Source organism: Leptodactylus fuscus, chromosome 1 (genome assembly GCF_031893055.1).
Source record: "Leptodactylus fuscus isolate aLepFus1 chromosome 1, aLepFus1.hap2, whole genome shotgun sequence".
Lineage (NCBI taxonomy): Eukaryota > Metazoa > Chordata > Amphibia > Anura > Leptodactylidae > Leptodactylus > Leptodactylus fuscus.
Window position 1 is genome coordinate 80108454 of NC_134265.1, and position 288358 is coordinate 80396811.

The 288358-nt window shown below is 41.2% G+C and overlaps 2 protein-coding genes and 1 long non-coding RNA gene across 4 annotated transcripts; 2 read left to right on the forward strand and 1 right to left on the reverse strand.

The window, feature by feature from the left end:
* Positions 1-18859: 18859 nt before the first annotated feature.
* Positions 18860-30346, reverse strand: LOC142202457 (uncharacterized). 2 transcript variants are annotated; one of them, XR_012716082.1, is made up of 3 exons: positions 30195-30346; positions 22068-22173; positions 18860-21826 (listed from the first exon to the last, which is right to left on the reverse strand). It is a non-coding gene; the product is annotated as an uncharacterized LOC142202457 (long non-coding RNA). The 2 variants fall into 2 exon arrangements; XR_012716083.1 differs by having other exon boundaries at positions 22064-22173.
* Positions 30347-43356: 13010 nt separating this feature from the next.
* On the forward strand, positions 43357-227582 carry SNCAIP (synuclein alpha interacting protein). Its single transcript, XM_075272296.1, has 13 exons — positions 43357-43833; positions 85405-85434; positions 119963-120064; positions 137322-137394; positions 163578-164386; positions 182293-182472; positions 193324-193437; positions 197756-197881; positions 202152-202321; positions 213403-213483; positions 215873-216914; positions 218019-218089; positions 227035-227582. The coding sequence occupies exons 3-13, from the start codon at positions 120008-120010 to the stop codon at positions 227117-227119; spliced, it is 2808 nt and encodes a 935-aa protein (XP_075128397.1). The 5' UTR covers positions 43357-43833; positions 85405-85434; positions 119963-120007; the 3' UTR covers positions 227120-227582.
* LOC142200625 (uncharacterized) lies at positions 99558-100883 on the forward strand. Its single transcript, XM_075271153.1, has one exon. It carries the CDS (start codon positions 99882-99884, stop codon positions 100881-100883), a length of 1002 nt encoding a protein of 333 aa, XP_075127254.1. The 5' UTR covers positions 99558-99881.
* Positions 227583-288358: the final 60776 nt, after the last annotated feature.

The following is a 288358-nucleotide window of genomic DNA, read 5'->3' on the forward strand; positions in this document are numbered from 1 at the left end:
CAGGGGGTACTCAAAGACGTATTCCTAAAGCTACCGTGGAACTCGACTATGGTTATGGACCAAAACGATGCACAATTGGTGTGATGAGCGGGCTGCCGGCCGATGTTCTGTTAGGCAACGATGTTGGAAATCTACAGTGCCACTTTGTGGGAGCAGTGACCCGAAGCCAAGCTCAGGGAGAAGCCAACATGGATCCACCGGATTTTCTGCCAGATGCCAGCCCTTCAACCCTACAACTTTACCATTCAGTACCGCCGAGGGAACCAACACCAGAACGCAGATGGGTTATCCCGGCAGGAGGACATATGAGCTATAGAGACTGATGTGCATTCCCCAATTTACCTGTGTAGGCCAATTGTGTCATGCACATGTTTTGAGAGGGGGAGGGGTTGTCACGGGATGGTTAGAGTCTATACTATAGGCAATGTGTAATATGTATTTCATGTGGAATGTATTCTCTAACCTGTTATATACATCAATGTGTAGTTGGCTGATTGGGGTCTAGTGTGTTAGCACATTGTATGCAAATACCTCTAACTAGTGAGGACCAGTGAGGACAATGGGTGGAGATAATCTGATCAGTGTCTCCAAGAAGATGTTGGACGGTGCATTGTCCATAGTAGACAGGGAGTCTGCTCTCCTTGGTATAGGTGAGGGGGGAAGGATCTGTGACTCAGCCCTCCCCCCCACAGATATAGGTGTAACAGTCTTAGTATATAGTATATAGCTAGCAGTTAGTATGTGTTAGCCGGCCTGTGCACAGCTCTGTAGAGAGCCAGGATATAGTTACAGGACCAAGGAGCCAAAGCTATCATTGGATTGTGACTTCTGTGGACTTATTGTTATTACGGTTGATGTGACCGCCGCCGGCTACTAACTTTGTGGATTACAATAAATTGCTGTTGTCTCCCGACCTCTTGCGTCCGTGTTGATTCAAAAGACCATCCGGAGGAAGACGTATACCTCAGCTCTGTGACAGACATCCAGTGGAGATCTTCCAAAAAAAGTGTGTGTGTGGGTGGGGGGAGGTGGGATTGATACAAAAATTATATTAGGATCTCTCAGTATTGGTCTGAAAGTGGCCAACCCCTTTAAAAGGGTTTTCCTGGCTAAATATATTTATTATATTGATGACCTATTGCTAGGATTAGTATTGGTAACTTATCCTGCTGGGAGCCCTGCTGATCAGTTGTTAAGCGGAACTGAAGGCAGGTACTTTGGCCCCACTTCTTTGTGTAATGGCTGTGGTGAATTACTGCAGCTCAGATCCCATTTATTTGTATAGGAGGTCAGCTGAAATTATCTTCTCCATTCTCCACATGGTGACTGCTGAGTACAGCTGATCATTGAAGGTTCCATACGTCAGGCCCCCGTTAATCTAATTTTGATGATCTATCCTGAGGTTCAGTAATCAATATTGTTTGCCCTGAAAACCCTTTTTAGGAGGACCTTGTGGGAGTGCGACTGCAACCGGGCCCGCAGCCAGCTGGAGATGGCCAGGGCCCAGTACCATTATGACATTGGTCGGGGAAAGCCTGGTTCCCCGACCGCTATACATATTGTAAATGAAAAGGGTCCCTGGCCTATCGCTGGGCCCCTTTTTAATAGATATTAGCTAGGGGAGCTGACTTAAAATAATAAATAGTATACTTACCTCTCTGATGTCTTCTGTCATGTGACTGAGGCCTGTGATCAGGCCCCAGCGGTCACATGGGGAGCAGTGGTGTAATGACCTCAGTGCGCCCCCCCACGTGACTGCTGAACATCAATCACAGGCCTCAGCAGAGACGTCAGGAAGATAGCCGAAGATGCTGCAGACAGCAAGAGCCAGGATGCCCAGGAAAGGTGAGGCATGGTGAGTATCTGTGTTTGTTATTTTTATTCACCTTCCCTGGGCCTCCGATTATTATACTCTGGGGTCTGAAGAGACCTCAGAGTATAATAATAGCACTGGAATGGAGGGAGACTGTTGGGAGCAAATAATACTGTGGGCATACCTCCCAACCGTCCCGATTTCCGCGGGACAGTCACGATTTGGGTGACATGTCCCGCGGTCCCGGTTGGAGGGAGGTATGTCCCGATTTCAACTCAGATCTGCGTCCAGAGGACGCAGATCTGAGTTGAACACATATGCGGCTGAAGCAAGGAGCTGACACAGGTCAGCTCCTCGCTTCGCCGCTGCCCGCCTCTCTCCCTGACACATGCGGCTGAAGGAAGGAGCTGACACAGGTCAGCTCGCTTCGCCGCTGCGTGTCTCTCTCGCTGACACATGCGGCTGAAGCGAGGAGCAGACCTGTGTCAGCTCCTCGCTTCGCTGCTGCCGCCGGCTCCTGGCTTGTAGACGCGATGTGACACATGTGATGTGACACATCGCGTCTACAAGCCAGGAGCCGGCGGCAGCAGCGAAGCGAGGAGCTGACACAGGTCTGCTCCTCGCTTCAGCCGCATGTGTCAGCGAGAGAGACACGCAGCGGCGAAGCGAGGAGCTGACCTGTGTCAGCTCCTTCCTTCAGCCGCATGTGTCAGCGAGAGAGGCGGGCAGAGAGCGGCGAGGGAGCGGAGGAGAAGGTAAGTTTAATGTGGAGGTGGAACGTGAATCTGGGGGCAGATGAAGGAGAGGACGGCATGACAATGGGGGCAGAGATGTGGGGACATGAATCTGGGGGCAGAGATGGGGGACATGAATCTGGGGGCAGAGATGGGGGACATGAATCTGGGGGCAGAGATGGGGGACATGAATCTGGGGGCAGAGATGGAGGGACATGAATCTGGGGGCAGAGATGGAGGGACATGAATCTGGGGGCAAAGATGGAGGGACATGAATCTGGGGGCAGAGATGGAGGGGACATGAATCTGGGGGAAGAGATGGGGGGGCATGAATCTGAGGGCAGAGATGGGGGACATGAATCTGGGGGCAGAGATGGGGGACATGAATCTGGGGGCAGAGATGGAGGGACATGAATCTGGGGGCAGAGATGGAGAGACATGAATCTGGGGGCAAAGATGGAGGGGACATGAATCTGGGGGCAGAGATGGGGGGACATGAATCTGGGAGCAGAGATGGGGGACATGAATCTGGGGGCAGAGATGGGGGACATGAATCTGGGGGCAGAGATGGGGGACATGAATCTGGGGGCAGAGATGGAGGGACATGAATCTGGGGGGAAAGATGGAGGGGACATGAATCTGGGGGCAGAGATGGGGGGACATGAATCTGGGGGCAGAGATGGGGGGACATGAATCTGGGGGCAGAGATGGGGGACATGAATCTGGGGGCAGAGATGGGGGAAATGAATCTGGGGGCAGAGATGTGGGGACATGAATCTGGGGGCAGAGATGGAAGGGGGACATGAAACTGGGGGCAGATGAAGGGTGTATATGAAAATGGGGGCGAGATAGAGGGGGGACATATAATTTACGGGTGACTGTAGGAGGATTATATTGTGTGCGGGCACATGTAAAATTAACGAGTGGGCGGAGTCAACATAAAAGTGGGCGGGGCTAAATTTGCTGCGGCGCACATTTTGTCCCTCTTTCAGTTCTTCTAAAGTTGGGAGGTATGACTGTGGGGGATGGGCACACTGCTGTGCATTTAATACTGTGGGGGGGCCACTTCTGGGCATAAAATACTGTGTGTGGGCTATGGCTGGGGGGAGGGGTGGAGGTGCGGTGGGAGGGAGGGGGCCCGGACAAAAGTTTTCACCTGGGTCCACAAGACACTTGTTATGCCACTGCACATAACCATCAGCCATGGCCATACACAACTTGATTTGGTTACAAATGTCTCCAGTCCACCTTGTCCCCAAGTATCTACCCTTGTTTTAACATTGTGCACATTCTATCCATGCCACCTCCATTACAAGCTAGATAAGGGGTTCATGCAACTTTATTCATAGTACCCATGTGAACACAAGGGCCGATCTTGAACTATGTCAGTGCCAAGTACCTATTGTATCCCTTGAAGATTGTTAGCACCTATGGTTAGGGATCTCTCTCTTGTTGTCTTACAGTTTGTTCATTTGTTTGGATGACTTGTCATTTTACTTGTAGCTGATTTCGCTTTTGTAATGTCAGTGCGTGCTATATAAATAAAGGTCATTATCCTAGTTGTTATAATCATCAATAAGGTATACTAGAATATTCGGCTCCAAAGGCGGTGGTCTTCTTCTGGATCTTTAGAGTCATGTTATTTTATTGTATCAAAGTCTAAGCCCACCAGGTTATTCTCTGGTTGACTAGTGCAAAATGACAAAAATTCTACATCTGTACATACAAAGAAAACTCACGCCTGACATGTTTATAATGCAATTCACATAGTTAAGCCACGGAGACATGCAGTTTTGTGCATATAGTACTAAGCAAGAAAGACATATGTGCACAAAACAATGAGCAATTCAACCGAAAATCTGGTTCTACATTTTTCAGTGCCAGCTTTACACTTGGATAAAGCGGGTTCCTGCATATGGTAGCTATTTACTAAAGTTACATTTTTCTTCACTCTCCCCACTGACTTTATGTCAAGTTGAAGAAATGAACTTGTATTCTGTTCCTCGCGTATTTTAAAGGTTGCCATTGGAATAGTATGAATGCATTAAATAATCATCACATGCAAGGTCTACTTACTGGACTATGGATTACTCATAATTCCTACTTGACAAAAACACATAAAAGTCAGCTTGGATAGAGAACATTGTGAGGAGATGTACTGGTAAATGTTTTCAGTAAGACTCCCTCAGAAACTGAACATAAATTCCAATACGTTCCCTTTCTGAGCGGCTACTGTTGTCCTTGACTGTAGCAGGTATCCATATACATAAACAGTAAGTGACCCTTCCACCCCGTAATAAACTCTATCCTCTTTTCCATATCAAGTAAAGCATATTTCTATCTTTAGCTAATTGCTATGTCCTCAGGAACACTTAGGTGTAATCTGTAATTTTCTTAAGACGTCCAGCCCGTACACCACCTAACAGAGGAAAACAATATTTAGGAATAGAAACACTGGTTTTGTTTAAAGAAAGGGAAAAGAATATCTTAAAATAAAAAAAGGCACATGCTCAAGAAATGAACATTAAAGGAAAGTCTATATCTGGAAAAAGTTATAGCGAACGAGAAACATCTGTTTAAACAAAGTGAATTTGCCATTTTCCTTTTTAGCCGAGCAAACGAAAAAAAGTGGAGGAAAGTAAAAAGTGGAGTAAAATAAAAATAGAATTTACCAGAGAAGACCCTGCACGCAAAGCAAACATTTGTAGATATAGCAGCAAAAAAATATACTGTGTATTTCAATGGTGATGAGTGCTCCGGAAGGGTCACATTTACAATGGCCTTCTACAACCTGGGTTAGCTTACAGGCCCACAGAAGTGTTGAAATCACACTGAATGGGAAGGGGTCATTAACACTAAACCTCTCAGTGGGAGAAGGTCAGCGTTTACTCAACATGTTCAATAGTATCTAGGTATACGGTACTTGGTAATGTATAGCTGACATGTTCACCTCCATGAAGCAGCTGTCTGGTGTCTCCAGATGTTCTCTACCATACCCTCGTTTTTTTGTTGTCGATTTTCTTGTGGTTTTTTGGAGCCAAAGCCAGGACTGGATTGAGCAAAAAGTAGAAGTATAAGAGAAGTAAAGCAGTTTTCTATATTTTTTCCATTCCTTTTGTAGCCATTCTTGACTTTGGCTCCAAAATCCACAATATAAAAAGCTGCATTTTCACAATCATGGCTTTAGCTTAAAAGATAAATCATGGATTAAACAGGACAATTTACAGCACCAATTTTAAGAGAATCATCTATTAGGTCGGGTTCACATCTGTGCCTGTTCTCCGCTTTGCAGGTTTCCGTCTTCTACACAAGAAACTGGACAGGAGATGGAAACTCAGTGGTCAGTTTTAAAACCCATTCACTTGAATGGGTTTGCAAAGTGACCACCCATGTTTTGTGCCTGTCCGAGGCAAAACCGTTTTTTTTTTTTTTAACAAAGTTGGACATGCAGGACTTTGTGCCCGGTTAAATAAAACTGTTTTACCGCAAAGAGGCACAAGATGCTCACGGGCGGATACCGACTGGCAGGTTTCCGTCTCCTGTCCAGTTTCTCGGGCAAAAGATGGAAACCCACAAAACGGAAACCAGGCTCAGGTGTGAACATAAGATAAGATAATCCTTTAATAGTTCCACCTCGGGGAAATTCAGTGTGTCACAGCAGCATAGATAATACAATAATGATACAAGAAAAACAACATACAAAAAGTTCAGATAGAAAAGTTAAAACAAGATAGTAGGAGTAGTTCTCTGTATGGAGTGCTTAACACTTAGCCTGGTGTTAACTATACAGCCTAACCACGGTTGGGAGAAAGAAAGTTTTTGAAAAGAAAGATACACTTTTTTAAGATACATACAGCGCCGCCCCTGCCCATAGGTCATGTCTGGGAGAAAGTTTTAGAAAAGAAAGATACACTTTTTTTTAAGATATACACAGCACCGCCTCTGCCCATTGGTCATGTCTGGTATTGCAGTTTATTCCAATTCAAGTGACTGAGACAAAGATGCAATACCAGACACAGAACCCAGACAGACATGAAGTTCCTTCTGGAAAAATGATTTTTTTTTTCTTCTAATCCTGGACAGCCCTTCTAAATGTCATCAGAGCATAGACAAAAACAACAAAAATAAATACCATTAAGGATTTCTAAGATTCCTATTCATTTTCTCAAAAGAAGGGGAAAAATGATCTGTCACTATTGTATAATGATGTATTAGAGCATTTATTATATAATTGTTTCAGTCTGTGGTTTTTTTTGTTTTGTTTTTTTTTCTATTTTGCTTTGCTTTGGCATTGCATGTTCCAGAAATGTCAACTCCCATGAGAACTCGATATAAAGGACCTCTCTGACTCTTCTGTATAGTCATTTTTTTTAACACAATAAAACTTGCCATATTTACCAGCAAAGACACTCCGTCATATTTGGCAGGGCAGCATTTATTCAGACAATTAGTTTGGTTATTTACAGATCTGTCTAACATTTCAGTGCATCCAATGGACCTCACATGCCAATGTTTATGTGCTTGGAAATCCCGTACAAACATTGAATATTATAGGGGAGATTTCAGGAATGGAGCATGGCTTGCTGAAACTGGACATGGCTTAAGAAGGGAAAATGTACATCGACACCAGTTTGATGCAAAATTCTGGTGCAAAGTAATCCAACTAATAGGTCTTCTAAAAGTTAACTAGACAGTCTAAAGCAGGGGTCCTCAAACTGCGGCCCGCCAAGCACTTCTGTCTGGCCCCGCTGACAACGCCGGCAGGCGTGCATTTATAATGAAGCTCCTGGGGAGCTCGGGCCAGGCCATGGAGCGCACTTCACTTTATCTATTGGAGGGCACCGCTTCCGATATCTGTGCGACCTGCTCTGCCTCCGGCCCACTGTTTAAAAAGTTTGAGGACCCCTGGTCTAAAGATTCCCTATATTTATCATGCAGCACCAGTGACTATGGTGACTCTCGATTGTCTGGTCTACAATATGTACAGGCCTATGAAAAAGTTTGGGCACCCCTATTAATCTTAATCATTTTTAGTTCTAAATATTTTGGTGTTTGCAACAGCCATTTCGGTTTGATACTGTATATCTAATAACTGATGGACACAGTAATATTTCAGAATTGAAATGAGGTTTATTGTACTAACAGAAAATGTGCAATATGCATTAAACCAAAATTTGACCAGTGCAAAAGTATGGGCACCTCAAAATGAAAGAGACATTAATATTTAGTAGATCCTCCTTTTGCCTCTAGTCGCTTCCTGTAGCTTTTAATCAGTTCCTGGATCCTGAATGAAGGGATTTTGGACCATTCCTCTTTACAAAACAATTCAAGTTCAGTTAAGTTTGATGGTCGCCGAGCATGGACGGCCCGCTCTCAAATTATCTGAAAAGAAAGATTGTTCAATATAGTTGTTCAGGGGAAGGATACAAAACGTTGTCTCAGAGATTTAACCTGTCAGTTTCCACTGTGAAGAACATAAGGAAAATGTTCGTTCTTGTACCGTGTTAGCCAGTGGGTTGGAAATATAAAAAACAAAAAAACTTGATAGTCTTCAGTAGTTCATGACGCACGACGCATACATGAGTATAAATTCATGACCCTGCTTCAGACACTAGAGTGCGGATTGAATGTGTCACAGGGTTTTATGTCTCTTTACAGATACGTGTGAACTGATAACGACCTTTAAGTGTTTACATTGTCTCTACCAGTTACTAACAAACCCCCCCCCCCTTCCTCCTGGAATTCTAATACCCTTTGTGCCTCCTCTGTATATATATATATATATATATATATACATATATATATATATATATATATGCATCCTTCAGAAATGTTTTAAATTTACTTTTATAAAGGAGCCGAAGCATTCCAAAATGTCAGTAATTTGTCATCATTATGAGTTAGCCATTAAAAAGGTATCAACTACTGAAGACTATCAAGTTTTTTTGTGAAGAACATAGTAAGGAAATAGAAGACCACAGGGACAGTTCTTGTTAAGCCCAGAAGTGGCAAGCCAAGAAAAATATCAGAAAGGCAGAGAAGAAGAATGGTGAGAACAGTCAAGGACAATCCACAGACCACCTCCAAAGAGCTGCAGCATCATCTTGCTGCAGATGGTGTCACTGTGCATCGGTCAACAATACAGCGCACTTTGCACAAGGAGAAGTTGTATGTGAGAGTGATGAGAAAGAAGCCGTTTCTGCAAGCACAACACAAACAGAGTCGCCTGAGGTATGCAGAAGCACATTTGGACAAGCCAGCTTCATTTTGGAAGAAGGTCCTGTGGACTGATGAAACAAAGATTGAGTTGTTTGGTCATTCAAAAAGGCGTTATGCAGGGCGTCCAAAAAAAACAACATTCCAAGAAAAACACTTGCTACCCACTGTAATATTTGGTGGAGGTTCCATCATGCTTTGGGGCTGTGTGGCCAATGCCGGCACCGGGAATCTTGTTAAAGTTGAGGGTCGCATGGATTCCACTCAGTATCAGCAGATTCTTGAGAATAATGTTCAAGAATCAGTGAGAAAGTTGAAGTTACGCCGGGGATGGATATTTCAGCAAGACAATGATCCAAAACACCACTCCAAATCGACTCAGGCATTCATGCAGAGGAACAATTACAATGTTCTGGAATGGCCATCCCAGTCCCCAGACCTGAATATCATTGAACATCTGTGGGATGATTTGAAGCGGGCTGTCCATGCTCGGCCACCATCTAACTTAACTGAACTTGAATTGTTTGTCCAAAATACCTTTATCCAGGATCCAGTAACTGATTAAAAGCTACAGGAAGCGACTAGAGGCTGTTATCTTTGCAAAAGGAGGATGTACTAAATATTAATGTCACTTTTCTGTTGAGGTGCCCATACTTTTGCACCGGTCAAATTTTGGCTTAATGCATATCGCACATTTTCTGTTAGTACAATAAACCTCATTTCAATCCTGAAATATTACTGTGTCCATCAGTTATTAGATATATCAAACTGAAATGGCTGTTATAAACACCAAAATATTTAGAACTAAAAATGATTAAGATTAATAGGGGTGCCCAAACTTTTTCATAGGACTGTATATATATATATATATATATATATATATATATATATGAAACACCCACTCTACACTTGTCCCAGGTTTATCAATATTATTATTCAAATTATATATATATATACACGTATTATCGTATTTCCTTATATGTCTATAAAAGTGTATTGAAGATTTTAAGAAAACATGTTTGGTATCACCTTTTACAATGGTGTTATGTTACATAAAATAATTAAGCTATCAATAAGGATCACTGTTCACAGTAACTTACAAAAACATGTAAGAGGTTATTGGTAATACATTTTCCACCCAACCACTAACACAGGACCACTTGACAGTCTGATCTGACCTTTTTATTTTTCAAAGGGATGCTCTGAAATGAGTAGCATATGTACCCTTAGGAAAAAACTTCATGTATTTCTGAAAGCATCAACAGAAATGTCTCAAGTATTTAATTTCAGCTTCACTTATTAGATCTAAGCATAAGGATGAGAATGAAATAAAGAATTTTCATGTTGTAAATATTTAATTTTATTTGAAAAAACTTTCATTGGGTGGCCATAGTGAAGGAACACATATATCAATATAGTAACAGGGTGGAATTACAGTCTTTAGGAAGTGTTAGAGTACAGCTTTTCTCCTAGACACAGGTGTATGGCATAAGGGACATTGAGATGACTCTGCTCATTCTGTTCCAGTTTATACAGTATAGCAGCAAAGTGAACTGTATAAAACAAACAGGGTTGGGTGCCATAAATTCTTTTTTTTTTAATGTAGATTGTGAGCCCCATATAGGGATCACAATGTACATTTTTTTCCTCCTATCAGTATGTCTTTGTAGAATGGGAGGAAATCCATGCAAACATGGGGAGAACATACAAACTACATGCAGATGTTGCTCCTGGCAGGGGGTTTGAACCCATGACTACAGCACTGCAAGGCTGCAGTACTAACCAATGAGCAACTTTGTTGCCCCTAGGTGGGCGCCATAGTTTGTGTCATTATTTTCACCACTTTTATGGTGATTAAGAATACGGAATGGGTAGCAGTCAGAGTATGAAGAGACATGACCTCAACTGGTAACACCAAATTTTATTCTTAACTTTCTAGAGAAGATAATAATGTAATAGCACAAAAAAAGAGTCATAAAAAATGATGGTCCAGAACTGGTATTTTATTTTGCATACAAGCATTTACTAAAATAAACATGTCAGGAATGATTCTCAGATTCTCTATATATGATACAATGTTCACTGAGATCTTCCAAATTGGAACTAAATTTATACAGTACATCTATTCCAATTCTAGTAATATTACATTACCCACAACACACTAAGGGAGATTTATTCAGCAAAATGCACCAGAATGCTCATGGAATTTGCACCAAAGACTGTCTCGTATGCTGTATACCATGTCCAGCAAGAACTTTTAAGCCAACTAGACAGTCTAACAATACACCAGATTTATCAAATAGTATAAGGGTCCATTCACACTGAGGAAAATGGTGAGGAATTTCAGCGCTAAAAAAAAAAAGCCTCCCATTGACTTCAATGGGTTCCTTTTTCTGCTAGGGTGTTCAGAGTGCCACCTCTGGCACGCATACCATAGGTTCATCACCACGGCTCTAGGTACTTCAGATTACAAATAAAGATGTCCTGAACAATAGGATCAGATACATCACTGCATTGTGGTATGCATTATAAATGGAAACCATGATGCAGTGCCAGATCTAATGCACACCGAACACCAGCCACCAAACTATCCATCATGTTGATGGTAGTAATGACATTGCATGCCAGAATCAGATATAAAGGCCTTAAATGCAGATAGGAACATAGCTTTATGTCCTTTGTCCCTTAATGTAATAAGCAAATCAACATTCTTATAGCATGATGTCAGAAAAATGTAGTTCCATTGACAGTCTAAGACGTAGAACAATAACGGGAAGTAATCTGAAAATCACGTATAATTAAAGTCTAAAATATAATATAAAATAATATTTTTTTCCAGAAGAGGTCAAACATTTAATGGCAAATGTTCACATATTTGCTTTATTAGAAACTCTTTAAACTAAAAGTGTAAATGTATGCATTATTGCACAGGAAGTTGTTGTTCACTGCTTGGTATGGTAAAGATTAGAAGGAAAATTTATTTCCCCTCCAAACTATTTGTGTTGATATAAAACAAACCACCAATAAAATCCACTTTATGTTAGTGGTTTTAGTTACTATATTTCTGTTTGGCTCAGAGTCGTTTCTCAATAAGAAATTAAAGGGGTTGCCTGAAACTACAGTATATTTATTTTTCCTTGCTTATATAGCCCCAACATATTCCACAGATATCGTCTACACTCATTGTTCCAAGTAAGGCTCACAATCTAAATTCTCTATCAGTACATCTTTGAAACATGGGAGGAAACACAGAGAGAACATACAAACTCCATGCAGATGTTGTTGTACTTGGCTCGATTCAATGCTAGTACTCCAGTACAGCAAGGCAAAACTGCTAACCATTGAGCCACCATGCTGCCAATAGTATTTTTCTAGAAACAGCACCAAATTTGTCCATGGCTTGTGCCTATTATAGCGGCTCAACCTAATTGAAGCAACAGGATTTACGTAAACCGTTTTCTGTAATCTCCAACAACCTCTTTATCTCATTATTCTTAATCCAGGTATTTGTGGGTTTTAGGGACATAGCAGTTCTGTTGATATAGCAAACGCTACTTTTCCCAATAAAGGATGTTGTGTATTAAAGTTTCTAAATTGTTTCCCAAGTAAGTTACATAGTTAGGGCCCCTTCGCATGGCGTAAGCGCACCACTCATTTAGACCCGTACATGCGAGTGCTTCAAAACACATCCCATTCACGTCAATGGGAGCGCGCATAAAGCTGAAGTGAATGGGATGTGTTTTGAAGCGCTCACGTGTACGGGTCTAAATGAGTGGCTCGCTTACGCCGTGTGAAGGGGCCCTTACATAGTAGATGAGATTGAATAACGACATCAGTCCATCAAGTCCAACCTATAACCCTACAATCCCCTACCGTGTTGATCCAGGGGAAGGCAAAAAAAAAACCCATGAGGCTCGTGCCAATTGCCCCATTTCAGGGGAAAAATACCTTCCTGACTCCATTCTGGAGTGCAAGCTCCATCTTCAATTTTCCGGCTTCCCCGAGGTCAGCTCCAGAGTGGGAAGAGAATAGCTGCCATGATGTTTTCAGTAGAAAGAACACAAAGAGGAGTTCCTGATCCTCTATACCTATCTATTGCAAACACAAAAACAGCAGCAACTATGAAGATATTATCCAGAAGTATTGATCAGTGTAGCTGTGAAACTAGCACTGGGGTTAGATAGAACACTCACTAGAAGCAGCAGCCTCAGCCCCTCTGTGTGCTTTTACCTCTCTCTCATGCTGTCCAGCTATTCCCTCTACCTTCTACTACCCCCATATTCATTGACAGCTACAGCTGCAACCTGATCCCTTACTAAAGCTAAAACCTGTCATATCTCTGCCTCCTGTGTAGTAATTTCACCAGCAGATTAAAAGTGAATGATCAGTGTGAGAGGCCAGGAGAGCTATTGGAGTATTTTTTATACGATTGATTTACAGAGAGTTGTTTATAATTGGAGGTTTAACACGTTAATGCCAGTAACAGTTATTATTGTAATTAGGCCCTGTGGTATGGTGTTCAATGGCTTTGTGTTTTCCTTTGAAACAGTGAAGAATAAAATCTTTACAAATAGTCACTTGGAGAAACCTAATCTACTCCATCCTTATCAGTAGTGTGAAGAACAGAAATCAGGTTACATAGTGCTATGCCTGAAATACAACAATCAATGCCTATTGTTTTAGGGTGTCTCATTGAGTGTATTACAAGTAAGCAGAAGTCAATAATAATATTATATATACAAAAGCTTTGCATCCTCATTGTGTCACGTACAATCATATTCATGTGCAATTCATGTTAATGCAATGGCACTGGAGAGGTTTTGATGTTGCCACTAAGTCTGGGCACCAGAAGCATCACCAAAGAGTGTAACATAAGAAAATGCTAAATTTTATTTAAAAAAAAAAAAAATGGACCTTCTCAGACTGTAAGCACGTATAAAGCTCCATACTCTCCAGACTATAGCGGATATGCCTGGTATAGTACAATTAAGCTATCTCATGAATGTTTTTACTTAATTATGTGATAATAAGCACTTAAAGAGATGCTATGATTGCCTAAGACAGTAATATTTTATTATATAGTGCCATAAAATGGAAAAGACTACTTTCAGTCTGTGTAATCCATCCAAGTCAATTAAAGTTTGTTCTGTATGGTGTGTGTTTTGGATCCTCCACCGCTCCATTCACGGTTTAACAGCTGCTATCCAAACAGAAGGAAAATGCTTAAATTCCTAAAAGCATTTTAAACTTCAAGGTATTCCTATGGTATATGTTCTGTCACACACAGCTACATACAGTATAAAATGTGTATGGCTTCAAGACTATGTACACTCACCGGCCACTTTATTAGGTACACCATGCTAGTAACGGGTTGGACCCCCTTTTGCCTTCAGAACTGCCTCAATTCTTCGTGGCATAGATTCAACAAGGTGCTGGAAGCATTCCTCAGAGATTTTTGTCCATATTGACATGATGGCATCACACAGTTGCCGCAGATTTGTCGGCTGCACATCCATGATGCGAATCTCCCGTTCCACCACATCCCAAAGATGCTCTATTGGATTGAGATCTGGTGACTGTGGAGGCCATTGGAGTACAGTGAACTCATTGTCATGTTCAAGAAACCAATCTGAGATGATTCCAGATTTATGACATGGCGCATTATCCTGCTGAAAGTAGCCATCAGATGTTGGGTACATTGTGGTCATAAAGGGATGGACATGGTCAGCAACAATACTCAGGTAGGCTTTGGCATTGCAACGATGCTCAATTGGTACCAAGGGGCCCAAAGAGTGCCAAGAAAATATTCCCCACACCACGACACCACCACCACCAGCCTGAACCGTTGATACAAGGCAGGATGGATCCATGCTTTCATGTTGTTGATGCCAAATTCTGACCCTACCATCCGAATGTCGCAGCAGAAATCGAGACTCATCAGACCAGGCAACGTTTTTCCAATCTTCAATTGTCCAATTTCGATGAGTTTGTGCAAATTGTAGCCTCAGTTTCCTGTTCTTAGCTGAAAGGAGTGGCACCCGGTGTGGTCTTCTGCTGCTGTAGCCCATCTGCCTCAAAGTTCGACGTACTGTGCGTTCAGAGATGCTCTTCTGGCTACCTTGGTTGTAACGGGTGGCTATTTGAGTCACTGTTGCCTTTCTATCAGCTCGAACCAGTCTGGCCATTCTCCTCTGACCTCTGGCATCAACAACGCATTTCCGCCCACAGAACTGCCGCTCACTGGATGTTTTTTCTTTTTCGGACCATTCTCTGTAAACCCTAGAGATGGTTGTGCGTGAAAATTGCAGTAGATCAGCAGTTTCTGAAATACTCAGACCAGCCCTTCTGGCACCAACAACCATGCCACGTTCAAAGGCACTCAAATCACCTTTCTTCCCCATACTGATGCTCAGTATAGAGCAGCCTGCAAAAGAAAAGCACTTTACAAGGCTCCCGGCTGTCATGCCAACGTGACGTCGGCCCTGGAGCATGCTCGAGATGCCGGCGATCACCGGCGCCAGAAGGGTTAATGCCCACGGTCGGTGGGATGCCGGGTGTTTAACTATGGCGGCCACCCGGGAGTCGGGCGGCCGCCATAGCCGCCTGGTGTCTGCTGGTGTCAGCAGACATCCAGCGCTAATGCCTCCGGTCGGTGCCCACACACGCTCCCATAGAAATGAATGGAAGCGCCTGGCACGCCGATTAACCCCCCGCTTGCCGGCTACTTCCATTCATTTCTATTCACTACGTCTTAATTTCGGGGGAGAGCCTTATATTAGGCAAGGCAGCAAAATGTCTGCCATGCCTTACTTTCGGGGTACGTCCTATTTTCGGGGAAACACGGTAGTATGACACTCACATTCTGTGCAAGTCATTTTAGAATTTCTTTTAAAGGCTGAATATGAAAAAAATACAGTGGTTACAAAATGACGTAAAAAATATAGAAAAAACAGTTGTGAATTAAAAGTAGCGCAACACATGAGCATCTCACCTCTCAGCAGAATGGACATGCTGAAACTCAACAGGTTCGATCATCCTTTTCCCTGATCTTCATTGCACAACAGATTATTAGATTATCAGTAGATCAACTAATGTTATTGGGATTTGCACACTTTAATGTGCAAGGACATTATAAAGGGGTTAATTCCTTGAAATGTGGATAGGTGATAATGGTGTAATCCCATGAAAAGCATTTAAGTCAGAAACATATTTATTGGTCTATCTTTGTTGTTTGCACAGAATAGTCTTCAGTGTTAAAGGTGACCATATTTCTTCTCCACATGACATGTCCTAAGCTCTGGTCACTACTATAAACAGCAGTCCAGTAGATCCAGGGCACCAATAAAAATTCTCTGAATACCTTTGAGAAGTTCTTCTCCCAGTTCAGGAAATTAACCATGTGTATACTAGTTCTAATTCTATTTTATAATGCCTGAGCCTTATAACTCTCAGCATAGGGTCCAATTTGGGCGAAACATAGAAAATATGAAGACTGTGTCTCTCTAGTTTGCAGGTTTATAGCAATACACCAGCAAGGACAAAGATCTGGTGCCCGATTGCCTTTTTCCTATGATTTTTGGTTATTTTGGTGAACATGTTCTTTAATTTAAAGGAAAACTTTCATGTTGCACAGTGTAGTCCATGGTTAGATGAGTAGAGGTGGAACTCCAGTTCTAACATTCAGTGTAACTTGTATTTTATTGATCCAAAACTATGCTTTTTTTCTAAGCATAGGAGTCCAATGGGTTTTCCTAACCAGTGACTGACAGCCATCCCTGTATATCTGTGCCTATGGCAGTATAAGGGTGCATTCACACGATGTACCGTGCAGCGTGATCTGGCACGTATACGGCGTGTCAGAGTTTGCGCGCCGTAAAAGCTCCCATTGATTTCAATGGGAGTTAGGATCGTAGACGCCACGTTATTTTGCGCCCGTGATTTTGCGGCCGCAAAATCACGGGCGCAAAATAACGCGGCGTATACAGTACGATCCTAACTCCCATTGAAATGAGTGGGAGCATTTTGAGCGCGTCATCTGCCGGACCGTGTATACGTGCCAGATTGCGCTCCACGTTACATTGTGTGAACGCACCCTAACTGTGCATATGGAGACAATGGAGCAAAAATGGCTTTGTAAGTCTCCATATGCAAAGGTGCTCTCTCCTCAGGGAGTGATATTATCCCCAGCATACGGGACGACCCATTGAGCTAAACATAGACAATGGAATTTATAATGAAACTTTTCTGACTACCCGACTAAAAGTGGACAAAACGGTTTAAAATCTTTAGTCAGATGTGTCTATGGGGGAAAATCACCTTAAAAACTCTTTAAAAAACAACTATAAAAGTGAAAGCAATTTTATGACTATTTTTCTAAATGTATTTTGCAGATGCTAATATTACAGTATAATAATTATGGACTAAACTCTAAGTTAGTTGCAGTCACCTATAAAGTACCCAGTTCCTGATAAAATGAGAACACACATTGCACGCAGAGCCGTATTATTGTACCTGGCAGCGGTTACAGGGCACAAGTTAATCTTTTAAAAATGGGATAAATTTAAAGAGAATAAGAAAAACGGGACCATATATCTGTGGAATGTGACTACAAAGTGAAGCCAACATATAGACCTCTCCTGGAAGGTACGCTTAATTGTAGAATTTGGGGGAGGTATAAACTTATTGTGCTTTTAATTGCATTTTGGGGGATATTGTAAAATATTTTTATTTTACAGAATACATTTTATGTACCAAAAATGTAATAACATGAAATAATCACATGTGTGTATGTTATATAGCAAAGGTTTTCCTGGAAATCTTGGATATTATTAGCTCCATCAGGTTTTAGTTATACAACATGCACTTTAGTCACACAAGTCTGACGTGTGAGCAAATCTGATATGGATCTTTTTGTCAGAATAACCTTCATAAAAACTTAGCAACTTGGGTTGATGGCCTTACCTTAAGATAGGTCATCAATACAAGGCGAGGGTTCGACTGCCGCTAAATCCATCAATCACCTGGTATCTGCACAGGGTAACGAGTGAGAAGAAGTACGCTCTGCAGATATCAGCCTCCACTGATCTCAAACCGATGACCTATCTTTAGGATAGGTTATTAATATGTATTATTGCATAATCCCTTAAACTCCAGATCAGTTCTGTATGGATTGCATATTGAGGTTATGCTATGCTGAAATTTATGTTTTGCATTCCATTCTTCTGGTCTGTTGGAGAAGCAGACATGGAGTCTAAGGGACCTTTTTGACTGTAATGAGGTCCATTGAGGGCCCAATGGATGTCTTTTTTTTTTTTTTTTTTTTTTAAATAAACTGGATGAAAAAGTTGGGCTTGCAAAATTTGCTTCGTACAGACAGATCAGGGGTGCAGTTGTGCTTTACCTACGTACAGTCTGTGACCTTCACAGACTCATTAATGAACCCAGGCCGCAAAATAAAGAAAATTAATACGTAGATAGATAATAAATTGTAGATACAAGACACAATCCAGGCAGCACTCTAAAAATAAGTGGAAAAAGGGGGCACTTTATTCACCCACGAGAACGATCTGCATTGTGTTGTGGATCTTGGATGGGACCATGGATGGCTCCTTGGTGTTAGCACTCAACTTTTTAGATTACAGTGCTGCCACAATTTTTTTTTTTTGATAGTAAATAGATAATATAGGTTGGTAGATAGATAATAGAGCCAAACCACTTTGAAACAACCAACCAAAATTGCACAAAATTTTTTTTTCTTCTTGAGGGGGTTGATAGCTGGACAGCTATAGTAGCTAGACAGATAATAGGTAACAGTGCATAGATAATATATAATAGATAGATAATAGTATATAGATAATATAATAGTTAGACTATACAGACAGATAATACACGAGCAGTAGTCACACACTAGTGATGAGCCGTGGATGCAATCACTAGTGGGTGACATTTGCGCTCTGTCTGTACAGCTGCAATAGCAGCACAAGCCTCTAGCGGGATCAGCGTAACCTGTGACCTAATGGGGCGGGGGGAGTATAAAGAATGTAAGTACTCCTTAGGTTTATTTGAATAGTTGATTTAATTAAAAGAAGATTCTCATAGAACAGTAAATGCTTTCGGCAAAGCTGCCTTCACCAGACTCTGTAGGTTGTGATATATAATCATCATATAAATATAGTATAACAAACAGATGAAAAAGAGAAAGTCTACAAAGTCGCAAAAATATCTATCAAAACATACATTAGTAGTAATATCTATGCATAATGAATTATCTTCATAGATCCTCAAGATGTCATGAGTATTGGCATACATTATTTCATTACAGCGCACAGGGCCCAGGCTTAAGTGGAAAAGATTGGCCGCGAGCAGTTGAAGGGAGAGGCAAGTGACGCAGCCAGGTTCTCCGCGGTTTTAACAACTGGATCGGAAATTCTGGTATAAGTGGCGCCACCGACCTGGTTCTACTACTAGTAGAGCAGAAAGCTACAGGCTTCCTGCTCTACCACTCACAGACTTCTAGGCCACAAGCCACATTGAGCCTGTGCCCTACAAGCCAAGCACAAATGCTTACCTGACTGTTCTCTGGCAACTCCTGCTTTTTCCTGCTCCAGGCGCACATGATATCATATCACTGCAACCGGAGAAAGAAGGAGCGGGACTGGGGAGAAGACAAGTAGGTAATGACCCAATGCTGCTATCGGGGAGTGACTAGTGAAGGGGCCACTGTGTGACCACTTCACTATTTCTTCCCCCCATACAGTGACCCATTCACTGGTCCCCTACACTGTATGGGAACCATTGATGAGGCCATTAATTGTGGGGGATAGTGACAGATTTATTTTCTTTTTTTATTTGGCCAGGGCAGGTAAAAAACAAACAAACAAACAAAAAAAAACCAAAACCACTCGCTTGCCTTCCAGCACGATTTGATCCTACAGCTCTATTTTCTTCGACACGTGACTACTTGTGAGGACTTCTGGCAAAAGGAGCTGCAGGAGCAGACTGCGCTGGAAGACACTGAGGACAAGAGAGTAAGTGTTGGGGGTGAGTATGCTATTTTTTATTTTTCCCCTTCCAGCTCCCCCTGACTAATTAAAGTATGGAGCATTAGGAGGCTATATTAAAGGGGTTGTCCAGGCTTAATTTTTTATGGTTTATCCTCAGGATAGCCCATAAATACCTGAACTATAAGGGGGGCAATAACCTACCCAATCAGCTCTACGGAGCCTCTTCAGGCGGTCATCCCGTACACAATACTGGGCCTGAAGCAGAAAGCTCTGCCACTGTATATTAACCAGGCAACTTCACTGCATCTCATCACATATTGAAGTCAGTGGGAGTTGAGCTGCAGTGAAGGTGCTGGCCAACTATACAGCGGATGGAGCTTTCTGCTTCCCTCTATTTTGTACAGAACAGGTGCTGGAAGTGGCTTCATACAGCAGAAGGGCCCATGTGTTAGTCCCCATATCGATCATGTATTTATCCTGATGATAGACCATTAAAAAAGAAAAATTAACCCTGTACAACCCCTTTAATATGCCACACAGTTTAATGTTAGCCGCCCCCACAATATAATGGCCCCATTACTGTTTTCAATACAGTATGGGGGACCAGTGAAGAGTCCACTGTATGAGGACACAGGTGAAGTGGCCATAAAACTCCTTTAAAAATTTAAAAAGAAAAAGTATATTCACCTGTCCCCAGAAACCATTGGTCCATGCCTGTGTCTCATGGCAGCGCCTCATTTCTGAAATTCTGTACCTAAATGGCCTTAGCGGTCACATGAGGTGTAGGACTCCTAGCAAGAAAGAGTTGGCACAAGACTGAATGGGCAGTGGACAACAGAGCGCCGGGACAGGCGAGTATAATTTTTTTTTTTTGCACCTCTCGCTTGCAACATGGGTTGCTCCAATTGCTGGACAACATCTTTAAAGGATTTATCCATCTAATATTCTAATATTGATGGGCAAGTCCTTGGAATAGGCCATCAAGATTACATCTGCAGGGCTCCGACAGCCAGGACCTCTTAAGATCAGCTTTTCCAGGACAGTATAGCTACAGGTAATGGTAACAATTCTAGGAGCCACGCTGTTCACTTTCCATACAGGGTATAGCAGTGGTGCACATCTTATGGCAGGTGAGCGGCATGTTATTACCTTAAGCTGCCCTGTCTCGGTACAGCTGATCTGCAGATGTCCTGGCAGTAGGCCCCTAGAAACAATTCCACTGGTGGACCCTAGACATCCCAGTCCGACACTGGTTAAGCAGGTAATATCTCAATGTCATTAATATTAGATATACATATTAATACATCAAAAGTAAATAAACTGAGATATACAGAAGAGATCAATTCAGATTAACCTATGTACAAAAGTATAAATAGTTATACACGTGGACAAAATTGTTGGTACCCCTCGTTTAATAAAAGAAAAACCCACTTTAGCTTGAACAACTCAAACAACGACGGATGGTGCGATCTGACACTGATGTTCCTTGAGCTTGAAGTTCATCTTTAATCTCTTTAGAATTTTTTCTGGGCTCTTCTATTACCATTTGTATTATCCGTCTCTTTAATTTGTCATCAATTTTCTTCCTGCGGCCACGTCCAGGGAGGTTGGCTACAGTCCCATAGATCTTAAATTTCTGAATAATATGTGCAACTGTAGTCACCGGAACATCGAGCTGCTTGGAGATGGTCTTATAACCTTCACCTTTACCATGCTTGTCTATAATTTTCTCTCTAAGCTCCTGAGACAACTCTTGCTTTGGCTTCCTCTGGTCTGTGTTGAGTGTGGTACTCATCATGTCACCAAACAGCACAGTGAGTATCTGTAGCCCTATATACTGGCCCACTGACTGATTACAAGATTGGAGATACCTGTGATGCTAATTAGTGGATAGACCGAGATTTAATATGTCCCTTTGGTCACATTATTTCCAGGGGTCCCATCAGTTCTGTCCAGGCCTATAAGACACAATATGATTGGTAAAAGTCCAGACAATAGTAGATGATCCAATCTTGATTCACGAAGTCCACTATGTGGGGGTGATCTCCTCAAGTAGCACGCTGAAAATAGGTAAATAATAGGGTGAATAAAGCGAAGAGGTCCTGTACAGTAATATTTGCAAATCTCCCAACCATCCCGGATTCTGAGGGACAGTCCTGGATTCGGGGTTATGTCCCACAGTCCCGGTTGGCAGAAGGTATGTGCCAGATTCAACTCATCTGTGTCTGGAGAGGTCACAGATGAGTTGAATACAGTGGCGAAGCAGGCGCACACAGCCCCTACTCATCACTGTGTACCTGCCTGCTCGGTCTGTCTAGATGGAGCTGCTCCAGGTAGGTGTGATGTCATCAGAAGGGGCGGGGCCTCACTGAGGAGGGCAGAGTCTCCTCCATCACAGTGCTGTGCTCTAAAGAGGAAGAACAGACATTAGTGAGGACTGTCTTGGGGGACTGCAGGATGGAAGGGGAGTGATAGGATTGTTTAGCATGGGACTGCATGCTGGAAAAGGCTGAGGAGAGGGACTGATGTATTTACATGGGACTGTATCCTGGAGAGTCTGGGGGATTGAACTGATGTTTAGGGTGGTATAGGAGTCCCTGGAGTACCATTGGTGCATCTGAAGGAAGGCAGGGGTCCTTAAACTGGGAGCAACTGGAGGGGGACATTAAACCCAGGGAGGTAGCTAGAGGAGAACATTTAAATGGGGGCAACTAGAGGAGGATATTGAACTGGGGCAGCTGGAGGGGGATGTTAATGTCCTCCTCCAGTTGCCCCCACAGTTTAATGGTTCCCTCTGGTTGCCCCAATTTAAAGTCTCCCCACAGCTAACCCCACAGTTTAATGTGCCCCTTTAGTTTCCCCCAGTTTAACCCCTTAGTATTACCTCATGGGCGCTAGGTACTTTGCGCACCATGAAGTAATAGTACATCATGGAGCGCTTGCCGGTTAGTGACCCCAGGCTGACCTGAGCTCCCGTTACCTGGTTGATCCTGCCGGGTCTTCTGGAAGTGAGTCTGTGCCGTCCACACAGCTCACTTCCTGTTATGCAGTGTGAGACACGTGCATGCTGTGTCTCAATGCATAATACAGGATTAGTGATGAAATCATCACTGATCCAAGTGTCCCATAGGGACATGTGAAAAAGTTAAAAAAAAAAAAAAAAAAGTGTTTTAAAACAATTAATAAAGTTATAAAGCCCCAAAAATCCCTTTTTTCTATAGAAAATTAATTATAAAAACAATGCATATTTGGTATTGTCGCGTCCATAACAACCTGTACAACAAAACTGAAACAATATTTAATGTATACGGCGGAAAAAAAAAAAACGGAAAAAAAACCCGCCAGAAGTAGTGATTTTTCACCATCTCACCTTACAAAATGTGCTATAAAAAGTGATCAAAACGTCATATGTACCCCAAAACAGTACCAATAAAAAGCATAAGTTGTCCCGCAAAGATAAGCCCCCAACCAACACTGTCAACTGAAAAATAAAAATGTTACGCCTCTCAGAAGATGGCGATGCAAAAAACATTGATTTATGTCTACAAATGTGTTTTTATTCTACAGAATTAGTATCGCATAAACAAATAATATAAATGAGGTATCGCCGTAACCGTACCGACCCGCAGAATAAAGGTCACATGTTACTTATACTATACACTGCATGGCGAAAAATTTTAAAGGTAAAACGCAATACCAGAATTGATTTTTATTTTTTTTAAATCCAGCACAAAAGAGTTAATAAAATGTGTTCAATAAGTTGTAGGTACCCAAAAATGGTGTCATTACAAAATGCATCTCATCCCACAAACAACAAGCCCTTATATGGCCACATCACCATAAAAATAAAGACATCTAACAATGTGAAGACAAAAAAAAAATAAAAAAAAAAAAAATCGCCAAATCATTGCAACGCATTTGGCTGCGTCAGGAAGGGAATATAATGTATAAGCTGTGTGATTGTATATCAGTGAACACCCCAGATTTAGAGCTTATGAGGGAAAATATACCAGAAGTGACCCCCAAAGTGACCCCCAGAGTGACTCCCCCAATCATAGGAGCTACGGGGACATAGTAGGCAATAGGTGTTTGCAATGTCCGCACAGTTTATATATTCCCTCTTCACCATCCGCTGTGCAGTCACGTCCGAGATACTAATACTCACTACACCCCCTGATAAATTCTTTGAGGGGTGCAGTTTTCGAAATGAGTTTACTTTTTTGGGGAATCCACTTTTCTGGTACCTTACAGGCTCTACAAACATGACATGGCATCCATATACCAAACATCTGAATCTGTACTTCAAAAGCCGCATCGCGCTCCTTCCCTTCTGCACCCTGCTGTGTGCCCAAACTGCAGTTTATGCCACATGTATGACACTGGTGTACTCCGGATAACGGACGTAATGTCATATGTGGGTGTAAACTGATATTAGGGAACATGTATGACACTGGTGAACCCAGGATAACGTACGTAATGTCATATGTAGGTATAAACTGATATTAGGGCACAGCTGGACAGAGAGGAAGAAGAGTTATTTGGTTTTTGGAGCACATACTTAGATGGTTTGGTTTTTGGATGCCATGACACTTTTGCAGAGACCCTAAAATTGCCCTTACAAAATGGGGCCACTTCTTGGGGAATTCCAGTTTACTGTAGTCTCCACGGCTCCCAGAGGGTCCCTCTAAATCTGTACCTCAAAAGCTAAAAAGCGTAGTGCTCCTTCCCTTCTGAGCCCTGCTGTGTGCCCAAGCAGCAGTTTACACCCACATATATAATTTTTTGCCCCTCGGGAAGGCCCACTTAATAGTTTTAGGAGTGCAGGTCTCTGACAACACAAAGTGGGTGCAACGTATTGGGCACCGAAATTACATATTTCTTTCAAAATTTAAATTTTTGGGAAGCATTTTTAATCTCAAAATCAGAATACCCTTTGATACATTCCTTGACAGGTGTAGTTTCTAAATTAGGGTCACTTTTGAGGGGTTTTCATTGTATTGATACTTTAGGGACTCAGCAAATGCGACATGGCACCAGAAAACTATTCCAGCAATATCTGCCCTCCAAAAGCCAAACAGCGCTCTTTCCATTCTGAGCCCCACTATGTACCCATACAGCAGAATATGACCACATGTAGGGTGTTGCCGTGTTCAGGAGAAATTGTGTAACAAACTGTGGGGGGCTTTTAATTCTTTGACTACTTGCAAAAATTTTAAATATGGCGCTAAATGGACAATTTATTGGAAAAAAAGTAATTTTTCATTTTTACGTCCCAATGTTAATTACCGTATTTTTCGGACTATAAGACGCACTGGACTATAAGACGAACCTAGGTTTTAGAGGAGGAAAATAGGGAAAAAAAATTTTGAAGCAAAAAATGGTAAAATATTTAATATATGGGAGTTGTAGTTTTGCAACAGCTGCAAGGCCACATTGACAGGTGACCCTGCAGCTGTACGGGGATGCATAGAGTGTTTTTTTTTGTGGGGCCAGCTGTACTTTTTAGTTATACCATTTTGGGGAATATCTATTGCTTAGATCACCTTGTATTGAAAAAAAACCCGGTGGTTTATGATATATATATAAAATTTATTTTTTTTTCTAGGGAAAGGAGGTGATTTAGAACTTTTATTTAGATTTTTAAAGCTTTTTTTTTTTTTTTTTTTTTACTATTTTATTCCCCCCCGGGGGCTTCAACCTACGGTCACTTGATTGCAAGTCCCATAGACGGCAATACAACTGTATTGCCGTCTATGGGACATTCTGTCTATTAGTATTACGGCTGGTCATAGAGACCAGCCGCAATACTAATACAGCAGTGACAGGCCTGGGAGCCTCATTAGGCTCCCGGCTGTCACCCGAACAGGTCGGCTCCTGCGATATCGCTGCGCAGGAGCCGGCCTGCAACTCTACAGGTACGGGGCCGGTGGGGACCGGCCCCGGAGGAGAAGGGGCCACCGATACTGACCCGGCATCCGCTGTACTAGAGAGGCGGATGCCGGGGAGGGATAGACGCTGGCACAGGTGCCGGGCCTGAGACATCGCTGCGCTCCTCTGCCCTGCCTGAAGCCAGCGGCAGGGGGACGGAGGAGCAGAATAGCATCACTCCTCCCGCTGCTGGCTTCATGCAGGGCAGAGGAGCACAGCGATGTCTCAGGCCCCGGCGTCTATCCCTTTCCGGCTTCCGCCTCTCTAGTACAGCGGGTGCCAGGCGCCACATTCGGACTATAAGACGCACCCTTCTTTTCCCCCCAAATTTGGGGGAAAAAAAGTGCGTCTTATAGTCCGAAAAATACGGTAAATCTGTGAAACAGCTGTGAGGTCAAAATGCTCACCAAACCCCTAGATAAATTCTGAGGGGTGTAGTTTCCAAAATGGGGTCACTTTTAGGGGGTTTCCATGGTATTGGTACTCTAGGGGCTCTGCAAATGCGACATGGGACCTGAAAAATAATCCAGCAAAATCTGCCCTCCAAAAGCCAAATAGCGCTTTCCATTCCAAGCCCCGCCATGTTCCCATACAGCATACTATGACCACATATGGGTTATTACCATGTTCAGGAGAAATTGTTTAACAAACTGTGGGGGGGCTTTTTCTCCTTTAACCCCTTGTGAAAATGAAAACTTTGGGGATAAAATGACACTTTAGTCATTTTTCATTTACACATTCCAGTGTTAGTAAAATCTGTGAAACAGCTGCAGTGTCAAAATGCTCACTATACCCCTTGATGAATTCTGAGGGGTGTAGTTTCTAAAATGAGGTCACTTTTGGGGGTTTCCATTGTTTTGGTACTCTAAGGGCTCTGCAAATGAGACACGGCGCATTAAAACTATTCTAGCAAAATCTGCTGTTCAAACACCAAGTGTCGCTCCTTCCCTTCCATGTGCTGCCGTGTGCCCAAAAATCAATTTACACCCACATGTGTGGTATTTCTGTGTATGGGAGAAATTGCATGATAAACTGTCAGATGATTTTTCTACTATATCCTTTTGTAAATGTGTTAATTTTAGGTCTAACTGAATGTATTAGTGAAAAAAAATTAAATGTCTAAATTTCACCTTTATATTATTTTTTATTCTTATGAAATGCTTAAAGGGTTAACAAACATCGCAAATGCTGTTTTGAATTATTTGAGGGGTGCAGTTTTGAAAATGGGGTGATTTATGGGGGTTTCTATTATATAGGCCTTTACAATTCCTTTCAGAACTGAAGTCGTCCCTAAAACATTAGTTTGTGGAATTTTCCAAAAAATTAGTTTGCAGAAATCTGGAAAATCGCTGTTACACTTGTAAGCCTTGTAACCTCCAAAATAAATTAAAAGACAATCAAAAGATGATGCCAATATAAAGCAGAGATATGGGAGATAATATTTATTCATGTATTTGGGTGGTATGACTATCTGCCTGAAAAGTAGAGAATTTCACATTTTGAAAATTGCAATTTTTTCCAAATTTCCATCAAATTTCTTTTCTTCTTTTTTAAAAAAAAAAAAAAAAAAAAAAAAAAAGTAAATACAAAAATATTGATTAGTGTTTACCACTAACATGAAGAATAATGTGTTACGAGAAAACAATCTCAAAATCACTTGTGTAAGTTATAGTGTCTCAAAGTTATTGCCATTTAAAGTGACATGTCAGTTTTGAAAAAAGAGGCTTGGTCCTTAAAGGGGCTCGATCACTAGGAAAAGTCATTTTTTAACTAATCACACCCTTGCATATTCCACACTTACCTTTAGTATGTAGATTGCCTCAGTGGTTTCTGAATAACTCTTATAACTTTTTATTCATATGCTAATTAGACTGGTGCACGATGCATCGTGCACTCCTCTCCCTGTTGTTTCCTATGCACAGGCTGCTGCTGCTGCTGACTCAGCTTCCTGTTTGCCTCACACACATAGGAGATAATAGAAGAGAGGAGGCTGCTGGGAACTTCCTGAACTGGCTGGAGGCTCATTAGCATATGAATAAAAACTGACTTATTCAGAGACCACTGAGGCAATTTACATACAAAAGGTAAGTGTGGAATAGCCTTTCTAAAGCCTATGCAAGCATGTGATTAGATAAAAATGACTTTTCCCAATGATAGAGCCCCTTTAATGCACTTTTGGGCTGTGTCTCTAAGGGGTCACCCACCAGCTAACTCCACAATTTAATGTCCCCCTCTAGTTGCCCCCAGCTTAAACTGGGACAGCTGGAGAGGGACATTAAAGGGATTCTATCATTAAAATAACATTTTTTTTTGTCCTTAACACGTCGAAATAGCCTTAAGAAAGGCTATTCTTCTCCTACCTTTAGATGTCTTCGCGCTGCCGTTTGGTAGAAATCCCGGTTTTCTTCGGTATGCAAATGAGTTCTCTCGCAGCACTGGGGATGAGAAATCTCCAGTGCTGCCTCCATCTTCGTCTGGAATGGCCTCTCTCTACGACTTCTTCCAGAGCTCATGGCCACAAAAAAAATTGGACGTAGGCATGTGCAGTCAGCTTTGCCCGAGGCCCCATAGCAGAGCCGACTGCGCATGTGTAGAAGTTTGACCCCCGATGCCAGAAGAAGACATTTGCATACCGAAGAAAACCGGGATTTCTAGCAAACGGTGGCGCGGAGAAGACATCTAAAGGTTGGAGAAGAGTAGCCTTTCTTAAAAGGATTCTACCATTAAAAAACTTTTTTCTGTGGATAACACGTCGGAATAGCCTTTAGAAAGGCTATTCGTCTCCTACCTTTAGATGGAATCTCTGCCGCGCCGTTCCTTAGTAATCCCGTTTTTTACCGGTATGTAAATTAGTTCTCTGGCAGCGATGGGGGCATCCCCACGGCTGCCAGAGAACAGGCTCCAGCGACGCCGCTATCTTCTGCTGGATCCTCCCCTTCTTTCTTCAGCAGCATCACCTCTGGCGGCTCTTACACTAGTAGAGCCGACTGTGCATGCGCAGCCATAGTTCCGAGGCCGCAATTGCGAGCATGAACTACATCTACTAGTGTAAGAGCCGCCAGAGGTGATGCTGCTGAAGAAAGAAGGGGAGGATCCAGCAGAAGATAGAGGCAGCGCAGGATCCTGTTCTCTGGCAGCCGTGTGGAGCTCGCTGCCAGAGAACTAATTTACATACCGGTAAAAAACGGGATTACTAAGGAACGGCACGGCGGAGATCCCATCTAAAGGTAGGAGACGAATAGCCTTTCTAAAGGCTATTCCGACGTGTTAGCCACAGAAAAAAAAAATTTTAATGGTAGAATCCCTTTAAAAAGGATATTTCTACGTGTTAGGGGGCATTCACACGGAGGAACGCCGGGCATGTATCACAGCCGTACACGCCGGCGTTACGGCAGACTGCCGAACACTTCCCATTCACTTCAATGGGAGCGCTCGAAACACAGCGACTTTATATACTGAGGGGTCAAATTAAAGAGAACAGTATAATGCGGGGCATATAATATTAGGGTTATTGTGTTGGGAACATAATGAGAAATGCACTGACATGGGCGGGGTCTATTTAGAGGTGGGTGGAGCTTTCTGTCCTTTGAAAGTTGGGAGGTATGTACAGTATTTGTATACTATCACTGGTCTCCTGGTTAGTAATAGTAGTAACACCAGAAATAGAAGGTAATACATTAGTTCTCATGCAGGAAGGATATGAAGAAATCAGTAACCATCCGTCTTATAAAAGAACACAAATAGGTAATTGGCGTTGCGCAGGTGACATGTTATTAGGGAATTACTATCCAGATATACATGAGTCCCCCTGCGAACTTCCGGTTGGCACATGCGCAATGGAAGGGCGGCAAGAAGACTTCCTGTTCCTTAGTGAATTAACCAGGGCTGGGTATGTACTTCAGGGTATGGTCCTCGGGTTACGACGAGCCTGCTGCAGAACCTCATTTTCTGAATGCTATACAGTGTATAGCATTCGGCAAATGAAGGCTGATTGTGTAGCAGGCTCGTCCTTGCTACGAGCAGGTAAGTATGCTGTTACCAGTTGACTTTTTCTCATTGAAATGAATAGACCAGCGTTGATTGGCCAGTTGCCAGTGATTTGGCCAATCAACGCTGGTTCTGCCAGAGGCTCGTCTGAGGAGGCGGAGTCTAACATCGGACTATTCATTCCAATGAGAAAAACTCTTGCCTGCCCGTGGCAAGGACGTGCCTGCTGCAGAATCAGTGTTCATTTGCCGAATGCTATACATATATATAGCATTCGGCAAATAAATATATATACTGTATAGCATTTAGCAAATGAGGTTCTGCAGCAGGCTCGTCGTAACCACGAAACAGTATGCCTATACCCCTGCTAGACATGGCAAACTCTCAAAACCGGAAAGAGATCTTCGACCGGAAATAGGAAGGGCGGGACTTAATCCTTTGTTATTGTTGTCAAAGGGGGACTCATGTATAAGTGTCATTCCCAGAGGACCATATGGATCACAAAGTTCTTACCTCTTCAGTATTTGGGGACAGATTGGCGCAGTCTATCAGATGCAGAGTAGCCGTATCCCTGGCTTGTTGAGGCTCCTCAGTGTGAGTGCTCAGCCTGATATATATAATACACTATTCACTAGCAGAGCGTGCTGAAACTGTATGCTAGATGCTAAATCATAGTGGGCTAAAGGACTTCCGATGACGTCATGACCATGTGATCAGATTCTGGTGTGGGCGGAGCTATTCAAGACAGTGCCGAGTTACCCTGGAAAAGGAAGCAGCAGTGAATGGAGACTGGAAGGAAGGGAAGATGGAGGGAAGAGACGGTCGTGACAGGGGCGTGGCCTCTCAGAGGAGGGCGGAGTTTCGACCTTTACAGCTCTGTGCTGTATAGAGGAAGCCGCAGCCGAGCACATGGAGATGGACTACGGAAAGCAGTGAGGTGTCTTGTGGTAATAGAGGATGAAAGGGGAGAGACAGGTTTGTTTTACATGAGACGGCATGTTGGATGAGGCTGAGGAGAGAGTGATGTAGTTACATGGGACTGCACTTTGGATGAGGCTGAGGTAAGGAGTGATGTAATTACATGGGACTGCTTGTTGGATGAGGCTGAGGAGAGAGTGATGTTGTTACATAGGACTGCATGTTCGATGAGGCTGAGGGAAGCAAGTGATTTAGTTGCATGGGACTGCACGTTGGATGAGGCTGAGGGGAGAGAGTGATGTAGTTACATGGGACTGCACGTTGGATGAGGCTGAGGGGAGAGAGTGATGTAGTTACATGGGACTGCACGTTGGATGAGGCTGAGGGGAGAGAGTGATGTAGTTACATGGGACTGCACGTTGGATGAGGCTGAGGGAAGAGAGTGATGTAGTTACATGGGACTGCACGTTGGATGAGGCTGAGGGGAGAGAGTGATGTAGTTACATGGGACTGCACGTTGGATGAGGCTGAGGGGAGAGAGTGATGTAGTTACATGGGACTGCACGTTGGATGAGGCTGAGGGATGAGAGTGATGTAGTTACATGGGACTGCACGTTGGATGAGGCTGAGAGTGATGTAGTTACATGGGACTGCACGTTGGATGAGGCTGAGGGAAGAGAGTGATGTAGTTACATGGGACTGCACGTTGGATGAGGCTGAGGGGAGAGAGTGATGTAGTTACATGGGACTGCACGCTGGATGAGGCTGAGGGGAGAGAGTGATGTAGTTACATGGGACTGCACGTTGGGTGAGGCTGAGGGGAGAGAGTGATGTAGTTACATGGGACTGCACGTTGGATGAGGCTGAGGGAAGAGAATGATGTAGTTACATGGGACTGCACGTTGGATGAGGCTGAGGGGAGAGAGTGATGTAGTTACATGGGACTGCACGTTGGATGAGGCTGAGGGGAGAAAGTGATGTTACATGGGACTGCACGTTCGATGAGGCTGATTGGAGAGAGTGATGTAGTTACATGGGACTGCACGTTGGATGAGGCTAAGGGGGCAGTGATTTACTTACATGGGACTGCATGTTGAATGAGGCTGAAAAGAGAGTGATATTTTATATGGGACTGTATCCCGGAGGGTCTGGAGGATTGGATTGATGGTGGTATAGGAGTCGTTGGCATGGAGGGAGACAGGGTCCTTTGGGTGTTTCTGGCATTTAAGGGGGCGCAGGAGATCTTTGGGGGTACTGCTGCATCTAAGGGGGGAGGCAGTGGCGTGCCCAATATTTCATGCCCAGCAGTGTCCCCCAGCACACATACAGTATTATATGCCCAGCAGTGTCCCCCACTCAGTATTATATGCCCAGCAGTGTCCCCCACTCAGTATTATATGCCCAGCAGTGTCCCCCACTCAGTATTACATGCCCAGCAGTGTCCCCACACACACACACTCAGTATTACATACCCAGCAGTGTCCCCCACTCAGTATTACATGCCCAGCAGTGTCCCCACACACACACACACACACAGTATTACATGCCCAGTAGTGTCCCCCACTCAGTATTACATGCCCAGCAGTGTCCCCCACTCAGTATTATATGCCCAGCAGTGTCCCCCACTCAGTATTACATGCCCAGCAGTGTCCCCACACACACACACTCAGTATTACATACCCAGCAGTGTCCCCCACTCAGTATTACATGCCCAGCAGTGTCCCCACACACACACACACAGTATTACATGCCCAGCAGTGTCCCCCACTCAGTATTATATGCCCAGCAGTGTCCCCCCACTCAGTATTATATGCCCAGCAGTGTCCCCCACTCAGTATTATATGCCCAGCAGTGTCCCCACACACACACACACAGTATTACATGCCCAGTAGTGTCCTCCCACTCAGTATTACATGCCCAGCAGTGTCCCCCACTCAGTATTATATGCCCAGCAGTGTTCCCCACTCAGTATTATATGCCCAGCAGTGTCCCCCACTCAGTATTATATGCCCAGCAGTGTCCCCCCACTCAGTATTATATGCCCAGCAGTGTCCCCCCACTCAGTATTATATGCCCAGCAGTGTCCCCACACATACTCAGTATTACATATCTAGCAGTGTCCCTCCCACACAGTATTACATGCCCAGCAGTGTTCCCCCCACACAGTATATTACATGCCCAGCAGTGTTCCCCCCACACAGTATTACATACCCAGCAGTGTCCCCCACACACAGAATTACATACCCAGCAGTGTCCCCCACTCAGTATTACATGCCCAGCAGTTCCCCCACACACAGTATTACAGGCCCAGCAGTGTCCTCCCATATACAGTATGACATGTCCAGCAGTGCCACCACCCCCACACACAGAATTATTTCTCTAGCAGTGCCCCCCCCCCATATACAGTATTATATCTCCAGCAGTGCTTCTCCCCCCCCCTCCCCCAGTATTATACGCTCCCAACAGCCCCCCTCCGGTGATATTATTCTACACTGTGGTCTCCTCAGACCCCAGAGTGTAATAATTGGAGGCCATAAAAATAACAAACACTAATACTCGCCTTTCCTGGGCATCCTGGCTCCGGCTGTCTTCAGCATCTTCCTGACGTCTCTGTTGAGGCCTGTGATTGGTCCTCAGCAGTCACGTGGGGGGACACTGATGTCATTACGCCGCTGCGCTCCATCTGACTGCTGGGGCCTAATCCCAGGCCTCGGTCACATGATGGAAGACGCAGAGAGGTGAGTATATCTATTTATAATTTTAAGTCACCTTTCCTGAGCTAGTATCTATTGAAAAAGGGCCTGGCAATATGCCGGTGCCCCTTTTCATTTACAATATAGTGGCCGGGGAACCAGGCTACCAGGCTTTCCCCGACTGCTGTCACATAGTGGTACTGGACCCCGACTATCTCCAGCTGGCTGCTGGCCCTGTGTCTCACTGGGCCAGGTCACGATTGTTACACCCCTGGCAGTGGGTCTGTGAGGTACATCTAATAGGGGGAGGGGGTCTTTGGGGTACTACTGGCATCTAAGAAGGGGCAGGGGCCTTTGGGGTGCTGCTGACATCTAAAAGAGAAGGACTGGGATCTTTGGTGTGCTTCTAAAGGGGGGCAGGGTTCTTTACTGGTGCTGCTGGCATCTAAAGAGGGGGGGGGTAGGGTTGCAGTTGGCACTGGAAGGAGTGCATGAGTCCTTTGGATGTTGCTAGCATCTACAGTCCTATGAAAAAGTTTGGGCACCCCTATTAATCTTAATCATTTTTTGTTCTAAATATTTTGGTGTTTGCAACAGCCATTTCAGTTTGATATATCTAATAACTGGTGGACACAGTAATATTTCAGGATTGAAATGAGGTTTATTGTACTAACAGAAAATGTGCAATATGCATTAAACCAAAATTTGACCGGTGCAAAAGTATGGGCACCCTTATCATTTTATTGATTTGAATTCCCCTAACTACTTTTTACTGACTTACTGAAGCATAAAATTGGTTTTGTAACCTCACTGAGCTTTGAACTTCATAGCCAGATGTATCCAATCATAAGAAAAGGTATTTAAGGTGGCCAATTGCAAGTTGTTCTCCTATTTGAATCTCCTCTGAAGAGTGGCATCATGGGCTACTCAAAACAACTCTCAAATGATCTGAAAACAAAGATTGTTCAACATAGTTGTTCAGGGGAAGGATACAAAACGTTGTCTCAGAGATTTAACCTGTCAGTTTCCACTGTGAGGAACATAGTAAGGAAATGGAAGACCACAGGGACAGTTCTTGTTAAGCCCAGAAGTGGCAGGCCAAGAAAAATATCAGAAAGGCAGAGAAGAAGAATGGTGAGAACAGTCAAGGACAATCCACAGACCACCTCCAAAGAGCTGCAGCATCATCTTGCTGCAGATGGTGTCACTGTGCATCGGTCAACTATACAGCGCATTTTGCACAAATAGAAGCTGTATGGGAGAGTGATGAGAAAGAAGCCGTTTCTGCACGTACGCCACAAATAGAGTTGCCTGAGGTATGAAAAAGCACATTTGGACAAGGCAGCTTCATTTTGGAAACAAAAATTGAGTTGTTTGGTTATAAAAAAAGGCGTTATGCATGGCGTCCAAAAAGAAACAGCATTCCAAGAAAAACACATGCTACCCACTGTAAAATTTGGTGGAGGTTCCATCATGCTTTGGGGCTGTGTGGCCAATGCCGGCATCGGGAATCTTGTTAAAGTTGAGGGTCGCATGGATTCCACTCAGTATCAGCAGATTCTTGAGAATAATGTTCAAGAATCAGTGACGAAGTTGAAGTTACGCCGGGGATGGATATTTCAGCAAGACAATGATCCAAAACACTGCTCCAAATCAACTCAGGCATTCATGCAGAGGAACAATTACAATGTTCTGGAATGGCCATCCCAGTCCCCAGACCTGAATATCATTGAACATCTGTGGGATGATTTGAAGCGGGCTGTCCATGCTCGGCCACCATCTAACTTAACTGAACTTGAATTGTTTGTCCAAACTACCTTTATCCAGGATCCAGGAACTGATTAAAAGCTACAGGAAGCGACTAGAGGCTGTTATCTTTGCAAAAGGAGGTCAAATTTTGGTTTAATGCATATTGCACATTTTCTGTTAGTACAATAAACCTCATTTCAATCCTGAAATATTACTGTGTCCATCAGTTATTAGATATATCAAACTGAAATGGCTGTTATAAACACCAAAATATTTAGAACTAAAAATGATTAAGATTAATAGGGGTGCCCAAACTTTTTCATAGGACTGTAAGTGGGCAGGGGTCCTTGGGATGCTGCTGGCATCTGAAGAGAGGTAGGGGTCCTCGAGGTGCTGCTGGCATAAAGAGGGAGGTCCTTGGGGTGCTATTAGCATCCAAGGTGAATGCTGTTGGCATGGATAGGGGAAGGTGTCCCTGACATGCTTCTGGCAACTAAAAGGGGTGGAGACCCTGGGGTGCCATCGACATCTAATTATGTAGGCATGCATCCTTAGTGTGCTTGGGTATCTACGGGGGCGGGGTCCTTGGGGTGCTGCTGGCATCTAAAGGGGGAGCAAGTGTCCCTGGGGTCCTGCTTGCATGTAATGGTGGGCAGGGTTCCTGGGGGGGGGGGGGGCTTGCTGCATGCGTCTACGTGGGATTCCAGGGGTATTGACTTTGTGGTTCTCCATTAAATAAAAAATCGGCAGGGAGAAAAGTCCGGCACGGAGGATTGTTCTCTCTGCCCCTTTCAGTAAGGAAACGGCTGACCCCATTAAGTCAATGTAGTCCACTGGTGTCCATGAGTGACTAATGTTTTAGCGATCTGGCTTTTCATCATTCAGGTCACCTGACAGATTTAAAGAGGACCTTTCACCTCCTGGAGCACATGCGGTGTAATACACCGCTAGAAAGCCAACAGTGCACTGAATTCACGTTCTGTGTCCCGGTGAAGAGCTATCGGTGCCGGTACCGTAGCTCTTCACTGTCAGAAGGGCATTTCTGACAGTCAGTCAGGGACGCCCTTCCTCAAAGTAGCATCTATAGCGCTGTACTGTGAGAGCGGTGAGGAACGCTTCCTACCCTCCTGATAGTACTCGTCTGTAGACATCATCGCTGGGCAGTAAGCAATGCTCCCCCCCGCTCTCACAGTACAGCGCAATAGATGCTACTGTGAAGAAGGGCGTTCCTGAATGACAGTAAGAAACGCCCTTCTGACAGTGAAGAGTTACGGTATTGGCACCGATAGCTCTTCACCGGGACACAGAAAGGGAAAGCTGATAGTGCGCTGTATTCAGCGCACTGTCTGCTTTCTAGCGGTGTATTACATGGCATGTGCCCCAGGAGGTGAAAGGTCCTACTCTAGCAACCCCATCACATGAGACGACAGTGGCTGGTTTATTCCATGAAAGGTAATGCTAGACCAGGACAGGTAAGTTGGTGGAAGGGAGGGGGTTGATAGACTACGTTGGTAACTAGTAGAGGTGTATATTTTTTTTTTGTGTATATATATATATTTAAATGGATAATGAGGATTGTGCGAATGATTTTATTTCAATAAAATATATATATTTTTTTAATGTATGTTTGTTTAATTAATATGGGCAGAGTTTATCATAAGATATAGGTCCTATACTGAATAACCTATAGAGAATATACCCAGACCATGAACCTACCTGCAGCAACTACAGAAAATAGCGAGACCATGAACCTACCTGCAGCAACTCCATTCTAGTCAGTTCTGTAGTGAGACAGCTAGAATGGAATTGCTGTAAGTAGGACCTGCCTATAGCAATTGCAGAATATACCCAGACCATCATGAGATTACCTGCAGTAACTATATACTGATAAATCATGCGCGCAGCGATACGTCAGACTACAGCTCTATATCAGTTATTAATTGCCATGTATTTCCATTATCACTTACAACAAGAAAGTGGCGCAAGTTATAATAAACACGTAAGGTTGCGGTGTCACCGCCCTGTTCAGATCATATGGCAAATATATATTTATAAATAAACTATATATATAGGTATATCTATATATATATATATATATATATATATATATATATATATGTAATTTTATATATATATACACATATATATATATATATATATATATATATATATATATATATATATATATATCAGTGCCATATGTATATATGTCCAGGAATGTGGTTTTCATATATTTTTTATTGATAATCATATACATGTACAGTGTCTCTCTTGGCCAGTTATGGATCCTCCCTATAGACACTCCACTCTAGCTGCTCCTGTAGTGAGGTGACTGGATTGGAGATTCTGGCGGCAGCTCCTCTAAGCAACTCCATTCTAGTCACTTCAGTACTGAACAGTCTACATTGGAGTTGGTTCTAGCAGGTCTTCCGTCCAGCAACTCCAATCTAGTCACCTCACTAGTGAATTGTCTAGATTGGAGTTGCTCCTGGTAGGTCCTACCTACAGCAACTCCATTCTAGACCGTTCACTAGTGAGGTGACTAGATTGGAGTTGCTGGACGAAGAACCTACCAGGAGCAACTCCATTCTAGACGCAACCGGGAAGAGACAGCATATGTAGGGAAGGGGGGTTCAGGCTGTATGTGAGCGTGATAGTGGGGTTATAGGGGGGTTCAGGCGGTGTGTGAGCATGATAGGGGGGTTCAGGCTCTGTGAACATGATAGGTGGGTTCAGACTGTGTGTGAGCATGATAGGGGGGTTCAGGCATTCCTTGTTTATTTGGGTCTTCCCTTCCTCCTCGGTCTTTCTTTTGTAGGTTTTAATTTTTTTTACCTTAAATTATGCTGTACATTATGGGTTTTTATATGTGATCTTTATTTGTATGCCTCCTGCACCGGGTTTTCTATATTTTGTACCAATATAATGTTTTCTTTGTATTTCAATGAATACCTTTTTGATACTAAATATGAAATTAAAATCGATTTTTAACTAAAATATTCATTGTCCTGTTTTCATTTTCTCTGTAGTCTATAAAAAACTTTCATCGAACAGGTTTTCTGGGCTGATGGATACCCCCTTAGGATAGGGTCACCAATATTGGATCAGTGGGGCCCAACACTCAGCGCTTCCAGACAGTCTCCAGTGCTAGAACCTAGAAGGCCATGTAGACTGTATATAGGCGGTGGTTAATACTACAGCTCTGTTCACTGTATATAAGCGGGGTAGAATACTACAGCTCTGTACACTATATATATATATATATATATATATATATATATATATATATATATATAGGCGGTGGTTAATACTATAGCTCTGTAGACTGTATATAGGTGGTGGTTAAAACTGCAGCTCTGTTCACTGTATATAGGCGGTGGTGAATACATTTCGGGTGTAAATGATGGTAAATCTGATGGGCCTCCTTGGAAAAGTGGCACGGGCAGTGCGGGACCAAATTAAAAAAATATTTTTTTGCGCAAATTGCCTTTTAACATGGTTGCTATTTTTATGCCTTGTATGCCAGAAAACTGCCACAGTTGTGTTTAACTGATACAGGCAACATGGTGTGAATGCAGCCCAGCCGACAGACACGTTACAGCAGCTTGTGCTCCAGGGGGTTTTATCTGCGGTCAGACCAGGCGGGCGAGCCTTCACTCCTCCCATCCATTGATGAGCTTTAGTCTCGCATGACCCCGTTGCTGGTTCATTGGTTGTCCTTCCTTGGAGCACTTTTGGTAGGTACTAACTAAAAGATACCATGAACACCCCACTAGACCGGCCGTATTGGAGATGCCCCCCCCCCCCTTCCCCCCCAATAATCTGGTCACCACAGTTTGGCCCACGTCAGTGTGTGTCTTCACTCTACTTTTTTTTTCTTGCTTTGAATACACTCTGGGAAATTCATCAACCCTTTGTGCTAATGGCAAAACAAAAAAGTCGCAAACTGTTTTTTATTTGCAAATAGCCTCTTTTACACCACTATTAGCACTTTCTGGAAATAAGGCAGGGTGTGGATAGGTCATCAATATTATAGCAGCGATATGACACCGGGTTCCTGACGTATTGGCGGTATGACACCGGGCCCCCCAACATATATCGGCGATATGACACTGGGCCACAACTTACATATCAGCAGTATGACACCAAGCCCCCCTCACATATCGGCGGTATGACACCGGGCCCCCCCTCTCACATATCGGCGATATGACACCGGGCCTCAAATCACATATCGACAGTATGACATCAGCCCCCACACACATATCGGCGATATGACACCGGGCCTCCCCCTCACATATTGGCAGTAAGACACTGGGTCCCCCAACATATATCGGCGATATGACACCGGGCCCCAAATTACATATCAGCGATATGACACCAAGCTTCCCCCCCCCCTCACATATTGGCGGTATGACACTGGGCCCCAACTCACATATCGGCAGTATGACACCGGTCATCACATTAATCACATGGACTGATTACAGTTCATTCCTATTCAAGAGGCTGAGCTGCAATTCCAAGTCCAGCTTGGACACAGTAAGGGTGCATTCACACTATGTAATACAGAAGCTTATTCTGAACGTAAAACACGTTCAGAATAAGCGGCGTATAAAGCAGTTCCATTCATTTCTATGGGAGCCGGCATACGAGCGCTCCCCATAGAAATGAATGGGCTGCTTTTTTCACTCCGAGCAGTCCCAATGGGACTGCTCGGAGTGAAAAAAGCAGCCCATTCATTTCTATGGGGAGCGCTCGTATGCCGGCTCCCATAGAAATGAATGGAACTGCTTTATACGCCGCTGATTCTGAACGTGTTTTACGTTCAATATAAGCTGGTGATTACGTAGTGTGAATGCACCCTAAGGCTAAGTTCACACGTGGGGCGGATTTTGGCACCGAGAGTGACACGGGAAACAACGTCACTCTCGAGTCAAAACCTACCTGCCATGACTGTCGAGCCGCGGAATCCGCCTGAAGAAAGGGCAGCCCGCTTCTTTTTTCCGTGAGCGGCAGCATGCAGCCTGGCGGTCTACATAGACCACCACTATGAGGGGGCGATCTATGATGTGGATTACGCGCCATAATCCACCCCCTCTGTGCTCGTGTGAACGGTCCCTAAAGAGGCGAGGAGACAGAAAAACAGCATTTCTGATATAGAGTTTTTGCTTTTTCTATGGCAGCCATCTCACTGTATAAATAACATTATATGTACAATCTAGAGGGCTAAAACACTTGTTCACCCGGCCACTAGAATATAACTGGTCCTGAACATAAGGATTCAGCTGCTGTGCGCACTAGGATTTATCCTGCTCTACACAGTACAAGGTTGAGGTCCCACCTTACAGAAATTTAGCTTTTTTTGTTGCAGATTTTGCTGCGGTTTTCTGAGCAAAAGCCAAGAGTAGCTACAGAAGGAAAGTGAAATATATAGGTAGTTCTTATACTGCTCCTTCTGTTCAATCCACTCCTGGCCTTGGCTCAAAAGAAACACAGCAAAAAAAAAAAAAGTTATGTTTCCGAAACGTGGGGCCTCAGTCTAAGACCGGGTTCACACGGAGTATTCTGGCTCGTGATTTGGTACGTAGACACCGTGGGATCTTTTGCGGGCCGTATACGCTCCCATTGTTTTGAATGGGAGCCGGTACCGTATACGTGGCGCTATTTTGCGGCCGCCGCAAAATAGCGCAACGTATACGGTATCGGCTCCCATTCAAAACAATGGGAGCGTATACGGCCCGCAAAAGATCCCGCAGCGTCTACGTATCAAATCACGAGCCAGAATACTCTGTGTGAACCCGGCCTAAAGGATCCTAGTTGGTTAAAGGACCTGCATCTTCTGAGCACTAGAACAGGCTTTATCAACTAGCCACAAAAAGTTTAAATCAACTACCCCTAAGGACAGTGGCATAACTAGGAATGGCGGGGTCCTGTGGCGAACTTTTGACATGGGCCCCCCGACCGATGACCTCGACCGACCCCCTCCTATGCATTCTCTATTATGCCCCATAGTGGCCCCTCCACACAGTATTATCCCAAATAGTAGCTCCTGCACACAGTATTATCCCCCATAGTGGCCCCCGCACCCAGTATTATCCCCCCATAGTGGCCCCTGCACACAGTATTATCCCCCATAGTGGCCCCCGCACCCAGTATTATCCCCCCATAGTGGCCCCTGCACACAGTATTATCCCCCATAGTGGCCCCTGCACACAGTATTATGTCCCTTAGTGGCCCCTCCACACAGTATTATCCCCCATAGTCGCCCTTCCACACAGTATTATCCCCCATAGTAGCCCCTCCACACAGTATTATCTCCCATAGTGGCCCCTCCACACAGTATTATCCCCCATAGTGGCCCCTCCACATAGTATTATCCCCCATAGTGGCCCCTGCACACAGTATTATCCCCCATAGTGGCCCCTCCACACAGTATTATCCCCCATAGTGGCCCCTCCACACAGTATTATCCCCCATAGTGGCCCCTGCACACAGTATTATCCCCATAGTCTCCCCTCCACACAGTATTATCCCCCATAGTGGCCCCTCCACACCGTATTATCCCCCATAGTGGCCCCTCCACACAGTATTATCCCCCATAGTGGCCCCTGCACACAGTATTATCCCCCATAGTGGCCCCTCCACACAGTATTATCTCCCATAGTGGCCCCTCCACACAGTATTATCCCCCATAGTGGCCCCTCCACACAGTATTATCCCCATAGTCTCCCCTCCACACAGTATTATCCCCCATGGTGGCCCCTCCACACAGTATTATCCCCCATAGTGGCCCCTCCACATAGTATTATCCCCCATAGTGGCCCCTGCACACAGTATTATCCCCCATAGTGGCCCCTGCACACAGTATTATCCCCCATAGTGGCCCCTCCACACAGTATTATCCCCCATAGTGGCCCCTGCACACAGTATTATCCCCATAGTCTCCCCTCCACACAGTATTATCCCCCATAGTGGCCCCTGCACACAGCATTATACCCCATAGTGGCCCCTCCACACAGTATTATCCCCATAGTCTCCCCTCCACACAGTATTATCCCCCATAGTGGCCCCTGCACACAGCATTATACCCCATAGTGGCCCCTCCACACAGTATTATCCCCCATAGTGGCTCCTCCACACAGTATTATCCCCCATAGTGGCCCCTGCACACAGTATTGTCCCACTGTGGACACCCATAAACAATTATTATACTCTGGGGTCTGTATATGAATAGATTGAGTGCTACCGGTATTTTTTGTTCGCTTTTTTCATCTGTTTGTTATACTATATGTATATGATGTTATACTACAGTTATATGATGTATATAATGTTATACTATATTTATATGATTCATATGATTGCATACTATAAGTATATGATGCTTTACTATCTAAGACTGAACTACTACTGTTTCCACCATCTAATAGATATGTCCCTGATATATCCATTGTAGTATCCATTGATGTCGTACTATAAATATATGATGTATATGTAATACTATAAGTATATGATGTTATACTACATTTATATGATGTATATGATGTTCTACTATAAGTATATGATGTTATACTACATTTATATGATGTATATTATGTTCTACTATATTTATATAACGTATATATGATGTTATACTATTTATATGATGTATATGATGTTCTACTATATTTATATGATGTTATATTACATTTATATGATGTTCTACTATAAGTATATGATGTTCTACTATATTTATATGATGTTATATTACATTTATATGATGTTCTACTATAAGTATATGATGTTATACTATATTTATATGATGTTATATTACATTTATATGATGTTCTACTATCAGTATATGATGTTATACTATATTTATATGATGTTCTACTATAAGTATATGATGTTCTACTATATTTATATGATGTTATATTACATTTATATGATGTTCTACTATCAGTATATGATGTTATACTATATTTATATGATGTTCTACTATAAGTATATGATGTTATACTATATTTATGATGTATATGATGTTATGCTATATTTATTTTATGTTATATATCACAACCTAGAGAGTCTGGTGAAGGCAGCATTGATGAGCTTAGTGCTAAGACTCTCCTTTTGATGATCTCCCCTCTTCTTCTTCTCATCCTAAAGAGTGCTTGGATTATTCCTTATACTGTCTATAAGGAGTCGGGTCTTCGCTGGCTCATTCTCTGGTGCTCAGCCAATCAGTGAGAGGGGGCGTGCCTTGCTGACAGGGTTAACCCTGTGTGTGCGGCAGAGGCCGGCCGCTGACTGCTCAGTGCCTGGAGGCCGCTCTGTGCTGCTGCTGCTGCTGCTGCTGCTGCTGCTGAGCTCTGGATGCTCACGATCTCCTCCTCACACGGATCCTGGAGACTTCTTGCTGCGGAGACAAAGGTGACTTATGAAAGCTGAGAACATGGACAGTGTATGGAGGTGCTGTGCTCCAGCCCAGGGGTGACTGCTGAGTGACAGGCTCTGTGGGGACTGGTCCTGTGTGTGGACCCGGGAGCAGATGCTGGAGGATTGTATCCATGGTAACGCTGCCCCGGAGCTTTGTTCTTGGGTGATACAGGCTGCAGCCCTCCCTCCTGTCCGGTTAGACCGGGGCTCCGCGGGACCCTTCCTCCTTACAACCTGTCTTCATTCTCTGGCTGCAGATGTAGCAGAGCTGATCCCTTCACTCCTCTAGATTAGTATGCTTTACCTATGTGCTAATGACAGTCTCGTCACAGCTACATCTGACTGAGCTCTGCTGCATCTCTACACCCTGTTATATTGGCTTGGTGAGATTTATTAATGAATTATTGCAATATTTCTATTGACTTGTATGAAGTGGCAACAATTGTGGCCAAGGGCAGACATAGATACTATGGGCCCCTGGAGAATGTATGTACTTTGCATAAACATGTATGGGCCCATCTGCAAATGTATTTATGGGTCCCTGTGCTAGAGCATATATGTGTCCTTGTGCAAGAACATGTATAATGGGCCAAGTGAATATATGGGGTCCTGTGCCAAAGTATGTGTAGGCCCCTGTGCAAGAGCATGTATGGGCCCCTGCAAGAGTATGTGTGGCCCCAGTGCAAGAGTATGGGGCCCTTGCTCGTCAATATCTCATCCTAGAGCTCCCCCTTATGTGTCCCTTTCCATCTGTCATTCCCTTACATCTAATCTAACAGATAGCAGAAAGCTGTTTTGGGTGGGCTCCTATACCTCTGGGGCCCCTATGTAGCTGCACAGTTTGCACCTATGCTCTGTCTGTCCCTGGTTGTGGCATTTCCCCATAAGCAGCCTTATGTACATATAATAAACTATATGTTTTATATTGTATATGTATATTGTGTGTGTGTATATATATATATATATATATATATATATATATATATATATATATATATATATGTGTGTGTTTATTGTATATGTGACATGGTTATGGCTTGGCATGCTTGTCATTATGTGCACTGGGCTAGTATTCCCTCCATGTGACTGTGATGGCTGAGCCTCAGATGTATGAGTAGAGTATTATACTATTGTGCTGACCTTTCTTGAGGAGCCCAGTATTGCTTGCTTCTAGCTCACCCATTGCACACTCCAGAGCTCGTATCCTTACTATATAGTGGCACTTCTTTTGTCTGGTACACAGGATAATCTAGATTGTTACCAGCATAGGGATCTAAACTGAAGGTCACCCGCCCTCTGTAATCCGTCTGACAGAACAAAGCTGCTGTGTTCAGAAGGTGCTGATTCCCCCTTATCACATGACGCCTCAAGTTGTTTCTTGCTGTCACTAAGATGAGTGACATGTGGCACAATGCCAAGCGAGGTGGTCTGCTAATAACTAGGGGCAAGGACTTTATGGGGACTAACACTTAAATGATCCTCTTCTGCATTGTTTCCAGTCACAGGGATTGGATTGTGCTGCAGTTTCCTCACCCTGTATGTTTTCCATCAGATATATACTTTATAGGACAGAGAACAGTACTACGGCCAGGGCTCTAGGAAGTCTATGACGTAGCCCCCTGCTCCATGTCCTTTCAACCTGCAATCTGTCAGATATCCTGGATGTGTTTTGTGAGGCTTTCCGAGTTTGTCCAGGGACTGGTGATCTGTCTGCTCCAGGAACTGCGGAATAAAAGGGATTTTAAACAAGCCGTTCAGCTGGACATCTATCATGTGTAGTCTGACAGAAAAGAGATTATCATTACTGGGATGAAAACCTTCATAAGTCATATCCCAACAGGAGCCTGACATGTTTCTCCCTTCTCTGAACTATCTGAAGGTGGAATAGCCTTTGTGCAGGTTATTTATATGTGTGCGCTTCTCCTTAGTAGTACTATTAGGTTTGTGCTTTGCCTCTTATAAGGTGAAGTCATCTGGCTATAACCTATCACAGTTACCTGGTCTACATGGTATGAAAGATGTCCAGCAATGGAAGAACAATGTCTCCTAAAGCAACTGAAAGTCCTTGAGATGCCCTCTTGTACTCAAGTAGTAGCAGTAGTAGTGATAGTGTTCTTAGGTGGTCACAGCCACACTAACATCTCCATTGAAGTCATGAGGCATGAATTGTTCAGGTTCGTTTGAACAAAGCTTACATTAACATAGAGTCCTAGCAGGACCATGGTTGTCTAGTTCTGGTGGCTTAAATGTGGCATAACTGGGTAACTCTGACTGACTGCCTGGGTTGTCACTCCTGAACAGCAACAATGTGGGAGCTGGTGATACATTATATCCCTTAATATCAGTGGTGTAGCTAGCGGGAAGGAGGGGGGGTCTATTAGGGGCATTATAAATACAAGGGGGGGAGGTTATTTATATAAGGGACCATTAGGGGGCATCATTTATATAAGGGGTCATTACGGGACATAATTTTATATAAGGGGTCATTAAGGGCATTGTGAACATAAGGGGATGGTCATTTATATAAGGAGTCATTAGGGGTGCAGTATTTATGTCAGGGTAAACCAGGGGCTTAATATAAGGGGGCAATTAATTTAATTAAGGTGGCACTTGGGATTTATTAAGGCTAAGGCCCCACGTAGCAGGCCGCAACAAAAAAGCACTACAGAAAAAACGTGGTGGTAATGCATCGTGGTTTTTACCACAGAGGTTTCCTCTGCAGACTTTCTGCTTCCATTATTCCTTTAGGGAAACCGCCAGTGTTTCCGTAGGTATAATTGACCTACTGCAATTTCCAAAACTGTGACACCTTTGGAAATCGCATCGTGTCCACTGTGCGTATTTTTCCGCAAAGTGTGGACGGGTTCGCTAAGAACTGCAAAACACCGCACTTTTTGTCTCCTTTGGTAAAGAATTAATGTCTGTGCTGCAAACGTTACAGAGATTGATAGAAGTGGTCATGGCGGTCCAGATGGAAGAGATGGGAAATGTGAACAATTAGAGACGCCACTTGTATGTCACTAAATGTTACTGCACTGAATTCACCTAAATGGTCTGCAGAGCCCCCTGTAGAGCTGCTATCTACCACTATACAATCACCGTATAATATCGGTATACATAAGTTGGACATGTTTGCTCCCACTCTGCTAAAACCTTAGCTACGTGTTTGCTTCATATCTTTAGTTTAGAAGTTTGAGAAAGCTGCGCAACACTCTGGTGACTGGTATGATGGTGTTGTCAGGAGGTCTTTATCCCAAGTGGACCAAAGGATGGGGCATGATAAGCTAATAAAATCTTGAGACTCCAAAAGGTTAATGCAGTATTCTGGTTGAATGGAGAAAGCTATGCAAATATTATCGAGGGTGATCTCACCCCCTTTGGGGCATGCTATGCCCACTTTCTGTGATGTGTTGGACTTGCACCTTATTGTGATATGGCTGTCATATAAATTGCCAATATGACATAGAGACTAGTAGATGCAGGAGAACTGCGTGAGGTCTGGGAGATTTGCCAACCTTTCTGGGGCTCCAGGAAGTTACCCCTTTATTTTGGGAGGATCCCAGATACTTTGAAAGAGTTGGCAAGTATGGGGTTATGTCATGTATTTTTGCAGTTTCTCACAGATTGTGTAAATGAATATATCCTAAAGCTCCCAAAATGGAAGGATATTTTATAAGTGATTGCTCTCCACTGATTGGCTGAGCTTCTCTCTAATAAGTGACATCACTGCCCTGTCATTAGTCCCTGCCCAGGGTGAAGCATCTCAGTGGTGGTCCATCACACCATTCCCATAAGTTATCAGGCTTTCTGGGTATGGGTGTCAAGTACTATGATATTTTGGAAGTAGTACAACAAATAATTTATACTTGATGACTTGAGCATTTAATATTCAGTGTTAGGTTTCCTGGTTCAAGAAATTCTAGCAAACCATAATACATTACAAGCTCTATAGACACTCTGCTGTTTTCACTGTAATTTTGGCATTAGCAAATTTAGCAGATCTGCTGAATTTAGTATCATGTGATACTTTGTTAGTTAGCAGCCAGCCACTGGCTGAGGATTATGGAAGATGTAAGTCATCAACACTTGGAATATGGAAAATTGCCCATGAATATCCTAGACCTTTAAATCTGCTGCGGAGTACTTTATAATGAAGTTGGCGACACTTTTTACAATCTGTATGCAAATACCTTTTTCTCATATGTTCCAAGTAAATCTCTCCCAGACGTTACTAGTAGCACTGAGTTGCTGTTCATCATCTAGATTTGGACACTTCTTTTTTCATGAATCTTTTATAAATATCAGGATCTGTTGGTTCTTATTACACAATGGCCACGATTCCAGCCTGTGTCTATGCACTTGAGCATGTCCGCCCAATACAGCGTTGATCTTAGGATTTCATGCTGTCCTTATTCTGTACTCACATTGCCTTAAATGAAAATAACAGATGAATAGGAAGGGCATGGAATATTTTTGCAGGTGTAGGTTTATTACTGAGACTACACTAAGAAGGCCATAATTTGGCTCCGTGGAAGCTTAAATGTACCTGCACACGTAGCAGATTTTTCCACCATAAATTTGTTGGATTTTTCAGGTCTGTGGAGTTGGTCAGTACAAAGTTACCGACTCTGACTCTTGCTTCAAAATGAAGCAACTATATTATACAACTAATCTAATTAATTAAATGCATTGTTTGCTGCATATGTACGTTTCTAAGAATTCACTGGATTTTTACATGAATTAGTTCAGCTTTGCAGCTTCTGTCGGAATATGGACCAAGGAGTCAGAGTTGAGCTGAGACAAAATAGAGGAGTTGGAGTTGGTGCTCTACTGACTCCACAGCCCTGTTTTTTTCTACTTGTGTTTGAATCCATGTCTATAACCCCTTGTTCACATCTTCATTTGTATTCCGTTTGGGGGAGTCCGCATGGGGACCCCCCAAACGGAATATCAAACGCATTTGCAAGCGGTGTGCAATGAAAGCACATGGACCCCATAGACTATAATGAGGTCCGTGTGCTTGCCTCCAGATCTCCGCAGGGAACATGCGGACAGGAAAGTACTTCACAATCTACTTTCCTGTCCAAATAATTCGTGCGGGCAACAAACAACAAGCACAAGGACCCCATTATAGTCTATGGGGATCCATGTGCTTTCACTGCACACCACTTGCAAATGCGTTTGGTATTCCATTCGGGGGGTCCCCATGAGGACTCCCTGAACAGATTAACAAACACAGATGTGAAGGAGGGGTAAAAGATTCGGATTTTATTCTAGATTTGCTATAAACATCACCTAACTATAATAAAAGTGATGAAACCTACAGCAGTTATTCTGCACGTTTAACAAATTGTACCATGAGTCATTTTTTGCATAAAAAAATCTCCACTGCAAGGAGATTTATTAAAATGTTATCTATGTGGCTTGCACTGCAGATTATTTGGGCAAAAATGTATAAAATGAAAAACTGCAGCAAATACACTATGTGGCATCATGTGTATGTCTCTAGTTTGTCTGAAATGAATCTGATCCTACACAGGATGGCTATCAAAATGTGGATTGAGGATACAGATCTCCACAATCCCTAATAACATTTATCTAAACTACTAGTCCCCAATCTGTGGCTTTCAAGCTGTTGCTGAACCCTCAGCCTATGGCTGTCAAAGTAGGTTTGATAGTTGCAGTTCCAGAACAGTCAGTGGAAACCATTGACGTAAGGAATTCATAAGATTGGTGTTTGAGGCTGTGTAGGCACACTCCCAGATGACAAGAGGAATGGTAATACCCATTTGTTCATGTATTTCCAGGAGAAATAACAGAGGAGCAGAGTTTTTTTTTATTTTTTTTAAAAAAGCATTATTTTATGGGGAGTGCAAGTATTTGCTAATGAGAGGCGACAGTCTACAATATGTCATTCTGTCCTTGCTCCTTTTGAACATAAAAATACTTTCCCTACTGAGTAAATAAAAGAAGGATTGTAATCCTTTTGATGAAATCTATGCATATAGAGTAATGTAAGAACAATAAGTTATTTTTTCTTCAAAAAGAGTTTACAAGAAAAGAAAATGAAAACACTTGTAGAATCCCAAAGACCTGGCGCAGACCCAGCAATGACTCTACTAGTGCACTTCTTCTCCCTTGATAGCCAAGCGTCTGAAACAGTGACCTGTTTTCTTTTCTGGCTGAGTGTGTGCAATTGTATCTAGCCTGGGGTAAGACTAATATGGCCGGTGCGTCTTAATTCAATTGTCCTGGTGTTCTTGCGTCTCCACTCACAGCTGGCTCTGACATGAATCGCTTCCAGTAATTATTCTGGAATCGATTTTATATTTTCATTGCGAAGCTTTTCTTGAGACCAAATTTGGTAATAGTTGGCTTCTGTGGTTTCAGAATGCTATACTTGTGTTCTGGTATTGTTTAAGGTAAGCGGTAACGTACATTTAGAGGGCAACTGCTGTACCAGATTACAGATAACATAGGCTCATGCGTTACATTTTCGTCTTGGCTCTGAGCACTAAATCTTCATTGTACTGTCCTAAAGTGGATACGGCAAATATAGCCTAAACCTAATTGAGTAGAACTATTTGTGACAAAATAAGAAGTCGCTTAAGGTTTTACATACCCTCTAAGATTGTAAACACTGTATCTAAAATACACTCTTGATATGAACGCCTTTGTCCCTGTGCGCGTGTGAGATGAATGGCACAAAGTGCCAAGGTCACCTGAACTATATTGGTCGTAGAACGAATGTTTGGCCTACGGTCATTCGGTCTATGTTGGAAAAAAAACCCATTAGGAATGTTGAATATCAACACACTTGATACATTGTACTCAAGAGAGATAAGCGCCCGCCAGAGATGTCAGGCTGTGGGTTACTCCCCTTTCCCTTTTCAGAAGACATACAAAGGGTGATAGGGATAGCAGAGGTTGAGAGAAATAGCTATTGGTCAAATAAAGCATAAAACATGTATTGAATGTCTATGGTTACTTTTAGTCGCTGCTGACAATAAATGTATTTTAACTCCTCCACCTTGGAAAGCTGCCATATTATTAGGGAAAGAACACCACAGATGACCACAGTGTTCCCTACATGACACAAGTACCAGAAAAGCAACTATTATAGACCCCACCAAATAAGACCGCATATTTTACCTCTCTATGAATGAGATAGAGACTTTTGGCTACATCACTCCTGAAATTTTTAGTACTGGTCAGGATTCTTGACCACATTCCTAAAAGGTTATTCCGAGACTGAGACTTGAATGGGTTTGCAAAGTGACCGCCCATGAGCGTCTTGTGCCTCTCCGCTGTTTTCGGGCTTTGTGTCCGGTTTAAAAAAAAACCCGTTTCGCCACGGAGAGGCACAAGACGCTCACGGGTGGTCACTTTGCAAACTCATTCAAATGATTGGGTTTGAAAACTGACTGCCAGTTTCCGTCTCTTGTCCAGTTTCTCGGGCAGAAGATGGAAACCTGCAAAGCGGAGAGCGGGCGCAGGTGTGAACCCGCCCTAACAGTGACTTTTCTCCCGTCTCCGCTGTCACAATTCTTTTACTGTATTACTGTAGATTCCCATTACATGTAGCTTAATATTCATGTTCTAGTACTGCCCTAGTGTCTTCTGTCATAGGTCAACTCTGCAGGACAGGATGCAGCAACTTCTCATGCCCGGCTATTTGTAAAATACGCTGTGTGGCCCAATTCCCCTTGACTCAGGACCATCCTGTTGAATATGATAGTTTACAGCTTAAAGAGTTAACTTTAGAGCATATGTTTTTTTTATTAGTTCCTGGAGGGTTTGAGGATTTTTGTGCCTTTATTTTCTTAATAAGACACATAATCTAAAACAGAATTTTTAGTAAAAAGTGTAGCAGAATGTTTGGATTATAATAATCTGCCAATACCGTTTTAAAGTCTATACTCAGCTGTTCTGTAGGGTATCACATGTCACAGTATCAAAAGGGTTAAGACTAGCAATCACATCTGTTATCCACGATGGAGAAATGTTATTTTCTGTTGATTAGAAGCAAAATGAAATAATTGAATGGGCAAAATCAAATGTGAAATGCGCCAGAAAATGACATAAACTCGTGTGAGCGTACGTGCTAAAGAGATATGGAAAATCCCCCTGACAGTACTTGTCTTATATCATGTAATGCCGCTTAATCAGTCTGTGCTAAGATTAATATGGGGTCTGTCATATTCCATAATTTGATGTCATCTTCTACATGGTGGGCAGAATTATTGCCTCTTCAGTTTGCTTTGTCCCAGCTTTGCAGTTTTTACAGAATGTTTGCCTGTCCTTTGCTTTGCAACTACATTGATCAAGGCTTATTCAGCTCCTTATTGGTCTCAGTCCTCAATCCGTTATCCACCCTTGGTCTAAGGTAGTACACATTTGAGGATGGCTCTACAATAGCTCAGAGGAAACTGTAATAGAGCAGTGGGATGAATGGTAGATTGGAAAACATGTTATGGGAACTGCTGCAGAAGGGTTACATGTATTTAAAGCAGGGATGTGGAGTCGGAGTCAGGATCAATGTGCAAGGTGTGAGGGGAAACTGTTCAGATGGTGGTGTGGTGATAGTAGTGTTATTGGAGATTGTAGGCCTTCCTGAATAGGTGAGTCTTCAGGGCCTTCCTGAAGCCTGTGATTGTGGGGGTCAGTCTTATGTGTCTTGGTAAGGAGTTCCAGAGTATGGAGGATGCACTGGAGAAATCATGGAGATGGTTGTGTGAGGAGCGGATGAGAGCAGAGCGGAGTAGGAGGTCTTTGGAGGATCTGAGGTTACGTGTGGGCAGGTAGCGGGAGATTAGGTCAGAGAAGAGATATATTGAGGGGTCAAGTTGTGGATGACTTTGTATGTCAGCGTTAGTATTTTGAAACAACAGGCAACAGGTAGCCAGTTAAGGGATTGGCAGGAGAGCATCCTATGATGAACATGTACACTATCTGGCCATGTCAATCACAGCAGGAAGGGAGCTCTGTTTTGTGATGAGAGCAATGGAGACCTTCATAGAACCAAACTGCTCATTATCAAGAAAAAAGATAATATATCAGCAATGGAGGCACCAGGTGGGAAAGTCTGACCTTTACTGTAACTTACACCAGAAATTAGTGCAAATTTTAGCGCAAGTGTATTATTATTATTTATTATTATTATAGTTTATTTATATGGCACCATTAATTTCATGGTGCTTTACATTTTGGGGTTACATACAATACACAAAATATACAGGTAGGTATAATAATAACAGTGACCGACTGGCACAGTGGGGTAGAGGGCCCTGCCCGCAAGGGCTTACAGTCTATGGGGGAAGGGGGTAGAGACAGAAGGAGAGGGGGAGACTGTACAGATGGCAGTGAGGTGACAGTGTTATTAGAGGTTGTAGGCCTTCCTGAATAGGTGAGTCTTCAGGGCCTTCTTGAATCCTGTGATTGTGGGGATCAGTCTTATATGTCTTGGTAAGGAGTATGTGTAAGTGGTAAGTGTATACCTGCTTATAGCAGCAAAAGGTTTCAATTTATGATGTGTGGACAGGCAAAGTTGTGCCAGCTTTATTAAGTGTTATGCACCTCTTAATAAATTTAACACATTTTAACTCCAATATACTTTACTTTAAAACTGGTGTACGAAAAAACAGACATAGTGAACATCCCCTTCAGATCCTCTTTTTAGTTCTTATCACCCATTCCCCTACTGGGTACAGGGATAGCTCACATTTTTGTTTTGCAACATGCCAACAAATGTTCCTTGCCTGCTGTCTCTTGCCACCTTGTTTCTGAACAGTGGATGAAAAATAACTCTCTTAAAGAGGACCTTTCACCATTTCCATCGTCCCCCTTGTGCTGCTCCGCTGATTTTGGCACAGTTCGGAACTTTCCTCTAGCCCTCACCGTTCCCGAGCCATCAGTGCTGCTATTTTGGGTGTCCAATATACTATTTAGACTCGGGACTGTCAGTAGGGCGGTGTCAGGCAGGTAAGGGTTGGGATTCTGAGCTCTGACACTGGCTGCGTCTGATTGGAGCTATGAGTCACGCCCCCTGCCTGACACTGCCCACCTGACATTACAGAGCTTAAATAGCACATCAGGCACCAAAACTAACTGCACTTGTTGCAAGGAGACCGTGTGGGCCAGAGAGAAAATTCCAACTGTACTGGAATCAATGGAGCGCAGCCTATTAACAAATGCTAAGAACCTGAATTGGTGGAGCTGGTGAAATGTCCTCTTTAATTTCTATGCATCAAAAATGAAAGAAGAGCAGAGAATTCCCCGCAGCCCATCAGCAGCCAGAAGTAAGAGGATAAACATCAGATCATTGAAGTAAATGTGAAATAATCTCACAGGGCAGTAGATATTCCATGTCATAAAGATGCTGCTGCTTTTACAGTCAGAGCTTTCAGTGCAGAGCTTTAAATATAGTAATAAGTCAGTTTTGAGAAGTGCCAGAACTCATTGACTTCTCATTGACTTACATTGTATTAGCAGATTCATTTTACACCAATCTATCTCCAAGAACAGCTGACAAGGCTCCCTGAACTACATATTGCTTGCTGCAGGACAATGTACAAACCAATAGATAAAACTATCGGAACTTGTAAAAAAGGATTTCGGTGATTACATCCAACACATGACATATACTAGCAATTACGCTGAATGTGTAGAGCAAAATCTCATAAAGTATATTTGGCCAACGCTAGATAAGTATAATAAATGATTATGGATAGGTTTGTAAGGCCTGGGCGGATCCCTGTAAATCAAGGACAAGGCTTCAATATCCTCGCTGCTTCCAGCTGTACGCTTTACTGTTCAATATCCCATTTACATTAAAACTTACACTCCTGTCCCATAAGGAACCTGACTTTCATCCAAACCATCCTTAACGCCGAGGCTGCCAGACTATTTTATCTTACAGGCAGATCTTTATCCTGGACTTCTTTCTAATATCAGTTATAAAATGTAAATTTTTGGCCCTGTAAAAGATTTCCCTGCAGTCCTATGCAGAAGAAGTGAGATTTCTCTCTGCAAATGATGGAATTCTCTCTGTCTCCTCACATGTCATCTTATCGAGCATTTCGACACTCCCTTACCACCACTACTAATTTTATCTCATCTAGAACTAAAATAACCATCGCCCAGATTACCCGCAGACAAGCGTGCGCCCCTAATTATAACTTGTGCTCCATGTGCTCGTGTTTAGAGCGAGGATCTTTTACTAGCAACGACTCACCAGCGTTTCATTGGCAGTTGTTTCTCCGGAGCTGTAAAGCTCTTCAGAAAGTAATTTGTGGCTGTTTCCTAATAGTAATAATCCTGCTGCAGCATTTATGGAATATTTGCTTTGTTACACTGAAACAAGCCCTTGAAGCCACTGTAAAGATTTTATTAGAAAAATGTATTATCAGAAGTTTCCTAATGTAATGTTATGTTGAAAATCTGTCTATTTATAATCAGGAATTATCCAATAAAAATATTCCTTCGGGGTTTGGCAGAATGGTAAATTTATCTCTATGAGACTTTATTCACACCTCAGTGTTATGGTCAGTGATTGTGAGCCAAACACTACACAGATATAAAGTAGAATGGAAAAACTTGTACCTCTGTGGTGTTCTGGACCCGATACTGCTATTGACTTACAAACAATGATGAAAAACACTGACCATTATACTGATGTGGGAATAAGGCCTTAGGTTTCATGCAGACGACCATGTGTATGAGCTGGTTGGATGGCACAGATGGGACATGGATGTAGATGCCCGTGCCTCCAAGGATCCATGAGCTAACTTTAGTGAGCCTGTGCCACATAACGGACAGCGATAGGACCTGTCTTCAGTTTTACCTTGGGCATACACAGACCCGTGATAATACACAGCCATGTAATACCACCATAGAATATAATGGGTTGCTGTGCTAGCTGTTAAAACCACGGCTAGTACGCTGACAATACACATGGGGACTTATTTTGAAAGTTGGTGCTAAAACAGAAGTCAACACTTTACACACAGAGGCTATGACAGCTTGGACTACTTTGTCTATAACATGTTTCTCAACCAAGATTTTTTTTTATTCCTCCCTTAAATCTATAGGGGAAATGCTCACAAAGCCACAACTAAAATTAACTTGCTGTGATTTTCAAAAACATGTGGATTTTACAAAATCCAGCTTTTCCACTGCATTTTACCCCACAATATGTGGATAACATGAAATTAAATCTTCCTATTCCTGTGATATTTTGCGGCCTGTGATTCCTATTCATTTAATGAATGGAGCCGTGGAAGCACGGCTAGTGCATGGACGGCACATGGGGATGTTTCCGTGTACCCCATGTGCAGCCCGTGCTTTTAATATACAGCCGATTGGTTGCAGCACGGTAGTCTTAAAGATGGGGGGGGGGGGTGGACAAAATATCCTACAGGTGTGCTGTTACTCATTTCAGTCAAGAGTCAGTGAGGGTAAGTTCACACAGGGATTTTTGGTCAGGATTTTGAGGCAACATCCGCAATCAATGGGAACCGCTCAGATCTTTTTTCCGGGAGACGATTTGTTCTGGGAAAAATAATCGGGATGCTCATTCTTCAGGCCCTTTTGCCTCACGATTTGGCCTGAAGACACTCCCTCCTCCAGACTAGGCCCATTCATTGGGCCTAATCCGCATTGGAGTGCTGCTGCAGTGTACTGGCTTTCAGTCGCGGCTACCCAATTTTTGGTCCGGAACCTGAGATGGCCTCCGCCTCAGGTTCCGGACCAAAAAACTCCATCTGAACTTACCCTGAACATCCTTCTTCAGTTACTGGATGACTTTCTGTAGTTTTTCATAAAATAACCCTTTATCAGACATAGTAGTTGCTTTACATTATGACAACCTTCTCTTCTGCCATTCTTCATCTGTACCTGCAGTAATTTTATGTCAAGTACTGGTAAACCATGGGGATATCATGGTTAGCTCACAACATATTATAGCAACCTGGTAGTCTTTGACTATGCTTAATGTATGCTTAAAACTAGGGATGTTTTAGGATGGAAAAAAATTGTGAGTTTAGAAGTAGCCATGTTGGGCGATGGAGAAAAGAGCATGTGACAACCTGATCCATACTGTTGTTCAATCTGGTACTAAGCAGCTAGATAATCTGAATAAAAATAGAAAGGTGGTAAGGCGCCTCAAGCAAAAAAGAGGTTAACTTGTACAGGATATTGCACAGAAGGACAGCTGCTTTCTGTAGGAGATTATCTCACTTTGTAAATTGTTCGGTTTCCTTTATGTCCATTATTCATTTTTTTCGTCCTTCAAGGTTGTTATCAGTTTTTGGTTTTTACATAAAAGACTATGTAAAGTAGAAAGATAAGCTGGAATGCAGTGGAAAGGGATGAAATTACTCAAAATGATAAGAAACATAAAAAAGTGTAACCAAAAATAAATTAAACTTACATTTTTCACTGCTTTTTTACCGCATTTTTAATTTTTGCTCCATTCCTCAACTATATAAGTCTAAGGGGAAACCCAGGGCAGAAAGTCTGTGTTTTCCTCATAGAGGTAAACTAAAAATGAAAAATGATGTCATCAATCCATTTGATTTTCCATAATGAAATGTCTTTGAGGGGCTATAATCAGAGCGACCTGGCCACAACCATACATTTGGTTGTGGCTTTGTATGGTATTGCAACACAAAACAGCTCAATCCCTTACAGCTGTCAGACTGCTTGGACCTCCCACAATCAAGAATTGGTGGGTTTCAAATGTTCCATTAGAATGAAGTGTTGGTATCCATGTGTGATCACCACTCCATTCGCTTTTATGGGATTGACAGGTATTTGTTGTTCTGTGTAGTTGTGCGTGTTTCAGGGGTCATGCATAGACATCACTGCTCTTGATTCAAACGGGCACTTGGGGGTCCGTATTCTTGTAATCACTAGAGGTTCCAGGGATTGTAGCCAGTGTTCAGACACTTGTCCACTATACTGTGGATAGGAAATAAAGGTTAATAGTAGGAAAACCCTTTTAGGGTGCATTCACACTGAGTAAACGCTAGCTTATTCTGTAGAGTAAAATTACACTTGTAAATTTTGCTATCCCATTGACTTCAATGACATTTTACAGGCGTATTTTTACAGGCGTATTTTTTACAGGCGTATTTTTTACAGGCGTATTTTTACACTTGTAAAAAAATATCATTGAAGTCAATGGGATAGCAAAATTTACAAGTGTAATTTTACTCTACAAAATAAGCTAGCGTTTACTCAGTGTGAATGCACCCTTAGAGGACACATGGACTCTATGGGTGAATGCGGGCTGTTTCTGTAGGATATTCTGCTGCAAGAGCAGATAACCACTTACAAGTGGCATTGACTCTGTCAGACCTGGCCCACTATTTCAAAGGCCATAGTTTAATGCTACATTTTCCCCATGGTAGCATTAGTTTCCCCTGGTGGTAACAGCTATTTATTACCGGAGTTTCAAAACATGCTGCAATTGTAGGATAGTCCTCAATATTTATGAGCTGCAGCTCTTCCCCTCTCTGTCTGCTGATTGACAACTTTCTCCCCTTATTGTGCATAGAGAGAAAACTGTCAAGCACCACTGGACGAGAAAGTAACACAATAGATAATAATATTAAAAAAAAACAACTAAATATGCACATCATTTGCAGAATACATCCTCATGTTCTGCTGATCGAGGGAAATCTTATGAAATTTACACTAAACAATAGATAGATAGATAGATAGATAGATAGATAGGAGATAGATAGATAGATTAGATAGGAGATAGATAGATACCCTGTTTCCCCAAAATAAGACAGTGTCTTATATTAAATTCTCTTCCAAAATATATGACCTGTCTTATTTTCGGGGGATGTCATATGGAGCGGCTGGAGCGGGGGACAATCGGCAGTCATTCCGGCGCTTCCTTAACGGAGTGCCGGCATGACTGCCGGTTGTAGGTGGTGCAAGAGGTGGTGGTGGTGGGGGCGGAAGGTATGCTAGTTACCTTCCCCATCTTCATAGCAGCGCTGGTGCTGCTGTTGGTCACGGTGGTGGAAGTGGTTGGCGGGGCTTAGCAGAGATTAGCGAGGCTTCCGGCGGTTGTGCCGGAGAGCCTCACTTAGTGGGCATTGCAGCCGGCTGAACGCTATGCTCCGTGTGCACAGGAAAGCTGGCTGCCTCCTCTGCTGTGATACCACTGTTCCGGCTGCTGTTGGATGAGCTGGGAGAGTGGATTCCTTCAGCATACGATGCTTTCCCAGCTCATCTTACAGCAGCAGGAACAGTGGTATCACAGCAGAGGCAGCAGCCGGCATACCTGTGCACACGGAACATCGTGCACAGTGTTCTGCCGGCTGCAGTGTTTTTGGGGATGTCTTTTTTTTGGGAGGTGCCTTATATTAGGCAATTTAACAAAACCTCCCCCCCATGCCTTACTTTTGGGGGATGTCTTATTTTCGGGGGAAACAGGGTAGATAGATAGATAGATAGATAGATAGATAGATAGATAGATAGATAGATATTCAGGGTCACTGTCACTACTTTTTTTGCCCAGTAAAACTTGATGGCAGATTCCCTTAAAAATCCTGCTTCGACTCATAGTATATAAAATTATCATAAAATAAGATATAATATTTGGTGCAATATTTGCATCACAATAACTATAGGAATTAATATATTTGTTGGGTGGACTTTTTTCTCTTTTTTGCCAGTTCATTCTCTGATAACAAGAAGAGTTTACACTAAAAAAAAAGTTCTCCTAATGGCTTTCTGCAAAGCTCTTAAGATGTATCTTCAACTCCTAAAAGGAGTGCGCACTAAATTATCAGACCAGTGTATAGACCAGATTAAGCCAAGAATGGAAAATCCTAGTAGATGCGAGTGATAGGCTGTAAATTGTGTTATGAAATTCCTAGTAAAGCCTTTTGACCTGCAGATAGAAGTTCAAATAGTGGAACACGTTTTCCCCATAAGAATAATGAATTAGGACATTTTGTCTGCTAGTAAATATAAAATAGTAGTGAAAAGCTGCAAAAGTGTCATAAGACACAAAAAATGGTATGAACAGTTATCTTCTGTACATGTAGATAGGTTCATATGGATGAGCCATAAATGTCTGATAGTCTCCCCTTTGAGAACTGCACCTGTTATTATATCTTCAGAGCACCATTCATTCCATGGTGTTTTACTTTTGAAGAGGGTTTACATAGGACCTTGTCCACAAGGGCTTACAATGTATTCAGGAATGGGGGTAGAGACAGTAGGTGGGGTAAGTGGGAGTAGAAGCTGTTCAGATGATGGCGAGGTGTAGGTTGAAGGTTGTAGGCTTTCCTGGAAAGATGGATCTTAAGGGTCCTCTTGAAAGTGTCATTTTTGAGGACAGTCTTATGTATTGTCATAGTGAGTTCCACCCTATAGGTGATGTGTGGGAGAAGTCTTGGAGGTGGTTGTCTGAAGTATGGATAGGAACAGAGTAAAGAAGGAGGTCTTGAGAGGATCGGAGATTACATGTGGGAGTTAAGGTCTGAAAACAACATAGACAACCAGCTGATTTTTGTGGCTACTGCAGTGGTGTTATAGTATACATGGCGGCCATTCAGATTAAATAATTGTCTTTCTAACACAAGGAAAGCTTAAATCTGCGAGAAGGAAACCACTGCTAAAGAACGACTCTTTATTCTAGCTTTTAGAAAGGGATCCTAATAGGGATCATGGACAAGAGAGGAGTCAACCTAAAAGTTCAGCAAATTTCTAATATACTTTGTAGTTGAGTTTCTCTCGGTAATCTCACAGCAGACAGTTTGTTACAGTTGTATACTCTCTAGGTGATATAGTCTTCTCTAGACTGGTGTCAGTGGCAAACGCAATGGCAAGCAAACTCTCATGCTCACATTCAGTAACAGAAAGCAGAGTTCTTGAAAGTAAGGCAGTATCATTTCAATTGTTGTATGCTTTTTTCTGCAGGGATAAGGGGCCAGGCAGCGATCCCCCCCCCCCCCCACCTCTGTTCAGCATGTGTGTGAGGATGTTGGTCCAAATAAGTGTCCAAACGGGCATTTGGCTGGCAGCTGTATACAGTGTCTGGGCTGTTTTAGTCGTGGTATTTTTCCTTCCTTAAGCTTTCATCATGGGTTAGGTCAGCATTGCAATATTCTCCACGAACCCTTGATGAATCCTAATTTCTGGTGACTTTAAAAATTTAGGAATAACCTTGATGTAAAATGATTAAGATGTAGTCAGAGTAATAGGTAGTGTGTGGATTGTTTCTTAAAGGAAGTGTCCATTCTTGAGTTCTAGTCATAACAATGAGCACATGATTGTTTCCTATTTGTTTATAGAAGAACACGTCATAAACCCCAGGCTGGGAATCCAGGTGTCTGTCAGAGCTAATGCTAACCAGAGCTCTATCTGCTTCTGCTGCTCAGTCACCGCCCTTTCCCTGCAATGATTTAGGCATCAGTTGGGGGTAATTCATTCAGCCATCAATTAAGAAGAGGAACGTCAGTGGAAGTGGGAAACTGGAAGTTCCTCTTGGCAATTGTTTCACCAGAATAACATTTTGAAAGAAAGCAGGTGTAACTGCAGCACAAACATGACCCTATTCAATGGAAGCAAAGCAGCGGGGCCGAAAATGGCTCTAGTGACAGATCTGTATTATGTTTATTCTATTCTAAGCGCCATATTTATCCTACAGTATATATGATATGTACTGTAGACTTATGTTATATACTACTTTACAGGGATGTGTATATAGAGAAGAGGGCGTCCAATATAGTCATAATAAAAAGTGTAACCACCAGCGCTGAATCACATAACACACTAGCCCAGATGTACTTATAGTTACTGTCAATTTAGAAACACAATAGTAATTCCGGACCACTGCTTTTTCTGACTTGTCTTCCCCTTTTGCGTGAACTTTAGGGTATATTCATACAATTTTGAATACACATCATAAAAAGTTTTTTTGCAGTGAAATCCATGGCTATTTACCACAGTTTCTGTTCTGTTTCCTTGTCAATTGTGTTTTTTTCACAGGTCTGATATCAAATAACCAAGAAAAAACACAGTCCACAGCTCACCATAAATCTTGAGGAGAATCAGCTAGACCAAGAGTGCACGAAAAAATACACCCCTGGCTGGGGTGGAACAATGCAAGAACCCAGTAGAAAAATATTCCTTCAGCACAAGAGGTCTATAGTAAAACTTGACTTTTATTGGAAAAATATAAAAAATAGGTACCAGACATAGGAAAAAAAAAATGTAGAAAAACTTACATGGTCAATTCCAAGTATGCATGTATGGTTGAAGACAGACAAGCCTACGCGTTTCGGGACATCCGTCCCTTACTCATGGCAATACTCAGATGGTCAGTATTGCCATGAGTAAGGGACGGATGTCCCGAAACGCGTAGGCTTGTCTGTCTTCAACCATACATGCATACTTGGAATTGACCATGTAAGTTTTTCTACATTTTTTTTTTTCCTATGTCTGGTACCTATTTTTTATATTTTTCCAATAAAAGTCAAGTTTTACTATAGACCTCTTGTGCTGAAGGAATATTTTTCTACTGGGTTCTTGCTGATATCAAATAAGTCCATTCTAAATTCCAAGGTGTATAACTTATGATGCGCCTTCCCACCAAAAAGAAACGGATGCAGTATACACAAGTTTTTCAGCTCTGTGAAAAAGCCCTACTTACTTATTTAGCTAACATTTTGATATCTGTTATGGGGAGATCTGCATAGGCTGGCGATGGTGAACGGGGAGAGAAGCCACCAGGGTAAGGCTAAGTTCACACAGAGTTTTTTGGTCAGGATTTTGAGGCCGTATCCGGAAATCAATGGGAGCCGCTAAGGCTTTTTTCCGGGAGCCGTTTCTTCCGGCTCCCAGAAAAAAGAAGCGAGATGCTCATTCTTCAGGCCGATTCGCCTCGCGAATCAGCCTGAAGACACTCCCTCCTTCCGACTAGGCCTATTCATTGGGCCTAATCCAGAGTGGAGTGCGTGACTAGATGCCGATGCAGTGCACCAGCTTTCAGTTGCGGCTACCCGGCTTTTGGTCCGCAACCTGAGGCGGCCTCCGCCTCAGGTGCCAGACCAAAAAACTCCGTATGAACTTAGCCTAAGGCCCCAATTTTATTCTACTATTAGAATTCAAGTAGCTTGCTTGGGTAACATATAGAAATGATGTTAGCCTTAGTAGGAGGGTAAATAATCAATAGTCAATTATAGAAAGACAGAATGGAAAGAAATTAATAGTTGTATCCATCAAATCAAAGCCAGAGATTGATCCACAGACCAGTCAATTTAGTGGCCATTTGGACTAACGTGACAAAGTTTCACTTTATGATACTGTAGGATGAACATGTTATATTGTAGATGTAGCCATTTATGTCAATGTCCCCGTTTTTCTCTTTATACGGGAATGGGAATGCTAATATATTTATTTATTAGTTTTGTATATTATATTCATTAGAATTCACAAAATATTCCTATTTGTAGCTGGTAAAACGGGAATAAAACATACAGACTAATATATACATTATATTATTATAATTTTTTAAAATATTGTTTAGGTGTTATTTTTGACTATTGTGTTTATACCTGATTTTTACATGACAGAATTCCTTGTAAGTTTGGTACAGTCATAAGAAAAGGTGTTTTTATTTGATTTCAACGGATTGTTTGATCTCTTTTCCTGTTTTTTTTCCCTTCTCTGTATTTAAACAAAGCGACTCAGTCAGTTTTAGGTTTATTTTATGTATTTTCTTTGTTTAGGCAAGTGTTCAGAGCCGAGTCTGTGGCCACTTCAGTTTCTTTTAATATCTTCCACTAAGTGCAGATAATGTAAAACACAAGGCTAGTATTATGTCTAGTATACGGACTGTAGACATAGCTTGATCTGTCATGGTAACCTGGTTGATATCTTGTACATACCAGTCGGCCTGTAGAGAGCCAAGCACCTACTGGGACACAGTTGAAATTTATCGCCAAGGAGGAAATAGACAAAATAAAGCTTATATAGGAAATGGGGGAGTTATTGTGCTGAAGAAAGGATCACGCTTGACCAAAAGAAGAAGGAAGTAACAGGAATATGCAATGTTTACTAGTGGAAACATTTGTCCCTGTATCACATAGAATACATATTCCTCTCAATTCTCCATATTGCGCTTTAAGGGGTTGCCCAGAATAAATGATATAGCTTCTGAATAAAGGCAACCTAAACTGTGTAAGGCACTTTCTATTTTGCTATTTTTTGTAGTCAATGTGATCCATCAGACTCTGTATGTAATTGCTATTTTAGCGGTCTGCTTGTGAGATGGGGTCTATCAGGTTCTCTATGTAATTGCTATTTTAGCGGTCTGCTTGTGAGATGGGGTCCATCAGGTTCTGTATGTAATTGCTATTTTAGTGGTCTGCTTGTGAGATATGGTCCATCAGGTTCTGTATGTAATTGCTATTTTACTGTTTTGCCTGTGAGATGGGGTCCATCAGGTTCTGTATGTAATTGCTATTTTACTGTTTTGCCTGTGAGATGGGGTCCATCAGGTTCTGTATGTAATTGCTATTTTACGGTTTTGCCTGTGAGATGGGGTCCATCAGGTTCTGTATGTAATTGCTATTTTACGGATTTGCCTGTGAGATGGGGTCCATCAGGTTCTGTATGTAATTGTTATTTTAGCGGTCTGCTTGTGAGATGGGGTCCATCAGGTTCTGTATGTAATTGCTATTTTACGGTTTTGCCTGTGAGATGGGGTCCATCAGGTTCTGTATGTAATTTCTATTTTAGCGGTCTGCTTGTGAGAGGGTGACCATCAAATTCTGTATTTAATTGCTATTTTAGCATTCTGCTTGTGAAATGGGATCCATATGTAATTGCTATTTTAGCGGTTTGCCTGTTAGTTGTTCTGGAGCTCTGACCTAGCTTTACTTAAGTTCTGAAAACCCCATTATTATATAAGGGAGAAGCTATAACAATACAAGCAGTTTTTATCCCTTGACAATTAGTTTCCCTTCCAATAGTAAACCTACATGACCTGAAACCTAAGATCATTACTAGGTATACTCTGAGCTCTGTCATTACTGTAAAGGATACTACATCATGGCTTCAAAATCACTATCCCTCAGCTGGTTTTGATATTTTACATATGGCCTCCAATCTGTCTTTAGCACCTCTGCTTACTAAACAAATGTAACACCAACTACTATCTGCTGAGCAATAACACAAATGCTTGTCAGATGTCCTGGATGAGTCTTTGCTGCCTTTACAACCATAAGGAACAAGGAGTCAAGTCTGTGACATATTAACACGAGTTCATAAGTTAAGGAATTTCCATAAGTTTAAAGACACAGTACAAGTCTTCAGCTCTTGATATCTTTTGGCATAATAGGTCGTAACCTGCGGTGCTTGACCTTCTTGTACTTATGCGCCTCCTGATTTCACTTATTCACTAGAGATTCTGTATCTCAAAGGGGATTTGTTGGCAATAAATAGTCGCTGCAATCAGGTTATATACTGGCGCGGTATCTGAGAACGCATTTCAAAACAGAGGTATTTTCATTAAAACTATATGAGAATAAGAATTACTGCAGAACATAACACAGATACAAGGCTTCAAAACAAGTCAAAGAAGTGAGGACGGAATTGGACATTGAAGCACATTGATGTGCCAGAACCAGACCTGCAATCCATTATCTGTAACTAAGTGTTTCATGCTCTTTCATGCAGAAAACAGCCAAGAAACAGCACAGATGCTGAACGCTCATTGAAAAGATTCCTCTTGTCTTCTACACTATTGATGGACTGAAAGGAAGTAGTGAAGATCTATTATAGGAGTGACAATCCTTTAACGATGTTAATAGCAAATTGTAATGAAATAGGTTGTTTGTCATTGACCACTTTATGCTATAGGAAGGCAGGTTGGGTTGACTCCTGCATCCCCTATTTGGGTCACTGGAGTTTATACCATATGAAGGCATGTCGATCTGATATTGGCGTATATATGCACCAATGGAATTCATTGAAATATTGCATTTACCCAGAGGTCATCGGCTCATTGTAACACTCCTAGTAGGAAGGTCACACACCGGGCTTGAGGCTATAAAAGCCCACAATATAAAATGGGGGTCTTCAAACCGACTACCTTTTCATATCCTATACAAAAATGTTAAAACATTATCACTGTGTATGTAATCTAGAACAGAGGTAACAAGAAAAACAAGGCGCAACCTGGTGGCTCAGTGGTTAGCACTGCAGCCTTGTAGTTCTGGAGTCCTGGGTTCGAATCCCACCAGGAGCTACACCTGTAAGGAGTTTGTATGTTCTCCCCATGTTTGCGTGGATTTTCTCCCATTCTACAAAGGCATACTGATAGAGAAAAAAAAAATTGCACATTTTGATCCCTATTAGAGATGAGCGAACACTATTCGAAACAGCCGTTTCGAATAGCACGCTCCCATAAAAATGAACGGAAGCGGCCAGCACGCAGACTTTGCCAGCGGCCGGCCATTTAACCCCCCACGAGCCGTCTACGTCCATTCATTTTTATGGGAGCGTGCTATTCGAAACGGCTGTTTCGAATAGTGTTCCCTCTTCTCTAATCCCTATATGGGGCTCACAATCTACATTAAAAAAAGGTGACAAAAATGCTGGCAATTCTACAACATGGGCAGGAGTAATAGAATGCTAGTAATAGTATGCATATGGGTAACCATCTGCAATTACAGTAACAAAAATATATATGCATTAGTAAGGAGGGCATGACTATTATTAGGCTATTATTTTGGGTTATTTTGTTTTGTATGGTTAGTTTTTACGTGCTCAGGAAGTATAGGTGAGCATGATGCAACTTGATGATCCTGTAAAGCTAGACTACAAATGTAGATTATGCTCACCATATACAGTACATTATATGCAAACCCTGCCTGTACAATCTAGATTAGAAACCCTGCCAAGATATTAGGCCAGGCTCTTAGCCAGTTTATAGCAGTTTTCTTACTTAAATAATTGCATTTGAATTAGTGAGAAAGTTTCTAAGAAGTGTGAGGTGATAGATTGTCTCTGGGGCTTCGGCTGAAAGTAAACCATTTTGTTTTTTGCGAGCTCATGACATATATCGAAGTCCTATATTACAAGATAAGATAGAGTTCAAATGTTTCGTTTTTGGCTCGCCCTGTGTAGTTTCTGCATTGAATAGTCATGGAGTAAGATTAAACCCACTTATAGTAAAAAAAAAATTATATGAGGTTACAACCTTCCAAAAATCTGCAATATGTCAAATATATTCCAAACTTCCCAATAAGTTTTGAAGGTATATATATATATATATATATATATATATATAGGTCTTAATGGTTTGGTCGTGATAGATGGATCATCTTTTCGCTGTTCCTTCACCTTGGTTGCTCGCTTGCTTCTCGAGAGTTCTTCAGGATTTACCAGCAGAGATCACCATGGTTGCCTTGAAAAATCTAGCTAGCTAATAAAGATGTTTGCTAGGTGCCAAAATCCTGCCATAATGCTTGTTGTTTGTCATTAGGAGTTTAATTATGAAAAGATTAGCGTGTCTATAGTCGAAATACTTTATTCCTATGTTGTTAGGAGACCAGAATTCTACAGAGAATGTTTTTATAATATGCTTTGCTAACACTGTGCACATGAGAATAAAGGATAAGTTAAGCTTCCCAGATACTTGTAGGGCACATCGAAGGTCAGAGGCGTATATTTAAAGGGAGTCTTTCCGCAGATTTATGCCTGCCAAAAGACTCCCAGCGACTCCTACTCCCATACCTTATGTCATTTCAGGGCATCTTGATGGCAGAGAAAAAAAAAACACTTTATCACAGTCTGCAAATTAGGTGGCACATTCCATAGGGGATGTTCCATTTCCAAAAAGTGTTCTGGGTCTCGTGTGTGTACTCTGCCGAAAACCTTCCTATTTTCTCTGTAGAGAACTAACATGTTCCAATGTTCTGGCTCCCAAAACCAAATCTCACCTGCATGTTGTTCACTCAACCCTGAACATGGAGGATGTGAGGGATTGAGTTTGTTATAGCAGGTTAGTGGTGTTATTTAAAGGGCATTTGTTAGGCAGTGTTAGCAAGTGAGACACTGAGCACTTCCTAAAAATACAATGGCTCCTAAGGCTATGTTCACATGGCGGAAAATGAGGAAGAATTTGAGGTGGACAAGCAGAGCTTCGGTATTCTACCACAGATTTCTCAAACCACAGACTCTGTAGGTGAATCAGGGGTCTTTTCAGACTCCCGAGTATAATAATCGGAGGCCTGGGAGAGGTATGGGAACATAAAAAAACACTGTTACTTACCTCTCTGGGTTCCAGACAGGCTTCGGGCCTACTTGTGTGACTTCCCTGACGTCACATGACTGGGGCCTGCATGCAGGGGCCACTATGGGGCATAATAGTATGTGCAGGGGCCACTATGGGGAATAATAGTGCGTACAGGGGCCACTATGGGGCATAATACTGTGTGCAGGAGCCACTATGGGGCATAATACTGTGTGCAGGAGCCACTATGGGGCATAATACTATGTGCAGGGGCCACAATGGGGCATAATATTATGTGCAGTGGCCACTATGGGGTATAATGGTGCGTACAGGGGCCACTATGGGGCATAATAGAGCGCGCAGGAATGGGGGGAGAGGAGGGTCGGTCAGGGTCTTCAGCGTCGGTCAGGGTGGGGGGGCATGTCAAAATTCGCCACGGGGCCCCGCCATTCCTAGTTACGCCACTGTCCAAAGGCCATTGTGGACCAATGGCTTATTGTTCAAAATAGCCCTGTTCTAACTCTGTCCCTGGCTGCATTAAAAAGAAAAAAACTTTTATATTTACCTACAGTCTCAGCAGCTGTTCAGTGAAGAAGTCAGGGAAGAACAGCTTGGGTTCCCTGCGTATGCGCCTGTTGTCAAGTTTGGGAGAACAGGTATTGTATAGCTTAGTAGGAACCAACAGCCTGAGGTGTAACCTAAATAAATTATATCAGCCTTTATTTTGCCAGGGTACGTACTGTATGGAATGATTTAGCGGTGTGTATGACCTCGGAGGTTTGTTCTTTACTTCATTCACCTCATTTCATTCTGAATAAAAGCTATTTTATACAATTTTTATGAAGGTTATTTGCCACTCTAGGCAACAAACTTACTGTTCCATATCCTGAAAACTGCTGCCAGAAAGCTAAAAAACACTTCCCAGTTGTTCAGATACATTGACCCATTAAAATAAAAAAATAGAAAAGGGCAAAATAAATTAAAATCTGCCAAGTACAGAATCCAGAGCCTTAAATCTTTGCCTGAAACTACCGTATGTTGGTAAAGGTCATGTTTCTTTATATGGTTTTTCCACCTGTATTTACGCAGATTGCCGTTGTCACATAGATCACAACAGATGTTGGAAAGGTTATATTATAAGAAAAGCAAAAATGAAGTGTTTCCTGAACTTGGATGAACCCCGAAAGACTGGGTAAAACCTGGTCATAATTTGGACTTTTTTTGACTGTAGATGATTGTTCCAAATATGTAGGAAAAGTAGGAGAGGTGTTCTTTAATATCAAACGTGTCCAAAGTAGCCATTTGTTGGCATAAAGACAAGTGTATATATATCATGTATATATAATATATATCATGTAACCAGTCATCTGGAAACTTTTCTCTATCAGCAAAGGAAACTTTTCTCTATCTTTCTTACCATCTATAGCCCATAACTACATCAAACATGTAGAGTCTAGAAGTTGGGTCTCTGCACATGATTCTCTGCATACAGTAGATCGGAGGCAGGCACAGAACACTGGACCCATCTGTACTTGTCTTCTGCCAAGTAATAGAACAGATTAAAAGTTTTGCTTTTATGTGATTATCATTTCGAAGCTAAGTATATCATAAAAGTCTTTAGCCCTGACTGATTTATACCTTTATAGGCTGCCGTTTTAATGGATAGTTTCCTAAATACTCTTAGCATGTGTTGGATTTAATCAATTCCCTTCTTGTTGGCCCGCTACTTTAACTTGAGTCTTCATCTATCATCTCTTCCAAAATGAGTATTCCTTCCGATAGCACAGCCAAACTGTGACTTCATTCATAGCTGTTGTGTTGTAGGGAGCTGCCTGTGCATCGTCAAATTGCCAGATACATGGATTGAGTGGTCATCCTATCTGGGGAGCGATGTATCGTTTCTAAGATTAATGACACTATATATGCTGGCACTAACAAAGATATAGTGTATAGGAGTTCTCCACCTTAGTTTGTTTTTACAGTAATGGGGTTACCTGGGTTATTCAGTATTTTATACATGGCTGCTTTCTTTCAGACGGTCAGTGGGTTGATTCTGGTATTGCAGCTTCATTGAAGTTAATAGGACTTAGTGGCAATACCTCTCTTACCCTCTGGACCGATGTGGCACTGATTTGGGAACAGAACAACCATATTTTACTAGTTCTGGACAACCCCTTAGTGAAGCAGAAAGGCATTGTTTAAAGGGGTTGCGTAACCATAACAAGTTATCACCTATCCAAAGAATATATGGCAAGGTTTCATCACTGGGAGTCCCACCCCTGAGACTGCTTGCTATAGATCAGAGATTCCCAAACTTTTTTTTTTTCTCGTAGACCACTTTCAAAATTTTACTGGTTTCGGTGGACCCCCTGCTGCTACATTTCTACCATATTCCCAAAACTTGTCAAAAATAAATGTGAAGATTAGATCTAACAATGGAAATTTGCGTCGCGGCTGAGACCTCTGGAGGTGCACCTGGACCACTTTGGGAATCATTGCTATAGATGAACTGTACCTGAATAATAAGGGCAATAGTTGCTTAGGTACACCAACCAGATATGCCACATCTAGGGCAAAACTGTGTAGTCTTTGATAAACACATGATGTGTTATAAAATGTTGCATACCTGTATATTATGTACTGTATTTTATTGTTTTATTTTATTATTATTAGTAACTAGCCTCTGCCCCGACTTCGTCTGCAGGTTGTTGGCATTGATGATCTGCCTATATTCAGCAAATTGCTGCCGTCGATGGTCTGCCTTCTACAGCATTTCAGCAGCTCTCAAGCTGTCCTGCTGCTGAACTTGTTCCTCACACCCTGCCTGTGATTGTTCCGGCATCTCAGCCCCTCGCTGGAACATCATATGAGCATGTTGTTGGTGTTGATGATCCGCCTGCTCCGGTGTTTCGGCAGCAAATGTGAGTGAGGTTAATACTCAAGAGATGACCTACAATCCAACTATATCAGCGGGGGTCTGTGTAATGCCAGTGGTCCACCATAGCATTGCTCTTTGGGTTTTCTGCCCTGACTCATAGACGGGTGTCAGAAATAACCTCTGTAATAAAAATGCTTTTGCCTGTGACCCTTACCCAGTTTTCTAGTAATTTTCTCTTCTAAATGGATGTGTATTTTATTACAGTTCTGTTTTTTTTTACAGAATGTTTGTTGGAAGTTGCTTCCATCTGATAAGCCAGTGCTCACACGGTGATCTGGTGATAGATATCTGGCTGTTTTCCTTTTGTACTTATGAAGGAGTATAACATTAATGAGAAATGTTCCATAAATTAGGCCCTAAAACCCTTTTCATTAAGGAGCCAAGCTAAAAATATCCTTGGCATGTCCACAGATTATTCGTGATATCTGGTCTCAAGTCAAGAATCTTTGCTTCTCTAGCCTGATGTGCACAGATGAAACTACTAATGTTGTTAATACAGAAAGATACTACAATTGTTGATGGTAATAGTAGCTTCACCAAATCCAAAACAGTCACTCACTAAACTGGCATAGTGTCTGTAGGCTACAGTATAACCTCATATGACTTATATCAGTTTCTCTACAACAGTTTTGTTTACATTGTCTTGTTAGACAAAAAAAAAAAAATCTGGTTTCTGTACTAGCAGTCTACCCAGTTTCCCAATACAATATCTTACTTACATAGGGTCCTGAAGAGAAGACATTTAAGAGATTACTAAAGGTGCTTCACATCTAGACAACTCCTTTCCATACAGCCCATTATGATATATGGCTCTGATGTTGTATTCATGAGCCAGAGCAGAGAGATGCTTAAGCCACATGCACATGGAGGATTGTTCATTGTTCAGTTTGATGACCCGGACTCCCTGTATCATAGTACTGTATGGTGCTAGGAGTATGTGCATCACAGTGTCTCCAATGTCCTGTGTGCGCTCTCTCTCTCTCTCTCTCTCTCTCTCTCTCTGTATATATATATATATATATATATATATAGTATAGGACAGTGATGTAATGACGATGCAATGAGGCAAGGATTTCCATCATATTATATTACCATGAGGCAGGGATTCCCATCATAATATATCAACCTGATGCAGAGATGTCTCCGCACTGATTTGTGGCTGGCAATGCGGACTAATGTACAGACTGGATTTTCTGGTCCAGATTCCTCTGTGGGACCTAAGTTTTCCTGGATATTCATTTGAGCAGTAACCTATGTAATTCTACATGATCTGCACAGGACAAATATAGTAGACAGCAATGTCTTATCTGTGATGACAGCTAAACACCAGGATGCCAGAAGCTACCTATGACCATCAGGGGATCAACTGCTCAACTTCATTAGTAAAAGTTACCCTGAAATCTTCCTGCTGCCACTTCTAAATAGTGCTTGTAGGAGTCCCTGACAGAGAGATGTACTCTGTACTTGTCATGTGGAACTTTTTACCCAGCCCATAATAAGTAGTGTTCCTGAATGTCACTGAATTAGAAGAATGGGCAGCCATGTACATATTTTTTATTTTTAATATCACTAAGGCTAAGTTCACATATGGGCTGCAGAAACCTCTAGAAATTGGTGGAGAGTCCTGCATTGCAGACACTTGGTGTACCCTATTAAATCTATAGGGGCCCGCAGTTTTTTGTCGGTTGTGCTCTCCATCATTCAGGTTTCCCTATGAACTTAGTCTAAGTTGTAGCATAATATGTATATGGGCTCACAATGTACATTTTCCCCTATCAGTATGTCTTTGGAATATGGGATGGAAATCCATGCAAACACGAGGAGAACATACTATCTCCTTGCAGATGGTTTTATGCCCTTGGCGGGATTTGAACACCAGGACTCCAGCGCTGCAAGGCTGCAGTGCGCTAACCACTGAGCCACTGTGTGGCCCCATAAAATGTGTATTTCTAAGCGGTAGTTTTTGTTATTTTTTATAAAGAGGACCTTTCATGTCCTAGGGCAAAAGCGGTTTTATATACCGCTAGAAAGGCAACAGAGCACTGAAATCAGCGCATTGTCAGCTTTCACATTATGTGCCCCTGGGCAAGAGATATTGTTGCCATTACCGATATCTCTTCACTGTCAGAAGGGTGTACATGACAATATAGCTGGTCTGTGAGGTAGACCCCTCCTGACAGTACTGTCCATAGCCCTGTTCCTTCCCGCCCAGCAATGACGCTAAGCTGTGAGGAACGCCACCCTCCTTCCCGACTGTACTCATCCATAAACTAGTCCTGGAGTTCATTCCTCACCGCTCAGTGTCATCTACAGTACAGGGCTATGGACAGTACTGTCAGGAGGGCCCTATCTCACAGACCAACTATATTGTCATGAACACCCTTCTGACAGTGAAGAGATATCGGTAATGGCACTGATATCTCTTGCCCCGTGGTACATAACTGGAAAGCCGACAGTGTGCTGAATTCAGAGCAATGTCGGCTTTCTAGCGGTACATCAAACTGCATGCGCCCGAGGACATGAAAGGTCCTCTTTTAAAGATCATATTGACTACAAAGCATAAAAAAGATAAATGTATGAGATCAGTGTTACAATGTGTGGGTGCAATATGAAAGGTTGTGATGTTTTTGTAACAGAATTGACAAGATGATTGGTGCCAGTATTGCAAGCAGGATGGCTTTGCTAAACGTATGTTCTTCTAGCATGTGGTTTCAATAAATTCTTTGAAAATTGCTATTACTTCATATTTATCCTTAGTTTCCAAGTTACTGAGTTTATTCTACACATAGACCTCTCCTTGTGTATGACTTAAATGTACTGTCGATGATAAAAGAGACTGCCTTTTGCCCTGAATTGACTTCACTGCAATTAACTGAGTTGCATTCCAAGTCTTCTTTTTTCTTTGTTTTTGCCTCCTGCTTCTTTTTAATTTATGCATACCATAAGGTATCTGTGCCCAACAATTCTGTTATTTGCCAGGCAGATTCTTCAGGCACTGTTGTTGGTATATTACTGGAAGTAATACAGATACCGTGAAGTATGTCGTAACACATTAACTATACTGTGGCATAGAATCTTAAAGAGGCTGTACAGAATTTTTTTTTTTTTAAATAGGATGGTGGAGGTGAAAAAACAATACAAAAACCATACTCACCTGTCCTGAGTGCTCTGGTTTCCCCCATTGTGTTCCAGTCCTGCTGCTGAGGCTTACCGGTCTAGTATGATTTTTTTTTTTTTATCCTGGACAACCTCTTTAAAGAGGACCTTTCATGTTTTGGGGCACAGGCAGTTTTATATACTGCTAGAAAACCAACAGTGCGCTGAATTCAGTGCACTGTCGGCTTTCACGATCTGTGCCCTGAGTGAAAAGCTAGTGGTCCCGGTACCGTAGCGCTTCACAGTCAGAAGGGCGTTTCTGACACTCTGTCAGGAACGTCCTTCTGTACAAGCAGCGCCAATAGCACTGTACATAGCGTGGAGGAATGCCCCCTCCCCTCCTGATAATACTTGTCTATGGACGAGTACTGTGAGCAGAGGGAGGGGGCGTTCCTCCCCGCTCACACAGCACAGTGCTATTGGCGCTGCTGTGCAGAAGGACGTTCCTGACAGAGTGTCAGAAACGCCCTTCTGACTGTAAAGAACTACGGTACCGGGACCACTAGCTCTTCACCTGGGGCACAGATCGGGAAAGCAGACAGTGCATTGAATTTAGCGCCCTGTTGGCTTTCCAGCAGTATATAGAACTGCCTGTGCCCCAAACCATGAAAGGTCCTCTTTAAGTCCAGGGCCTCACGTGCAAAGTGGATGGGATTCTAGCAAATCCTACCTACACATCGCAGAAAAATACGTGCAACATTACTGACTTGTTTTTTTCTTGCAGCAAAAAAGTATATACATAAGCAAAGTAGGGGAATATTATTTTTGTGGCATTGTTTAGCTTGCCTGAAGTTTGGTCTCAGCTCTAAATTCCCGGATAAAACTATTTTACCCTAATTTGCATATAAATAAAAAATGTTGATTGAAAATGGGGCTTCAAAGCTGAATAACAGAGGCATGTTTGGAAACTCTAGAATCAGCTCCACAATGTGCTAAGATTAGGTTTATATCTAATGTACTGCTGATAGACTCCCTATAACCCAATTCAACCTAAAGTAAGGGTGGACACATCTGTATATACAATGACCAATTCAGAAGGGCTTGTTGTCATGTCCTCTAGAAGTCAACACCTGCCAACCAGCAGTGGTTTCCAGGCAGCCCCCCATTCTCTAGGTATGGTCATATTAATAGAAAACTCTTATTTATCAGAGTATTGTGAACATATTTACAGCAGACATTGATTGGGAATAAGCGTTTCTAGAAAGTCTTCCTAGAAAACAGCCTTGAGCGTCTATAACACTTGATTTCTGATGCCATGTGTCTAGTGGTTACGCCTCATCAATACCTACTTCTTCTATTATCCGTTACTTCTACTTTCTGAAGGCTTTTTTCATCTATACTACTATAATTATATACTATCTTTGTTATTCCAAAAGCCACTAACGTTTGGAGCACATTTGTTATGTACTTTTATATACTTGTCAGTAAGTTTTCATCATGCTCATGTTGTTGTTGGTTTGGCTTATTATAGCATTTGTGATGCTCTTGGTTGGAGAAAAAAGACAAAACAGTGTCTACTCACATCTGTATTAGAGGGTTGACTTGTTTGCTCAGAAAACCCATCAGAAATCTCAGATTGAGGTCCTTAAACAACCCCCAAAATGTTTGAAGCTTAGTTACAAATCCCACAGCTTTTTTTGTAATCATTTTCCTTTTTTTTCAGAGAGATGGTTGGCTGAGGTTAGATTTTTTTCTTCCTTCTCTCTTTCAGAATAACCACATTTAAATTATACTTTGTTTGATGGACTTGAAGTCATTTTTTTCCACTAAATGAACTATGTAATGCAACTACAGTATGGAAAATTTTACTAAGTCATCAGCCACAATTCAATAATTCAGTTCTCTGCTAGCCGTCTTCAGAAATGTTAATTCTAAAGCGAGATAATATTTGAAAACTAGATAAAATGTTGTATTCTGATTATGGAATGTAACATATGAAATGTATCTTACATAAGAAGGATAGATAGATAGATAGATTGCTTCAATTTTGTATTAAATTATACAAAAAAATGTGAGAATTTTAAGATGTAGTGATATTTCTTGACCGAGATTGAGATGGAAATTGTGAGGACAGCATACTGAGAGTAAGAAAATAATGTAGTCAGCCTTTCAGAATAATTTGGTTAAAATAATGTGATTTATGCTAGAAGGGCAGAGGTAATTTCACAGGTAATGCATCATGCATAGATAAAATACCTGGCGTCCACCTATTTAATCTCCCTGGTGCAGTTCCTCGGATTCTTTGTCACCTCTTTATTTCTGTAGAACGTCCACCATCTTCCAAGACATTGCTACTTTTGTAGGCAGAGACACTACTCCTTGCTCTCAGCTAGTCTATCCAAAAGTAGGTGGGGTAGTCTTAGAGTATCAAAACATGTACATATGGAAGTCTAGGAAGCTGGTGGGCATTTTCCAAAGATGAAGAGGGGACTGGGAATTGGAGATATCACATCAAAAAGACTGCATAGGTTGGGATCAGGTATTCCAACTATGGTTTAGGATTTTATTTTGAATTGAAGAGTTGCTTGTTTTTGTTGAATATCTTTGGTCAAACAGCTTTTTTAGGCTTTATTCAATATAACATCTGTCATCCACTAAAAATGTACACGGTGTGTATAAGGGCTAGTAGACACAGAGCAAAATGGTTAGGATTTTGATGCGGAATCCGTGTTACAATCCTGCCACCTCCCATTGAAATCAATGGGAGCCCGTCTTTTCCTTTTTCCGCTAGCGGTTTGTTCCCCCTTGCGGAAAAAAGAAGCAAGCTGCCCTTTCTTCAGGCGGATTCTTCGGCTGATTCAGCCGCGGCGTCCTCCTCGCAACGCCGCCCTCTGGACTAGGCCCATTCGTTTGGGCCTAATCTGGAGTGGAAAGCCGCGATGGGATGCCAGTGTACTGCGCCAGCATCCGGTCGCGGCAGTCGCAAGGGAATGTGTTCACGCGGAACCTCGTGTGAACTAGCCCTAATAGGTCCATTGCTGTTTTTTTTTTTGCTGGACAGTCTTTTGTATCTGGCCAAAAATATGGTCATTACTATTAGTGGATATGTGTCCTTTAAACATTGATGTGTATGTAAAACAGATGAATGTCTTTTGGATGGTATCTGTATGCAGTTTTAGTATTTCTGTTAAAAAAAATATGCTATGCAGATGATGTGAACACTTTTGATACTCAGTATCCACTATGGACCCATGCACACAGGGTAATCCACAATAAAAAATCTGGTCAGTACATTGACTCGATTTCTTGGTTAAGGGGATATCGTTACTCCTTAGGGAGAGAACACCATGTAGGTGTGTGGAGTCTTATTAAGCCATTTGCGCTCCACTGTGAGGACTCATGGGAAGAGAATACAACTTTGTCTTCCATGATGTAAATAGGAAGACAGTGCCTCAGTCATGCAACCCACTAGGAATTTCTTGGTCTGAACCTTGTCAAGAGGTGAGAGTCCTTGCATGATTTTGATGTATGATGTTGGAAGTTCCGATCCCATACTATACAGTATATATAGTGGACTCCTAACATTACAGATAACTTTAATACATGGAGTCCTGTCTACTGACTAGGTTTGTATGGATCTGATTTTCTGGACCGGATTGCACCTTGTACATGCGGCATAAATGGCTATAAATTGTATGTTTTAAGGTAATATTCCATTTCACATTGAATGGAATAAAAGGGATGCAAATACCTGAACTTTGAGAAGATTGATAAAAGTCATAGAAAAGACGAAGCACCATGCCCCCAGTGCAGACATGATAAAATATCATGTACCATAATTCTGGTGCTTTTCTATGTGGCAGAGGAGTCTTTGGACCCCCTGACGCACCAGGGCCTGGGTACGACTGGTAGCTCTCTACCCTCTCTGGGTGATATACTAGATAAACTATTAACCTGTATATGTTCATCATGTTCTGTTTATTTGCATACAAAGGCTGGATAAAGCTGTACTCACTTCCTGCCTATATATACAATGCCGTAAGTAATGACAATAAAAGTCCTGCTTGTCTATTGAAATCAACATTGTTCCTGGCCTAATCTGATACAAAGGATGTGCAGATGTTCAGCAGTACATGGAGAATGCATTGAGGTTATTATCTTGCTAGTCCCTGCTTTCTGCTTTGTAAGCCACCTGAAACACTATGCCAGACCATGGAAGCAGATGTGCATTAGATTACATTAGTTAAGGACTTTTCATGCTCCGCGTATTTGCCTTTTTATTGCCGATGAATAATGACTTTGTGTCTTACTCAGTGAATTAGAAACACAAGCCAACTAGTGGTATTGAACTGCAGGTCATTTGTGATAGATACAGTCCATGTTAGTTTATGTCATCCAGCCTCTCCCGTGTCTTTACATGGGCAAGCAGCACTTACTGACTTATTACCACTCTGTTTTCTGGCTTTTTTTGCAGACTTTTACTGGTTTGCCAAGTTTTCAGGCAGCTTGGATATATTACCACCCTTTCATTTAGTAATTGGAATGGAGTCTATAATATAATGAATCAGTGACTGGAGTAACTGTAAGAAACACATGCATTATTAATTTTTAATTAATTTTATATATGGTGGAGAATAAAATATTTTGGATTGACCGTCTCTTAAGTGGGCAAATTCAGTCAGCAGTATGCAGACAAATGTCAGATATACGGGCAGTTGTGGTTACACTTACATAAATGGAGTGTGGGCAAATATAGGCTGACTTCATAATGCATGCCAAGTGCTAAATATTTAAAAGGATCCTATCATTCTAATACTTTTTTTTCTGACTAACACATCGGAATAGCCTTAAGAAGGCTCCTCTTCTCTAACCTTTCGTTGTCTGTTCGCTGTACATCCTGTTTTTTGTCGGTATGCAAATGAGTTAATTCGCAGCACTGGGGGCGGGCCCCAGCGCTCAAACAGCACTGGGAGCATCCCCAATGCTGCGTGAGAACTCTCTCCAGCGACGCCTCCATCTTCTTCAGCAACCTCCTCTTCACGTCTTCTTCCAGCTGGGGTCACACGCCTATGCAGTCGGCTCTGCCATCGGGCTACAGGCAGAGCCGCTTACACGAGCATGCTTTAATAGGAGCAGAAACATACTTTTGTGACCACAAACTGATTAAATAAAGCAGAAATTATCAACTTTTTATGCATATGGAAATCAGCCAGCAAGTGCAATGAGGGCGGACTTCAGTTGCCAGATTTACCTACAGACAGTGGAAATTGCTTCATCTTTCCTCTAGAATCACAGCCCAATGATGCTCCTGTAGGTGTGAATGAGATTTTCAGCGTCTGCCTGCTTCACAGCTGTGCCCACGCAAATCTTGAAAATCAGGCCCCACCTCCGATGCACCTGCGGATTGATATGCATATTTGTAAAAAAAAAAGTTTATCTTCCTTGCTTCATCAGTTTTTGGCCAAGCAGATATGATTCTGCTTAATTTAAAGGTCACTGCACAGCAGTAATATTGGTTCGGAAAATATTTTAGACCAGATTGGTTAACTTGATATGCCACCTTACTGTATGTAGGTGTATGTGGGCGGCAGCATATTACAGCTATAGTTCCATAACCCTAGGTGCAGACAATATATTACAGTAACAGGTCTTTAATCCAATGTGCGGGCGATACTCCTAGGAGCAGGCAATGTATTACACCAACAGGTACTTTCTCCCATGTGCCCACCCTTAATTGATCTCCATTTTGATTAAGGTTTCTTTCTTGAAAATAATTCAACACAATATCACTGCAGCCTAACAATAGCCTTGAGAGGCTGTGGTTCCCTTTCCCCTGATGGGTGTTCACACATAGGCACAAATAGGATAGTTAGGATATCACTGTCTAATAGTGTGCTGTCAGTTTTGCAGGTATCTGGTGCTGTTATAGACCTGTTCTCTTCTATAGACCTGTACTGTGGAGTGATGACGCTGAGGCCTGCCCCCCTGACAGTGCAATGAGATCTGTACTGAAAATAATGACACCAATATCTCCAGCTCCAGGGCACATACCTACATAACTGACAGCTTTACAGTGATATGTAACATCACACATGTTAGAATACATGAAAGGTCCTCTTCAGCTTGTTCTACAGATTTCTGGACTTTCTGGAGTTTGTATGTTCTCCCAATGTTTATGAACTCTGATGGCAGGTATTAGCTCCAGGTCTCTACTTGTGCAATACAGTGGAGACCCAGTGGCTATGGCGGCCGCATCCACCATAGTATTACATCGGATGTCGGGACGGTTAAGGTTTGTCTGTAACTGCTATCTAACATACTGTAATGTTTTGTGATAGGATTGGGAAAGTTTATTTCCTGCTGAATGCTGGTTGTACACTACAAGTTTCTTGCTAGAAGAATTGCATCTAAAATGCTTTCTTAACATCAGGGTTCTGTTTAGAGGTCATTTGAGGGCAGATACTTAGCAACACATACATTTTACATTATCCGAATATCAAAGAAAGGTGCACTGTGTACTGCATGTGCTATAAAGTAAGTACATATAATGTCTCTGACTGTGAATATGCCATTACTCTAATTATATCAGTGGCTATAATACATGTATAATCCTATAATCATGGTCAGTAAACAGCAGTAAAAATCCTACAATTCATTACAAAACTAGTGACTGAATTCTTATGAAAGCAAAAATGTAACAAACTATACATCTAATGTATTAAGCAATGGCATTAATCATATAATATAATTAAAATAATTAATTATTTTATTTTATATCAGAAGTCGACAACTTTTACTGTCTCCGACTTCACCCAAAAGTGGTTCTGACTTCATGAGCCCGACTCCACAGCCCTGACTATATGGAGAAAAGTATTGGGATACTTACAGGAGAGTTTCAACACCACCTTCTAAATCTATAGGCATTAAAGGGGTTTCTAGGGTTAAACTTTTTTGATAGGCCACCTGATAGTTTATGGACAGACAGCTGGTTCCTGGACTGATCATCTGTAAGGAGCCATTCCTGGTTCCTGTCCTATACGCTATACAGGACCAGAAGGAGAAAGCTCATGTAGTATAGCAACTCAGCTCCCTCTGACTTCAATGAAGACTTGGCTGTGGTGGTGATGCCCAGCCGCTACAAAAGGGACAGAGCTTTTTACTTCTGGCCCTGTGTAGTGTATGGAACAGGTGCTGGAATCAGCTCCATACATGATCGGGCCCTCCACCCATAAAGTATTTATGTCCTATCTTGAGGATAGACCATTAAAATCTTAACCTTGGACAACCCTTTTAATATGGAGTTCCCTTGCAGTTAAAACAGCTTTCTCTCTTAGCTAAGTCTTTCTCAATGTGTATATATATATATATATATATATATATACACTCACCGGCCACTTTATTAGGTACACCATGCTAGTAACGGGTTGGACCCCCTTTTGCCTTCAGAACTGCCTCAATTCTTCGTGGCATAGATTCAACAAGGTGCTGGAAGCATTCCTCAGAGATTTTGGTCCATATTGACATGATGGCATCACACAGTTGCCGCAGATTTGTCGGCTGCACATCCATGATGCGAATCTCCCGTTCCACCACATCCCAAAGATGCTCTATTGGATTGAGATCTGGTGACTGTGGAGGCCATTGGAGTACAGTGAACTCATTGTCATGTTCAAGAAACCAGTCTGAGATGATTCCAGCTTTATGACATGGCGCATTATCCTGCTGAAAGTAGCCATCAGATGTTGGGTACATTGTGGTCATAAAGGGATGGACATGGTCAGCAACAATACTCAGGTAGGCTTTGGCGTTGCAACGATGCTCAATTGGTACCAAGAGGCCCAAAGAGTGCCAAGAAAATATTCCCCACACCATGACACCACCACCACCAGCCTGAACCGTTGATACAAGGCAGGATGGATCCATGCTTTCATGTTGTTGACGCCAAATTCTGACCCTACCATCCAAATGTCGCAGCAGAAATCGAGACTCATCAGACCAGGCAACGTTTTTCCAATCTTCAATTGTCCAATTTCGATGAGCTTGTGCAAATTGTAGCCTCAGTTTCCTGTTCTTAGCTGAAAGGAGTGGCACCCGGTGTGGTCTTCTGCTGCTGTAGCCCATCTGCCTCAAAGTTCGACGTACTGTGCGTTCAGAGATGCTCTTCTGGCTACCTTGGTTGTAACGGGTGGCTATTTGAGTCACTGTTGCCTTTCTATCAGCTCGAACCAGTCTGGCCATTCTCCTCTGACCTCTGGCATCAACAACGCATTTCCGCCCACAGACCTGCCGCTCACTGGATGTTTTTTCTTTTTCGGACCATTCTCTGTAAACCCTAGAGATGGTTGTGCGTGAAAATCCCAGTAGATCAGCAGTTTCTGAAATACTCAGACCAGCCCTTCTGGCACCAACAACCATGCCACGTTCAAAGGCACTCAAATCACCTTTCTTCCCCATACTGATGCTCGGTTTGAACTGCAGGAGATTGTCTTGACCATGTCTACATGCCTAAATGCACTGAGTTGCCGCCATGTGATTGGCTGATTAGAAATTAAGTGTTAACGAGCAGTTGGACAGGTGTACCTAATAAAGTGGCCGGTGAGTGTATATAATCACTCTTTGAGTCAATGAGTGCGCTCAGCTTGTGTGTCTCCCATTCGGTATAGTTAAAGGTTATGGTGTATTGAGTGGTCACCTAAGATACATAGCCCTCCCAGTGTCTGACAAAGGCAGTCCTGCCAGAACCTTTCAATATGCTATGAATGTGTATAGGAGCCAGGGACTGCCTATTGTTGTACTGAGGCTGCCAGTTGGCCACCGCTGAGCTGTATCGTCTCCATTTCTGGATTGTGATTATGCTACAGCGTTCATCTTAAGAGATCTATGTTAAATGTCAAATATGTTGTAGGTCTTTAGGATTTATTTTAATCATTTGGATCTTTGTATCCTCATAACCTACTCCAATCCATTGTCTCAAAATAAAATGCCAAGAATAGAAGAGCGCGCCCATCAGCTTTGTCTGCAGGAACTTCATGTACATCAACAAATAAACAGGAAAACACAAAAAAGGTTAAGAAACCACATAAGAAGCAAAATCACAAAAGAGAAAACCAATAAAGCTTGATTTAATAATAAACATCACAAAGCGACTGAACTTTGGAGATCCCGATATGTTCTGGAACATTCTCCTTGTCCTACAGCGCTCTGTGGGTCTTTATTGCTAGTACAAGAATGGTTTTATAGGTTTTTTTTACATTTTAGACTAAATTACTTAATTTTGTATCTTGTCATAATTTTCCATTTTTAAACAATATTCCTGGTATGGAATAAGATTTACTTATAAGTAGACCTCCCTAGGACAGAAATAATTAATAAGTTTCATACGAGCTGTCACAGAGCAGCTGATTTAATCCTAAGGTAAATGCCGCCATAGAAGGTAAATCATACACATTGCGCCATATAGTATAGCAGTTCTGTACTTTGCAAGCTCAACACATTCAGAGTGAAAAATATATATATCATTTTTCTATTTTCCTCGAGTATATTATTCGACTGGCTGTGCTCATAGATGCGCTTCAGATTGAACGCAGATAAATTCTTCTAGTGGGTCTTTTGGAATGGCTGCGGCACTCTTCTCTTATTTTCATAGACTCAGAGTACAGTAAGCAGATTCCTGCCCAATTTAAATACAGAAACATTTGTGTTTTTTATCGCCATAATTTTCCATTGCCGTATCGTGTTTCTGTGGAATTTTTACATTTACAATTTTTCTTTTTTTGTACTGTGTAATGGCTCGGGTTCCAACAAACATCATGAAATTAACAAACAGGACATAAAAATACCACTTTTTGTTTTGTGCAGTTTTTCACCTGGCAAAATTTAAATACATTTCCATGTTATTCAGACTAGACTAACTAATAAGAATGCTAAAAACTGGTGTACATGTCTAGCACCACATTTGTTATGTGTTTCAGGCTGAGGCCCCCCTGTAGCAAGCCACAGCAAAAAAGCGTTGCAGGAAAAACCACGGTGGCAACGCATTGCAGTTTTTCCCACAACACTTTTCATAGAGGAATTTCTGATTTGCACTTTGCAGGTACTGTAAAATACACTGTAGTTTTTGCCGTGGCCAAGCTGCAGCTTTTAAGTAGTGGTAGGCAGCAAAAAAGTGCTGCGGGAAAACCTGTTGCGGGATGCTTATTTTTTCAGTGTCCTGCTTCAGACTCTGACTTCCATTGAAAAGAATGGGAGGTAGATTGATGACGGAATTTGGCGATGATTTTAAGCCATAATCCACCTCAATATCAGAATGAAATGCCACCATATGAACATAACATAAGACTGTCTAGTCAGTTTGCACTCTCTACCTTTTAAGCCCGGTTCACATATGTGTTCGGGTTTCCGTTCGGGGAGTCTGCTTGGGGACCTCCCGAACAGAAACCTATCTGCATAAAAAATCGTTTAACTTAGGCGGACTCCATAGATTATAATGAGGTCCGTGTGGTTTCTGCTCGGTTTCCGCACGAAAAATGCAGAGAGAAAAGTACTGCTTGCAGGACTTTTCTCTCCACATATTTCATGTGGCTAGGGGAATGGAATGGCCGGAACGCAGATGGGAACCGGGCCTTAGACAGTATTTTTTAACTTATGAAGTATTACATTATGCAGCATTTGTGACACCGCAAAAATGGTAGCTGGACTCATATGTAGCCTTTGAAATCTTTTGTCAGTGAATGTCCTGATGAAATTTATTTAACAAATTCCTTATGTTATACGTACTGTAACATGTATACGTGAAGCAGCATTGGATATAAACATGTCAGGGGCTTGTAGGGAAATCATAGGACAATGTTACTTGTTTTTACCGTATATATTCGAGTATAAGCCGAATTTTTCAGCACAGTTTTTTTGCTGAAAAAGCCCCCCTCGGCTTATACTCGAGTCAAGCAAAAAAAAATTTTTTTTTTTTTTTTTGGGGGGGAGGGGTCTATGACGAGCTGCAATAGTAATGTATAGAATCTCCCATAAAATAGTGAAAAAAGGAAGCTTTAAAAATAACAAAATAAATAAAAGTTCTAAATCCCTCCTTTTCCTAGAATACACATAAAAGTAGAAAATGACTGTGAAACACATACACATTAGGTATCCCTGTGTCTGAAAGTGCCCGGTCTACTGAATATAGGGTATCTGCAGTGCTCCTGTTTCATCGGGAAGGGGTTAATAAGAGCACTGCAGATACCCTATATTCAGCCAGGCTGAATTCCAAGTGGGGATAAAAAACCCAGTCCTGAAGCTCAGGAAAGGGACAGACAGACAACCAAAACACCCCTTCCCCAGCACCCAGCAACTACTGCACCCAAAAACTCTGGCCTTTTTAATTTTTGAAATTTCCCAGTAGCTGCTGCATTTCCCCCTCGGCTTATACTCGAGTCAATAAGTTTTCCCAGTTTTTTGTGGTAAAATTAGGGGACTCGGCTTATATTCGGTTGGGCTTATACTCGAGTATATATGGTATATCATTTTAGCAGCTATAAATTTTAACAACAGAACATTGTAGTAAATGTTATCATTCTTAAGTTTCCAAAATATGATGACAATGAAGCCTTTCAGATGTTCTTTTCATTTATCATTTTTTTCTATTTCCTTTGTTTCTAGGCAGTCACAAGTAAACTACACACATAAAAAGTAAGTACTTTTTATTCTTTATATTAAAGGTTACCCATCTCAGCAAGTTATCTTTTATCCTATTGCAGATCAGTGGGGTTTTGTGCCCTATTCTGAATGGAGCAGTGGTTGGGCAGTGCACGCACTGGTCCATTCATTTCAGTGAGAGGGCCAGAGATCGGCGAGCCCTGTAATTCGCGATCTATTTATTATTATTATTATTATTATTATTGTTTATTTATATAGCACCATTAATTCCATGGTGCTTTACATTTGGGGGTTACATACAATACACAAAGTATACAGGTACATATCATACTAACAGTGATCGGCTGGCACAGTGGGGTAGAGGGCCCTGCCCGCGAGGGTTTACAATCTATGAGAGAAGGGGGGTAGAGACAGAAGGAGAGGGGGAGACTGTCCAGATGGCAGTGCGGTGATAGTGTTATTGGAGATTGTAGGCCTTCCTGAATAGGTGAGTCTTCAGGGCCTTCTTGAATCCTGTGATTGTGGGGGTCAGTCTTATTTGTCGTGGTAAGGAGTTCCAGAGTATGGAGGATGCACAGGAGAAATCTTGGAGACGGTTGTGTGAGGAGCAGATGAGAGCAGAGCGGAGTAGGAGGTCGTTGGAGGATCTGAGGTTACGTGTGGGCAGGTAGCGGGAGATGAGGTCAAAGATATATGGAGGGGGCAGGTTGTGGATGGCTTTGTATGTTAGTGTTAGTAGCTTGTACTCGATTCGCTGGGCTATGGGTAACCAGTGGAGGGACTGGCAGAGGGGAGCTATTCTCCGGCACTACCATTGAAATGAATGGAGTGGTGTGCACACTACCTGACTACAGCTCCATTCAGAAGAGGAGACAAGACTCCCCCTCTCTTCCGATTGGTGAGGGTCTGACTGGTCAGACTCTCATAGATCTGCAAGTTTTCCCCCTATTGTATAGATAGGGGATAACTAGCTAAAATATGAAAAACCCTTCCTTTGAGGGGGGTTCTAGATATTTTATATATAAAGTAGGTGTGAAGCAGGTTGATTCGTTTACCTCACTCTTGTGGAATTTATTCTTGGGCTGTTGAAAATGAAACTAAGCATATACTTGCATATCCTTTAGAAAGGTTATTCCACACCTACCTTTTGTATGTTAATCGCCTCAGTAGTTTTTGAATGAGACCATTTTTATTTATATGCTAATTAGCCTCCAGCATGCACCCCGGAAATCTCTGAAAGCACTGTCTGCTGTGTATGAGAGCAAGGAGAGGAGTCATCAGCAGAAGCCTGTGCTGTACATACACATAGCAGACAGTGCTCACTGAGACTTCCTAATGCACACTGGAGGATAATTAGCATAGGGATAAAAACGGGCTCATTCAAAAACTACTGAGGCAATTTACATACAAAAGGTAGGTGTGGAATAGCCTTTCTAAAGGCTATGCTAGTATATGTTTAGATAAAAATGACTTTTCCCAATGATACAGCCCCTTTAAAAAGAATATTTAATATAAAAATGTGATTTAAATAATACATCATTTCCGGGTGACATTTTACTTTTAAAGTATACTTTAAGGTTACTTTTCCAGATAACCTTGCATGTGTGTACATGAGAAGTAACAGTATTTCAGACCACAATACAACTTGTATTCTGCATTTTAAGCAATTTCTTTTACTGCAGCCTCTATCACTAGGTCTGTTATCCCAGAGCTAGTGGGTATAGTCTAGTTCAGGGGTGCTCACACTTTTTCAGCGTGTGAGCTACTTTATTAGCTGACCAAGGCAAAAGATCTACTAGGGCGGGGCCGGGGCAGGCACGTGGGTGTGGCCGGGGCGGGCGTATGGGCGGGACCGGGCGGACTTGTGGGTGGGACGAGCGTGTCTGTGGGCGGGGCCGGGCATGTGGGCGGGGCCAGTCGGATCGTGATAGCAGGAGACAGCGAGTTTTGTGGCTGCCCAGGGATCCCCGTTGTCTGCTTCTTCACAGCGCAGGCTGAGAGTTATCTCTGGACACTGGCAGGCTGGGGCTGCGGCAGCCCCGCCTGCCAGTGTCCGGAGATGACTCTCAGCCTGCACTGTCAACAAGCAGACACCGGGGATCCCTGCATCCCGCAATCGACCCATACGTCCTTTGCGATCTACCAGTAGATCGCGATCGACGTATTGGGCACCCCTGGTCTAGTTGCTATGATGTCTCCCATACACTGCATATGAAGAACAAATTCTGCAAACTCCCTCTTTATCTCACTCAGAAGTAGCAGATGCACCATAGAAGACATTATAGAGAAGTATTGAGTTGTATTGATATGAATAAAGGGCTTTATGTGAGATAGAAAACTTACTATTAGTTGCAGCATCAGTCAGTGCCTGTGTTTCTGCTTTTTTCTTTTTTGTTCTATTTTAAAGCCTTTTTGTTACCCTGCTTACCTGTAATTAATACAGATAATATACATAATAGCACAGTAATAGAACTTTATATATCCTGAAAGATAAAAGGATGCAGTTAATTCTGGTTCACACAAAGCTGTGTATGTATGCTTAACGCCAGATTTCATTTCCTTATCAGGATTTACTATTCCTTCTTGGGAATTAACCACGTCTTAAAACAGTATTTGCGTAAAGTCAATTACTGCTTATCCTGCACGTGTAGCCCAGAAACATATTTTACTGCTAATTAGGAGATGAACATATGGGAAAATATAGCTTTAATAGAAATATGGAAGGGACGTTTTAATGACATATTAAATGGCCAGGCACGCCATAAACGACATTATAGGTTTATTTCATGTTACAACAATATTTATTTTGTCTGGTATATGAGACATTACCGGGCAAAATAAATATTCTTTACTCCATGACTTTATCTCGTAAAGTTATTTATGGTGTGCCTGAGCCTTTCATATGCAATTACGCAGCAGTTCTCCAAGGTCCCCATTTGTTTGCATTGCACCCAAATGTTCCTTTGAAGATCTCTTTCCATTAAATGGATGTTTTTACATTTTGAATTCATTACATCGTGCCACAATTTCAAGCAAGTCCATTTGTTATGAGGCAATTCTTGCCATTGACCCTGTCATTTTGCAGCCACCAAACAGGGGGTTGAAGTAACAGCATGATATATTACCCATTACTAATGTTAACTATACGTCTCATGTATATCCCTTTGTAGTTGGTTTTAGCTATATTAGATGGCTTAGTTATATCCTCTTCTTTTACATTTGGAAATAATATGTACACGAAACAAGATTTGAAGGGGTAAAATTGTAATTTCAGTGCTGGAACATTCCAACCACTTCCTTATTTCATTGATGCTTTATTTTTTACATTTTCTGTTTTCTAGTTTTAGACCTGTGGTTAGGTTATGTTCATGTGTTATGCATGGACACCTAAATCCAGACAGAATCCATTGACATTCCATACTTAAAGGGGTTGTCCCATTACAAGGATTCTATCTATACTGCTTGTTAATGTGGATGTAAGACTTTTCCTAAATACACTGCTTCAGCAAAACTGCTTTGTTTGTCCACTATCTTACTTTATTCAATTCATTGTTGACACAGCCTTTGACTTATCTGTTCAAAATTCAAGTGATGTATCTGCTGCTCTCAGGGGGGAGGGAGGAGGGGCTAAGTGCACAGGAGCAAGTCTGTGTTTCTAGCTATTCCTGTGTCTACACCACATGACCTAGCTTCCTGCACTAAGATAGGGGAGAGGAGCTGCTTTCATTTCTGAACTCGTCTTCTGTTCTCCCAGTTATCAGGCCAGCTAATTCAATTGTGTTCATTATGGCAGAGACAGGCAGTCTCTGTATGTAACACAGAATAGAGTTGCTGCTGCCTGTACTTCATAGTCCAATATTGTGCATATAGTGTTTAAGGACCTTTGATGACATCACAGGCTCTTCAGCCACCCCATAGGATCACGCTATGTGGTGGGCGGAGCTACACACTAATTTGGGGCGGAGCTAAACGGCAGGTTGCATGTGAAACCTTGCCCACCAAATGATGCAAGAAACCAGGAAGAAAGAAAATTTTACAGCTGTGAAGACTGGTGAGTATGCGACGTGGGAATACCCCTTTAATGCTGCAAGTGAATAGGATAGAAAATATGCCATTGACATACAGAAGAAAAAAAAATTGTGTGGACAACAGTGGATTTTAGTGGAAAAGCCCCATTTATTACAATCAACGTGAGATCAGAGTTTCAGCCTGCACATTGCCTATGGCATAGCCAATAAAACCTAAAATGTATAAGCAAACACTTATTATATATACAAATATGGTGCTCATTTGGTGCACATTTCAGGTGTGAGCAATGTCGACATCTATCATGTACTCTACTAAAACTTGACATGGACGATATGGTTAAAAGAACATAAATAATGTGGACGAATCAGAAATAGGAAGAACATATAGCAAATAAGAAACACAGTTATCAATAAGATAAGGGTTGGGGATAATAACACTCATTGAAGAGTGGGCACCTTTGCAGGCGTGTGGAGACTTACAAAGCCATTTTCGCTTCACTAGAGGATTATGGGGAATATGCAAATCTGTCTCCTAATTACATCCTGGGAAACAGATTTGCCTATTCCCAGTAAGGCTGCCAAAATAGTGGTGGGCCCAAACTTTAGATAGTGTTACATAATCGGCACTCTTAGCACCTGGCACATACATCTTGTGAATGCCTCGAATAAAACATTTTTCAGATCTGAATTGTGCCGACTGTTACGTGCCCACATTTGTTCTATATTGTCATATATAGCAGGCAATGGCTTATCAGGGACATAGTCTAAATGTTATCTGATACTAGATATAATTATAACAAACTTAGGCTACCTACAGCTGGTAATATTCTCAAGAAATTAATAAGAATATCATGCATGAACTCCAAGTTTTTCAGAGGGTAAATACAGAAATGTGCTGTGCCATCACTACTTGTGTTGTTTTAGGATTTGGCACAGCACATTCATTATGCTGCCGAGCTCTTTTTATATATATTTGCACAGCTGCACTTGGTCATATTTAGCACAGTGTTAAATGACGACCATAGAGACGGAAGATAAAAGAAAATTAGAATTCAGATAAAGCATACTTATTAGTATTAATTTCTGTATCATTTATGTTTTTGACAAATTCTGTGCAAACAGCAGAATATTAGATGTTTTCTATAGAAGAGCAATTGTTATTGATGACAAACTATTGTCCCCTTCTGTCCCCTATTATATGTGAACCAGAGCTTTTTAGAATGAGGCCCATCTGTTGTATATGCATCAGCCAAACTTTAAGGATATGATCACATATTGTGTGTTTACTAGAGAACTTGTAGCAGAAACCCAAGGCTGCCACTTGGGTTTCTGCTGCAGCTCCACAGTTTGTCATACCACAAATCCATATGAAAATTTTCCCTATTTAGTGCATTGGTATACAGGCATCAACACAGATAGACACAAGAGTGCACATCCTTACACAACTCCTGTGCCTGGACCTTCTTACTCTTTTTATGGTATTTTTGTTGGAAGAGACTGGCGAGCGTAAATGAAAGGTGTGCAGCTGCGTTTTAAGTCAGCCCTTGAGACTTTGCTCTGTATTTAGCAATTCATACAGTATTTTAGGAATAAGACCATCGTGGTATTTATCCTTAACATCTGTTTGAACTTTAGAAGGAAAAGGACATCTGCACTGTAAAGGCAGCTTCATTTTCAGAGGTCTGGAAAAGAAACGCTGCAATATTACCATTGACATTTCAGATATTTTCCTTCCAGATTTTTACATTGGCGTTAAGTTATTTTTCACATAAATGTACCACATTTCTTCAGTGCCAGATTTATATAAGAGGTTCTCCCTGACTGTGTATATAGATGACATTTTTTTACAACATTGGAGCAGAATTGCTAATACTGTCTAATAGTGCAAAGCTGGACTAAACTGTCCTGAACTATCGTAGTGACTGATGGTGATTGGTAAATCTGGTGCATCTTTTGACTCTAGTGTGACTATACACCACCTGTTTATTGGCTTACTCTATGCCACAGATATGTGCCAAAACTTTAGTGTGCAATGTCACATTTTAAAGAGTACCTCTCACCACCTCCACCACTTCTTAGTAAATGTTAATAGGAGTCTCTCCACTGATTCCAGCACAGTTGGATTTTTTCTCCATCCTCCAACATTCCAGAGCAACATACGCAGTTAGTTTTGTGCGTGATGTGCTATTTAAGCTCCGTAATGTCTGATGGGCAGTGTCAGGTGTGGGGGAGTGATGAGATCTCAGAATCACACCCCTACAGCGCTGTACTGTTAGAGCCGTGAGGAGCGCGACCTCCCTCTCCTCACATTACTCGTCCAAAAGTGCTATAGACGCTGCTGTGAGGAAGGGTGTTCCTGACTGACTGTCAGAAATGCCCTTCTGATGGTGAAGAGCTACAGTACCAGCACTGATGGCTCTTCACCGGATATTCAGCGCACTGTCGGCTTTCTAGCAGCATATAAAACCGCATGTGCCCCAAGTGATGAAAGGTCCTCTTTAAAAACCAGTTCTGATTTTTTCTATGTGTCAAAAAATATGTTTCAAGGGTTCCAAAAATATGAGGCTATGACAAAATGCCATACAATGTTAGCCAAAAGTATTGGCACCCCCGCTATTCTGTCAGATAATACTCGGTCTCTTCCAGAAAATGAGTGCAATCACAAACTCTTTGGTATTAATATCTTCATTTATTTTGTTTGCAATGAAAAAACACAAAAGAGAATGAAATAAAGTCAAATCATTGATCATTTTACACAAAACTCCAAAAATGGGCCGGACAAAAGTATTGGCACCCTCAGCCTAATACTTGGTAGCACAACCTTTAGAGAAAATAACTGCGAACACCCGCTTCCGGTAACCATCAATGAGTTTCTTACAATGCTCTGCTGGAATTTTAGACCATTCTTCTTTGGCAAACTGCTCCAGGTCCCTGAGATGTGAAGGGGGCCTTCTCCAAACTGCCATCAAGAGATCTCTCCACAGGTGTTCTATGGGATTCAGGTCTGGACTCATTGCTGGCCACTTTAGAAGTCTCCAGTGCTTTCTCTCAAATCATTTTCTAGTGCTTTTTGAAGTGTGTTTTGGGTCATTGTCCTGCTGGAAGACCCATGACCTCTGAGGGAGACCCAGCTTTCTCACACTGGGCCCTACATTATGCTGCAAAATTTGTTGGTAGTCTTCAGACTTCATAATGCCATGCACACGGTCAAGCAGTCCAGTGCCAGAGGCAGCAAAGCAACCCCAAAACATTAGGGAACCTCCGCCATGTTTGACTGTAGGGACCGTGTTCTTTTCTTTGAAGGCCTCTTTTTTTTCCTGTAAACTCTACATTTTTGGCTTTCTCAGGTAAGTTTGGCAAACTCCAGCCTGGCTTTTTTATGTCTCTGGGTAAGAAGTGGGGTCTTCCTGGGTATCCTACCATACAGTCCCTTTTCATTCAGACGCCAGCAGATAGTACGGGTTGACACTGTTGTACCCTCGGACTGCAGGGCAGCTTGAACTTGCTTGGATGTTAGTCGAGGTTCTTTATCCACCATCCGCACAATCTTGTGTTGAAATCTCTCGTCAATTTTTCTTTTCCGTCGACATCTAGGGAGGTTAGCCACAGTGCCATGGGCTTTAAACTTCTTGATGACACTGCGCACGGTAGACACAGGAACATTCAGGTCTTTGGAGATGGACTTGTAGCCTTGAGATTGCTCATGCTTCCTCACAATTTTGCTTCTCAAGTCCTCAGACAGTTCTTTGGTCTTCTTTCTTTTCTCCATGCTCAATGTGGTACACACAAGGACACAGGACAGAGGTTGAGTCAACTTTAATCCATTTCAACTGGCTGCAAGTGTGATTTAGTTATTGCCACCACCTGTTAGGTGCCTCAGGTAAGTAACAGGTGCTGTTAATTACACAAATTAGAGAGGCATCACATGATTTTTCAAACAGTGCTAATACTTTTGTCCACCCCCTTTTTTATGTTTGGTGTGGGATTATATCCAATTTGGCTTTTTGACAATTCTTTTTGTGGTTTTCCATTGAAGACAAATTAAATGAAGATAATAATACCAAAGAATTTGTGATTGCAATCATTTTCTGGAAGAAAATTAGTATTATCTGACAGAATTGCAGGGGTGCCAATACTTTTGGCCAACACTGTATTTTTAGTGCATTAAAAGAGATGTGTCCACACATAGAAATATATAACATAGACAGAGTGTCGCCAAATCATGTTTTCTTTCAAATCTGGTCATCTTGTGGAACTCATCTTGGGATGTGTTGAGTTAAGAAGTCTAAGGAAGGACACATATTTACAAAAAATAGTCAGTTTGACTAATGAAGGTTCTATTAGACCACATAATGGTTTTTGACTTATTTTTACCATATCGCACAGGAATTCTGGTCAGCTGTCATACAATTTATTCAGAAGTGGCATTTTATTTGTCAATCTTCCTTAAAGCTGCTACTGGTACCGTCACCCTGGCTGGCATTCCTAAGTAGCGTTCTTCTTTTTGCAAACTGACAAAATTCGCTTTCTGTAGGCAAAATAAAATGTGATTTTCTTTCTTTTTTTTTTTTTTTTTTTTATATAAATTCTTCATTTATAAATAAACAAACACAAAAACAAAACAAGAGCAGCGCCGGGACACCCATATCAGAACAATTAAACATCCACAGGGAGGAAGGAACGTCATGAATGGCATCAAAACAAAGCACAAACAACAGTTAAAGGGGCTCTTTCAGCAAAATGTTGCTGTATGGGCCCCACATATGCGTGAATAGCCTTTAAAAAGGCTATTCAGGCACCGGTAATCTTATTTTAAACCTCGCTCCCGTTTTAAAATAAAACTATAAAAACATATATGTAAATGATACCTTTGCATGCACGGGGGGTGGTAGTGCACGATACGACATCATCTTCTGGTACGCCTACCTCTTCTTTCTTCTTTCGGCGACACCCTCCGGTCCTGGCTCTTCCCGGCTTCATCTTGGTTCTTTTCCGGCGGTTCAAATCTGGCGTGTGTGCAGTAGCGCTCCCTCTGGAGCTACTGTGTACACTCTGTCGCCATTTTTCTCAATGACAGTGCCGCCGGTTCGGACTGGACTCTCATCAGTTTGCGGTATGTTAGGGCAGAACCCGTCTCCTCCTCTCTCTCCCCCAGAAACTGCCCAGGCCTTTAATGAGGCCAAGCCCCCACTTTGTTTGAAGGCTCCTTCCTACCAGAACAAGAAGTAGTTAACAGAAGGAGCCATCTCACAGCTAAGGTGTTAACCTGAATTGTAGCCTCACATACCACACATAAGTGAGGAATCTGGGGGAGATATAGGGACCTTCCAGAATCTCACCTGTCACCTTCTCACACATGGTATCTGACTTCATTGGATGCAGTGGTGACCTCAGTGGTGTCTACTCCATAAGGAACAATGCTTCTAACCCAAAAATGCTTCTAGGGGTTATGATTGAGTTCTGAATAAGAGGATGTCTCAGTTTTTTTCTTCTTTTTTTCTGAAGAAACACGGCATAGAAATAAGTTTTGAGCCTGATAGATCTTTATGTTTCTTACAGTCTTGTTGTGGACTTTGATATGTTGGTATAGGAGTACCAGTTATGACTCTTTTCTTATTTACTGTCTTATTTGAGCCTATTAGAAATAAGGCCACTTGGAAGAGCAGCACATGTTTACATCCTGAATATTAATGAGCTCATTTATTATTAATTGGATTGGACGGGTTATATTGCTTGTAATTTAGTGAAAATAGCTACGGTATACTGTTCCTTCACTACATCAGCAGTTTTCTCACATTCTGAGGTCATAGGTCTCTATGAGATGTCTTCAGTTAGTAGTTGTTACTGGTTAATACAGTTGAGTTACTCGGTTATCAAAGGGTTTGTACATCAGAATTACGTTTTAAAAACTTTTTGCTTTTGTTTTATTTTGACATTTTAACTAATCTTTGTAGAAAATGTGATGCATGTCCTGAGATATAAATCATGTATGAATCACATGTGAGCTAGTGTCCAGTGTCAGTAGTCGTGTACAGTAATGTAATGATCTGCTGATGCATGGTCTCTGGCTTCGTTCTCCCCTTTAGTCATGAAATATAATTAAGAGATGATTAGGAAGATACCATGGGAAAGTTTATGCCTGCGTTACATATTGCTCTTTTAATTAAGACAAGTCACCCTATGAAGGACACTTGATCCCTACTTTATCTGTGTCCTCTTTTCATTGTCTTCATGGGCCAAGTGAAATAACAGTGTGCTTAAAGTATTATTCCAATAATAGCTAATTAAAATCTATTTTTATCATGCAGCATATAATAATATGAGACAATATGCAGTCACAATACAAATACAATGTCTGCTGCAGGGAAAATGTGATATTGAACAGTGCCCATCCAAATGTATAGCTGACTGTTGCACCTGGTCATATTATGCCTATCAGAGCAAGGAATTTATCATATGATGTTGGATAAACCCCTTCACAAATTTATGGTAGGGATATATTGTTCTTTATAATTCATGGTTCAGCTACTACAGTCACATCATGTCATTCACCAGATGAATGACAACAATCACCATGAAATGTCCTCTTCACATCAAAGTATAGTGCTAGCCAATTAACCATTCAGTGCCTGGCCTACTATTCATGTTTCTTTTAATTTAGCACATACCGAGCTACAATTATGCTCTAGGTATGTGCTTTTCTTTGGCAGAGATGTCCTCGAATATCCAGCTTTGCCTGGCAGAACCTGACCCACCCCTGCTCAATTTCAAATGCAGGTGATGTAAACCTTTGTCTGTGGCAGAGGCTTAAATGGTCACTAGCTGTCAGACAATCTAGTCTCATTTCATAGGGCATGTGATTCTGGACCAAAATATAATGCACTTTATTTAAAAATATTGCTGTTACCTGCCTGAAAAAAATCTTCAAAGTTCCTGCCTCTAGGTGTCTCCCTTCTATCTAATTTGCAGTTCACATTTTTGTTACCAAAGAAGTCTGTCCATAGATACATTGCATCCCATCTTTTTTTTTTTTTTTTATCTCAATGAGTGTAGAGGGCAGTCCTTTTTCTCTCTTGACATGATTAATGGAGAGGGGAAGGGTTGCTTCTCCTCACAGCCTGCACAAACATGTCTCCAGACTGTTGCTGTGTGCAAAAGACTGAAGATTCTCCAAATCTCATAGCTTACAATGTAAGAAACGTCTTCTGGGTATTTGTTTGTGTGCAGGCCATATTACATGGCCTGACTGAATGGAACTTACTGCAATAAGCTCCTAAATAGCCCGATCACTACATTACTGAACTGTTTGCTTCATGTTAGTCCAGTACGGTAGAGAATTGACCTTTTCAGTGCTCACTGCACCACAATTCACCATGAAGCTGAGTTCCATTTCACCTGGCTGTAGTCGGTCCAGATAAAATGGCTTTGTGTTTCCCTGATGGTGTGAATGAGGCCTAAGTTATGCTGATATTACCAGAACACATCCATACCACAGGATACTGATATAAAACAGCAAATGTGGTATCACAAAATAATCAGCCTTAAAAATAAAGAAAAAAATAACTAAAATGTTTATAACGTGCCATGAATAAAATGTCTAACCAGAGAATCTGTAGTTTTGTTCCATCTCTTCACGAATTCCTTAAAGAATTTATTACTGTTCCAACTCATTTGATTTCTGTGTCACAAATGTATATTGCCCCTTTAATGTGCATAGTAGTTCACAGTTAATAATGCAGTACGTTCCCTTTATATGGATGCTGTGGGAATAAACCAATTTTATTTGCTGTTTTATAGGCATGACAAAAACTGATATAAACTCTCTATGTCTTTAGCACATTGCCTTGCGTGCTCTGATACTTTTCCCTGTGGTTAACATCAGATGACAGTGTATTTAGTAACATTCAGTCCATACCACATAACACAGGCAAGACCGCCATTGCGTGCACTTTCTGGGGGCTCATCGATACAGCTCGCACATCTCACAAAGTTGTCGTTTATGGCTGTATTCAGACAATAGTACTGTACAGAAATACTGTAAACTTTTTTAAAGGATCCTGTCAAAGAAGATTTGCTGTGGCAAGTTCATTATCCTCGCATGTGGATGAAAAAGCTTTGCAGACTCCTCGATCTTCTGAAGCAAACCTCTTAAGATGACTGCTTTGAACTGTTGAACTTTAATAAGAAGGGAACTCTCTGAATAAACCTTGGTAAGGATAAGGTGATCCTTTGCTTGGAACTTAGTCTCTTACTAACATAAATCAAATATGTCATGAGCTGGAAAGGCAATGAGTAAAATAACAGTGCTTGGGATTTTTTTCTTCTTTTCCCTTTGTTCTTTTCCTGACCCGAAACCTTTGTGAGCAATTATAATTATCATTTTCAGGAAATGTCACTTGACGTGAAAACCAGAAGCAAATGGGTCTGCAAGCAAATCTAGCTTGTCTCTATGAATTCTCACGCTTCCATCATGTGAGACCCTTTTTATATAATAGCTGTGTTTTATTATGTTTTTAATGAAGAAACTCGCCACCATAATGTTTTACACCACACTGATCACATGGTGTAGCAGCTTTATTCCACTGCATTACTTCGCACGACTAGCAGCCCCATGTTCTCTATTACAGTTTACATGGCACCAATTTATTATGTGTTTTATCGTTACTTAGATATAGTCCTAGAATTGTCATTAAACTTGCGCTATATTGTGTATTCTTTATATTAAAAGGCAGTGGTCTCTAATATGGGGCTCTCCAGCAACTCCCAGCATGCATGAATGTTAATTGGAGACCTTGTGTTTTTTTAAAATTTTTTTTAATGTAGATTGTGAGCCCCACAGTATGTCTTTGGCATATGAGATAGAAATTCATGCAAACACGGGGAGAACATACAAACTCCTTGCAGATGGTTTTCTGCCCTTGGTGGGATTTGAACACCAGGACTCCAGAGCTGCAAGGCTGCAGTGCTAACCACTGAGCCACCATGTGGTCCCTAGTTAGTGACCATTTCTGTACAGTCAAAAGTCTCCATTCATGGGAAATAGTTTGTTGATTTTTAGCAGAAAAACACATTCACATTTATTTTTTACCTAAATTACTGCCAAAACTCATCCATGTATTTGCACTTTATCATACTGGTAGTCTACATGTGGGTGAATTATTAGCTAGATACAGTAACTCTGTAGCCAATATACACAGTGTGACAAAACTATGATGTATGGCTTGACGTTAATCCCCCTGTATTACTGATTTCTACCCAAAAAGGATTTTGTAAGGTATTGGTTGTCCTTTCAGAGATCCACTGTGTAAAGTGTTTTACAGTCAGTGCTCCTTGGGAAAGAGTATGCAGATTAACTTCTCTCCAGAAGGAAGAAACAGTCCTTCTAGGCTCACCTATAGGTTACTACCCTGTAAGTCAATAAATGACTAAAAATGCCTCAAAACATGACTAGTGATATTAGCCAAGCAAAAGGCATCTCTATATGTATATAGCTGTTTGGGGATTGTTTGGAATCTTAGTACAGTGTATAGCAGATTTGCTGGGTGCCATCGATGCAGATCTTGGAAGGTGCTTGTTCCCTTTGCTGAGATCCAGATGGTGTAGTCGGTTTATTTACTTGTGGAGGAGAACTCCTTTGTATACATTTCCCAGGTGGTATTGCCTGTAAGACTCCATACACCAGCTAAATCTCCACTAAGTGTAGTACATGCCTATTTTATCCTAAGTAGTGGCATTTACATCACTTTTCACTCATCAAGGCCCTTCAAGAATACAGGGTTTACATCTTTGTCACCATCATCGAGAAGACTGAAGCTTCTATGAATGACTATCAATCTGTCTTGTTATTGTCATGTGGGAAAGTTACCTTTGTAGGAAGTCACTGGACTGGTAAGAGTTAGGACAGAGGTCCTAGTGAGTTTACATTGTTTTAGACATAGGTTATTGATGGAGACAAAGTTCCCTCTCTGTTGGAATGAGCACCGGCATAGTCAAGAACATTTCCTACAGATAACATTTGTCCATCTTAAACATTGACCATTTAAAAACATTAACATAACGCCTTTATCCAGATGATCGATGACAATAATGACAGTGGCATTTTTTTCTCTCATGCATGGTAGTAGATTGTGTATTGCACGAGAACCCCCAGGAGAAATGATTATATGTTGCTCTTCTGTTACCAGGCTTCTCGGAGATTTAATTAACAGGTATACATGTGTTTTTCTCTTCCATCACTCAGTCCCATGGCATTGCCACATAACCCCGGTGTAACTGTACATATCACTGCCTCGCAGTATACACGCTGCTCCGGTTGTGTGACTTCGAGGTCCTGGTCCTATTCTGACTTATCTCGTATACTTCGCACAATGAATTTTAGTAAAGATTCTTCCCTTTGTCTTTCCTCATCGGATAAGTGACAGGATCTTTTTGGAAATTCATCTGCTGCTGAAAATGGGACTTTCGTCAAGTATCATTGAGATTATTGCCTGCTGTGTCCTAATCTTTGTAAGTTTACTGGGAAATGCCATATTGATTTATTGCACATGGAAGTGCATTACAAGACGCCTGCCGACATCATTTGCCCTCATTTTCAGCCTTGCATTTGCTCACGTAGTGAAGAATATTGTGATCAATGCTATAAATATTATCTTCAATGCTGGACTGACCCCTAATTCTCATGTCTGCAAAATTGGATTGTTTACGGCATCACTAACTACTAAACTGGAGATCTGGTTTACTTTTTACATGGCTGTATTCTACTGTGTGAAGCTCAATCGAGTTGTCCATCCTCTGAGGACACCACCTAATGGCAAATGGCGCAAGCACCATCTTATAGCTGTGGTTGTCTTGTGGGTCACAGGAATTGCAATCTGTTGCCCCTATCTGGTTTTTGGGAATAACGTGCAAAGTAACGCTGTGCTCAATGATACTGCCCCCTTCCATCACAGCTTACTTCATGATGAATGTAAATTGGAATTTCCTGATACTGCAGTTGAATTTTATTATCATCAGATCTTCATGGTCATCACCGATGTAGCTCCGCTAGTGGTTTTAGTTCTGGTCAGTTTTCGTATCATCATTCTTTTTTATGAGCAAAAAAAGGCAACTTATGGCAATATCTGGATTGGGCATGACCCTTCAGAGACTGAGGTCTTGAGGGCATCTAAAGTGATTGTACTGTTAATGGTCCTTGTCACTGCCCTGTGGGTTACCCACTTCGTACTTGTCTATCTATTGAAGTACATAAGGTCCTGGTATTTAACCTCAACCCTGCTGGTGGTGCTGTTTTCTGGATACTCCAGCATTAGCCCTTACTTACTTATGCTTATTAACTACAGAATCAGTTTACAGATTAGGTCACTGAGCTCCTTCTGCTGTGCAAACAGTAAACCCAAGACCTTACCTACCAGCGGTCAAAAGACAATACCTGAAGTCCCAGCCACTGAAGACTGATCTTGTTTATAGACTATAGCATTCTTATTATTTGACGAGAAGTTGTTATTTGCCTTTTTAATGATTTTGCAGTCTATAAAGGCTTTGGTTTGAACAATTTGAAGTAGGCATGTATATAATGTTGTATTACTGTCAGGTAGAGATGGGCATTTAATCCAAATATAACCAAAACCAAACATCAACCAGGATAACCAACATAGTTTTGTTCACGTCGGTTATTTCACTTCGGTTATTACAATATTTGCAGTTTCCTTTGAACTGAACATGTCCAAATTGAATCTGCTATTATTATACTGTTTAGACCCCAGAGTATAATAAGCAGAGGTCCATGGAGATGATAAAACATAAAAAAAACAGCGTTACTCACCTCTTCTGGGCTCCAACGGGACTCCCTGTTCTCTTTGGCACTGCTGCTGTTTGCCAGTTACCGCTGAGGCCCTATCACAAGGCCTGACCTCAATCACAAGCACTGAATACAGAAAGGAGTCGCACCAAGGCCCAGGAGAGGTGAGTAACACTATTTTTATGTTTGATCACCTTCCCTGGGCCTTCAATTATTATACACGTGGGTCTTAAGAGACCCCAGAATATAATAGCAGTTTCAGTTCATCCGTGTTTGTTCTGAGTGAAGCCGCCTGGCCCAACATGTAGCCATGCTTTAAAAGGGGGTGTGTTTTAAAAGGGTGCACAATCTAAATAATTGCCATTAATCATAATCTAGGTAAAATACCTAAATAATGGTAATTTTTATTTTGTTCATAATCGTCCAGCCCTACTGTCAGACGTTGTACACACTTCCGCTAGTTCTTTTGTATCAAGTTGCAGATTTTTATCAGAATAGCATAGCATGTTTTAGTATACTATCCAGTAATGGAAACCTAACATATCCATCATAATGGTGAATTCACATATTGCATAGCTATTGCAGAATTTTGGTTACCCCCGAAACACAATAACACAGTATAGTATAATATACAGTCCTATGAAAAAGTTTGGGCACCCCTATTAATCTTAATCATTTTTAGTTCTAAATATTTTGGTGTTTGCAACTGCCATTTCAGTTTGATATATCTAATAACTGATGGACACAGTAATATTTCAGGATTGAAATGAGGTTTATTGTACTAACAGAAAATGCGCAATATGCATTAAACCAAAATTTGACCGATGCAAAAATATGGGCACCTCAACAGAAAAGTGACATTAATATTTAGTACATCCTCCTTTTGCAAAGATAACAGCCTCTAGTCGCTTCCTGTAGCTTTTAATCAGTTCCTGGATCCTGGATGAAGGTATTTTGGACCATTTCTTTCTACAAAACAATTCAAGTTCAGTTAAGTTTGATGGTCGCCGAACATGGACAGCCCGCTCTCAAATGATCTGAAAACAAAGATTGTTCAACATAGTTGTTCAGGGGAAGGATACAAAACGTTGTCTCAGAGATTTAACCTGTCAGTTTCCACTGTGAGGAACATAGTAAGGAAATGGAAGACCACAGGGACAGTTCTTGTTAAGCCCAGAAGTGGCAGGCCAAGAAAAATATCAGAAAGGCAGAGAAGAAGAATGGTGAGAACAGTCAAGGACAATCCACAGACCACCTCCAAAGAGCTGCAGCATCATCTTGCTGCAGATGGTGTCACTGTGCATCGGTCAACTATACAGCGCACTTTGCACAAATAGAAGCTGTATGGGAGAGTGATGAGAAAGAAGCCGTTTCTGCACGTACGCCACAAATAGAGTTGCCTGAGGTATGAAAAAGCACATTTGGACAAGGCAGCTTCATTTTGGAAACAAAAATTGAGTTGTTTGGTTATAAAAAAAGGCGTTATGCATGGCGTCCAAAAAGAAACAGCATTCCAAGAAAAACACATGCTACCCACTGTAAAATTTGGTGGAGGTTCCATCATGCTTTGGGGCTGTGTGGCCAATGCCGGCATCGGGAATCTTGTTAAAGTTGAGGGTCGCATGGATTCCACTCAGTATCAGCAGATTCTTGAGAATAATGTTCAAGAATCAGTGACGAAGTTGAAGTTACGCCGGGGATGGATATTTCAGCAAGACAATGATCCAAAACACCGCTCCAAATCCTCAGGCATTCATGCAGAGGAACAATTACAATGTTCTGGAATGGCCATCCCAGTCCCCAGACCTGAATATCATTGAACATCTGTGGGATGATTTGAAGCGGGCTGTCCATGCTCGGCGACCATCTAACTTAACTGAACTTGAATTGTTTGTCCAAAATACCTTCATCCAGGATCCAGGAACTGATTAAAAGCTACAGGAAGCGACTAGAGGCTGTTATCTTTGCAAAAGGGGGATCTACTAAATATTAATGTCACTTTTCTGTTGAGGTGCCCATACTTTTGCACCGGTCACATTTTGGTTTAATGCATTTTGCACATTTTCTGTTAGTACAATAAACCTCATTTCAATCCTGAAATATTACTGTGTCCATCAGTTATTAGATATATCAAACTGAAATGGCTGTTGCAAATACCAAAATATTTAGAACTAAAAATGATTAAGATTAATAGGGGTGCCCAAACTTTTTCATAGGACTGTAAGTGAAAAGGATTTTAGCAAACTCCATTGACTCACAGTATAAAGAATCTCCCACAGTTTCTGTAGCTTGTACTGTCTGGTGTAGAAATGCCATGGATTTCCACCAAAGATTTCATTCACTGCAAAAACTAAATTCTGTACTAAAACCAATGACAAAATCCATGTAAAACTGCAGATTTTTGAGACAACTTAATGATTTATCTTTACAGAGGCTTTTTTCTGTTTTAGAGGCAAGTGACTTTTTGAGAATACAAAATATACCCAAGTTATGACAGAATAGTTCTTAAGACTATCATTGTCACAAACCCAACAAAGCAAAGTGGGTGATCATATAGCAATGCTTATATGTACAGAGCTCTTGGGATGTGACTAGATCAGATTTTGGCTATTTGGCTTGGTTTTATCCAGTAGATAGTATGTACTATATTACTATTGTCTATTGGTATATGACTCCCATACTGCATTTATAGTGAATTCTATATGCTAATATACTATAGTGCTGTAACTTATTTTTATACTGTAAATTTGTTGCATATTAAAATGTATAAGAAGGTTTCCAAGGTACAAAAGGCATATAATATATAATAAAATCTTATTTTATTATTTGGCACATTTTCATATTTTCCCCTCACAATTGCTTCTGTCTAACTCAGCTTGTTAGTCTAAATTGTCTTAGTGAAAAGCTGAATTATTTATAGCCTATGATACCTTTTATTGGAAGCAAGTTCAGTTTTTTCATAGATCCTTTGTAACCACAAATGTCTGATTTTTATAAAAAAAAAAACCCTATGTGGTCTTGGATTTTTTGACCTAGTCCAGAGTTTCCAGTATTTCAGAGTAACTCACAACACATGTACGCTCTTTCCAGTAAGTGTATTGCTGGTGCAGACGTCTTAGATGCCTTCATTGTGGTAATGAGATACAGGCAGAGGCTGCCAGATAGTACAGGTAGTACCACCAAAGGGTTTTTTTTCTTTTCACGTATTTCCTATCTTCTGATGTGTCATACAGAGTTGGCAGAAGGTTGGAGCCTACTCTCTACAACTTCTCTGAGGTTAGTGGACAGCTCAGATATAGGAATCTTTGATGTATGACTTGAAGGGGCTCTATATTTTGAAGAGTTCCACAACCTCCTAATTCTAGAGATAAATGGGGAGCCTGCACAAACAACATGCCTCTTGCAGGTTATACAACAAGTAATCTGATTGCATTGCATATCCATACAGTACTAGACTGTGCATCTACACTCCATTAATTTCAATGGGATGATCAGTGATTGCCGAGTAATAGACTTTGGCTGTATCTGGCGTTCCATTCCAACTGCAAAGTGAAACTCCTCCCATTTGCATGATTGGTAGGAATAGATAGTGAAAAGACAGGTTTAAGTATTACCCCTCACCTCTCCAACCCTGCCTTTAGTTCTACATCAATATGACCTTGAGCTGAAGGCTAGAGTAGTGTGATGTGTAATGTAGTTGTGCACTTACTGCTCGACAACCCAAAAAATCTTGATATATTGCTAGAAACCAGCCCATCAGAAAATACTTTGACACTTTTTTCTCAATGGAAATAAGTTACTGTCAAAGGTGTCTAATGCCACTCCATGACAGGCCCAGTTCAAATCTGTTTAGGCCATTCCTTTCCCCACCACGCATGAACAATGCAGAGAGAAAAGACCTGCAAGCAGCACTTTTCTTTCCACATTTTTCGTCGGACCCCATTATAGTCTATGGGGTCCACGGGATTCCATAGATAACCACTTTTTTATGCAGATAGATTTCCATTCCCCAAGTGGACTCCCCGAATGGAAACTCATGTGCAGATGTGAACCGGGCCTTACACTGTTCGTCTTATTCAGAACTCATGCACACTTGGCATGTAAATGAGGAGGACATGAGGATTTGTCCGACAACTATTGAATTGGCATGGCCACATAAACATGAAGATCTGCTGTTAGACTTCCTCCGTTCCTTTTTTTGATGTTTGGAAATAGATCAGTGTCTATTGATTTTAGTAACTAATATGTTTAGTGGGTATACCATCATATATCTGTTTTTTAGATCATTTATAGAAATGTAATACAAATTTTATTAAATTAATTGTAAATTTACATCATGATAAGAAAGCCAAGACTCCCTTATTAAACTTCTTCATCTGGAACCTCCAAGGTATTTTTCTTTCAGTGGAAAACTCATTATTTTTGGCGTAAGCTATTTTTGGAATCCAGTGGCAGTTTATAACCTGAAGCCAGCCTCTAAGTTTTTTCACAGCCAAAGACATAAAATATTTTCTGGATGCTCAGATTTGCTTTCGGTCTATCTGCCCAACAGAGCAACACGGCCAAGGAGAGAGCTTAGTCCAAGGCGAAACGGAAATACAATGCTGAAATATGAAAAGGATTAAAGTTTGTGGTGTTAGCATCCCCTTGGGAGGAATCTTAAGTAAGCTGCTTCAAGAAGTAGCTCATTTCGAGCAAAATGGGTTGGACAGTAACATGACACCACGGTGAATTGAATTATATGATTAGAAGAATGTTTTCTGCATCTTTTATAGCACCTGAGGGGTGTTTAGATTGTGCATTAGGTTACATTGCCAGCTTGCTTTAATTAATATTCCTTGCCGCAACGGTATATGGCTTCACTCATGGAACAAGAAGACTTTATTAAAATGCAGAAACCATGTTTGCCTTGATACAAATCTATTGTTAGATAAGAAAAACATTCATATCCATGGGCACCGCAGACTTGTTATTTTTTAATTACTTTTCCATTTATATGATGGAAATTTTAGGCAATTGTCCTTAATAGTACTGCAAGCGGTTCCAAGACCTCTATAAAGACAACTCTGCGTAATGAATTTACATAAATGAAAATTAATGCCAACACTTTTATCCAAAAATATCACAATTCGGTCACATTCCAAGCGTTGTTTTTGAAAGTGAAGGTCAGAAAATTAAGTCATGCATCTGTTTTTTCTCTTCATCTGTTTTCACACATGACTTCCAGAATTTGTACATTAGCTTTAGTCTGTGTTCTGTTCTTGTTAATGACCTTGTGACAGATCTTTGGTCCTGCAAAGGTTATTTAAATATGCTTATTGTGGCTTACATGCATGTTTAAGAGTAATGTATTATAGCATACAAGGTTGAAAATAAGTCCCTCACATTTAATCTTTTTGTATTTTGTTGAGTTCATTCCTCTAGCAATGCTATAAAGTAATATAAATGCTATAAAATAATATAAAATTATATAAATCTAACTCAAGTTAAAGAAAGCTAGGAAGTCCTTCTGTTCAAGAGGTTGTATCACAAAGACATCCTGTGCTTTTTACCCTTTGTTCACATTTGTGTTCGGTATTCCATTCAGGGAGTCCACATGGGGACCCACCAAACAGAATACTGAACGCAACTGCAAGCGCTATGCAGTAAAAGCACACGGACCCCATAGACTATAATGTGGTCTGTGTGCTGGCTGCGCGCTGCCCGCACGAATCATGCAGGCAGGAAAGTAGATTGTGAGCTACTTTCCTGTCCATATGATCCCTGCGGAGATCTGGTAGCAATCACATGGACCCCATTATAGTCTATGGGGTCCGTGTGCTTTCACTGGCGCACCGGTCCTCATGCGGACTCCCCCGGACGGAATACCAACACAGATGTTAACGAGGCCTTAGAACATATGAATGTAATAGAGAGGGATCCCTTGCGAGGTGGAACTTGGAGCTCTTAGGCCCCAGTGCCAATCTTCACCCGTACCCCACTTACTATATGCTGTCTATAATACTGGTGTCTTTTAGGTTTTAAGAGAGGTCTTTGCGCCCCTTCTGTGTTCAGAGTCTGGTAGTGATTCCTACCTCTGCACCCCTTAAAGCTAAGCCTTTGGTCGTTTTATGTGCAAGAACAGAAAGCCACTAACAAAAATCGGCTTTCACTCTGTCCATGTATTTACGTGGATGGGCATTCATTTGTAGATAATGACAGAATCTCTTTTTAACTGTTTTCTGGGTGTTTGAGAAGATGTACCACTAGAACAGAGTTCTGTGGATGATTGTTTAGACTAAGGGTCCATTCACACAGAGGAAAATGGTGAGGAATTTGGCATCAGCACTGAAATTCCACACCGAATTCCTCACTATTTTCCTCTGTGGGACTGGACCCTTAGGTTGCAAGCACAGACTCTGACTCCTCTCTGACTCCCACTTCTGCTCCTATTCCCACGCCAACATAAATGGCTGAAGCTATGGCCAGTCAGAAGCAGTAAAGATATTGTAATTCATTAAAAACACAGTGATTGTATTCCCGTAAATGTAGATATGCAGAAAACTATGCACCAAGTAGAAAGAAGGCGTGCTGTGCTATAATGCACCACAACCTTTCCAATCTATATGAGTTTTCTGATGTAGCGGAAAAACTAACTCCCCCCCCCCCCTACATTATCTGGCTTATATTTGGTAGAATTTGCTTGCATACTGATCCAGTCAATGGTTCCAGTGTGTGTTTAGACAATAGGCACGCTTCAGAATGCATTATTCCAACTGAACAAATCTGCATTTGCCTTGTGCCTGAGGCCGCACTGACCTCTGCTCTGTTTATCATCTGTCTTTGTGTTCCAGCACAAGGCTGCCATTCCATAGGGAATTCACTGGACTTTGCGTGAGGGAAAGTAATGCTCTGAAATATTGTTCCCTGGCTTCACAGACAAATGTTTGTGATTTTCTCAAAGTGATGTCATGCCACTTCACTGGTTTTATGTTCTTATTCGGTAGTTACTTTGCTTTATATGGGTTCAATCAATGTAATCTATAACTGTTGTGAGCATGATTTCTGGAAGTTACCAGACCTTGGCGTAATGTTTTGTATCTTTTCCAACACATACATTGAGTACAACGCACATATGAGGTTTTTATACAAAGGCGTAGTAGTAAGGATTGATAACGTGTAAGCATTACAGCATATTGTCAATTAGAGAAAGTCTAAGAGGGTGCATATATTTATATGCTCAGTCTACTTATAACTTCACACACACATAGGAAAGGATTTATCTTTTTAGTTGGTATATTATATAGTGCATATGTAATGCAGTTTATGTGGACCCACTGTTGTCACTTAGTTCATGTGTAATGGTCAGAGAAGGTGGCATGGGATTGAAGATAGATAACAGACAGAAATTAAACACAGTTAAAGGGTCCACGCGGTGGCTCAGTGGTTAGCACTGCAGCCTTGCAGCGCTGGAGTCCTGGTGTTCAAATCCCGCCAAGGGCAAAAAAAACATCTGTAAATAGTTTATATGTTCTCCCTGTGTTTGCATGGATTTCCATCCCATATTCCAAAAGACATATTGATAGGGAAAAATGTACATTGAGAGCTCTGTGTGGGGCTCACAATCTACATTTAAAAAAAATTATTAAACACAGTTAAAACAAAAACTAGCAGTCTAGAAACATAAATTGTTCAGGTACGTTCCAATGGGGGCAAGGCGCCATATATGTCCATGGAGTACAGGGAATTGGCTAGGGACCATAAATAAGTATACATAGTGGCCCTTTAAGAGACTGCTAGGTCATGTGAGTGCCTAATGGCATGCAAAGGAGTAACCAGGTGGCCACAACTGCCGGTCAGAGTAAGATGCCACCACTGGCACATAGCTTAATGACTACACTTATCACCAGCTAAAATACGTGTATATAGGGTGTACTGGAGATGAACACCAATAATCACTATAAACATAAACTTTAGCTGTTAGATAGAAAGGGCTAAAAGTTCAAGAAGCCATCAGTTGTGTGCTCAGTGGAGCTGAAGACCTGTGTCTAATGGTGGAGCAGAGATGAATGTGCTAACCTTTATGTGTGGTGAGTCAGGCTTACACAGTACTATATAAAACCACAGACAACGCATTATGATATCTCATTGAATTGCCAAAGTCAGCTCTTCTACAATACACGTGTAGCCAATTTGAGGATCAATCCATTTGTACGTCCTTACACCAGATATGCCTGCCCTCCTTACAAGAACTGGTGGCAGCCACTGGCATACACAAAATTCAATGGAACTTTTAATAGCATGGTTTATGCTTGAGTGTACTAATAAAGTACATATCATCAACTATATCTTTATACTACCAGTCCTGTTTAAGATGTTCTTCATACGAAAATAATAATGAATGGAAAAACGTGTGAAATTCTCATGTTTGACCTGTAAGGTTTACGGACCAATGATCAATTCATTGATTGGCACTTTTTACTGACAAAATCTAGTCAATGAGGAAGTACTAAAGATTTATCGAACCAAACTAAAGGGAATCTGTCAGCAAGGAAACAGTGATGCAAAGAATTGACAATCCGACAAGCCCCCCTTCCCCACTTTTCTTTTTGTGAGTCTTGGCTTCATTTTCAAATAAAATGGCTTTTGCAGATATGAAAAAAAGCATCAAGTGCAATGGCCTGGATGGACGCTCTTTTCAGCTGTGTTTCTGTGTTGAAAACCCTCAAATGCTGCTCCTGTAAAGTTGATTTATATCTTCCCTGTTTTTCATCTTTTAAGACACTCCGAGAGAACCACTGGGGTGAAGTGTGGGATTGTCATGTTTAACCTGATTGACACTTCTATGTAGCCATACCAATCAATCCATTGAACAGCACTTGATGCATATAGGGCCTCCTTTTTATTAGCAACGTCTAGTCAATGAAGAAGGATTAAAGATTTAATGAACCAACCTAGTATAAAGGGAATCTGTCAGCAGGGAAATGTGATGCATCACCTAGCAGTAGGTAACAAAACTTTGACGACCTCTCCATTGATGTTTCACAAAAGAAGAATCAGACCCCTCTTCTCATGAATGCTTAAAGTCACTAACCACATATTTCTTTTACCCCTTCAATTCACTTGCTTGGCGATAGGTCCCCAAGGACTCCCATTCTTCCATTATAAATCAATGCAGTTTATTTTGATGGCTGCAGAAATACACATAGCACATAAATGGAAGTCATCAATTCTCTCCTTCTCAGCTGTCATCCAATGCATCAACAACATTATGCTATGTGAAAAAATGAGTACTATTACTTCTGACACTCATCCATTTTCCTATTATATTTTGCTGCCATATTCCTCTGACTGACCTGGTTTCTAGGGATGTCCCATGTTAGATGATCAGCAGGTAGCTTTATAGCAATGGTTTGGTACTCTGTGTAATTGTTCTGTTTATCATCTTGTATACTATATTCTTCAATAGCATGTATACTCAGTCTACAGATTCTTCAGTTGTAATCCATGTTCACCTTCTGCATGTTTTTACATTTAATAAATCTCTTTTACACAAAAAGGATTTTCCCAGGATTGACTACTGGGGACCCCAACTTACCCATAACCCTTCACTGCACGACCAGGTTTAAACAGTGGTCCCGCCAAGCTCCCCCTCATTTGATGTCTATGGAGCAGAAAAACACATTTTAAGTACATATGCCTCTATGCACACCATATTGGCATGGAAGTGGCTTCCTTCTACACCTCTACTACCGCTAAGTCCATTCGAGCATGTGTTTCCTTCCAGCACAGCCACACTTACAGATGGAATTTTAACTGGACACTAATGGTATTACATGGACAGTTACAGCAAGCTATAACTTGACTGTTCTTTGTCTAGCATACACACCAGTCTTAATAAATCTGCCTCAACATGTTTAGTGTGTACTATGTACACTGTGTATGGCCAAAGACAGACTTCCTAGCCAGGCGCTATTATTTTACAGCCCCTGCCTGACATCTACCCCTAACAGCTGAGAACTAGGGTGTCCGAGAGCGAGGGCCGTGCTCTGCAGATAGATAGTATAGGAGTCCTTAGTACTTAGATCTATAGCACTCAGCAGGTAGGGGTATACATAAGGCAGGGGATGGGAAATAAACTTTAGTTAGATCTACAGTAGAGTATATTATTACCGTAGAGAAGTCATTAGAAATGTCAGGGAGAAGGGGTTTGTTGCTTTTCTAGTATTTTGTTCTTGTCAAGCTTGATTTGAAATGGTTTGTATGAAATACTTGTTCTGTACTAAACTGTAACATACATACCTTTTTGCACAAGTAGACAGAAATGAATACTGGTAATTGACTTCACAACCTTCCCTTTTAATTATGGATGCAATAGACTCTGCAGGGAGCTTTTAGAGGAGCTGTTTACAAACCCAGTATTACAAAGGAAGGATATATTATTCATTGGGTTATAGAAACTGCTAGTTCTCAGGCTATTGTACAATATATGTAACCAAGAATGCATTAAATACTGCAATATTTTTGAATGAAAATGATAAATAGCAAAATATTAGTATATTAATATTATATATTAGTGTTCTGGTTTAGTGGAGTGTCACAGAGTAGTATGTACTGTAAGTACAGAGAACACCCTGGAATACAAGCCAAAACAAGCCAACTGAAGTGAACCTCACCCAACCTCAACAAAGAGATCATACAATACAAACTAACAAAACTAAAAGTATCTAAAACAAAACGTTATGTCTTTAATCTAAATAATAATAAAAGTAATATTTGGCCATGGCAAAAGGGTAGATGAACACTAGTGATGCAGGCCAGCGCTACACCATTCAGTATTAAAGGGATTCTATCATGAAAATGCTATTTTTTTGTCCCTAACACGTAGGAATAGCCTTAAGAAAGGCTATTCTTCTCCTACCTTTAGATGTCTTGTCCGCGCCGCTGTTCGGTAGAAATCCCAGGGGGCCCCAGTGCTCAAACAGCACTGGGGATGTCCCCAATGCTCTGAGAGAGCTCTCCAGCACCACCTCTATCTTCGTCTGGAGTGGCCTCTCCTTGCGTGTTTTTCCGGCACTGGCTTCAAACTTCTAGGCATGCGCAGTCGGCTCTGCCATCAGGCCTCGGGCAGAACCAACTACGCATGCCCGTGGTAATTTTCCTGTGGCCGCTTACACAGTAAACTGTGTAACTGTGTGCCATTTTCTTATGGCTGCTTTCACAGTAAGCTGAGGTAAGCGGCTACAAGAAAATGGCCGCGGGCTTGCGCTTCAAACTTCTAGGCATACGCAATCAGCTCTGCCCGAGGCCTGATGGCAGAGCTGACTGCGCATGCCTAGAAGTTTGAAGACAGTGCCAGAAAAAGACACAAGGAGTGGTCGTTCCAGGTGAAGGTAGAGGCGGCGCTGGGGAGTTCTCTCGCCCCCACAGTGCTGTTTGAGCACTGGGGATGCCCCCAGTGCTGCGACAGAACTCATTTGCATACAGAAGAAAACCGGGATTTCTACCAAACGGCAGCGTGGACAAGACATCTAAAGGTAGGAGAAGAATTATTATTATTATTGTTTATTTATATAGCACCATTAATTCCATGGTGCTTTACATTTGGAGGTTACATACAATACACAAAATATACAGGTAGATAGATATAATAGTAACAGTGACCGACTGGCACGGTGGGGTAGAGGGCCCTGCCCGCGAGGGCTTACAATCTATGAGGGAAGGGGGGTAGAGACAGAAGGAGAGGGGGAGACTGTACAGATGGCAGTGCGGTGATAGTGTTATTGGAGGTTGTAGGCCTTCCTGAATAGGTGAGTCTTCAGGGCCTTCTTGAATCCTGTGATTGTGGGGATCAGTCTTATGTGTCTTGGTAAGGAGTTCCAGAGTATGGGGGATGCACGGGAGAAATCTTGGAGATGGTTGTATGAAGAGCGAATAAGAGCGGAGTAGGAGGTCATTGGAGGATCTGAGGTTACATGTGGGCAGATAGTGGGAGATTAGGTCAGAGATATATGGAGGCGCCAGGTTGTGTATGTTAGCATTAGTAGCTTGAACTCAATTCGCTGGGCTATAGGTAAGGCTTAAGGCTATTTCTTAAGGCTATTCCTATGTTTTAGGGACAAAAATAGCATTTTAATGATAGAATCCATTTAAATCTGACATGCACTATGACTTCCACATTGCAAACTAGTACAGACATCAGCATGTCAGTTGGGCTAGATTCACACTACTGTTTCGTACTTACTGTCTGTTGCTGTAATCCGTCACAGAAAGAGAGCAATGAATATAAAATGAGAGATGCAGACAGGGCCCCTTCTGTCGGGTGTCCACCTGCATTCACCCCACAGAAGAAAAGTTTTTCATGCAGAATTTTTTCTTATATTACAGAAGTAAACAAATGTTTTAAAAGAAAGTATCTGTCATGTTGTTTATATTAGAGTCAATGGGAACAGACACAGTGGAGGGGGCTCCATTGGTATCCACTCATCAGCTACAATTAATGCTCACTGCTGTTATCCTATGATGAATGGCCGCAATAGAAATTAATAACAAGAACCCTATCTTCAGAAACCAGTTGAGCTCACAAACTCACTAAATTTGGAAGAACTTGCCAACAATTGAATGCAGAGCCGCTTTAACCATAGGGCCAATGGTGCACTTGCTGTCCCGCTGTTCTGGGCAGAGGATCCAGACTGCCCTAACTTTAACTTTGAGGATGCCGATGAGTTGAAGACAATATTGAACCAGGGGGCCATCCTGCTTCATCATTAATTCCATGTCTGCTTCCGGAGCTGCAGGTGAGATGTGATGACTTCACTTACATCGTGCCTGCAGTTCCCTGAAGACACCAGACCAGAGACAGCAGGGGAGCAAGGAAAGGTGAATATTAGTGTTTTTTTAAGTTTGGTAGGAGAGTGACATAATACTGTGGGGGCAACTACAGGGGGACTTTAAACTGTGGAGGAGGACTTTAATCAGGTGGCAACTGGAGGGGGACATTAAACTAGGAGGGGGAAATTATCTGGAGGGGGAAATTATGCTGTGGGGGCAGCTGGAGGTGGACATTAAACAGGGGGTATAGCTGGAGGGGGATATTAAACTGTGGGGGCAGCTGGAGGGGGCATTAAAAAGGAGGCAGTTGAAGAGGGACATTAAACTGGGGGCCACCTGGAGGGAGGAATTATACTGTGAGAGCAGCTGGAGGTGGACATCACTTATGAAACCAATATGTTAAGACATCCCTGATGGAGTGTGATGTTGTCCCAAATTTCCCCAATGTTAGATGTTGCAGAAAAGAAGGATCAGGCTGATGGATTTAAACTTGACCAATTCTTTTCTTCTTAGTGGACATAAGCTGCTTCTAGAGGTGTCTGGTAGCGACTTACTCCCCCCTCTCCAATTTAAACACTTTCTTGACACAGCCTGATCCAAGCATTCTTGTGTATGTCAGGACATCAGGATAAACAAGCTTTTGGCCAGCGATTTAAAGTGTATATCCAGCTTTAGAAATAGTTTAGGCTTAAGATTTTCTCAAGTTTCTATTAAAGCTGCTCCATTAGAAATATCATTGTGCAGTTTCGGAGATCAGCTTCAAGTACAGGAGAAAATGCCTGCTCTTAACCTCTCTCCTGGCATGGCCTTACAGCCATAGAGTTCCCGCTGCCTACAGCCACCGCTAGTTTTGGTAAATGACAGACTCTGTTCTGCTTTACCCATAAAATGCAATGGTAGTCAGGCCTGACACAGTAGCCCCATGACAGTAGACGGAGAGAAATTATAATGGCAAATTGCTTTCCATTTGGATGTAATTTACTACATGTATGGAAGCCAGAGGATATAGTGTACTGCAGCCTTTCTATATTTTTCATGTTATTAAGCTTTCATGCCGACTACTGACAGTGAGCGACTGTTTTACATGGCCTTCTGGATGTCCACTTAGTTCTCTTTCACTTGGATTTTAATATTTCTTCATCCTTATGGTTGATGACTGTTTCTTCTGTTTCCTGAACAATTTTAGTCTTAGTGCTTGCTTAATCTGAAATGGAATGAAAGATCCTCAGAACATTCTTCAGTCAGGGTTATGCGTCTCTATTTCAGCCACAAACAGTTCCTTTTCCTTCCTTAAAGAAACTTAACCTCCACGTCCTGCTTTCTTTCCTCTGCAGCTGGCGGTCACCTCAGCTTCACCTGGATGAGTCATTGGCAAGCGAACTATTAAAGCAAAGTCTCTCTATACATGAAGTAATGCAGTCTCCTCTAGTCTGTCTTACTGAGTTTCAGTAATGGAAATACTTTATGCCAGAGGCAGGCGATGTGTCCGTCCTTGGCTGCCTTGCCCAAGCATTTGATGCCATGTTCAGATTTGTATTCTGATCACGCAAAGAATTCCTGAAGAAGGAGAGAGATGATATTAATATATCTAGTGTCTAAATTTGCCTTCTCCATACTATAGAAACCTTCTCTCCCCCTATTCTATTACTCATATTCCCTTCCCACAAAGCAGGCAATTTACCTAATAATTATAAAATAATTAACTTAAAAGCAAGTTCCTAATATATAACACAAGGTTCAGCAAGTCTGCTTCAAGTTAAAGGATGTCTTATAGGTGAGTTAGTAACATAATCTTAAAACGACTATCTACTCAGAAGCTCCAGAATGTTACATAATTCAGTGTCTACAGTGGAGGGTTACCTGCAATTTATCTCCCTGCTTGGCTTTGTTTTAGCTCAGCTCCATTAGAGAAAAGCGGTGATTCATGACTTCAGTTTAGCTACGTAGCCTACAAGGAGTTTATGGTAGTCTGAGACACACCCCTTGTCTAATCATTGGATCAGGCTGCTGCTTTCTCCCTCCCCCTTCTTCCAGCAGTGACGCGTCTCTTCGGGTGTCTTGAAATTTAGAATCAAATTAAATGAATGTCTCTGTATACCCCCCTTAAATAGTGCCCCTTATTAACAATTGCCCATGTGTTTCCTAATTAAAGAGGTTTTCCAGGTCATCAATAACAAAAATCAGTGGGTGTTCCAAGTTTTGGAACCCTCACTGATCACTTGTTTGAAGGGGATATGGCCAACATGGACCCCTGATAATACACTGTTGTGTGTATGGGGTCATCAGAAAAGAATAGGTTAGTCCACTAACTGTTAAAAACACAGCTTGTGCACTGATAGAGTACATGGCTGTATGTATAGGGGCTTAGTAAGGAGAACCTGGAGGATTGCTCCTGTAATAGCAATTATTGTTCTAGGTAGATATATGGAATTACAATATATACATTTCTTATTTAAGCAGAGGTTTAACTTGGTGTAGCCCTTGGTTGTTTCTGTCTCTGATACCATGTACTGTTATTTGCCATCAAATATGCTCCATCGATCACAATGACATCATGGTTCAATATCATTGTACACTACTGTTTTCTTACCTTGTAGGGGAGTCCACAGACGTAGCGCCCACATGCGAATTTACCCCTATTTTGTTCTCGCTTTGCTCCCTGTAATTCATTAGTTCATCACTGCTTGGACAAACCATCTGTCACACATCAGATGCTAGCTGCTGGCTCCTGAAACCATGTAACATTTCATAATCCTGACCTCTCTACTGCAAATACTGAAACATTTAATTCATAAAGACTCAACTACACATATTTCATAGCTGTCAAAATGAGAATGTGAGTTTTTCAAAACTATGCACACTGGCATCGGATTTTGGGAAGGAAGTGTGCCCAGCTGCAGCAATTTATTCCCTATGTCCGAGAAAGGAAGTAATACTGTGTGCCGTTTATGTATTTCCACTCTATACCTAATCTGATATATCCATTATACTCATCCTCTGAGAATAGTTCATGGCTGCAACCAAGCTGAGAATGCAAGCTGATCTTTTTGTGGAATAGGTACATCTGTAACATTGAGTAAATGAAGTGTTGTAGTAGATTGCCTGTGACATCTTGACGAGCTTGATGTGAGCTATGGCTTCCTTGTGATTTGGCTCATTACAACTGTTGTTTTGACAAGATGTTTTTTGCTTGGAGCACATGTGTACACAGATTGGCTTACTATATCAGGGTTATTGCTAAATGCGCATTCATCTCTGCATCTTTTCTAGTTGCAGATGCCAAGAACCTTCGCTGCTGAAATGTTATTTCTTTGCATTTTTAATTTGTACGTGTAAGTAGGATACAAGACTGTAGATAGGACTGATATATTCCTATAAAATACATTCATATTGGATTTATCAGACTATTAATGATTAAGCATGTTGCATACACTCTTAGGGTTTTTTTAAATGTAGGGATCACAATGTACAATTTTTTTTCCTATCAGTATGTCTTTATAGAATGGGAGGAAATCCACGCAAACATGGGGAGAACATACAAACTCCTTACAGATGTTGTTCCTGGCAGGATTCGAACCCAGGACTCCATCGCTAGCCACTGTGTTGCCCCTTATATACTCTTAGGTCTTATTCACATGTCTGAATTTGGCAGATGTGAGGTCCGTGATAATCAGAGACTGCATGCAAACCAGTTTCTTTTAATGGGCCCATGCAGAACTCCATTTATTTTTTCACTGCCTGCTGGAAATTTTGGACAGCACAGGGATACCATCCAATCTGTTATTCACGTACATGAATAATGGATCAACCACAGATGGTTCACATCACCCCCCACAAATAAGTCTTAGAGAATCCTCCAAAGGAATAGGCATGAATGCACTCAACATCTTCAGCTGTGGGCTAGGGTACTTTGAGACCAAATTATCCAGAACATCTTACCTGCTCACATAATCTTCTGGTGTGTGCACACATCTCACATATGACATGTTCTGAAGGGTCAATTGTAAATGCACGCATGGATGAGCAGTATTTAGTATATGTTTTTCCTACAAGCATTATCTGTAAGTCTCCATGCACCAGCTGAACTCTTCAATAAAATTAGTACTCCCCCAATAACTAAATAAATCCCAGGTATTGGCAAGTGACTTGTCCTCTGCTGGGATGGTGTGTCAGGGTCACATTACTGTATCAGAATCTGCTGCAGTTTGCCATCGTCTACTGACATCAGGACAGATTTTCCGCTGAATGTTCATAGAAATCTTTGCCCTGTGTAAAAGTCCTTGTGATCAGCCGACTGATTTCATCTTTGCCTGTCATCCCCAACTACTGTCCAGTGTGGAACAGTCTCTGAACAAGCACCAGTCACCTTGTTATATATTAGATTTGTGTCTGTGTAAAAGGACCACTAGCCTCATCCTGTGCACCTTAATGTCAGTTGCAGCCGTGTTCATTAATGCCATTTAGTTATATGTATTAGTGACCTGAGATGATCTGAGTCATTACAAAAGCCAGACACATGTATATGGTCCTATTATGGCTGCTTTGTTTCTACAGTAGGTGTGATTGTTGGGTTGTGGCATTAAATGGTAACAAAGAGAGCACTTATGATTCTGTACTGCAGACCCTATAGAAGCTGTATGGCACCATACAGGATTATTTCACGTGGGAACCATATGATAAAATAAGATATATAAAGAGCAGCAACAGATAGAGTAAGTTCACACATGGTTTTTGGTCCAGAACCTGAGGCAGAGGCCGCCTCAGGTTTTGGACCAAAATATGGGTAGCTGCGACTGAATGCCGATGCAGTGCATCCAGCTGGGCACTCTTCTCCAGATTAGGCCCAAATGAATGAGCCTAGTCAGAAGGTGGGAGTGTCTTCAGTCCGATGTCATGAGGCGATGCCGCCTGAAATAATGAGCATGTCGTTTCTTTTTACCAGGATCCAGAACAAACGGCTCCTGGAAAAAAGAACTGACCCGCTCCCATTGATTTCAATGGGAGCCGTCTTTTTGGTCAGGATTTTGAGGCAGATACAGCCTCAAAATCCTGACCAGAAAACCCTGTGTGAACTTACTCTAAGAGTAAGTTCCATCCTATCATAGTTATTGATGATGATTAGATAGGGTACTGTCAAAGAATTATAATAAAGAAGATTACAGGTCATCCTCCATCGCTTTATACCTATGGTCTCTTAGATTATTTAGCACAATATAAATAGCTAGAAAATTACACTATCCTCCAACAAGCTGAGATGGTACTGACTCTATCTGCCCATGTCATGCTATATCATAGGCCATATAATAATGAGAGGAGAGCACTGAGAAAAAAAATCTAACTTAAGATGGTGTCTGATCGGAACAGAGGATGGGGCTTCTTTAAGTAGGACAGCCTGCTATACCATACCACTACACCCTGTTTTTGAGCAATGTATTGACATATACAAGCCAGATAGTGACTTTCCCACCATATACGCAAAATGCGATGTAAACCTAGCCTTACTATAAAAAAAGTTCCAAATGTGCAGATTCGATTTAGCTTAATGCACGAATTCTCTATAGAAATGGTCTCACATTCTGATGGTCAGTACGCAAGGTGTCAGAAATGTCTTAAGGACTTGGAGTGAAACTTGATGAGGTTGTTAAAATACTTAGCAATGTAATAGCTTTCTAACAAGTCTTTCATCTAACTTAACAACATTGGAGCCGTGTTATGCTCAATTACGTTACGCTGTAATTTGTTTTTAACAACCCGAAGAAAAACTATTTGGCTTGCACACAAACATTGATCCTTTTTCTCTCTTTGATGGTGCTGTTAACACTCAGCAAGGGGTGTATACATGCCGCTCTTATTACAATGCTGCCAATTTAAGTATGCCATCTTTTTCGAGTACAGCTCCTTAAGTGTCTACTTTTTCTCCAAACAGGTCCAAGTAACTCATTCTTCAGCCAAAAATGATCATTGATGTATAATGGAAGCTCCGGAGTACCTCGATTTAGATGAGATTGATTTCAGCGATGACATATCTGTAAGTAGATCTGTTTATGTATTTAGCTGCTATATAGTTGTTCGATGGAAAATACATGAACGTATTAAATCCCAGCCTTCATACATTCCAGATGGTTTATATTGTAATATGCGTGTCACTTTTCACTTCTTTAGATTGTAAACTCTGATAAAGATCTTTTGGTTCCATTGTTTGTTACAGTATTGGCCTTTCTTTGCTACTGTAGATATCATTTCTTATTTTAGTAGTTTTTACTTTTTCTTATGATGTGTCATCTGTAGAGATGAGCGAACACTAAAATGTTCGAGGTTCGAAATTCGATTCGAACAGCCGCTCACTGTTCGAGTGTTCGAATGGGTTTCGAACCCCATTATAGTCTATGGGGAACATAAACTCGTTAAGGGGGAAACCCAAATTCGTGTCTGGAGGGTCACCAAGTCCACTATGACACCCCAGGAAATGATACCAACACCCTGGAATGACACTGGGACAGCAGGGGAAGCATGTCTGGGGGCATAAAAGTCACTTTATTTCATGGAAATCACTGTCAGTTTGCGATTTTCGCAAGCTAACTTTTCCCCATAGAAATGCATTGGCCAGTGCTGATTGGCCAGAGTACGGAACTCGACCAATCAGCGCTGGCTCTGCTGGAGGAGGCGAAGTCTAAGATCGCTCCACACCAGTCTCCATTCAGGTCCGACCTTAGACTCCGCCTCCTCCAGCAGAGCCAGCGCTGATTGGCCGAATTCCGTACTCTGGCCAATCAGCGCTGGCCAATGCATTCTATTAGCCCGATGAAGTAGAGCTGAATGTGTGTGCTAAGCACACACATTCAGCACTGCTTCATCACGCCAATACAATGCATTAGCCAGTGCTGATTGGCCAGAGTACGGAATTCGGCCAATCAGCGCTGGCCAATGCATTCTATTAGCCCGATGAAGTAGAGCTGAATGTGTGTGCTAAGCACACACATTCAGCACTGCTTCATCACGCCAATACAATGCATTAGCCAGTGCTGATTGGCCAGAGTACGGAATTCGGCCAATCAGCGCTGGCTCTGCTGGAGGAGGCGGAGTCTAAGGTCGGACCTGAATGGAGACTGGTGTGGAGCGATCTTAGACTCCGCCTCCTCCAGCAGAGCCAGCGCTGATTGGCCAGAGTACGGAATTCGGCCAATCAGCGCTGGCCAATGCATTCTATTAGCCCGATGAAGTAGAGCTGAATGTGTGTGCTAAGCACACACATTCAGCACTGCTTCATCACGCCAATACAATGCATTAGCCAGTGCTGATTGGCCAGAGTACGGAATTCGGCCAATCAGCGCTGGCCAATGCATTCTATTAGCCCGATGAAGTAGAGCTGAATGTGTGTGCTAAGCACACACATTCAGCACTGCTTCATCACGCCAATACAATGCATTAGCCAGTGCTGATTGGCCAGAGTACGGAATTCGGCCAATCAGCGCTGGCTCTGATGGAGGAGGCGGAGTCTAAGGTCGGACCTGAATGGAGACTGGTGTGGAGCGATCTTAGACTCCGCCTCCTCCAGCAGAGCCAGCGCTGATTGGCCGAATTCCGTACTCTGGCCAATCAGCGCTGGCCAATGCATTCTATTAGCCCGATGAAGTAGAGCTGAATGTGTGTGCTAAGCACACACATTCAGCACTGCTTCATCACGCCAATACAATGCATTAGCCAGTGCTGATTGGCCAGAGTACGGAATTCGGCCAATCAGCGCTGGCTCTGCTGGAGGAGGCGGAGTCTAAGGTCGGACCTGAATGGAGACTGGTGTGGAGCGATCTTAGACTCCGCCTCCTCCAGCAGAGCCAGCGCTGATTGGCCGAATTCCGTACTCTGGCCAATCAGCACTGGCTAATGCATTGTATTGGCGTGATGAAGCAGTGCTGAATGTGTGTGCTTAGCACACACATTCAGCTCTACTTCATCGGGCTAATAGAATGCATTGGCCAGCGCTGATTGGCCGAATTCCGTACTCTGGCCAATCAGCACTGGCTAATGCATTGTATTGGCGTGATGAAGCAGTGCTGAATGTGTGTGCTTAGCACACACATTCAGCTCTACTTCATCGGGCTAATAGAATGCATTGGCCAATCAGCGCTGGCCAATGCATTCTATTAGCGTGAACTGAGTTTGCACAGGGGTTCTAGTGCACCCTCGGCTCTGCTACATCAGATTGCTACATCTGATGTAGCAGTGCCGAGTGTGCATCAGATGTGTAGTTGAGCAAAACTGACTCAGCACTGCTAAGTCTCTGCATTCGCATAGGAATGCATTGGCCAGCCTTCGGCCAATCAGCGCTGGCTCTGCCGGAGGAGGCGGAGTCTAAGGTCGGACCTGAATGGAGACTGGTGTGGAGCGATCTTAGACTCCGCCTCCTCCAGCAGAGCCAGCGCTGATTGGTCGAGTTCCGTACTCTGGCCAATCAGCGCTGGCCAATGCATTCTATTAGCCCGATGAAGTAGAGCTGAATGTGTGTGCTTAGCACACACATTCAGCTCTACTTCATCAGGCTAATAGAATACATTGGCCAATCAGCGCTGGCCAATGCATTCTATTAGCTTGATGAAGCAGAGTGTGCACAAGGGTTCAAGCGCACCCTCGGCTCTGATGTAGCAGAGCTGAGGGTGCACAAGGGTTCAAGTGCACCCTCGGCTCTCCTACATCAGAGCCGAGGGTGCGCTTGAACCCTTGTGCAGCCTCGGCTTTGCTACATCAGAGCCGAGGGTGCGCTTGAACCCTTGTGCACACTCTGCTTCATCAAGCTAATAGAATGCATTGGCCAGCACTGATTGGCCAGAGTACGGAATTCGGCCAATCAGCGCTGGCCAATGCATCCCTATGGGAAAAAGTTTATCTCACAAAAATCACAATTACACACCCGATAGAGCCCCAAAAAGTTATTTTTAATAACATTCCCCCCTAAATAAAGGTTATCCCTAGCTATCCCTGCCTGTACAGCTATCCCTGTCTCATAGTCACAAAGTTCACATTCTCATATGGCCCGGATTTGAAATCCACTATTCGTCTAAAATGGAGGTCACCTGATTTCGGCAGCCAATGACTTTTTCCAATTTTTTTCAATGCCCCCGGTGTCGTAGTTCCTGTCCCACCTCCCCTGCGCTGTTATTGGTGCAAAAAAGGCGCCAGGGAAGGTGGGAGGGGAATCGAATTTTGGCGCACTTTACCACGCGGTGTTCGATTCAATTCGAACATGGCGAACACCCTGATATCCGATCGAACATGTGTTCGATAGAACACTGTTCGCTCATCTCTAGTCATCTGTATTCTCAGTATTTATTTTGTAGGGACATATTACTCCACCCTGTACTGCCTTAGTGTATGCCCACACAGAGGATTTCAGTGCTTTTTCCAGCATGTGATCTGCCTGAGAAAAATGACTACTATCGACCTTTTACTGCCACTCATTGTTCCCAACGGGAAATCGCATTGTAGTTCATACAGCTTGGGTTTTCTCACAAAAGGAATTGAATTCTATGTTATAGGGAAATAAAAACAGCAGGTCTATTCTTTCTGCAGTTTCAGCAGGGGTGCCCACATTCAGATTAGCTACAATGAGTAAAGCTATATCTATGTGTGGACACTCAGCAGTGTAAAGTGCTAAACTGCAGCAGATATCTGTGGCCTGCACTGATTTTTGTAGATTTTTTTTAAAAAATATAGATTGTGAGCCCCAATGTACATTTTTTTTTCCCCCTATAAGTATGTCTTTGTAAAATGGGAGGAAATCCACACAAACACAGGGAGAACATACAAACTCCTTGCAGATGTTGTTCTTGGCAGGATTTGAACCCAGGACTCCCATGCTGCAAGGCTGCACTGAGCCACCATGTTGCCCTGATTGTTGTAGATTTGACAGCTGTTTTTACTCATTGCAGATATAATCAGTATGAACTATTGGTTTGCATTGTAAAAAAAAGAATATACTGTACAACGTGGTATCCTGTTATAATAAGCATAGTCAGCTACGTTTTTCAATACATTAAACAGAAGTCTATGGAAATGTTCAGTTTACAAGTTAATCATTGTTGTAGTCCCTTTAATACACCTTCCCACTTATTATTTTGTGGATCAGAGCTGTTGACTGGCTTAAAGACACCACATGATGTACCACGTGAATATCATTAGTTAGTAGTGCTTTCTTTTCAGCAACCTTTTCGCCATTTTGGGTCTGTTTAGTGGATGTAATTGGACCCATTATTATGACTAGAATAGGACATCCTAGTTATATTCTTATTTTATATAGGTCATCTTAGTGACAGATTCCCTTTAAACTGTTCTTCTTAACGCCCTAATTCTGACCTGTAATTCACCTTATAGCATGAATTTTGGAGACTGTACTCATATTCTGCAGTATGTGTCTGCTACACATCACTGGTAATCCAGGCTAAACATACAGGTCATTTTACCTGCTCCAGCAATAATACAGGACTTTACTGAAACTGAGCAACTAGACGCCTCGCCTCACATTGTCTCAAAGAGGTGGAGACAGAGGCATTACTCTGAACCACTACCTAGAAGTGAGTAAGAATGTGCATGTGACCTTATTATGTTCCCATGATAGTCTGTGTACACATGGAAGTCTAAGAGTGTAAGGATATAATATTATAATACTGCTATTCTGTACTGTTTATAAGAGTTGCTATACTTTGGATCTGAACTCATTTTATAAGACATACAAATGCAGCAGTGCCAATGCTGAAATTTAAAGGGATTTTCCTTGACACTGATCCCTAGGATAGAACATCGATATTAGATTGGTAAAGTCCAACACCCCCCGATCTCTGTTTGCAGAGTTTGTGGCAATTGGGTGAGACCGTTTCCTTTTCTCAGGCCATTGACATCATGTTCATTGGTCATATAGCCATGTTGCAGCTCAAGTCCCATTCATGTGCAGCGATATGCTTTGTAAGCATTGAAGAGGCCACTGCGCTTTGTCCAAATGCTGCAGCTCCTTCAATCAACTGATCTGTAGGGGTTCCTGATGTTGCCCCCCACTGATCTGATCTTGAAGATCTCTCCTAACGTCAGGTGATCAATATCATAGTCCTGAAATATACCTTTAACCCTTTATTTTGTGTGTCTTCAATTTTTTTTTGTAAAAGGTATAACTTTACAAATAGCTGGGATTAAAAATATTCTATTGTTTTATGTATGCAGCTCCTATACAAACCTATGTGTCTTAATGGTTATACACTAGCTATATATTGGATCCTGCAGGCATAAAGCCTTTCATTTGCTCCTTTTTGCTTACCTACAGTATGAAATGTCAATGAGCAAGAAACGGGACAGATGGAAGTGGGTCAGGTGACCATAAACATGAAATACTTTCAGTCCGAGCCTGTCGAGATTGATAGGACTGATTGACCATATTATGTATATGTGGAGGCCTCGTGACTCTCCGCTAACAGCAAATGTTGATGAACAGAAGGATAAGGAATTTGGATTTTGACAAAGCCCAACGCTTTGTTCTTAAGAGAGATAAGAAACCAGAACTTCTAAACAACATTTATCTAATGTATCCAACATCTATATAATGTACAGCTCTGCGCAAAAGTTTTATACATGTGTGGGGAAAATGTTCCAAAATAAGAATGCTTTCAAAATTGACAATGAATAAAATGAAGTTAATAAAGAAAAGAGAAAAGCAGATTAAATCAATTTCTGGTATATTTGGTACCGTCCTTTGTTAGTTCTTCTTGGTACACTTGCAAATTGTTCTTAAATGAATTTGGCAGGGAGGTCGTTCCTGCCATCTTGGAGAACTAACCACAGATCTTCTGTAGATGTGGACTTTCTGAAATCCTTCTGTCTCTTCGTGTAATCCCAGACATACCCAATGATGTGGAGATCAGGGCTCTGTAGGAGACATGCTATGACCTCTATTTAGATTTCTACTTTTGAAACCATTCTTACTTTGTAGCATGATTTTCCACAAATACCTAAAACTTTCACACAATACTGCATATGACAAGCCTGACGATAGAATACGTATATATATATATATATATATATATATATATATATATATATTATAAATAGATAAGAAAAATAAGCATATAGCTCACCACCTCCAGTTAGCTTGATAAGTCCTTATAATTCCTGGGTGCACGATCCTGGCCTCTGACTAAGGCACTTTGTAGTTGAAGCATATAGAAAAGGATAGTAGGATCCACTCGACCAGGTAAGTTAAAAAATAACTTTTAATCCGACATGGTTAAAAACACACACAAAAGAAAATAGATGTGAAATGACAAAAAAGAAGAAAAATGGTGATTAAAACCACATTCTGATAGCTCTAGCTGACGCGTTTCAAGACACAAGGTCTCTTACTCATAGCTTTGCTTCTAGATACTGAGGTTGACACTTCCGTTTAAATGCTGAATGCTATTCAGCATTTAAACGGAAGTGTCAACCTCAGTATCTAGAAGCAAAGCTATGAGTAAGAGACCTTGTGTCTTGAAACGCGTCAGCTAGAGCTATCAGAATGTGGTTTTAATCACCATTTTTCTTCTTTTTTGTCATTTCACATCTATTTTCTTTTGTGTGTTTTTTAACCATGTCGGATTAAAAGTTATTTTTTAACTTACCTGGTCGAGCGGATCCTACTATCCTTTTCTATATGCTTCATATATATATATATTATACAGATTTTGTTTAAAGTCTGAAATCAACTAACTCGAAGTTCACCTTTGCGCCTGGTCTATGCCTGGGGACTCCATTCTATATTTTGCTTTTCTCTACGCATTTTCTACCCTTTTCAGGCGGAAACCTGGTAGACCCCATTTTATTCTATGGGGTATACGGATTTCTGAAAGTACCTGCTTTTTTAACTTGGGTTAACCACTTGGGAACCCCCCAAATGAAAACCCTAATGCAGGTGTGAACCTAGCATTAGCCCACATGATGACCGTAGGCAGTAGAATATTACAATTATATGCAATGACTATGGCGCGTGTTATTTTTAGACGTATTGGAGCAGTTACGCCATGATTTTTTGGTGTATATATCCTTTGATATACTTTGATATCTTGGTATATTTAGTCCTATGAGTAATATGTCGTGATATTACTGTACTTTGGTTCTTTTTAATCAGAATATGAAACAGAATATGACTACTATGGTGCCTGTTTATACTGGACATTATTGTGCATTCCTTGGCTGTTTTGCTCTTACAGCTGTAGGAATATTTTTATTATATCTGTATGCTATGCATTTTATTAGTTATAAAGAACCATATATTGTTTTATAGTCAATGTATAAAACTGTTCCAAGAGGAAATAAATGAGCATGCATTATTCCTAATGAGCACTACTGAACATAAAATGTGTTGGTGGGAACACTGAGCTCCTAGCCTTTCTTTATAGGAGAGGGGTTTTTTTGCGGTGTATTGACCTTAACACTAAATGCTTCCCACAAAAATGTAGGCAGGAAAAGCTGTTTTCTAAGCTCTGAATGGTTTCCTTTTTCCTTCAATTGACACATCACTTTCTACGACTTCCTTTCAAAATACATTGTGGCTATTGTTCCCAGGGAGAAGACTGGTTTAGCACATACTAGGATCAACCTTCTCTGCTCTGTAACATTTTAACATTTTTCAAGATGGGAGAGACACTTTGTAAAAGAAAGTTATTACTGCTATAACATTCTCACATAATCCCCACCTTCATTTGTGTCTCATTATAATAGCACCCTTAGACCTGTTAACAATCAGCTTTACTAAAAGCAATGGGAATGCCTTTGGCATATGTTCCCATTTATGCACCAAAAATATTGAAAAAAATCCCAAGCCATTTCATGATATAATACAGTTGTTGACGCATTGTCTGCAATATGTTCTCATACTGCTAAACTGTGCCCAGAGAATGTGATACTTTGATTACATAAAGACATAAGGTATCTACATAATGCTATGCCTGTTAGATGACAGACAGTATACCATATAGTGCTATACTGCACTGTAGGAATTCCAAGTGGTGCCTACTCTGTTTAGCACTACTTAGGCATATAAATATATGTCTGTACTTACCTTTCTTCTTGGATCAAAATTCATATGATGTGTGGCTCAGGATGACAAGCTTTTCAAAAAAACATGATTCTGTAATATTCTGTTACAAAATGTCTATTCTATGTATGTTTGTGTGTGGTCACCCAGAGGTTTGTTGTGAATTCCAGCCTGTTAAAGGTTTTTGTGTTGTGTCGCAATATTATACTAAATTGTAAAGGGAAACAGGGCACTCACCAACCAAAAGTAAAATTTTCAAGCTTTAATTCGTCATCATTAAAAAATGGCACTTAGACAGCATACACAATCGGAGATGGATTAAATGGAATGCAGAGACAATGAAGCAACGACCATTTCGTGCTAGACGCACTTCATCAGGCTTACTTAAAATTTTACTTTTGGTTGGTGAGTGCCCTGTTTCTGTTAGGAGTATTTAGGTTCTTTAATTTCTATTTTTCTTACCTGGGGAGTTTTTGGCTGCGCAGTGTCTGGGGTGGCATCCTGGCGCTGCAGGGTTGTCCTGTCGTGAGTATTGGTGCACACCTTCTGACTTGCATGCGCGCACTGCTGGTAGGCAGCTTTATCTCCTGGTTGATTAGTCTGTCCTCCCATTTGCACCTGGGAGGAGTGGTCTCTACTCTGTATTTAAACCCATGCCTCCCATGGTTCTGTGCTGAGTGTCGCTTTTACAGAGCTAGGCCTTAGCAGGAGGAGTAGGTGGTGTTCTGGGATAGAGGAAGTTCCGTGGTTGATTTTTGGGAGGTTTGGGTGAACGAGTTGGTTTGTGTGTTTTCCCTTCTGTGTTCACCAATCCTCCCTCTGTGTATAATTGACTGTGTGAGTGAATTGCCTTATCCTTTGATTTTTACTCAGTTTCCCTGTGTTTGTTTCCTAGTGTATGGTTCCTTCCCATATTGGTTTGGGGGAATCCTTTCCCACATTTTTCCTGTGTGCTGCTTGTGTTGTTAGTCAGCGCACACCCTTGTCAGTCCCTGTCAGTAGCAGCTTCACTTGTTCGTTAGGGGTGACCCCCTTTAGTCTCCAGTCCCTAGAGGTCTTATAGGGCATTCCTTCTCCCACTTCCCTCTAGGCCTACGGTATCAGTGAGAGAGGAGCTGTCGGGGTCAGGCTTAGCCTGAGTACAGCCGACCCACACCCGTGAGGCAGGGACCGGGATAGCTAGTGGGAGTAGTGCAGGGCGAGATTCCCTACTGCTATCCCTTAGCCCCGTTGCAGCTACCTGGACTGACATAACAGTTTCCCTTTACAATTTTTTGCCCAAGACTTTTTTATATATTCTTTGAACAGTGAGCACCACCTATATACCACATCACTTTGCCTGCTATTCATACCTTGTTGCCGTATACACATTGAGGTGTTGTATTTTAACACAGAACGGTGCCACTACTTTCATATATCTTTTTAGTTTATTATACTAAATTGGTTTCATGAGAACCAAATTCAAGCTAAGTGGGTGCACATGTGTAACAGAGTCAGCATGTAGTCCGTCTGTTCGAACAATCACCACACATGATAGAATGAAGATCAATCCATGAATAGGGACCATCTAATCTTTTTCTCTCCATACCCTTTATTTTTATTTTTTTGGTTCATTTTGTTTCTAGGAATTTCCACAAACTTATTTTCCTCTTATGTTTTGGGGGACACCTACATTCTCTAGCTTGTGCATGCACCTTCAAAACCTGTTTGTCAGGTTAGTACATTCCTGTTATGGTGGCCATTTGGAACTTGTAGCAAAGCTGAGGACACACCCAACACAGTGCCTGCAAACTGGAACCATTCCACTGGATACAGGACACTTGTGAAAATATTTTTATCTAACCTATGGTCTTACATTAGAAATTTAGCATAATTCCCAAATTCTGGAACCCTGATCCTGAATATGAATGACTTAATATCTCATTAATAAACTAATGTTTGTCTTATACATGTGTGCTTTCTTATCTTTCCTCATGGCAGGACAGGTCCAGTTATGTGTGCCCTAAGATGACTAGCTTTTCGAAACAACATGATTTCGCCATACCCTATCACCAAGAGATCTCCTACTTATCTATCTGTAGCCATCCAGAAGTATTCTGAGCTGGAACCTGTCAGGATTTTTCTAACATTTTGTGATATTTTTTTAATTGGTTTAAAGGGAATTTGCAGTACTTAGAAGAGTATTTCCATCTTAGCCTTTAATGCCTGAGGCCAGAGTACTCTCTATGGCTGCCTTATGCTGTTTCCACAAATTCCATAGACGTTAATAGAACTTATGGAAATACAGGAGTTTCCATAACAGTGTAACTCTATGCTTAGCAATGAAAAGCTAACATTGGAAGCCCCTTTACCCAGTATATAGAGCTAAGGTAAGGGTAGACACATTTACAAATTCAGAGTAGACTTCTAGGTGGTTTCTGGATGGAGGTAGTATCTCGATAATACTGTATTGTAAATTTAAAGGCCAGAGCTGTAGACTTTTGGAGTGTTAGCATTAATAATCCTATTACTTTCCCCAGTGACCCAGTAGATATAGATCCAATGTGTGTGTTTGATATGTAGCAGTAGACTTACAGTATGTAAAGTAGGTTCACACAAAATCTTAGTAAGGTCATTGGGCAAATAGACAGAATATTGGTACAAAATTGTTTGATATATCATCTAGTGAAAGGAAGCTTACAGTTCTGGGAAATGCTATATCCACGGCTGCTCGGTTACATAGTTACTGCACAGACACACAAGCAGTTAGTGATATCATCAGATCATTTATTGCTGGCAGACATTCTGGTAATAGGAGCAATTCCAGGCCAAAATCCTGAAGTTCCCTAGCTGAACCTGAAAAATATGCCTTACGGTTTTGATAAAAATTTCACGGCCTGTTTATTTATTTATTTTTCTTGACTTTGGAATGATGGAGATGAAATCTGAAGGTCATCTGAAAGGCAACATGAATTTATAATGTTGGGTCTATATGACCATTTTTGGAAACTTTTATGTAGTTAGCATAACAAAAAAAAATGTACATCGTAAAGATCTCACATATGTAGGCAGCATGGTGGCTCAGTGGTTAGCACTGGAGCCCTGGGTTCAAATACTGCCAAGGACAACATCTGCAAGGAGTTTGTATGTTCTCCCCATGTTTGCGTAAGACATACTGATAGGGGAGAAAAATAATTTAAAAAAAATCTCACATACAGTCCTATGAAAAAGTTTGGGCACCCCTATTAATCTTAATCATTTTTAGTTCTAAATATTTTGGTATTTGCAACAGCCATTTCAGTTTGATATATCTAATAACTGATGGACACAGTAATATTTCAGGATTGAAATGAGGTTTATTGTACTAACAGAAAATGTGCAATATGCATTAAACCAAAATTTGACCGGTGCAAAAGTATGGACAAACAATTCAAGTTCAGTTAAGTTAGATGGTCGCCGAGCATGGACAGCCCGCTTCAAATCATCCCACAGATGTTCAATGATATTCAGGTCTGGGGACTGGGATGGCCATTCCAGAACATTGTAATTGTTCCTCTGCATGAATGCCTGAGGATTTGGAGCGGTGTTTTGGATCATTATCTTGCTGAAATATCCATCCCCGGCGTAACTTCAACTTCGTCACTGATTCTTGAACATTATTCTCAAGAATCTGCTGATACTGAGTGGAATCCATGCGACTCTCAACTTTAACAAGATTCCCGATGCCGGCATTGGCCACACAGCCCCAAAGCATGATGGAACCTCCACCAAATTTTACAGTGGGTAGCATGTGTTTTTCTTGGAATGCTGTTTCTTTTTGGACGCCATGCATAACGCCTTTTTTTTATAACCAAACAACTCAATTTTTGTTTCCAAAATGAAGCTGCCTTGTCCAAATGTGCTTTTTCATACCTCAGGCAACTCTATTTGTGGCATACGTGCAGAAACGGCTTCTTTCTCATCACTCTCCCATACAGCTTCTATTTGTGCAAAGTGCGCTGTATAGTTGACCGATGCACAGTGACACCATCTGCAGCAAGATGATGCTGCAGCTCTTTGGAGGTGGTCTGTGGATTGTCCTTGACTGTTCTCACCATTCTTCTTCTCTGCCTTTCTGATATTTTTCTTGGCCTGCCACTTCTGGGCTTAACAAGAACTGTCCCTGTGGTCTTCCATTACCTTACTATGTTCCTCACAGTGGAAACTGACAGGTTAAATCTCTGAGACAACGTTTTGTATCCTTCCCCTGAACAACTATGTTGAACAATCTTTGTTTTCAGATCATTTGAGAGCGGGCTGTCCATGTTCGGCGACCATCAAACTTAACTGAACTTGAATTGTTTTGTAGAAAGAAATGGTCCAAAATACCTTCATCCAGGATCCAGGAACTGATTAAAAGCTACAGGAAGCGACTAGAGGCTGTTATCTTTGCAAAAGGAGGATGTACTAAATATTAATGTCACTTTTCTGTTGAGGTGCCCATATTTTTGCACCGGTCAAATTTTGGTTTAATGCATATTGCGCATTTTCTGTTAGTACAATAAACCTCATTTCAATCCTGAAATATTACTGTGTCCATCAGTTATTAGATATATCAAACTGAAATGGCTGTTGCAAACACCAAAATATTTAGAACTAAAAATGATTAAGATTAATAGGGGTGCCCAAACTTTTTCATAGGACTGTATGTAATTGTATGGATAGCAGACAACAAGCTAATGAAGGATGAAGTCTGGGTAGACCTTATTGTCAGGCAGATTCTGTGGCATTGTCTGGTTGGTTGGCATGGTTTTCAAGAGCGCTTCTCAAATTGAGGTGGGCCTCATTGGTCTTTTTCAGCAGAAGTGAATGGCAGGATGACAGGGATAGGATGGCAGTGATTATTGTATCATTCGTGGGCTCTTCTTTACTTACAAAAGTATCGGATTTTGCATTAGAACTACTCCTTTTGTGTATATTTTGATGTTCTACTGGTTTCAGGAGACCATTTTGTAAGATAAATGAAGTGGTTAAGGACTGACTCCCATATATACAGGGTATTCATAACTGAGAGAATGTAACACATATTTATTACCTTGTAAAGATACACTATGTACCTACGTTTTATCTATACACAGATGTTTAATGTGTTTTCTATTGGTGACACGGCAGATGTCCAGGCGTTAATCCAGTTCTGTCCAGATGCGTTGCAGCATTACCTCAGATATGGACTCCACTGTTTCAATGCTGCGTCATTTCAGGTTATTAAGATTCTGAGGTTGGAGGGGCAGCACTGAGCCCTTGATACAGCCCTACATAAAGAAGTCATAGGGTCTTGAGATTGTGAAGGCCAGCAGACAATTAGAGAATCATTGATGGTGGTGCAACTTATCCAACATTCTGGTAGAGTTTGCTTCAAATTTCGGTGAACATCCAGATGGACATGTGGAGGTGCACTACCCTTGTAATATACTAGGTTTTGCAGATCTTCCACTATCTGTGGTTTGCAGCACTTGCAGTTCCATGCCAGTCAGCCTTGTTGACTTTCCAGGACTACTCTTTGTACAGTAGTCTGCAGTCTTTGGGTTGCCCGCACTTTTTCCATGACGTAAACACCCAGTAATTTCAAATTGTTTCAGCCAAAGTGAAATGCAGTGAGAACATTTACCAAATTTACACATTTCACATTTGGCTCTTGAAAAATAAAAGCTGTGCTGAGATTGGTTGCTATAGGCTATGATTGGATGCTATGGGTGACTAAAGCAGTTTGGTTGGATTTTCAGTCACTGACGATTAACCGCTAATGTTACTTTAACTGCCAGCCATTACTTTTGTATCATTGAATCACTCTCTATATAGATATGTCCATATGTCCGTATATCACTGTAATCAGTGCTTAAATTGGGGAAAAAAAATTAGGGGGGGGGGACTCTGAAATAATTAGGAGATAAAGCTTCAGAAACCCTGGTTAAGACCAATTTATAAGGGAAATCAGAAAACAATGTTTCAAATGTTTCAATGTTTGGTTATTACACCACAAATCTGCTGTTTTAAGAGACAGTAGTGTTCTTCTTCACAGGCCATGTGACATCTCATTCATGTATCATCAGCTCATTCTCATTCAAATAAAATGGACTGATCTACAATACCAAGCACAGCTGCTGTACAATATGCTTGGTTTCCACCTTTTCCATATAGTGTGGTCACTTTCATCAGCTGATAGGTGAGGATCCCAGGTATTGGAACCTCTTTGATCGTCGATTGATGACTTATCCCAAGAATATGTCATTTATTTCACAAGGCCCATAGATTTATAGGCTCATAGAATGATATTGGCACTGTGTTATGGCTCCATGCTACAGAGAGTCATAATCTTGGCATGTGAAGACAAAAACAAGAACAGCACCGAGCTGTACAGTATTGTTAGGTGAGGGAATATTGCGATAAGAGTCAAATCGACTCTTTCCTGGTGGAGTTGTAGTTCACAACTACCAATAGCACATTAGAACTGTTTTACAGGGGGTTCCTCCCTGGTTGGAAATGAGCAGCAGAATTCTTATCACCAGTGGTGTCAATCGAAATGCCAGAGGACCAAAGTAAAGGAAAACCGCGCTTCACCCAGTAGATGGATGATAAACCTCTTTATTAAAGTTCGGAACAACACAATGCGTTTCGGGCATCAATTGCCCTTTTTCAAGTGTAAATGAACGATAACCTGTACCAGTATGAACAGTCAGGAGCAGCCCCAACAGAAACCAACCTTCTTGGAGGCTTTCTAGCCGAGCCTATAATCTTGGCATGTGTCAGTATTCCTATTGCTCTCTGTTTTAGTAAAGTGTTGAATCTGGTGAAAATAATCCAAAAATTCTTGTTACATATCATAAATTTAAATTAATAGTCGGAAGAGGAAACTAACAAACTACAACCAAATAATCTTTCTACAAATTCTTGCAGTGGGGAAAACAGAACAAAGAGATATTAATCCATGCTGGCACCAAGACATCCATATTAATAGCAACATCTTTTATGTGGCTGAGTTTGCGGTTGCTTTACACAGCTCTCCTCTCTTTTATTTCACAATGCGCTATAAATATATCATTTGTAAAATCTATGCATTGTTTCAATTTCTCCATTTTTTTATCCCACATTTGTTTTTGATTGGCATCTTCGCTATGACATCTAAAAGAGGAGAAAACATTTTTAGCTCTGGCGTTACATGCAGTGTGGTTGGTGAGGAATTTTAACTTGTGTCCATAATCGGCCAGGCGAATATTGCTGAATGTTTATATAGCAATGATGTGAGTGGAAATGTAGAGACGCTGGGTCTGTTGATGTTTCAGCAGTGACTACCACTTTTAAATTCCTAAAGTAAACTTAGTGGCTACTTTGTGTGCTTTTAATTATTGCCCCGGAGTGATGTAGATCCTTCATGTTATACAGAGATACACCCTCCTCCCTCCACTGTGAAAATATCACTAAGTCCTCCATACTGGACCTTATGCATTATCTTACATTTAGTGCCATTTACTTAAAATGACTGAAAGTTATAAAACATGTTTTAGACTGAAAAAAAATGAATTAAAGAGGTATTTTGGAAGTCCCAAGTGGAGCCTTGAGCAGTGATGCAATAGTTTGAGCCCCTTTATGCAACTCATGACCATCCTACATTTTAATAGCATTTACATTTCTCATTCCTTCTTTTCGCTATGAAGGATTGTTCATAACATGTCTGTGTATACAAGCTATCCATCATCCCCATACCTTCTTGGTGCTCCCCACTTAGTAATCATGCTCCCTGTTTTGTACCAGCCCCTCCCCTATTAAATGCTGTTGACTATCTGATATTTTTACCATTAAACAGTTAGTTGTTTCCTTTGTGACAGTGGAAGGCAGTGTAGCATTAATCTTCTCACTCCAGTGCACCAGTGGACAGGAGTAACACATTTAAGATGTACAGCCATCATAGGAAATCAGAAAGGAGATCAAAGAATTTTAACCAGCCCTAGTATGTTGAGTGTGACCTTAAACTTCCCCGGGTACAGGGCCAAACTTCAGTTGCTATAACTGCAACCCCAGTAATCCGAGTCGGACTGACCCAACAAAGTAGCAGAAGACCTTCTTGTGGGCACTTAATAAAGCAGGACCCCCAAGAGTCTACTTTTCTTGGATTAATTTCCAAATAACGACCACTACACTCAATCACTGGCCTCAGCAGTCATGCACCATACATGCTAGCACCACTGCTGGGGCCAGTAAATGACTGCAACGGCCATGTGCGGCCCACAGAGTAGCAGAATTGGCACAGTAGGGGATTAAAAAGATGAGTTTAGGATTTTTTCATGTTATCCCTTCGCCTCCTCTTGTCTAAATTCAAGCCTGGGCAGACTGTTTAAGGACCCTTTCAGATAATGTTAAATAAAGAGGAATTGAAACAGACATCCAGGTCACATTCCTCTTCATTTACTGGCCCTCTGGCTTTTCTCTGTGGCTTAGATGACTGGGGACTAATTAGCCAAGTGCCCGGCGTCATCGTTGCTGTGGCTGAATACTCGTGGAATCAGCACCCTGCTTCGATTTAGTGGGAGGTAGATTTAGGGTGAAATTTGGACCTCATTTTGGGGCAGAATCAATGGCAAATTCCTACATGTGAAAGAAGTTAAAAATGAGAAATTTAAAAGGACTAATAATATAAACCATTAACTAATTTATGGAATAATACTACATTTTCTCTTCATATAGTAGGCCACACGTATAGGTATAAAGTCATACAAGGCAAAAAAGTAATTGATAATTACAGGATTGTCAATGAGAAATATTTTTTTTAGTTCTGAACAGGAAAAGATTAATACAGCCTATATTTTTTTTGTACTGAAATACTGCTGAGTTTTAGTCCTCTTAGTCGTCCTGCATATGGTTTCGATGATACTGTTTTATTGGACTAACCTAATTTCTCTGAAATTATAGTATTTTGTATATACAGTCTCATGTATCTTAATGTAAACTTTGGGAGCAAAAATAACCAGGCACTGACTTATGTTTAAAGAAGTTTGCTTCTGCTTCCTGAGTCTCCCTTTGTTACATAGCTTTCTAACTAGCATGGCTCACACAATGTTTAATTTGAATGTGAGTTTAGATGGTTACAAATCCCATCCACCCACACAAAGTGCTGGAAATTGCATTTACAGTAGGGTTTAGAGCACAAATGTAGTCCTGGGAACTTGGTACTCGCACCAACCTACATTGTTGGTAATAATCCATGTTGTTTTATCTTCCTCAGTATTCAATAACATCCCTGAAGACAATTCCAGAACTATGCAGAAGATGTGATGTCCAGAACGATGACAGAGCAGGTAAAAATGGTTTGTATGTTATGTAAGTCAGTAATAAAATACATTCATAAGGACTATTGAAGGGTCTATTACCCCCTTACTGTATTTGGTTATGGATTGTAGGGCACTTTAAGAGTTTTACTTGTATTCCTTTGTTATTTCAGATAAAACTGTTGTTTTACATAAAAATATGATTATGCTAATGAGGCTAATGGTGTCCCATGGTGATAGCTCCAGCAGGAAAAGGGATACCTTGAATAAGGGGTAGGGTTTGAGTAGTATGTGTGGCTCATGATAACTGTAGAAAGAAAACTGCCTGTAGCGCACCTTTAGCCTAATTTGTATATTTTGAAGAAAAAAAACATCTTTTTCTGCAAAGCAAAAGTTGCACTTCACAAATCAAAAACTCTTAGGGAGGGTTCACACGGTGTAACGTGCCGCGTGATGTGGCACGTAGATGCCGCGTGAGCTTTTGCGCGCCGTTCACGCTCTCATTGATTTCAATGGGAGCGGGGATCGTATGCGCCGCGCTATTTTGCGTCCGTTACATCACGCGGCACGTTACACCGTGTGAACCCTCCCTTAGAGTGCTCTACAACCCACTATAGTTAGTCTATATATAGGAGGTGGTAAACATCCTTTAAAGTCTTCCAGGTCCTTTATGGGTAGCAAACCAATAAGAGTTCCAGGTCAGAGACATAAACCTTTACATAGACTTACTATTTCCATTAAGTATTAGGAAAATGTTTCTTTTTGTACCATGTTAGCTAGTGGGTACGAAATATAAAAAAAACAAAAAACTTGAGAGTCTTCAGTAGTTGATACCTTTTTTAATGGCTAACTAACAATGATGGTAGATTACAATGTTTCGAACCTGAAGAAGAAGCCGAGAGCTTTGAAACGTTGTAATCTACCATCATTATTAGTTAGCCATTAAAAAAGGTATCAACTACTGAAGACTCAAGGTTTTTTGTTTTGTTTTTTTTATATTTCCATTAAAAAGTTATTTGGTCTATTGTGCAAATAAAAATGTAAGTGTCCTGTGGGTGGTCTCAAGTTAGGAAAGTGCTATGTCTCTTGTTCATATAGCCTGCCCTACGTCACTGCTTTGGTCTTATTTGACATCTCTTTGATGTTAATGTCCTCTACATTGAAATCTCGCTGCAGTTTATGCTCAGTATTAAAATATATGGCTACAGTGTATGCACATTACATCTGTGAAAGTATTGCCCACAATGGAACTGACAACAAACTATTTGCTGAGGTCAGTAGCCACATTTGGATCTTAATATCAAGGACAGTGACGTTGCAGGACAGTGGAGACATCAATCGAGTCCAAGGATGTGGCATTGAACATGGCTTATTAATGATTTGCAGTGAAACCTCTTTGAGAAGACCACCCAAAAATGCATCAAAAAGTAGTCTTCTAGAGAGGTGGTCTTCTCAAGGAGGTGGTTTTGGAGCAGTTTCACTGTATTGAGACTGTTTTTGAGACTGTTTTTCTCTATAATTATATCTGTATTTGGTTACAAAGGTAAGTTGGAAATATGTTTAAATCCGTACCCAATGATGTTATTGGTTTAATACCCTTAATGCACTTAGCAGACTGCCTTAAAAAAGCTTCCCTGGTTTTTACACCTAATCAAGTGTTATTTTAGGGTATGTTTCCTTAAAAGGTACCTGTTATTTAGTAACTTATAAATGTTCTAGAGTCATGGTAGAAGTTTTGATCAGTGAGGGTCTGGTTGTTGGGACTCCCTTGGATTGCTGGACAGAAGAGCCAGAAGAACAGAGCTGAGGCCAATGCCCATTTGTTTGGTTCTCCTTGGAGAACCAGCAAAGCAGTTTACAAATCGGTGCCCCAAAAACACTAAGCACTTATTCACATGACCATGCTGTGCACTCGGCCATGAGAAAGTACATTTTGCACCGCCAAGTGTAATCCCAAGAGTAACCTGTGTTCACAGATCCCTCATAGATTTTATCTATTGACGGAAACGGCATTTTGAATCATTTCACAGATTGGTCACACGGTTGAGTGAATAGATCATATATTTACATTGCGGCCATGTGCTGGCCATTAAAATAAAGGGTAGCACACAACCGTGAAACCCTGTCTTGTCAATAGGTTCTAACCCAGCACTCCCTGGATTATCTGCAGCCCAAGGGGCACATCACTCAGCTATGCACTTCTGCTCCCTCATTTCAGCTGTCAGTCAGCATCCTTACCCCCTCCCAATTATGAAAACTCCTGACCTGTCACTGGGACCTATAATAGCACTGCATAAGGAGTTTTCTTATATTTGAGATGGATAACATATTTGTACTTTAATTGAGAAAAATGTAGTAAAATTACCATAAACCAACTAGTTATCAGCAATATGTTGGATGTGAGAATTCTTACAGATGGACTCCAAAAGTAAGCTCAAGGCATGGCAGGCCATGTTGGCACCTCATAGGTCATATACCTGGGATATATAATGGTATAATGTGGCCTATGAGATGACTGCACTTGTTCACCACTTAGTTTATAATCACATTTGATAGGATTTTTCTTACCTTTCTCTTGACTTGTATTTAATACGTGGTGGGAAAGATAATCAGCTTTTCAGAAAAACTTGATTTTGCGCTATTCTTTTGCAAGATATTTATACTCTATGTGTCTAGGTATAACATTTGTAGCCACAAAGTGGTTCTGATGTGAATTGCAGCATGTTATGGGTGTTGCTCGTATGTATTACTGTATTCAGTTTGTTTCATGAGAATTTAGAGTCCTTACATTTTAGCAAAGGTAAGGTTTGACACATCTGTACATGAGTGACTGTGTTACAGTAGTTCACCTATTATGGAGTTGCAGGTTAGCAGCTATTGAAATTTTTAGTTCTCTTAACATTCTGTAAACCGCACCCAAAGTCGCTGAAATTATAGGCAGTTATGTGAGGATTGTCACCTGCTTACTGGTAAGTATTTAGTTACCCCCAAGCAGAGGCTGAAGCAAGAACTGAAGATAGAAAGTAATGACTTGAAAGGCCGTCTTAACACTGGCAGTAAATAGAAGACCATAGTCTGTATTGCTTCCTCGTTCAGTACCCCTCTCTTCTTGCACTGCGTGCTCCTCAACATTTAGTGTCACCCGCTCCCGGATCTTCAATGAACAGAGAACGGGCGCAGTCATTGGTTGTCCACAAGAGGCAGAAGAAACCCCCACAATCTCTTGTGCTTTCTACAAGATATGGGTCAGCTGGGGACGTGTATAGGGGTAAATATGTTGCAATGAGTAATACATTTATTATCATTCTTTATATGATGTGCATTAAGCCTTTTAAATGGATGTCACACATTATTTATTAGCTTATAGAAACCATTTACTATTTGTTCCTGTTAGGAATACAGTCTATGTATCTTGCCAGTATTCATTTATGCTAAGTATATTGGGGCAGGTGGGTTATGTCTGAGTTTTCCTTCCCTCAGTTATACAAGTAGATCTAGTGTATTATCACATGACACAGAACCCACTCCTATCCTATGTAGAAGAATCACATAAAAAGGACCATTTTTTCTCCTTTTGTTAGAATATAAGAGTATAAAAATGCCAAAAAAAACCACTTTCAAAAACATCATAAAAACTGCCCTGCTTTCAGTGCCTCAATCTTTATACTCTTAAAGGAAGTACATCTCACTATAATTCCTTATACTATTCCTCTACTTTTGTCTTAGTTCACTTTAAAAACAAAGGGGGCATACACATTAAACTACCTATTTTATTAGCAATGAGTTTATCTTAATCTGATGTTATCTGTAGAGGAAGGAACCACAGAGCTGCTAAGAATAGGGAAACTTGCATTACACAACACTCACTGGTCTAAGAAGCCAGTTATATGAGTGTCAAGCTAAGCAGTGAATGACTGTAAAGAGCTCTTTTCATTCTCTATATATTGTGTCTGCACTGCCGTACTAGTGTACAGCTGGTGGTGCCTGGCTCCTAGTAACAGATACAAATTGTGTCCCACAGACCTTGACACAAGACACAGCTTTTCCATCACTTTTGCACTGTTCTTTCATATTATGAACATTATATTGCATACAGTAGATTCCTATCACAGTAGGTTTTTATTTCATGGCCATTCAAAGCTTAAACCAATGATCAGCAGAGACGAACTGTCAGCGTATCAATGTATCCGGCCTGGTAAAGCAGCTCATTCCCTTTCGAGTCACGTCATTGTCCAAAAGATAGGCCATCACTGTGATCTAGCGAAAAATCTCTTTAATACTCTAAGATGCTTTTAGTGGGGTTTTTTTCTAATACTTATATTGTGAGTAGGTTAAAAAAAGACATAGGTCAATAAAGTGCAACTGTTTAATGGTGAATAAATATCCTCAGTTGGCATATGGTCCTTGTGCCCGGTTGGGCTTTCTAATTGTTTGTTTGTGAGCCTTCTATGCCCGCTATCTGTTAAAAATTGATCAATGGGATGTAGAAGTCTTGCCAATAGTGTGACCAGAGTTTGTAGTTTATACATTTTAAAGCCAAGGCTCCACCTTGAGAATACGCAGAATTTTGGCCACAGCAGAAACACTGTGGCAAACAGCGCTGCATATTACAGTACCTGCAATGTGGAAGGGATTCTGGAAATGCTGTGAGTTCCAAAACCGCTGTGTTTTTGTAAATCGCAGGTATAATAGGGACAAAGTCTGCAAAGGAAACTCTGCAGACTTTCTGTAAGAAGCCCTGCGGCAAATAAATACGTTTTTGCCACGTTTTTCTCTGCAGCACTTTATAGCTGCGGTTGCTACAGTGGTCTTTAACCTAAAGATAGTTTGTCACATTGAAAATGCAGTTAAAATGCAGCATTTTATAGGGAAAGAGCAGCTGAGAGGAATAAGATATACTTTTTGGTATAACTTGTATTTTTCTGAGTCTCTGATCATTCTAGTTTAGTTGTCATGTGGGCGGTCCTACTCACTGATTGATGATTATGTCTATGTGCACACAGGAAAGGCTGTAATCCACTAACTAGGACCACCCACTGGACTCCTAAGCAAAGAAAGAACATGAATTTAGATCAGTAAAACACAAATTACACTATATATTTTCCAGAAAGCTATAGACGTACTACATGAATGTGATAACTCTCCGCATCATGATAACTCACAACAAAAGTAACTGAAACAATGGAAAAAATCAAGTGATTAGCAACAGTTAACTTCCCCGTGGGTCCATACATACAGAGATTTTTGGCGTTGAATCTGCGTCAGAATCCATGTGGAAAAAAAGCCTCCCATTGAATTCAATGGGTTCATTTTTCCGCTAGTCAATGGGAGGCTTTTTTTCCACATGGATTCTGACACGGATTCAGCGGCAAAATCAGCGCCAAAAAACTCTGTGTGAAGCTACTAGAGATGAGCGAACACCGTTTGATCGAATAGGTATTCGATCGAATATCAGGCCGTTTGAGGTACTCGTTTCCAATCGAATACCACACGGCATACGCAGTAAAAATTCGTATCCCCTCCCACCTTCCCTGGTGCGTTTTTTGCACCAATGACTGTGCAGGGGAGGTGGGTCAGGAACTACGACAACCAAGGCATTGAAAAAAATGGAAAAAACCCATTGGCTGCTAAACCATGCAACTTCTGATTTAAAAGAATAGCCAGCGCACTGTTCGTGTCATTTGCGGTGAGAGATAGGGAGAGAGAGAGATCTGCTGAGCGCTAGATAGGTATTAGCTTCTAGTAGGCAGGGTAAAACGGAAGAAAAACAACAGCTCTTTTCAGAGCTATATACTGCAGGGAGAGGAGTCGAGCTTTCCACGGACGGTGTGTCCCTGCTATATACGTCCAACCCAGCTTTTCTTGGTGTATAGACCATAAAAAGGGCATTAGTATACATCAAAAAATGCGTAAGGCTAGTGCAAGGGGACAAGGACGGAGGTGTAGAAATGCAGATGTGGAGCAAGGTTGCACTCAACCAACAGTGTCTACCGTGCCTACTGCTCTGCGGCAGCAAGCATTGCGCTTCCCCACAGTCCCTGGCTTGATGGCCACATTAAGTAGGGTGCAGGGTACAAGACTAACCAGGCCCGAGCACCAGGAGCAGGTGTTACAATGGCTGGAAGATAATGCTTCCAGCACATTCTCCACCAGTCAGTCAGCCTCTACCTCAACACTTCCTCCTACCCAACAGTCTGGTCCTCCTTCCTCACAACATGCCCAATCTTCCCAGCAAAGTAATCCCACCTTTTCCACCTCCCAGGAGCTGTTTTCGGGTCCATTCACTGTCCCTCTCTCTGTCCCACCACGTCCTGAATCACCGGAGGTAACAGATGAGTTGCTGTGTCCTGATACCCAAACACTGGAGTATCTGTTATCTCCTGTTGTTGTTGTTGTTGACCAGCAATCGGCCCTCAGTGGTATAAAAATAATATTTCTATTTTTTTTCCGGTAGAGGGGAGGGCCAGTCACATCAGTGATTGCCACAAGCAACTGGTGCAGAATATGATGGAGATGTTTCCATCAACTGTCGTCGGCGGCAGAGAGGAGAGTTGCTCCAACAGGCTAACAACTGCCATCCAGTCCACACCCGGCAGGGGCACACTCTCCAAGGTCTGGGACACATTAATGGCACCCAAACTACCGCCACTGAGGGGCCTAGTGTCACCAGGAGGGACGAGTATAGGCGCATGTTGCGGGAGTACCTGGTTGACCCCAGCCCTGTCCTCTCCCATACCTCTGCGCCCTACACTTATTGGGTCTCCAAGTTGGATTTGTGGCTGGAACTTGCGCTGTACGCATTGGAGGTCCTTTCCTACCCTGCTGCCAGCGTGCTTTTGGAAAGGGTTTTCAGCGCAGCCGGTGGCATAATTACGGATAAGCACAGCCGGCTGTCAGCTGACAATGCTGACTGGCTGACACTGATCAAAATGAACAGCCACTGGATAGACCCATCATTTTCATGTCTACCGGTGTCAAGCACCCCGACATGAAGTTTCATGTTTGTGCTCACCCTCTACAAGTCCTCCTCATACTACTCCTCCACCATCAGCGTTGCACAATTCTGCTCCTACTAGTCTCAATCCACCCTGATTCCCCCCAACTCTGCTGGTTAGAGGCTCTACTCACTCCAAGGGCCAACAACACTGCTGTTTAAAGGCTCTACTCACTCCAAGGGCCAAAAACACTGCTGTTTAAAGGCTCTACTCACTCTAAGGGCCAAAAACTAAATCTCTGCTCTTTAAAGGCTCAACTCACCCAAAGGACCAACAAATCTCTGCTGGTGCAAGGCTGAACTAAGTTAAAGGGCCTAAAACTCTGCAGGTAAAATGCTGAAGTCACCTGAAGGGCTTCAATCTCTGCTGCTAGCTCAGCTTAAGGGCCTGTAACTTAATTTGGAAGGGCTCACATTAAGGGCCAGAAAAGTGATTTTTTGAAGGTCTCACCACATCACACACACACACAAACAATGACAGTTATGGGTGGGGAATTTTGGATTTCCCATTGCCTATTCCATCTGTGGTTGACATGGGCAATGTGATTTAAAGGGCTGCTTGTTAATGTTCCTTTAGCTTTAAATTTGGGTTTCTGTCCATCCAATTGGGGAGGAAAGAAGGTTTCCAGGTATTTTTCCACTTTCATAGTGTTTTTTTTTTAGTTCGGAAAGTGTGTAGTTGATAGGCTTTGATGGTGGGGTAAAACTGTTACTTGGGCTTGTAAGATGTCCCCAGGCATGCTTCCCCTGCTGTCCCAGTTGCATTGCAGAGGTGTTGTCATCATTTCCTGGGGTGTCATAGTGGACTTGGTGACCCTCCTGAGTCGAATGGTGGTCCCCTGAAACGAAGCATTTTTCCCCATAGACTATAATAGGGTTCGATATTCATTCGAATAGTTGAATATTGAGCGGCTATTCGGAACAAATTATGAATATCAAATATTTTACTGTTCGTTCATCTCTAGTAGCTACGTCTTCTCTAGGCCATGCTGCCTGTAAAGTTTCCTTAATCCTGCTATATTCTTATTATATTGTAGTGTCCTACTTTCTATTTGCAAGATCTGTAGAGTAGAAAAATTAGTTTTTCTTTGCAGGCAGACTCCTTTTAATCCAGAGAGATTAGGGCATCATGAAAACTATCTGGATTGTAAACAGTGTAATAGTGAATGATGTATGATCCAGTAATAAATGGGTCTGGAGAGCCTCAATACAAACAAACAGCCCATTATCTCGCTCAAATATTTGGACTCTGCTTGATGCTAATTCTTCTTATCTAAATCTGTCCATTAAACCACAAGACGCATATAATCCCATCATACATAATCTTCATTTGACAGTTTTGTAGAAGAGCTCCATCTTGTGAGCAGATGGATAACACTCCTGTCCATCTCTGGACTATATCCTTTATAGTCATGTAAATGTTTTCTCTGTATTAGAAGAGCTTTATTTTCTTTTTTCCAGGAATAGGAGGGATATAAAATATATATAAATGTCTACTTTCTCTAGATCCATTCCTTAAAATTGCATCACGTATTGCACCAAACTGCTCTGTACTTGGAAACAGAATTAACAGTATTGAATGTATTTTCTCATGGTGATATACAGTACACAGTATATAGAGATATTGACTCATTGTAGTATACACAGTCATAGAGGTATTTTCTCATGGTGGTATACACAGTATATAGAGGTATTTTCTCATGGTGGTATACCCAGTATATAGAGGTATTTTCTCATGTTGGTATACCCAGTACTTAGAAGTATTTTCTCATGGCAGCATACACAGTATATAGAGGTATTTTCTTATGGTGGTATACCCAGTACTTAGAGGTATTTTCTCATGGTGGCATACACAGTATATAGAGGTATTTTCTCATGGTGGTATACCCAGTACTTAGAGGTATTTTCTCATGGTGGCATACACAGGTTATAGAGATATTTTCTGATGAATGTACAGAACATGCACAGAAGTATTTTCTCACTGCATGCCATATTATAGAGTTATTGTCCAGCAGGAGAATTTCCTGTAAGGGAGAATAAATTAGTAATGTCCTTGCATGAGACTGAGCCTTATACTGTATGTAAGATAAGATAAGATACACTGTGGCTCAGTGGTTAGCACTGTAGCCTTGCAGCGCTGGGCTCTGGTGTTCAAATCCCACCAAGGGCATAAAACCATCTGCAAGGAGTTTGTATGTTCTCCCCGTGTTTTCATGGATTTCCATCCCATAGTCTAAAGACATACTGATAGGGAAAAATGTACATTGTGAGCTCTATGTGGGGCTCACAATCTACATTATAAAAAAAAGATAAGATAATCCTTTAATAGTCCCACATTGGTGAAATTTCAGCATGTTACAGCAGCATAGTAATACAGATACAGGATAATACACAGTAATAAATACAGACATAGGCACGCATATGCTGAGAAGAGAAGATATACTAGGAGTCCATAGCAGCTAAGGAAAAACGGAAGAGAAAGAGGAAGACCTCATGGTCATCGTCATAATCATTAGTTCTCTGTGCGGATTGATCTTTGCTTGGTTTGATGTAGATTATACAGCCTGGTCGCGGTTGGAAGGAAGGACCTGCGATAGCGCTCCTTCTCACACTTGGGGTGAAGCAGACGGTCACTTACAGTGCTGCCAAGTCCCATCAAGGTCCCATACACGGGGTGGGATTTGTTCTCCCGCATGGAAGTCACCACAGAGAGTATCCTTCTGTCACTCACCACCTGTAATGGGTCCAGGGGCTCCCCAGGACAGAGCTGGCCCTCCTGATCAGCCTGTCAAGTCTGTTTCTGTCCCTGGTTGATATACTGCTCCCCCAGCAGGCCACACCGAAAAAGATGGCTGAAGCAACCACAGAGTTGAAGAAGGCCCTAAGAAGTGTCCCCTGGACTCCAAAGGCCCTCAGCCTCCTGAGCAGGTAGAGTCTGCTGTGGCCCTTTCGGTGCAGCACCTCCAGGTGATCAGCCCAGTCTAGTTTATTATTGAGGAGCACACCCAGATACTTATAGGTCCTGACTATCTCAATACTATATTTATAATAATATATTATATTATAATAATAAATAATATAATAATAATAATAATAATAATAATAATAATAATAATAATATATTTATCAGTAAAACTGACTTGGCAGCACGCTACAAAGCATGGTGACTTTTTACAGCATTTATGCTACAGGCACATTGTTTAACAGTGGTAAATCATTGCAATAGATTGAATGTGGGACCTTTTTTAGATGTAACTTGAAGAGTTTAGGAATAACTAAATAAAAACTAAATAATTACTTTATCCATAAAAAAGGAAAAACATCAAATGCTATTTTTTTATATTCCGAATATTCCCAGGTTCTGGTAATAGACTCCATCTAATTAGACCTGTGTTCAGACCAAGATTTGCAGCTGTATTATAGTTACTTAACTTTTTACTGAATGTGAATTAGTTCTATGCAAAACTATAATATGATATCTAAAATGGTAGACATACCCCAGTGGACTGTATACACAAACCTCACCCATGTATATACTGTGTGCTAAGATATATTAAGAAAATAAATCTGCACAGGATTTAAATACACAAAATGGTATTAGAGGGCAGACATACTTTAAGGAAAATACCAAATAGGTTTGTATAGGACAGATCAATGAGTGCATAAAGCCTGTTCTGCAAGACATTGTTAAGATATCAATTACTTGAGCACATCTATTATACAGCAGAAAGCAAAGGCTTAACCTGACATGGAATATAAGCAAACATTATGACTGCTTTTATTAATGTTAATCATTCCAGTGCCAGCTAGAGGGAAGTGTTTATGGGACTGAATTACTTTAATCTAAATCATCAGTGAAACAGTCTAGACAAGCACTGGGACTGGCAGGTGAGCAGCTAGAATAGACATTAAAGGGATTTTCTAAGGTTTACAGATTGATGACCTACCCTTAGGATAAGTCATCAATCTGAGAGCGGTGTGGTCTGACACCCAAGACCCTTGCCAATCAGTTACTTAAAGAGACCACAGCTTTCAAGAAAGCACAGTGCTGTACTGAAAGCCAAGCACTGGCCATGTGATGTCACATTGTTGTGAACCCCAAGATGTGGAGTTCCTACTGCAATATCTTTACAGTGTGCTGTAATAGGGTATATAGACAAGGGTTTTCTGTGCGAGACAATCTTTTAAAGTGTATTTGACTGGTTGGTCCTGTTCCACATTGATTGTCCAAGGATAACGATTGTGGGAAGGTACAGCTATATTTCTGGGCTTGTTACTGGACTGCAGTGCCATTTGACAGTCCTCACTAGGAAATGTTCTCATATCTGCAGACATCCTAGTGTCATAGAATAGGAAAACCTGACTTTAGAAAAGCTGAGGATGGAAGTGGTCAATCAAGCTTTCTTAGAAACATATATAACACAGAATTGCTTAAATAACAATTGGACAGATAACAATTGGACACAAGGATCTATATTTATAAGGTTTATTTTTTTATTTAAAAGCACCTAAAATTTTTAAAATGTTAACTTCAAGACAAAAATTGCATCCCCCTTCTACACTTGTAACGTTGACAACCACGCGCTAGCCCAGTGACTGCCTTTTGGACAAATTTTTAATTTTGGAAAATCCATTTACAAATAGAAAATTCTGAAAGAGAGAGCGCAATGTAGAAATGAGATCCTTTGTAAGATATTGCACAGATATCTGATGCAGAGAGAAAAACTGGTCATATACAGTAGGCTGGATCGCAACCCTCTAAACAAACATGGAAGTAAATAAACAGTAGCACAAAAAAGTTTGGATAGTTAAGTTCAGGTCCAGGTTATAAGCGCCAGAAGAGCAGATCCATGTCTGCAAGGCTGACAAGAAGCTGAAAGTGTAGCCGAGTCTTCCCTGCTGGTCAGACCATTGTGAAGAAAGAAGTGTTTTCATAAGGCTTAGACAGAATTCATTTCCATGCTTTGCCTTTAATGGTTCCTGTCAGAACGAAACAGCTGGGGAGCATATGGTATTCATTTCCCTGTATCACTTGGAAAAAATTTCACATGTAAATAGAACTTACATAAAAGTGAAGACCATGAACCCAGAATCTTATATAAGACATGAATAAATGGGCACAATGGTGTCTCTGTACTAGACAAATGAGTAACTGGGATTTCCGTTATTCTAAGATAACGTGAAGTATAGGCTGTACAGGCATCTGTGTAGGCCTTGTAAGGTCCTACCCAAAGTTTCATGTAACTGTAATGTATCTACTTCCTGAAGAAGACAGATATTACTAATCTATATTGTGAAGAACAAGCTATGACTTCCACTGTGGTTCATAATCGAGAGGATGATGGTGAAAGGTGGCAGCTACGATTGGCATGGGTTGCAAGCAGATCCTGTACATATTGTATAGCTGTTTTTATGTTATAACTATCCATGCCCTGGGAACCTATATTCTCCCAGAAAAACCCCATGAAGTAAATAGATTACAAGTTGTAGTAAATCCTTTTCTGAGAAATCTTTATACAAATGAGAAATATACAGTCGTGAGATAAACAAAGTACACCCTTTTTCAATTCTATGGTTTTACAAACCAGGACATAATATAAAACATCTGATCCTTAGAAGGTCTTTAAATTTAGGTAAACACAACTTCAGATGAACAACAGCACACAAGAGATTCCACCCTGTTATTGTTTACTTCCCAAAATCTAGGCCAAAGGAAGAACCTGTACACTGTTAGGGTACGTTCACACTGGGTTTTTTGGACCGGAACCTGAAGCAGAGGTACACAGGTAGCCACGACTGCACCAGCATCCAGTCATGCACTGTTCTCCGGATTGGACCTTGTCGGGAGGAGGGTCTCCCATTGATTGCAATGGAAGCCATCTTTTTGATCAGGATTTTGAGGCGGGTACGGCCACAAAATCCTGACCCAAAAATTCTGTGTGAACATACCCTTACTGCTTCCCTAGGAAGAGTGCGAGTATCATCCAGTTGCTAAAAATGTCCTTGTTTAATTGATCTCCAGATTGCGACTCCTTCCCCATAAAAGTAGAAGTTTGGACAGTTTGCTGGGCTGGAGCATTCATGCTTGTGTTAACACAATATTAAGGAAGAAAAATTTCATTAATAATCTTAGAAAGCAATTATTTCATTCTGGGGAGGGCTATAAGGCAATTTCTAAACATTTTAAGGCTATCATTGTACATTGAGAACAATTATTCATAAGTGGAAAGCATTCAAGGAGTGTAAAGCATTCAAGGAGGAGATGTCCCAGCAAATTTACCCCAAGGTCAAACCACGCAATGCCAGAAATTGCAAATAACACAAAAGCTACATATTAGACTCTACAGGCCTCAGTTAGCATGTTAAATGTTCACATTCTTGGCAGTACAATTAGAAAAAGAGAACAAGTATGGTTTGTTTGGATGGGTTGCCAGGAGAAAGACTTCTCTTTCCAAAAAAGAACGTGACGGCGCGACTTTAGTTTAAAAAGTTGCAGATTGCCATTACTTTAAAGTGAGTGTATCACCAGAACCCAGCATTTCAACCCAGCCCAACAGATAGATAGAAAATACAATGGAAATAAAAGATTCCAGCCTACATCCACGGTCCTTATAAAACGTAGCGTTTATTCCAAAATTAAAAAACACACATGTTCACAAGCAGTATCGTCTCGTAGGTATATCCATCCCTTACATAGACTCGCTGACGCGTTTCGAAGACATAAAGTCTTCTTAGTCGTAGCCTGTTTTGTTTTTACCTTACGTGGCTATAAATACCTTCCGGTATAATCATCGCCATCGCTACGTGACCCATAGCCGGTGGGGTTGATTTCCGGGCTTCCTCCGTCCTCAAGTCTACAAGCCTACATAGAACTCCCAGTAAGAATGTTGGATGAAGATTCATAAGTAAGTGGGCTGCATTTTTTCTCTGTTTGCGTCAACAGATAGATAGGTTAGAGTCACCTGAATCAATGTTTTATCCTTGTGAATTGGCTCCTCTTTTGCTGAAATATTGCTTTTTTCTTAACAATATGAAAATATTTTTGACCCTAACATATATCTATTTGTGCTGATTCTGGTGACAGACTCACCTTCTGGCTATTGCAGCTATAGGTGGTTTTACAAGCTATCAATTCACGGGGGATACTTAGAATTTCACACAAGGCTTTACCACTTTGGCTGATTTTTTAATAGTGGAATGTATGTTATTTACTTACGGTAATTTTGAGAAAATCTAAGGACCATTTTTATTATGTCCTGATACATAAAGCCATAGAATGCAATGATTGTATACTTTGTTTTTCTTATGGCTGTATTAATTTATTCTGTTCCTCCTGCTCTATAACATGCTGCAGATCGGGCTTCACTTTCTATGTGATAGTCTTGCTATACCTAAATGACTTACCAAGTATTTTCTGTTTTTCTTTTTATCTTGTATTTCACAATCCCAGGATTTGAAGCAACTACAAACATATGTAAGAAAATGTTTCTATGGATTCTGGGGGTCGGACCCCTGCCAGTCAGAGAGTAATACGCCATCACTTTCTTGGATAGTAAAAAAAATTAACTAAATAACAATGACCTCAGTTGAAATACTCAAGTAGTGGAATTGTTTTAATCCTGGGTATAGACGTTGGTATGCCCGGCTGTAATAAGAGAATAATTTCAGTAGATTTTCATGCAAATAAAGCCATATGTGGTTTGTCATTCACTAAAACGCTTGCAATGGTTTAATCAGTTTCAATGAACCAAACATTTTCCCATTTACAAATGACATGTTCTGCTCATAATGTTCACATTCCTAAAATATTCTGGTAATGATCTGAGGGGCAGGTGCACCGCAGCCCACCACAATTATACTTACAGATGTTTCCCTATAAACTAGCAGATTGTGTGATATACAGTCTACTAGATGTACCTGTATCTGACGTCTGAGTCACTCTGGTAATGAATAGGGACAGGACGTCTATAACTAGCACATCTATGAGTATGTTATTCATTTGTAGCTTATGTGGTTTGTGATCTCCAGATGATTTTGTTACATGCGGTAATATATAGTCAGGTTGACTTATCCCAGTGCTGGGCACCAGTATCTTGCTGGGTTGTATAAGGCCCACGGCTAATGTTTAATCTTAGGACTTTCCAAAACTGTGCCACATTTTTCAGCAGTAACTTCCTGCCTAGTCCTTGCTTTAGTTAGTTCATGCCCTAATAGGCTCTTTCAGTAGTCTAATAACTTGCTCTTGCCTTAAACTAGGGCCATCATAGCATTGTGAGCCAGGGATACATACATAGCAGGGACATGGAAAAGGTGTGACCCGGGGAGGGAGGATACTGGATGACCTGCTTACGTGGTTATATGTCATCTCATACGAAATCAAAGCATTCACCATTACAGTTTGGAATGCTGACCAATTACTTGATCTATTGAAAGAATTTGGGTGTTAATTTATTATCAAAATCTCCCACTTCTCAGTAGATCCATAGAGCATCGGTGAAATGTGCTGGAATCCGATCCATGGACGTCCCACCAGACAAAGTACAGCACTTAAAGGACCTATCGCTAACGTCTTGTTTTCAGATCCTTGTTTTGGTGGCACAAAGGGAACTTAACTAAATAGTACTGTAACTTTTTAGTAAATTTTGTTTTATTACTTTTTTCAAAATGGGGTACAGACAAATGACATGCAAAGGATGCACACCGGGTATATATAAGTGTGTCATATTAGAACAAACACAAGCTATACATTGAGGATCCATAAGAGACAAAGCTGGGGGGGGGGGGGGGGTGAGGGGAGCTCATCCTATAATTATTGGAATATAAGATAGGATAAGAAAATAAAAATTGAAGCAATAGTACATTATTGTAAATAAGCACAAGGGAAACCATATCTATGATATGCTAATGTATTAGGAATCAAGCTGAAAAAGAGTCTAGAATATCACCAGTAAAAGCTACACAAGGAGAGATGGCCAAAAGGGGTCTTCATTTTCCAGGTTGGCTATAGGAGTTACAGCATGGAGGCAGACACATGAATGTACATTTCAACCCAGAGACCTGCAGGTTATTTTAATACTATGACTGAATGTACTTATGACTTATGTACCATTACTATTTCTGTGTCCTTCTAGAAAACATCCCTAACTAGTACTTTCTTCTTTGCTATTCCAGACATGTGAGCTTACTTGAAACGCTAGTTGAGTATATTTTTAGAAGAGAGCATGAAATGTCGCTTTCATGTTAAAAAGTGTGAAAACTGTAAAAGTGGAGATAAAAGAAATGTTTTGTATGATTTGCGCTGGTTGTCAGGGCTGTTCATGAGACAGAGAAGAGTCCTCTCAGTACATGAACTTTACTTCTGATCTTCTTCCCTGTACACAATAGAGAAAAGTCACTCAGAACTGCATGGATCCAGTTGACTATTCTGTGTGTATTGGGCCACCAGCTCTCTTGCTACACTTGATATTGGGGACAGTATAATCTGGCATGTGTATCACCCATTTGTCCTAAGGGGAGATAAGCCACTGTCAGAGCTGTCTCGCAGCTTACCTGCCTTTCGACACTGACACATTCATGAATTGAGTGTGCATATGGACAGTATTATTATTATTATTATTGTTTATTTATATAGCACCATTAATTCCATGGTGCTTTACATTTGGGGGTTACATACAATACACTAAATATACAGATAGATATAATACTAACAATGATCGGCTGACACAGTGGGGTAGAGGGCCCTGCCCGCGAGGGCTTATAACCTATGGGAAGAACTGTGTTGGGGAAGAAGTTAGGAGGAATAGATATCCACTGAATCAGTGTCTGACAGCTACTGATGGAGTAGGGGCTTCTTTCTGAAGTGTGGCTATAAGAAGCACATTGGTAGCCGTCACAAGACCAGTCCGGTAGGTGAACAGTGGCGGATTAAGTAGACCATAAGCCTGGAGCTTTCCTACCATTGTCCTGTCCTGTTCTGTTAGGGCCACCATAAGAGATCTCTGGTGCATTCCTGGGGAGACACACAATACAAAGGAATCATTGGCAAAAGATCTTTGTGGAGAACAAAATGGGGGTATATATTAACAAATCAGCGTCATTTTTCTGACCTTAAGCAGTTGCACTTTTGGCGCATGTGGTATATATGTAAATTTTCTGGCGCTCACACCATTTTTTTAAAAAGTGGTTAGGAATTGATCATGGCTTCCTCTTCCAACAAATTTAACATAATTTGCACCCAAAATAATGGTTGAAATCTACACGAGCACCTAGTTGGCCTAGACTTTAGCTTTTATTGCAGGAGCAGCAATATATGCCTTGGCGCATCTGACACCAACTAGGAGAAGATTAAATAACAAACATTGGCCCTAATTATTTTCCAATGTATGAGGAGAGGAGCACCAGAACACAAAGTGGCAGGGGTTTGTGACGGAAGGGGCAGAGGGAGACAGAAGGTGAAAGGGTGGCAGAAGGGGCATACAAAATGGCAGGGACTTTGTGGGAGGCAGGTGGGGGCACAGTATGTAGCTGTCAGGGGCTCTATGTGTGTGGTGGGGTAGAGACCCTATCTGGCAGGAGTTCTGTGGGCCAAAACTGTGGAGCAGGATTTTAGGAAGGCTTTGGATAACAACATTGTATAAATAGTAATTGCACTGTAGCTGCAGCCTGTAAAGAACACAGCCAGGGAATAGCTACACGGGGTTCTTGACCTTTTCTATCCCCTCCTTACAGAGAAGAGACAGTCCAGACACACTTGCAGTCTGACTGCATCTCTTCATCTTTGCTGGACACACTGCTGCCCGGCAGACTCATCTAAAGGGATTCTGTGAGCAAAGTCCAGCATATCAACCCAGCCCCACAGACAGATAGCATAGGATCATCTCAATCAAAGAGCGTTTCCCCCTTGTTAATAGGAACCTTCATGGTTGAAACATCACTGTTTGTGTCAATATGCAAACTAGCTCTTGATAAAGGCCCTAGCAGTGACAGATTGCCATATAGGCAGTTTGGTTGGCCATGGGCCTCCTTGAAGCCTCGGGCCCATGGCAGGCCAAAATGTAAGAAACCTACCCTGAGAAAAATTGTCTCCACTTACATATTTTAAGAAGGTGAAGCAACAATACAAGCTAGTAACCTGCTGCAGATACCAGCCATGGAGACTCCAGTTCTGCTCCTTCTGAATAGGTCAGAATATTTAACTGTTACTCTGTCAAATTGAGCAGAGGATTTCATACAGCTTCTTAGGGTCCATTCACATGGAGGAAAATGGTGAGGAATTTAGTGTGGAATATCAGCGCTGAATAAAAGGTCTCGCATTGACTTCACTGGGTTCCTTTAGCATAAAAAGGAACCCATTGAAGTCAATGGGAGGCAATTCCTTACCAAATTCTTCACCATTTTCTTCTGTGTGAATGGACCCTTACTGTAGCAAGTGAAAAATCTCCAACTTCACAGTTTCTTTTATGTAAGTCTTAGAATCTAGATTATTATCTGATAATAAGGGTCAGAAAAAATAGAGAAGTATGACAATGGTTTATTATTCCTGCTCTACCATGAACATCATGTACAGAAAGTCATTTTTATTCCATAAATCATGATACCCTAGAAGCGTGTATACAGCAGACTCCTAGTTCTTGTCTCCTGGAATAGCTCTCTAATAACAGACTTTGCTTTCTTTATGAAGACAGCAAGAAATATGATCACCTTTAAGGGTGAAGATGTCAAATGTTCAAAGTGGATTTCAGAATAAAAATGTATCTTGTTTTTTTCATATGGAAATCTTCATAAGTGGGTATGGAAGAGAATGATCATTAACATAACATTTGGTGTGGTATTGTGTCTCCGCAGTAGAATATATCCAGTTACCAGTTACAGATGTAGATGAGCTAATTAAATGCTGTCTTCTCAAATGAGTCACGTCCTGCTGTCTCTGCTAGTGGCCACAAGATTAAGGCCAGCTAGACTGGATATTGTTGATATCTAACATATTATACATTCAGTTAAGTGGTTTTAATACTAACACAAGAGTAACCACATTCGCAGACTATATGGTTTAGGCTACGTTCACACCATGCCTATGAATTACAGATGTAACAAAGATTAACTTGACATTTACTGTGTGAAATAAACTGTTGTAGCACACCTTAAATTGACAACATGATTGTCATGTTAAACTTTGCATTTTAACATCCTTATTATGCTCGCAAGACCCAAAAACAATATGTTTTACTATTCTTAGGTAAACCTATGACAAAACTTAGGTGTCTTACTTTAAGTACATCTGAAAAATGGTCTTAGTGATACAGTACAGTGACCACTGGTTCATTTAAAATCTCTGTATAAAAGTGGGGGGCCTTCTTAAAGAGGTTGTCCAGTTCTTATTTGTTTATGATCTATCCTCAGCAAAGGTCATCAATAAGAGATCAGTGCAGCTCAGACACCCTGCTGTTTATAGGGGCTGTGACACTTGTGCGAGTGCCATGACCTTTTCTAGCGTTTTAATGTAATTGCAATCTTGGGACGAGACTGTAATGACATATAATGACCACTATGCAATAGATATCGCTGCGGCCCCTTCAAACAGCTGATCAGTGGGGTTCCCAGGTTTTAGACCCACACTAATCTGTTATTGATGAGTCATCCTGAGTGTAGGTCATCAGCAAGAAAAGATCTGGACAACCCCTTTAAGACCATTTCATCATGCATCAGTATTAATATTGTGAGCACTGTACCAGAATTAGTAAGAGGTTCCAGTCTCAATAATGGACCACGGGAGGTCCCATGCAACTGAATTGAAATCTATGTGAGTCAAGGACTGGCATACATATCAGATATAACCCCAGCAAGTTTTCTGACATGAGTTATAGTAAATCTGCAAGGCCAAGGTGTCCCTGTCCTAACCCATTTCGATCCCTTACCCTACCCCACTCACTTTTTTCAAAGGCGGTGAGTAGGTAGCAAAAGTGATGCTTTTTTGGTGCATTTATGGTACCTTATCCCAGTAATTTGTAGAGATCAGCTTTGGAGACCCATTTTCATGTAAATGGTAGTTTTATTAATGTACATGTGAGAGGAAAAGTGCTTTGGGTCATACCTTAATTTTTCCTGGACTTTGATCTCAACTCTAGATTTCCAGACAAAACACTTCCCCTCATCTTCATATGACTAAAACATCGATTTACTTGAAAACGGTGCTCCAATGCTGAATAGCAGATATATTTGGAAGCTATAGAATCGTCTTTACAAGGTAATGTGATTAGATTTATAACAAATGTACTGATGGCAGAGACTTCCTTTAAAAAACATCCTTTTGTGTTATATAATATACTATGATAATATAACATACATGAAATCTTGGACTTTTACAGGATATGTGTAAGGGTGCGTCCACATCTCCATTGTTTATTCCATTCTTCAGGTCCATTGTACCAATTTAATGATGCTTAGCATTGCTTCCAAAGGGACCTCACTGACCATAATGGGGTCCGTCTGATATCCATAATCTTTCCCTTGATATTGCAGGATAAAGAGTTCGCCTTACAGGACTTTTTCATCCACAATTTTATACAGACTGTGCATCAGACAGACGCTGATGCAAGTTGATGTGTCTCCATTGTGATAGAAAACAAACAATTCTGTGTAGTCTGATTCTGTAGTCATACTCCCTGCAGTCGGTACACTACTACTTGCTAACTTCTACTATTAAGATTACTATTATTGTTATATGGTATACATTATTTTATACATTATATTATTATACTAGTCTCGGTTTATATCATAGTATGGAGTGCGTCTTGTAGTATCCCCAGCTGTGTTTCCTCATACTTTTATGTTTCTGGTTTAATTGAGACCGAGGCTTTCCAGCTGCAAGCCCTAGTACTAAATAAATATTGTCTGCTGGAAAGGTATCAGTATTTATATAAAATAAAATTATTAGGAATATAAATAAACAATGTAGAATTAAGCGGTTGTGTATTTGGTTCCCAAATGTTTGCCGAGACTGTATGAAGCTAGCCAGGAAAGCTTTGATCCTTTCATATTGAGCTCCTTATAAGGCAAGCTTTAGCAGTGACTTCTAATGGGGTATGGGGCTGGGCAGAGAATCCTCTAATTGGCCCTAAGTTAAATAGAGCCCCTGAGGCATATGTCACACCCCCTTGTGGTCAAACTGAGGAATGCATAGGCAAACTACACTTTTTATTGTATCAATATTCTGACACCATACACAATTTTAATTGCATTTTTAGTCTTTGGATCTACTGGTGGAACTTGTGCATTATACGGGCAGTTTTATAGAAGCCTATAGCTCAGTATTGTAATGTAGGCTTTGTACCACAATTAGTTACTATGGGTGAAAACTATAGTTGTAGCCTAATCCTGCCATCATGTGTTACTTGACTCTGTCTGACCCACTTGTTGTTAAATTGTAACTTATTTTATAACAAAGGGGGACTTTTTTAAGAAAGCTAAGATTGTGCCCCACAATTCTGGGACAATTCTGTCCTCCTAGAAAGGCCACATAAATGGCGTATGGATTTATAGGCTTTCTATAAACTGGCACAACACTCATGCTGCTTTCCAAGTACAGCCAAACAAAGCATCGGGCATGGTCCTCAGCTGAGCATATGGGCCCCTTAGTTAGAAACCCGGGTTCTCAATGGTCAAAGCTTTTAACGTCTCACAATGTTATATCAGTTTTCTAAAATAATAGGTACTTTTTAAACTACATTCATTAGGAAAGGAGATAGAAGGAAGACGGCAACACATGATTGAAGGATCAAATTATACAATGGGTTTGTTTGTAGTCTATGACTGTATTCTGCAACAGTACTGACATTGTGCTGTAGACTCAAATGTGATTTTTAATCAAGGCTATATAGCTTTATATACAGAGTTATTTCTTTATCATATTTCATTAAACAGTGCAATAGTGCACATATTTTAAAGTATCAGTACATTGTGTCCCAGTTTGTCTTCTGGCATGTAAAGTCCTGGTCATTGCACATCTCCCTAAAGGGTTATCCAGGATTAGAAAACATGTCTACTTTCTTTCAGAAGGAGCTCCAATTCCTTTTCTCAGAAAGTGACATCATGTCCATTGGATTCATGGCCATGTCGTGTGTCCTAATGATAGCCCTAAAATGCCCACCAATTAATACAATTAAGAAGCAGAAGTCATGTAAGCACTGTAACCCTTTGACTGTAAACAACTATCCTCTACTTGGCTTGTTCCTTATACCAAATGTGCACCACGATAGCATCCCCCTATTCCAGAAAACTGGCATAGAGGGATTGATGAATTCCCCCCAGTATATGTATTTATGTGTAACTACCCAGTGGTTCTGTTGGGAATTGCAGCCTGTCAATGAATGTTGCAATATAGTATAGAATTGGTTTCTTGAGTAACTGGAGTTCCAAATTTGAGCTAAGTTAAATATAAATCACTGGATTTTTCCTTGAACTCCAACATATACAACAATTCTACTTACTGTCAGAATACTTATGTCATAATAGTAGCATTTCAGTGACCCATTAGGCTAAATTTTCCTTTCTAACCCATTCATTTCTATTTTACAAAGTGGAAATTGAACATGTGAATTGTTAGTATTTTATTAGATTGAGGCTTTTGTAATTTAGGCCTTCAAAGTCCCAAGTTGCCCAACTTGGTGAGCACATTGTGTTTCATGGGGAGACATTAGGCTGACAGTGCATGAATGGATTTGTGAGCTGTAATATATCAGTACAGTGTCTTCTGCCATGAGCTAAAAAATATTAGTCACTTATTATGTATAGTCAGTGGAAAAGTTCAATCTGCCCAGTTCTTGGCAGTGATATTAACATGTTTATGAGTTTAAGTCTTTCAATAGTCTCCAGCTATTTTCTTTAATACGCTGAGTCCTATATTGTAAAAAGTATATTTTCTCAGAATATAAACACTGTTTGAGAGTCATCTTTACTACCACATATATTATCAGAATTAATACCAAATGGACTGAGACTCAACATAGTAGTTTTAATTCTGATATTTAATTCCACTTAGCCTCTACACGTTGTCATCCCTTATTGTAAAGAGGATCTCCTGGAGCTATAAATGTCTTATATCTAATGTACATGATGAATGTGGCGTCAGAGATAGGTTAGTGGCCGCTGTTATGTGCGCTGCTTTCTTGAAGATCAGGGCCATGTGCTTGAGGTCATCCTTGGGAGTTTAGACCAGATCTTGTTAAATCGGGGTACACCGAGTTGCAATTTGCATTGCCATTCCCCAACCATCAGGAAACAGATATACTTGTATGTGTCCTGACGGTTTAGAAAGACATTATTAGGGGCACTGGGTGGCAGGATCAGTTACAGTACCAGTTATGTTACTTTGTGTTTGCTACTGTAATAAGCGGGTGCTGTGTGGTGGTCACTATCATGGAGACTGTATGAGTTTTATGTTCAGCAGCAAACTGTTACTGTGTCATAACACAATACATACTGTGTCATAACACAATACATAAGTTTTACCCAGATTGCAGCTTTTAAAGGGATATTCACACCTGAGTCATGGCATATCCACGGGATATATTATACATTATATAACACTGGCTCAGCACTTCACAGAGTAGGATTCAAGGTAGAGATATGGCTACTCATGCATGTAGGTCTGTTCCATGTAGTTCATATGGCTTGTGAAGCACTCTGGTATTTTCATAACTTCCATAAACTACATAGAGAAAGCCTCAGCAGTCACTTTCCTGGAGTATCAAGGAAGACGCTTTCATCTTTCAGACATTTAGGTTACATGTGATGGGGATATGTTATACACTTCTTAAATGGAATTACCCTATGGGTTTTTCACTGCAGCCTTTGGGAAGGTGTATGGCAGTGACAGAAGAGGTAGTAATAACAATGCTTTTCTTATACTTGTATTTTAAGACATCTACATACTATGCTTTATATTACAACAGTAAGTAATTCCAACTTTGTTACTTATTTCATTTTTATGAAATACCGATTGACTTCATAATACACATTAATAGGGATTGGGTCTCTCTTTGTCAGACTCAGATTCCATATCCCTGTATAGCCATAATATTTAACGATAATGATACAATTCTAGCCACCTCTATGGACAGCTTACCGAAGACAGATATATACAGTTCCAGTTAACCTGAATAATAACTCTATTTGCGGCGACGTCCTAAGCTCCTTATATCATTTAAATGGACAGGATAGAAAACGTATGCCATGTCTAGAGGATGCAGTGGAGGGGCGGCTGTGCTCTGACAAGTACCACAAGCCCTATTTATCACCTCTGCTATGGAAGCATAGAGTTTTATTATCTGTGGCTAATAACTGTGTAGCAAATTGATGCATTCCATTTTCCTTCCTCCTTCTCTAATACTGAACAGTCTTATAGAAAGAAGTAACATATAGAAGAGGTTAAACAATCCACAGAGCTATACATAATGCATGAGAGGAAAGCCGAGAAGAATGTTTCCTTCTAAAGCAGCATTAATAACCTAGCACAAGGTCAGAAGTTCAGAAGTCAGGAAATGATCAATTATGGGTCATTAACTGCACCTTATTGCCCATTAGATCACAAATGTCAGTGTAAACTGCAGCCACCTGCTATTCTATGCCCCTAGCATATAAAGAAGGTGAAGAAACTCCCAAGGTACAAAGATCTGTGCACAGAAATGTCATGGGCTGCAAAGAAACAATGAGGAGAAGATACATGTGCCTAGAATGGCAGGTAGAGTGTATTAAAGAATGGATTGACAAGGAAGGTGCTCAGCTCTGGATCATCCTTTACAGATAAATCCTTCCTTACCTTTTTGCTTCACTCAATATATCCTGAGATAAGAAACAACACAAGATGACCAGCGTTTAAAAATAACACTGTGTTGTTTATGCTACATATTGCCACCGAGTGGTTGGGATGTGAACTGCAGCCTGTCAAGGATTTTGCTAGAATGTTGCAATATTCTATTGAATTTTGATGGTAGGAAATTGGAGTCTATTTGGACACATCTTTATGTGCAAGAGTGGAAAGTCCCTATGTAAGAGAAGCTTCTGCTCTAGCAAACCTGGTATTTATATCCGTACATGACATCATTTGACCGGCTGCCATATAATGCTACATATCCCCTAGCTCTTCTGATGCTAGTGAATACCTCTGTAATATGAAATACATTACAGCATGGCACAGTTTTATTTCAGTAATTTTAATGGAAGCTCTTCAAAGAAATCTCTGTGTGCTCATGTATGAAACTAGGGAGTACTAAGCACCGAGGTCTTAAATATTCTCTGAGCGCCATATTACATATCATACCATACAGATGCTTAATACAATTGTGTGCATGACTCCTTAGGAACAATGTAAATTCATATATTTTTTTATGTAGAATAAAGAATTTCTGATTAAACGGCCTTCTTGTGCTTCAAAAATCTATGGAGTTCATTATTTTTCTGAACATTTTAGGGATATTGTCCAGGTAGCAGGTCATACCAGTAACACACATCATTGAGAAAGGCTAAACATACTCGTACAAGGATAGCCTTGATGCTTGCTGCAAGCGCGCGTATTTCAGCTGACGTATTAACTAATACCTCATGTTGTTTTACTTTGCTGATGACATGGGGAGAATGGCGTATCAGTAATGTGGTATACTTAAGAAGCTGGGCAGAACGTCTGATGTAATAGTATGGGCAGCCGGCCAGCTATGTTCCTTATATATAACCATATGACTGACACCTTTAGACTTCTTTGATATTGCCGTTTTTTTTCCCTTTGCTTGTTGGATGAAAAAAAAATTCCTCTATGGATTACACTGAAACTAGTGACATAGTGTTGTAATGTAAACAGGTTACATGACTGCAACGGATGTTAGAAAAGTTTCCAAAAAGCACAGAAAAACATGTCTGGAATACAATTATCCTTCTGTAAGCATAGCTTTTCTCAGTGAATGGTCTGAACGTCTTTGTAACGTCATACATCAGACAACCGAACCCACAAATGCTTACCTGGTTGGGAATATTCTACTACAAATGCATAAAAAGACTGTGTATTGACTAACAAGTGATAAAATGTCATTTTCTGCAAAGGTTTCTCCATGTTAAAAATTACACTAGGGAATGAGGATAGATTAAAAAAATGAATAAGTGCCAGTATGATATATTTTTACAGAATTATTGGAATTTATTTTTAATGGTGTTTCTTTTGCTAACCTTTCAGTGCCCAATGCAAACTGGAACTGCGGAGTGTCTACCCTTATTGGAAATACACAAAAGCCAACAGGGATTGCAGATGTCTACAGTAAATTCCGACCCGTTAAAAGGGTTTCTCCATTGAAACATCAACCAGAGAGTCCAAAACTCAATGAAAGCGATGATCAAAAAGAAGAAAAAGAAGAAAATGAAAAAAACGGTGAACCAGGAAAAGATGGTGTTCCTGCAGATGACGATGGGTTTAAGTGTAAGAGCATTGAGTCAAATGTTTTGCTTGGTGAGCTAGAGCATTATGACCTCGATATGGATGAGATTTTGGATGTGCCTTACATTAAATCCAATCAGCCATTGACTCTGTTTACCAAAGTAGCATCAGAAAAAAGGACCTCCAGTATACATCCATTGTCCAAGGGTAAAAATGGTCCTATGGGCAACCTGGAGAACATGACGCCCAATGCCACTCAGTTTTGTGTATTGTCTCCGGTTAAAAACTCAACTCAGTCTACCATCCTTGATCAGAGCAGACATTCATCTGGGGGATTAGAGGCTTCCCAGTCTAACATTCAGTGCGGCTCAGTCCATGAAGCTGAATACCATAACAAGAGCTTTCTCAATAGGGCTCTGTCTGATTCCCATGCACAGAAGCTTGAAAAGGCCATGCCTAGCTGCCAGCTCCGGGCATTTCACCTGCCGGGGACAGACGCACAACTGGATGGTATCAACGGTAATGTGAACTGGAATTACTCAGAAGGAGAAGACATGAAAAAAATCAAAAGCATCTTAAATATTGTTAAAGAAGGACAGATATCCTTACTGGTAAGTACATAGCACATATATTAGAAATCCCTGAGGTAGGCTAGTCATTTAGTTTACATTATACAGTATTTTTTTTTATCCCTGTAGCATGTATTGTGACGGCAATGAAGTCTCTCTTTAAACCTCACTATATGAGTGAATGTATACTTCCAATATAGATTTTTACATATTAGGGGATATCGCCCGCTTCCAGTGAGTGCTACAATGAGTTAACCCTTTATATTGTCATCAGACTTTGCAGCTCAGCCCGTTCCAATAAGCTTTTTGTCACTGGCTCACCGTGGGAACACCATGTTGCCTTCATTAGTATTCAGAAGTATTCTTTGCCAGCTTTTTGTAACAACCATTCTCTGACAAGAGCTGAACACAAAGTTTAAAATGTCCCACGGCCCGTCCAAAGCATTTCATTAGCATCTGCTTTGGTGACAATTGTATGACAATTGTAGGTTACCAGAGAAACACATTGCTAAAAACTCGGCATAGCGGAGCACATCTACTCCGTCTAGTACTAAATGAGGTCACTAGTGAGAGACAAAACTGCTGAGGGGTTTTATAGAAAAAAAGCGATTTGTAATTCTTTATTGGCTTATTCACATTAATGCTCAACAGTTAGGGAATGGTGGGCTTTGTAGTTCTACCAAAACAGCAGATGCAAAGTTTGTCTGTGTCTAAACAGTGTAAAGTTTGCATGGTAGATTTGGTGGAAACATTTCTGCAATTGAAGTTCTGTTCTAGAGTGTTCATCTGAATGGTGTTGTTACTGCACCATGTGCAAGGATTTTCACAGCTCACATTTAGATATAAGAGACAGTCACAGACTTTTGCAATATTGTGTAAATATACTGTACCTATAAATTAATAAAAGTATCTGTATAGTGCTGCAGAATATGATGGCGCTATATAAGTAAGCTAAAGAAATAAGTAAATAATTATATTACACAGCCAGAATTTTGGTCAGTATTTAAGAAATCCATGTGGAAATATGTGGCTGAGACATGATTTTAAAATATGTCCATACAAGTGTTTCCTAATATAATAAAATGTAGGAAAGAGTAAGACTACATATTACATTTGGTCCAAGCAGCTGATATAAATATTTTTCTACAGTGTACATTAATGTGCCGTTAATATTCAGGGTTTGGGTACGTCCACACGGGGCATATACACTGCAAATTTCCCACTGCAAGATTACGTGCACAATATCTCTATTACTTACAATAGCCGCAATGTGGATAAAGTTTAAACAAATCTCATCCAGTCACAGCCAAAAATCCTGCCCATATGTCCCCCCTGACCACATCCAATCCCATTGATTCTCTTTGTGCCCACACACAGCAATAATTGGCTATAATGGGGTCCACCAGGTGTCTGCTGCTCCGCCGATTTCTGGCAGAAGTGAATTTATCCTCAGAGGATACATTTGGATACTTTGTTTTGCCAAGTAAATGTATCATTCTGATGCATCATTAAGAGTTAGTACAGGATGAGTATTAAAAATGAGTGTAAAAAGTAACCGCAGTTTTGGAGTATTTTTGGCATTTTTTGCAGATACTTTTCTTTTAAAGGGATCCTATCATTGGATACCCTTTGTTTCTAACATGTAGGAATAGCCTTAAGAAAGGCTATTCTTCTCCTACCTTTAGAAGTCTTCTCCATGCCACCGTTCGGTAGAAATCCAGGTTCTCTGGGGGCAGGTGCCAGCACTCAAACAGCACTGGGGGCATCCCCAATGCCGCGAGAGGACTCTCCAGCAATCCCTCCATCTTCTTCTGGAACGTGCTCTCCCAGTGTCTTCTTCCATCCTGGGTTTCAGTCTTCTAGGCCTCAGGCAGAGCTGGCTTACACAGTAAGCTGGTATAAGCGGACATTTTGTTGTGGTCCAGGCATGCGCAGTCAGCAAGGCCCGAGGCCTAGAAGATTGAAACCCAGGACAGAAGAAGACACAGGGAGAGGACGTTCCAGAAGAAGTTAGAGCTGTCCCTGGAGATTTCTCTTGCAGCATTGGGGACGCCTCCAGTACTGTTTGAGTGCTGGGGCCCGCCCCCAGTGCTGCCAGAGAACTCATTTGCATACTGAAGAAAAGCGGGATTTATACCAAACGGTGGTGTGGAAAAGACATCTAAAGGTAGGAGAAGAATAGCCATTTTTAAGGCTATTCCTACATGTTAGTCAGAAAAAAATGGTATTCAATGATAGGATCTCTAAGTATTCTTTTTGTGCACAGTTGTAAGTCCAGTGATTTACAAATTCTTTTGAAAAGTCTATGGATAAAAATGCCTAAAATATCACTAGGGCTTTCTTCTTTTTTTTTTTTTCTAAAAGGCCACTAACCCCAAAAAGTTGCTAGGAAGCTACAAATTAAAACACTGAGGCTGATAAACTAATAAAAAAAAAATGCAGGAGAATTCTCGTGTTCTTTTCCTCATCCGACAAGTGGGCAGGTATGTTGAAGAGGGGTGAAGCCTAATATGCAAAACAGGCGGACCCCATTATAGTCTATAGGGTCCACAGGTAGCCACTTTTTAAAGTGTATTAGGTTTCCATTTGTGGGATCCCCAAGAGGACCCCCAAACAGAAAACCGTACATAGATATGGACCCAGTGTAAAAGTATGCCAGCATTAGACACTTTGTATATTATATATTGATATAGTTTTAACACACCCTCTCAAATTAAAAAAAAAAAACTCTGCAGCATGGTTCCTGGATTATTATTTTACATGAAATTTTACACAAAATGTTTATTGAAATCTAGATAAGGTAACATTTGCAGCACCTCTTGAGGTGTTCCTGCTGGAGTTTGCACTCATCTAGAATAACTAAGTAGCTTGTTAAGACTTCTATAGTCTTTTTGGTTATTGCTTTCATATAAGCTTGGACTGAGCTTTTATAACTAGGACGGATTCACATTTTAACTTCCCAGACAACTGTTTAAATGTGTGAAAACTTGGGATGAACCACAAACTGTATGCTGTATGAAGATGGCCAAGTCCTTGGAGACTTTTATGATGAGTTGGATTATCGTCAATGTATAAGACACAGCCAGCTGACCTGATTTCTCTGAGCTGGCGTATCCGAGAGCCAGAACAATTTATAAGATTACATATTTTAAAGGGACACTAACAACATCATATATTCTGGGAGATAAATCTATAAATGTATTTTCTGTTGCTTTTAGCAGTGTCTTTACATATGTTCTCCCTTTTCTGTCTTTACTCCAAACAAATATCTGTAGCATTGCTGAGCTTGAATTGCTTTTAGGCTAAAGTCATATATTAAGGGCCCGTGCACACGATGTAACGCGGCGCTCATTCTGACATGTAAACTCGTGTCAGAGTCAGCGCTTCAAAACAGAATCCCATTGACTTCAATGGGTTCCGTCTTATGCGCGCTACACATTGAAATCAATGTGAGGCTTTTTAACCCATTGATTTCAATGTGTTACACCCATTAAACGGAACCCATTGAAGTCAATGGGATTCTGTTTTGAAGCGCTGACTCTGACACGAGTCAGAATGAGCGCCGCGTTACATCGTTTGCACAGGCCCTTACATTACCTTTACATTGAACCCACTGGCCTTGAAAGTGGCAATTTACCCGCCCAACTGGGAGGTCACACATAGACAAAAATAGGATAGATAGCATATCACTTTGTGGTAACTTGCTACAAAACCATGTTGTGTGCTGTCATTGCTCACCACTTTTTAATGCATTCAGTATTCTGTTCAGGGGGGTCCCTAAGTGGACTCCCCAAACAGAATACCGAATTTAGATGCGAACCAGGCCTAAGGTGTAGGGCACATCTATAGTATGTAATTCTACAGCAAACTTCTTTTTATACAAGTTTATGAAATATCACCAGCATTTTTTAATACAGATGGGACTCCGGGATCCCAACAGACCCCAGTCAGACATAAAGAATATTTGTCTGTTTTTTTTTGTTGTTGTTGTTGTTGTTGTTTTTTTGAGATGCACAGTCTAAAAGAAATAAAAAAATAAAAAAAGGGATGTCTGAATAAATGCATCAACATGTTAGTAAACCACCAAATTGTGACCTAAGTTTAGTTTGATAGCGCTAGGAGAATCAGTGTGTTATTCCTATACAATAATACAAAAAGTTTATTAAAAATTATCTTTATTTATATAGTACCAACATACTTCACAGCAGTTTACAGATCATGAACAGACAAGATCAGACATTAGAGTGTAATAAATAACATATCAAACAATAGGAGTGAGGGCACTGCTTACAAGACCTTAAAACCGGGAAACATGCCTAGTGAGTCATTTCCAGTATTTGTTCATTTTTGTTACACTTAGTCAAGATCACACTGGGTTAAAAATGAAATGAAGTTTCTATAAATGGACCAAGATTTTACCAGTGATATAGTTTACACATCACATGTTGTTATTTTATATTATTTTCTGTATAGGTAGCACTGACATTGGTCTATTGCTAAGTCAAGTGTTTTGCAACTTTTTAGGCTTATTAGCTCAAAAAATGTTGCATGATTTTATATTCTTACTATACTCTGCTTTTGAAAAGTGAGTAGGAAAGTGGTCGTTAGTCTGTCTAAGTTTTGTGACTTTCTTAAAAGTCATAAAAATTGTTGCCTCCCGAGTGGGGATGGTGTAGAGAGTGCAGCACCATCTCAGTACGGAATTGTTAAATATGGAGATGGGTGGACCAAATTTATTAAACCTTTGATACATTTGGCACAAATTGTAGCAATTCAAGCTCCAGAAAAACTAACTTTAAAAATTCCCCTATTGATAAATCTCCTCCATAAGCCTTCTATCTACTTCAAGGCACATGGACCATCGTCAAAGCATGTGAGGTAGTGTAAGCCATGAATATGATAAAACATAATATAAAGTCTATGACCCTAAACCTCATGCCAGCAATACTAAACTCTACGCCACATGGGCATCTTATAACTCCTTTACTGTGCTACTGTCATTATTAGGGATTTATCTAGCATCACAACATGACCTGGGATAGAGACGGCTCCCTAGACACATTCTTGATATTTTATAACTATCGGACATCATCTGTTATTGGGCTGCTATGTTTTTCTTTAAAATACGATAAAGAAGTAACAGCAGTAAGCCAGACAGAGAGCATTATATATTTTACAAATGAGCCATGGTCCGGACCGTTCCCAGTCCTTCTGTGTTTGCTTCGGGATTGTTACTTTATACATAGCCATTTGATTAGACTTGATCTTTTCTCCAGAGCTTAGTGAAAATAACCAGTCTCCTCTTAAAATGTTATTCATTTAGTCCCAGGCAGGCTCCAGAGGGCTGGCATGCTTGTGGTTACTTGTCACAGTATAACTCATCCGTAGACAGGAACGTTTCAGAAGAGCCATGGCCAGATCATCATTCTCAGATTATGAGGAGCCCATAGTGATTAAATGGCCAGTTAAAGCTGCTTTGCTGGACACTGCGGTTTATTTCACTCGATTTAGTCTAAATGCCTCCTAAAGTATGTCTTGCTTCATTTCAGAATATCTTTATAAGGGTCAGAGATTTATATAACCTTTTTCCATTCGTACATCCATAGAGATACATGAAAAAATTCTAGCTGCCCCAAATCACCACTAGGCGTTTACTTACTTATCTATTGGTTCAGAATTTTTTACATTTTTAGACACAAAAACCCCAACTATTAAAATTATTAAGCTAATACACTTTACTGTACACTGGGTTAGTCCTTTGGATAGGTCATAAATAATAGATCTGGAGGGTCTGATAGCTCTAAAGGGCCATGTGCCATATCAGACTTCCATCAACCAGTCCCACTAAATTCTGAGGGCTTACCATCTTATGTGTATGAAGTCTTAGACTAAGGCCTCTCATTGAGGAAAAGGTTTTCTTGTGGGAGATTTTGCGGAAATTCTTTGAGCCAAAGCCAGGAGTGGATTGAGGAGGAGGGAGAATATAAGTGTATATAATGTATTTCTTATTCCTGTTGTAGCCATGCCTGGGTTTGGCTCAAAACTGCAACAAAATCTGCAACCAAAAAAATGAAAAAAGCATCATTTCCGCCATGTGGGGTCTTGGCCTTAGACATATGTCTGAGCTATTTATAGAAAAAAAGATTTTGCATATTGAATTTCATGTTCTCAAAGAAGATAAGTCATTGCCAGAGGTGGGCATCTCGTGCAGTTTTATTCCTGTCTCCCAATTCATAACACGTGTGCACTTGGCCAAACTGAGCATGCATGTGTATGAAGGGCTGGGAGGAGTAGCTGTCCAACAACTACTAGGGTCAGTTCACACAGAGCTTTTTGGCGAGGATTTTGACCCTGAATCCGCCTCAAAATCAGCCTCCAAAAAAAAGCCTCCCAATAAGAACTCAGATTTTGAGGCAGATTCAGCATCAAAATCAGCGCCAAAAAAAAAACTCTGTATGCACTGACCCTCAAACATGTATGGCTACCTTAAATGTTAACGGCTAACAAAAAATAGGCAAAATGTTAGACTATTATTACCAATGTCATGCAAGATTGTATTCACACAATGTGGAAGCATTGGAAATGTAGAGATGAAGGGTCAGTGAGGTGATGAATGATATGTTTTTTAACCTATTCTGTCTCTTTTCTAAATCATTTCATCCCATTGATATAACCCTTTATGTTTTTAGAAGTAAACTTTTATTTGTCTTTCCAGTCCTTGAGGGCTTCCGCCAGTCCTTTAACCAAGATCACCTAGGAAGCTAATAGGGCATGTATTTCCTTGTAATTATTGGTGTACCAGCCATGGAGGCAAGTGCTATAGGGTCTATTGGGAAGGGGCCTGCAGGTCCCTCTTCATAATACTATATTCACTTTTGATATATGGCAGTCTTAGTATAATAAATCCTTCCCCTGCTGCCCTGTTTACAGAGATTTATAGTACAATATGTCAGGCATGTGCCCCTATGTTGTCAGGAGATCTTTAACTTTATGATGGCAAAAGCAGCAGTAGGTCAGTATATACACTCACCGGCCACTTTATTAGGTACACCTGTCCAACTGCTCGTTAACACTTAATTTCTAATCAGCCAATCACATGGCGGCAACTCAGTACATTTAGGCATGTAGACATGGTCAAGACAATCTCCTGCAGTTCAAACCGAGCATCAGTATGGGGAAGAAAGGTGATTTGAGTGCCTTTGAACGTGGCATGGTTGTTGGTGCCAGAAGGGCTGGTCTGAGTATTTCAGAAACTGCTGATCTACTGGGATTTTCACGCACAACCATCTCTAGGGTTTACAGAGAATGGTCCGAAAAAGAAAAAACATCCAGTGAGCGGCAGTTCTGTGGGCGGAAATGCGTTGTTGATGCCAGAGGTCAGAGGAGAATGGCCAGACTGGTTCGAGCTGATAGAAAGGCAACAGTGACTCAAATAGCCACCCGTTACAACCAAGGTAGCCAGAAGAGCATCTCTGAACGCACAGTACGTCGAACTTTGAGGCAGATGGGCTACAGCAGCAGAAGACCACACCGGGTGCCACTCCTTTCAGCTAAGAACAGGAAACTGAGGCTACAATTTGCACAAGCTCATCGAAATTGGACAATTGAAGATTGGAAAAACGTTGCCTGGTCTGATGAGTCTCGATTTCTGCTGCGACATTCGGATGGTAGGGTCAGAATTTGGCGTCAACAACATGAAAGCATGGATCCATCCTGCCTTGTATCAACGGTTCAGGCTGGTGGTGGTGGTGTCATGGTGTGGGGAATATTTTCTTGGCACTCTTTGGGCCCCTTGGTACCAATTGAGCATCGTTGCAACGCCAAAGCCTACCTGAGTATTGTTGCTGACCATGTCCATCCCTTTATGACCACAATGTACCCAACATCTGATGGCTACTTTCAGCAGGATAATGCGCCATGTCATAAAGCTGGAATCATCTCAGACTGGTTTCTTGAACATGACAATGAGTTCACTGTACTCCAATGGCCTCCACAGTCACCAGATCTCAATCCAATAGAGCATCTTTGGGATGTGGTGGAACGGGAGATTCGCATCATGGATGTGCAGCCGACAAATCTGCGGCAACTGTGTGATGCCATCATGTCAATATGGACCAAAATCTCTGAGGAATGCTTCCAGCACCTTGTTGAATCTATGCCACGAAGAATTGAGGCAGTTCTGAAGGCAAAAGGGGGTCCAACCCGTTACTAGCATGGTGTACCTAATAAAGTGGCCGGTGAGTGTAGTCAAAGAGGGGAGGCTGTGGAGTAAAATGTATCTGGGAGGGTGACAATACTACCTGTCAGTAAGAGTTAGTGGGCTCTGTAGGAAGACGCAAGTGCACATTTGCGAAGGATTTTTTATTTTGAATTCTTCACATTCTGTAAAAAAAATATGAAGAAAAAGTACTTTAGGGGAGATTTAGTAAGCAAAATACGCTGTCTAACATGTACCACATTTATCGATTGTTATAGACACTTTTATGATTTGCATGAGAAAATTTTAATTCAAGTCTTCAATAAAAGTGACAGCGGCCTAAGTTGTTACACTGTGCACCAAAGTGTGGTGTAAATGAAGTGAAATAAAAGGAGGTGTAACGTTGCACTATCAAGAATAATATGGTGACAGATTGATAAACTTGGCGAAGTTTATGATTGTCTAGTATAACTTAGACATTGTTAGTAAATCTGCCCCATGGTCAATACAAGCACTGCCCTTCATTATCCTGCTTTTTTGGAAGGGGTAAATTGTGACTTTTGCTATGTGGCCCCATGACTTCTTGTAACTAGGGTTGAGCCAATCTTGAGATTCCAGGATCGATTTTAAAATCCGATTTCCGATCATTTTCCAGAAGATCCCGATCGTGAAATTTGCTCGATTGCTGATCGGGATCCGATCTTTCCTGATCCTGATCGCTCAACCCTAGTCAATGCTTCTCTATAGGAAAAGTCACTCTTAGGGTTGAGCCGATCTTGAGATTTCAAAATCCGATTTCCAATAATTTTCCTCCCGATCATGAAATTTGCTCAATTGCCGATCGGGAATCGATCTTTTCCGACCACAACTGCTCAACCCTAGTTGTAATGCCAACATTGGTCCCATCTAGGACTGACTGATCATTTATTGCACTATATCTATAACTCTCAGATTCCATCATGTTAGAAGAACTGATTGAAAACGCTTATTCTATGGTTGTCAGGAGTCTAGATTTATGTCAGACATGTTGTAATTCTCCGTCTCTGAGCTCAGCATGAAGTGGTATTTTTCATGTCTGATACTATTGTAGCATTTGACATAACTAGACATTAATGTTTATGAATTCCTCATTGATACTTTTCTTTGCATATAGCTCTGGTTTTCCCACAGTTTTGTACCCCAGAGACCCTCAGGCAGCCCCTTCTGTAGACTTCAATAGCAAAGAGCTTGGTTATTGATGGAGAATTTAGACTCTTCAGTAATGTTTATTCAACTTTTTGCATTTGCCCTTTATAAGATAGTTGGTACTATTCCGTTATCGGGCCAGCAGCAGCGCAGTTCAGCAGCAGCTTTCGGGACAGCAGTTCAGCAGCGGGAATTACAATGACATCCGAGGACTGCTGGCCCGATGCTTGTGCCCAGTAACCAGTACATCGATGACCCCCCTCCCCCATCCTTCTCCTCCTGCCAGTGCTGCCCCCCAGCCCTCCTTACATCTTCCCCGTACCCTCTCCCCGCCACACGACTAGGCCTCACCTCAGCGCTAGTACCGAGACCGAAAGGAAAGACACCGGGGCTCAATCCAGGCCCTGACAAGAAACACGCCGACTATAGGAACGGTGAGCTACAGCGAGCCGGAGGGACAAACTTTCTGCAGCGTCCGGCGGCTATCTAGTAGCATTCATTGCTCAAGATTTACGGTGAGGCCTATTACAGGGAGAGGGTACGGGGCAGATGTAAGAAGAGCTGGGGGGCAGCACTGGAAGGAAGAGGAGGATGAGGGCATCGATCGATGTACTGCCTACTACACACAAGCACAGCCTCTATCATCGGGCCAGCATCGGCTTAGTCATGTGGCGGGGAGAGGGTACGGGGTAGATGTAAGGAGAGCTGGGGGGCAGCACTGGAAGGAGGAGGAGATGGAGGGGGGGTCATTGATGTACTGGTGTTGAGGGAGAACCCCCGCCAGAATACGGGTCACTTACAGTAGTCAGTCACCTGCTCCAAATCAATCATGCATGTGCGCGCTGACAAAGATAAACACTGACATTGATGCAGTTTCAATCTCAGTCCATGCAATGAGCGTGATGCCTATTCACAAAGAACTGAGGTTTATTGAGGAAGTTACAGTTTTTATACAGGAATGCAAGAAAGATAAGAAAAAGGCAGGCTGTAAGCATATACGTCTTGTATCCGAATACACTGGTGATCAGTCATTGGCTGTTAAATTTCAACATCTCTTAGCTTTCGAGTTCCCAGGAAATGATACTGTCTTTCTTGTAAACCACATGACGATCATGTGCGTCAGCATCTGGGTGCGGTACTGGATACAGGCGCCATCTTAATGTATAAACGTTGCACAAAGAAAAATATAATTTCTTAAGCAGTATAACGCATGTATAAAAATAAGAATAGACATGGTCTACCTTCACATTCCCCCCTAAATTATATTTTTCTTTCCCTGAAATCTCTACACAGTGTTATCGGGAATTTGAGTACAACATTCTTCACCAATCATGGAGCAGACTCCACCTCTTTCTGCTGTGATCATATCTATAGCTAGTCGGTTTTGGAGAGAGGAGGAGGGTGTGCTAGAGTTTTCCATGCAGAAGTCAGAGCCAAATATGCCTAGTTTGACTCCAGATGTTTCATTGGCAGTAAAACAGGTATAGTTACCAGCATGTATATACACATGACCTTAATAGTCCCCCCTTGAAACAGCTCCAGACAAAGGGAATGCAGGGTGGGATGTCTGTCCCTATCTCTCACTACCAGACTGTAAGGAAATACCCTTCAGATCTTATAAAAAGCATATACATTGACTATTGTCAGACCTATAAACAATATGAATATAATAACTATAGAAACATAACAGGAATATAAGTTCAGATGGATCCAACAGTCTTCAAATTTTCTCTTCTCAAGGCCCATATCCTCTAACAGTTTATTGTCCCATTTATTTTCAAGAACATTATCAAAGGTTTAAGGTTTTCCTTATACTCTCACAGCTGTACTGGCGATCAACAGGAACCGGAAGTGACCATTGAATCTCATATATCTCCTTATCACCATCCAATCTTTGGGTTTTAGTTTAGAAGTTCCTTCCACTGACTTAGAATCTGGAGGGAAAAAGGGAAAAACTCGAGAATATACATTAATCATATGTCTTTGATGATTCGTCACATAGTCAGTCAGCACAACATATTACATCTGGAACATTTATAAAAGAATACAATCCAAAGACAGGGCTAAATATCAATTTTCCTTCTTCTCAACTTAGTGTGAAACACACCGCATACTTATGGACAATAGATTCAGGTAACCAATAATGACACGCGTAGACACGTCTGCCCCAGAACTAGTGGACTTTGTACACGGACTGTTTGTGATGGTTTTTCCTCACCAGATATGCCCCAAGCCATCCTGAAGGGAGACAACTACACACAAGCACGTACTCATACCGTCTCACTGTATATACTCAACCTGCAATCTCTGGAACAGGTACAAGGGCTTCAGGCCTGGCTCTCCGGCCTAGCACATGCCATGCAGGCTCACATATATATCTATATATCTGACTATAGTGATGCTAAATCCTGCAGCTGCCCATCCTCCGCTTACCAGGTCACACATGGCTACTACTAAACAGTGCACTTAATAATAATAATCTGCTTATGCCATCAGTGGGAACAATGTTCTCAGTACATACTCTCTTACCACCAGACACCAGGACTTGTACATCCTCTTTCCAAGTCTCCTTTCCTCCTGGACCATCTTCGGTGCATCAGTGTCATAAAACCTGAAAAGAGAGCTAAAAGGTTTGGGTCTTACCAGTAAAACATGTCCCCTAGGCCTATGCAGCTGGGCTAATGGCAGTGTCTGCCCACATGCTACCTCTACTTTCTTTCCTATCAGCCTTGGTGTGTGCCATGACTTCTGACTATACCAACCTATGAGCAGCCGCAGGGTCTCCATCACACAAAAGTTCTTGCCCTCCAGATCGGACCATAATTCTACTATATCAACCACCTACCCTCAGACATTGTACCATGTTCAAGCGATGGCTTCAAGTTCACCTGAGACCCGTGGAGTCCCATAATAGGTCTCCTTACGCTTGGTTTACCTCATATACGGTGACTGTGGCATATCTGATGCAGGATTCACCATCTTTCCCAAATATAAGACCATCTATAATAGAGCTCAATCAAAAAAGTTATCAATAGATTCATATCAGCAAAATTTTCTTAAGTTATCTTAGGCTTCTTCACCCCCCCCCCCCCCTTGAAGATATTGATAACATCACGGTTCGGTTGTGTCAATGCCCAGACAACCATATACTGAATGCTGCATGCACCTCTATGGGAATGGGGTAGGAAAACTCTCCCTGGCGCTACTGGCTGACTAGGCCCTGCCTGCGGGTGTTGGTCAGCTGTTCCCAAGCTAAGCTTGGCCCCGACAACTTCTGGCTCTCTAAACACGAAGACCTAACAGACAGGTGGGGTGAGAGCTGAAAGAGGCTAGGGACTGGGATACTAAAGATGGTCACCCCTAATGAAAGAGTAGCTGCAGCTGCCACCGGTAACAAATAAGATGGGGCGTGCTGGAAAACAAACAACAATGGCTGTGCTGTCTTTCCCCCCTGGAAAAAAACCAAAAAAAAAACAAAAACAAAACAAAAACCTTCTAATGCAGCAAGCAAATGTGACTTGTCAGAGAAATGAACTTTAACACAATCTTAATGTTACGTGGACTGGACCTTTGTTTTTTTTGTTTTTTGTTTTTTTTTACAAAAGTACTTCATGTTCCGTGAGAGAGATACATGTCTGACGGGGCACAGGAGTCTCTGCAAGGTCAAAGCTAGACAATACAAGAAGAGCCAGTATTATCTTATCTTATGCTGCAGCTCACATAGCTGCCTATCCCACTCATAGCTGCGGCTGGGTATCCCCCCCCCTGTATCTCATAGCTGTGTCTTGTGTAGGACTACAGACCTCAGCAATCTCTCTTAAAGAAACAGAAACACATTTGTACAATCTCATGATATCAATACAATAAGGTTAGGCACATATTCAGAACATATAGAACATACATACATATATATATATATACATACATACATATATATATATATATATATATATATATATATATATATATACACATATACATATATATATACATATCAGCAGAGAAAGCAGAAACATTAACTGAGGGATCAAATCAATAAGGAGATATATGAGATTCAATGGTCACTTCCGGTTCCTGTTGATCGCCAGTACAGCTGTGAGAGTATAAGGAAAACCTTAAACCTTTGATAATGTTCTTGAAAATAAATGGGACAATAAACTGTTAGAGGATATGGGCCTTGAGAAGAGAAAATTTGAAGACTGTTGGATCCATCTGAACTTATATTCCTGTTATGTTTCTATAGTTATTATATTCATATTGTTTATAGGTCTGACAATAGTCAATGTATATGCTTTTTATAAGATCTGAAGGGTATTTCCTTACAGTCTGGTAGTGAGAGATAGGGACAGACATCCCACCCTGCATTCCCTTTGTCTGGAGCTGTTTCAAGGGGGGACTATTAAGGTCATGTGTATATACATGCTGGTAACTATACCTGTTTTACTGCCAATGAAACATCTGGAGTCAAACTAGGCATATTTGGCTCTGACTTCTGCATGGAAAACTCTAGCACACCCTCCTCCTCTCTCCAAAACCGACTAGCTATAGATATGATCACAGCAGAAAGAGGTGGAGTCTGCTCCATGATTGGTGAAGAATGTTGTACTCAAATTCCCGATAACACTGTGTAGAGATTTCAGGGAAAGAAAAATATAATTTAGGGGGGAATGTGAAGGTAGACCATGTCTATTCTTATTTTTATACATGCGTTATACTGCTTAAGAAATTATATTTTTCTTTGTGCAACGTTTATACATTAAGATGGCGCCTGTATCCAGTACCGCACCCAGATGCTGACGCACATGATCGTCATGTGGTTTACAAGAAAGACAGTATCATTTCCTGGGAACTCGAAAGCTAAGAGATGTTGAAATTTAACAGCCAATGACTGATCACCAGTGTATTCGGATACAAGACGTATATGCTTACAGCCTGCCTTTTTCTTATCTTTCTTGCATTCCTGTATAAAAACTGTAACTTCCTCAATAAACCTCAGTTCTGTGTGAATAGGCATCACGCTCATTGCATGGACTGAGATTGAAACTGCATCAATGTCAGTGTTTATCTTTGTCAGCGCGCACATGCATGATTGATTTGGAGCAGGTGACTGACCACTGTAAGTGACCCGTATTCTGGCGGGGGTTCTCCCTCAACAAGCATCTCCCTACTGGGCACAAGCATCGGGCCAGCAGTCCTCGGATGTCATTGTAATTCCCGCTGCTGAACTGAACTGCTGTCCCGAAAGCTGGTGCTGAAATGCGCTGCTGCTGGCCCGATAACGGAATAGTACCAGATAGTTATGTCACATGAGACAAAGATATGTTCATCTGCATGTTCTCCACTTGTGAGCTTTGCCCCGGATTTTGACTACACAGTGTGAATACATTTTATTACAAATTTTCATCTACTGCTTGTCTTTGTTCACACTGCTGTGATTTGGGACTATAAAGAGGCAGCTAGAGGAAGAAGGTATTTACTCAAGTAGGTGGGAAAAGGATATCATAATTCCGTTGAATTCAAGCAAAGTGTTGTCATGTTTTTCAATCATTACAGTATCTCTATACACTTTACAAGTTAACTCTTGAGTGCCTGATTCTTTTTATCTGAATTTATGGAATGTGATCCTATCTGAGCACCTCACTACCAAGAGGAGTGCTGTGCAAAGTCTTTCCTCCACGCCATATCTCTGACAGTTGTGGATAAAACAATCCCTGAATCTGGGGAAAGATCCAGCAGGACGCTTATTTTTTCAGCATCTGGGCTTTAATCTCCGCCTTACATTAAAAATAATGAGAAGTAGATTCAGGGTGCAATCTAACTTAAAATCAACACCAAATTCCACCATGTGAAGATATCCTTTTCCAGTGGTGTAACTAGGAATGGCGGGGCCCCATGGTGAATTTATGGGACATGACATGCCCCCCCCCAGCCGACGCCGAAGACCTCGACCAATTGACCCCTACTGCCGCCACCCCCCCCCCCCCCGCGCATTTCTGCACACAATATAGTACCCCATATTGACCCCTGCACACAGTATTATGTCCCCATACTGGCCCCAGTACACAGTATTATGTCCCCATACTGGTCCCAGTACACAGTATTATGTCCCCATATTGGCCCCTGCACACAGTATTATGTCCCCATACTGTCCCCTGCACACAGTATTATGTCCCATTGTGGACATACATGAATAATTATTATACTCTGGGGTCTTTTCAGACCCCAGAGTATAATAATCAGAGACCCAGAGGGATACAAACATAACAAACTACTGTTACTTACCTATCTCCCGACTCCCCTGCATTTTCTGTCGCTGTCGGCCATCTTCTGGGATGTCCTGTGACTGGGGCCCTGCCCGTCACGCAAGTACTGTAGGTCGAAGCCTGCATGGAGCCTGGAGAGGTAAGTAACACAGTTTTTTATGTTATCTTACCTCTCCCGGGCCTCCAATCGTTATACTCGGGGAGTCTGAAAAGACCCCCGAGTATAATAGTGCTTGTGGGGCCCCTGCCAGGATCGGTAAGTATTAAAAAAAAGAAAAAAGCCCAGGGTTAGCGGCTGTTGCTGAGCCCCCTAGTGTCCCGGGCCCTGCTATCACTGCAGTTATACCACTGCCCTTTTCTTTTTTAATGTAGATTGTGAGCCCCACAATGTACATTTTGCCCTATCAGTATGTCATTTCCTTTAGAGTATGGGATAGAAATGCACGGAAACACAGGGAGAACACGCAAACTCCTTGCAGATGGTTTTCTTGCCCTTGGTGGGATTTGAACCAGGGACTCCAGTGCTGCAGGGCTACAGTGCTAACCACTGAGCCACTGTGTGGCCCCTGTCACTACCCTTTTCCAGGAGTCAGGGTTGGTTCACATCTACTTTTGTATTCCGTCCGGGGAGAGTCCGGATGGAGACCCTCCGAACGGAATACAAACACAATTGCAAGCGCTGTGCTGTAAAATCACACAAACCCCATAGACTATAATGGGGTCTGTGTACTTGCCGCGCACTGCTCGCACGAATCACGCGAACAGGAAAGTAGATGGTGAACTACTTTCCTGTCTGCACGATCCCTGCAGACATCTGCCGGTTATAGTCTATGGGGTCCGTGCGCCTTTACAGCACAGCGCTTTGTACTCGCGTTTGGTATTCCTTTCGGAGGTTCCCCATGTGGACTTCCCCAGAAGGAATCCAAACATTGATGTGAACGAGGGGTCACATGTTCATGACCTGCCATCATCATAGTTTATCAATATCTAATCAGGAGAGATCTGACACCCGAGACCCCCAAAGATCTGCTGCTAGAATTCATGCTCGAGTGGCTTTAGGTTCACACATGCACTGGAGTGTTCATTCTTCTGGTCCACTTGGGATCCTGAAAAATGGAAACCCAATCCGCTTACAAAACGGTTACTTTCGGAGAACCACGGATCCCATTGACTGTAACGGGGTTAGCAAAAAATGCGGAGAGAAAAGTCCTGCTTGTGTTTTCAAGCGGAGTGGAGAACAGAATCCCTGAATGCAAATGTGAACAAAGCCTGAGTGTTGCTTCTGCCTCACACGTCAATTATATCATATTCATTCCTCGTCTGTTTGCAGTTCTTTTCCTGTACACAGAGGCTTTGGGGCTCATTTTAGAGATTAGTATGTTTCCTGGGGGGGAATCCCCATCTATCAGATATTTGGTCCAAAACTGCTTTACCTTTTATTACAATAACTGAAGCAATGTACAAATTATAACTGGGAATGAGCGTGCAAATGCAAAACTTGTTAAAAAAAATGTAATCTTGGCTGAATGCCACCATGTTGTCACAAGCAGACCCTGCTTTATGTCACATTGGATGTCACACTTTGTACAGCTTGTCCAGCTCAGATACCAGTTATCTTACACTTAGGGATGACAAGATGGACAGCAAAGTGTTTTGCTACACAACTGAGCTGAAAATGTCCAGGACTGTCAAATGTGAAAAAAACAGACAAGATACTATTAAAGAAACACTGATTTTGTATCATTTGTGTCACTGATGTTTCTGATGTGGTGTCTGCATACTGTTCCTATGACTGTCTAGCTGAGGATGGGGCTTTTTTGTACAACTAAATGTATAGTACTTTACAAACATCGCTGTGGATATGAAAGGGTCGTAGTAAGCACAGACAATCTTACACTCCTGTTTAGCCAAAATTACACAAAAAAATCTTTCCCTGTTTGGCTTATAGGAGCAGTCAGAAAATACACTGGACAGATATGAGGAGTACACCCCCACCCCCACCCCCCTCACCCCGCAGTGATTAACAGCTGGCTGCTATATATCTGCATACACAGCAGCCTGTCAAACACTATGGTGGGGGGAAGCAGGGGGAACGCTCTGATTTTATTATTTTTTAGCAACCTTTTGTACGTTTTCATGTTTATACATGAAATTGTCTTTTAAAGTTATTATCACTTGGCCCAAGGGTCTTATCTTTTTTTTCCAGAACACATGGGTGATGTTTACAGGGCTAATCTTGACTCTTCAGAACATGGGCTACTCAATGTCTGCAAACGTGATATCTCATCCTTTTCTCTCCACAGCCTCACATCGCTGTAGATAACTTAGACCAAATCCATGATGAAAATGGAAACAATCTTCTGCACATTGCAGCATCCTATGGACATGCTGAGTGCTTGCAACATCTCACCTCGCTCATGGGAGAGGATTGCTTAAGTGAGAGGAATGAAGAGAAACTGACGCCTGCTGGACTGGCAATAAAGGTAATAGTTAGGCCAAAACACATTCAAGTGTGCAGATGTAAGGGAATCTAAAGCAGAGATGGACAGTCTATAGGTTGACTCTCCAGCCAGGGTGCATCATAAAACTGTAAAGCGGTGCTTGTATAAGGCACATCTGCATGAAGAATTCTGCTGTTCGGTTCCATCATATAAGCAGAAAAACCTGTCCTTTCATGGTGTTAACAACAATGCTAAAATAAAAATGGAGCCCATTCCATCATCCATTTTTGTGTGTGAAATAAAGCGCAACATGTTGCTGAATCTGATGAAGGAGGTTTTTCTGCTCCATAATATGCTGCCTCTCACACAAATCTTTCAGCACGAGGATTCAGACACCGGTGAAACAGTACCTGTACTCTATGATGGCTTTTATTTAGACTTCACTTGAACACTGTCCTGGGTGTTGGCCTATAACCTATTCGCTACCTCATTGGGCTACCTAAAGTTGACTCTCAGAATTGATACATTTCTACTACACACATATACCTATATTTGCATAGCGTTTAATAGTATACAGTAGAATCAGTGGTGTATCTACAATCCTAGTCCTATGGTCCTAAAAGTAGATTATGTCCTCCATGCTTTTCTACAATGTACTCTGAGGGGAGGGGGGATTTATTATTTGAAAAGTGGAGGAGAACCAGTACAAAAGTTGTGGAGCCAATTGCTAAATGTGTGGGACGGGAGAAATGGAGTAAAGATATGGCATAAGACCAAGTGATGTTAGAGCAGCAAAAAAAGGTGTACACAGCTGGGGAATAGGACAGAAAAGAAGATGTTGTCAGGGCGAGTTGGGGACATGGTAGTGAATAATAGCCATGTAAAGGCCTTCACATGGCATTATAGAACCCATGATTTTCAATGGTACTATTCACATGCCGTGCATTCACACGGAGTAATTTGGCGATGATTCTGACACGATAACTCACGTCAGAATCCGCGCAGAAATAAAGCCTCCCATTGACTTCAATGGGTTCTGTTTTCTATGTGGAACCCATTGAACTCAATGGGAAAAAAGCCTCCCATTGATTTAATGGGTTCCGTGCGAAAAATGGAACCCACTGAAGTCAATGGGAGGCTTTATTTCTTTTAATGTAGATTGTGAGCCTCACATAGAGCTCACAATGTACATTTTTTCCCTATCAGTATGTCTTTGGAATATGGGATGGAAATCCATGCAAACACGGAGAGAACATACAATCTCCTTGCAGATGGTTTTTTGCCCTTGGTGGGATTTGAACACCAGGACTCCAGCGCTGCAAGGCTGCAGTGCTAACCACTGAGCCACCGTGTGGCCCCTGGAAGGCTTTGTTTTTGTGCGGATTCTGCTGTGAGTTATTGCATCAGAATCAGCGCCAAATTACTCCATGTGAATTCCCCCTTAAAAAGGAACTGTCAAAAAAAAAAATGGCCATGCGAATATACACATTGAATTCAATGTGTTGCCAAACTTTTTCGCGTTCGTGTAAATAAGCCATTGCTGTTTTGGTTCCAGTGTCTGACTTATTTCAGGTGAAGAAATGGTGCCGGCTCTTCCAGGCTGGAGCAGAATCATAATAGTGAACAGATAACTGTCGAGGTGGGCAAGACACTTATCTTGGAAACTTTAGCTGCTTCTGGAGGGAGTTTTGGGGTATGACTGTAACGGGGCCCATAGTAGCACCTTCCATATTATTGTGTATCAGTGTAGTTCTGGGCCCTCTCAAGCACCGGGAACATAGAGTGACTGCCATGTCTGCACCTGCTATAACTACACCCGTATATAAGTCACTGCACATTACCTACTATGTGTTCAGCAGCAATCTTTTCTAAGAACCATTAGTAGGACTTGGGTTACTACATGAATATACAGTAATAATGCAATAATTAGAAATCAGGCCAAAAGTTGCGCCTTACACTGCTCATATGTTTTACAACTTAGCAAGTGTATATTTACTTTAGAGTTAAATAATATGGTCGGCTTTTTACCATACTGCGCCTTTTGAAAACAGATTCTTTAACTTAGTCCAATAAAAAACTATCACCTCCATTTAAAGTGTTGACATTTGATTTTCTGCATTACTTAAGTTATTGGAGCCCTGCCATTCCCCCATAAAATACCTATAAACCAAAGAACTTATAAAAAGAGGGGAAAATAAATGAAACTCATATATTTCTCAGAAACAACTATGTAACAGTATATAAGGCACAAGGTATTGTATGTTAACCCGACTTAGTGATATACGTCGCAGTATTTGTGACCTTTTCTTATTTTATATTGATTTATTATTAACATTGTGTTAGAAATATTACACGTAGTGCTTTCTACCATTGAAGCAACTTTGCAGATTATAGATTTTAATAAACTAATCTCCTATTTGTTTCTGCTGGTGCTATGCAGGCAATGGAGCAGATTTACTATTGAAAATGCAGAACTTTGGTGCAGTTTATGCCAAAAAAGTGGCGCACATGTAACAGCGCATTTAATAACAGTTCAGACACTTTCTGATATTTTTTGTTTCTTGTATAGAGGGAGGTAAGGCTTGTCAGAAAAGATGAGTTTGTAGGGTAGGGGGCAGACTTAAAATGTGACAATGCACCAAAATTTTGACAAATTTTATATTAAAATATATCCCAAATTATAGCTGTTGTAGACTTATAATAGATTGTGTGAAGATGCTACAGACTTGTCATCCGGCATCAGTCAGTGGGATAAGTCTGGAACATTTTAAGGCTGTCTAGACTAACTTAGAAAATCTGCCCTGCTGTGTCTTCATGGTAACAGACAACAAAAACCCTTCCAAGGCTGTAGTCAGATTTCCTTACGTCTTTTCCTTTATATTATGCTAAAATATGTTTGATAGATGACCAAAACTGTAAATAATAGAAAGAAAGGAGCGTGCAGAATCAGACTGCACAGTGTTTGTTGTCTGTTACTACGGAGTCACATAGATCTGAATGCAAGTATCTCAAACCACCTATTGCAGCATTGTTTCACCAGGTCATTAGGTTTGGGGGCTCTAAACCATCAGTATTTCCTTAGGCTGCTGAGATTTAGGGCCCCGCACTCAATAATCTCAGTCCTATCTCTTCCTCTGTTTCCGAGTCCCGGACTCATCTGCAGCCACTCCAGGTACATTGTTCATCCTAGGACAACTTCAATGCACATTGTTCCAGACTCATCTACAGCAAATTATAAGTAATTATAATTGTAAACAGAAGGACGGACTACTCTAAGATTAAGACCTTATTTGTTTTTACAATGTCCGTCACACATCCATTTTGCAAACACTTTGAATCCAAGGTGTCAATTTGGTCCATTTTTCATGGTCCTCAACAAAGCTGACATGATCCGGAATTTTTTATTTAATGGGAAATATTAGAAATTGCAAGTATTTACTAAAACAAACATGTCAGGAGTGGACAGCTCCTTTATATACAGTAATATAAAATATTGTCAAGGATTTTATTACCATTAATTATACCTTTTTTTCCTTAAATAGCTTTGCTGTGGTATTTCTGTCTCTAATATCATTCATGTTTGTGCATACTGAACATTGTGTTAATGCAACACTAGAGGATTGGAATGAAGTGTCAACCCACCTATCCTTCAGGGCCGTCAGCATATTTCATTAGCTGCAATACTAGTTCTTTGATGTTAGGAATAGATAGATAGGTATATTATTTCTCCCCTTAGAAAACCTTAAGGCCACATATGCTGAAAACAAGTTCTTTAGATGGAATATGCAGCATGACAAGTACCTGATGTAGCATAAGATGCCTATAGCTTATTGTGCCTCTTTTAGTAAATGTTTGCACTTTCCATGAACTTACAATTTGGCGGCATTTTTCTTATATTGCTGCTTTGTAGAGTTCCTCTGTTATTCTTCCTGGAAGTTTATGACTAATCCGACAGCTGGGTGTTACCTTGCCCTTATCAATGGGGTGTCAAGTTATGTAGAGAACCAAGAACTCAAAATGTACGACACATAATGAAATCACAATGGTAAAGTCCTCAAAAACACAAAAGGAATATTACATCAATCTCTGTAAAGGCTCTTTTAGGCCGGGGCCCCACGTTGCATATAATCCCATTGCATGTCATTTGCAGCATATCAATTATACCTACGGAAGCGCTGGCGTATAGGTATTATTGAAGCAGAAAGTCCACAGAGGAAAACTCTGCAGACTTTTTGTGCAAAGAGCTGCACTTCCGCCAGGGTTTTCAGAAAGCACTTATTGGCTTTGGTTCGCTACGTGAGGCCTTAGCATTATGGTATGTTTACACATATCGGCCTCCTGTTATATTCACTAGGAGTCAGAGATGGAATCAGGATGCTGAAAAAATAAGAGTTAGTGGGCCAGAAAATGGAGAGAAATCTGAGGTGGAAGTCAGCCTCAAATACTCCTCATTTTCTGTAATGTGAAGAGGCCCACATTTATCTTCCATTTTAAACCTACGGTAACTACTTTTCACAATATGCATCACAATATTTATTATTTATTTATTTATTATGCTTACTTATATAGCGCCACCATATTCCGCAGCACTTTACAGATATTGTCTGTCACTGTCCCATATAGGGCACAATAAGTTTCCGCCGGACAAAAAACACAATATATAGAGAGAATGTGGTTTCTTTCTGATTCTAATCATTGTTAACCCCGTAGACAAGAGGAATGATAGCACCCAGTCCTCAATTTAGTGATATATTTCCAGGAGGAATAACAGAGGGACAGCACAAGACAGCAAAGTATTGTTATTTAAAGGACTGCAAGTGTTTACTAAACAAGACAGGTCAGTAGAGTTGTGTGTTATATCTTAAGTTTTGTTTGACCCATAGAGCACCCATGCGCTTTTATGACACAGACTATACATAAATAACCATATTTCAGTTCATGTCAAACTATGAAAAATGTGCAGAAGCAAAATATGTTGATTATAAATGATGCTTTAAGTCATTTTAGTGGAGAAACGTCTACTTTACAGGCTTGATTCATAACCCCAAGTGAATACAAGCTGACGGATTTTCTAATGTTTTTGCCATAAGGTTCAGTCATGGTGAACTTTTTTTTTTATTTTGGACACTTTCCAATGTGGAGTCTGTCTGGTTCAACAGAGATTAAATATATTTGGAAAAAGAGTAAAGAGGGAATTCTCTAAGACACCTTCCAGTCGTAAATAAAGCATAATCATTTGGAAAGAATACATAAAATATACATATATACGACTGCAAACAGCCAGTGCAACTAACATTTTTATGTGCTTAATTCAAGGAATCTAAACCCAATATTTAGAAATGATTAGTTATATTAGAAGTCACAGAATGCAGTCCTATAGCTAAGAGACATGTAAAGATTTCAGCAACTTCATTGCTTCTTCCAGTAAATGGTAGCCATAACTTATTGCTTGTCCTAAACATAGCCACAAATAATAAATAACTTTCCATTATTTCATTTGTTCATAATGCTCAAACAAATTTTTGTGGAAATTTGGAAATGACCCCATGGTAACTTTGTACTAATGGTTGTATTTTAAAATTTATTTTATACTTTAAAAAGCTTGTCCCACACCCCAAAACATGACATTATACTGTTAGATCATGCACATAACAATTTGTCTATTAGAATAATTTAACTTGATCCTGTGCCTAAGTATTACAGTTATATATTGTTACGGTTCCATCTGGTGTTCTTTTGACAGTCTGCTCAGAATGTCCACTGAATGTGTTCAATCCCAATGAGAACAAGGCCAGCAATGAGGTATCAGGATGATGTCTGACAGTGGGGGACACGTGTCATGCTGCACAGGGTGTGATATAGAGCATGACTGCATGACTAGGTGAAGCTGTTCCCCGCCCCCATGACTAGTTACCATAAATTTTCATATGCACAAGTTTTAAAAGTTTATAACTTGACTTTTTAGCAACAGAAATCATAATGAGAGAGACCGTAGGGAAGATCATTACTTGATGCTGCTTATGCCAGGATCAGTTTAGGGTGGAAAAACCATCTTAGTCCGGGGCCCGACCTTGGTATTGATGGTGGAAATGCCGTGGAAAAAATCGTGGCATTTTCTAGCAAATCCCATGTCCAGTTTGCAGTAAAAACCGCTCTGCGGACACGCCAGCAATTTCCCCATAGGTATAATTGAAACAGAGAGTCCACAGAGGAAACCTATATGAACTTTCTGTTTAAAGAGCTGCAGGAAGAACTGCGATGCATGGCTGCCACCGTTTTTTTCCTGCCACGCTTTTTTGCTGTGTTACGCCACTAGGGCCTTAGCCTGACAACTTGTGTTTAAAAGTCCTGGCTTTAATCCAACAAATTACAAAGATAAGCATTCATTAGATCCCATGCACATGGCTGCCTATTTGAGGCTACATTCTCATTTGCGTTAGAGTCCGTCTGAGGCTAAGGCCCCATGTTACAGCTTTTTTTTTGCTGCAGATTTTGTTGCGCATTTTTGAGCCAAAGCCAAGAGTGGCTACAAAAGGAATGGGGAATATATAGGAATCTCTTATACTTCTGCATTCTACTCAATCCATTCCTGGCTTTGGCTCAAAAATAACGTAGCAAAATGTGCAACAAAAAAGCTGGATTTTTTCCTCCACTGATTTCAGTTTTAAAGATTATGGGGATAACGTCTGCCCTTGCTATAGAGGGCAGCATAACAGAGGCACTGTCTCCCTGTTTACATCTTGGGAGACAGATTTGCATATTCTTCCCATGTTCAGTTTTAAAATGAGGGATATCTGATGACCCGTATTAAGATAAGATAAGATAAGATAATCCTTTAATAGTCCCACCTTGGGGAAATTTCAGCGTGTTACAGCAGCATAGTAATACAGATACAGGATAATACAGAGTAATATGTTACAGACGTAGACACAGATAAGCTGAGAAGAGAAGATATACTAGGAGTCCATGGCAGCTAAGGAAAAACAGAAGAGAAAGAGGAAGACCTCATGGTCATCCTCATAATCATTAGTTCTCTGTGCGGAGAGCTCTTCGTTTGGTCTGATGTAGATTATACAGCCTGGTCGCGGTTGGAAGGAAGGACCTGCGATAGCGCTCCTTCTCACACTTGGGGTGAAGCAGACGGTCGCTTACAGTGCTGCCAAGTCCCATCAGGGTCCCATACATGGGGTGGGATTTGTTCCCCCGCATGGAGGTCACCACAGACAGTATCCTTCTGTCACCCACCACCTGTACTGGGTCCAAGGGGCTCCCCAGGACAGAGCTGGCCCTCCTGATCAGCCTGTCAAGTCTATTTCTGTCCCTGGTTGATATACTGCTTCCCCAGCAGGCCACACCGAAAAAGATGGCTGAGGCAACCACAGAGTTGAAGAAGGCCCTAAGAAGTGTCCCCTGGACTCCGAAGGCCCTCAGCCTCCTGAGCAGGTAGAGTCTGCTGTGGCCCTTTCTGTGCAGCGCCTCCAGGTGATCAGCCCAGTCTAGTTTATTATTGAGGAGCACGCCCAGGTACTTATAGGTCCTGACTATCTCAATACATGTTCCTTGGATCTCCACCGGGGTCGGAGCACCTCTCCGTTTACTAAAGTCCACCACCATCTCCTTGGTCTTCCCAGCATTAATCCTGAGCTGGTTCTGCTGGCACCATTCAACAAAATCCCGGTTTAAGTCTCTGTATTCCCTATCATCGCCATCAGTGATAAGGCCGACTATAGCAGAGTCATCGGAGTACTTCTGTAAGTAACAGCTGGATGAGTTGTGCCTGAAGTCAGCAGTGTACAGTGTGAAGAGGAATGGGGCAAGAACTGTACCTTGAGGTGCCCCCGTACTACAGATCACAGTGTCAGACACACAGTCCTGGGCTCTCACATACTGGGGGCGGTTTGTCAGGTAGTCTAGGATCCAGTTGGACAGGTGATGGTCCACACCACCAAGGTTCAGCTTCTCCCTCAGTAGCCCTGGCTGAATGGTGTTGAACGCACTGGAGAAATCAAAGAACATTATTCTCACAGTGTTCCCGGGTTTCTCCAGGTGAGAGAGAGCTCTGTGAAGAAGGTGGATGATGGCGTCATCTACCCCAATGCCTGGCCGGTAGGCAAACTGGAGGGGGTCCAGAGCGGAGCTCACTAGGGGGCGTAGGTGTGTCAGGACCAGTCTCTCTAGGACCTTCATTAGGTGTGATGTCAGTGCTACAGGTCGGTAGTCATTGTAGCCCATCGGGTTGGGTTTCTTTGGGACTGGTACCACGCAAGATGTTTTCCACAGTTGAGGTACCACCCCCAGCTTCAGGCTCATATTGTACATGTGCGTTATAATACCACACAGCTGGTCACTGCACATTTTAAGAACTCTTGCGCTTATACCATCAGGTCCCCCCGCTTTGTTCGCTCTAATATTCTTCATTTCCTTACACACCTGAGACTCCTGCAGGATCAAATAGTCAGATTGCAGTTGACCGCAGGTCGGTGGGGGTTGGGTCTTGGTGTGTGAGGGGAGGGCGGTTAGCTGACATGCTGGTGGAGGGAGCATTTGCTTGGAGTCGAATCTATTGAAGAATAGATTAAGCTCGTTAAGCCACTTCCTGTCCCCTACTGTTCGGTGCCTTGTCTTTTCCTTGTGTCCTGAAATTGCCTTAAGGCTGTCCCCCACCTCAGAGATTCTACCCTCCCCCATCTGTAGCTCCATCTTCCGTCTGTAGTTGGCTTTCCCTTCCCTGATCAATTGTCTCAGCTGTTTCTGAACCGCCCCCAGGCCATCTTTGTCCCCAGACCTAAAAATTCTCTTTTTTTGCTTGAGGAGAGTTTTAATCTCAGAGTTAATCCATGGTTTGTTATTGGAGAAACACCTCACCTTCCTAGTTGGTACCGTGCTGTCCACACAGAAATTAATGTAGTCCGTTATGCAATGTGTGAGTCCCTCAACGTCCTCTGGAAATGAGTCTTGAAACACTTCCCATAAAGTTATATCAAAGCAGTCCCTTAGAGACTCGACACTTCCCTCTGACCAAATCTTCACGGTACGGGTAACCGCCGGTTCTCTGCGCACCAGTGGAATGTATGTGGGTCGCAGATGTACCAGGTTGTGATCTGATCTGCCTAGGGGTGGTAGGGCAGATGAGTTATATGCATCCCTTACATTGGCAAAGAGCAAGTCCAGCGTCTTGTTGTCTCTTGCATGGCAGGTTACATACTGTGTGAAGCCTGGTAGAGTGGATGCTGAGACATGGTTGAAGTCTCCAGACACTAGGAGCAGGGCATGGGGGTGAGATGATTGCAGCTCACTCACAACAGCATGGAGGACTTCACAGGCAGCGTCAGCTTTAGCAGAGGGGGGGACATAGGCAGCTAGTACAATAACATGTGATAGTTCCCTTGGCAGGTAAAAAGGTCTCATGCCCACGGCTAGCAGTTCAATATCCTTTCCACACAATTGTTTCTTAACCACAATATGTCCTGGATTACACCATCTCTCACTGACAAATATTGCAATTCCTCCGCCTATTCGCTTACCGCTCTCCAGTGTTCTGTCCGCCCGAAGAAGTTTGAAGCCCTCCACGGAGGCAAGTATGTCCGGAGTGATTTCAGTAAGCCAAGTCTCTGTAAACAGCATCATACTGCACTCACGAAACTCCTGTTGATGTCTGGTCAGTGCTGTCAGTTCATCCATCTTATTCACAATTGATCTCACATTCCCCATAATGATGGACGGGATCACATGCTTTTTGCGTTTTCTTCCTTCGCGTCTCAGTATGCCGGCTCGTTTTCCGCGTTTTCTAAGTCTCCTTATTAGTTCGTGGGGGATGGTAAGAGCATGCTTGTCCAGCTTGTCCTGCAGCATGCTTCTAAGGTGTAATAGTGTCTCCACAGTCTTCCTTGTCTGTGTGGAGGCATGCTTCAGACAAAAAGGCTCAAAAAGGATTTCTTTATAAGAGTTTCTGCATCAAATTCCAGCCCATGGTAAGTTCTTATACTAATACTCCTTATAGTAATAGAAAAAAGTGAACAAAAAAGGACGGGATAGAGAAAGATCAGTTTAGTTTCAGCAGCTGTAAACACATGCAGCCACACTCTAGGCAGGCGCATAACATATATTATAGTCAATAAGGCCTGTTAGAGTCTTTGTGTTAACGCTATTTTACCTGTCCACCTCTCCATTGTTCCAGTCTTCCAACAGACCAACCCAACGTAGAGGCGATGCTCGTGTAAACCTTACGTAACTCAACAATAGTGTGCCTCCCACAGAAAATAATGGAAATTGACAGTTGCAATTTTTCCTACTATATTTGTGGTACTTCCTACTCCACCACCGGATTTTAGCAACCCACCATTTGGCAGCAGTTCAGAAAAAGAAACCTCAACTGACTCATTTGACTATAAACTTTTTACAGATTACTCACCTGAGATGTACACCTGATGTAAATTGTCAGAGACTGGATTTCCTAAGATATTCTCATAGGGACAGTGTTATTTTGCCAAACACGCAACAGGTCAGGAACAATTATGATCCAGAATATAACAGACATTTAGGAGATTGAAGGATTGTTTCCACATTAAGTAATGGAATACTATTGGGAAAGCCAAGGTAGTAAAAAAACACAGGACGCTGCTGACCTTAATGATTGTGGGGTGCTACATACTGAAAAAGTAAAACTTGAGCATTGGCCATTATTGTTCAAATTCAGTAAGATCACTTGATCAATATATCAGGTTTTTCTTGTGTTCTTTTAAATTTACTAATATATATATATATATATATATATATATATATATATATATATATATATAATGTATGTTTGGGAATGTTGTCAAGTTGTCTTGTATATTATGACTTTATAATGAATAAAAAAATTTGAAGCATTTTATTTTTTGCTTTCTTCAGATGGGTCAGCTGGAGTGTGTTCGGTGGATGGTTAGTGAAACAGAAGCCATTGCTGAGCTAAGTTGTTCGAAGGATCACCCTAGTCTTATCCATTACGCAGCCAGCTATGGTCAGGTATGTTAATGTAATATGAAAATATCTCCTATTTGTATACATTGTTATCATGATATAATTTTGCTCTCTAAAACATGTCACAGTCACTTTCAGTGCCAAAAAGATAAAATGTAGAGGTGTAAGGGCTCGTCCGAGCCCTAGGAGAGAGTGACTCTGAAAGAAAGAGTGTTGGAGGGAAAGTGTTATAAATAAGACTTACCTAGTTCTTACTGTTTGAAGGTTCATGGCAAGGGGCCAGGGTCAATTTAATGTAGCATGAATAAGGTCTATGCATTTCAAATGGATTAGAAAAACTTGGCTGTTTTTTTTTTCCAGAAAAGGGTGACACTGTTCTTAAGATGGTGTTTGGTATTGCAGCTACCTCCAGTTGTCTTCAATGGAGCTGAGATGCAACATAAGACAAGTGTGACACTGTTTCCATCCTGTAGTACCCCTTAACTAGCATTTACCATACAGTTTCACAATATTATGAAGAGTAATTTACAGTTTACATGTTCTCAAGAAGATCTAGGTATTTGATAGAAAACAAAGGAAGAACAATATCAATTCTACACATGAGCTTTGGATAATAGATAGGTATCTCCACAAAGAGCATGGTTACAGCCAAATCCATCCGGTATAGCTGGTAAAAGACAGGGGAACTGTTGCACAATAGCTAAACAATACTGATAGCTTTATATCTAGAGACGCTGTCTGATTTCATAAGCAAATAGTGGTGACACTGGTAAAAAGTGCTTGTTTTGTACAATGGTCTACAAAAAAACAGGGCAATACATATAAGGCTGCATGAGCCAGCACCAACCATCACCTGTGTATGCATAGATACTGTATATAGTACAATAGAATGCATGGCGTGTACGGGTTAGCGTTGGATAAGGGGTTCAGTTTTAGGGAATAATGTAAAATGGAGAAGACTAAAACTCTGTGTATTAAGACATATCCTGATTGTCTATGTAGAAAAGTCTTGGATATGGAAAGTAAGGTTTGGATTATGAAGGATGTAAATGTTGGAACATTGGCAGAATCAGAGATCACAGGTATGGTAATGGAGATGAGAGAGGCAATGTAAAGAGGAGCTGGAGATGTAGGGAGGTGACCTTGTGTTCTATAATGTACAGATAACCAGTGAAGTGACTGGTACAGGGTAGAAGCATCCCCGTAATGGTCAGACAAAGGATGGCCTTGGTGCCCTTCAGAATAGGGAGTGGGATAAGTTTAGTAAGAGGAAGATCAATTAATACTTAGTAAAGGTGTTTTCACATGCAGCAGATTTTTTGGCAGAAATTACTGCCCCTCAAACTCCGTTCCATTTGTCTGAATGGGGTTGTTTTAATAGCAAGCACCTGGATTTTTGCAGATTCCATTGAGAAAAATATAACGGATATTCACTCACAGATATTTCTGGAACAAAATCTGCAGTTTGTGAAGATATCCCGTAACCAAGAAGAGAATGAGTCAGAGCAATAAGAGTTTTGACTATTTCTACAATAAGGCCGGCTATATCCAGCTGCATAGCCACTTTAACCATAGTGCACCTGCAATGGACTCTGTGGAAGTGGGGGCTCCATGTCAGCTGACACCGTTCAAACAGGACAGTCCCACATTTTTGGTGCTGTGTAATGGGTGCTGAGTCAGAGAATATCAATACAACCAGAACCTGTAGAAAACGCCATAGGTACATGGTTAGGTGGAAGTAATTTTAAAAAAATATATATATTTGTATGTGGGGGCAGGGGGGCAGTATGTGGGGGCTACTTGAAGGGTCATTAAATTATGTTACTAACCTTTTGAAAGGGACCATGAATGTGCTAAAGCAGCCCTTTGCAGCCCTACGCTTGATGATTGTACAAACAACTTCACATTTAATTTGCCCCATTTGCCTCACATTTAATTTGCCCCAGTTCAGTTGTTAAAAAAAATAGATGGGCAGTGGGTCCGTCCGCACAAGTTGGCTGACTGGATAAAACGCTGGCATGTTCAGACAACAAATGGCCAACAATTTCCAGCATGGTCAACCTGTTTTCGGCAGACTAAAATCGTTTGCGGCATCTACACTGCAGATACCCGGATTGACCACTTCAGCCAACGAAAATTTTACATATATGGTCGACTTAAGACGATAAAAGGTTTGTATTCAGTATGTCTTTCTGGTATCACAGGGCTGTCCAGTTATCTTATATTTAAACTTGAGGACGTTTCCTTGAAACTACTTAATAATAGTTTTAAAGGTGCATTTCGACAAGTGATGTCTGTAAGATATACCATAAATGTTGCACTTTTATCTATTAATGTATCTCTGACCAATACCATTAATTTTAACAGTTACAGCTGAACAAATGCAGGGATTTTGGTGAAGTGTCGACAAAGATGTAGGAATGCAGTACAGCGGGGACTGTCAGTGAAATCTTTTACTATACATATAGTGAATACTTTGAACCTTACACATAGGTCATATTCTCTTGGCGAGACTGAATAATAGCTCTAAGCTGCTGGACTGGATTAGTCTGATAGAATAATGGAAATTCCAGTTCAGTACACAGTCACAGCATTAAATACCCAGCAGTGACAGCTTAAATACCTTGCCGTCGTTCACCCAATGATATATATTTGTATAAAGGGTAACTTTTTACTATTATTACACAATATGCAAATTCCTTTACTGAATGTACAGATAGCTAGATGCTGCATGATTCATGTCGGTATGACTAATTAATCACTAAGATCACACCTAAATATTCTTAAAGGGGTTGTTTGGGATAACCCATTTTGGCAAGGAGGCTAGGGGAGGTGAAAAAAAAACAAAAACATATTCACCTGTCCCCGATGGTCCACTGTCTCCCACCGCAGTCCAGTGCTGCAGCTCTTGGGTCTTGCTTTGGCAGAAGTCCTCACTACAAGTGACTGCAGTTTTTTGAGCTAAAACCAAGAGCGGCTTCAAAAAGAATGGGAAAATATAAAGGAATCTCTTATACATATCTCTTTTCTACAGCGTTGGGCCACAGCCTAACCCAGCGCGTTTAAGGTGCATTCACATGGAGGAATTTGGTGTGGAATTTCAGTGCTGAAAAAAAGCCTGAAGAAAAAGGAACCCATTGAAGTCAATTAGAGGCGCTGAAATTCCACACCAAATTCCTCACCATTTTCCTCCGTGTGAATGCACCCTAAAAGTTTTTGCTTTGTTTTTTTCTATAGTGGGGGGTTTTTAAATACAGAATGATCTGATATGTGTTTTTTTTCCAGGCATTTTTCTGTATAGGAAAAACAGACTGAAAATGCATTTCAAAAATGTGATAAAAACCTCCAAAATGGTTGTAAAAATGTATATATTTTAGAGATGAGTGAGTAGTAAAATATTCGAAAATTCGATTCGAGTAGACCTCAATATTCGAATATTCGTTCGACTATCGAATCCCATTATAGTCTATGGAAAAAACATGCTCGTTTCAGGGAAACCAAAATTCGACCAATTGGAGTCACCAAGTCCACAATGACACCTCAGGAAATGATGCCAACACCTCTGGAATGCAACTGGGACAGCAGGGGAAGCATGTCTGGGGGCATCTAACATGCCAGCCAATAACTGTACACATTTTTTTCAATGCCTACATTGTCCTACTTCCTGTCCTACCTCCCCTGCATAGTTATTGGTGTAAAAAAAAGTGCCAGGGAAGGTGGGAGGGGAATAAAATTTTTACTGCGTTTACCGTGTGGTATTCGACCAAGTACGAGTATTTCGAATACCGTAGTATTCGATCGAATACCTACTCGATTGAATACTACTCGCTCATCTCTAATAAATTTCATATGCAAATATTATATGTAAAAGACGTTTTAAGGAAAGACTTATTTGTATTATTTCTTATGTGTCCACTCCTGTATGCTTACAAAACTGCACCAAAAACTACATGTGAGAATTCAGTCTAAAATAGAGACCAGCCTCCATGTAGAATATGACGTGTTTGATCAGCAGCATAGCCATGAGACTTGTGGTTTGTGCAGCGTGCCTGACTTTACAACTCACGACTCAAGCATAAGGCTATGACTCTCACTTGACAAAAGCCTCTTTCTGTTGCGAGCCCTCTGCAGTGTCTGAGATTGTCTGCAGAAGTCATTCCAAGTTTACTGCAGCATGATGCATCCACCAGAGGGGATATGAAATGCAGAATATTTAATGGATAACAGTTGTTAAGTGGCTTCATAAAACGTTGCCTCATTCCCTCTGCCAATATACCTAGGTCTTAGTAACCTCTGTGTCATAGCTTTGCTCTTGAAATGAGTTCTATTAACTGAGAACTGTCTTTCATAAATCCCTTCATAGGAAAAAATACTTCTGTGGCTTCTTCAATTTATGCAAGAGCAAGGGATTTCTCTGGATGAAACGGACAAATGTGGGAACAGTGCAGTTAATATAGCATCTCAGAACGGATATTTGGGCTGTGTACAGGTAAGACATATTGCCATACCAATGTTACTACAGCGAACAACTTATTACCATGGGGAGCTTGTCCTGTGATGTTGTTGTGTGTGTAATTCATAAATTATTCAGTATGTGCCATTGTGTCTTACAAGGGTGCTGTGTAATCCGTTCTTGTGGTCTGTCATAGGAACAAAAAATGGATTAAATATTACAGATGGATTCATTCTATGACAAACAACACAGATCCAAAGGGATCCCCTATGACGTTAATGGGGTCCATTGGGTATCCATTGTTCTTTCTCTATCATTGCTGAATGAAAATTTTGTGTTTGTAGAACGTTTTTGTCCGTGATTTTACATGGACTTTGCACTGAAAGCTCTAAACAAAGCCTAAAACTGCAACTACATATCTTCTGAAGAATCATGCTAGCCAGTTCACCTCCATCCCACAGGCTATATATATATATATATATATATATATATATATATATATTACATTCTACCTACAGTGGCATCCAGCATATAAGGATTGGTTTCATCTGTGCACTGCGTGTGTGCCAGATGCCACTGAGACATCAGTCCAGTCAGAAGGGGAGCAGTGTGACTCTTCAGTCGGCAAATGTCACTGAGGCCAAGGCTCCACATTGCGTAATCGCAGATTTTTTTGGTTGCAGATTTTATTGCAGTTTTTTTGAGCCCAGAGTGGCTATAGAAGAAGTGGGGAATATATAAGAAGTTCTTCACTTCTACCTTTCGCTCAATCCACTCATGGCTTTGGCTCAAAAAACAGCAACAAAATCAGAAACAAAAAAAGTTGCATTTCCGCAAGGTGAGGCTGCAGCCACATGTAGTGAAACACAACTAAAACATGCAGCAAAAAGTTTTCACTCCTGCATTTTTCATATAAATCCATGGGCAAAAGGGCAGCACTTCCGCAGGTAGCAATAACAGGCTGCATATTTTCCACAATGTTTTTTTTCCCTCATTGTATGGATGAGATTAAATTAATTCTCATTCACTTTGCTGGGACTGTAAGGGTATGTTCACACTGCGGAAAATGGATTCCGCGTGTGAACATATCGTGTGGCTAGCCGCGACGGAATGCCAATGCAGTGCTCCTGCATCCCGTCGCGGAATTCCACTCCGTATTAGGCCCTAATGAATGGGCCTAATCAGGAAGGAGTCTCGTGCCACGGACACCGCAGCTGAGTCAACCATGGAATCAGGGCCGGCTCCAGGTTTTTATGGGCCCTTGGGCGACAGAGCCTCAGTGGGCCTCAGTGGGCCCCCTTGTAAAGGAGGCAGGGGAGTCGAGACACTGTGCGTTACAGATGAAGCAAGTGACGTCACCAACGTCATACCTCCCAACTTTTAAAGAATAGAAAAAGGGGAAAAATGTGTGGCGCGCTCTGCGCGCAGCGGCAAATTTGGCTCCACCCACTCATTCATTTATCATGTGCTCCCACAGAGTATAATCCTCCTACAGTCACCAGTAAATGATATGCCCCCCCTCCATCTCTCATATATATGTTCATATATATATGTTTCATATACACCTTTCCTCTGCCCCCAGTTTCATGTCCCCCCTCCACCTCTGTCCCCAGTTTCATCACATTCTCCCCCTTCATCTGCCCACAGTTTCACGTCCCCCGTCTCTGCCCCAGTGTCATGCTGTTCCACCCCCCCATCTGCCCCAGTGTCATGCCGTTCCCCCCCTCCCCTTCATTTGCCCCCCCAGTTTCATTGGGCCCCCTCCATCTCTGTCCCCAGTGTCATGCCATTCACCCCTCCCCTTCATTTGCCCCCCAGTTTCATTGGGCCCCCCTCCTTCTCTGCCCCAGTTTCATGCCGTTCTCTCCCCACCCCCTTCATTTTCCCCAGTGTCATGCCGTTCCCTCCCCTTCATTTGCCCCCCAGTTTCATGGGCCCCCTTCATTATGTTCCACCTTAACATAATACAAAACAAACACACTCACACTCACCTTCCATCGTTCCCCCGACGTTCCTCTCTCCGCTCTCTCACTCCAGTCACATAGCTATTAAAGCAGGAACTGTGAGCGCAGCTCCTGCTTTAAAGCCGCGGCCCGGCGTGCGTGTGTAAGCGCGATGTGATGACGTCATCCCGCCTACACACGCAAGCCGGGCCACAACTTTAGAGCAGGAGCTGCGCTCACAGTTCCTGCTTTAATCGTCTATGTATTCAGCACATCGGCGTCCGTTGGGACATCGGGACAGGCAAGTGCTGGGGCGGGCAAGTGCCGGGGGGCCCCAGAGCCTCTGTGGGCCCCGGCACTTGCCCGACTATGCCGTGCGCTGACGCCGGCCCTGCATGGAATCTGTGGCAAGATAGGGTATGTTGCTTCTTTTTTTCGCTACTAACGAGCGGCTCACATTGAAGTCAATGGGAGCCATTTTTGGCAGTGAATTTTGACACGGATTCCACGTCAAAATCCACTGCCAAAAAACTCTGTGTCAACATAACCATAAAGGCTGCATTTGTATGCCTCAGCCATACAAACAGTATTTTTCCTACAACCTTAGTGGGACCTAAAGGGAAAATTTGCACCTCTGTTCCCAAGATATTCACAATATGCAAATAAACAGTCTGGACCAATGATGGTGGCTCTGTTGTTCCAAATTGCTACACCCCATACTACTCTAATATGCCCTCCTTGTCCCCTTCCCTTCTTTGAGTGACATTTTATCTATGCTTAAATCTCATCTAGTCTTGTGTTCCCACTATTAAAGCAGTGTAGGGCATAGCAATTTGGAGCAACAGAGCTCGGTGCTCCAGGATCCTCATTTTCATATTGTGAAATAAATTACTATCTTGACAATGGAGGCATACATTTACATGGGGAAAATGTATTGTGTTACATTCAGGTGAGCCTGATGCTAGGTTCACACCTGCACTCAGTTTTCCATTCTTCAGGTCCAATTGGATACCCAATCTGCTTGAAAAGCGGTTACCAGCAGAAACCCGCGAAGCCCATAGATTATAATGGGGTCCCCTGGGTTTCTGCCTGGGTTCCACTTGAAAAATGCAGAGAGAAAAGTCCTGTTTAAATGGAGATGGAAATCCCCAATGGAGACTTAGCACAGGTGTGAATCCAGCCTAACCTATCCAACTGTATTGCTGAGATAATAAGCTTCACCCCTTTAGGAAAAAATCAGGCATAAATAGATAATAATATTTGTTCCATATGGTGTATGTAAACATTTATTCATCTATTTGCTCATACTTTTCCTTGGGAAAGCAGAAAAAAATGTATTACATTTACAGGTTGGATGGATAAATTTGACATCAGCAGTGTTGCCAAGAGCATCATTACACCAACTTGGGCCATTAAGGAAATTACCTTCACTATAGTTTATGTCTCCTCATGTTTCTAATAAATATCTCCATGACTTCTAAAGGAAAAATATTCAAGATGCTGAAGCATATTTACCTGCATTGTCGTCTTTCTTAATACTCTTTATAAAGTGAGTTCCAGACAAAAGAGGGAGAAGGGAGCTTGAGCCCAACAAGAGTACTTTATGGGTACATTAGTATCTACTTTCTCAGACTGTTCGAGAAGAACACCTACAATATTTCTTTCTTCTCTGTTTTATAATTGAAAACATATCAAAAGCCGTAATCCTTGAGTGTGTACCAAAGCCAATGCCAAAAGGTTGTCTGAATATAATGAGTCAAGTTTTGGCAATGTCTAAAACATTAACTGTCCTCTAAAATATACATTAATATAAAATGGAAGAGCCAACATTTCAGATGCTTTATGTCTTCTGCCAAATATCATAAACTGATGCTTTTCATGCAAAAATGGCTTAGATAGCAAATACTCTCTTTTGACAACATAATTCTCCATTTTTTTTATTCATTTTTATGAGCCAATATATTGTTTTAGCGCCATGAATGGCTGTATGTTTGAAGTGTGACATCTCTGATGAGGTGTGGATATTTCTTCACTTTTACTCAATCCATGTGGTCAGTATAGAAAGTTTTTTTTTTTTTTTAAGATCAGAACTTCTAACTTACCCTTGGTTCACATCTGTGTTTGGTAATCCGTTCTGGGAGTCCGACCCCATTATAGCCTATGGGGATCCGTGTATTTTCACTGCACACCGCTTCCAAATGCGTTCGGTAGTCCGTTCGGGGGGGGGTCCCCATGTGGACTCCCCTGAACAGATTACCGATGCAGATGTGTTTCTTCTTTGATGTGTATTATGGCAATACAAATTTTGCATAATAATGATATATTAAGGACAATCCTAACATGTTCACAATGTTATTTTGCAGACCTTAGTTGAATATGGAGCAAATGTCACCATTCAGAATCATGCTGGAGAGAAACCATCTCAAAGTGCTGAGCATCAAGGCCATAGCATGTGCGCCCGATACCTTGTGGTGGTGGAAACTTGCATGTCATTGGCATCGCAGGTTGTCAAGCTTACCAAGCAACTTAAAGAGTAAGAAAGGTTACAAGTATAAGATGCTTCCATTATGTAGTTTTAATATTTCTTTCTAGACAAGAACATCCATTTGAGAACTCCTAGCTGAGGAGAACTATAGATTTAATGGGCACCCATTGATTTTAATAGGTGTCTGTTAATGCTTAATCTTCTTGCAGTACTGCAACCAGCAAATGCACAGTGAACACTGAATAAAGGAATTCACAGTCTTTTTTTAGCAAGGAAATCCCTAAATAGTTGAAGGGGATTAAAAAATTTCCTTAAAGGGATCCTATCAGACACAATTTCTAGGTACCACTTCGGAATAGCCTTGGGTCTTGGCCAGGGCAGACTGCGCATGTCCACAGGCCACGAGAAATTGGCCGCTTGCACAGTATTGGCCGCTTGCACAGTCTGCTCTGCCCAAGGCCCGAGGCCTAGAAGTTACAAACCACCGCTGAAAGAAGAGGATGAAGATGACACTGCTAACGAAAATGCAGGCGGCGCTGGAGATCGTTCTCTTGCAGCATTGGGGACACCCCCAGTGCTGTTTAAGCACTGGGCCCGCCCCCAGTGCTGCGAGAGAGCTAATTTGCATACTGAGAAAAAACGGGATTGTAGGCTAACGCCGACGTGGAGAAGACGACGAAAAGTAGGAGAAGAATAGCCTTTCTTAAGGCTATTCCAACGTAGTACCTAGAAAAAATCGTGTCTGAGTGATAGAATCCCTTTAAAGTATAACTAAACTTTTATTTATTTTTTCATAAATCCATAGTGCAGGTGAAGGGAACAAACTTTGTAATGTACTTTATTAAAGATAAATGACTGTTTCTTCACTTATTTGCCTCCTGCTGTCACTGTACAATACAAGTTTACGGAGAGGAGATGGGGAGGAAAAGGTGAGATCCTCAAAACAGAGAAGAGACATTGGAGGTATAAGAACAATAAAGAGTTTTCTTTTACAACATAACCGTATTATCAGGAATTACTACCCAGCCTTTTCTTGACAAAAATGACTTATTTAATTGAGTGGATGCCTTATAGCTTTCTTCTTCTGTCTTCTCTTCCCTTTCTCCATAGACTTCATTGTAACTTATTTGCTTGTATTTGGTGTAAGACCGAATCAGAGAGAGATAAGAAGTAAAGACAAAAGTTTAATACTTTAAGACTTTTCTTTTATAAAGTACGGGATGATTCAAAAAGGATGCTGCAAAAGCAAAGGTCTGTAGCTAAAGTAAAATCAATTAATAGTTAAAGTTCATCACATCAAACTTTTATAGTATATAGGTAAAGCTGGCAGAGATAGTGTGTCTTTTCATGTTAATAAATTGGTGTGATATTCCCTTGGTTGTGAATACCAAGGCTATAATTTTGCACCATTCTTTTTGAATCTTCCTGTATATTACAATTTTTTTTGCTTTCTCTTGCACTATTGGTTTATGAAAAAAAATATATGAAAGTTTACTTACACTTAAGTAAGAAGCATTAAGATCAGTCAGTAGGTAAACCCTTTATTTAACATTCACTAGTGGAACCTACACAGATGGATTCAGCAGGTCACTACTCTACAGAATATACATTGGAAAGTCAAAATAGTTGGCCATTTTCCGCTCTGTTTTGGGGATTTTATGGGAATCCCAACAGGAGGTATGTGTGTACCTAAAGGTGCATTTATTCATGTGAATGATAATAAGTAACATAATATTCAAAGTCGTTGAATGGGAAAAAAAAATTTAAATGCTTGGCTGGCCTGGGGTCCAAATGGGCTGCAAAATTTTTAATACATGGTGATATTTTCCACTGCACAGTTTGTCGTAGATCCAAGGTACAAACTGTACAAAATGTGCAAATAATAATATATACGAAGTATATGATGTATTAAAAATATTATAAACATGCAAACCAAAATCATCCCAAGCAGTTGTATTTCTTCAATTGTAAACCCTAAGCCTTTAGTTGGTAAGATCTGCTAGCAGGGTCGGACTGGGGTGCCTAGGGCCCACCAGTGGGATTATTTCCAGGGGCCCACCCTACTGCCATATGTAATATCGCCCGTCCAGTTTTTGCCATTATACACGTTTAAAGTGCATTTTCACGCACAATACAGTGTGCAAAACAGCTATGGCTACACTACTACTTCTGTCATGCAACCAAAGATCGCAGTGTCCCTTTGGGACTCTTTCACATTAGTAAATGGAGTCGCATTGGGTCCCTCAGGTTGCAATGTGACTCCATTCACTAACATGAGTGAAAGAATCACAGGGCGACACATCTTTGGTTGTATGACAGAAGTTATAGTGTAGCCATAGCCTTATGCTAGGTTCACAACAGCGGCAAGCTCTCCGTCATAAAGGTCCACAATGGGACCAGAATGACGGAGAGGTGGACTATTAAAATGGCAGTTACACACAGACAGTGGCAGACCTCATTAACATAATGAAGTCCGCCAGGTGTCAGCCATTTTCAGGCAGATAAGGGTATGTTCACACATCAGTATGCCATCCGTCTGTTTGAATTCAGTTTGACACTTCAAAACTGACTGATGCACATACTGATTGTATACTGACACCTTTTTATGCTGATAGCAAACGCTCTCCGACCCCTAGAGGACAGATAAGGGGATTAAAAGTAGCAATTGTAACCAGAGTAGAGATCAGTATGTGTATCGGTCCGTTTTGAAGTGTCAAACTGAAATCAAACGGACGGATGGCATACTGATGTGTGAACATACCCTAAGTCATCAGCGGTTTCTGAAACTTGGATATTGTTATGCTGGAGCCCTAGAAAAGGGCACCAGCATAACAATAGAGTGGGACATTATCTATGGGGTGGGTGGACTACAACTCTCAACAGTTCCAGGGCATCTGGAGCTGCTGGGAGTTGTAGTACCGTATTTTTCGGACTATAAGACGCACCTAGGTTTTAGAGGAGGAAAATAGGGGAAAAAAAATTTGAAGCAAAAACTGGTAAAATATTTAATATATGGGAGTTGTAGTTTTGCAACAGCTGCAAGGCCACATTGACAGGTGACCCTGCAGCTGTACGGGGATGTATAGAGTGGGTTTTTTTGCGGGGCCAGAAGTACTTTTTAGTTATACCATTTTGGGGAATATCTATTGCTTAGATCACCTTGTATTGAAAAAAAAACCCGGTGGTTTATGACATATGATTTTCTACTTTTATATATATATTCTAGGGACAGGAGGTGATTTAGAACTTTTATTTTTCATATTTTTATTATATATTTTTAAATGTTTTTTTTTTTGTTTTTTTTTTTACTATTTTATTCCCCCCCGGGGGCTTGAGCCTGCGGTCACTTGATCGCAAGTCCCATATGGGACATTCTGTCTATTAGTATTACGGCTGGTCATAGAGACCAGCCGCAATACTAATACAGCAGTGACAGGCCGGGGAGCCTCATTAGGCTCCCGGCTGTCACCCGAACAGGTCGGCTCCTGCGATATCGCCGCGCAGGAGCCGGCCTGCAACTCTACAGGTACGGGGCCGGTGGGTACCGGCCCCGGGGGAGAAGAGGCCGCTGACAGACTGCAGACCCGGCATCCGCTGTACTAGAGAGGCGGATGCCGGGGAGGGATAGACGCCGGGGCCTGAGACATCGCTCCTCTGCCCTGCCTGAAGCCAGCGGCGGGCGGACGGAGGAGCGGAATAGCATCACTCCTCCCGCTGCTGGCTTCATTCAGGGCAGAGGATCGCAGCGATGTCTCAGGCCCCGGCGTCTATCACTTGCTGGCATTCGCCTCTCTATTACGGCGAGTGCCAGGCCAGGCACATTCAGACTATAAGACGCACCCTTCTTTTCCCCAAAAATTTTGGGGAAAAAAAGTGCGTCTTATAGTCCGAAAAATACGGTAATTGAAAGATTTGGGGGCATCTTTCGATTGTCCACCTCAGACAGCGGGGGGGATTGGGGGTGCTAGCAGTACCATTACAATAAATCACAACATTACAATAAATACAATGCAGTAATATTTTGTGCAGTAATACTCACAGGAGACGTCTTCCCACATTTCCCGTCTCTTCCCTTTGGACCGCCATGACCACTTCTTCCAGCTGTGACTTGACTCTGTAAAGTTTGAAACACAGATATCTTTGACTCCTCACTGCTACACACATCCAACCCATATATATATATATATATATATATATATATATATATATATATATATATATACTAGAGGGAGGACCCGGCTTCGCACGGGTATATTACATTTTATGTTTGTGTAGTGGCCCCATAAGAAATGTCCAATTTTGCACTGGTGTATTTTGTATGTGGTTTGTGTGTATGTCCATAAGCGTCATGTGATTATGTGTATCTCATTTTGGATATCAGTGAAAAACCTGTGATCATTTGTTATGGATACCTGGAGTAAAGCTGTATCTAATCCTTCCCCGTGTAGTACTGTGTTTAGACGCAAGTATCTAATCCTTGTTGGTGTGGTACTGTGTGCAGATGCACATATCTAATCCTCCAGCGTGTGGCACTGTATGCAGATGTGTGTATCTAATCCACCCCCGTGTGGCATTGTGTGTAGAGGCACGTATCTAATCCTCTGGTAAATGAAACTGTGTGCAGACGTTCATATCTAATCTTACGGCATGTGGTACTATGTGCAGACGCGCGTATCTAATCCTCTGGCGTGTGGTACTGTGTGCAGACAGATGTATCTAATCCTCTGATGTGAGGTACTGTGTGCAGATGCACGTATCTAATCCTCCCCCGTGTGGTACTGTGTGCTGAGACGCGTATCTAATTATCTGGCATGTGGTACTGTGTGCAGAGGCATGTATCTAATCCTCCAAAGTGTGGTACTGTGTTCAGACGCACGAATCTAATCCTCCCCTGTGTGGTATTGTGTGAAGAGGCGTGTAGCTAATCCTATGGCATGTGGAACTGTGTGTAGACGCACGTATCTAATCCTACAGCATGTGGTACTGTATGCAGACGCGTGTATCTAATCCTATGGCGTGTACAACTGTGTGAAGATGTGCGTATCTAATCGTCTGACATGTGGAACTGTAAGCAGACGCGCATATCTAATCCTACGGCATGTGGTACTGTGTGCAGATGTGCTTATCTAATCCTCTGGTGTGTGGAACTGTGTGCAGATGCGCGTATCTAATCCTCCCCTGTGTGGTATTGTGTGAGGAGGCGTGTATCTAATCCTACGGCGAGTGGAACTGTGTGTAGACGCGCGTATCTAATCCTACGGCATGTGGTACTGTGTATTGAGACGCGTATCTAATTCTCTGGCTTGTGGTACTGTGTGCAGAGGCTTGTATCTAAACCTCCAAAGTGTGGTACTGTATGCAGACACACGTATCTAATCCTTCCCTGTGTGGTATTGTGTGAAGAGTCGCATATCTAATCCTACGGCATGTGGAACTGTGTGTAGACGCGCATATCTAATCCTTTGGCGTGTGGTACTGTTTGCAGATGCGTGTATCTAATTCTTCCCTGTGTGGTACTGTGTGCTGATGCGCGTATCTAATTCTCTGGCTTGTGGTACTGTGTGCAGAGGCATGTATCTAATCCTCCAAATTGTGGTACTGTATGCAGACACACGTATCTAATCCTCCCCTGTGTGGTATTGTGTGAAGAGGCATATATCTAATCCTACGGCATGTGGTACTGTGTGCAGACGCGCGTATCTAATCCTCTGGCGTGTGGTACTGTGTGCAGATGCGCGTATCTAATCCTCTAGCATGTGGTACTGTGTGCAGATGCGCGTATCTAATCCTCCCCTGTGTGGTACTGTGTGCAGATGCACATATCTAATCCTCTGGCATGTGGTACTGTGTGCAGATGTGCGTATTTAATCCTCCCCCGTGTGGTACTGTGTGCTGAGACGTGTATGTAATTCTCTGGCTTGTGGTACTGTGTGCAGAGGCATGTATCTAATCCTCCAAAGTGTGGTACTGTGTGCAGACACACGTATCTAATCCTCCCCTGTGTGGTATTGTGTGAAGAGGTGCGTATCTAATCCTACGGCATGTGGAACTGTGTGTAGACGCGCGTATCTAATCCTACGGCATGTGGTACTGTGTGCAGACGCGTGTATCTAATCCTCCCTGTGTGGTACTGTGTGCTGAGATGTGTATGTAATTCTCTGGCTTGTGGTACTGTGTGCAGAGGCATGTATCTAATCCTCCAAAGTGTGGTACTGTGTGCAGACACACGTATCTAATCCTCCCCTGTGTGGTATTGTGTGTAGAGGCGCGTATCTAATCCTACGGCATGAGGAACTGTGTGTAGATGCATGTATCTAATCCTACGGCATGTGGTACTGTGTGCAGATGTGCATATCTTATGCTCTGGTGTGTGGAACTGTGTGCAGATGCGTGTATCCAATCCTTTGGCATGTGGTACTGTGTGCAGACGCATGTATCCAATCCCCCGGCGTGTGGTACTTTGTGCAGACGCGTGTATCTAATCCTTCGGCATGTGGAACTGTGTGCAGAAGCGCGTATTTAATCCTCTGGTTTGTGGGACTGTGTGCAGACGCGTGTATCTAATCCTCTGGCGTGTGATACTGTGTGCTGATCTGTGTATCTAATCCTCTGATGCGTGTATCTCAGTTTGGATATCAGTGTTGGGTTGTGTATGTGGAGTTACCATGTGTATTGCAGTTGGAATATGAGTGAAAGACTTGCAGGTTTGTATTGGCTAAGGGGGGGGGGGCATTGTGTTTGGAATGCTGTATCTCAGCAACAGTACGTCCGAGCGAGTTGGAGTCTCGTCTTAAACCTTCCCGGATATCTGAAGTATCTCTGTAACAAATTTGGTGAAGATCGGTCCAGTCGTTTGGTTCGCATTAGAGCACAGACAGACAGACAGACAGACAGAAATTCATTTTTATAATATAGGGAGATATAGGGAGATATATATATATATATATATATATATATATATATATATATATATATATATATATCACAGCAGCCCCTGCAGCCTATATTATGCCCCACAGTGGCACAATAGACTATGGGGCATAATAGAGGTTGCAAGGGGGCCACTGTAGGGCATAATAGAGGTTACAGGGGCCACAGTGGACCCTTCAAGCTCTATTATGCCCCACAGTGGCACACCCATGAACTATTATTATACTCGGGGGTCTTTTCAGACCCTGAGTATAATAATCGGGGCCCCAGGGGAGGTGAGAGAACATAATAAACACTGTTACTCACCTCTCCGGGATCCGGTGTTACTCCTAGCAGGCTTCGGGCCTAAATGGTAATGTGTCAGACGTGTTGGGGACATTAAAGAGTCCTCATAGTATGTTGCAGAGCTCCAAATTAAATAATTAATTAACAGGCCTAGATGGACTGCAGCCATCTTCTTTTAAGCCTGGAGAACTGATTAAGACACAAGATGGCTGTGTATCAAGAGTTCTGATTTATTGTAACAGAAAAGGCAATATTTATACAGACAAAAGCAGGTTGGACTTATGACGTAACATAACATACCAGGATTGGATGTGGAATGGTAGCCTCTATCCATTGGCTAAAACATTACATTCCACCAGGAAGCTAACCCCCTACAGGCACTGTATACAGTATGTGTATCTCAAGGCTCAGAAGATAATTACACATCAAAGACTTTTGTGTCACTTCTTGGATCTAACTTCCAGTGTTTCTATAGGCATCCTGTGTTACACACTCTATATTGACAAGACAGACGTGCAGCCCTAAAGCTGATCAGATTCATGAGGATTCATTAGCATTCCATTTCCTTATTACCTAGAGAAGAAAAGGGTTTTTCCTTCTTTGATCCCCATAGCATCTCCATGTTAATTAGTCTAACCACTTCCTTTTGAGACAAGACTTATCTTTGCTAGAGAAAGAGTTATGACAAAATACAAGATAGAAGATATGATTCTAACAGACGTCACGTGGTCTGGGATATTACCATATAGGCCCAAAGCCTGTGCTAGCAGTAACATATAGGCCCAAAGCCTGTGCTCGCAGTAACAGGCTATTACTACTACCACAGGCTTCGGGCCTATATGTTACTGCTAGAACAGGCTTTGGGCCTATATGGTAATATCTCAGACCACGTGACGTCTGACACATTACCATTTAGGCCCGAAGCCTGCTAGGAGTAACACCGGATCCCGGAGAGGTGAGTAACATTGTTTATTATGTTCTCTCACCTCCCCTGGGGCCCCGATTATTATACTCAGGGTCTGAAAAGACCCCCGGGTATAATAATAGCGGCAGTGGGATCGCGGCCTGGCCCGGGTCTATTCACTACCGCCCGCCGCAGCCTAAAGTACAAGGGGAAGCGGGGGTGGCAGTGAGCAGGTCCGGGTTGGTAAATAGGCCGCTGCCTGCTGGTAGATACTCCAGCAGGCAGCGGCCTATTATAAAACAAAAAAAAGTTATTATACTTACCGTCCGACCGCACGCTGCTTCTCCCGCTGCTGCCGCATCCTCTTCTGTCAGACGTCTCTGTATCAGCGTAGGCGGCGTGATGACGCCGCCTACGCTGATACGTAGATGGCTGAACAAGCGCAAGGAGATCGGTATCTCTCTGGTTCTTAGGATTAGGGGAGGTGCCCTAAGCACCTCCCCTAATCCTCCTCTGACATGGGCAGGGGCCCGATTGAAATGTCAGGGGCCCGATCAGGCCCCTAACCACCCGATCCACCCCATTGATGATCGGGCCCCTGCCTATGCTAAAATGATTAGCTGTATAGTCGGGGCCCGGGGGCCCACCGGGGGATCCCCCGGTGCTCCGGCGGGCCAGTCTGACCCTGTCTGCTAGGCAGGGCCCTGCGTCCCATCTTATTGTCTGTCATTTGTTTTCCATTATGTGTAGTTTAGTGTGTTTACTGCTTCTTATGATTGGAAGGGGTTGCACAATATGTTGAATCTATATAAACCAAGGTAATAAAAATGTGATACAGCAGGGATGAAATAACCACACATTAATCAGTTTTACTTTCATACCCAATGCAACAAGTATGTAAAGCAGGCATGCCATAAACTGTGTTTTACTTCACAATAGGCTAAAGTCCAAATCCAAAATCTATGATGAGAGACACATTGAATGTTGTCATCTATGTATTGATGGCTACAGGCATAGCCAGAAGCCCTGTAAAATATGTAATGGGCGCCTACCTACCTTGTTCCATCTATTATACTGATGTCTCTTTATAGGTCCCTTGAGGCTCCATGATCCAGTAGCAATTGTTGCCTCCACACCCACTGGAGCTACTCCCCGATTTATGTCATATCCTTATGATAAGTCATCAATATCACTTTGTTGGTCTCATCAAAGAGATCAGTTGATATCTGCACATTTTAAAGATTCAAAGGTGATCAACTTTGACTATGTAGTGAATGGGATCTAAGCTGCATGGCCACAACATTGTGTAAAGACCTGTCTACTTCTAGCTCCTTACATTGTGCAGATATGAGGTCATTGGTGAGGGTGACAGGTCCTCCACCAATCATACTGAGGACCTATCCAAAGGATAGCCATTACTGTGCAGTCTTGGTAAACCCCTTTAATGTCTCAGTACACTTAAATAGCAATGGTGTGAAAAGGAAAAGGTTGGTTTGCGATACTCCTTCAGTAAAAAATTTTTCTTTTATTTAAATAAAAGAAAGTTTTTTTACTGAAGGAGTGTCGCAAACCAACCTTTTCCTTTTCACACCATTTCTGGCTTGACCTCCACTAGCCTGGAGGCTAGGTTTGGCACCTCCCGAAATTGTTTCTTCATATGCGATAAGAAAACAGTCATCCATTCTTTTTTTGTATCACACTTAAATAGCACTGAATAGTCTTCACTTGACAGTAAGGCTATAGTCTAATATTCAGAATCCTAAATGTGCTGCCCACCTTTATCTTTTGGAGGACACTTGATCTGTACAGTAGTTTGTCAAGTCCACCACTGACTAATAAGTTCTGCCCCGTAGTGGATAACAAGTGCCTGCATGTTAAATACTATAGCGGTACACAGAACGAAGAGCAGAGCTGTGTGGCAGAGCAATAATTTACAGTCAGCTGTAATCTGGTATACATAAAACAGCTTGAAGTTAATGGAATTCTTTAGAAGCTAGGGAGCTTTCCATAGAATGTATGTAAAATATAGTTCACACAGGCAAATGGAAGATACAAGGTCTTGGTAGATGTAATTACTGAAATAACAATATACAGATTGGGAAGAAGGTTGTAAAGCTAGAGACAAGCAATATACAGTATCTTATGGTCTGCCATAACCACACTATAATGTTATACCCCACACATAAGAGGGGTTTTAGGTGCAAATTAGCAGAAGAAACGTTCTCTTTAACATACAAGAGGATATTATCTTGAAAAACAATACAGTTTCTCCTATTGTATCCCCTTTCAGGAGATCTACAACACATGTATTACTTAAGGTGAACCTGTCACCTTGAAGATGCAGTCCACTCTGAAAGCAGCATATTAAATAGAAGGAGGAAATGAGTAGTATAAAACAATATATTGTTTTGTGAAAAAATGCTGTATAACTTGTCATGTATATATTTACATTTTTGTGCTTTTTATGCTTAGAACCATCCAGTTATGTGGGTGCTCTTGTCAGTGTCTGACAGCTGTCCATATATGAGCTAGCCATCAGTCACTGATAGGACCACTACAATGACTGGTTCTAAGAATCTGCTCTATAACATGTTGTCTGCATTGTCATGGCGGAAAGTTCACTTTGAAGAGGACATTTCACCACTTCCAACAAGTCCAGTTATTTACGTCATTTAATAGCTGCTGCTCCAACTGCTCAGCTGCTTTTTTCCCTAGCTCCCGCCATTCCCGAGCAATCAATGCTGTTAGTTTTGGTGATTAATATGCTATATAGACTCTGTACTATCAGAAGGGCAATGTCAGGCAGGAGCAGGTAAGGGGTGTGATTCTGAACTGTGATTTTCCGATTGCACAGAAATGTTTGCTGTGACATTTATTATATTTGGGTAAGTTCATATGGTGCAAAATTGATGCAGAAACTTTGCAGGATTTCTGTTATTCTGGATAGGATTTATATAAATGTATACAAATGCTACAGCCTTATTCATATGTAAGTTTGCTTTTTCTACAGGCAAACGGCAGAGCGCATCACTTTACAGACACATCTCCAACAACTACTGGAAACCCAGAGGTCCATGCCAACATCTCCCAGGTACTAGAATGATACCTGACCTCCCCTGCTAGGAACGTTACAAGTAGAATATCACCAGTCCTCTCCTACTAGGGACCATACAAGCAGAACACCATGAGTCCTTTCCTGATAAGGATCTTACGAGTAGAATACCACCAGTCCTCCCCTATCTGGGACCTTACAAGTAGAATATCATCTGTCTTCTGCTAGGAACCTTACAAGCAGAATACCATGAGTCCTTCCCTGCTATGGACCTTACAAATAGAATATCACCAGTCCTCCCCTACTAGGAACCTTACAAGTAGGTACTATATACCACAGAGAACGAGAATAATATAATGATGGTGCCATTTTGGAAATTATGGAGAGAAGCAAAGGAAAAGGAAGAAAACAACAACGTTTGATTGTTGTTCTGAGTTGTTGGTAATTTCCATAATTTCTCTGATTCATTTATGGTGCCCATTTAGCGGCTCTGGACTCCCCCATACTCATGCACGTTCGCCTGAGCAGAAATGTATTCTCAACAGGGAGATGGAATTGAGGTGTTAAGAATATTATTTATGGGTCACATGTGCTTTCTGTCAGGCTTTTCAGTGTTTTTTCCCTTAAAAATACCAGAACATGTTAACTTAATGGGGTATCTATTTGGATCCATCAGAATAATGGTCCGTCACAGTGGTCATGTCTGTTATAAACAGTAGCCATGATGCTAGTATGAATAAGCCCTAACCACTTTTATTTTATCTAGTATTTTGTTATTTATTTAAAACCTCTCTTGAATGAAGGTGTGCTGTACATATTTTATGGGCTGTGAATAGTGGATGAGGCCTTTAGTGCTATACGCTCAAATATCGATCTTTGCTTAGTTTTATTTTTACCTCATTCTCAAACTCGTACGTATTATGTGTACATTATCACAGGCTAGGATTTCACATCTTGAAATCCACTTAGGGGTCTTGTAATACATGGACTATTTGTTTAGCACAGTCATACAGGAGAGGCCTTACCATCATAACACACCATTAAGCTGTGATGGTGATCAGCTAAGGACCTGCTACAGTGTAATATAATCAGTCAGCTACAGAACGGATCTGTATTTGATGAATATGAATTTCCTACCACAGAGTGAACTATATATGCAGGGAAAACCCATTAACAGAATGTAACCTGAGGATATAAGCTTTACAATAAGGTGCCAAAGCTTCAATATTTGGAACAATATTCTGATTCTAATAGCACAGTATATTTTATAGGGCAGAAATAGGGTTAATGAACACATAAAAAAAATCATCATCATATAATTACATTGGTAAAAATATATATATGTTAATAGCAATAGGTTTTTTATTATCCCAATACTCGTTAATTATAGAAATGCTGTTATTATAAGTAATTAAATAACAGTGTCTTTTATTCAATAATGAGATATATAGAAAATATTAGTCGATTTTCATACAAACTTAAAGGGGATGTCCAAGACTACTATCCTTAGGATAATCAGTATGAGATCTGTGGGGGTCTTCCCCGTGATCTCTTTCAAGTAAATGGGTGCTGACCTGAGCAATTTGTGAAGCTGTCTGCTTCCAGCTCCATATACTCAGCTGATCTATGGGGGTGCCAGTTGTCAGGTCTCCGCCAATCCCTAAGGATAGGGCATCAATATGGAGTCTTGAACAACCAATTTAAAGAAAAGTTTTAGTTTGCAGAACAATTTCCCAATTAAATATAATCATGAAATATAAGATTTGTGCATGATTTGTATTCGGGCTCCATGAGGGATGCATGTCTACATTGACGGTGATGTTTTCATCTAGACAACACCTTGGGTTTGGAATTCTTGTTCTGGGAGAAACTGAAGCAGAGCTGCGCATATTTCTTTGATCCATTGAAGTTGCACCTTGGATGCAAAAATCTTTCTGCAAACTGATATCAGATTGTTGAGGGTCGGGTCAGTAGGGTCTGAACAATGAATCCCCCAATGATCACTAGGATTGAGGCTAGAGTTCTACTGTTTTGTTGCCTCTACTCATGAGAGATACTGTTAATCCATTATAGTCCATGATCTGAGAGATGTTAACAGAAGAAGAAGAGGACTAGCAATGTATCCCCTCATCCCAAATAGTTCATGTAGAAGTCTCAACACAAGGACCCCAACCATTATTATTTTCATATAACATTTTTGTAGATAAAGACTAGATTCACTTGTATTATTATAAGTCTACTATTTTAGGTGCCCTACTTGTCTTGACCCTGCTCGTATATCATAATAGGCCTATATTCTGTATTGCCTAAAATTCCCTAAATTTCTAAACTAACAGTGTTTATAAATTTTATAAATTTATACATTTTCCATTGTGAAATCATGCTTCACTTTCAGAGTGACTGTTCTTTTCATCCATTCTGTTCACAGCTCACCGTCATCCCCTTCTTCAGGCAGTCTCCCAAGGAAGACACTTGAATTGGAAGATCTTACACCGAAAAATAAACTAAATGGGATTCATGAAAGCTATCAGTTGCTAAGCACATCCGCTCCCAGCAGACTCAGGTGTCGAGCACTGGATGAAGAGTCTGATAAGATTTTGCGGCAGTTATTAGGAAAAGACTTGGCAGATAATGTATCTAGTCCTGAGAAATTGTCACTGGAATTCCAGGACGGGACACCGTCCAGGAGTGCTAAACGGATCCCACTGGAGAAAAGAGAGTTTAAGCTTGCTCGATTACGGCAACTTATGCAACGGTCTCTCAGTGAGTCCGATACAGACTCCAATAACTCAGAGGATCAAAAGCATACCCCCATTAGAAAAGCAGATAAGCCAAGGCCACAGCCTATAGTAGAAAATGTTGAAAATGCTGAAGCTCTTCAACTGATGATAAAAAAGCATACACAGTCAAACACTGCAGGACGACGGTTTGTTTTAGGGTTAAAATCTAAATCTGTAGATGGCCATAGCCCATCACCAACATCTGAAAGTAGTGACCCGGACTATGAACCTCAGTATCAAACGGGGAGTATACCTCAGCCTTCAGGTACAACAGACTCTTCAAGTTCCTCAGCACAGAAGACAACAAGCCCTAAAAGTGCTTTAAAATCTCCTTCTTCAAAACGCAGGACTTCCCAAAATCTGAAACTCAGGGTAACTTTTGAGGACCCTATTGTTCAAGTGGAACAGACTGAAGTAGATCCAAATGAAGGTAAAGACAAAGATGGAGGAAAGACACAAAAGTCCCACTCTAACGGCGAAGCTGGGGAGCAACAGAAAAAACCATTTGGTGCTTTACGATCAATAATGGAAACTTTTAGTGGAAATCAGAACAACAATAATAATACTCAGTCCGCTACTCCTGTGAAGACATCGTCCTCGTCATCTTCACTGTCATTTTCCTCATTAGGGAGAAAGTCTGGAGATTCCAAGGCGTCACCTTCAAGCAATACAAAAGGGAAAAGCAAAAATGTAAGTGTGAGGAAGGACAGTTCTTCATGAACAGTGTTAAATAAAAGATGTCTTTATTAAATGAAGTCACTTTATGCTGACACGTTTCATAAGTACATGGAGAAGTTATTTGTAAGCACAGATTTAATGGGTTAAAAAAGTATCCACAGCTTCAGTTATTTCATGAAGGTTCTGTGCACCTCACATTTATGACCAGCATGTATGAATGAAACACATGCTTCCCAGAACCCAGAGGGTCCAATTGTTAAGATAGGGATACTTTTAATATATCAGTTTTTCTACTGAATAGGAAAATTGTAGAAACATAGTCGACTACACTATTCTAAAGCCTTTGCCATATCTTAACGTATACCAGCAGGGTGGAGGCCAAAATGTATCTCTTCAGCCTCCACTTGGAAATGTAACCCTTTATACACCTGTAGCGTGTGCATCTATAGATCTCCCAGTGTACATGGTTAATGTATATCACAAACATGATGTGAATCTAGTTGTCGTTTACCAGCTCCTCTTCATTCTATGAGAAGTTCTTGCCTAGTAGCTAGGATCTCTTTCACACCCTTAATCATTTCTGTAGCAGATTACCTTAGCCCACCTCCAAAAACTTAGCGTATGCATACGGTACATACATGGCAAGCTTTATCTTGTTGGAGACACATTTTATAAGAGCACAATAGTCAATGTCCTGAATTTTGTGTCATGATGTATAAAGATCCTTACATAACAGTTTACCCTATCTCACATAAGGGTTAAATACCTTATACAGGTGGGTTTAAAATAAAAACAATTTTTTTTTCTGACTATTACTAACTGGTTTTATCCATTTGCTATAAAAGACAATTTCCAACAGTTAACATTGATGTCATATCCCCGTAATGTTATTGATGGGGAGGGGGTGTAACTGATGAGACCTTCACTGACGGGGAGAATAAAACGGATATTTAACTTCCTCTGACAGATATTTCATCAATGTTAATAGTCTGACAAACCCTGGATGGGTTTATATTATATACAGACACTATAACCAGCATTTATGCATGTCATTGACTGTTACATATAAGCATGCTGCATGTTGCATGTACTGACCTGTAAATTGCAATTTCCCAGGATCCTTCCACCTGCCCTGTCAAACTGTCCTCTCGGGCATTGCTTGAGGACCTTCTTCCTAATCATGTATGGTATGTGGTGGTGGGGACGTTGATTAAACAGGTTTTCTTCATTCTTCGTCTTCTTCCTCTTCTTTTTCCTGTTCATTTCATCCTCCTCTTCAGTAAAGATATACTGTAAATCAACAAGTAGAGTATATTAAGCCCATCCGTGACAATTAACAACATACATCTATAGTGCTATCCTGCTGACAGCTCTAGCAATGCAATTTTGGCTGTACTGGTAAGCCTCATATAAAAAGAGAGGACTTCTCATAAATCCATCTTGCCGCATGCTACATCTTGGCATTGCATGTAGTCTCTGCTGAGCAGGAGTCATTTAACAGATGATGTGTATGGAAACTACATTTCCTGTCATGTGTGGGAAAGTCACCTCCAAAATGTTCGAGCCTGTAGAGTCCGAGCCCAGAAAATCGTCTTTTTTTGTTATAGAATTCTGTTTACATTTACAATGTGTCAGTGGTGAATTTATAATCTCCTACAAGTTGGGAAGGAAGGTGTTACATTCCTTGCTTTAACACCATATGTATTTCATAGTACTTGGTACAACATAATCTAGATTTATGAAGGAGACACTGCTGAGGTGCTGACAATGCCGGGTGTATACCTATATTTACAGATCAGCTGCCTAATGGCTTCTGTGTGATTTATTATCTCAGTAGCCACAACTTGCCAATATCAGAACTGATGTCGCTGTATAATTGGCCTCATAGTGATTGCTAGCCCAGCAGTAGCCCAGAGACGGCAAACAGGCCTGACTATTGTGTATCATACTTTATAGTCAGTTTACAATTTGATACCTCGAGTGTAATGTTTGCACCTGTACCAAATAGTCCACCATTTTCTCACATAGCTGTAAAAAAATTTGTGAAAATCATGTTATCAAGTGCAAAAGTCCACAGTCATCAGGTTAGATGCGAAGGACCAGAAACACAGGACTGCGCTTCACCCATTAGATTCAAGACAGATTCATAAAACTTTATTAGGGGTCGCAACACAACGCGTTTCGGGTCTTACTGACCCTTTCTCAAGTGTACAAGAACTTATGCCGACGGCATAAGAAAGGGTCAGTAAGAGAACCCTAAAAAAGTTTTATGAAGCTGTCTTGAATCTAATGGGTGACGCGCAGTCCTGTGTTTCTGGTCCTTCGCATCTATCCACACACCATTGGTGATTGGGTACTGCAGCTCAGAACTCACCCAGGGAGGAACCCCCTGTTAAATGGTTCCGGAGCCCAAACGGTTGTTGTGAATTACACAACCCGACCAGGTGAGAGCGATTCTTATTCTGGATTGTTCTACATCTTCTCTAACTACTACACTATATACAGCTCGGTGCTGTCTTTTTGTTTGCTTGTTGTACAGTCATCAGGTTGAGTTCACAGAGTTTTTTGGTCAGGAATCTGCCTCAAAATCTTGACCAAAAAACGCCTCACCATACAGTCCTATGTAATCTTTTTTTTTTTTTCTGCTATTGGATTTTCCGCTAGCAGAAAAAAGAAGCGACACATCCATCGTCAGGCAGATTCCGCCTCAGGAAATCAATACAAGTCAATGGGAGGCAGAAAAACCACTAGCGTTTTTTGGCAAAAAAACGCCCCAAAAAACGCCAAGCATATTTTCCACCTCCCATTGACTTGCATTGTTTTTTTTCAGGCGTAAACGCCTGAAAAACGCGTCAAAAAACGCTTCCAAAAACACCTCCAAAAACTCCTCATGAATTTTCCTGAAGCGGATTTTTCCTGACCAAATTTCTGATCAAAAAACTCCGTGTGAACTTACCCTCACCCTAAGGTTCCTTAATGATTCTAGAACATGCTCCCAAGCCACTCTAGTTGGATACTCAGTGCAACATATAGCCATAGCCAAAATGGGGTTATCCAGGAAATACTTTTTTATGGCTTATCCCTAGCCACCGGTCAGCTGTATGGGGCCGCTTCCAGCACCTATACTATACACAATACATGGCTGGAAGTGGCTGGCTTGGGTCTCTGTGTAGTGTCTAGGTGTCGCTACTGCTGTTCAGCTCCCATTAAAGTCAATGTGGTACTGGCACTTGGCTACTACACAAGGCACACAGCCAGCTGTATCCGACCCCATTTTGTATAACTGTATCCAATCCCATGTATGGGTGCCATAAGCGGCCCTGTACAGCTGATAGGTGTGGAGACTGCCTATCGGTTTCCCACTGATGATATGTTTATCCTAAGGAGTGACCATGAAATGTAATTTCTGGACAACGCCTTTAAGTATCATTGTGAATCACATTATCACAGGTGCTGGCATTATCTTTCCATGACAATATAGATGAGCTGAGACTAGGACCTCACTGTGGCTTAATGCATTAGAGCAAATGTAATATGCTTCATATTATATGTCTAATATTGTTTGTATTTGTAGTTAGTAGAAGGTCGTACTTGCGTAACAATTTGGATATGACATTTTATTATTTTAGTAATGTAAACCTTTTGTTATTTCCAGTTATTTCTGCTAGTCTTTTTGTTTCCATGTGCTTCGCTCGGCCTGGTAACAATATTCATTTTAATTAGGCGCAATGGATTTCATTAAGTGCGCGGTTTTATTATACGCATCAATTATACAAGTAAAGCTCATTGCTGAAGTCTAATGGCTGCTATTGAGACATTCACATGTTGTATGAAGCAGATGAGGAGATGTGCTAACTGCTGAGTTATGGATCCTAGCCTGAGTCCATACAGTACCTCCATATGCCTCCAAAGTTATTTTACACATAAGTCAAGCCCCGTATGCCAGAATTCAGATGTCAGAAAATCATAAAAAAAGGGTTTTAAGACTTTTTTTTAGCTTATGTTTGCAAAATTTTGCAACATTTTCAATTTTTACATCACTAATTTTTGAAAAGTGGGTGGGAAAGTGGGTAGCCTGTCTAGCAGATTTTGGGCTAGTTCACATGGAGTTAAAGCATGCGCATTCTGGCACGTATACACGTGTCAGAATGTGAGCGCGCAAAACAGATCCCATTCATTTCAATTAGAGATGAGCGAACACTGTTCGGATCAGCCGATCTGAACAGCACGCTCCCATAGAAATGAATGGAAGCACCTGTGACGCCGGAAGTCAGCGTCACAGGTGCTTCCATTCATTTCTATGGGAGCGTGCTGTTCAGATCGGCTGATCCGAACAGTGTTCGCTCATCTCTAATTTCAATGTGTCGGCTTACGGGCACTACACATTGAAATCAATGGTAGGTTTTTAGCCTTCACACGGAGTAACGCTCCGCGCATTCTGCCACAAATTACACGTGTAAAAATATACGTGTAAAATGTGGTAAGCCATTGAGTTCAATGGCTTTTTTTTTTTTCGCAAAATTACGCGCGTTATACGCCCGTAAGCCGACACATTGAAATGAATGTGATCTGTTTTGAGCGCTCAGAATCTGACACATGTATACGTGCCAGAATGCGCGTGCGTTAACTCCATGTGAACTAGCCCTTATTGAGTGCCACTTTTTTGAAAATTGCAAAAAATGTCACATTCTCACTCCAGTTTCCAGGCAGAGTAAAAGCTGGAGTAATATTTCAGGACAAAGGTGTTAGCCTCAGGGTAAGTTCACACGGAGATTTTTGGTCAGGATTTTGAGGCCGTATCCGCCTCAAAATCCTGACTAAAAAGACGTCTCCCGTTGAAATCAATGTGAGCCGCTCAGGAGTTTTTTCTGGGAGCCGGCTTGCTCCGGCTCCCGGAAAAAGAAGTGAGATGCTCATTCTTCAGGCTGTTTTACCTCGCGATTCGGCCTGAAGACACTCCCTCCTCCGGGATGGGCCCATTCATTGTGCCTAATCCGGAGCGGAGTGCATGGCTGGATGCCGGTGCAGTGCGCCAGATTTCAGTTGCGGCTACCAAGCTTTTGGTCCGGAAGCTGAAGCAGTCTTTAGGGTAGGTTCAGATGGGTTTTTTTGGACTGGAACCTGAGGTGGTGTTCCGGTCCAAAAAACGGGAAGCCGCGACTGGATGTTGGTGCACTGCACTGGCATCCAGTCGCGCACTCTGCTCTGGGTTAGGGCCAATGAATGGATCTAGTCCAGAGGAGGGAGTGTCTTCAGTCTGAATCGCAAGGCAAAACAGCCTGAACAATTAGCATCTCGCTTCTTTTTCCGGGAGCCGGAACAAACCGACTCCAGGAAAAAAGACCTGACCAGCTCCCATTGATTTCAATGGGAGCCGTCTTTTTGGTCAGGATTTTTAGGCGGATACGGCCTCAAAATCCGACCAAAAATCTCTATGTGAATTATGTGAAGCAATCTGATGCTGAATTTGAAGCGGAATCATTATCAAAATCCATATCAAACTCTTGCCACTAGAGTTGAGCAAGTACTGTTCGGATCAGCCGATCTGAACAGCACGCACGCATTGAAATCAATGCACGCAGCCGGCACGCGGCGGGTTAAGCGGCCGACTGCCGTCAAACCGGAAGCACCTGGTGCTTCCATTCATTTCAATGCGTGCGTGCTGTTCGGATCGCTGATCCGAACAGTACTCGCTCAACTCTACTTGCCACAGATCAGCCTCTCATTCATTTGAATGGAATGCAGTGGCTGATTTTTCCTTCTGTATCAAAATATGCTCAAATTCCACATCAAATTCTGCATCAAATTCTTTTGTCAAGCAGAAAAAATCTGCTTCAAATTCCTGAAGCAGAAATTTTTCTGCTTGATAAATTCAGTGTCATAATCCGACATATGAACACATGTGCTTGGGGTTAGGCCTCAAGCACATGACCAAGTGCAAGTGTACCATCTGTGGGGTTTCATTCTATTCCAGTAATTCTAGAGCAGATCTTATCCTCTTTTGAAATTAGTGGGGTAAGAAGGCATTTGGAAGTGTATTTCACTAAAAAAAATGCCCCCCTTGGTCTGCAAACTCGGTCGGGTTCAAAAGGCCTTAGTTTTTTTTCATATAGATAAGTTTGGGCGTGGAGACTTGGAGACTGAGTTTTGTCTGCAGCTACTGTCCTGAAAATATTTCAGCTGAACTGATTTGACACGTTGAGTTGGGTTCAGTTGAGTTGGGTTCAGGCCGGTAATGACCTAATTTCATGGCCTGAACTTAACCTGAGGTTGGTACTGGATACCACTTCTGACACGCACTGCACTGTAAGTGAATGGAGTGTCATATCCATAATGGCTCCTGGTAATACAGAAGCCTTACCGACAGTGTGATCAGAACCTTAAAACCATTACTATATGTATTCAGCATCACTTATGGTACCACATAGTAAACAGCAGTTATTTTTTTTAACAAAATGACACAGATATGTAACAAACTAGGATGTGGTCACATTTCCAGGCCAATAACTAATTTAGAACATCGGCAAAGTGCTAACACATTCCTCTACAACACTAGAGATGGGGAGTTCCCATACTCTGTTCCAAAATCTGTACCTTGTTATTACATATAAATTGGTTGTCTTATTAGTAACAGATATACCACCATGTTGTAAAATAAACCCCAGTGCAGGCGTTGTGTGGGTGATATCCACAAATTAATTTCTGCACGACATGATTTTCATTTGCAGCTCTTCCTACAAGAAATCCTGAGCATATCTACTGGGTCAGCAACTTTACACAAAGTGGGTGTTCTGAGTCCAGACTAATGGAATGTAGTCAGATTTTATTAACAAATTAAGCCCTGCCAGGTCTTGTCTCTCACTGGAATAATAGTAGGCCCCAACCCTGTTATTAAGTGGTTCTTAGACTTCTCCAAATCCCATAAGACAAAGCCGTAGTCAAGAGAGACCGTGGAACTTCCTACAGAGGTTTATAGACAGTGGGTCAGTTCTAGTATTCTTATTGTAACCCTTCCAATAAAGGGATCCAGTACCCAACCTCAAAGAAATATGGAAGAATGCATGGAAAGCATGTTGTTAGCCCATAGCATAGCAAAAATACCGTAAAAATAACCATATTCTTAAAGATGTATTTCTGTTACATGAAGTGATGGTATATCGCTAGGATATGCCTTCACCTTATCAACCATGGGTATCCCAATAATTCAGAGAATGAGGGGAAACAGAGCTGCACCCCTTCCCCTTTTTGCACAATTGCATCCTGGACACCAACTGTGTCGGAAAACGTGCTATGATCTAATTAAAATCAATGGGGAAGACTGCACGTCCCAGCACAAGCGGGTGCCACGGAGTGCCACACTGCAGGGAAAACTGAAGAGTGCATTGAAGGTCTGAGTCTGTAGGCAGTCATCAATGAAAGAAAGCACTACCACAAAAACATCTATCGATGGGAGTGGACATGTGCGGTGTACCAATTTTAAGTTGTATCATTTTTTTTAATTGATTTTTAGGAGCGGGTTAATGCTGTAGTATGTAAATGTGGTTTTACTCTATCTATCTATCTATCTATCTATCTATCTATCTATCTATCCATCTGTCCATCCATCCATCCATCCAACCATTTATCTGTCTGTCTAATCTGTATATACTTAATACAAAAACATTGTAGCCAAAAAACTACACACCATTTGTCAATTTCCTAAAATGTCCTAGAATGTACTTTCTGACAAAAACATCTGTCTGACAGTCTGAAAGTTTGGGAACAGCTGAGAAACACATGGATATGACAGTTTAATGTGTTTGGTGCATGTTCAATACATGATCCATCATTCCTAATGAGAAAGAACCTGAACTGACATCTGCACACAGCTACGCTTGCTGCGTCACCAGCATCTCCTTATCTTGCCAAAAATGAATGCAAGGCATTTTCTTATTGTTAAACTTTAAAAGATAAAATTCATCTGAACATCCCCAACATTGTGAGGTATTACCGTCCTGCTCATTTTTATCATTGTAAATAATTTATACATCGGATTTATTATTTCTCTTCTTTAAACACTGACATCATTAGCTAAACAGCGGAGGTCATGTAGACCGTCAGGGCTCACACAGCTGTACACTACATGGATAGGCCAAGATCTTGTACATATGTTTGCTGCACACTCAGCACATTTGTTGCCTGCTTAGACATCTGACAGCTGCAGAACGGTTTGGAGCTCCTCAATACCGAATCCGTCTTTTCAAAACCAATTTTCATTATATTGTCCAGATTATGGAACTTTTAGTATAACACAAATTGTTTCTAGAAACCAAAGCCAAAAAAAAGTAAGACAAGCAGTCATACCATGTCAGTTCTTCTGACCCATGCCACAGCTATATGTACTTGGTTACTTAGTTCCAAGTCATGTTCTTTGGCTGCAGAATAGCAGTATTGGCTACTTTTTACTTCATTCGTCTTTTCATGTAAGTATAGTCACTGTCTTTGGTGGAAGATTATCTTCCCTGAGGACAAAAGGATGGGGCATGGAAGTTCAACAGGCCTGATCCTTCTTCCCCTCAACAGTCTAGAGGTCTAAATACATATAAGATAGGTTTTTGGGTTTTTTAGAGCTCACAATGTACATTTTTTTTCCCCTATCAGTACGTCTTTGGGGTATGGGAGGAAATCCACGCAAACACAGGGAGAAAATTCAAACTCCTTTCAGATGTTTTCCTTGGCAGGATTCAAAAACAAGACTCCAGCATTGGTAGGCTGTAGTGCTAACCACTGAGCCACCATGTTGCCCCAAGATAGCTTTCTGTTCCCGCCAAAACTGGAACATTTGGCCAGCTTTGCTCTGATGAGTATTATGACATGTATGGTGAGTATAGCATAGACCCATAATGTCCACTGATACTACAACTCTCTTTCCAAAGGCTGTTATGAAAGTGCTTTGCTGTATATCTGTCTGTCCAGTTACTGCTACACAACTATCATTGATAGAAGTTCAATTAGAACAGTGGCCAATGGAATGTAGCAGTGGCCATTACTTCTCTGCACCACTCAAACTCCACTTCACTGGGGTTGTTATTGGTGAGGGTCACAGTGGAAGTCCCCCACCTCCAGTGATAAGAGATTTATCAGAATTCTGTTCTCTATGCCCTGCTTTTCACAGTATGTGATATGTCATATATAACTTCAAGGCATTGTGGAACAAGTAGAGTATTCTGCTTGGCATTAGGACTGAACAGTGGTTGTCTTATATATCTCCAAATATGATGAAAATGTAACATCTCTGCTTGTTCGGGTCTCAGTGACACCCTCCGCACGCACGCTGCAACGTAGAATGCGGGCTCATTTTGATTCTTTGCTTACAGTTTTTCATTGCACTGTGTGAATACTGCTCTATAACCTCTCCTCTGTAATTGAATTTACCCCACACCCATCTCCTGCACCATTTTTTTCTCTGTTCATCAAATGGTTAATTCTAGCCTTGCCTTTCTTATTGTCAGCATGTCTACCAGTCAGGTCTGGGGCAGGTCCTGGGCTTTCTATATACATGCCATCCACCCACACTGACTCACTGGCTATTGAGACTCTGTCCTGTGACTTTGTCCCTGCTAAGCTCCTTTGTTTATTATTATTATTATTATTATTGCTGACCTCTGACCTCTGGCTTACCCTTGTGACTATTCTCTTGTATTTTGATTCTGTACTGCGTTGCTCGACTGTCACCGGACCCTTGGCTAGCTGACCTCCCTTTGTTGTTGTATGTCTTGCCTTCATTCTGTGTTGTCACTTATATAGGAAGGGCCCATCGACCAGTTGCCACCTATTGCTTAGGATAGGACTGGCAAGCAGGAAGGGGCAGGGGTTCAGCTTAGGGCTCACTGTCTATTGTGACCCTCCCCCCAGGGTTCACCAGCAGCTACTGTGATATTGATGCTCTAGTAATTCTCTTACAGTAGATATATTTTAGCAAAATTAGTTTTCTTTAATATAGGATTGCAAAAATTTCTACATTCATTTACTAACCCAGCATTCACAGGCTGACATAACATTATAGTAGTCTGTGCATTGCTTTATGTGTTTCTTATTACTTTTGCTTTACTTATAGTATGGTGATAAAAAAATATTTTGTTTCTTTATCCAGGCATAAATCAGTCAGTGGATCGATGAAGATTCTGTTCAGTGACATACATCCTGAAGAACATGACATTCAAGAGTTCTTCTTGTGAGTCTGACTTCTTAAGATGTCCAATGAAAAATCTGCAGCAACACCAGCAAAGGCCATGATTTGTCCGTGGCCTTCCGTGGCTCTTACTTTGATGCACAGATAAAGATTTTTCTTGCTGTGGGTACTTCTGTGTAAGTGTAGAGCTGGGTTTATTGTTCGTTATAAGGACTACATATCTTTCCGTACTGGATTCATGGACTATGACTGACACTATGTCTTGGCTCCAGTTCTGGTATATTTTGTTGTGCTGTTTCATCGGCCTTCATTTTAATTACTGTATATGATATTTATTGCTGACAACAAGTTCATCCCATTGTTTGTGATGTACCAAACCATGTCACCATCAATATGCCCTTTCTTTGGTGGGTTTTGTAAAACAGGTATTATGAGTAGAACAGAGTGCTCCACCCCTGACAAGGAATATTCAGAAAAATCTCCGCGAACGCTCAACTTATAGTGGAAGGTTGGGCCAAATATAATATTTTATGAAATTATACATATCTATCCCTAATTGCTCAGTTCTAGGGATTCTAAGTGTAAGAGTAAATTCACACGAGCAAAACAGTTGTGAAAAATGGACGTCACATGGTCATTATTCACTATTGTGAGGACTATTTACATGGCTGTAAGTTTGACAGTGTTCTCACGAACCATTAAAATATAGGTCATGTCCTATATGCGGCCGTTTTCATGTATCCTTTTACACACTGAAATGTATAGGGGATCTGTGAAAACGGATGCCCCTTTGGTGCACCGAGAAAATGGTTGGTTTGCACCTCTGTCATGTACATCAGGCATGTCAAACTCAGGGTACCCCGAGGGCCACATGAGTAACAAGAGGTTGTTGCGAGGGCCGCACACAGCAGCTAATGTCACACATGTATTTTAACAGCAGTCATGAAAACAAGATATGAAGTAGTAATATGTAACAGCAACATATATTTAACAAAAATACAGCAATTAAAAACTAAACATTTATTTGTTATAATTTTTTTCAATCTTTTTTATATGATAAGTGGTGATCAGTCAGCCTTGTTCTCTGAGATTTTGTTAGTTTCATAAAAAGAAAATTATCTGTTTACATATATACCCTTCATCTGCCCCCAGTTTCATGTCCCCCCTCCATCTCTGCCCCCAGTTTCATGTCCCCCCTCCATCTCTGCCCCCCAGATTCATGTCCCCCCCATCTCTGCCCCCAGATTCATGTCCCCCCATCTCTGCCCCCAGATTCATGTCCCCTCCATCTCTGCCCCCAGATTCATGTCCCCCCATCTCTGCCCCCAGATTCATGTCCCTCCATCTCTGCCCCCAGTATCATGCCCCCCATCTCTGCCCCCAGATTCATGTCCTCTCCATCTCTGCCCCCAGATTCATGTCCCCCCATCTCTGCCCCCAGATTCATGTCCCCCCATCTCTGCCCCCAGTATCATGCCCCCCATCTCTGCCCCCAGATTCATGTCCTCTCCATCTCTGCCCCCAGATTCATGTCCCCCCATCTCTGTCCCCAGTGTCATGCAGTCCTCTCCATCTCTGCCCCAGTGTCATGCCGCCCCCTCCTTCATCTGCCCCCAGTGTCATGCCGTCCCCTCCTTCATCTGCCCCCAGTGTCATGCCGTCCTCTCCTTCATCTGCCCTCTGTTTTACGTTCCACCTCTATGTGCACACACATTAAAGAGGACCTTCTTCACAGCACAGCCAATCGCGCTGTGCTGTGTGAGCCGGGAGGAACGCCCCCACCCTCTGCTTGCAGTACTCGTCCATAGACGAGCATTATCAGGGAGGGAGGGGGGAGTTCCTCCCGGCTCTCACAGCACAGCGCGATTGGCTGTGCTGTGAAGAAGGACGTCTCTGACTGAGTGTCAGAAATGCCCTTCTGACCATAGAAGAGCTACGGTACCGGACCGTAAGCTCTTCACACCGGGCCCACATCGGGAAAGCCGACAGTGCGCTGAACTCAGCGCACTGTCAGCTTTCCGGCAGTAACTGCCTTACCTTGTCCGACGACTCCGAGTCCTCGCTCCCCCGCCGCACTCTCTCTCTCACGCTAACAGTCGTAGACGCGATGTGACGTCATCACGTCACATCACGTCTACACAGCAGCGTGTAGCCGCGTGAGTTTTGCACCTCTGCGGCCCGCACAAAAGTTTCAAACTTTGTCTCTAAACTTTAGAGACAAAGTTTGAGACTTTTGTGCGGGCCGCAGATATGCCTGTAAAGGGCCGCATGCAGCCCGCGGGCCGCATGTTTGACATGCCTGATGTACATCTAACCTTAGGCCTTATGCGCACGACTATGTTGTTTTTCAAGGGCCAATTGTCTAAACCTAGAAACGGCAATGTGTGTCCATGCAGGATGTTAAAAAATTAACAGAACCGTAACAAAACCGACACATTAACATCAGCCAGTGTCTGTTACTGTCTGTTATGATAGAGGTCCGTCTTTTTTGTTTGTTTGTTTAACTGACACCTTCATATAGGATATCCAATGGTAGTGTGAACCCACCCTAAGGGTCCATTCACACATAGGAAAATGGTGAGGAATTTGGTGTGTAATTTCAGCGCTGAAAAAAAAAAGCCTCCTGTTGACTTCAATGGGTTCCTTTTTCGGTGTGAATGCACCCTTATGGGAAGCGGCCTTAATCTTATAGCTTGGTAACTGACTGAGACAATGTATGAGACAGAATTGCATTCCATGAAACAGTCTTCACCTGACAGAAAGCCATGTAAGTTATGAAAGTCTGTAGAATACAGCTAGGTAAATTGTAGATACAAAACATATCAATTCTACAGGAGTATTTATGACTCTTATATTCTGTTACTGCAGTGAGATCAGTGTAATGTACAACATTAAGCAAGTAAAGGGGTTGTACCAAGTTTTTACATTATTCCTTATCAATAGGATAGGGCATAGCTTCATGGTCGGTCAGGGTCTGACTACTGGGACATTCCATCTATCCTGAGAAGAAGGGTCTGATTCCCCCGTCCTGATGGAGCATCAGGCCAAGCATGAACTCTGTTCCGCTCATTCCCGGAGTGAGGGAGATAGTTCAGCCTGTCGCTCCAGGGTAACGGGAACACCAATCTTGTGTCCCATCAGTCAGATTGATAGGGAATTACTTTAAAACTTGGTACAACCTCCTTAAAGTCTAACATACAATGTAGAACAGTTGATGTTAAAATGTTAAACCCAAGCTGAGATCTCAGGAGTTTGGTTATAGATACTAGTAGGTGCAGATTACATAGATTCATACAGATTCACAACCCAACCCCCTGCACTTCTCGCATACCTAAAGTCTAAAATCTTTAAAAAAAATATCTGAAAGAAGTCATAACATTGATGTTATCTGTTCACATTCCCAAAAATGAACGGTATAATTTAGTGTTTCTTATACACCATGTTCTGGAGATCAATAAAATCCATTATTTGTGAATCCGAGCATTCCTGATATCAGACTCCAGACAAGTACATGACATGCAGCTTATACACTATGTATTGTTTTCTTTCTTTTCCCACAATTTTTTATATGCGATATTTAATGGTAAAAGTAACGTCAAATAATTTTGACAACCGTATCATTGGAAAAACCTGGATATTTTACTTTTTCTTGGATAATGGCCTAAATGCTAACAACATCCAGTCTTATCAGAGAATATCGTGTACTAAACAGTAATTTATGTCTTTCACCCTTTAAAGTTAAAAGCAGAGAAGAATGACTGTGACAAATACAAACAATTGGACTGCACAAAAAATAACATTAACGTTTTCTCCCAGAGCAGGAAGGGTAATTGTAATTGGAAGAAGATGCCTTAATAAATGCGCCTTTGTAGAGCCATGGCTGTTGTGTTAAGCAGACTTTCAGAAAATATAATCGCCTTTGTAAAATAATCAGAATATTACCTAATTTCCTGTGATTTAATGTACCACAAAATAAGACAAAAAGGCCGACATAAATAACTCCAGACTATAGGCATTATCTATCTGCCTTACGTCCTGTAACTATTAAAGGCACGCTGATCCAATATCCTATATAAGGGAGCCTGCGCATGGAGTTTACACTCGCTCATTCTGAACGTAAAACTCCTTCAGAGTGAGCGGTGTAAAAAACAGATCCCATTGACTTGAATGGGAGCCGGCATATGTACGCTCTCCATTGAAATCAATGGGAGGCTTTTTTACCTATTGCTTTCAATGTGATACGTGCATATCGCATTGAAAGCAATAGGTAAAAAAGCCTCCGATTGATTTCAATGGGTAGCGCGCATATGCCGGCACCATTTGAAGTCAATGGGATCTGTTTTTTACGCCGCTCACTTTGAACGAGTTTATGTTCAGAATGAGCGAATGTAAACTCCGTGTGAAGGCTCCCTAAGACTTTACACCCATTTGACAAGTTTTTGATGAATACTTGTAAGCAATCCCGTTATTGTGTACTCTCGGCAACTATTTGCACCCTTTAATAGGCGCTGCTCCACTGATTCTGGCACCGTTGGGATTTTTTCTCTAGCACTCACCATTCACAAGCAATGTTATCTTCAGCACAATCATACCCTCTACTGTCAGGTGGGTGGTCCTTGGCTGGAGTAAACACCCACTTGACAACATAATTGTGCTGAAACTAACAGAAATGATTGCTTTTGAAGGGTGATGTGATGTCTAAAGGAAAAATTCCAAATACAGCAAAATTCATTACATCAAGTGACAGAGAGAAGGGAGAAAGATGTAACTAATTCTGAGCTACTGGACCAGATCCTCGTGATTTACCTTCCCTGGAAACCTCCTTTAGGCTGAGACCACATGTTATGGAAACACAGCTTTTTGTTCCAGATTTTGCTTTGGTTTTTTTTAGATTGACATATGCAAATTTAACTTTAGTTAATTTATTGGCATTTCATCCCTCAATTCTTAATTTAACTCAGTACTGGGGGTCATTTTTCATATTTCCATTTGACCTCATAGTTGACGCTTCCTTAGCCTATTCTCACCCCAAATCCCTATATTTGGATCAGCATTGTTTTACCAAACAGTTCTTTGAAGGCTGACATCTCTGGTTACGGAGACGTGATGTTATATGAGTGACAGATAGAGACAGGGGGACATAATTTATAATTTATTAAAGTATAGTTACAACTATGTGAGATCCCTACAAGAAGCCCTGTCATGCAGTTGACTAGGAGACTATTAAGCCAGGTTCACATGGGGTATTTTGGACTGGAATTTGATGTGGAGGCCGCCTCAGGTTCCGGTCCAAAAAATGGGTAGCCGCGACTGGATGCCGGTGCAGTACTCAAATGAATGGGCCTAGTCGGGAGTGTCTGCAGGCGGATGTCGCGAGGTGAATCTGCCTGAAGAATGAGCATGTCGGTTCTTTTTTCAGGGAGCCGAAACAAACCGCTCCCGAAAAAAAAGAACTGACCAGCTCCCATTGATTTCAATGGGAGCCGTTTTTTTGGTCAGTATTTTGAGGCGGATACAGCCTCAAAATCCTGACCAAAATACCCTGTGTGAACCTTCACTTTAAGCCTCTGGCATAATAGGTAATAGGCTGTATTGCCTATTATATTTACCCTATATAACATTAAAAGCAAAACCCACCTAATTATTCAGACCACATTCTTCAAAATGTAATAGTTTTTTTGTGTGTTTTGTGTCTATTCATGCAATTTTTTTTTATATATATATATATATATATATATATATATATATATATATATATATATATATATATATTTGGGGCAAACAGTGTTACCTGTTTTAAAAATAAAAAACCTTCCCATGAAGAATCTATTTACCATGTAGCACTATAACAGTGGGATACATTGAATATGGAGATAATTTGTGAAACGTCAGTGTTTGTGTGAGATTAGCGGATATTTATGCAGCTGCATGGGATGAGCGCGGCAGAGGTTTTGTACTGTACATTTTCTGTTTAATTGTTTATTGTCCTCTTCTCGTAGATTTTGTACATGAGCACAGAGGGGGGTTGTTTTTTTTCTGAGCCTTTAACACTTTATAAAATGGAAATCTTTGAAATTGTTCTCACCTAGACTGCTAACTATAAAATAGATGATTTCTATTTTACAATGTCTGTTTCCTAACAATTTTAAGCGAGGACTCAGTCTTGTTGTAAGAACTATTTTATCTAAAATGAGCACTTTTTTATTCAAATTGGTTTGGATTTGTGGATTAAATTGTACATTTTGAATGCAATTAACAATAAAAATCAATTCAAACATGTTGTACTACTATACGAGTGAATTATTTCTTTATCCATCTACAGTACAATGCAATATATGGGTGCTCAGATAGATACAGTGCAGCAGAGTTTACTAATTCTTATAGTCACATGTTCTAGCAATACGGTGCAAGTGTAAACCAGTATAAATCAGTGGGGTAACTAAGGTCTTGTGAGCCCCGATGCAATCTTTTGTCCGGGACCCCCTACCTCATCTCTACAGCAAATTCTAGATAGTGATGGTTACAGTGCTAAGGAGTTTAATCATCCTTAGTGTGGTTAGGGTAATCTGTGGGTCTCCTTGGCTTATGGGCAAGATGGAAGCTGCAATCTCAATACTGATGCCTGTGCTTATGGGCCCACTAAGGCTCCAGGGCTCTGGTACAACTGCACCCTCTGCATCCCTCAAGTTACACCCCTGGTCAAAGCCGAGTATTATTTTGCCTATAATACGGAGGTATTACCAAATCATGGTGCCACTGCCTACCACAGAGTCTTGGTCACAAGTGGTTGCAAGAACATATGTCCATAACTTCATGCTTAAGATATTCAAACTCATTTTTCCACAAATCCACTGAATTCAATGATGGCACCAATTTTGCTCACATCAGACATGATCTTATAACAATTAGAGAGCATACTATTTTAACATTAATTCACTATAACACATTTTCAGTGGGTCAACAGTCTACATACACCAAGTTCACCTAACCCTTTTAGGCTGAGACCCCACGTTGAGGAAACGCAGCTTTTTTTGTTGCTGCGGGTTTTTTTAAGCAAAAGCCAAGAATGGTTACAAAAGGAACAGGAGATATATAGGAAGCTCTTATACTTCTGCTCAATCCACACATGGCTTTGACTAAAAAAAAAACTGCAACAAAAAACCTGCATTTCCGCAGAGATCATATGCGACTATGTAAGTTAAACCTTTGTATCTAGTGTATTTTTGCTCTTGATACAATAAATCATTGAAACTTGGCTAAGACCTCAGAAGAAAAGTTTGGATTGTTCTTAAGATATTTTCTAAATAACTGATCCCTTAGGTATTTGTAGAAGTAAATGTATGCAAATATAAAAATGTGGCAAGACACAGACGCTGCTTTGTTCAGTAAAGAAAGCAAGACAACAACATGATCTGGATGCATCAGGCACTCTTATATCCATTATAAAGAGAGCCCTACATCATCATGTGCTGAATGAAAAATATGTAGCCTAGAACTTTATTATCATAGTAACATATTTGATAAGGTTAGATAAAGACAAGCCATCAAGCCCAACATATAAGCAAAATCTCCATGAGGCGGAAGCCAAGTGCTCCATCAGAGGAAAAAGTTCCTTCCCAAATCCAAATACGGCAATTGGTCTGGATAGAGGTGACCACAGAGGTTCTATAGCTAGAGGGAGGTGCACCTGTCATGCTATTGGTGTGCTGCATATACGGAAACCACGTCACTCTAGGGCCAAAATGTGCCTGCCACGACTGTCACGGCTACCAACAGTCCTGGCTTTCCCCTCCAGAATAGGCTTAAATGAATGGGCCTAGCAAGGCGGATGCCGGGGCTGAATCAAGAAAGGACAGCTCGTTTCTTTTTTCCATCAGCAGCAACATGCTGCTGATGGAAAAAAGTAGCCTGGCAGTCTACATAGACCGCTATTGTGAGGGGGCGGATTCTGACGTGGATTCAACGCCATAATCCGCCCCCTCTTGCCCCGTGTGAATGAGCCCTAATAATAAATGCTTTTATTTGGCAGATTTAATTTTAGAAGGTTAAACAGTGGTGGACCAAGCAGAAGGAATGCAAATATGGAAAGAGTGCAAGAACTGGTATATACATAATAACAAAATAACCATGTATGATTAAAACCCTGGTGCAATAAACATAATCCAACCTTTGCGGCCCATGCTGGGCAGCTGCCGGATACATTGGTGCACTTTACTATTACAGCAACAGCTACTGTAAATCCTCTCTGCAACAGTTGTCTCACTAACTTCTCAATGGCATTGTCTACTCAATTCTTATTTCAGTAGATTTAGTGTTAGGCCTCATGCACACGACTGTAGTTTTTGACCACAATTGCAAGGGCCACACAGCGTCATCACTGGGTAATGAGGAATACTCCCTTTACAGCACGATACTATACATGTGCACCATCACGGCAGCATTCCTCACCTCTTAGTGGTGACACTGAGCTACAATGCCAACCCCTCTGACAGATATTGGTATCAAAATTCTAATATCTCTACTGCCAGGGCAAATACTGTCAGCTTTCCAGTGGTATGTAACACACAAAACGTTAGAAGACATGAAGGTCGTCTTTAAGTGAATGGGGCTGAGCTCTGATACTGATCACATCCACTATACAAATGTACAGCACGGAGCTTGGTATTGAATATAGAGAACACAGCTCATTTCAATGCTGCAGCCTCTTCTCATAGCTGATCAGTGGGTGTCCTGGGTGTCAGACTTTCACAGATCTGATATTAATGACATATCCTAAGGACAGATCATCAATATCACCCTTGAAAATTGCTTTAACTATGTTTTTTGCAAATTATGAGCTAGTTTTTAAGTACCTCTCTTTAAGACATGCACAATATTTATGAGGGGTTAAAGGGGTTTTCCTATCTCAGTGTCTCAGCATTCTGCCTGCAGTGTCTGCTTCTCACTTCCTGTATTTCTCTCACCATCCTCCCTCCTGCTGAATGGGACACTGAACATTTATGCAGATCAGATAATATGCAGATGCTTGTACAGAATGGACTCAATGTTATCTGTGTTTACATAGAGAGATAACAGACTTGGCTTTATCAGCAAACAGCAATTAGCTGAACGCTGAACGGATTGTCCTGCCAGCACTGAGTAAGTGACGTCACTTGTCCTATCTCCCAGGTCTGTGGTTATAGCAGCGCAGTGTAAACAATGGGAGGAATAAGGTCAAATAGCAGGAGAACAAAGCAAAATTTTGAAAGCAATATATTTAGTATATTTAGGAAAAGTCTTGAATTTACATAAGCTACCAGTATATTTAGGATCTTTGAGATGGGACAACCCCTTTAATTCATAAGAGCTAACGTCAACATAAAAAGACTTAGTCTGCTTTCTAAAGATGACAATATGCATGCCTGCAGGTCCCTTACTCTGTATGAGAATAACAGGCCTATCCCAGTTATGTGGTATACACATAGTTTTCCTCAAAGAATGGGGAATGTGGAGCAAGTTTGGTATCAAAACTTGCAAATCATTATCTACTCCCCGGAGATAAAGGAGGATGACTACTGACTCCTTCCTTCCCCAATGCTTGCTTTAAAAGAGGAGAGAGAGACAATGTGAATGGAGCTGCAGCCAGCCACAACTTGATCTTTGTGCTGAGCTGACCTTTTTACATAAGCACAGTCCTCCATCTGTATTTTCATCCAGCTGTAAATACACATCCATGGGCTTCACTTTTAGATTTACTTTATATACTCATTCCTCTTGAGTAGTAACACAGGGGTGGAAGCGCGCCCTATATGCTGTGCAGTAGTTAACTAGAGGGACAATGTGGTGACCACAGCCTGAAACCTGCACCTCATCACTGCAACTGCTAGAAGCCCCTTTTTCCTATCTAATGGTGCCCCCCCCCCCCCTCCCTTCCCTTCCCTTTAATTCATCCCTGTGCATACTACAATGTATGTGGGGATTGCTTTATGTATGTACAGTACTGATGTGCGCAGGGCAATACAGCAGTGCAGGGAAGCCGGATGAAGTGCTGCCCTGTACAGTTCTGAAAAATTATTGCCATAACCACACTTCACCTCATGGATGACACAGCCTTGCCTATATAATAATATAAAAACAAAAAACTTGAGAGTCTTCAGTAGTTTATACCTTTTTTAATGGCTAACTAATAATGATGACAGATTGCAACGTTTCAAAGCTCTCGGCTTCTTCAGGTATATCTAAAAACAATTTCTGAAGGATCAACTACTGAAGACTATCAAGTTTCTTGTTTTTATACTTCCTACCCACTGGCTAACACAATACAAAAACAAACATTTTCCTTATATAATAATAGTAGGTTTACAGTGGAGATGAGCATTTATGCAGGAACTTTCTATGCTTTGGCACTTATCAGAATGATTACCTTATTGTGGTGATCTTCCTGCAAAGGAATAAAGAACCAGGCAAGGACACTACGTGTGTAAGAAGATAATCCGCCCTCAATATGGAAATCATGGATGGTTAGAGAAAATGTTTAAAATGCTGAAAAATTTTATATTTTTATATTGAATTTGCAAAAATGATTAGTTTTGTAGACAAATGTTAAATAAAATTTGATGCAGAAAATACGCTGTTTGATATGCAAATAAGACTTCATTGGTAGAAAAGAGAATTTTACTCCTATCACCACCTTATAGATTAATGCATGGCTTTCAAAGAAACCTAAGGGCATAATCTGGGGATAATAGCCAAGCCAGAATAACTCCTCCAGAAGGATCTCCGTCTGCAGACAGATGTTTCATGGTTGTTGCCTCATCAGTGCAGAGCATGGTTCTGTCTGGCTGTGCGAGAGGTCTAGACACAGGTAATGTGTCTTATTAGGGAGAGACAGTACAGGGACTTATTAGACCATGCACGCCCTGCGGAGAATTCTGGATTGATTTTAACACCTTATACCTTGTATAATACACTTTCATTTATGTGATTTATTTTCAATTGCATTGCTATTTTGTGAAGCATTTGGTACCCTTTGGCCAACAGGTGTTGTTTCATCTAATCTGAATATACAGCACTCTTCCAAGTAGCAGCTCACTTTAAAGTGTTCAGTGTCATGACTGCCACTAGATGGCGATGTTGCTACACGCTTGTGGGACACTTGTATGTAGTATTTGGATCAAAGAAACTACATACAGAGCAAAAAGATAAATAGGTAATATGAAAAATTAAAACATTCTGATAAATACATAGTGAAAAATAAGAACCCTTTGGATCCATCAGGCCTGGGCTACACTGACACTTTTGGGGAGATTTATTTACCACTGGTTTCACTGCCTTCTTCATATGTCCTTCTCTGGGGGAGGATGTGCCTCACTTACAAGACACACACCTCCTCTTACATGAGAAAAAATTGGCACTACTGTCTAAACAGATGAGAAAATGATTAATGAAGCTGTGATAAGGGAGCCTAATAGGACGATGGACCCACGCTATAGTCTGTATACGATGGTGCTCAACTGTTCATAAAAAATAAAGCAGATTCGTAGTACATAGAAAAAGTATAAGAACAGGGCACTCACCGTGAGCGTGTAGTAAAAGCAGTTCAAACTTTATTGAATCTTCTGAACATAAGAAAAGACGGGAGGTGGCAGCGCCTGACAATGAGAGAGCGACAACCGTTTCGTGCAAGGCACTTTTTCAAGCTCAGTCTAAATTTGCCAGGCGTGCTTATAAACTCATATAGTAGCAATTAACAAATCACAGGTTAACCAGGTATTAAGTGGTTAAAACATACAAGGCGCCAAATCGGCTAAGCCAATCGGGCTGATGCTTATACTGTGGACTCACCTACGAAGTTAAAAACCAGTCTCTTAGAGTTGACCTGAAAGTTGACATATATTAAACACGAGTCCTAGCAGAAAAGTCTATATGCTTTTTAACATTTTCTTTAATTATATTAAATATTGATAATTCAATTTGTTGCTGTTTATTGCTACAGTTCAAAAGACGAGCTGTATTGTGGATGGTCACAGTAAAGGGAGCCGATCTGGCTAGTTCTAAAACCGGTCTACTCTATAATGTTATGTATATATAGGGATGGAACTGGTCTACTCTATAACATTACGTATATACAGGAATAGAACCGGTCTACTCTATAACATTACGTATATACAGGGATGGAACCGGTCTACTCTATAACGTTATGTATACACAGGGATGGAAGCGATCTACTCTATAACATTAAGTATATACAGGGATGGAACCGATCTACTCTACAACATTATGTATATACAGGGATGGAACCGGTTTACTCCATAACATTATGTATATACAGGGATGGAACCGGTCTACTCTATAACATTATGTATATACAGGGATGGAACCGGTCTACTATATAACATTATGTATATACAGGGATGGAAGCAGTCTACTATATAACATTATGTATATACAGGGATGGAACCGGTCTACTATATAACATTGGACGTACGCCTTGTAGCAAACTGCTGAGAAATGAGCCGAAGATGGCCGTCATTATGTCCTATATTATGTGAGACCCATTCATATCCCTCTATGTCATGATAGAAGTCTTCAGGTGAAGATGGAAACTATTTCATTTTTCATGTAACTTGTGTCACCAGTACGTTCTGCGCCACATTGTGCGATTATGTCAGGTGTGGCCTGGGGTGGGGACACCTGGGCCCGACATATTCATTATTCATGGCATTAGTTACAATGGAAATGTACACTAGTTCCTAACTGACATAGATCTCCATTCTGGCGTACGGGATTGCACCTGATTTATGAAGAGGCCGGAGTCTGTCAGAACTTTATTAAGATTAGCGTACAAAACACCAGTCTTGATCTTAGTTCACACTAACACTGACTCTGTTGTTCGAGTCCGTCGAGGGCCCAAACGATGGAGACTCAGACTGCTAACGGTTACTAAGGTGTCTGCTGGTTGGAAACAAAGCAGCAGAGACAAAAGTCCTTTGTGCAGGTTGTTTTTTTTTCTCTGCCTTGTTTTGAAGGTCTCAAATGCAAATGTGAACCCAGCCCTAATAAATCTGCCTCACTGGAAATCTCCTCACCTATATGGATCAATTAGGGGGTACAGTAAATGTCACATAACAGAAATAATACTGATTTTACATGCAGATATGTACACAAAAAAAATTCTCCAGTTGTTCAGAGCTGGCCAATTCTGTGTAGATTTTATATCCGCAGTATGTCAGTTCTGAGTTTTATCTTCTCGCAATGTAAACAAGTGAAATGTGCTGCAGATTCACAGCGGATTTTCAGAATTTTTTTTACTATGCATGCACCAAGGCTGAACAAAAGTCAGATCTTATAAATGAGAATACCAGGGCTACAATTGATTCATCTTTATAATAGTATTATAGCGCCCTCTAGTGGCTGACCTGTCATAAACCTACAAGAATTCCTCAAGCCAAAGTTTCGCCAAATGGTACTTGAAGGGAATGTTCCTCCTATAGATCTTATTTCATTTTTATTTATTTATTTATTTATTTTTTTATTATTATTTTATTATTTTTATTTTATTGTTCTGTAAGACCTATGCAGAGGTTATTCCTGCACAATAGGGTCATTATAGACTGTGACGGTGAAAATTGGAGCCGTTATACGCTGAGCCCAATGACTAATTATTAGACAGAACTGCAAAAATTGAAATTTTTTTTTTTTATTCTTTTGTCTATGTCTTCTTTTTGGGATTTCTCAAAGTGACTACCGCTCTTGACTATACCTCCAATGGGAAGTCATCAAAAATAAATGGACTTCACAAGATATATAATGAAAGGGAAAGAAAAATGTCAAGTACATTTTACATCAATGTCTTAATCTATTAATTTGTAATAAAATAAATAAATAACTTATTTCACCATAAATCACCCAGAATAGCAAAAAAAGGTCCTGTGTGAACATCCAAGCCTGTGTCACCTGTCTCTCGCATCTGGAGAAATAGAAGAAGAGATGATGGTTTGGCCTGCTAGTGGTGACATTGCAGTGATTACAATTAGAGATGAGCGAGTAGTGAAATATTCGATATTCGTTACTCGTTTTGAATGGATCCTCAATATTCGACTATTCGATTGAATATCGAATCCCATTTTAGTCTATGGGGAAAAAATGCTTGTTTCAGGGGAAACCACTATTCGACTAAGGAAAGTCACCTGTCCTGTCCTGTCTCACCTACATACAGGCTCCCAGGACACTTAGTACACAATATCAAATATCACCTGCAGCACACCTAATGTAGTGTATTTGATATTGTGTACTAAGTGTCCTGGGAGCCTGTATGTAGGTGAGACAGGACAGTCACTTAGGATGAGGATGAACTCACACAGACATACGATTAGAGAACCGAGACTGGACCTCCCTGTGCCAAAACACTTCTGTAATGAATATCATAATATGACCAAGGATATGAAGATCCTGGTATTAAGATGGAATTTTAGAAACAAAAACAAAAAGGATCACCGCATATGGGAGATTAAACTCATGATGACCTTCAACACTCTCCAAAAGGGGTTAAATCAGGCACAGGGTTTTATGATGTTTTATAACCACTAGACACCACGTCACTGATCAAAGAAGCCATAAACCCAGAGAACTTTCCTGTGAACTGATATATATGTTTTTTTAAAAACTGTGTACTTACATGTTCTTTTATTTATTTATTTTTTAAAATTTGATTTTTATTGAAGAAGAAAAATTTTCAATATATAAAACAGAAACAAACAAAAGAAAACCCAGCAAAGATCCAAACAGCAAAGTGATGTGTACAGGGTCATTACTTTGGATCACAAGTATAGTCAAGTATACAGAGACCAGGGAGTCGAATACAAAAACGATGCCCAGACATCACATACTATGATAATACAAAAGTAGCTAAGGAAGACAGAAGCTTCAGGAAAAGAAACAATAGAATACAGCAAATGTAGAAAATGAAGCCACCTGGAATCACAGAACAGTTAGCAATTAACTATTTAAGGGGTCCCCGCGGGACTACCCTGAGGCCGTAAGGGAGAAGCTGTCTCACTAGTCTCCTTATACGAGATCCAAAGGGACCATCGGGTACGGAACTTGGTGTAAGTGTGATTTTTATTGGCCAGCATACATTCTAGAGTACACGCTAGATCAACATGATGGAGTAACTCAGCTACGGTCAAACAAAGAGCAGACTTCCACTGACGAGCAATCATAGCCCGAGCTGCCAGCACAATCTGTCTAGAACAACCTGCATCCCCAAGGGAAACTACCAGTGTCCAGAAAACATAGGGCAAGACCAGGGGAGGGACGTATATCGAGACCAGCTATGGTGGACATGAAGTGAAATACAGCCGTCCAAAAGGCTAAAATTGGAGAGCACTCCCACCATAAATGTATGAAGGAACCCACGTGACCGCATCCCCGCCAGCACAGTTTTGAACAGGAGGGATCTATATGCGCTAATTGACTCGGGGTCCTATACCATCGCAGCATTATTTTCAAGGCTTTTTCCCAATGAGCCACACCCCTAGAAATTCGTTTGACAAACCCTGTCGCATCATACCAGTCCGACAGAGGAATAATTCTGGCAAGATCCGTTTCCCAGCGGAGCAGATGAAAAGGTTTAACCTGCTCAGCAGGAACAGGAAGAAAGTTGTAAAACGCGGACAATCCCCCTTTAGCAGGCAAGGATCGATCCAACAGCTTCAAAGCTAATCTGAGAAAGGTCAGTCTAGAGGGCTCATAGGTTTGAAAAAAATGATGCAGTTGTAGATATTTAAAAAATCCGTCTTAGGGAGGTGGAACTCATCCTGCAGCATAGAGAACGATTTAAGCCCATTCTCAGAATATAAATGGGCCACTTTATATAGGCCTCTAGAAACCCACCCACGAAATCGCAGCTGAGGAAGGAAAGAAGTCATGTACAGTAGGGGCAACCTCGATAATGGAGTAAGATCCTCTCTGGAAGTGTGCGACAGAAAATAGCGCCATGCACTCACGGAGGCCCTAATACTTAGCAAAGGAAAGGGTACAGTAGGGGGGGCCAGATCTCTAGGACACAGAATATTTATAAGCAGGGCGTCTAATAGGCTCTCTTCAACCTCGGCCCAACGCCATTTAGAAGTCTCATCTCATCCAACCTTAAGCTGCTCGAGGATAGACACCATATAATATTTCCTCACATCCGGGACACCCACACCTCCATGGGACCAGGGCCTTGTCATCACTTTAAATCGGACCCTGGATCTCTTACCTTCCCAAATAAATTTAGAAAGAATAGACTGTAATTTAGGGAAGTACGAGTCAGGGAGGGGAATGGCAACTGTACGGAACACATATAAAATGAGGCGCAACACCATCATTTTAACAGCGATTCTGCTAGCCCAGAATGTTCTGTTTTCCATCTATTTTGCATCTAATACTCCATTCGTCTGTATATATATGCCTAACTTCAGAAATTGTGTTATACCATCCTGATGAAGGGACCTCTATAGAGTCTCGAAAACTCGATATGTCATCAAAAAAATTTTTAAGTTAGCCATTAAAAAAGGTATCAACTACTGAGGACTTCCCTCCAAAAATTTCTTTCATTCCATATCCACTGGCTAACACGGTACAAAGACATTTTTTCTTAGCCTATCAACTAGACACTTTCCACACTGAATAGAACCTCTATGAAAGTGGAAAAATACTTGGAAACCTTCTTTCCTCTACATTAGTATGGACAGAAACACACATTTTTAGCTAAAGAAACATTAACAAGAACCCCTTTAAATCACGTTGCCCATAACAACCACAGATGGCATAGGCAATGGAAAATCCGACAGCCCCCACCCTTAACTGTCATTGTTTATGTGTTTGTGTGATGTGGTGAGACCTCCAAAAATTACTTTTCTGTCCCTTCACGTGAGCCCTTCCAAAATAAGTTAGAGGCCCTTAAGCTGAGCCATACAAAAAATTACTTTTCAGGCCCTTGGGGTGAGCCCTCCCAAACTTAGCTTCAGGCCCTTGGGGTGAGTTGAGCCTTGTACCAGCAGAGTGTTAGGCCCTTGAAGTCAGTTGAGCCTTGCACCAGCAGAGTTTTAGGCCCTTTGGGTGAATTGAGCCTTACATCAGCAGTGTTTTTGGCCCTTGAGTTGAGTTGAGCCTTTAACCAGCAGCGTTTTTGGCTCTTTGGGTGAGTTGAGCCTTGTAGCAGCAATATTTTTGGCCCTTTTGGTGAGTTGAGCCTTGTACCAGCAGTGTTTTTGGCCCTTGGTTGAGTTGAGCCTTGCACCAGCAGTGTTTTAGTTTTTGGCCCTTGGGGTGAGTTGAGCCTTGCACCAGCAGTGTTTTAGGCCCTTTGGATGGGTTGAGCCTTTTACCAGCAGTGTTTTTGGCCCTTTGGGTGAGTTGAGCCTTTAACCAGCAGAGTTTTAGTTTTTGGCCCTTGGGGTGAGCCCTAAAAAATTATTTTTCAGGCCCTTGGGGTGAGCCCTAAAACATTATTTTTAAGGTCCTTGGGGCGAGCCTTAATGGGGTTATTTTAATTAGCTTTTAATGATGATGGTGGTGGTGTTGGAGGAGGAGGAGGAGGAGGAGGACTAGCAGTAGGACGAGGAACTTGTGAGCTGGCACAGAAACATGGAACTGTGTCTCGTCATTAGCACTGAGGACGGGACATTCTGGTTGCGTGTGCACAGCCACTACATAGCCAGGAGAGGCAGACTGTTGTGTTACTACACGCCTGGAGGTAGTGGCTGACTGACTGGTGCAAATGCCGCTGGACGCAATATCTGCTATTCACTGTAACATCGGTTCCTGGTGCTCGGGCCTCGTCAGCGGGGTACCCTGCACCCTGCTTGACATTGTGGATGAGGGCACTGCTGGCTGCCCCTCTCCAGTAGCCATTAGATCCACAGTAACTCGACTGCGGCCTGGATCCCCAGGTGGATTCTCACGTCCCCGTCCCTTTGTGATACCCGACGCATTTTCAGATGTGTACTGGTAATGACAGTATTAAGCTTTCTTCTCACCTCTATGGGACAGTTAGAATGTATACCACTTATAATGAATTTGAGTCCTAAGAAGGGCTTTTGTGAAATGTTGGCAGGTTGAGTGTATATACTCTTCTTGCAGTGTAGCTCTGAAAAGAGCTGTTTGTTTTCAGCTTTCCTGCCTAGCAGAAGCTAATCGCTATCTGGCCCTCACAACGATGTCTCTCCCTATCTCACCAAACCTCATCTGACACAAATATGGCTGACACTATTCTTATAAATTGGAGGTTACATGATTTCGCCAGCCCATGACTTTTTCCTATTTTTTTCCTTTAAAGGGGCTCTATCATTGGGAAAAGTCATTTTTAGCTCAGCACATACATACCTAGCCTTTAGATAGCCTTTTGTTTTTGAATGAGCCCGTTTTTATTCATATGCTAATTAGCTTCCAGCCAGCACAGGAAGTTCCCAGTAGCCTCATCTCTGCTATTCTCTCCTATCTGAGTGTGCAAGCAGGAAGTCATCAGCAGCAGCAGCATCCTGTGCTGTATACACACATAGGAAATAATAGGCAGAGGGTGCACGATCAGACTTCCGGGGTGCACCGACAGGCTAATTAGCATATGTATAAAAACGGCTCAATCAAACACCAATGAGGCAATTTACATATAAAAGGTAGGTGTGGAATACCCTTTCTAAAGGCTATGCAAGGATGTGTTTAGTTTAAAATGACTTTTCCCAATGATAGAGCCCCTTTAAAGTGATGCCATGATGTCCTGGGCCAGCAGATCTAATACTGATAACCTATTCTAAGGATAGGCCAACAATATTAGAAATTGGATAACCCCTTTAATGTAGTTTGTGATTTTATCCATAAATCAGGCATCACATAAGTATACTGACAGGTATATTGCTCTGACAGATACAGTACAACAAATCAATTACATTTCTTATGATGTGAATATATATTTGATAGCTTTGTATGATACTGCTGCCCTTTAGTGTAATACTCTATATCCTTTATATCACAGAGAGATTTTAGGATAGGTCATATGTAATAGAATCTGTGCCATGTATTTCTTTTACAGGTTGTAAAGAATAAAATACCTTACGTAACATAAAATGAAGGACATTATAAGGACACTCATGGACAGTGGTGTTGGTCCCTGTGATGTCAATCCTGCTGTTAATATATTCTACAATGTATTGGAATGGAAAGAGATGATATCAATGACCGAGCACAGAGTAATTAATTTGACGCCGGAGACGAATGTCTAAGTACTGAGTAAATGGGAAGAAATAGTTCTGCTTTGAAAGAAAGAGATATGGGGCAGCGAGAACAGGATACATTTGTATTGTAGATTAATTGCTGATTATCTCTGCCGAGATAGAACACATGAAAGATGGAAGTGCTGGTGTAAATCGCTCTTATATCCATTAACCTATTATGGCTCTATCCAAACTACAATATGGCACCAACAGAAATTGGTGAGGTGTTAAGCCAGTCATATGCTAGCTTGGCTGACTCCATCTCCATGCACATGCATGCTTGAGAAAGTAATGCATGTGTATTGAACTGGGGCAAGGGAGAAGCTCCATAGAAGTGAATTGAACGTCATTTGCACAGTCCTCACATAGAAGACATAAGGTGACTTTTGGGCCCCTGTTCTCCTGATCACTGGAGGTTCTTAGGTCAGCCATTAAAGATCAACAGGGCCCCCAGTCAATCAGATGTTTAAAGTGTTGAAGTGTTTGGGATAGCATTGTGGCCTCTTCAGTACTTACCAAGTACAGCTCCCTACATTTCATAGCGGCTGGGATAGATATCACAGCTCAACCACATTCACTTGAATGGGACTGAGATGAGATTAAGCCATGTGACCAACGAAAGTGATGTCACTGCCAGCGCTGCACCTCCCATGAGGCGACCTGAAGCAACCGCTTCAGACGGCGCTATGCCAGGGCCCCCGGGGGAGGGCGGCATTTTTGCTGACCTAAGCCAGTCCAGGACAAGCTGTCCTGGAGAGGCTTAGCGTCACCGTCTCGGCAGCCCAGCACAGGAAGCGAGCGGTAGAGTGGGGCGGCCCTGTGGACGCAGCGCTGCTCCAGCGGCCGCCCCTCACGCTTAGCAGAGAGCAGGTCCTCTCCCTGCCTGCTCTCTGCCTGCTAACGACGCTCGCACTGCGCCGCCCCCTCCGCTCGGCCCCGTCCCCTCCGATTGGCCCCGCCCGCTCCACTCTGTCCCTAGGATAGGTCATCAATTATAAAGTTCTGGAAAACTCCTTTAAGAATTGTATTTGTCAATCCTCTTTTGTCTATGTTCTTTTACACATGGTTTGTCACTTTACGTTTTGTCAGAGAAAGTGGACACAATTGTATCTAAGGTTATACTTTACATTGCATTGAAAGGTGCAGAAAGGGGCAAATTTACTCCAGTATACGAGCAGCATAAAAGAACCAAATGCGTATACCTTGAGGCGAATTTGCACAAGATTTATTATGCATCTTGACCCTTTTTAGTAAATTAAGTACATGGAAATAACCCTCAGAAATAAAGGTGCATGCTGCTAAATTGGGGCAAAAATCTGCCATTAACAATTCCCCCCTAATGTGTTAAACAACGCCCTGCTATATTTTTACTCCTCTTGCTTTCTTTAGCCAGCATTGTGTAATGGACTATAAATGTTAGCAGTAAGTAATTCTGCCAATGAAAAATCCCTTATGACACTAAAACAGGGAGCAATCCATATGGTATGTGCAGTTTTATCTAATTGATAAGACTTCTCAGCACTTCCTGCATTGTTGTAGGACAGATTCACCCTGAATAATTGAAGAATACAGATTTTCTTTCACATTTGGAGACAAGACTATCAGTGTTTCTCTCAACAATAAAACCTCAGGCTGCCCCTGCAGCATCTTGTAATTTAATTAAGCAAGTCCCAGGAGACAAATAGAACTTTTATGAGACACTTCTGTAAAGCACAATGAAGTAACCAGGCGCTGGGAGGACTGAGGAAGTAAGTCCTGAAACTACCACTAGGAGGGGCTGTTGTCACACACAAAAACTAGCAGCTAAATGACACTATGATAGTAATAATAGGGATTGTCTTCTATGATAATGCACAGACATATGTCACAGTGCTGTGAAAAATACCTTGCCCAATGGTATTTCTGTCATTTTAATTCTTTTTCAAGATATAGGTTTAACTTCAACCTCCCATTTATAATATGAAAAGAAATTGTGAAAATCAAAACACAATATACAGATATTTCACGGTGCTTATTATTTTCATTCTTTTCTCAGAAGTGAGATGTGTGCGAGTAGTACTGAAAAACTACAAGAAAAAAATGTTTTGTATTTTTAGAACAGTAAGTTCACATCTGCATCGGAGTATCTATTGGAGACTCCTTAGGGGCGACTGCAAAAATTTAGTTTAAAAATGACACCCAATGGACCCCATTTTAGTTAATGTAATGAGGTCTGTCGCACTCTCGACTGTTACCACTGTTTTATTATTCTGCCTCTGTGTTGCTGGAGTCCTTCGACGGACCTGAACGATGGAGAGGCAACACTAATGTGAACCTGGCGTAACTGTCAGATCTCTTATTGTATTTGTTTATTAGGCAAGCTAATAAAATAGTTTAAAAAAAAAAGTTCAAATCTCCCCAGGGGTGAACCTAGCTTTTATGCCGCCTGAGGCGGACGACAGAAAGCCACCCCCCGGGAGGAGGGGGCGGAGCGGAACGAAGGGGGCGGGGCAGAGCGAAGGGGGGCAGAGCAGATAGGGCGGCGTTAGCAGGCAGAGAGCAGGCAGGGAGAGGACCTGCTCTCTGCCTGAGCGTGAGGGGAGGCTGGTGGAGCAGCGCTGCGTCCACAGGGCCTCCCCAATCCACCGCTCGCTTCCCGTGCCGGGCTGCCGAGACGGTGACGCTAAGCCAGTCTAGGACAGCTTGTCCTGGACTGGCTTAGTTCAGCAAAAATGCCGGCCCCCCTTCCCCCAGGGGCCCAGCATAGCGCCGCCTGAAGCAGTCGCTTCAGGTCGCCTCATGGGAGGTGCGGCGCTGAATCTCCCCCCTTTCCCTAGGATACATAAAACAAAAAAATCACGGTTGTTAGTAAAAAAATTATGGTGAAACACATACACATTAAGTATCCCTGTGTCCAAAAGAGCCCCCCCAAAAGAGCTATTTTTCTTTTAATCGTACATTGTGAGCCCCATAAAGGTAATCCATGCAAAGACGGGGAGAACATACAAACTCCTTGCAGATGTTGTTACTGGTGGCATTGAAACCCAGGACTCCAGCGCTGCAAGGCTACAGTGCTAATCATTGAGCCATCATGTTGCCCCTTAAAAGTTATAACAGTTTTGCCTCTGATAAAAATTTGAATAAAAAGTGATCAAAGCAATAGAAATTCCCCCAAATTGTATATTTAGAAAGGTCACCTTGCCTGGCAAAAAAAATGACACACTATGCATCAACATACCTGGAAATAAAAAAGGTTACGGTGTCAGAAAATGGCGATTGTGAGAAAGAAACTTTTTGTTTCAAAGTTAAGGGGTTAACCCCTTAAGGACACAGCCCAAATGTATGTTAAGGACCAGGCCTATTTTTTCAAAATTGACATGTGTCACTTTAAATGGCAATAATTTTGAGACGCTTTAATTTACACAAGTGATTTTGGGATTATTTTCTCGTGAAAGCACATGGACCCCATAGACTATAATAGGGTCTGTGTGGTTGCCGCCAGATCTCCGCCAGTATCATGCAGACAGGAAAGTAGTTCACAATCTACTGTCCTGCCCGCATGATTCGTGCGGGCAACACGTGGCAAGCACACGGATCCCATTATAGTCTATGGGGTCCATGTGCTTTCACTGGCACACCACTTGCAGTTGCGTTCAGTATTCCATTCGGGGTCCTCATGCGGACTCCCCCGAATGGAAAACCGAACACAGATGTGAACGAAGGGTAAGAAAGCAGAAAAACGACTCAGATAAAAGTATGATTCTAGCTGATGGATGGATTTAGTACTGGAGCCAATGTGATGCTTTCACATTACACATTTATTTGTCTAATACTTGTATTTCTAAAGGATCTATGGTATAGAGTGGTGCAGCGGAGGAAAAGCGTTGATCAACAATATAACACATTGATCAGAGTTTGTTTGCCCTGACCTTTTATATAGGCCAATACAAAGTACTTGTACGAGGAAGAAATCAGCTGTCAGATGAGCATTAGCCTGTTGGGTGATCGCCAGCAGATTTCCTTTACCAATCATTGGCAACAAGTGTTCCTACAAAGGTATGTACCCCATAGTTGGCCGCCAAATCTTCGGCCTGTGTAAGGCTACATGCACACAACAGTAAAAAAAAATACATTAAAAATGGATGAAAGTGTCAGTTTTAAAACCCATGAATATGTATGAGTCTATTCATATGGTTTTGTCTATGTCCGCCAAAACAGACAAAGACAGAGCATGTCAGTTTTTTTATGCATGCGACAAATACAGACATGTGACTAGCCCCATAGCCATTCATGGTTTTTACTACCTTAGTCTTTTAGAATATAAGTGAGGATTTAGTAATGAGCAGTGTATGTCAGGTCTTAGATATGTCTCTATAATGCATAAGGTGGCATCATTTCTGTAAATGAGTGTAGTCTCTTCTGTTTAATATAAACAATTGATACGTAATGTCTGGAATGTAGGGGATGGAAAATAGGTTAAGTACTCAAGAAATGATAGCGGTGGGTTGTACACAATGCCAATGTGGAGGCCTAAAGTAACTAACTATAAATCATGAATGAAAGGAAATATTGGTAAGAGGCAGCGGGGCAAACTGACCTTGGAGAAGAAAGGTTTTACAAGAAAGAGTAAAGAAATAATGAGAGACTATTGACCCACAAGATAAAGAAATGGGTCAGTATAAGAGAGTCTTACAAATATAAGGGCTCCGATAGCATGAGATAAAACCAACACTAAAAGCTGACTTTCTTCATTATATATACAGTTAGTTATTGTCGCTCCCTTTGAAATGGTAAGGATGTATGTAGATAACACCACTAAAAGCTGTATACATATACAACTGAATAGCGCCATTTCTTTCATTATAACTAATGACAAAGCTAAGAGCACATTGACCCTCCAGCTAATGATATAAATGATAAAACTACATTATATAAGCAGAACTATTTCATGCCAAAGATCAGAGTAATTTCATAGCATTAGATAGACATGACTGCTATCGTTCAGAAACAGTGCCACACCTGGTTGTATGTGGTACTGCAGCTCAATTTAATTGAACTGAATGAGACTGAGCTGCTATACCACACACAACTTGTGGAGGGTGTGGCGCTATTTTTCGAGGATAGCATCCATATTTTTCTAATTCTGTAAAAACCCTTTTATGGCCCCGTTCCCGCGGAGTAACACACCGTTCATTTAGACACATATACACGTGTGACAGCAAGGCGCTTCAAAACAGATCCCAAGATTGACTTCAATGGGTGCTGATAATACATTGAAATCAATGAGTTATAAAGCCTCCCATTGATTTCAATGTGTAACGCGCGTAAGCTGGCTCCCATTGAAGTCAATGGGATCGGTTTTGAAGCGCTGACTCTGACACATGTATACGTGTCTAAATGAGCGGCGTGTTACTCTGTGGGAACAGGGCCTAAGGCTGAGACCCCACGGGCCGGAAATGCCGCGATTTGCCCGCGGCGGAAACACTGTGGGAAAAATTGCAAGTACATGCAAAGTGGATGGGATTCATGTGAATCCCATGCCCACTTTGCAGTAAAAACCACGGTGCGGACACCCTGCGATTTCCAAAACTGGCGCGGTTTTGGAAATCTCAACATGTCAATTATATCTATGGAAATGCCAGCGTCTCAGGTCCAAAAAACCCCTGTGTGAACTTACCCTAACTTTGCTGACTTTCTCCTTCTATTATACCTATATGAGAAATGGAAGTGTTTAATTAGGTATAATTGACATTCTGCAATTTACAAAAAACGTGACAGATTTTGAAATTGCAGCATATTTTTCTGCAATGTGTAGATGGGATTATTCAGAATCCCATCTACTTGTCAGGGACTGTAAAACGCTGCAGTTTTTCTGCCCGTACACACAGCGTTTAAGGTACGTGGGGCTGCATCCTAAATCTGACCATACAAGTAAGTTGATCAATCTTTAAATCTAGAGTATAGAGAAGTACAATATGATATGTAAAAGGCAGCATACATTTCTTGATATTATTACTGCGTTTTTTTGCATTAGCTGAAAAGTTAACCATCCACATGTAAGAATGGACTGATCCGACTAAGACCAATTAATTATGTTATGCAAGGATGAGCAAACTGACTCAGACCAAACTGAATTCAATGCAAATGTTCCAAAACTGAACCACAAAACATTATTAAACTCTGAGATCTCTCCTTCTAGCCTCACCTCTGCTGGGAATCCTCCTGGCATTTGGTGGCATCCTGCAGTCCCCCAAAGTCCTCTTCACAGCTTATGGTTAATGCCATGTTCCCCACGGTCCCTGCCTTGGGGTGCACCAATGTCATAATGCTTTGACCCAGCACCATGTTGACAGCTTAGGCTAGGATGTAATGTCATCACATTGCCTACAAAATGATGGATGTGCAGACAGTGCTATCGCCTTGCCTCTTGCAACCTCTAGTTCATCATTGGGATAAAAATAATAATCATTCTACTCCAGCTCCATCCCGTTCCAGATCCATCCCCTTCCACCTCTACTGCTGGATTCTCTGCCTGTCGTTAACAGTAAACTCAATCTCTTTTACATAGGCAAGATGTGCCAGAACTCTAGCAGAAGTTGTGCAAAAAAAAAAAAAATGGAGTGCATAGCATATGCCTAAACTATTATGTGTTTTTTTTAGCCAAAGTCTAGAGTGTCTTGAGAAGGAATGAGAACTATAAAGCACTTATACTTTTCCCTTCTATTAAATCCATTCCTGGTTTTCGCTCAAAAGATCACAGCAAAATCCGTGAGGGGTCTCAGGAGCCTGCACACGGAGTTACGCTCCGCTCAATCTGAACGTAAAACTCATTCAGAATGAGCGTGTAAAAACCAGATCCCATTGATTTCTATGGGTGCTGGCATACACGTGTATCACATTGAAAGCAATAGGGAAAAAAGCCTCCCATTGATTTCAGTGGGTAGCGCACGTATGCCGGCACCCATAGAAATCAATGGGATCTGTTTTTTACGCGCTCATTCCGAATGAGTTTTACGTTCAGAATGAGCGGAGCATAACTCTGTGTGCAGACACATTGTCAGTCTTGAACAGTATTAAAAAGTATGTAAGAAAAAAAAATCATGCTAACATAACTCGCCGGTTGCCACAAATTTTTTACTTTATGTATGGCATTTTTTTGTAAATTTGGCGCACTTTACTACAGTTTTGCAGTCCAAATTTAAGCATTTTTTGCTATTATTGATACCTCCCATAGTGTAGAAATTGAATAAAACACAAAAAAGTATTAAATACAGTATATAGAAAAAATTTCTGTTGTGAAGGCAGGGACTTCCGGTGCTTTTAATATAACATAATTTATATATATATATATATATATATATATATATATATATATATATATACCACTGTTTTATTTGTATTTAAGAATCTAATATTTGCAATGTGTTAATGCTCCTATTAAGGTAAGAAACAGAAGAACCCTGTAATGACATAAATAGTGAGAACTGTAAAAACTAATTTATAGATGAATGTGGTGCCAAGTTAGAACGCATTAACAAGGTAGGGCTGTAGGGTCTCTCTAGGTAAGATAATATATTGCTTTCATTAAAAAGCAATCTGCATGGACCATATCCACTAACACTGGGAACTCTGCAGCTGTCACCTTTATCAAGGGAATAAGAGCAAACCACTACATTTTAATCACTGGACTTTGTCAGGAACAAAAAACAGCCCGCTCCCCACTAATCAACAGACATGTATCCTGATAAAGAGAGCCGATTGGAAAAAGACAGCTCCGCCATGTACCACAAGCTCTCCTCTGAAATGAACAGGACAGGGCAATTTTACCACATCACACTATTAAAAGCTCTACAATGACCATAAAACTTTTTACATATCGTCATGAGTAAAGCCTTACTAAGCTAAACGTGTCTTGTAATGGAGCAAAGAATTAAATGAAGACAGTGGAATCGATCATTGAAATGATAGAGCCAAAAACTCTAGATATGGAAATAGTAAAAATCACACATAAGTCAATCATATTTACTAACACTAAAGCGTGACGTCATAAAAATTGCCCTTTCCCCTTCTTATAGAGTAGTTTAATATTGCAGAATATCTCATACTCCAATGCACTGGATCTATATAGTAACGGAAGTTGTTGTCCTTATACTGTACCCTTTTTGATTTTTTTTTTTTGATATTTAGTACAAAACAGTAGAGCTCCGGTCCTGATGAGGTTGATGCAAGAACCTAAAGTGCTGCTAATACCTACTGTGAGAAGGTGAAAGGCAAAGTGCTGGAGTCCCGCTATATCAGCCCCAGTTTCCTGATTTTTGTGTGGCCCAGTGCGGCTCTGGAATAGGTTTCAGCCCCAGGTGTGGGTCCTCAGACTTGTTACTGGTCCATAAAAGGCTGCAGAGCCTGTAGTTCAGGGCAGATCCTAGAGAGGAGAGGAAGTGCCTGGATCAGGCATGTCAAACATGCGGCCCTTTACAGGCATATCTGTGGCCTGCACAAAAGTCTCAAACTTTGTCTCTAAAGTTTAGAGACAAAGTTTGAGACTTTTGTGCGGGCCGCAGAGGTGCAAAACTCACGCTGCTACTCGCTGCTACACGCTGCTGTGTAGACGTGATGTGACGTGATGACATCACATCGCGTCTACAACTGTTAGCGCACGCGTGAGAGAGAGAGGGGGAGCGAGGACTCGGAGTCGTCGGAGAAGGTAAGTTTAATGTGTGTACACATAGAGGTGGAACGTGAAACTGGGGGCAGATGAAGGAGAGGACGGCATGACACTGGGGGCAGAGATGGAAAGGACATGAATCTGGGGGCAGAGATGGGGGGGCATGAATCTGGGGGCAGAGATGGGGGGGACATGAATCTGGGGGCAGAGATGGAGGGACATGAATCTGGGGGCAGAGATGGAGGGGGACATGAAACTAGGGGCAGAGATGTGGGGACATGAATCTGGGGGCAGAGATGGAGGGGGGACATGAAACTAGGGGCAGAGATGTGGGGACATGAATCTGGGGGTAGAGATGGAGGGGGGACTTGAATCTGGGAGCAGAGATGGAGGGACATGAATCTGGGGTCAGAGATGGAGGGGACATGAATCTGGGGGCAGAGATGGAGGGACATGAATCTGGGGAAGAGATGGAGGGACATGAATCTGGGGGCAGAGATGGAGGGACATGAATCTGGGGGCAGAGATGGAGGTGACATGAATCTGGGGGCAGAGATGGAGAGGACATGAATCTGGGGGCAGAGATGGGGGGCATGAATCTGGGGGCAGAGATGGGGGGACATGAATCTGGGGCAGAGATGGAGGAGGGACATGAATCTGGGGGCAGAGATGGGGGGACATGAATCTGGGGGGCAGATATGGGGATATGAATCTGGGGGGCAGAGATGGGAGGGACATGAGTCTGGGGGCAGAGATGGAGAGGACATGAAACTGGGGGCAGAGATGGAGGGGGACATGAAACTGGGGGCAGAAGAAGGGTGTATATGTAAACAGATAATTTTCTTTTATGAAACTAACAAAATCTTCTCAGAGAACAAGGCTGACTGACCACTTATCATCTTTGATCAAAGTAGGCACTGCGTTGTCATTTCAGCCTGATATACCAACAATTGTTAGCACAAAGAGGTGTCAAGCTTCAGGACAAAACACTAAAAAAGATTGAAAAAAATGATAGCAAATAAATGTTTAGTTTTTAATTGCTGTATTTTTGTTAAATATATTAGTTGCTGTTGCGCGCTGCAAATATATGTTACTGTTACATATTACTACTTCATATCTTGTTTTCATGACTGCTGTTAAAATACGTGTGTGACATTAGCAGCTGTGTGCAGCCCTCGCAACAACCTCTTGTTACTCATGTGGCCCTCGGGGTACCCTGAGTTTGACATGCCTGGCCTGGATCTCTCCTGCAACCCTGATTCCAGTGACACCAAATTGTGCTTTTTTTTTTTTTGTATTGCTGGTAGTAAGAAACAGGTATAGTTAGATTATTACTTCTGCTTAGTTTGTAGCTCGGACGAGCAGGAATTTGTTTTATTTTTGCCTGAAGTTAAGGCTGTATTTTGCTTTTGCTCATTTGTACCTAAAGTGAAGGTTTATTTATTTTCCTGGGTCTATTTATAATAAACCTGTTTGCTGCACATTTTGTGTCCCTGTCTTGACTGTTTAGGTCCACACCACTGTTTATTCCGAGCTAACGTCCAAAACTACCTACTTTTCATTGGTCTCAGTCAGTCAATGCATCAGGGGACTATCATAAGAGAAGATGTAGGGTTACCAATAACTACTAAAGATGTATAGCTTCACTCTCACCTCCCTGAACTTTTTGTCCTTGATGATTAACCAACCACTGAATGGACAATCGTCCATTGAACAATCATTTTACAGATGCAGTCATAGACACAAGTCCATAATGGCCATAACAGTCAGGTAAACAGACCATGCATTTTCAATGACATCGGGCAATGGATGAACAATCTTCCTGGGAACATTTCGCAGAACATTCTTTGTACAACACAATTTCATAAGAACAAAAGATTCATTCTCCGATGAAAATTGGACAATGGAACAGATGAAAATTTTAAACATGCCCGACTCCTTCCCAGACAAAGACTATGGCCATAAGTCTGCTAAAATGATTGTAAAATTTCACCTTTCTTATTGTTGAAAGAGGGCAGTCCCCTTTAATGAGACCATTGTCATAGTATACCATATTTATAAAACTCATTTGTTACGATTCTACCCTGGTGAAGCTGTTCTGGTGCGGAAAAATCAAAGTTGAACCAATTGCTTATTAATGCCACGGGCTCAGGAATGTAAAAAGTGCATAGTGTACAAATATTATTTTACATGAAAATGTGAAATTAAAAAATGCTAAAAAACAAAGAAAGAAAGATATGTCCCTAGTCAGTGTATTGGCCTGGATCTCATCAAAACCTTTATAAGTGATCCTTGTTTTCCCTACTTAAATCTCTAGTGAGCCTCAGATAACACAAATATGTTGACATTTGGGCACCTAAAAGGCAGATAGTGCGGCACATATTTGTATGAGGGTAAATAGTAATGGAAAACACTCAACATAATTGTTAAAAGATCCAGCGACCTACTAAGTGGCATTTACCAAATTCATGATTAATTGAAGTTTTTATCATCCAAAGATTCACTATTTCAGACAGAGCTAATTTTGACTCCTAGCAATGCTGGAATGTGTGCGATGACCTTAAGCATATTTACTGTACTTTATATATTTTGTGTCTTTTTTATAGGATTTTATGTTGTTTCCCAGTTTTGCTAAGTCTGTAAAAAAAAAATTAATGGATTATAATGAAATTCTAAAAAATGATGATCATAAGAAATTGAGAAAAACCTAACTGGATATTGTGTTAACTTTCAAACAACTAACAATTTGTGTTATTTTTTTGCCCTGTGTAGCAATAGTAGGTTTTTACATTATTACTTTAGTATAGTATAGTGGATATGATATAATAGCTACTTTGAGAGTTAACTATTTAAGTTCTTATGCAAGCCAAATATATAATGACAAAGACCAGAAACAAGATGAGTAAGGGGACTGACTGGTTTCCTAAATGTCACCAACACAGAGAGATGAAAGCTTATTTTTGGAACAAATCCACCAGTGGCAGGGCCAGAACGGCAGGACTGAGCCTGGCATCAGGACATCAGGGCAGTATTCAGTATAACAGTATAATATGTTTTATAAAATTTAATTTAGGCCAAAACCACATAGTTTTTTATTTTCCTAGGAACACCCCACATACATGTAGCTTGATAGACAATGTCAGAAAAAACACCCACAAAATCAATGTTAACTTTATATACTTTATCTCCCTAAATACAGAGCCAATTTTAGTTCTTGCATATATGTTTTTATTCCCCATCTTCTAAGAACCTTTTTTTTTTTTTCGAGTCACTTTTGAGTGGCTTATGGTTTGCAGGACAAATTGTACTTTGTATGAGGTGAAATTGAAAAAAAACTAATTTGCACCAATGTCATATGGGTTTAATTTTTACAGTGTTTAATATATGGTATAAATGACACGTTACCTTTATTCTTTGGGTCAGTACAATCTTGACAATACAAAATTTATATAGTATTTATAATGTTTTGATACCCACAGTGCTAGTCACACTGCCAATAGTTCCATTAATAGCACCCCCAGAGTACATGTTTTAGTCTATTTAATATGAAAACTGATATTGCCAATATTGGGTTTGGGCACCTGTCTAGCAGCACTGGCTGTGTGCAAATGTCTAGGACCAGGTTCTACTCTCACAGGTAGTTATGTTAGAGATGTAATTATAGTGCATATTGCTTCTGCTTCTCCAACACTTGTACTGTAAGGTCTCACACATGTGGTCCACTGTTCAGGCATCAAGCTTACAGTCACATAATTACATAGTAAATGAAGTTGGATGAAGACATCAAAGTCCAACCTATAACCTACAATCCCCTACAGTGTTGATCCAGGTGAAGGCAAAAAACCCCATGAGGCTCATGCCAATTGTCCCATTTCCAACTCCAATCTGGCGGTCAGTATAAAACCCTGGATTAACTTGTCCTTAAAATCTAGAACCCATAACCCATAATATTGTTCTCTTCAAGAAAGGCATCCAGTTCCTCTATGAACTTGTTTAATGAGTCCACCATCACCACTTCCTGGGGCAGAGAGTTCCAGAGCCTCGCTGTTCTTACTGTGAAGAATCCCCTTCTATGCTTCTGGTGAAACTTTCTCTCCTCCAGACATAGAGGATGTCCCCTTGTCACAGTGACTGGCCTAGAAGTAAAAATATCCTTAGAAAGTTCTTTGTATTGTCCCTTCATGTATTTGTACATTGTTATTAGATCTCCCTGTAGACGTCTTTTCTCTAAACTGAATAACCCCAAGTTTGTTAATCTATTGTTGTACTGCAATCCACCCATTTACCCTAATAATTTTGGTTGCCCTTCTTTGTACTCTTTCTAGTCTATGTCTTTCTTATATACTGGGACCCAAAATTGCACACAATATTCTAATTCTCTTGATTACAAAGTTGTGCTTATGTGACTGATATTACTTTAAGGCTAAAACTTCACATTGCGGAATTTCATCGTTTTTCTTTGAAAATGTTGACGCATTTTTTTAGCCAAAGCTAGGAGTGGATTTAACAGAAGGGAAACTTATAAGATCTCCTTTATGTTTTCCATTCCTTTTTAACATTCCTGACTTTGGCTCATAAAACTGCAGCAAAATCTGCAACAAAAAAGGTGCATTTCCGCAACGTGGAGCCTTAGCCTAAGAAAAGATTTTGAGCAGAATATTTTACACTGGAGAAAAAACAGCATATATCCATATTGGCTACCTTAGCTTCTACATACAAAAAATATGCAAATCTTTATAATATTAAAGGGAGTCTACCACCACCAAATTCTTCTTTAAACTACTTATATGCCGTTGTAGACACAGTTACTGACATATTAAACATAGATTTTTATTCTTTTTATGAGAAAATCAACTTTTAGTCTGAATACGTATGAACTGTTCACTGCACCCAATACATGGCTGTGCTTTCCTGATGTTGAGCGACCTCAGTAAGATCACTGATCTGAAAGACAAAGCTATGTCCCTGGTGCATCAAACAGTTTAGCATATGAATTAACAAGTTTCTGCCACCATCATTTTTAGATTTTGTATTTTGTTTTTTCCTCCCTGCCTTCCAAAAGCCATCACTTTTTTATATTTTCATTTACAGAGGCATACAAGATCTTGTTTTTGCAGGATAGCCTGAACTTGCTAATGGCACCATTTAATACTCCATACATCATATTGTGAAGCTGTAAAAAAATCCATAATTTAGTGTAATTAAAAACAAAACTAGTTTTTTATGTTCTTATGGATTTTCTATTTATAGCATCAACTGAAAGGTAAAAATGTGATTTTAGTTTTATTTTGTGGGTTTGCTTTTATTAAATTTTATTACATTAAAAAAAATCTAAAACTTTGATGAAAAAAAATTATTTCGCTGCATCTTCATATGCTGACACCTTTAACCCTTTCCCGACATTCGCCGTACTAGTATGGCGCATGTAGGGTGTTTAACTATGGCGGCCGCCCGGGAGTCGGGCGGCCACCATAGCCACCGGGTGTCTACTGTATTAAAGAGTAGACAGCCAGCGCTAATGCCTCTGATTGGTCCCCGGAGGCGCCATTTTCACGTCGCCGCATGGGCGTCGCCATTTTGCCAGTGATCGCCAGCGCCTGGAGCAAGCTCCAGGGCCGACATCACGTTTCCATAACAGCCGGGAGCCTTTACAAGGCTCCCGTCAGGTCTGCAGCCTCTTTCTTTTGCACGCTGGTCTATGCAGCCTGCAAAAGAAATGATGATTTTTAGCATTGCATTGCATTAGTGACCAGACCCCCTGGGGTTCAAGATCCATAGGGGGTCTAATAAATGCAAAAAAAAAAAGTAAAAACAATATAAAAATTTTTTTTAAAAAGTATTAAAAATTCAAATCACCCCCCTTTCCCTAGAACACATATAAAAGTAGTTAAATACTGTGAAACACATACACATTAGGGATCCCTGTGTCCAAAATCGACTGCTCTACAAATCTATAAAAATATTTTTCCTGTACGGTAAACGCCATAGCAGGAAAAATAGTCAAAAGTGCCAAACCACCATTTTTTCACTGTTTTGATTCTGATAAAAATTAGAATAAAAAGTTATCAAAACAATAACATTTCCCAAAAATGGTAGAACTAAAAAGTACACCCGGCCCCGCAAAAAAGACGCACTATGCATATCCGTACACAGAAGTATAAAAAAGTTACGGCTGTCAGAGTATGGAGACTTTTAGAAAAAAAATTAACACAGTTTTGGAATTTTTTTTAAGGGGTTAAAAATGTAAATAAACCATATAAATTTGGTATTCCCAGAATCTTACTGAAACACAAAATACAGGGGACATGTCATTTTGGCTGCACAGTGAACGCCGTAAAACTGAAGCCCGTAAGAAAGTCGCAGAAATGCATTTTTTCTTCAAATCCACCACATTCTGAATTTTTTTCCAGCTTCCCAGTACATTATATAGAATAATTAATGGTGGCATCATAGAAGAACAATTTGTGCCGCAAAGATTAAGACCTCATATGGCTCTGGGAGGGGAGAAATAAAAAAATTATGGGATTTAGAAGGAGGGGAGTCAAAAACGAAAAAAGGAAAATCAAAAAATGCCATCGGCGGGAAGGGGTTAACATTTTCATATTTCCATATTTAGAGCTATATAAGAGGTAAAGTGCCAAAATGATGATTTGGTGATTTATATGTTTTTCCATTATTGAATAAATGTTTTTAACTCTTAGTAAGTTTTCAGAGGCAGGGATACCTGATGCATTATATTATTTATTATTTACTTGTATATGTAATCTCTTGAAAGGCAGAGTGATACAAAGGGTCAAAATCCATGAACATAAAAGGGGCAAAATCCCAGACCCAGCTATTATTGCTATGCTAGGTATATTGATTTATAAACTCAACTTCCTGGTGGCTGTTACAGTATAGTTGGTGTTTAGTTTCAGTATTGGCATCATCAGGTATTTTTATATATATATACGGTATATATATACCTACTTCCCAACTTTCAAAAGGACAGAAAGAGGGACAAAATGTGCGGCGCGCGTAATTTAATGTTGGTCTTGAGCTGCAAAAGTTTAACACAAAAACACTTAGTCACCTCTCCTTGCTCCCCTGCTGCACAGCCTGCAGTCTCTTGTCCCGGGAGCGGCAGGCATAATGTGAGTGACATCATCCCATCACGCCTAGAGCTCCCAATGCACAGGGGCACAGTGGTGAAGCAGGAGCTGTCCACTCCTGCTTCACCTCTGTGTTCAACTCATCTGCGTCATCTCTGGATGCAGATGAGTTGAATATGGCATATACCTCCTGCCGACCAGGACCACAGAACACGACCCGGAATCCGGTACTGTCCTGCTGAATCCGGGATGGTTGGGAGGTATGGGTATATGGAGCATAGACTGCCACAGTCAGCACTCAGTACTACAGTAATATAGCAGTGACAGGCCTGAGAGTTTTAGAAGGATCCCAGCTGCCATGGCAACAGAAAAGCTCATAAACTGCTGTCACAGAAGACATTACAAGCTCTAAAGTTAACGTGAAAGTACAACACTGGTCACAGGCGCTGCTGCTGGGTCCCTGCTGTGTAAACCTTTGCAGAGTGCCAGCTCATCTCCAGAGCGGGTGTCATCTTTAAGGACCTGAGTGGGTGTCATCATTAAGGACCTGAGCGGGTGTCATCATTAAGGATCTGAGCGGGTGTCATCATTAAGGACCTGAGTGGGTGTCATCATTAAGGACCTGAAAACTACCATTTAAATACAGCTAATGTTGGGAAGGATATAAAAAGTTGATTTTCTCAGCAGCAAAAAAGGAATGAACAGTATCTCACTAAAATCCTACAACAGCATTTATATTGTTAAAAAGAATTTGGTGGTGGTAGACTCTACAGGACGTATCCATTTTTGTTTTTTATTAGTTACTGCCTTCTAAAAGCCATAACTTTTTATTTTCCAACGCACAGAGCTATATGATTATTTTTTCATTTGCAATATAATTTTTTTGTTTTGTAAAACTTATTTTGTATTTGCACTATAAATTGTCTTCTCTAAGGCCCCGTTCACACAGGAAGTGGATGTGCGGATTTTGGCAGGGGCTGCGTCACTCTCGGGCTAAAATGCACCTGCCACGACAGTCGTGGCTTCCCCTTCTGGAGTAGACTCAAATGAATGGGCCTACTCTGGAAGCTGCTGCCACAAGGCGGATGCTGGGGCTGAATCAACCGCGGAGTCCGCCTCAAGAAAGGGCATGTTGATTCTTTTTTCTGTCAGTGGCAACATGCCGCTCATGGAAAAAAAGCAGCCTGGTGGTCTACATAATCCTCCATTGTGAGGGGGCGGATTATGACGTAGATTCAGCGCCATAATCCGCCCCCTCTTTGTCCGTGTGAACTAGCCCTAATATCCCATTTAATATCCTATATGTTGTACAGGGAAAGATGATTCATTATGTTTGGAAAAATTTTAAACTGTAAAGAAAGCAAACACATTTGTCCATGACCAAATTCTGCCATTTTTTTTATATTTTTCATATATTTCTGTTTAGAGAGCTTTGTGAGGTTATTTTTGTTGCTGTTATTCATACCATTTGGAGAAATGTCTAACTTTTCAATACATTTTTATTAATTTTTAAGGGAGTTAAAGTGGCAAAAATGGTGATTTCGGTATTTAGATTTTGCCATTACGGCTTTTAATGTATGGCATATATACTTTTATATCTTAATAGTGTTTTTGGATTCGAGGATTTGTGCTTTTTATCTGTTTGTTTATTTTTATATATGATCTAGGAAAAGGGGGAGATTTAGGGTATGTTCACATGGCGGAAAATGAAGAGGAATTCCTCCTCATTTTCCCTCGCTGGCATTTTTGGCCATGGTCTAGCCATAACAGGATGCTGATTCAGTGCATCGGCATTTCATCACGGCTCTCAAGCAACAGACTCTGCGGCTGAATCAGGCGCGGAATCCGTGACAAGATCAAGCAAGATGCTTGTTTTCCCTTTGAAAACAATGGGAGGCGGATTCTGGGAGGAAACTGCCCTAGATTCGGGGAGGAAATCTGCCCACAAATCTGCAGCAAATTCCTCTGTGTGAACATACTGTTAGATTTCATTTCAATAAATTTTTATTGCATTTTTAAAATAATACGGAACATAACAGAACAAAAAGTCACAAGACGGACCACAGTATCAGAAATGTTACAAACATTTGTTATAGACAGGTGTCTCTCGATGAAGACTTATATCATACATATATTACATTATATCAATAACAATATATATCATGTGGTCAGGAGAGGTAAGGAGAAAATACAAGGGGATGTAGTATACGGTTAAGTTTCTGAAACAAAGACAGTTTATTCTTTTATAAATCTGCTCCACTAAATACTATTTACATATAAAAAAGCACCTTTATTAGAATAGTCCTTGCAAGGAGATGAGAGGCAGGCTGAGAAGTCGCACCCCTGCAGTGAGAGATATACGCCCTGTATCCGCTGCAGCCAGTTAGAGAATAAGGCCTCGTTCACATCTGCATTGGTATTCCGTCCGGGGGAATCCGCATGAGGACCCCCCCAAATGGAATACCGAATGCAACTGCAAGCGATATGTCAGTGAAAGTACATGGACGCCATAGACTATAATAGGGTCCGTGTGCTTGCCAGCAGATCGCCACAGGGATTATGCGGACAGGAAAGTAGTTCACAATCTACTTTCCTGTCTGTATGATTCGTGCAGACAAGCGGCAAGCACACGGACCACATTATAGTCTATGGGGTCCGTGTGCTTTCACTGCACACTGCTTGTAGTTGAGTTCGGTATTCGGGGCTCCCCATGTGGACTCCCTGTACTGAATACCAAATGCAGATGTGAACCAAGCACTAGTGAGTTATTGGCGACACATCTTGCCTTTTATATATTTGAATGATGATTCCATCTTTGCCCCATTTTTTATTTGCGCTGTATAATAATGTAATAATCTCAGCACTTGAGGTCCTATACAGCTGCAGTATTCCTATTCCAATGAGTGTATGTAATGATAGTACGGCCTCAGTCGGTGAGTAGATGTGTCACGTATCTTATATTTTCATTTACAGCTGATTAATGATCTTCATCAAGGGGAGCTTGGAGAGGAGAACTTCTATCAGATGAGCTGGAATGTGTTTACTCCTGCACACTGTACAGGAAGGAAGATTTGTAGCTGAAAAGGTTCCAGATCTGTAATGAATAAAAATAAGATCACTTCGGGGAGAAATGTGTTATTGACAAATTAGATTGGCTATCTATACATATTAATTATGCTAGTCAGGTTTGGTTGCTCTGACACAGCCATGCTCATAGACAATCTATTTTAATTCTCAAAGCAGATGTCAAAGCAGTGAACTGCAAAGACAGGCAGCAAATAGGAAAAAAATCCTGGCAAAACTTGCAGTTTTATAGTACAAGCAAAAAAGGTGAACGTAGGTGATGTAGAAGGCTAGGGAAGCAGCTTTGTTTGATCTATGCTGCATATATTTTATTGTTGCATGTAATTCTTTGTGATACATATTTATCAAACCATTAAGGCTAAGGTCCCACATAGCATACCGCAGTCAAAAAAGCAACAAGAAAAACTCCAGTGTTTCCGTAAGTATAATTGACATGCATCAGTTTCCAAAACTGTGATGGTTTTGGAAATCGCAGCATGTACACTGCGCGTATTTTTCCTTAAGGTGGAGATGGGTTTGCTAAAATATCTTACTGTGACTGTAAAACATTGCATTTTTTTCCCATTTACGCCACATGGGGCCCTGACCTAAAGATGTTTTCTGATGCCTGTGCCAATTTTGATACTTATGACCTATCCTCAAGATAGATCATCAGTTTAAGGTTGGTGGATTTCCAATACCCGGACTGTGCACCCATCTACAGTTCTAAACTGTACTGTACTGGAAGTTATACAGGTTATAGAGCCAGAAGTAAAAGACTCCATTGTCTGTATCCAGTGGAAGCTGGAAAAGCTGATTTGTGCAGAATGCTAGTACTGGACCCTAGTACTGTGACCAGGAGGATGGAGGACTGAAACGGAGTGCTAGTGTGCTTGCACGGCCTGTGTGGCTACCAGGACTGTAATAAAAGTATATGGGGCATTGATCACGCAAGCGCACTGGCGCAAGGTCTTAGGAGGAGTTTCTATCCCCTGTCTTTCTGATCATTGGGGGGCTGAAACTAAATGTAATTTGTGTATTTAGTAGCACTCCAAAGATATTCTGATAGGGAATTTAGTTTGCAAGTTCCTCTAGAGACAATGAGTCATGTAAAACACTGTAAGGTATGTTGGTATTATGTAAGAAAGAGTAATAAATACATATATTAGTCAGTGTATAGGGCACTGTCATATTTTACTACAAGCTAGGGGTAGCTTATTGCAAATAAGGAGTATATTGAATAAAATGTTTTATTCTCTTTGATTCATATATAACAAGTTTATAATATTTTATAATAAGGTACAAAGAAACCTCTCCAAAGCACCATCTCTGTAAGAAGAGCACTCCCTTATCCAGTACAGATTTTGTATTTCACCATATTTTATGCATAAATGCATAAATGCCATCTTCATTGACAAGAAATTTGGGTGGTTGTCTCAATGAGGTTTCAGTGTATAATTTATCATTATATGTGAGTGTGGGTTTATTATATTAACTCTTTATATCATATTAATGACCCCTCTCTTCAAAAATGTAAATTCCTAATAATGTCTTGATGTCCTAATACAACTATTATGGAAAAAAGATGCAACGGTGACAAATGTCCTATCACTTTTGAAGAGACTAGAGAGAATTGAAACTGCTCTACCATTCCTCTATGAGATGCCATATTAGACAAAATAAAATAAGACAGTATGACATAAATTGCAGCCACAAGGCTGACCTTTCCTTCAGAGTTTTTATTGCCCAAATTAATATAGTAGTTGCCAAATCCCAAAAAGTAATTTTCAACAATTTTCTCTGCCAGGAAAAATGTGTGTAATCCATCACCAGGAAAACTGCTTCCCAGAATGCTGCAAATGGTTGAATTGTCTTTTTGTTACCGGCCTTATTTTCCAGTAGGGGATGTGAGGATTTGATGTTGATCGCTTGATTGGATGCAGAGGGACCCTTTAAAAATAGTAAAAACCAAATAAACAATCCCGTACAAATCAAGTGTGTACGAGCATCAATCACACACTCACAACAATGTCCGATGTATTTACACAGAATATTGCCATTAAAACTTGCCAAAATTAATTGCCCCCATTGAACATAATAGCCATTTGTGACAATCCTTTAGGAGTAGAAAGAAATATTAGGGATACTGGAAATGCCTACAGGGACCTATAGAGACATCTGCTTTCTTTTAATACTCTCTACAATTGCGCGGGTCAGATCATAATGTCATTTTAATTCACTCAGCTTGTTAAGCTATATTTTCTCTGCATGCAGCATGGAGAGGCGAAATAATCCGATACAGTAAATATTAACATTGGCAAACAGTTCAGTAACCGTAACTACCATCTAATATATGTCCGTCTGATACTAGTTTAGGGAAACTGAGAATGATATTCTTCTTTTGTACATCTGAAATTTCACAGTTAGGTCGTTGCACATGGTAAAGTTACTTGTAGAGATAAGCAAACTTTTCAAAATTTGTTTCACATCAGATTTTTTTATGCTTTTTAAAATATTTTTTTTTTTTTTTTTTTTTTTTTTAGCAATTAGCAGGAAGCAAGTAGCTGATATCCATGGCTGTTCTTATACACACTGTGTTACTGGAAATTATTTTACAGGCACTTAAAAATGTATTCATTTTTGGTGAGCAGCAACAGGTAATGGCTGTTTTCACAAAATCTATCCAAAAATGACAGTGTCATTGTCATCATCTTGCTGTGACTGAGGCGATTAATGAGACATATACTGATACTCCGCACCCTCCACAATCTGATGTTCTCAGCAAGCTAATACAAAGAGAATGGAGCAGGAAGGAGACAGCTCCATTCTCTACATAGTGGCTGAACTGAGTCACTGCAGCTTAGCTCCTATTTAGGGGAATGGGAGTTGAGTTGTAGTAACCAGGTCTGGCCACTATATGGAGAATAAAGCTATCTGCTTCCTGTTTCATTCTCTGTGTTCGCTGATCTGTCAAAGTGTTTGGTACCAGATCTCTGAAATATGATGGCACTATATATATAAGTAAGCAAAGAAAAGTAAAATTAAAGTATGACAATGTCATTTTTATGCAACTTTTTAAGAAGTTTAATAAGCAGCACAGCCCACAATCTAGGCCAAATAACTTAAAGGGGTCTTCCCATCAACCTCTCTCAGCAGCTTTGCCAGCTGTCTCCTCTTCTCACTTCCTGTTTTCTTCAGCAAGCTGGTGTTGGTGGTAGGACTTTGACTGTTTGATGACCAGGACACTATGAATTACCTAACTAGATATACTTTTCCTTTACCATGAGAGATTATTTCTTCTAGTACAATTACTAGAAATCTAATATAAATGCAGATGAAATAGTATGCACAGTAAATGTATATTACATTACACAGGTTTGTATATAACACTTACAGAGACTTCTTGCTGTAAACTTTCTCTTTGTGTTTGCAAAGAGAGATAACAGACACTCTCCGAGCCTGTATCAGCAATCTGCAATTAGCTGACCTGATTCTCTTAACCACAGAGCTGTACACAGTGCTTAAATTGGGAAAAAATGTAGAGGGAACTCTGGAATAATTTACCCCACTAACCCCCCTTCCCCCGACCAACCACCCAGCAACCCCCACCCCACCTCTGACTGACCTCCCTAAAGACCCCCTTTTAACATATATGGACGCAAGCCCGGTCCACGTGACGTCTGTGACATCACCAAGCAGGCCCGAAGCCTTCCAGAGCAAGGAGAAGTAAGTAACAGTGTTTTTAATGTTCCCTCACCTCTCCTAGCCCTCCGATCATTATACTCGGGGGGTCTGAAAAGACTCCCAGGTATAGTAATAGCGGAGTTTGTGGCGTTCTGTATACCGGGACACTGAAAGACAGTTCGTAATTATGAGTTCTGGAGCGTTCTGCCCAAATTTAAGCACTGGCTGTGCATAATAATAATAATATACAACAATTTTTTTATTGAAAATGTGTAAAACTGGAGCACTGAGCAATGGATGCAAAGGGAGAACTCACTTGAGCCTGAGAATTTAAATATGATTGACCAATGAAGTCTAAATTCCCTCAGTGTGGGACTATTAAAGGATTATCTTATTTTAAAGGGGCCAATCTGATGGTAAATCTTGGGGGAAAGAAGGATTGGACACATTGAATTTCAACATGCCAGATACTGTTTTTTAACCACTGAAGATAAGACTTGTTTCCCTTAGACTTGCTCAATGCTGCATCTATGTTTATAGTGCAGTTCAACCACCAGTTATTTAATGTGTATGGCCACCTTACCACATGTCTAATAAATTGTCTTATTATAAGCCACAAGCTATTGCCTGCCATTATCAGAAGAATAATGTGTGCATCTATGTCTATTAAATCAAGTCTGGACCATTCCATCGTCCTTTCTAATGCTTTAATGCTTTGAGCCAGACTTTATACAAATGACCCCAAGTGTAATTTTCACATGGTCTTTTTACAGCATCTCAGGAGATCTTCAGCCGATGTGTTTCCTAATAAATGTTCACCTTATGATATGAGGCTTTTCTGATTTTTCTTTAAAACAAGGCTCTAATTGCAACATTACTCTTTAATATTAGTGATCAAATGCCGTGTGAGTGATCAATACTGCGGCCTCTCTTATGTCTGATATATTTCTATGCAGCGAGCCATAGAGTCGCAATATAATTATATATTTTCTCCGTTTCCCCTGGGAAGGAGCCTTTGATTCACTTAGACTTCTAAAATGTCCTTCAAAAGCGAGCCGCGTTCACTAAAGGCATTACAATTTAGTGAGACAAATTAGACTAAACTTTTTATCTCTGCAGTTTTGCACATACACTGATTAAACTAGTATTTCTTCCAAAGATTGCCGGAGAAGATAAATGAAGCGGGCCAGCAATTAGAGTAAGGAAAAAGTAAAGATTGTCTGACATGATTTAAGTTTACTGCTAAGGTGCTTTGTCATTTTGTCTCTATAATCTCTATCAGAATTGACTAAAACAGTAAGCATAAATCATTAGACTAATTTATTTCATCACACTGTGGTCTGGGAGAAGAAGAATTCATTTTTTTCTGAAGACCCAGGGGAAAGATGAAGCCGTGCTGAACTTTATTTTTTTTTCAAAGGGATCAATAATTAGTTTTCTTATCTCTTCAAAACCATATTTTCATTGAGGCAAGCAGGAATCCAGTAGCATACTTGTAAATACTTCTCTGGAACTAGGTTTTGGGCTCAGGATCGGTGAAAAAGGTAAATGTATTAGTAGCTTAAGCTATTTTTTTTAGAATGCTAAGCTCCATTTATACGGTCTAATTTATGGGGAACAAGCACTTGGGACCGCTCGTTCCCAATGATATAATCCCGTAAATGAGCTCTCAATCAGTCAAAAAGATCATTTGTCGGCTATCAGCAGCACATTGCCCTGTGTAAATATGTTGTATTGGGATTTGGTGCTTGTCAACCATGTTTGCTTGCAGATAGATAGATAGTGAAAGATGAAGTCAGGTTTTGTACCATATGGACAATACCTATAAAAAAAAATGTAATAAAAAATGACCCTGTCCCAGAGATGAGCTACTGACTATGGGTTCAGCTGCTTAAAGGGGTTATCAACCCCAAGAGGAGTTTTCATACTGATGGTCTAATAGGTCATCAGTATGTGATCTGCGGGGGTCCTCCACCTAGACCCTGCACAGATCTGCTGTTCCAGATACCTATTCTGTGGAGAGGTCACCAGTCCAAAAACTGTATTTAATACTGGTAGTGAAATATTAACACTACATAAAGGAAAGTAAAGATCCATTTTTCCCAGTGGAAATGTACCGACTCCCATGGCTATAGTCACCTAGTCCCTGCTGTTCCAGAAATTCACCTGGTCTTTATGCTGAAGGTTCCCTTAGCTACATTTTTTTTTCCAGGAAGGCAATGGAATAGATTATGGGGATAACGTCTATCCTTAGGGAGAGACCACCTTCTCAGGTGTGTGGAGACTTATACAGCCATAGTTGCTCCACTACAAGGGAACATGGGAAGAATATGCAAATCTGTCTCCCAAGATGTAAACAGGGAGACAGTGCCTCTGTTATGCTGCCCTCTATAGCAAGCACCCTGAACAACATGCCCGACTTCCCAGAAGCCTTCACTGCATGATGCAAGGTTATAACCAAATCAATTTCTCAGCTACACACCTGAGAAGGTGGTCTCTCCCTAAGGATAGACGTTATCCCCACAATCTGGTCTCTCAGCCTCTCACTTAAACCAAATCAGTTCTCTCTAGGCTGCGCTGATGAAGTCCAAAGAGACAGAAACGGTGCCATCCATAGCTGAGAAATTGATTTGGTTATAACCTCGCATCATGCAGTGAAGGCTTCTGGGAAGTCGGGCATGTTGTTCAGGGTTGCTTGCTATAGAGGGCAGCATAACAGAGGCACTGTCTCCCTGTTTACATCTTGGGAGACAGATTGGCAATGGAATAGTCATGCACTTCACTACATACTGCAGACTGCCTTAGGGGTTATCTCATTAGAGGCAAACGCTGTCAAAATGTGACAAAAGGGCCAATCTCCTGGTTGTCCTGGAACCCTTTGCTATTACCTATGGTAAACTGTTGACTTTTCCATAGGAAACCACATCTGGCCAGACATTTGTCCTGACACTGGAGAATGGCCACCCTTGTAAGGATAGCTCAAGTTCTCAAGCATGGGAGCTGCTCATAAGGAGCTACTTTACAATCTGGCTCTTTCTTTGACGCACATATTTTCTAATAGGGTACAAGCACAAAACCATTTCCAACTAGAATGGCAAAAAATTTAAACTAATTCTTTATTGATATACTTTAAAATGAATGACCCAGGGTATAAATAAATATAGTGAAAATAAAAAATACCTCCTAATGTGTGAATTGTGACTAATTGTAGGCCTATCCTAATTACAGGGATAAGTCCAAAATGGCTACAATACTAGGAACCCTGAAGATATTGAGGAGACTATACCTCTCTATGTCAGAGTTAGCTGTATGTAACCAAAATATACCGCATCAACTGCGAGGTATATATGGCAATGCTCAAAGTGTAATTTTCATAGAGTACAAGCACAAAACCACCAAGAAAAGTTAGACGCTTTCTACTGAATTTGTTGCAATAAATTTGATGGCCTCAAGTTTTTAGATTGTCCGGGATGCAGGGGTGTACCTGCCCCTTTCGCCGCCCGAGGCGAACGACAGAAAGCCCCCGGAGGAGGGGGCGGGGTGAAGCTAAGGAGGCAGGGCTTAGCGGCGTTCGCAGGCAGAGAGCAGACAGGGAGAGGACCTGTCCTCTCTGCCTGAGCGTGAGGGGAGGCCGCTGGAGCAGCACTGCTCCAGCAGCCTCCCCAATCCACTGCTCGGTGCTAAGCCAGTCCAGGACAGCTTGTCCTGGACTGGTTTAGGTAAGCAAAAATGCCGCCCTCCCTGGGGCCCTGGCATAGCGCCGCCTGAAGCGGTCGCTTCAGGTCGCCTCATGGGAGATACGGCACTGCCTGGATGTCTTTTCTGCTCCAGTTCTAGCTGATGAAGTAGAAGAAAATCTTTGCGCCCCATGCCTAGAAGGTAAGTTGGTTGACTATTATGTTTGCTTCTACTAGTTCTATTTCATTTTATCCACCATTATACCATACTGCATCATATGCAATGGACTATATATGTCCATGGTTCTTAGCATTTTTTCTTAAGATTGGCCACATTCCATCAAACATCACGAGAAAACAACAAAAACTGTTACTTTTTCTATGATAGGTCATAATAAATCATACTTGAATGTTTGCACTTCAGCAACGTGTGTATATATTTCTACACACAATGGTAACTAGTGAAGCCACTTTAATACTGTATTCACTGACTTGCCCTATATTTCATATAGCTGTATTTTTGGTTTTCTTTCAAGTAGGCGAACCAAACATATGAACAGAGAAACATTAGTTTTTGTACAATTGAAGTTAAACTGATAAATTAGGTCTTATGTATTGAACAGGAGTTGGAGCCAATTGCCATGGGAGTAATTTAACTCCTTTGAAGACCCCACTAACTTAATTGGTGCTAGTTTGGGGGCTGAAAGAAACATTTAAGTCTGTAGCAGCAGGGCACCATACTGCTTGAGAATGGAGGAGACAAGTACTCCATCTGACAAGGGAAGTCATATATAGATTTTTGTGTCTATTGTTTTCACGTAACTGTGTGTGCACTTTACCTAGTCAATCAAATATAATTGACACCACTGGGTTCTGTTGTTTTGTGGATGACAGGACTTAAAAGAAAATGAAAAAATGTGCAAGTCTATCTTTTTGCTGAAAGGCTTTAGATGTGTTATCTTCTAGTTATGCAATGTTTTTGCCCAACTGAATTATTTTAGATGATTAAAATTTAGTTAACTATATTGTTTCTACCTCTCGTGTGTAGTACAGATATAGTTATTCCTACTATTGGTCAAATAACCATGAAGCCTTTATTTATTAATTTCTTCTATATCCAAAAATTACAATTTTCTTTGAGAAATTTATTGCGCTTTTCATGGAAATCAATGCAAATATAGTGCACTTTGAATGAAACTTAAATTATACCATAGGTGCTATTATAGAAAATAGATTTAATAGGAAATATAAATATTTAATGTAATATTTATAAAAATTTTATGTGTCCCTCCACCACCACCTCATAGATTGTAAGCTCTTGCGAGCAGGGCCCTTAGTCCCATTGTGTGAATTGGCTATTTCTTTTTAATGTCTGTACTTGGACACGACATATTGTAAAGTGCTGCGGAATATGTTGGCACTATATGGATAAAATGTATTATTCTTATTAAAAAATCGAAAAGTAAATGTTACTTAGTTTTTTTAAAGGGGTATACCCATGTACATAATTATTTTTAAACTTGTAGATAATTAAAAGTTAAACATTTTTGCAAATATAAGTAATTAAACATTTTGCAGAGTTTTAAAAATTTTCTCTAAATATCTTGTGGTCACAGTCTGTTGTCTTGATCGGTTGCCAGTGGATACGACCACCAATGCAGGAACTTTTTAAGGTCAGAAAATCAGCCATGATTTCCTTATTGTGGCCGGGATATCTTCTGATACATGTAGTGTCCCTGCCTGATAACCCAGATACAATAAGAAAATCATAGCTGAGTTCCTGACAAGTCCCAGACCATAGAAAGTTTCTGCATTAGTGGTCGTAACAATTGGCAACCGATCAAGATAAAAGACTGTCACCACTAAGAAAGTTAGAGAAAATCTTTAAAACTTTGCAGGATTTTTAATTACTTATATTTGCAAAAATGTTTAATTTTTAATTATCTACAAATATAGTTATGATTATGTACATGGGAATACCCCTTTAAGTGTCTTTTATACCCATTTATTTGAAAGGGATTGTCTCACTAAGCTTCTCTGACCCCTTTCCATAGGTTAGTGTAACTCCATAGCTAGTCATTTATTTAATTCACTTTGAATATTTGCAAGTTGGAGTGCTGCCTTATTGTTATACGTGTGATAAAATTGATCTGTATGGGTTTATATATGATATTTTAAATGGTTTTCAGGCAAATTCAAATGAGAGATTCCATCAATAGAAGGCTGGACTATACCATAGATCAGAGTGGGAGGTTCACCGTACAATCAAACTTTCTTGTGTAAAACAAGATCTTTTAGGCTAAGGACCCATGTAGTGAGATGCAGCTAAAAAAAACACTGAAAAACTCATTGCGGTTTGTTTGTTTTTTTGGCAACCTTTTTCATTGCTTTTTTCACTGCTTTTTTCTCTGCATTATTTCTTCCCCTATTAAATATAAATATATAACTAAGTGACCTAGGTGAACCCCTGAGAAACAACCCCATAGTATCCCTCCTCCACCAAACTGGCACAATGCAGTCAAACGGGTAACTTTCTCCTGGCATCCACTAGTGGTGATGTGCTTTATAGCACTCCATCTTATGTTTGGCATTATGCTTGGTGATGTAAGGCTTGGCAGCTGCTCCACCATGGAGACCCACGCCATGAAGCTCCCAATGAAGGTTTGGAACTCTGCACTTATTGAGTTAACAAAATGTTGGAGACTTTTATGCTCCATATGCCTGTGCAGTCATTGACCCTGCTCTATAAATTTACATGGTGTGCCACCTTGTGGATGAGTTGCTGTTCCTAGATATCACTTTTAATAGTACTACTCATAGCTCATGGTGGATTATCTAAAAAGGAAGAGATTTTACAAACTAAATTGCAATGGTGGGATCCTTGTACAGTACCATGCTGGAATTCAGTGAGCTCTTGCGAGCAAGGCATTCATTCAGAAGTGTTTGTAAAGGCAAACTACATAACTAGGTGCTGGATTTTAGGTAAGATGTATGTGAATGTTACCAGGCTCTGATTGAATGGGCTGGACAGCATATGGATGTATCCATGTGTCACCCGTGCCTTTACAGCCTTATACAATGAATATGGGCCTCAAAAAAAAAAAAAAAAAAAAAAACAGTTAGGAATAGGACTTATCCTGAATTTTGGCCGCATATTTGGGATCCTAAAAATACACAGTTGTGTATATGAGGCCACAGAAATGTATGGGTTAGAGTTCGAGCTGTGAAAAATGGTATATGAGGCCTAAAACACCTATGACTATGAGACTAAATAAAACAGTGTATCCAAAAAAGATCTGTTCACTTGGTGGGGTGCCTCATTATGTCTGATGTTCCTGTGGTGCTGTTCCTGTGGGGCTTGGTCTGGTGGCAGGGGTGTTGCAGAATCACTGGGTAGCTCCTCCTGTGGGTGCCGTGTTGTGGCAGTCGCTGTGCAGCGCCGCACCCAGTAAAGTAGGGACTTACTATAAAGAGGTCACCGTGTAGTGGCCTTCTACACCTTGATCAATATGTATACTAAGAACCTCATGTTCAGTATTGTAGAATTTGTTTAGAGGCATTAGATCAATGTGTAAGACTGGAATATGCGGGCCATGTCTTTTTCTCTTTTTGGATATACTAAATAAAACAGTGTATAATGTATTGATGAAGTGCTGTGTCCCAATACTTTTGTTCATAGTGTATTATGGCAGTGCTTCCCAATATAGCAGGCTAGACTATACATCACTAAAGAGCCTGAAAACTAATGGTAGAGCTTCCTATTACCTCTCCTACATAATGTATGGATTGTAAAACTTGTTTAAGCTCTCTTACCTTGTTTCAGTAAGTAAAATTTCAAAGGTCAACAATTGATTGTCCTTTTCCTTTTCTTTGGGTCTATATCGCAACACCTTTCCCTTCAGCCATACATATTCCCATCTTATGGTTAACTTGATGGATTTAACTGCACTAACTAATCTGAAAAGCTGACTTAGATGTGTCTTATTATAGGCATAGTGAAGCTTACGTTTTTCTATACTCACCAGACTTCCTTATGGTAATCTATCCTGAGTCAACACAATTTCATAGATTTATATTGTAAATGTCATTTTCTACCTAGATGTCATTTTTATACATAGGTTGTATAATACAGGATCAAATCTTTAGATTCCATTCATACATAACATTTCCAGTACTTAGAATTTCAGCACTATCTTTAACAAGCTGAAGTTTACTTCTAAAACTTTCCTACATTTGTTTGTGATCAATAGGAGACTGTGTAGTCCCCATAAGAAAACCTGTAAAGATTGACCATTTTAACTTGGGCCTCAGCAGGGATTCGCTTAGACAAGAGTATCATTTCAGTATGTGTTCTTTCGTCAAACTAGTTTGCAAAAAATATCTGCCCATTATGTCAGGTCAGGCATGCCTTGTGTCGTCATGGTTCAGTACTCACGACCACCCTTCCAAACATGGCCAGAAGCCTCCATGGACGATACATACAACTGTCAAGTTCTTGAGCTGTCAATGTTACCAGTATTGCTTTTCTTTAGCATCCCAACAAGGTCTCTGCCCTGCATTCTTGCGGGCAGCCTTTGATGATGGTTTGTATTTCTATAGTTTCAAAGAATTCCACAAGGTTCAATTTAGAAAAGTCAATACTATGAGGAACAAACCTTTTTATTCTTTTTACCTGGCTCTGATTGAAGTTGTCAGCTGCTTGTTCTCAGATAATTTTCCCAATGAAGTGGGCTGCTGTCATCTGTCACTGGTTTTATAAAACACCACCCTGGACAATATCTTGTATTTTATGCAATCTTGTCTTCATTGCTGTTAGATTTACATTAGCGCATTCATGATTCTGTTCTGTTATAACCTTTAAAGCATTACCATCAAAAGTACCGCATGTACATGGAATATCATAAGGCTTATCTATGTAATAGTTTTATGGGCGGGTACTGATGTGTATTGTAAAATGAGAGTTTGATGGATTTTTATGTAATAATTCTAAATAATAAATTCTGCATCAGTGGAAAAAAAAAGTTGAAAATATTATGTGGCGCATACTAAATTAACATGTTTTGCTCCGGCAAAAACTACGGTATAACATGGTTTCCTGTGACTTTAATATTGAAGACCTATCCCTATTGTAGGTTACTGCATCCTATTTAAGTACCATAAACGAACATTACCAGGCATAGACACCACCAAGTAGACAGCACTGTGTCAGCTTATGAACACACTGCATCAGTCACACATAAAATAATGTTCAAATTGCCTCCATTTGCCTTGTGGAGTTCCAGTATGGGTGAGGGAAGAATAACACAGGACATGAGGCCTGCAAATTGAAACGCTACTTGTCTCACCCAAAATGCAGTCTGCTTCATGATAAAATTTGTGCAGACAGCATCAGGACATGTTTTATATTTGTGTAATGTGGCAGGACACAGTTTGATATGTTACTCCTATATACTCTCTATCGGACCCATACAAAAAATAGATCCACAATGCTTATTTTAAGCATACAAGTTTCACAGACAAGCTGTCAGAGACATTCACATATCACATACAGTCATGAGTGTAGGTTTTGGCACCCCTGAAATATTTCCAGAAAATTATTGCAAACACATACGTTTTGTTACACATTTGTTATTCCTTTGTGTGTGTTGGAACAACACAAAAAAACGGAGAAAACAACGAAAATTAGACATAATCTCACACAAAAATCCAAAACTGGGCACAACAAAAATTGTTGGTAGCTTTTCAAAATTGTAAGTAAATAATTTAGTTTCAAGCATGTTATGCTTGTTCAAACTCACCTGTGGCAAGTAAGAGAAAATTTGCTAAAAGGTTGTAACGCAGGGTACTCTGGATGGTGGATAAACAGCCCCAATGAAGTTCCAAACAATGTCTATCTGTCCTGCAGGCCAAGTCGCATCAGTGTCAGTGCAAACTATCCATCAAAATTTGAATGAAATGAAAGAAATGAAACACTATGGCACCAGATCCAGGAGGACCCCAATGCTGACACAGAGACATAAAAAAGTTAGACTGCAGTTTGCCAAAATGTACGGGAGTAAGCCAAAATCCTTCTGGGAAAAGGTCTTGTGGACAGATGAGACCAAGATGGAGCTTTTTTGGTAAAGCACATCATTCTATTGTTTACAAAAAACTGAGTGAGGCCTCCAAAGAAAAGAACACAGTACCAACAGTAAAATATGGTGGCAGTTCAAAGATGTTTTGGGGTTGTTTTGCTGCCACTGGAACTGGGTCCCTTGGCTGTGGGTAAAGGCATCATGAAATCTGAAGATGGAGAATTCTGAAGTGGCCAACAATAAGTCTGGACCTAAATCCCATTGAACAACTGTGGAGAGATCATAAAATAAAAAGGCACCCTTCAAATATGAGAGGAGTTTACAAAGGAAGAGTGGTCCAAAATTCTAGTTGAGAGGTGTAAGAAGCTTGTTGATGGTTATAGGAAGCAATTGATATCAGTTATTTTTTCCCAAAAGGTTTACAACCAAATTTTAAGTTGAGGGTGCCAGCACATTTTTGGAATTTTAAATGAAATTATATAATTTTTGGCTTTTTTTTTCTCTTTTTTTTTGTGTTGCTCCAATACACAAAAAGGGAATAAACATTTGCATAACAAAACAAAACTGTAGATAAATTTCAGGGGTGCCAACACTTTCAGCCATGACTTTACATGGACCATCCACAGTTTTTGCGACTGGCATACAGACAAATTAAAGGGGTTTTCCCATCTCAGCCTTTCAGCCAGGCCGCGTGCAGTGTCTGCTTCTCACTTCCTGTATTTCTCTCTCCCCTCCTCTCTCTGGTTGAACGGACACAGAAGCTTCGGCAGGTCAGATAATATGTAGATTCTTGTGCAGAACAAAAAAAAAAGTATTATCTGTGTGTTTACATGGAGAGATAACTGACTTGGATTTATCAGATAGCTCAATTATCTGATTGTCCTGCAGCAAGATCAGTGAGTGAGTGACTTCACTTGTCTCATAGGTCCGTGGTTATGGTAATGCAGTGTAAACAATGGGGGGAATAAATTCACATACCAGGCAAACAAAGCAAAATTTCTAAAGCAATATATTTAGGAAAAGGCTTCAATTTACATAAGCTACCAATATAGATAGGATCCTTGAGATGGGACAACCCCTTTAATATCAATACTTTCATTCAGATGTCTGTCTTAATTTGTGGACTGTAGGTCTAAAAAAAAAAAAGAACATAAGTATGTCTTTTTATTTCACACCTTTGAAAGTATATGGGTCCGTGAAAAAAAAAGATGACATCCAGTTGTCATCCATTTATCACAAGCTCAGAGACATACAAAGTATTGACAGTTAAACAAAAAAAACGTAGATCTGCATTTCACAGATGTGAAAAGATGTGAAAAGCAGATGAACTACAGGCAGCAGACCTTCCACAAATGAGTAAGGTGGGGTGCTGTCCATGAATAGCACATATGTGTGAATGAGTCCTCAGACCGGATCAAAATCTCATCAGTATTACCATGACGGTAAAATACATGCACAATAAAATGATATTAAACATATTTCCATTAATATAGAGAGAAAGACAAAGGATCAACAACATTTTAACTTTATAAAAAACAAAAAATAAAAAAACTAATTTTCAGATTTTTCTTTGGTAAAAAGTTGTTAGCAACAACTTTAGGCTAAGTCCCCATGTAGCAAATTGCTACAAAAAAAATGTCAGGAACACATCACATTTTTCACAGAAAGTCCACAGTTATCTTCTGTGGACTTTCTGACCCTATTATGCCAATACGGAAACCGCCAGCGTTTCCATAAGTATAATTGACATACTGTGATTTTCAAAAATACAGACGATTTTGAAATCGCAGCTTCTCCACTGCAGATTTTTTTTCTGCAATGTGTGGATGAGATTAGCCAGCATCCCACCCACTTTGCAAGTAATGTAAAGTGCTACGTTTTCACAACATGGGGCCCTGGGCTTACAAATGCCCATCATTATAATATACAGTACAGACCAAAAGTTTGGACACACCTTCTCATTCAAAGAGTTTTCTGTATTTTCATGACTATGAAAATTGTAGATTCACACTGAAAGCATCAAAACTATGCATTAACACATGTGGAATTATATACGGTACTTAACAAAGTGTGAAACAACTGAAAATGTGTTCATTCATAGTCTTGATGCCTTCAGTGTGAATCTACAATTTTCATAGTCATGAAAATACAGAAAACTCTTTGAATGAGAAGGTGTTTCCAAACTTTTGGTCTGTACTGTACAACTGTCAACATTAAAATTGTAATAGCAAGAAGGAAAAAATTTGGAAAGATAAAAATCACACAAACTATAGATTTGTTAATGACATAAAAATGATAAAAAAACAGAACCATAATATTCAAAACATGTTGTTTTATTCATTATCGAGTATGAGCTCCATGTGCAGAAATACACTCACTTGCACACCTTGGCGTGCTATCAATGGGGTTGTTAATAGTTGTCTGAAGAACATTAAGCGGCACTGAATGCACTTGGGCACACAAGTCATCAAAATTGGCTACTGGCAGCTCCCTTTGCAATTTATGAGCAACAATATCCCAGATGTGCTCACAGGGAGACAAGTTCATGGTAGCATGTTTAGGACTTGCAAGTTGCTCACAGTAGCACTAGCAACATTTAGCCTGGCACTGTTCTCTTGAAAAATATCTCCTGGGACACTGGTTATTACAAGCAAGGAACAGGACCAGTGTGATTTTCTCTTGTGAACACCTCTTCAAAGTATTGCCCATGTGGTACCCAGACCAATCTCTGACTATCATTACTACAAGACTACAAGGCATAGACTTCCATTCCAGTGCAGAATGGACTATGCGTCACCTTTCCAACCAGACGATCAGTTCAGAAGTTCACCTCCATGCACCTCTTGTTGCCATTCTGTTTCATTGTTGTTCCCCTGACCACGGGGACATGCAACATGAACAGTGCTGATATATTGACCTAGGTTCATAGCGATCTTACAGAGTGATAAACCAAGGTCTCTCACTTCAAGGATTGTATTGACAACCGGCACATCACAGGACAGATGGCATCACACAATCATCTGATACTGCTTCATCTGATTTTTGAGGTTTCATATGGCTAAAAAATTTGTTTCCACCTGGTTTAATGCTTCTCCCACATGCCTCAGATTGGAGCTGGATGCTAGACAATTTGATCATTTCTAGATCTTAGAGAACCCGGCTCCTTCCACGATTTCCATAGCTTTATTGCCTCCCTTCTTGGTGTTGAGGAGCGTATAACTCACCCAAATGTACTGGTGCACTACCGGTTTTGATGTGGAAAGGTAATCATTAACAGCGCAATATATTTTTCCTTATGACTTGTCTCTTATCATTTGATGAATTAAGTCTTCAGATAACATTTTCTTTAAAAAAAAAAAAAGTAATTGTGCATCAGAAATAAAATGACTTGTTTTTGCTCCCAGAATAACAGCCTTTGTATATTGTGATTAGAATTCATCGAGGTATTTTGTCTTCTAATGAGAAAAATGTTTTGTTACAGAAGCTTTCCCGGTAGATCATTGATGTTACAGATATTCATCTGCAGGTAACTCAAAGAGTTGTGTGATGTTCTCGTATTGATTGTTGTTTCTCTCCGTCCCATGAGTACAGAAACTGCAAAGAAATGTTTTGATAGGGAGCAGTGTGACCTTTTCTAAGGAGGCATTTTAATGCTGAGTGATGTTAAAAAGTCAAAGCTAGAGAAGTAAAATGTTCTCATTATATCAGATAGAAAACCACAGTACAAAATAAACAACTTATATGTGCAGTACACCGAAAACGCTATTTGTTTCATAATTGTCCAAAAATGCCCAGAAATGACTGTCTTACTAACAATGACAAGAATAAGAAAAACTATTTTGAAATGTAGAACAATGATCCATGTGCCATTTGAATAAAAGCGGTATATTCTGTCTCAAGGCATGGCGTAGGCTATGTATTTTACAGTCTGTAGGTAAAAGAATCTCTAGCTTTGTTGTCCCTTTTCTCCCCTTAGTTCAGTGATATAATGGACAGAAAACAGAAAGTGTTCCAACTCTACTATTTAAGGTGTATTCCAAATACCCTTACTGAGGCTTATCTGCCTTAAAGAGGACCTTTCATGTAGTTAAAGGGGGTTGTGCCATGAAAAGTATTTGAAAGAGAATAAATACCTGATTAGTATGGTTCTGACTACTCAGCTATCTTCGGCGTTCCCTATGCAGGGTCATGCTCAGATACACCCCACGTGAAGTAAAACACTCAGCCATTATGAAGGCTCTCCTCCCCAAAATGCCTACAATATACAGAGTTTACAGTGGAACGTGGCAGTCTTAAAGGGATCCTATCATTGGATATCCTTTTTTGTCTGTATGCAAATGAGTTCTCTTGCAGCACTGGGGGCAGAGCCCAGCACTCAAACAGCACTGGGGGCTTCCCCAATGCTGCGAGAGAACTCTCTAGCGCCGCCTCTATCTTCTTCTGGAATGGCCTCTATGCATGTCTTCTTCCGGAGCTGGGTTCAACTCTCACTGCAGGCAATTGTGCAGGCAGGAGATGGCAGAGGGGCTAATTGGCAAGAGCAGTGCTTCAGGGAGCTGAAGACCTGCCCTGCTGCCAGGGCACCAACTACTTAAAGGGATTATACCATTAAAATCACATTTTTTTCTCGATCACAAGTAGGAATAGCCTTAAGAAAAACTATTCTTCTCCTACCTTTAGATGTCTTCTCTGCACCGCCGTTCGGTAGAAACCTCGTTTTTCTTGAGTATGTAAATGAGTTCTCTCACAGCACTGAGGGTGGGCCCCAGCGCTCAAACAGCATCAGGGGTGTTCCCAATGCTGTGAAAGAAATCTCCAGCGACACCTCCATCTTCTTCAGGAACGGCCTCTTCATGCGTCTTCTTCCGTCCTGGGTTTCAATCTTCTACAGTAGGCATGTGCAGTTGGCTCTGCCGACTGCGCATGCCCGCAGCCACAAGAAAATAGCCGTTTACTCATTAAGCTTACTGTGTAAGCGTCCATTTTCTTGTGGCCGCTTACACAGTAAGGTGGTGTAAGCGGACATTTTTTTGTGGCTGTGGACATGCGCAGTCGGCTCTGCCTGAGGCCCAATGGCAGAGCAAACTGCACATGCATAGAACATTGAAACCCAGGATGGAAGAAGACACAGAGACAGGGCATTCCAGAAGAAGATAGAGGCGTCACTGGAGATATCTCACGCAGCATTGGGGAAGCCCCAAGTGCTGCAAGAGAACTCATTTGCATATCGAAGAAAACTGGGATTTCTACCAAATGGCGGTGCAGAGAAGACACATAAAGCTAGGAGAAGAATAGCCTTTCTTAAGGCTATTCCTATGTATTAGTCAGAAAAAAAGGGTTTCCAATGATAGGATCCCTTTAAATGAACACAGTGATATACATTACAATACATAGGTTCCATCCAAATGTACCGTACATACTAAATTTGCTATTACAAAAACACTAGAACAAATAAAGTATTTATACTGAGTATTGGCCTCCCTATTAGGTGTCACCCTAACAAGCTTTACCATATAGTTTAACCCATTTCCAACATCCGCCATACTTGTATAGCGGATGCCGGGTGTTTAAAGATGGTGGCTGCTCAGGGGCAGGGCGGCCGCCATAGCCACTAGTTGGCTGCTGTTTTCTAAAGCAGACACCCAGCACTAATGCCCAAGATCGGTGCCTGCGCTGATTGTGGGCATTAACCTCTCTGACGCCTCAGTCAAAGCTGACCAAGGCGCCATTTTACCGGCGGCGGTAAAGGGGTTAAAAAGCCAAAAAAATATCAACAGAGTCAATCCTGACAGGACTCTTAGGAGAGACAGTGAGAGTCTTGATTTCCTGCCCGGGTATCACAATCTCTCCTAGAGACTCTGTTTCTCACTCGTGCTCTATATTGTAGATACGCAGCTTTCCCTCCGTCATATCCTGTTCTCAGATAGGGCAGAGAACTCATTAGACAATTTCATTTTAAGAGTCCTCCCGCAGTCTATTAAAGTTTAGCATCAAAAAGTCCCATTTAATTTATATATCCATATAAAATTTTGAACACCAATTGTGGTTATAGACACCAATGAAGATACACTCTTTTGTTGTGGGCTTAGACTGTTTTCACATTGGCATCATGACTTCTTGACTGCTATAAAGGATACATTATAAAATACATTCTGGTGGAATTGACTGACTTATACCGGGTATATCCAGTTTCCAATTCTTTTATTCAAGAAGAGAATGGCATAACAAGTGCAACCAAAACTGAAATGAAGTCTATTAATAGTGTGAACAAAGTCTAAAGGACCATTTTGATATAATTTATTATTTGCCATCAATGATAACTAGTGTTCCTCGCCTTAGGGATAATATCATCTTTTATGAATGTTGTCTGAAAGAGGAAACATTTCTCAAGAAAAGATACAATCAGATTACAACCAGTCACATTTTTTAAGTCTGAGTAGTGGGTATAAGGTATTAATGTCATAAATCTAGCTACCTGAACAAATGCATTTACACTAGTGATAAGATCAGTATATATTTATTCAGTGGACTGGCAAGCTGATTACAGATGTTTTCTCTTCCCCATATCAGCAGGGACACATAAGATACCAATGTTACTAGACAAGAAATCTTTGTTATCCAAGACTGGAAGTCTCCACTTGTTTCCTATAAGGAGAACTTTAAAACAAGCCATTATTAGTAGAATCAGGGAAATACAGAACAGTAAGTATGCAATGTACATATATATCACACGTAGTTTTAGGCATGGATTAGCAGGGCACAAACATGGATGTGCGCCATGCATACAATACAATCATTTCACTCCTTTATGATAATCTTGAGTAGGTGCAAAGTCATCATTTACATTTCTAAGGTACAGATGTAGCAGAGTTAACCCAAACTCCTGCAAATGTGCAAAGTACTGTAGAGTGAAATGCTCTCACAGAAAACATCTAAAACCATTGGGAAACATATTTCAAGAACTTTTCATTGGTTTTTGCTGTTTTCTCTGATAAGATATCGTGTTGTAGCAGTTTAACCAACTGCAGAAGTTTGGGTTAAATCTACTATATCTGTACATAATCATTAGCCAATGCCTAGATGGCCAAAATGAAAGATGACCAATTCCAAGCCCACCCACTAAAGAGATATATGGTGCTGTGCCTGTCAGGGCCAACTCAAGGTTTGGTGGACCCTTGGACGACAGAGTTTCAGTGAGCCCTCTGTCAGTTTTGGTAAGAGGTACAATCTTTTAAATCTAATGAGTGCTGTGATACAGAATAACATATACACTTCTTTGGTCAGATTTTTTTCTTCTGTTTAAGAAAATAACAAACAGCAACTTTCTAGTGTCAGTGAAGGTCAGTTACAGAAGTACTATATATCACTTGAAGACATGAGTCAGAGGGTAGAGAAGGGAACCTTAGCAGATGTGGTTTGAGAACAGTTTACAGCAAGTTTAGCATGGGAAGAGACTGACATTTTTGCTAATAAAACTGATTTTGAGTTTTCAGCTGAGCAGTAGTCCCCTTTGAACCCAAGGGTCTCCAGCATCTTCCCAGGTACGTCAGATGCTGATACCAGTCCTGGTGCCTGATTAGCAGTGAAGAATCTGCAGTGTTCAGATGAGCTCATACAGCTGATAGGTAGGGGTGCAGGGTGTCAGACCCCCAACAAACTGATATTGATGACCATCATCATTACCTTAGTTTAAAAATATACCTTTAAGGCAGAGGCAACACCTCACGGAAAAGCTGTATTTTTTTGATCCAAAGCCAGGAGTGGAATCAGCAGAAGAGAAAAGTATAAGTTATTCCTTAGATTTCCCATACCCACTTGAAGGCACTCTTGTATGTGTCTTGAAAAACAAAGTAAAATCTGTAGAAAAAACACAACATTTCTGCGGTGTATGGACTAAGTCTTAATGCACCAAAATTCTAGAACCACCACTCCAGTGGGACCATTGGTACTGCAGAAATAATGGCAAGTATATTATTCAAGTGACTTCTGCAGTCCCTCACTGGCCTCAGTGCTTGTTCTTGCATGACGTGTATGAATGCTATGGCCAGTGATGCAGTGCTCACATGAATTATCTAAATTAGATCTTTGCTGCAAAACTGGTGGGGATCACTACAGCACTGACACAGGAACATCCAGGGATTTAATGGGTGAATAAAAAATAGTATCTTCTTTCTTGGACAACACCTAAAAATTCCTTTTAGCTTGGCCATACTTCAGCGTCTCCTATACCAGCAGTTTCAGAAAATGCATTAGTAGTATTTTAATCAAAATAATAACCTGAAGAAGATGGAATTGATGGCAAAAATTGTCTAATAATCTTCAATGAACCGAACGTGGCCTTTTTCTTCGGAATTCTTCCTGCTAGACTGCCACAGATCCACACTCCAGTCACTGCCGGTCTTCATAGGGATTTTTGTTGAATCCTTTATTTTACCAGTCCTGTGAGGAGTTGGACCCAATGGTCAACAAAACACACAGGAAAATGAGGAGATGGACCTAGCGGTTGAGGTAAGGTGTTCGACAGGAAATAGATTTTAAGGACAGATACATGGAGATACATGCTTTTGTAAGACGAAACAGGTCATACACCCAAAATGAAAGAACAAGACGGTTGAGTCTGCTGTGGTGCCTGGAGCTCCCACAGTTGACTGAAATGGAGGTTGGTTCCTATTCCCTTCCAGTGGAGGCGATTTAATCCACTCATATTTTTGTTCTAAACAGTGGATTAGTCTATGCCTGTCATGTGATTGGGGACAGCTATAGTCCCCTGTAGAGACACAGTTGTTCTGTACTGGTATAAATTTTTGATACGTTGGAACTTGTGATATCAAATGGAGTCTATTTTTTAATTTGCTGCTTTCCAATGACTGATCACCATACGTAAACGTAGACTGGTGGGAAAAAACTGTATTTTTGTATTTTCCAATTTTTTTTTTATTTTTTACTTTTTCCTATTTCTAAGGTGTCTGTAGTTAATGTCTATTCAGAATAAATTGTTCCTTGATGATCCAGTGTTATGTTGCTCCATACTGGAGTCTCCATAATGTGGTATTTGTATGCAGTTATTAATGGTTTCCTTTGCGTCATCTGTATAGCGCTTTCTTATATTCTGAACTTCTACTTAAACCTTCAGATGTGTTTGTATTCAAGCTGCAAAGCTGTTCAACAATTTGTTTCACAACCGAAAGCTGACAGAACAAATCCAAAACATCCATGTGTACATGTTTACATGGGAAGCGATTGGCATCGGCAGTGTATCTGAAGGTGTGCTTCAAGTCCCTTATGCTTTTTGTAACATTTTCAGATTCTTGGCTGTCTTCCACATGACAGTGAATCTAAGTTTGCGTTCCTCATGGGAGATCTTTATTCACACACAAGTCAAAAACCCTTGACAAAAGGCAACCAGGGGAAATCGTTGACCTTTCAGCCGCCTGTCTAACATCAGTGCAAGTATTGCTTCTTGATAAAATCAGAATTTTAACTGTAAAGATTTTTTTGCAGAGATTTGACTAGGTCCTCATTTTACTTCAGCTATCATGCTGTCCTTCAAATAGACAACACATGAGAATAAATTGTTCATTCATCATTTCAGACTTCAAGAAATGTTTTAGCGAGGATTGATAGCAGCTAGCTATTGACGTATCAAGGTCCACTGTGAATCACTATTAGAAGCTCATACGTTATTGACTTTATTCTAATGGGATGAGACTGTGGAGAGATCTGTGGGTCAGTCTTACGAAATCACATATAGTCTGGATAATGATGATGATAATTATAATACTAATAATAAGAATTATTATTATTAATAATTAACTGGTTT

Bases quoted from the DNA above. Each gene is read 5' to 3' on its own strand.
- LOC142200625 (XM_075271153.1), top strand. From the start codon at position 99,882: ATGGGACTTTCGTCAAGTATCATTGAGATTATTGCCTGCTGTGTCCTA.
- SNCAIP (XM_075272296.1), top strand. From the start codon at position 120,008: ATGGAAGCTCCGGAGTACCTCGATTTAGATGAGATTGATTTCAGCGAT. The intron at 120,065-137,321 runs GTAAGTAGATCT...TATCTTCCTCAG, and splicing joins ATTTCAGCGATGACATATCT to TATTCAATAACATCCCTGAA. The intron at 202,322-213,402 runs GTAAGAAAGGTT...CTTTTTCTACAG, and splicing joins CTTACCAAGCAACTTAAAGA to GCAAACGGCAGAGCGCATCA.